The sequence below is a fragment of the Talpa europaea genome (assembly GCF_964194135.1).
Source record: "Talpa europaea genome assembly, chromosome: 3".
Taxonomy (NCBI): domain Eukaryota; kingdom Metazoa; phylum Chordata; class Mammalia; order Eulipotyphla; family Talpidae; genus Talpa; species Talpa europaea.
Window position 1 is genome coordinate 110031403 of NC_140069.1, and position 288358 is coordinate 110319760.

Consider the following 288358-nt stretch of genomic DNA (forward strand, 5'->3'; position numbering starts at 1 on the left):
ACAAATCTTGAAAGAACAGAAGTTAGGGACTGTATAAGCCCAGGAAGGTCTGGGTCAGAGCCATGGGAGTTAAGTGGAGGGGCAGAGGGGAGAGTGGTGGGGGAGGGATGCCGCCGATTTTTGGTTGATGGATTTTTGGTTGATGGGGGTGGTCTATCATAGGGAGGTGGATAGTTTGTATTGTCCTCCACATTCCCCTCGTCTGAAGAGGAATCTACCCCCGGATTTGAGGATTGAGAAGGGAGGGTTTCTGTGGCTAAGCTTGCTGCAGCCGAGTATGTGGCAGGCTTTTTGCTTTCAGACTGAGCTGCAGAGTGCAATACCTCAGCCACTAGTTCATAAGCAGCTGCTCCCCCATCACTAAGGGCATCATGGACTAGCTGCCACACAGAAAAAACACGGGGGGGGGGGACAGTTTGGGGTCCATAAAGGTCCCTGTAAAGAAGGAAGTCTGCTTTGACCTTTTCCCAGTTTCTTACTGAGACGGTGTCCTGCTGAAAGAACCATTTGCTGGTATTTGCGAGGACTGAGACTAGATCATTAAGGGTTTGGACCTTAATGGGAGTTCCATAATGTTTAAGCAGAAGTTGTAGGGCTCTAACAAGTTGGCCCTTGGACATGGTATTGCTCATGATGCCGATCACTTACCTAATCCTTACCTTACTGATTGATCGGTCCCTCAGAGGATCCCTCGTACTCGTGTCCCATGTTCGGGCGCCACTTGCCGGTCCTGCCTGCAGGCTGACGGGGTTCAGGAACACTGCGGAGGGGCTGGGGATGAAAAGACACGTGCACTCTCTTGGCTGGAAGCAGGAACTCTCTTTATTTTAGGGGAGGGGCTATATCTCGGAAAGCCTGCACATGCACTTTACGTGGATTTGCAACATCCGGTTACTGTTGCATCAGCCTCCGCTTTGGGCGGAAGTGACTCATCTTTGGGTGGAAGCGACCACCACCCCAGGTCCCCCTGCTGGTGTAAGCCTGGTACTGACAAAGTACCATTGTTTTACATCCTTATTAATATTTGGACAGTATACAATTGCCCTCCTCAGGTGTTGTCTCAGTAGCACTCCCACCACCAAAGCACTCATAGGCCTCCACTATAGTCCATTGCGCTCTCTCTCCCTGCCTCCCTCTTTCCTCCCTGGCCTCATGCCTTCTGGCTGGTCAGTTTTCAGGAGTTGGTTTTAATGTCTGTCTGTCTTTGAGCCAATAGAGACTGAAACTAGCTCAACATGAAAGTTTATATTATTGCTTTTACCAAAGATAAATCAAGGAAATATATATATATATATATATATATATATATATATATATATACACACACACACACACACAGAGGAATATATATAGGAATATATATATATATATTTCATGCACATATATATATATATGAAAAAGAAAGATGAAATAGATTGGGAAAGAGAAAACAGCATTTTTTGTTGTTCTTGTTGTTTTAATGTCCCTTTGACTATGGATTGATTCATTAGAAATTTTCACGATGTGTTTGGATTTCTTTCAGGATCTGGAGAGTACCAGAAGTATTGTAATAGTGTGTTGGAATTCCTAATGCACTAGGGCAAAATAAAACCAGGAACAATGATTTAAAAAAAGTATGCAAATAAACAATTTCAAAAGCTAGAGGAAGAGAAGATACTGAGACTGAAAAACTAGCACTGGTTCCAATTATTTCCTTAATTCCCAAAGCCTTTATTTAGGGTTCTCGGCCTCCTCTTAGTCTCACCACAGTATAAGATGTCACTTTTCCCTGATCATAATGATAATCAACAATATGGAAAGGAGCAGGCACTCATAGCACCTCAAGCTGAAAAACTAAATATGCTTTCTCCATAGAAATTTTATTACAGAGTCCATTTAAGTTGTATTGCACCACTAAGGACTCAGGGTTGTTTCTAAGAAAAAAATGATTTCTAAGTCTAACCAAATCAATAAATGACTTTGGAAAGCTACTATGCAGTGGCTGACACTGTTTTTACCATATTAAATCAATAGGTGCCATTAGAAAAGTCTATTCATTGAAGTACTTTGCAATAATATACAGGCAGTTTCAAATGCCTTTAGTAAGTTGGAAAAGTCACTGCCCTCAGATGAAAAAAGCAGAAAAGGCCACGTAAGTAATCATCTATTCTAGTCTACCAAGCCTCTTATCCTGATAATGCCTAACTATGAATTTATTTTTTTTTAAGAGCTCAAAGTTTAAAAGTGTTCTAATGAGTTTTACCAAAGAAGTATTGCTTTTTAAGGCTACTTTCTCTGTTTAATTTAATTACATAGGACACGTGATTCTCAGCCATGTCTCACACATGAAACTCCCCTGCTTCTATGGGCCATTCCTTAAGTTCAACTTGTTATTGTTCTGGAGTATTGTAATAGTTTCTTGAAAGAACTTCTGGCTTCTTATTTTTCTTTAGAATATATCCTTCTGGGAGGGGAGACTTCTCCGGAAGCATTGACATCAATACTGTGTTCAAAGTTTACTTTTTTGTTTTATTGTGCTTTGTGTTGTATCATTTCCCACACGAATAATAGAATAAGTTGTTTGCATGCTGTTTGTAAATGATAATTCTGATAAAAGGACGTGTGTGCCTCAAGGGTCAGAATGATCATTGAACTAGATAAACTTAAAAGGATTGGATTCCAGGCCTCCCTGGTGACCAGGGGTTAAAGTCTCAGCCCTTTCAAGCTACCTCCAGCCACTGAGGCCTGAGTTCTAACCCACGTGGCCCAGCAAATCTCTCCAGTCTCACCCACCCTCTGCTCCCCTCAGGAGTATATTTCAGTCAATCAGCCTGTTCTGCTCCCCACTCTGTGTCTGGTAAATCCTCTCATCCCCTGCATCTCTGACCTACACCCTAGTTTCTTGTATGCATAAATAAATAAAAATAATTATTTTTTAAAAAAGAATTGGACTCCATTTTAGGTTGTAACATAGAGAAGCAATAGCTCCATGTATTAGATTGGGCACTTAGGTGTACTGTATTTATTCTTTCTAATAAGGGAGATACAATTTGGTTTATTTCAACAGTACATACTATAAAGTAAGGGCACAGATTAAGAAATTAACTATTGGCCCATCTAATACAAGTAGGTATAGACAAATGAAAAATGTGTGACTTTGGGTCACACTTTAAGTTTCTTTGTAAAATAATAACACCAATGTTAATCATAATTGTTATTATGAAGTTGAATGAAAGATTTAGCAATTTGTATGTTTTAGACCTTGAACATTCACTTAATTACTAAGTTATTTTAATGACAGTTTCCTGAAAATCATTCTCTTGATCAGCAGAACTCAGCTCCTTTAAACCCATCTCTTCTTTGTTATTTTAGGATATCACGATGGGCATTTTTTGTGGTATCATGATACGAATTATAGCTGCAAAACATAGGATGTAACACATTTGTTATAATCTCATTTCTGGCTACACTGAGGGAAAAAGAGAGAGAAAATATGCACAGAATGAAAATGAGTATACTCTTAACTGCTTTATGATATATCTTTTACTTTTTAAAATGGGAAAATAAGCATCATTCTACAGTCAAATAAATAATAGGGGTACAGATACAGTAGGAAAGGAAATCATGAATTTTCTCCTATTTGTGGAAAGCAATGGTTTAAATCTGTCCAAAACAAACTTTACAATTTAGGAAAGAAATTCTATCTAATGCATTATAGGAAGGTATTTTGATGATATCTGTAAGAATCTGTGGATTATTTTGGAAAATCTTTCCCTGATTTTAGGGATACTGATTTCATTGTGGCTAGCAGCTGCTTGTGACCTTGAACAAAGCAGAAATTTTGGAATGCCTTCTTGCACGAACCTGTTCTCTCCAATTACTGCACAAAGGAATAGTTTAATTCCACTTGGAGTATAGGTATGTTTGGGTTTCATGAAATTATAATAAAGTACTGTTGATTAGTTGTGAACTAGAACAAATAAGCCACAAGAGGGCATATTTTTCTTGGTTTCATCACCCTTATACAAATAAGGTTTGCCTCAATTAGTTATCACAGGAATCCCTCCCTTCTCCCATTTTCTTAGAATACACTCTATTTAAAGAATGCTCTAAGGGTGGAGTGGTGGTGGTATGAGGTATTAAGAAAAGCAAATTTAAAGATGATACTTTTTTCTTTCACGGCACATGGGAAAGTAGTTTATTTTTCCTTAAAATTCTTCCTTGGGATTGTTTGTTGATATAAGAACATTGTTAAACATAATAAACAAAAAGTCATTTATTTGACTTTAAACTCCCCCCTATGTTGACTCCTGTATCAGACATAGGAAGCTTTTCCAGCATCTAGTGAATGTTCATAGTCAAGGAGGTTTTCTTTTCTGAGGGCTCAGGACTGGGGCCAAAGGGGTTGGACTGTGTTTTTATTTTTATTTTGAAGTGCATTCCTACTGAATTTAATTATTCACCACACCCCATCCCAGCTAAGTAAATATAACCTTAAGATTCTGGCTTGGAAAGGTTTGGAAAATAGCTGATTTTTCTTAAAGCAAAGACTCTTAGCAGGGTACTATATAGTAGTAAGTGTCTGAGGAGCTGCATGATGCTTCATCTTCTTGGCCTTGGTTTCATCTTAACACAAGGGTCAGAAGATCTCTGAGACTCTCTTAAATCTGAATGCTTACGATGATAAAACATGTTACAAAAGTTTAAAATTCAAAGACTAGTAAGCAAAGTTCTGAGAATTTTACATTCTGATGAACTAACTGTAAACTTTCTCTCCTTATCTGATGTGAGAAACAGGGATATATTTACTTCTGAGTGTTTTCTGCATAATTAATACATAATTAAAGATAAAAGTCAGGTGTGTTCTTGTCAACCACTAAATACAATCTAATGATCTTAATATGTATCTAATGATTCAGTGATGAGTGGATTTCCACACTAAAATGAAACAGATGGGGAAAAACCCCTAAAATTTATGAGGGGAAAACACCTGATAAAAGATTAGGAGGTAGGTGAGCTGCTTTCAACTCATGCCATCACTTGTTTCAACTAGACGTAGATGTATAGCCCAGAATTCTCCTGTGAGTCTAAGGCCATTTCTTATCTGTCAGTACTGGTATGTTAATACAAGAAAAAAAAATTCACAAAACAGTATTTGCTAAAAGGCAGGGGTATTTTATGTATGACCAAGGAATGACTAGGTCTGTAAACGTAAACTCTAAATGGTTTGGATTTTATTTCAATTTTCCTTGTCTTTTTGCATAAACAATCATTCTTATTCATCTCTTTTGGCAACCTCTTATTCATCATTTTCTTTCTTTTAAATTCACTACATTTCCATTTGTGTCATGGGGACTCCCCGATGGCGCAGAGGTTGAGTGCTGGGTTGAGAAGCTGCCTGCAGCCTCTGTGGCACAGGTTCAATCCCCGGCTGCTCCCCGGCCACCTGAAGAGGGTCCCACATGGCACGCAGACCTCTCCTGCCACCCGCTGCTCCCCTCAGCAGTGTCCTTCGGTCCTTCTGCCTGCTCTGTTCCTCGCTCTGGCGAATTCTCTCACCCTCCCGTGCTTCTGACTGTACCCAGTGCATGTATAAACAAAGCAAACAAACAAACAAAAAAAGCCTCTAAAAAAAAGAAAAAAAATCCATTTGTGTCATGAAAAGAAAACTGTACAGACAGAAGTAGGACTATAGATTTTGTTGGAAAACAATTATAGACTAGTAACTTTTACTGAAATTGCAACTAAATCCTCTGAGACCCTGCTAGATTTAAATTCTAGACCCAGTAATTATGTTTCTCCTGTCTTCTGGGGAGAGGTAGCTATATGTGGAGTTGGAGAAGCCTAGAATATACCTGTTCTACTTTTACCAATTCCTGTTGCCTTTCCCTATGACATCCAACATAGATTGACAGTTCTTGCAATTCTATACTTAGAACTTTATTTATTGGTTTCTTTTAGTATTAACTTGTAATCCTAACAAAATAGTCCATTATCTAACATATCTCAACTTCCATATAATAAGAAAGACTCGTTTATCTGTGAATCTTAATGAGATGAATGGGGTAATTTGTCAGAAAGGGAGAACCTGGACCCCCCAAGAAAAGTTTACTTATTCCACATCTCTTCTAGCCATCTTGAAAATACTATGCATTCTTTTTTTCCTTTCTGTCTTTTTTCCCCCAATCCCATAAGACTGAAACAGATAGAACAGTAGCAATTAATTCTAACTGATGAGATACACATCTCTTTCAGTATAATTAAGCATCACTTGTTGTATCTTGAATAGATTCCCTTGGAGATAAACTAAAAGGTTTAATGCACCTTATATTAAAAAATTGTAAAATAAACTTTTCCCATTGGGTGTTTTTGCAAGGATTCAAATAGAGTGTTAGCTATACAGGACACATTACTAAATTACTTTTGATGATAGCAAATGACAAACTCTTAGAAAAGATTGTAAAATCATCCTGGTGGGATCCTGTACAATTTGTAGCAATTCAAAAATAAATTCAGTGGACTGATTATCATCATCATATCCAGTGTTTTTGTTAATTCATTTAACCTCTGAATGTTTGTGAAACACCTACCTTATGCAACACACTCAGAGAGGTACCCTGAGGATTACAAAGTCCTGAATACAGCTGAGGTCATTCATCATCACTTTGAGCTGTGTAGTTGATTCTGCCTGCTGCGTGCTCAGAGTAATTAAAAGAAAGGATAGCACAGAATCCACTTTCCAGATGTTGTCTTCTCATGGTATGTTCAGGATGGCCTAGAAACGCAGCCTAAATGTGAAATCAGGGTACTTCAAACCAAATCAGTGTAACACAAATTCATAGACATTGTTTTAGGGGTGGGGGAATCAAAGACAGAAAACAGCCAACACTCTTGTATGAGGCACAGACACATGCATACGTAATTATGATATAACATGAAAGGGCAAAATCAAAGAGTTTTAGGAAAACAGGAGGAAGTGATTAATCCTGTAGTGACTTTGTGGAAAAGGTTGAAATAGTATCACAAGAGAGATGTCATTTGGTTTGACTATATTAAGCTAAGATATAGACAAGAGAGAAAAATGGGAAATCCTGAATTGACCACAGTTCTAATAAGCATAATATTCTAGCCAATAAACTGATAAAATTATTAGAACATTAATAAATTGAGAATTTAAAAAAACAACAACTACTTCTCATTGACCTTCATGTGCAAAACTATATGTTATGCTATGAGAGACAAAAGATATTTTATTCTAAGAACTTGCAATTTGGAATGAGGGGCAACAACATTAACAAAAACAAAAGCACTACAAAATATAGGTGAATGCAATAAACACACCAAGGGTATGATTAATTGATTTAACACTGAATAGAAAGCATTCAGAAAAAAGTTGCTTTAGTTTGTAGTCTGTACGGTCTTAAATTTTCCTGTATCCAAAGAGGAAAATTACGGGGTTGACTGGTTAAGAATCAAAACCAAGGTTATATAGACTGGGCAGCAGGAGACGCAGGAAAAAACCTACCTCAAAGTGAGAAAACTAGATTCCCCTGTGAGCCTGGCTCTGCCTCTAACAATCTGTAACTTCAATGGACTCATTTAGCTTCTGTGGCCTTCAGCTCTAGGCTGCTAAGGCTAGGATGGATGAAGAACTCCTCCCCCCTACCAGTTGTTCCATTGTTGCCATTGTCTGCTCACTATCCCTAAACCAAAACACCCCTGTCATTTGCCAAGGGAGCTCTGGGACCTTACAAGCTGTGCTCTTAAATCAAGCTGACAAATACAGCACCCCGAGGCTTATCCATTTCTCTGATTCTTCCCCAAGTCAGTTTTATGTTTGGGACTAATAAATGCAAGGTGTGTGACAGGAACATGGATCTCCAATCACAGAAGGATTTATCAGGCAGCTAACAAGGCCTCAACTTCACGAGTATTCACTTGCACAGATCCTTTCTAGTCCCCGAGGGAACCTGACAATAAATTCACATTCAGGTGTTTTTTAAAATTTGTAGAATCATTATTTCTGCATTATTTTTCTTAAAGAAGACCCAGCGTCCAAATTGTTTACGTTTCAGGCACTAGTGTGGATCCACCCTAGTCTCCTTAGTCCTGATTCCTTACTCCACACCAAAGAGTGCGTAAATACACAAAGGAAACCTCCCGACAAACAGGAATATGTGACATATCCCCCTTGACTAGCAGTCTGACAGCTTGCTCACCCGCTCTCCCCACCTCGCTTTTTTTCCCCCAAGGATGCCACCTTAAAGACTGATCTCTGTCCCTCAGCTCCGCGCCGGCTCTTGAAGGTCACTAAGCGTGGACGTGGGGTTTTACGCGGTGGAAACCAGGTACGCTTTTTTATGTGTTTAGTTTTAGGACGATGTTTGAGGTCAGCCATTCCCCTTGCTTCTTCGCAGGAAGTCTTCAGAGACTTTTGTGGTATAGTATGCAAGAGAAAACAGGTCCTAAAGCCACCAGGGCGAGGAATCAGACGTCAGAGGCGGCTTCCCTGACAGAGCGCCCGGTCCGGAAAAAACATCCCTCGGCGCGGTCGAAGCTACTTTTAATTGGCGCTGCTGACAGCCGGCGCGCGGACAGGGATGGACTTGGGCTCACCGGGGAGGACTGGCGCGCGCGGAGAAGGGGGCGAGGGCTGGGGGAGGAGATCGGAAGGGGAGAGGTAATCCCCGGCGTTCTGAGCATCCCTTTTTTTAGAAAGACTGAGTCTCCCCCAAGACAGCTGCTGCGGTCACACCACAAACTTAAAAGCCGCCCTCCTGCTCGAAGCGTGCCTTTCCTCGCCAGCCACTCTCCTCCCTCCAGCTCCAGCTGGTGCCTCGATCACCGCTCGTCTCCGCGCGGCCTCGGGGTGGGGGCAGCAGCGCCCCCTGCCTCCCGGCCTGGCTTCTGCGGCCGCAGCCTGCGCGCTCAGCCAGGGCCGCCGGCGGCTCAGCGGCTCTTCCAGGGCAGCCGCTCAAAGGAGCTCACGCCCGCGCCCCTAGTCGCCGCCTCGCACGCCCAAGCCGGCACCCCCTTCCTCGCCCCCTAGAAGGACCACAGGCAGGTGAGAGAGGGAGAGAAGCGTTTACGGCAGGTAGGACTGTTTTCGGGTCACCTGCTGCTCCAGGGGGAGGGCGCGCGGGGGACCGCAGCGTCGGGCAGGGGAGACTGGATTTGGGGGTGGCTCTCGGTCCAAAGTGGCACGCTGCGGGGCCGGGAGATACGGAGCCGTCCCGGGAGGAGAAAGCGCCCCGGAGCGACGGGGAGTGGGCGCGCGGGGGAGGGGAGGGGACCAGAGCCGGTGCGCTAAGGTGCAGGCGGCCTGTGCGCACCGCGCGGGGGACAGCGTGGCGGCTGGGACGCAGTCCCACCTCCGGGCTGAGCCCCGGCTTCCAGAACCCCGCAAAGTTTCCCTCCCGAGGCACGCCCGGAACTTTGCCCAGTCTGGCTTCCTCGCTCCCTCCGCGGCCAAGGCGGGGAGAGCGCGTTCAAAAGTGCCGGGGGCTTCCGCCGGCTGCAGGTTCATTGGAGACGCGTTGGCTGGGACCGTCCGCGGAGGACCTGAGCCCGGGCTTCTGCGCCCTCGCCGGCTCGTTTTCCCGGCGGACGGGGGATGGGATGGGGAGACCATGGTTGTTGTTTTTACTGTGGTGTTTTGGGGAGGGATGGGCGACGCCTTTTTCCTCTTGAGGGACCGCGAGTCTCCTTGTGGTGGGAGCGCACAGGCTGGAACCTGGGGGGAAGTTGGCTCAGACAGCAGTCACCAACTTGGTCGTCCCGGGAGTGCGGTTAGTGCAGCAGGCGCTCTGGCTGAGCAGGGCATCCCCAGTAGCCCACTCTGCTCGCCTCGCTGGGGAAATGCCCAGATTTGTCTCCTGCTGCGAATTGAACCCGAAGAATTTAACCCCCGGTTGTCCCCCGACCCCCCCACCCCGGCCTTCCTCCGACGCGCCCCGAGTTGACGTGTTAATGGACTGCCCTCGCCCTCAAGGGCTATTTTCCGCACTGGCGGGTTCTCCTTCCCTGAAGCCTTGGGTTCGGCCTCCAGCGCCGAGACGCTTTGCTGGCTTCCCGGCGCGTGGGGGGACTTGACAGGAGGAGGAGACGCCGGCTCCTTAACAGTCGGGACGCTGCGCCCCAGCCGCGCGCCCGGCGGCGGGGACCGCGGGCGTCGCGAATTCCGAGTTACTGAGACAGGACTTAAAGAGGCTAACTTTCCACTTTGAGCTTTGCATCATGCCTTAAATAAAAGGCAACTCTCCCGAAGATTTTCTTCATTAAAGCGCCTCCGGACCCGGACCGCTCTTTAGCGGGTCAAGCTGTTTGCACAAGCAAAAGGGGGCGGGGAAGGGGAGAAAACATAGCCGAAAAAGTTTTCAAGCCTGTGTGTGTAAGAGAGTGTGTGTGTGTGTGTGTGTGTGTGTGTGTGTGTGTGTGTGTGTAGGGGGTGGTGTTGGAGGGGTGGGTGTGTGGAGATTCCCTAACGTGGTGGAAAGGATTAGTGGGGGTGCAGGTAGAGGAGACGGGATGAGACCCCCTCCGGGCTCTGGTGCTGCTGCTATTTTGTAACCATGGCAACCGCCGGGGCAATAGCAGTTCAGAGCCTTCCCGGTTCCGCACGTGGAAAGAAAAATGTGAAGGGTGGAGAAGGAAGAGAGCCACTTGTCATCACTCCAGTGATACCTTCGCTTCTCCCCCGTTCCTACGAGGCCAGACGGAAAGGAGGATGAGCAGGAAGAGTAGGGGTTGGGAGTGAGTATCCCCAGCCAGGATTTGCTTTTTATTCAGCATTGGGGTCCCTGAGGTTCGCTCGAGCAGCTAAAGCTGGCCAGAGAAGCCATTCATCGCTGACTGGCTGCAAAATGATGGTGCAGGTCAGGGAGATGGGAAAAGACCTTGATCCTTAGAAGAGAAAGGCCAGGAAATACAGGAAGGTGATGTGGGAGAAGATAAGAATAGGGTCAGAAGGTAACTCAGAAACAATAAAAGGGTACTGGTTTGGATTGCCAGCATTTCAAGTGGAATTTGCCATTTATGAAATGGAAAATTGGTGAAGGGAAGAAGCATTTATCAATTATTACATTCCCCAAGATTTGTACATTATCACAATTTTCCCAACTGTTCCACACAAAGTATCCTTTCTTTTTTTGGAGAGAAAAAACAGAGACACAGAATTCAAAATGGGTGGTGTCCTGTTCTGGCTTTTGCAATGTTAACAAAAAATCATAGTTCTAAAAAATGAATTGACAGTTATTGTCATTTTTGAGATGAAACAGTAAGATGTAAAGGTGTTAATTGATATTTCCAAACATAAGGTAATAAAGGGCAGAGCTGAGACTGGAACAGCTTACCATACTGTGGGTCACCTTTCAAGGAATTCAGGTGGTTTTCTTTAACTCCACTTAAAGGGAGGCCTTTCATGGACCTCTCTGGTGGCACAGGGGATTAAGTCTTAGCACGATGAAGCTTTCCACAGCCACTGCAGCATGAGTTTGATCCCTGGCCAGGGAGCTGATCTACATGGCACAACTGACGCCTCTCCCATCTAGCCCACTGCTCCCATCAGCTGTGTATTTCAATCATTCTGCCTGTTCTGCTCCCCCCTCTGTCTCAGGTGAATCCGCTCACACACCCCCACCTCTGACCTATACCCCAGCTCTTGTATGCCTAAATAAAATAAATCAGTATGATTTTGTATCTGTGTATTACAGTGGGAAGAACACCCAAGAATTTAAATGGGATCCATGGCTTAGGATGAGTATGGGCCATATCAAATCTTTAGACCTAGAATTATATATACATTATATTAGTAATTTATATTGAACAGATCTTACTGTATCTTTTAGAAATTATTAGTGGCTTTTATAATTAAGTGAAAGAAAAATGAAAACAAAATAAACATACTTTGTGAACTAATAACTCCATGTTTGTGTTGGAAAAATTTCCTGAGGTTAATGAAATTTTCCTTAGTCTACTTATCGCCTTTATTACCTGAATACCTAAAAAGTTACTTTATACTTCAGCACCATTGGTTCTAAGAGTATATTGTCCATTCACTGTTACCTTCGTGATGACTTTCTGAGAGGCGAGGTCAGGAAAAAATATCTGGCGTGCAAAATGTTTTGGAATTGTCAGGAAATTATAATCAACACTGGCAGAAACTAAGGGTAAAATAAGGCAAAAACATTGGGTAGAGAAATATGTGATCTTTTCTTCACCTTTTGTAGGAATATCTAAATGAATTTTCTTATATATTTATTTGCATGGGAGACTCCCAAAGATACCCTGTTTTTTTAGTGTATGTGTTTGGGGAGGGGTGGGGGAGGCTGGAAAAGTAGAAGTGGGAATTATTTTTGGTGTCAGGTAAAGTGAGGAGTATAAACAATTACAAAGGCAGAAGAAACACATGTACTTTCCAGTGACAGGCTAACAGATCAACCTTAGGCTTGAACTTGTGTTCCTGAGCTGAATTACTCTCTTGCCTTTTCATTTCCAAAAGTAGAAAGTATATTGTTTAGGGTTGAAATTAAATTAGTACAGGAGGTTTCCTGGTTGCTAGCTTTTATTCTTCATATTATTTTCTCATTCCATTGCAAGGGCATTGTTAGCTACCAAAACACCTACAACTGCCTATGAAGATGGCTTCTGGAGTAAAGGAGGTATTGTTTACTGGTTATGGGGAGTTACTTAAGTCATTTCCATTTTAACTATGTATTTGTAATAATAATTTCTCAGTCTTAAGGAGAAAATATTGCAATTGATACTAGCTAATGCAATGAGTATATTTTCAGATGCTTTGTATAGCTTCATTATTTGGGGAAAAATTGAATGTCACTGTACTCCTTTGTCTGGGAGATATAAAGAACGATTTGATGACATGTTTCTTGGGAAGCATTCTTATTAATAAATGATTTCTTTAGTAAACAAGAGTAACCATAGCTCTATTTTGAAAAAATATTATTCTTTCCCTAAACACCTGGATATGTGTGTCTGTCTCTCTGCATATACATATGTATGTAAACTAATATATACAATATATGTATTATATATAATCTATATCCCAAGTAATTTAATAAGTATTTCAACAATCTGTATCATATTCCTTGAAAGGGAAAAGAAATATTCATATTTTTGAGATAAGTAATAATAGCAATAATGATAATATTTAATAATTTCTAGTAATCGTGAACCAGGATACATTTAACCAGCTTGCTAATCTTTCTATGGTAAATTTAGACACTTTGTTCATTCTTTGAAAAGGTCAATAATCTACAAGTATTACCCTCCCATGGAAATGTATAAAATAAACCAAGAACTAAGTGACCATGGATCCTTAGAATAGTCTGATTCTTTCTGAACCTAAATATACATAAATCTGTCAGTTCATAATAAGGGATATTACCATTCCTTTAAAGATGTGGTATCTTCTGCTATAAAAATTTGGAATGACTTATTTCCTATCCCCTTTGTAGGATATTCAGCATAGTAATTTTATGTTCTTAAAAGGTGATTAACATTGTGTTCTATTAGTGAGTTTTACTACCAAATTACAGGAAAAAATGGAAATTTTTGTCATGTTTTCTAATTAAATAGAGTGAAGCATAATCAAATGGTCCACTATTCTAAGAGCAAAGTCAATTAAGTGAGAAAAAAAGTCTAAATTATTGTACATCTTCAAAAAATATAGTACTATGACTTTCATAGAAAATAAATGACATGGTGTATGTTTATGAAAGTGACGCTATTAATTGATCGTCAGATGAATGTCCAATTTTTCTATATTATTTATGAATGCTACCAAATTTCCTCTTAGAATAATCTCTTGCATATCTTAAATAGCTTTCAAGGTTTGTGTTGCCATAGTTGATCCAGAAATGAACCTATGTAACGCTGAATAACTGAGTTAAATTCAGTTTCAAGTATATTAGCAGAATTAGACTAATAAAATTGATCAGAAGTAATAGTATTGATATATATAGTTATTTTTCCAAAGGGATAAGTTGACTTGTGATACTAAATACTGGGTTAGCAGAAATTGATAGTAATTTGTGCTTCCTTGTTAAAATGGGGTGTATTTTTTTTGGTAGACATTTTATTTTTGTAGTAATAATTTTCATTATGTAGTGCATGATAATTACCAAAAAAGTAGAAACTACACTGGGCCTCCCCAGTGGCGCAGCGGTTGAGCGCTGGGTTGCGGAGCTGCCTGCAGCCTCTGCAGTGCCGGTTCGATCCCCGGCCACTGGAGGAGGGTCCCACATGGTGCGCAGACCTCTCCTGCTGCCTGCTGCTCCCCTCAGCAGTGTACTTCGGTCCTTCTGCCTGTTCTGCTCTCTGCTCTGGCTCTGGTGAATTCTCTCACCCTCCTGCGCTTCTGACTGTACCCAGTGCTTGTATAAATAAATAATCTTTAAAAAAAAAAAAAAGAAACTACAGACAAAGCAATGAAGTGTTAGTAAAAATTTATCCATAGATCATATATACAAAGTTATATATTTATTCTTAACTTAAACACAAAATTTCTTTTAAAAATAAATTTTACATAAAACACCAAGTGCTTTGGTCCTGAGTGCTTCTGCTGTTCTCCCAATAAACCAACCAAGGATCCTTAGAGAGATAACTGATACTAAGATGGGTAGAAAGTACATAATGTGAGCCTGGAGCATCTTATACTGCCAAAGTACTCAGTGCACTCAACAATAGACACCCCTCACCCCACACAACACCATATACATGAAGAAATAGGGGCATTTCAAAGAGACACAGGAATCAATTGAAGAACTCCAAATAGTCAGGGCTGAAATAAGCAGAGCAGAAAAAAATAAAGTGGTATTACTTATAATCCAAAGTTTAGAATAACTATCCATGAGATCATGCTAAATAAGTAAATGATTTGATAAAATCATAAATGGGAAGAAGAGGCAAATCTCTCATGCAGTAGAATTTCAAATAATTTATGTAGATACTCTGCCTTCAAGAAAGCAGAGCATAGTTCCCAATTTCTGAGCATGTGTTGAGCATGGTCACTCTCTAAAGAGAACATTATAGGAAAGGGTGGGGGGGCGAGTACTTCACGGTGGACGAGGCTGGCGAGCACTGTCAGTCAGGTGATCAAGATGAACTTCAGTGGTCATAAAGCATGATGACAGTATGTGCCCTTGACTTGATGGAATGAAAGACACTTTACCTTTGCAGTCTCTCACCTCAAAACTCTTAATCCCAATATTTGGCATTAGAGAAGTTTTGATGGAGATCCATCTACAGTATATTTGACCAGTAAAACTTAAACTTGTCAATATCATCATATCCAAGGGAACTCTGAGAACTGTTATAGGCAAGAGGAAGCAAAAAAGACATTGACTAGATGTAATGTATTATCATGAATGGGGGTTTGTGAAAAGAAAAAGAACATTAGCTAAACACTAAAGAAATCAGAATAAAGTATGAAGTTTACTTAGTAATAACATATTACTATTGGTTCATTAATTGTAAAAATTGTCCATACTAATGTAAAGTGTAAAATTAATAGGGGAAACTTGATGTGTGTTATAGAAGTCTCTGTACTATCTTCTTAGTTTGAAAGGGAGTCTTGAAGGATTCTTGCCTAACAGTCTTTTTATCTTTGATTATTTTGAATACCTCCTTCCATTCTCTGCTTATCTAATACCTTTGTACTCAACAACAGATGAGTGGATTAAGATACTGTGGTATATAAACACAATGGGATACTACTCAGCTATATGTATATAAAAGATGAAATCTTGCCATTTGAGACAATATGGATGAAACTAGAGGGGCTTGTGCTAAGTAAAATAAGTCAGAAGGAGAAAGACAAATACCAGATGATTTAAGTTATATGTGGAAAATGAAGAAACAAAGCAATGAAATGGACGAAACCAAATCAAAAAAAAAAAAAAAAAAACTCTAGAAATACGACTGTAGAATAGAAGCTACCAGAGGGGAAGATAGAAGATGGAGAGCACTGAGGGGAGAGGACCCAGGGGACTACTTGGAAGTTATTGGTGGTGGGCTTGCCATGGTAAAACAACACTTGAGGAAGTATGAACTACCCCTAGAAAGATATACAGTGCTGTAAACCATTACCTCAATAAAAATCATTTAGTTGAAAAAAGTTGTATTTGAAAGCATATACATTAACCTTGGTGAGAGAATTATAAAAAGTGAACTATTCTTTGATCAACAAGTTATGTCAGTAAATTAAATGCTTATCTCATTCCCCTAGTTCAAAGTATTATTCCTGTCATGTGTTTTTCTGTGGATGCTAATAGAACGGTTCACACCTAAATAAACATATCTTGAATTAGCTTTTTTAACTGTTACTCATTTTTTGCAATATAATGTATTATTTGGATTGCTAACATTTTCCAGCTCACCATTATTATAGATTCTCATGAATAGAAAGTGTCACATTGTATAAATCAGTCTTAGATATTAAGAGAAGACAATTTTTTTCTATTTTCTTTTTGCTCTTTTATTGATATTGACAAGCTCTGTCATCACCACCAGATGTCTTCAGTTGTAGATGATGATTATGCTTGCAAAATTCTTGCCAAAATGGCTCAATGATGATTTATTCTTCTTCCTCTCTTTGAAGCTCTAGGATATCTATTACATTTAGTATGTTAAAGATTATTATGTATCAAATATTATTTGTATAATATACATATTATTATTATTTTGAAAATTTAAAATGTACCCAGGAGAGTATTTCCCAAAACACTCCTAGAAGCTAAGACTTGCACGTATTCCAGCCAGTGCAGACGGGGCAAGAAATATGGACTGCTGCTTCCCTTCTTACCTATTTTATATATATTTATATATATAAATTATATATATATAATATATATAATTTATATATATTTTATATATGTAATTTATATATATTTATATATTTATAAATAATATATTATTTATATATAATATGTATAATATATAAATAAATGTATAATATAATAATAAATACATATATGAATTATATATATAAATACACCCATACACATATATATGTGTATAATGGGTATGTACCCATCATATATACACACATTATATATGTTTATATATACATATGCACATAGGGAGAATATATATTTGTGTGTGTTTTATATATCACACCATGTATATAGACACTTTCTGTATGTATGCAAAATCATACATATGTATGTATAAATCATACTGTTCCTTCTCTGTTCCAAATTGTTGCATACTTTCATAAAAAACTCAAATTTTACTCTCTTTTAATAAGTTTTCCTTACTGTTGGACCAAAAGGTCCTGTCTTTTACCTTCTTTCACCTTCTGACCTAAACTTTTATACTTGCTGATTTCTTCTTTTTCATTCTTAGAGGATATTTATAATTATTAACAATTACCCAACTCTCTGCTTTACATTTAACTACAGTTTTTGTTGAATTTGCATTCTACTGTGGCAATTGTTGAAAAGTTTAGAAATGCCTTTTTAAATTATTCTGTTTTTAGTTTGTATGAGTCATAGCATAAAAAACGCATTTCAAGAACTTGTTTGGGAAAAGTCTTGGAACCTGATCCCAAAATCTGTGGCAAAAGGGCCTCTTTTGGTGACACCCCTTTGAATTTCCTGAAGCAATGAAACTGTCTGAAAAGACTCAGATCAATATGACTAATATTCTCTAGAGTCTCATTGGAATATTATATTTAGGATTTTCATCTCTTCTACACAAAAATATTGAATAAACGTTTGAAAAATCGAGATCCTGCCTATGGTAATTTAACTCAATCTAAAAGAGCAGTAATAAATAAAATATTCTGACAAAAACTTTTTAAAATGCTTCCCTAGCTTGCATGATAGTGATATGTGTGATTCACATTTTGGCATAGATTATCATGTTGCTTCTTTTTTTCTTCTATCATTATATTTTGAAGTAATTGATGGCTTATGAATATGTAATTATAATGTGAGTACTATTCATTAAATGTCCTTGTAATTTGAAATACTCATCTCAAATCTTATCAATCTTGAGGTCTGACTTTTTACATCAGGGGGCAAATTTTATAGGTAGTAATACAATTGTATACTCATTAATTTTATCCTTGACATATATTCTGATTTAAAATTCACTCCTTTAGCCACACATGATTCTGTATTGTAGCTTCATATATTTCCATATCATCATTGAATTAGTGTGTTATGAGTTGCTCCCTGACTATTCTGTCTGCAAAAGTATGTGCATGAGGAATCCTGTAAAAATGAGCTATTTGTAATTTTAAAATAGAAACAATACAAGTCAAGAAACTATTGTATCAATTTTTGGTGTTAAGACTTTTATCACCTGTAAAGTAGCTGTTCAAAAGCATTTATACTGGATACACAGATGAGAGAATAGTATTTCTCTTTCTTTGGCTGATTCACATTTCACAGAGCCGTGGGGATTGTTGTCTTAGACTGCACTGTGATGAGGTTTGGCAGAGAGTGTTCATTGTTCAGGTTTTAAAAAGGGCAAGTTCTTGGCAGGAATAAGTTGCACAGAAAAGGAATGCTATGCTTACACATGTGCACTCAATAAACCCTTCAGAGAGCACGGGATAAGAAATTACAGATTCTTCACTCCACCCTATCCCAGTCTGAATGTTGATTGTTTAGAACCTTCTTTTCTTTTGTTATGTGACTCTCACATAGACATTTTCATATTACAGAAAGTGGTACTTTTGATTCACATTTGAGACATTATTAATGAGTACAGAGAGTAGTCATTTCATATCCTGTGCAATTTCGCTTGAGATTTATTCAAAGTAAAAATTGCATTCAGATCTGCTTTCTCTAGTATCAGTCACATAACCATCATCTTCAGGAAATCAACAATCATCCTTTTTATATATTGTAACTGTTAGTCATTTCTGATAATCAGAAAGATGACTGATTTCCCTTTTTTCCTTTTCTTTATAGTATACAAGCAACCTTGAGAAGTATTTGTCCTTTATGTAGATGATATATTAGGATGAGCAAAAGAAAAAATCTTGTGAATTCCCAAGTCAATTAATGGGAAGAATCAGCATCAACCACATGAGTCCACAGTCTGTTCTCTGTCCTCCTAGGGCTTTGTTGGTTCTGATTCTCCTTTCACATGGAATAATTCTGTCTTTTACTCCATTTCTTTTCCTGACCCTCAACTGATTCCCTCTCCCCTTGCAGCCCTCACATATATGCATTAAATCTTGCCTGGAAAAGTGCTTTGCTCTCAAATTATACCCACCTGTCTTGAAGATATTTTCCAGTCCTCAGGAGCCATTACCCTCTCTCTTACTTCTGGTATCATAAGACTAAGTTTCTCAAGGATGAGGATCAAATGGTTCTTCATATTCCCTGGAACATGGTAAGTCCCAAATTTTGCATATAGCAAGCACACAGTCTCTAACATTTGAATTGAAATTTAATCATTCAAAATCTGTCACCTATTTTCTCTTTCAGTGACAATTTATTTTATTTTATTTTTGTGTACAAGAACTGGTGTGTAGGTCAGAGGTGCAGTGGGAGGGTATTGAGAGGATTCACCAGAGACAGAGTGGGGAAGCAGAACAGGCAGATCTACTGAAATACACTGCTGAGGGGAGCAAAGGGTGAGACAGGAGACATCTGCTGCACCATGTGTGGGTTAGCTCCCTGGCCAGGTATCGACTCAGGCAGTAAGGGGTGGTAGTGCTGAGACTTACCGCCTTGGCCACCAGGGAGGCCCTCCAGTGACTATTTTGCACATACATTTAATCACTTAGTTTTTTTCATAAATTTATTCCTTCATCACAAAGGATTTCTCACACATATTATTATTATTTTTTAAGATTTATTTTTATTTTTATACAAGAACCAGGGTACAGGCCAGATGTGCTGGAGGGTGAGAGGATTCACCTGAGACAGAGTGGGGAATGGAACAGGCAGACTGAAGAAATACACTGCTGAGGGAAGCAGTGGGCGAGACAGGAGAGGTCTGCTTCGCAATGTGGGATTCTTGCTGGCCGGCTTGCTGGCCTGTAAAACATAGGAGTGACTGTGATGTAATGGTTAAGACTATGACTTTTGTGAAAGTTGACAGAATGGGTCAGATCCTAGCTCTGCCCCCTCTTAGCTGTGCAATTCAGACGAGTTACTGGGCCTTTCTATATCTGTTTCCTATCTTTTAACTGCAAGTTCATGAAGGCACTAACCTCATAGACTTATTGTGAGGAATAAGTCAGACCTCAAACCCTGTATGGTTTATCTGTGTCAATGCTACCATTTCTTTAATCCTTACACAGATAATGCCTATTGCATAAAGGTCTGCTTCTCGTGCTTTTTATACTTTCTACTGCCTTCCTGATCTTTAGTTTCTGAGTTCTATTCATTTCATACAGAAGTAAGTCCTGTGATAATCTCCCTCAGTTATATTCTTGGATAAAAGAATGATGTTTTAGGATTGACCATTACCTCTTCCTTCTCTCACATAGATGCCTGTTTAAAAGGACACCATTGGGGGATATTCTGTAACAACCATGATAACAGAGGCATGAGGTACAATCCAGGGCAAATAAGGCAATAGGTACTAGTTATTACAGAGAAGTAGCTAGTTGTAGAGGCTAGCCAGCAATAAAATCCTGTCACCTCATCTAAGTTTCCAGTCTTAGTCCTTAGTATTTTGCTCTTTCTCTCTAGTTATTACTGGATTTACAACACTGCATAGTTCTTTGCTGAAGTCCTCTTTCCCCACATATGAGATACAGATTTGTTGAGCAGCCCCATCTCCCTCTCCCTCCCACCTTTTTTAAAACCCAGTGCACAGATTCTTTTTTAGCTTCCCAGCATGGGCTAACTGTCATTGCAAAACTGTGCCCACAGCTTACTTCCACTGTTGGATCAGTTCTTTTTCCTCTACCTTTCTTAACCAGGCATTGCTCTTGGGACCTCTTATTAAATGCCTTCACTAGTCTGCAGTTTCAGATTATTCTACTTTAGTCCCCTTTATAAAAAAGTAAGGGAAGCAAAGTGATGCAGTTCACTGTTCCTTAACTTGAGGATATGGAAATTGGCCCAACAATTCTCTTGAGCTCCAGCTCATGCCCAGAAGCTAGATCTTTTCTGGATTACATGCCAGTGCAAAATTTCCTCTCTTGGAACTGACTAGCCCTCATTATTATTCCCTAAATTTTGGACTTCAGGGAAACTTACAGAAGCCTGCAGTGTGTCACTTATAAAATCAAATTGCCTAGGGAAAGCTAATTCCTCTTCTCAGGGAAGAAGTTTAGGAAGAACCCATGATAAATGAGTGACTCTTGCATAGACATTTAAGCTATTTAATATGCAAAGAGCATCTTTTGTCTGATGCTTCCTCATCTGCTTGGCAGTTTCCTGGAATACTAATATTAGAAACAACAAGTATGTTAATCGATGATATTTTCCAGAAATTGATCTTAAAGGTCACTTTAGCTTTTGCATAAGTGGAAGTGAAACTGAATAGTATTCTAGCTATTTTATGGGAAAATGCTTCTAATGCCTTTCTTTTTACTTTTTTCTTTTTCTTTTATTTATTTTTTACATCATTGTTCATTTTTAAACTATATTTGCTTCACCCCATCCCCTCAGGTATAGTCCCCATAGAGTTTCCTTCACCAATGCATTCGTGCACCATCACCTCAGTCCCCTGTGCTCCTCCCTCCCTCCCTCTTCCTCCTTCTCCTCCCCTGAAGTATGTTTCTTATTTATAATTGTCTGTTTTTGCTTTGTACTGTTATTATTTTTTTACACCAGTGTCTTATATGGTTCCCCTATATTCCTGCTATAAGGGAAACCATCCGATATTTTTCTTTTTCCTTCTGACTTATTTCACTGAGGATAATTCCTTCTAGTTCCATCCACGTTGCTGTGAATGGCATGAATTTATGTTTTTCGGTTGTGTATATATACCACATCTCCTTGATCCAGTCATCTATTTTTGGGCATTTGGGTTGTTTCCAGGTTTTACCTACTGTAAATAGTGCTGCAATAAACATAGTTGTACAGGTGTTCTTTTGAATCAATGTTTTTGTGTCCTTTGGGTAGATCCCTCGGAGTGGAATTGCCGGGTTGTATGGTAGCTCCATTTTTAGTAGACTGAGGAACCTCCGGACAGCTTTCCATAGTGGTTGGACCAGTTTGCACTTCCACCAGCAATGTAGGAGAGTTCCTTTTTCACCACATCCTCACCAACATTAGTTGTTGCTTGTTTTTTTGATAAGTACCATTCTTACTGGTGTAAGGTGGTATCTCAATGTGGTTTGATCTGCGTTTCCCTGATTATCAGGGATGTTGAACATTTTTTCATATGCATGTTGGCCATTTGCATTTCCTCTTTGGAGAAATGTCTTTTAAGTGCTTCTGCCCATTTCTTGACTGGATTGTTTATTTTGTTTTTGTTGTACCTTTTACCATGCACAAAAATCAACTCAAAATGGAGAAAAGAACTGGACATAAGACTTGAAATCATAAAATATATAGAATAAAATATAGGTAAAACACTACAAGACATACATCTCAATAACATCTTTAAAGACTCATCATCCAAAGCAAAGAAAGTCAAGGACCAGATAAACACCTGGGATTATATCAAACTGAAAAGCTTCTGCACAGCAAAAGGACATTAACCAAAACAGAGAGACATCCCACTGATTGGGAAAAAAATCTTTGCACTCCAGTCAACTGATAAGGGACTGATCACAAAGATATACAAAGAACTCTAATGCCTTTTTGGGTATTGTTTCAGATTAGTCTCTTCCCATAATTGTCACTTTTGCTTATGGATGTTAATGTACCTTATAGTAGCAATACTTGATAAATTATTTCTTTATATCTTATATATAGATAATTACTTATAAAACCCTATTTCTATTTCACAAAAAGTCAAATGTTTTAGATATAGGATAATTGAGATTTACTAAAATGTGCTAAATTTACATGTGATATTTTGTACATATACACACATTTAGTCTTTTGCTACACTTATATACACTTATGTGGCATTTTCAGTATCACAAGTTTAAATGATTCCTTTTCGTGTCATTCATGGGACAAGCCAGGTTAGCCGTGCATTTTCCAGGTACTGTCAGGTCACTACGAAGAGGGTATTCTGGGCCAAGGTACCATTCCTTGTTCAAGATCTGCTGTCATGTACATTCTTCTCCAGCTCCACCATTCCCTTTTCTCTTCCTCCCACTATTTACACTTTGTCTACAACTTTGTTCTTTTCTCTCTATAGACTTTCCTCACTGATCCATTTACTTTCCTCATTGCAGTGATTTCATGGGGAAGAAACAAAAATTACTAAGCCTGGCTTCTCTCCTTATCACTCTGTCAATGTTTTTTTTTTTCCAGTAGGATCTAATCTAAGGGAATTGTGCTTAACAAGCAATTAAAATTCCTATTATGTGCTCATAATGTACCTTTTTCCTTTCTGGTTGTGATTTTGTACATACAAGTGTTTATATCATAGTGTGGTGGAAATAGAATGCATTTTGGAGACACAGTTTATTCCTTGGGAAAATTTGGTAAGTTATTAAACTCTATCAGCTTTAGTATACTCATACATTGAAGTGGGGTAAATGACAGCTTTGCATACAAAACATGAAGGTGTTAAATAAGAAAATGTAGGTAAAATATCTGTCCTAGTTCATGACACTATTATTAGTTAATATATCAACTTTCATAATTTGGTTACTTCTTGCTAATATACATTAAGCATATTCTACTATCTGCAAAAGCTTTGAAATGCCAGAGTATAACTTTGGATTTTATCTGTAGGTGATTGGAAGCTGCTAAGAATTTTTGAACCATGAAACAACCCAAGAATTAGTGTTTCAGAAAGATGAATTTAGGAACTGTCAGCAGGGATACCAAGTATGAGATTCTTTTCATAGATGTAATAAATGCAGGACAAACACAGTGTTGATGAGAATAAAATAAGGGTCTCAAAGAAATACAAAGCTATAGTATAAAAGAATTTTGTATATTTCTTGTTTTTTTCCTTTGACACATTGAAAACTTTGTTATTATATTGGTAACTTTGAACTCAGTCTGATTTAGAATTGTTTTGTAATTTCTCTTAAAACCTGGATGTGTTAATCTTCAAATTTTCTCATTGATGCTATACTTTGAACCAACTATACACTGCTTCCAAAATTAACATTGAAACAAGTAATATCTTCCCACATACAAGGTCTGTGGTTATAATTGATTCCTGCAGGATATGGATTACCTCATTACCTCATAATTTTTTTCCTGCTAAAGGAAGTTGAGTATTTCAGATTACTGAAATAATCCTTTGATACAGAGGACACAGAGTTTGTGTAGACAGCAGTTTTCAGACAGATATCACAGAACTGGAAGCAGAGGCCAATGACAACCTTAACTAAACATTTAGTTTGTGAAATCAAACAGTACATCCTTATTTTATTGTCATGTATGTTTAACATTCAGTGTCCTGTATCATGCATGCTGTTTATCCTCAGTGGAGTTCCTTTCTTTCTCTTGTCCTCTTTTTTTTTTTTTTTTGGTAATCTCTTGGTAACCAACCATTTTTAAAAGTTAATTCAACTCTCACCTTCCTCACAAAACAAAGAAGTAGACATAATAAAACCAAAACAAATCCTTGGGTCTGTCAGCAGAACCAAAATTACTAGTAAGGGAGAGGGGGTTGGGAGCAAAGAAAGGGGACTGTGGTGGGGGATTATGGGTACTTTGATAGTGAGCATTTTCTGGTAATATATATTCGAGGAGGATTGAACCGGTAATCTTAAAACAGGTACAGTGTTGTAAACAATGTACCTCAGTTTAACAAATATATGACCTTCATCAGATAAGAACTTACAAGACATAAATAGGGTTCCTCTTACAGACATTCACATTTTATAATAAATTATTTTAATTAAAAATTATTTTATATCCCTGACAAGCTACCTGCTCCTTAGGATAGAGATATATGTCCATGTCTTAAATTCAATCTCCTTGACATCTAGCATAACAATCATTGTTGATTGGCAATTGCAAATGAAAAAAAAATCACGGGAGAATTGTGAGCCAAATATATGATACTGAGTCACATGTAGCATCAACCAAACATTATTTTTTAAAATAAATTGTGGAATAGATATTTTATCTGTTCACTTTTAGTTTTAGTTAGAAATAATCAGGAAGTCTTAGATTTTCCTCCTGTCAAACAAAGTCAACTAAAATAAGTCTCATAGGTAACTAGTTATTTGATTAAAATATACATTAGGTTCTAAGATAACCTCTTTAAAGCTTTTATCCTTACTATTGGTTCATTTTGCTTTTAGATTATCTGCATAGCGATATATGCATATCTGTATAGATAATACTATGTAAAAGCAGTGGGCAACCTTCTAGTATTCAGACAATAATATTTCTAAAACCCAATTTTACATCTAGATGTATTGAATCTGTGGATATCAGTACATAATTTTTGAATTTATCTAACACGATAATTTTTTTTTAATTAGTGCTTTTTGTTAACACTGTTAGTACCTGGTGGTTTTTGTTTGTTGTTTGTTTTTAATTCCAGTCTTAGAAGTAATCAGAGTGTAAGCCTGGTAAACTGTCAGTTTCAAGATATTTATGTGAAAATCCCACTGATAAAAAAGAAAAAGTACAATATATTTTTGTTTAGTTTGCCTCATGGACTCATGGCATTTTAGAATAAAATAATCAACTTGAGAGAATGTCTACTCCTATTAATTTTGCAGAAAGGAATAAGGATGAAATAATTTGAAACTTTTTCTCCCTTCCTTGTTTATTTTCTTATGCTCTTCCCTCCTTCCTATCTCCTTTCTTTTCCTAAACACGAAAAGAGCAACTTCAATACTCTGAGATTTGTGCTGAATGATTGGAGAGGAAAGTCTCCAAGCTTGAGTAATTCACTATCCATCTAGAAGTCAGTACTTGTGGTATGTTTGGAGGCGTATAACTGAGTAATCACAGAGCTGAGATTGCAACTGAAATCATTCCTAGAAGGGCAAAAATATCCTACTACTAGATGGTATTGACAAATAATTTACAAAAGAAGTCTAATGTGTTCTACCAGAATTGCTGGCACCCAGATCCAGGCAAGATGATGACTATTAGTTACATAATGATGACCACTTCTGAAACAACAAATTAATTTTCATATCTGATAACCAAAGACTGTATTCTCCTTATGATCAATAAAGCTATAGAATTGTTCTTTTTATCTATGGTTTTTATCGAGCTACTTTTCAATGTAAAAAAATAGTATGGTTATAAATGTGTAATTTTTATTAACACTATAGGATTGTCTATGTATTTGTGTTTACATACTTGGTGCATATACACTAATATACCTATATATGTGCATGTACATCCATCATACCATATATTAATCCTTTAACATGTATATGGTATGTGCTATACTACATATTATATGCTTTTATAGACTATATATGATATATATGCTTTATATTTTGTATAGGATAGGTTTATGTATCCTATATATTATATATATAAATATATTCTAAGCTATTCTAAGATCAGCATGTTAGGTGATCGACATAAGTTATAATATAGTTTTGGAATATTATTAAATACATTTTAAAAAATATTAAGAAAGAACTAGATAGTGGGGCAAAAGAGGGAAATCCTGCTAGCTGTGTAAGGTAGTTTTTATACTAACAGTAAATGACATGAGAACATTTGCTGACTCAGACCTCCTCTCCTACTTGTAACATTCATCCATTGAAATAGCCTGTTTTCATAAAAAGAAACTAAGTTCACACACACAGAGAACATTGGTGGTTGCTGAAATGCGGCTGAGAGGGTGGGCAAAGATACAAAGTTCCAGTTATAAAATAAATTAGTCCTCAGGATTTTGTGTACAACATGGTGACTATAGTAAATTATACTCTATTATGTATTTGAAAGTTGCTGAAAGAGCAGATCTTAAAACTTGTTCAACTCAAGAAAAAAAATTGTGACTGTGTGGTGAGGGTTGTTAACTAGATTTCTTGTGATGATGATTTCATATTATATACAAATATTGAATCATTATGTTGCATACCTGGAACTAGTATGGTATTATAGTCAAGGGTACATCAATAGAATTTTAAAAATCAAGCAAATAAATAAAATAATAGACCTACCATATATGATCCAGCAGCCCCACTTCTGGGTAAATATCTAAAAAATATCTTGAAGAGAAAATTAAGAGCAAAGAAATTAGTCTGAGTCCTCCCTTATAATGTAGGCTTTATAGAAAGAAATATGTCTCTTTTGATCACCATATTTTAATGATGGAGCTAAAAAATTATTGTATCTGTATAAATACGTGGTGGGTGCTTAATAAGTTAGTGGTAAATGAGTGAGTGATTCTTGTATTGGATGAATGTCTGTGAAAGTTGTTTGGTGATGCTATATGTGGATTAGGCCATTCAGGAAGATCCTTACAGACAACCTGGAATGTGTGAGGTCTTTGACTTACTCTCTTTCATTCGCATTTACCCTCTAGCTTTTGTTGTTGTTATTTATCAATTTTATAATTTCTTCATTTAAGAAACCTAAACCAGAGATTGGCTTATTTGAAGATAACTTGCCCTCATGCACATTCTGTAACTCATTTGTGAAGAAAGATTTTGGGTAGTAACTCAATAATTTTGAAATAAAGAATAAAGAGTTATACTGCCATTGCTAAGAATTGTTAGGTAGAATTTCCTGTTCTTTATTCTTTGTAAAATTTGTTTTGAGTAGCTTGTGGAAAGGAACATTTTCTCTCCAACTGGTGTCTAACTGCACCCCTTTCGTCTCCCCCTGCCCCCAACCATGCAAGTACTAAGTAATAAATAGATTTTGAGAGCAGATAGGTCATTTTCCACATTTTAAATTAAGAAACTCTGATACAAAATGTTCTCAGATCATTCAGCTATGTATGAACTTTAGTCCAAAGTAATGCCTTTATGAAAAATTTTCACTGTAACAGTATGCAGTGTAGCCACTGGTTTGTTATTTTTAGTTCTTTGTCTGTGGGAGGTATAGACTTATCTAAAATGTTGCCACTTCCATTTATCATCTGGGTGTGAACAAAGAAAAAGAGATAACGTTTTTACACAATATCATGCTTTCTGGATGTGGTCACCTTTAATAATAGAAACCAAAAGAAACATTTCCCAAAGTATTCATCATAATTCTACCAGGAAGCAGATGTGCAGTTTTATTTTTTCTCAAATCATGCATTTATTTACTGCATTACATCTTTCAGTTGTGGTATTTTCCTGCAGAGGGAAATTCCGTCCTTCCTGGAATAACTCCCCAAGTTTTATATGTATTTTTTAACTGGTGATTTGATGGGAAAATAAAATCTCCTTTTTATATGTATTTGTCTTTTGATTATGTCTATAAAGTTCAAGTGCTTATAATTCCTCCTGAGGGTATTTTTGTGATACCATAAAAACAAATATAAGGATTTTTATGTAGGATATATCATATTCCTACTAAATAAATTATATTCCTACTAAAATATATGAAATGGATCTCCAACATCAATATCAGCTTCAATTCTTTGGAATTTATAATTAAGGAGCTATCATCTTAACTCTTTCATGTCTTTTCTTCATGCCTCTGAAATGATATGTGTCCATCAGAACATCTCCCCCCATGACTGTCCTCCATTTTTGCAAAGACTCTTGGGTTCACCTACCCATGTATCCAGCCTTGATCTACACCATCAGGCATTTCAAACAAAAATTCTTTGCCCATTATAGCATATCATATGCTGATGCTTGGATGTAGTTTGGTATGCAATGATGCATGAGGTGGCTGGGTTCTGTGATCTCCATGTTAGCTTCTAGTCACCTTTGTCTAATAACTGCAGGCTCTGCAACCACACTTACTGGTGGGTATTTTTTGAGGGTGATTCATTTGTGATATTTTTAGGAAATTGCTCAACCAACTTATTACAAATTTGGTAATTTATACTCATATTCACAACACCTCTATACCATCAGTCAGACAGTAGGTTTCTCTGACCAGAGTCTGCTATGCCCTCCTGTAGCAAAACCTCTGACTCATATTTCCTTATCTACCTTTCCTTATCTACCTTTCCTGGCCTTCAAACCCAAAATGTGTAAAATAAAACAGGATTTTAAAATGTTTTATTTTCTTTGCTGAACTTTTTAAAAGTTTCTACTTCTGAATTTATTGGCTAATACTGGATTTTCAAGATACGTATGCTCCAAGAATAGATGATATGACAGGTTCCTTCTTGGACATTGGAGGCCTAGGTTGGGGTATACCAGCTCCTTTTTTGCCTCTTTTTTTATATGAGCTTTACTTACTCTGCTGAACTTGTTAACCTCTTTTCTTTATTTCTAGTATCACTATCTATCTAATAGTCTAAATTTTATATTATCACCTCTTAAACAATATCAAATGTATGTTTTGGGCATAGTAACCTGGGTTCACATACTTACTCTGTCATTTATTGACTTATAGCATTGGATACCTTATTTTTCTCTCTGTTTGGTTTCCATATCTGTAAAATATAATAATTAAGGATATTTAATAGGTGACTGTGGGAATAAAAGAAATCAGTATGAGTAAACAACTTAGAATAGTGTCTGTTCCTTAGTTATTCTTACATAAATGTTAGCTGCTATTATTATCCCTTTCCTCTGCTCTCTATTTCGTTAGTTCAGCATGTTTTCTTAAAATTTCCCTCCATTCCATTCTCACTGCCAACACCATGATTCAAACCTTCATGATCTTTTGCCTGAATTATTTTAATAGTTTCCTAAATCATATTCCTTCTTCTCATTTAATCATGAACCTCAGCCAATTTAGGATGTTGCATTCCAAACCTTTTATCTTGGTTAGCAAGACCTTGTAGCAAACTCAAGGTCTTACTGAAAAAATGCATCACTTAAAACTAAAAATGACATTAAATAATACATGTGTCTGTATTTGGGTGTGTATGGTATTATGTGTGAATGTGTTTGAAATCTTATAGTAAATAAAAGTGAAAACATCATTGTAATCAATTAGATATTCATAATTATTAAAACTTAAAATGACACATGATATTGTGTGTTATGGAGACCATATGTCCTTTTAAAATTTGTGAACCATTTTGTATTTTCCCTTGAGGTTATATGTATTATATAATATATATGTATGCATATATGCATGTAATTAATTTTTCCTACCAAATATTCTCTCCATAAATTGAAACACCTTGCACCACACACTTGCTCCTATTTTATATAATTGGGATTGTGAATAGTTGATGCTCTTCTTTTGTTTGAAGGGAATGGCCTGAAGTAGAGGGAAATAGTCTTTTAACATTTGTTAAAAGTTTTTAAAAATTAATACACATTTGCATCAGGTTATTTAAAATCATAAGTAATGAAGCCATTGTGGATGAGGCATGATTTTGTCCTAATAATATAATTCCTTTCCTGTGCTCAAATACTATTGTCGTCATCTACTCCTTGTTCAGAGTGATGTCAAGTCTAGTATAAATGTCCTAAAGTGGCACAATTTGGCTGTACTCTAACTTTGCAATTTACATCACATTTACCTTAGTCACATGAAACTATGCCATCATGCCATCATCAATTTCTCATGCCATATCTTGTGTATCTCTGTATATACTACAACACTCTCAAATTCCAGCATAAATAACATCCTACTATGTAATACTCACTGATTCCAATCCATGCCCTCATCTTCAGTGAAATAATTTTAAAAAAAGGTTTCATTTATATTTTAAATCTTTTATAGCACTTACATTCTGCCTAAATTATAGCTACTTTGTATACTTGTTTTCTTTAAGTAGGTTGTTAGCTCCTGAGGAAAGGACCACATTTTATCAAGTAGCTACAAATTTGATAGACCTTTATTCTAATTGATGCTCTGCTGCTAACTGTTGACCTGAAATAGTAGTTTAACTTCTCTGAGCATCAGTTTTCATTACAAACTATTTTTTTTTATTTTTTTATTTTTATAGAGGCATGTTTTTTTTATTTATTTATTTGTTTGTTCGTTTGTTTTGTTTATGCAAGCACTGGGTACAGTCAGAAGCGCGGGAGGGTGAGAGAATTCACCAGAGCCAGAGCGGGGAGCAGAGCAGGCAGAAGGACCTAAGTACACTGCTGAGGGGAGCAGCGGGCGGCAGGAGAGGTCTGCGCGCCATGTGGGACCCTCCTCCGGTGGCCGGGGAGCAGCCGGGGATCGAACCGGCGCTGCAGAGGCTGCGGGCAGCTTCGCAACCCAGCGCTCAACCGCTGCGCCACCGGGGAGGCCCCATTACAAACTATTTTGTATTAAAAATAATATCTGGGCCTCCCCTGGTGGCGCAGGCAGTTGAGCGCCACGCTGTGAAGCTGTCCGCAGTGTCTGCAGCACCAGTTTGATCCCCGGCTGCTGGCAAGGGTCCCACATGGTGCGGCAGACCTCTCCTGTCTCATCTGCTGCTCCCCTCAGCAGTGTATTTCGTCAGTCTGCCTGTTCTGCTCCCCGCTCTATCTCTGGTGAATCCTCTCACTCTCCTGCACATCTGGTCTGTACCCCGGTTCTTGTATAAATAAATAAATAAATCTTAAAAAAAATAAATTCTTAAAAAAAAATCTACCTATAGTATCTTGAGATGAAATGTGTTGGGATTAGCACAAAGTAAGCACTCAAAAAAGGTTGTTTATTATTATTATTAATGGTTCCATTAATAATGAAAATTTAAGACTGTTAGAACAGACTTTACGCAATTCAATTTGTGTTTGGGAAATAGGAATTATTTTGTCTACCGTTTTGAAAGGGCATCCAGACATGAAATGCTTGATTATTTACTTGAATTGGGATTGAAACACTTGTCTAGTTGAAGGCAGTTCTGGGAATGAGAAAAAGGGCCCTTCTCTGAATGATTGAAGCTGTACTTCTGAATTGGTTCTTTCAGAAATAAGGGGATTCTTTGCCCATTTTCCATGAATTTAGATTTTTGTCATAGTAAATTGCCTTGGATCAGATGCATTTTAAGTAACATCTCTCTTTTTTTTTTATTACTAGAAAAAATGCAGCCTTAAATAATCTTAATATCTCTAATTTTCCTTGCATCATTTCCATGGAGTGATTCATTCTTATATTTATTTTCCTATTATGCTTATCATTTTATAGCCTTCTTTGCCAGATTCCATTTCTTATGTTTCAAGTATTACAAATACCTTAAAAATTTTGGAAATTTAGGTTTACTATTCACTCTCTTAGAAGTACTAGTTCTTTGCTTTACAAGCACTTTCTCATTAAATTATGATTCTATTGTGTGGTGAGTGATAATTGTTTTCTGCCTCACACGGGTAAAGAAACTGAGGCCCAGAGAGATTAAATGACTGTCCATGTTCCCTCCTATGGGACATGGACCCAGGCAGCCTAATTCCAGAGTGCAGGCTCTTAATTGCAATGTGGATATTAGCTTGCCTTCTTGGAGTGTGACTTTCAAAGGCTTCCCTTCAAAATGTAAAGTTGCATTTTAGTATATACTGCTTTTCCCTCTGCTGCTCCTTGTGTTTTCTGTTACATCTCTATCCTAGGTCATTCATTAGCTCACTCTTTAGGATGTTCTGGGCCTCAAAATCTCTGCCCTGTGACTTTCAATAACTGATTCAATTTCTTTCCTTCTGCCTTCCAAGAAGTCTGAAAATTTTAAATATTATTTTCCTTTCAGTCAGTTCCAAGATGATGTTTGCCTCTGCTAAGTGTATTTCCTCTCGGCTACTGGAACCTTCTGTTCTGCAGATTGTTCCTTGGTGCATTTGGGAAGAAGTTGCCAAGTTTCTTTTTGAGAATATGCTTGTGTTTCAGTTTCTGGCAACTTGACAGAGCTTCCATCCTTTCTCTACATTTTTTCCCCATAAATTTCATTTCACTTTCTGACAACATCTCTTCCAGGTTGTGTTCTCACTACTGCCGTTTTCCTCTTGTTCTGAAGCCTTAAATTTACCTGAACCTTCCATTGTCTTTTTCCAGTGGAAAAATTCTATTTTAATAAACTGTGATGTGTTGTTCCGTGAGAACACATGGCTACACATTCTGGAAACTTTTAAACAAGTAAGTTTTGTTCTTATTATTTTTTACCTGATTTACTTCATCTGCTTTTCATTCCTCTTTAATAATAATTGTGCTTCAATGAATCCCCAGAAACTCATGCTAAGGGTGTGGCTTTGCACAATAATCACTATTATGTGAACTCTAAGTGTTTATTGGTGCTGGGATTGAGGGCATGAATCATGTAAGAATACAATGTCAGAGAAACATCACAGAAACTGTAGTCAGAAGAGATTGGTCTATGCTGGTTCTTCTTGTGGACCTGACTTTGGCTTCTCAGTATCTCTGCTAATTCCCAGCTTTGTTGTTTGTTAAAGGGAGTATTAGTAACACCTAACTCAAAAGGTGAGGTCAACTGATAAAGAAGGCACATATATGTTTTACAAGTTGGAAACAGCTATACAGCAGTTGCAGATTATTATTATATTGACTCAGAGCAGAGGTGAAAGTTTGCAAAGCTTGTAAAAATTTAATAAAAACAAAAGGAACATGTGACTAGAGCTGTATAAAAATTTCATTTATTCTGTTTTCTGTTGAGCATCGGGAGTTTTCTTAAAGTACTGAAATCTGCAGCCTGAGTTTTAATAAAAGCAAATATTTATGAGCCCTATTTTGTGACTATTTGAGTGTGTAAGGCAGGTGGGTCTTTTACCTGTTTTGCTGACCCAAATGTCATAATGCAAAAATCATACCTCTGTGAGTATTCCCCAGTTTCTTTCAGTGATAGAATGGGTGTGTAGCGTGATTCATAGGAGAAGCACAGATGGCCTACCCAGACACAGCTGTGTGTGTTATTAGGGATGAACTTCCAGTGGGAATCCTTTACTTCCTACTGAGAGGAGCCATTTCGTTCCCACAGGAATGGTGAGCTGAAGGTTTATATCTACCCATGTGTCTAATTATATAAGTGGTTCATTTATGTTTTAATCTTTAAAACTGCCATATTGCAAACTAACACAAAAATCACTGGGAGCAATATTAAAAGCATTGGTGATCACATTGTAGTCCCTTCTGGAAACTGCATATTAGTTTACCACTTAAGTCATTAATTAATGAAGATCATTGTATGAATGAAAGAAAGATGAAGGATTAAGCTAAACTTTTCAGTCCTTTTGAAAATTGAGCTTGAGTTGTTAATATAATTATGAAGGTTATTTATTCTGTTGATTGTATTGTCTTTGAGAATTGTAGCTACCTGTGTAGTCCAGTTTTGGTATCTTACACCTACAGACTTATATTAGCTGCTTCCCAGGACAGTTGCATTGCTCTGTATCAGCAAACAGATTTATCACTTGTATGTTTATACTTCCCTTCATAATTTCAGGGTTGCCTTCTTTTTGGCTTTATTGCAATTATTCTTTATAAACCTCTCTTCCCTGTACCAGGTTAAATAATGTTTTTCTTCTAGAGTATTTATGTCTTTTGTCTGTTTGTAGATAGCTACTTTGCCCATCAACTTGTTGCTCAGCCAAGCTGTGCTTGTTTAAGTGCTTTAATCTTTCATCATAAATCATTTTTCTTTGCATCTTAATCATTCTTCCATCATGTCTCTGAACTTCTTCCAGCTTCTCTGCACCTTTCAGATAATGAGGTGCCTGGGTTTGAACACCAGGTGCAGTCCCACCAGTCCTGCTAGAAGGGTCCCATTACCTTTAGTGCTGCTATGATTTCTTCTTTTTCCCTCAGGTACTCATTAGAGAGATGATGCCTGTCTCTACAGGCAGAGTCAAACGCAGCTACATCTCCCCCATTCTCCTGCAACTCCTTCTGGCTAAGCCTTTTGGAAAAAAATCTCAAAATCCATCTTTTATTTACTCTACCCCCCTTCATTTTCTTGCTCTCTAGAACTCAGTATAACTCAATGTTTGTATTCTTTACTGTTCCTATTTAACTCATCCTGCTTGACTTGTGATCCAGTTCATCTATTTATTTCTTTTATTTTTCTTTTATTTATTTATTTTTTTTTTGCTAAACCTAAACTGATATCTTCCTAGTTCACTATGTTACTCTTGACACTTACAGCAATTTCTGTTGCTCTGATCGCATATGCATCCATCTCTTAACCACATCAACTCCATTCATACTTACATAGAAAAAGATATACTTATTCCCTTACATTTGCCTCATGTCTTACCTTTCTATCATTAAAAAAAAATCAAATTGATAAGAAGTTTGATATCATGCTGTTGGAACTGTGGACTGAAAATTTATTTTTTGTCACAGTTGCTCAGAAAATTGAACTCTACATATTTTTAATACTACTGTTTGCTATGTAATAACACTTAGTTCAGTTTTCATCCACAAATTATATAATTTGGAGAATGATGTGATAGGTATAATATCTCTGAGATAGTTGCAATGTAAATGATGTCTTGCTTCTTAGTTGATTCTTCTTTCTTTCTGTACACCATGATTTTCTGTCTTGCTTCCTTGCTCCAAATACATAATGATCACTGAAATCTTACTATCTTCAGGATGGTGTTAGGAAAGAATACAGCATTCTAGATAGACCCTACTCAAAAAAATATAAAACAATGTTAAGAAAAATAGAAGAAGATACAAAGAAATGGAAAGGTATTCAATTCTTGGCCTTTTGGCTATGATCAAGTAAAAGATATTTTCTGCTCTTGGATTGGAAACAAGAACATTGCAAAAATGGTCATTTTACCTAACACAATATATAGATTCAGTGCAATTCATATCAGAGTTCCAATGGCAATTTTCAAATAAACAGAGCAAACGTTACTGAAATTTATATGGAACCACAAGACTATGACTAGCCAAAGCAATCCTCACAAAAAATAACAGAGGTATCATACTGTCAGATTTCAAACTATATTGTAAGGTCATAGTAATAAAAATTGTATAGTAATGGAGTAAAATAGAAACATGGGACAATGGGATTGAATTGAGATCCCAGAAATAAACTGACACTTGCGTGGACAGTTAATCTATGATATCGGAATAGAGAATAGACAGTAGAGAAAACTCTTTTTGGTAAATGATGTTGGCAAAATTGGACAGCCATATGCAAGAACTGAAACTAGACTATTATCTCATGGCATACAAAAAAATTATCTCCAAATGGATAAAAAACTTGATAAAATATCTGAAACCATAAAATAAACACAAGAAAACACAAGGAAAACACTCCATAACATTGATTTCAAGAATGTTTTTGGGGACTCATCTCCAACAGCAAGGGAAACAAAAACAAAAACAAAAAATTAAACAAATGGTGCTACTGCAAACTAAAAAGATTTGTACAACAAAATAAATTATCTTTAAAGCAAAAAAAATCTGACCAAACGGGAGAAGATATTTACACATCATACATCTGACAAGGGGTTAATATCCAAGATCTGCAATCAACCATATAACTCAGAAACAGTCTAGTTAAAAAGTGGGCACAAGTGCCAAAAAGACTACTTTCCAAAGAAGATATACAGATGGCCAACAGGAACTGTTCATCCTTACTAACCATCAGGGAAATGCAAATCAAATCAACAATGAGGTACATCTCACACCTCTGAGAATGACTCATATCAAAAAGATAACAGGAACAAGTGTTAGCAAGGGTGTAGAGATAAAGAGACCCTTGTACACTGAGGGCGGGGCTGTAAACTGATCCAAAGTCTATGGAAATCTGTATGGACGTTTCTCAAAATACTAAAAATAAATCCACCATATGATCCAGCATTTTCACTTCTACCTATCATTCAAGGAATGTGAAAACATTAATTTGAAGGGTTATATACAGACCCATACCCAATATAGCACTATTTACTATAGCCAAGCTATGGACATATCTAAACTGTCTAGGACAGATGAGTAGATAAGGTTGATGTAATCTCTATACAAGATGGAATACTACAGATATGTGTGTATATAAAATATATATTATATATATGTATATGTGTGTGTATAAACTTTTCTATTTGCAAAAAGATGTATCGAACTGTAGGGGATAATGCTAAGCAAAATAAGTCAGAAGGGAAAGATGAACACTGGATGATTTTACTCATGTGGACTATAAAGAAATAAAAAAAAAGGAACAGATAAGACTATACTAATACAAACCCTCGAAATTTGACTGTAGAACTGCGGCTACTAGGGGGGAGTGTGGCAGATAGGGAATAGAGAGGAAAAGATGCGGTGGATTATAGTGGAGGGCTATGGGTGTGTTGATGGTGGATGGAGTATGGTAACTTACATCTGAAGAGGTGTGAATGTGTATCTCTAAACAATATGCAGTGTTACCTCAATAATAAAGTAATGTAACTGAAATAAAAGTGATTAGTTCTGAAGCTACATTAAATCAGTTGCAATCAGAATGGTTCTTATATATAACAAAAGCATAATTCAAGAATATGATTGAGATTAAGACACCATTTTATTCACAAGTTACAGGAGTAGTGAGAGATAAGTCCCAATAAGGTTTTACATTAGATTGAGAAGGCCCTTGATAAGTTTGTATATAAAACAAGAAATGACTGCTTACTGCCTATCATATGAATTTTATTCAGATACTTTTAGTGCATGAATGGAGAATTAAAGCAAGAGAGGCTGTACAAGGAGATAGGAAAATATGTAACAGTCCAGGAACTGGTCTAATAAAGACAGGGATTAGGCTTGGGAGGAAAATTTGAATCAGATACTATGAGTTTAGGACTTAGTTTAATATCAGTGGCTTGTCAAATGTGCTTGAATTGAGTCTTCTTGTCAAAAGTGCTTGAATTGAATGTTTCATGCCTAACGCAGACTCCTTTTTGTGGCTTGCTGAAATGGAATATTTGGAGATTCCTGGATGGAAATTGTAATTATAACAATATTTTTAGTTGATTCATAAATTTAAAACAGATTAGAAAATTTTCAGATGAAAGAGCAGTCATCAAAATAAGTTCATTTAGGATCTGGTCTGAGTAATAAGAGAAGGAATAGCTAAAGGAAGTTGGTGGTCTCAGTGATTAGGGTCACTCAGCGAACACCAGTGTTGTGATGAGGAGAAAATGTGGATAAAGAGCAAGTGGACATAGGAGATAGTTGGTGGGAAGGGATGAGAGAGATTAAGGGGTTTATGACAGAACTGGGAATTCTGACCTTTTGATTGTAGTAGAATAGAAAAACTGAAACTTGAGGATAAAATATTGCTATATCTCTGATCAGCAGAAATTTTGTTGCTTTATTTGTTGACCAAAAAATGTCGATGCATGTACAACTGTAAATTGACACTTCATTTTCTAGAGTTATAAATCTTGGGATATACAAGTAACATAGTAAGTGGTAGGTCACCTTTGGACAGAGTTCCAACAACCCAGATAGCAGAATATTAAAGTAAGCACTTTAGATAATATATGTAGGGTTTAGGCAAGGGTCAGATAATGGAAAAAAACATATGAATTGTACAGTGGGGTTTAGGGATACCAAGTTGTTAACTTATTTGTAGAAGCATCTTTTTAGGAACTATGTGTCCCTTGGGGAAATGAATTAAAAATCTTGCTCTTAATATTTTGAAAATAGCTGGGATAGCTATCATTTATTTTCATTATACTACCCAAGTATAACATAATTGTCAAAATTGTTATTTTATTTGATATTAATATACTTTGACAAATGTTTAGTATTAAATTTCTTTCTTTATTCATGCAGGCAACAAGAATGAATCTTTATTCTTATGAAATGAAGAAACAGAAAAAAAGTCCAGATTTTTTTTTCTAAAATTTCACTAAAAAGGTGGGCTTGTGTCAGAGATAGTGAGCTTTTCTATATTTCAAAGTGGCATTTATTTCTGAAGTGCGTAGTAAGTCTCTCTGCACAGTGACTTACTGTGTTTGCATTTATAAAGAGTCAACTGTTATGCAAACACACTTCCATTTGGGGACTGTACTGCCAAGTGTTAATGGCATCATTATTCGGAATGAAATGTTTCAGAACCATTACTTTTGTGATAGGTTTCTTCTGGGAATTACCATGAAAAGTTTACAGTCTATAAGATTCACATACCCTATTTTCTTTTTAATATCTGTTATGCTGATGATTTTCTTGGCAAACATTTTCATTCATTTTATAAATATCAATTTCTTAAATTTTGCTAGCTTTTTGTATGTGTCCTCTGTACTAAATGAATACAGAGGACATGTTCGTGATAAATTCAGGGGAAAATGGAAACAACACATATGAGGATGAAGTTTACTCACAAGTTGTTAAGCATCTTAAAATTTTTCAATATGGAACTAAAATGTCATCACAACTATATGTCCTAAAGAGATACTTGTTTTCCTCAAGAGAGAATTGGAACTTTGTACTCTTGAACATCTAATTATTCCTACATCTTGGTAGAATGAAACACCAGCATTCTGTGAAATATGTTTAAGAGTTGGGGATTGCTTAATTGTGTGAAGAACTGCATATCTTAAAACATTTATGAGATATAAATATCCTAATACCCTATTTAGTCTACTAGTACCTTTTATAAGCTAATGCATATAAATGAGAAGTAGGTGAAGATTTTTCAAAGGAAAAATCAAAATAAACAAATTTTGACTTGAAAACATGCCAGGCAAAATAAAGGTCAATCTATAACTGATGAGTCATATTTTCAACAGGTCAGCTTTTAAATAGTTTTTGATTAAGTGCCTCAGCTTTTCAGTGAGAAATCAAGGACTGGTTACTTGCTTGATGTGAGGGTCAGGATCACTCTGGTAATATTAGATGCTTTAACAATTTGCATTCTGTTGAAGAGCTCACCTCCAATAGAAATAAGTGTCTAAATTAAATTAAACATTTTATGTAAAATAACACACCTAGAAAGAAATTAGTTGAATTCATTTGTTATACATTTTCAAATAATCTATCATTTTCGTCATTAAATGTATAAATGAATCATTACAAAATGTCTTTAATCAACATCACCAGTAGAAACTATTCACTGATCTGCCTACAATTAAATGTTCTTGTACTTGCATGTTACTTTCTTGCATGTTACTTTTTTGTTGAAAATACATTAAGTTTCAGTATGACTAAATGTTATTAAATTTTTAACATGTACCTATGGAATAGAAAAATAACTAATTACCCATCAGGGAGGTTAAAACTCAGGCCATAGCCTCATAAGCACTAAGCTCTAAAGGACAGGTTAACTGGCCTCCAAGTGATTTAGTGCAAAGTAAGAAATATATTTTGTTAGTTATCATTATATCTCAGCAATATATTTTTAATTACAAGAGAAAATAAAAATATATCATGCTAAAATGTCTAGGGATGAAGTGTAGTGATATCTTATTCTGACATTAAAAAAATTAGAAAAAATTTCAGATGAATTACTGGGAAGGATAAATATGTGACAAAATTAATACAGAGAAGCTTAATTATAGAATTCAGGTGGGGCATATATGGAAATTTTCTGTATACTTTATCTTACGTATATTTGGAATTTTTATCATAAAAACATTCACAACATCAAGAAAGATTATTACAGCATTTCTGAAAGCAATCAGTGAGCTAAAACATGAAGGGAGATGCCAATAATAACATAAAACAATTCCTTATAAGTAGAAAGACAAACTTTGCTGTATTCTTAAATGAGAACTATATTTTTAAACTGAATTTGAACTTTTGCTACGTTCCTTTAAGATTTACACATTTTTCAAAAAAATGATTTTATTCTTTTCTCTAGATTATGTGTTTAAACCTAATTATTTTTTATGGCTGTCTATTATTTAGGGCTAACCTAGAGTTATCACCTTATGTTGTATTTCTTGTCAATGGGCTTATTCACTTTTATGTTTCTCTCTGGTACTTTTACAAAGTGCACTTTATACTACACTTCTAGTTCCTATAATGAGGAAACAATCTCTACTACTGTATTTCAAATCATTGCCCTCCCAGCCATTACTTCATCTACAATAAAAACCACAAATAAACTGTGCAAGTGCATTTCATACATGCTCATTTCTAAAGTGTTAATAAATAAATGTCTGCTCAACCTTGGCATATAGGTAGTGGTCGACCCCCCACATGGTAGGGTGTGTGTGAGGTTTGATGGTATCCCAAGAGTATGCCTCCCTGCTCACCCACCTCTCTCTGTGTGTTTTTCTATGTTCTGTTTCATCTTTATGTAAATAAAATATTAGGAGCCTATTAAAAGGTAAATGTTATTGGCCACTATGATTTAATATCTGAGCTTTAATTAAGGTATATCCTAGAGAGCCCCCTCTAGAGAGGGCTGCCCCAGTGGTGCAGCGGACTGGGCACAGCAGGTTGAGCGCAGCGCTGTGAAGCTGTCCGCAGCCTCTGCAGCACGGGTTTGATTCCCGGGGCCGGCGAGAATCCCACATGGCTTGGCAGACCTCTCTTGCCTCACCCGCTGCTCCCCTCAGCAGTGTCTTCAGTCTGTCTGCCTGTTCTGTTCCCTGCTCTGTCTCTGGTGACTCCTCTCAATCGCCCACACATCTGGCCTATACCCCGGTTCTTGTATAAATAAATAAATCTTAAAAAAAAAAATGGAGCATAGGGATAGATGGAAACTTAGAGATAGCCTGATATTTGTAACATCTGAACATTTCTCAGTGCAGCAGGCATAGCAGAGATAGCAAATTGAGACCAGGCAATCAGGAGAAAGTAGTAAGACTCTTTGTGCTGAAAACTTGGAGCAAGATAAGAATATGTTTGGGCCGAAGTGATAGAAAGAGAGGAGGCAGTCAACTTGGGAGTTTGCCAAGATCAGCAGCCTTCAGATAATCTGTGCATATATTTGCAATATTCTTTATAGGTAGGGTTAATCTTCAAAGATCTTTGATCACAAATAATGAGTAGCAATTGGTCAATTTCTCACCTTATCCATATATATGTGTGTGTATATGTATATCCTATCACAAGTATATATATATATTTGTTTTTCCTTCTATCACAAATATATGTTTTTCCAAGATATACTTTTTATAAAAATTATTTTCATTAGATTAGAATGAATTTAAGGATTATCACTGGTAGATTAATTTTAGCGATGCTTTTTTATTATTAAGTGATCACTAACTGTTTTACTCTGTTCATGTTCTGTTTCTTCACTATTTCCAGGCATATCAATTGCTCTTAAATAGTTTTCAGCTTTGCCAACTTGTCTTAATTCTGTCACAAATCTGACATAGATTTAAATTGTCCTCATGGTATAAGCTGTTTTTTTCTGGATAAAAATAGGGATGACTTTGGCTATGAAATCATTTAATTTGTACATCTGAGATAAGATTTAGTTGCAAATATTGATATCTCTTTCACTTGCTTATGATTAACAATGATTCTTTCACGTGCAACTCTATCAGTAAGAGGTCATTTTTTTGGGGACAACTTATTTGCACATTTCAATAAAATTTGCCCAAAGGTGGTTGAAATAATGAAAATGTAAATCAAAATAACCTCTTTGGATAAGCAAATACATTTTTAAAAAGTGTAGGAAAAACAAAACAAAATCAATATAAGAGATTCAAATGATGGTGGTTAATGTCAGAATGAGGCAAAAAGTTGTGTAATGATGGTAACATCAATACAATATTCCTCTATTTTATTCCCAGGTCATAGTATCTATACATTAATGAACATTTTCTATAAAGTAATGTAAATAAAGCCATATCATTTTGATCAAAGTAAGTTCAGTAAACTTCATTTTTTAAGAGTAGCTAGAATTTATGATTTTGTAATGTGAATTAAAAAATACTTCACATCTTTTAAGAACAGCCCAATATAAGTTTGAGATAACCTAGAACTTTCAATTCAATATAAGAAACTGAATATGAAATGTTAATGCAAAAAATGTTATATGGGGCCTCCCTCGTGGTGCAGGTAGTTAAGCGCCGCACTGTGAAGCTGTCCACAGCCTCTGCATCGCGGGTTTGATTCCGGCCCGCCAGTGAGAATCCCACATGGTGCAGCAGACTTCTCCTGTCTCGCTGGCTGCTCCCCTCAGCAGTGTATTTCTTCAGTCTGCCTGTTCTGTTCCCCGATCTGTTTCCGGTGAATCCTTTCACTGTCCCGTGCATCTAGCCTGTACCCCAGTTCTTATATAAAAATAAATAAATCTTTAAAAACAAGTTATATGAGGGCCTCCCTGGTGGCGCAGCGGTTGAGCGCTGGGTTGCGAAGCTGCCCGCAGCCTCTGCAGTGCCAGTTCGATCCCCTGCAGCTCCCAGGCCACTGGAGGAGGGTCCCACATGGCGCGCAGACCTCTCCTGCCGCCCGCTGCTCCCCTCAGCAGTATACTTAGGTCCTTATGCCTGCTCTGCTCCCTGCTCTGGCTCTTGTGAATTCTCTCACCCTCCTTCGCTTCTGACTGTACCCAGTGTTTGTATAAATAAACAAACAAACAAATAAATAAATAAATAAAATCTTTTAAAAAAAATAAGTCATATGAGATGTTTAGAGACTGTAGAAAGAATGGTGTGCAAATCGACTATAATTAATTAAAAAACGCAAGCCTGTATGATCACACATACACACAAATAAATTGAGATACTTGATTTTAACCAATTTGAAGTATATTCTTGCTTAATTATTGACTCTTCTGGTGAAGAACTGTTACTTTCTGGAACTGACTTTGAAAATAATCTATCACTGTTAAAAACATCACACAGTTTTTACTTGCTTGTGTATTTGTTTTGCTTGATTTGGGATTGGAAGGAATTTCCAGAAATTATTGGTGTATGTGTAAATGTGGCAAAATTTACTTGGCTTTATTGAAGGTTCTCAAAGTGAATAGTGCAGGAAGGAAAGAAGACAGACTATGCAGGACCAAAAGAAAGAAGAGGAAATGAATAAACTTCATTAATAACAACAGCTTATTTTTTCTTTTCAATTTTACATAGAGCAGCTGATGTAATTTCCAACTTCCTTCACATAGTTTTATTTGCCTTTTAATCTTGGTAATATCAGATAACCTCTAATTCTGTGTATTTCTTTGTTGCAGGCAACAGTGCTATTTGAACATTTATATTGTTTAGCATACAAAGAAAGTGCAAGGTAATATTACGCTTTTAAATATTATGACCAGGTTAAATTACTTATCATACTTTAGAAATATCATTTAGAAATATTATTTTGTTTATCCCACATTTATAAGAAAAAGAATTCACAGGAAATACAAAATAACACCATAGTCACAAAGGAAAGTCAGTTTGTAGGAAATCAGCTTTGTACTCTCTCCAGTGAAGCTTAAATTGTGTTATTACAATAAAGACATTGTTAGTCTAGACTTCTACCTACCTAGCAAGCTTAGACATAAACTCAGAAAAGGGCAAGACAGGAATACTGCAATAGCTATAAATGTCTAGCTATAAATCTAGCAAAAATTGAAAAATACAGAAAAGAGGGATATAAAAATTAAGCTTGAAGATTCAAGCAGTAAACTGATTAGTAGATCCATCTGCAAATCCTCCTTCAGATAAGATTTGGTGGGTACTCCTACTTCGATATATGCATTTTTTTAAATTTTCTAGAAAAACACTTAGAAGTTTCCAAAACAAATTTTTCAGTTCTTAGTACTGTAACAGCTTAGTAATATTTTCATGGTGCCCTTGGCCAATAAACAAACAAAAACCAGGAATTCTGTTTACTAGTTACAGCCAAATAACTGAGTGATTACAGCCAAACAAGTATTTATGTCCAGATAACCTAAATTGAAAGAAAAAGTAGAATTAGCATTTTTATTTCATTCTTTAAATAGCCACAATTACTCATTAATGAGATATGTGTATGTGGGTCATTGTGTGCATATGTGCATGTTGGGAGTCACACAACACTTCTCAAATCTTGGAAACACTTTGAACACTGCCAAGTGCAATATCTGTTCCACATGGATTTTCAGGAGGTTGTTGCTTGATTTTTTTCTATGGAGGCAACCTTGGTTGACATCACCTTATGTGATTGAAGAGTATAGCTTCACACTTTTTTAAATTCCAATAACCCTCCACCACCGTCCATGGGGTACCCTCCACCCTTTGCTTCTTACCCTCACCTCTCCACCCCCATCACCTCAATTCTGCAGTCAGAACCCAACAATTTGTTTTGGTTTTATTTTGTTTGTTGTTTTATTTTCTTATATTCCACATATGAGTGAAATCATCCAGTATTTCAACTTGTTTTAATTGCACCACCTGCTGAAAACCCAGCCTCACACACTATGACACCCTCTGAAGGAATGTTGCACTCTCTAGTGTTGAGACTGTGAAATACCTTGACTAATAGTTTGTCTGACAGGTTTTGAATGTTGTGTGTTTACCTTAAATCTTTAAAATATCACATAGCATGCCTGGTGAGTTTACACTAATACTTCAGGTGCCTTGGCACACAGTTTTGGAATCATGAATTTAAACTCTTAGATGCAAATGTGAATCATAGCCCCTGCATTTTAAAATTAAGAGGTCATGTTGCCTCTGCTACAGTGGAAATAAATGGAAAACACTAGAAAGTAACTAGAAAATTCCATGATATTATTCATTAATCTTAGCATTTTCCAGGCTTTTCAGTTAATTTATCACATTTTTTTTTCAAAATTTACAATATAGTTTTCTCAGCTTTGGAAATTGTGTACTAGTGTTACAGGGCTGGGAGAGGGGCAGCCCAGACCCTGCAAACCTGCCTGCTCTAAATAGGTTCTGCCATCCACCGCATCAACACAAAACATATGAGATTTTAATGGGAAGGAACTTTAATACAGTTAGGAAACAATACAGTAAAGGCAAAGAATCTAGTTTCTAAATCAAGCACCCAAAGTTACCCATCCCCTCATGGGTAAAAATCCACCCATGCAGGATTAGCCCAGAGCAAGGCCCCAAAGACTGCCACAAGTCTAAAACATCTTCCAGTGGGGACCCGCAGAAAAGGATCAGAAACAACCAAACAAGTCTGGAGGGAAAAGAACAAAATCAAAATCAAGACAAAAGCCACCATTGTCACCTCCCCACGGGTCTCTCACCCACATCTGTGTCACACAGTCCACAACCAAAAGGCAAGCGTAGTTTCTTCACACGTCTCTCAGCTCCATGTGCCTCCTCCAGGTCTCCTTCCAGCTCTCCATTCTGCTTCCTTCCTTCCTCAGTCTCCTCTGCAGCTTCTTCTCTCCCTGTTCAGCTCTATCGTCCTTTGGATGGGGCAGGAAACCTGGGGACCACCCTGTTACACTAGCATACATGGGGGTTCTACTTAGTACCATCATCATTGCTTGAGCCAAGTGTTGCTTGGAAATTTCTAAGAAAATAATATTATCAATAATATTATCAGGACATTCTTAATGTACCCATGGCATTTTAGGTGTTGGACTAAAACTTTTTCAGAGTTTCTAAGTGTTACTTTTTCACTCAGAAGAGCTACTTTTTAGAAAAAGTACTGTCTGAGATTTATTGTATTGAGAAGAGCATCTCTATCTTCTCATGTGTATGTCATAACTGCAAATAAACCCCCAAGTTAGGAAATTTGAACTAACTTTTCCAATTTATCCATTTTTTCCATTTCATTAACACAGTTAACCTTATAAATATTGTTTCCTTGTAAAAACAAATATCTTATTGAAATGTATATTTATTCTAAGCTGAGAACATCAGTGGATCCTATCTGGGTTATTAGGAGAAGTCAAATATGAGAATTTTTAAATTAGAGGATGTTATCGGTTTCCTAGTCAATAAACTATGAGAGTTATCAGTGCTCCCACCAAAGGAGCAAAAGCTAAAGCAAATTATGTTAAAGTGAATTTCCCAAATCATTAGTCAATTTTTAAGTGAAAAGCAAAATGAGAAGTATAATAGCCTAGAGTTCTTCTTACCTATCTCAGGGCTAATGTTGATCATATATTCTGATACCTTTTTTCTGTCTCTGAAATTCTTATAACAATCCTATGATTGAAATTCAAATTTTGAGTTATTTATTTTTTCCTGCTTGTTCATTTTAATCCTAATTTTCTACCTCTTACTCTGTTGATAAAGTTTCCTTAATTTTAAATATATTGTCATCATAATCTCTGGTTGTTGTAACAAATTAGTTGACTTTAGTAGCAGGAATAATATGTTTAATTTTTTTTCACCAAGTGAAGTCATTTATCATCTGCAGGGCAGTAGGAGTTAGAGGGATTGCAATCCACAACTAGTACTGGGTAGTATGTCTGTCTGGGGCCTTACAAATTTTCTTAGCAGAAAGACTCCTAAAATTCTACAGGGAGATGTAGCAGAGACTTCTTGTTTGGAGCTAATGGAAAAGGCATTTTACCTGTCTTCTGTGTCGAGGATTGAATGGTTATTTCATATTCAACTGTAAGATTAGAATGCAGCAAAATAGCTGATATTGTGAGGTGCAATAGCAAGTAAGTCAAACATTAGCAGAAAGAAATAATATGCAAATAAGGTACTAGTAGGAAAATCAAGTTTATATTTTCATTCCACGAAACCCTATCACATAAATGTCAGAAATATGAGTGTCTCTATACGCTCATACACATATATATGTATGTGTTTCCAGATTTTTACCTAGATGTAAATTGATTGTATTTTTCATTGACAGGTCATATTTTTCATGGGTGCTATTAAATTACTTTCTAGTAAGGTATCTACTGGCAGTCTAAGAGGTGTACATCTGAAGAAATATGAACCTATACCTTTGAATCTTATACAGTGTGGTATACCAACATCATCTCAAAAAATGCAATTTTAAAAAGAGAGAGGTATATTCACAAATAATTAGAAATAGAGATGGTTAGAATAATGGACAGAAACTCTACCCCACTAACTAGAAGTGTGACTAAGGGATGTTAACATTGTGGTTTACAGCTCAATGCAACTGTTCCCTGGAGGAGTGAATGGTGATTTTCTGGTTTCCTCACTTATTCCCAATTACTTCACCAAAGTGCCTTCTTTCGGGCTTTCTGTTACTGAGACTCCTCCTTGAACTGTCCATGGTCAATTTGCCTTTCATCTAAGCACCCCCACTGATTTGCAACACTCTTTTGTAGTCTATTTCAAAAGTCTGCTTCCATGTTATCAAAAATATCTGGAGATTTTGCCCAACACTTCTCAAAAATATTTCTTCATAAACATACAAGAAGACTAGTTCTTGCATTCTATTACTGCATTTCCTTTATCTGTGATCTCTACCACTTACTAGATTTTTTTATTTTGAAAGTATGACTAATTTCTTTTACCAGTACAACTGCATAACATTTTTTTAAATATTAAATTTTATTTTTATATTCCCCCATACAATTGCAAACGCCCCATTCTGACCCCAATCCTTCCCCTCCCGCCCCCCACCCCCCAAAAAGTGTCTCTGGTTCATAGTTTTTTGTTGATTTTGATTTTCACTTTCTTATATTCATTTTCCTGGTCCTTTATTTAAGTTTTCTAAATTCCTGCTATGAGTGAGACCATCCGGTATTTTTCTTTTTCTTTTTGGCTTATTTCGCTGAGCATGATCCCTTCCAGCGCCATCCATGTTGCTGCAAATTGCATGTGTTTATCTTTTTTGAATGCTGAGTAATATTCCATGGTATATATGTACCACATCTTCTTGATCCAGTCATTTTTATACATTATTAAGTAAGGGATTTAAAAATAGTAGTACATGTGAAATATGATATTTTATATATATGAATTGGCATCATACATTTTTTCTTTTTTCTGTAAGTAAAAGTAGTTTACAATACTAGTTATTATATATACATATGACTTGTCTGGGAATCTTAATAGTGAGAAAGTGAAGGGAGTCATAAAATTAAAGAAAACATTAACAGGGATTTTAGACAAGGACACTAAAAAATGTCATACCTCTTTCCATTCTTATGAAGAACTTCTTTTTGAGTTCTTTGAAACCAAACAAATATCAAAACCTTTTATTCTTCTTTCCAAAACTTGTCTACATCCTGCTTTTGTCTACATCATACCATGATGAATGCAAATTGGGGTAAATGCTGTGTTACCATGGAGAACAATTAAATAAAAATAGGACCACAAGGAGATAGATTCCTTATTTCCCTGATATAGTCTGTGTCTTTTATAAATAAATTATGACATTCTCAGAAAGTTTTTATTATGGAGTTTTAAATAAGGTTGCCATTTCATGTGTAGAGAAATAAATTTTGACTTTAAGAACAATAAAGTTCTTATGGAATTAGATGTAGCTGATTCTGAAATTGTAAGTAGAGCTAAGCACTTACCATTTTACTTGGTAATTTTTGCCCAAAATCTGGTTTTTTTTTTTGGTAAGTAAATGATTCCTGAAGTTTTAAGTAAACAATTGAATAACTCAATAATTGAGGAGAAACACCCAATAAGTTGTCTTTTGTTGATGTTGATATATCATTGCTTAGAAATTTTAATACACTCAGACCAAACAAAAATGTATTGTTAACTTCAATATAATTCACAGAACCACATTGGTTTTCTGTCTTTTCTTCTTTTATTTTTGAGGGGCTATTAAGTTTAAGTGCTACATTAATATTAAAGCTCCATTTAAATGCATTTTTGACTCTTCTCTTTTCTTGATTGCAAAGTGCATTGCTCACATCACAAATTAATGCTGGGAAATTCAAATTTACTCCAATAGGTTTTCTCCATGATTACTTTATAAACTAGACCCTCATTTATTCTGTGTGTGGCCACTTTGGTTATTAGTGGGGGTTACACTGAACGCCTTTTTCCAGATTTATGAGACTTGGCAAAAATCTTGAGAAAACAGAGCCTGCTTCTCTCAGTAGAAAACATTATTAGATACTAAATAAACATTAATTTAGGTAAACTGGTACTACTCAGCCCAATAGGAACATGCTCTTATTTAGCTTGTACTGTGATGGGTGAAGGAGGTAGGTGGGGGGAAATTGCTTTATAGAAATATTACAAAGGTACATGAAGTAACAGCTAGGACTTTGTTCTTAGAACCTTCAAGCTCATTTATGAAGGGCAGTGCTTCTTGCCAAGAAGGCATGCATCACGTTCTTTTCCCAGATGAGAAAAATCAGGAGAACACTCAATCTTTTTAAAATTAGCACAGAACCCCAGTAGCACATGACAATTTCTCTAGATTCCAACAAGAGAAATAGACATACTATGTGGTTGACACATGGTTCTCAAATAATATATTAATTCTTGATAGCATTGATATTTATGAAAACTTAGAGCATTTCTCAAAGGATACCATGAACCTATATCTCTCATCAATAAATTATAGTCATGAGAAAAGAAGAGAGGGACTGATTTGTATGTTGAAATAAAAATGATAGAGACACCTAAATTATGTAAAGTGTTTCACACTAAGTTGTATACTGGTATACTGAGTTGAACAAACAAGCCTTTGAGAACAGTTTGGGGACAATCCTGAACATTATAATGTGGACTGGATATTATATAAAATAAGAATTTATTGACAGGCAAATGGAGATACTTATAGATTGCAAAATAGAACATTTAGTACAGTTTTGTTGTGATAATACATACATGCATAAAAATATGGATAAGAAGTAAGATTTTAAGAGTTATATTCTCTGAGGATAGTGTGAATAGGACTTTGATATTTTAATTTCTTTTTCCCTTATCTGTGGTTTAATTGTATAGAATGCAAACATACTACTTTTGTAATAGTTACTATCTTATTGATTAATTAACCAGCAGTTAATTTTTCTTTGACTATTGATTATTGTGTGTTGTGAGAGGCTTTAATCAGTATGATGGGTAATGTCTTTGTTTTGTGGCATAGCTTGTTTTTATGATAGGAAATTTGGGTTTTTTAATAGTAAAGTTGTTGGTAGAAATAACAACATTAATAAGAAATATTGTTTGTTGGTCTAAGAAATCTTGACTAAAGCAGATTTTTTTCCTTCCTCAAAAAAATAAAAAAAAATCAAAGTAAAAATCAAAATCAACGAGCAACTATAAACCAGAGACACACTGGGGGGAGGGGGGGAAGGAGGGGCTGGGAAAGGAAGGACTAGAGTCAAAAAAGGGGGGGTGCAATTGTATGGGGAATATAACTAAAACGAAAATGCATGCATTGTGCAAAGATGAAAAAAGATGTAAGAATTATATAAAATAACATATTTAAATTAAAAAATATATTAACAAAATTAACAAAAGAGGGGACTTAAATGGGAACATAACTCTATGTGCTGTGACAAGTGAGTTTGCACCTATTGTGATTTAGCACAAGCATCTAAAAAAATAAAATATGACTAGAAAATACATGATGAATATAAAAAAATTTAAAAATTCAAATTTGAATTTTGCCCTTTTTAGGGTAACAGAAACAAAAATACCGTTATAAATAAGATGTTCAAACTCCTTTCACTCTCATCACTAAATCATGTTATACATTAATTCAAGTGCTAGAGCTCACCCTCAGGAAACTTGCATTAGATTGCTTTGGACTACTGCATTAAGAAGGACTCTGGGAGTAAGAAACTGCTAAGGTCATGTCTTGCATGTTGTAGACTGGATATTATGAAAGGTGAAATTGGGGGGGAAATGAAATGACTGTCAGGAAATAAATATAAGAACTCTGTTTTGACAGGGTAGATCAAATTTTATGCAGATGTTTGAAGTAACTATGATGAAGAATGTCTCAACATTTTTTTTAAATATAAGTGATCTTGTACACATTAGAATTCTAAGTCATCTTAAAAACTGTCCTCACTACTTTCATTTATAGGTGAAGAACTGCATTCACAAAGATAGAATAATTTGCCAAAATTCACACTGATATTTATAGGCAAGGCTTAAACCACAACTTAATTTATATGGTTTCTAATACTCTGCATTTTCATTCTGCTGCACTAAAAGCTTTCCATGTTTGAAATAAGAGGAGAAAATTCAAAAGTCCTATTTAATAAATGAGTATGTGTTTCAGAAAACAATGCTGAAGTTACAAATGAAAGCTTGATTGCTCTTAAATGACCAAATATCTCCTTGTGAAAATTCATGAACAGTAATCTTAAACACATCAGTTCATTTCCCTTGATGCTGTGAGTTATCTTTATCCCATTATATAATATATAGCATTATATAATACCATTCAGTATAACTACTTGTCATGTTCAGAGATGTTTTGTAGGAATAACACATCCAAATATTTACTTATTACTCATCTCAAGATTGTTTGAATATGAGTAGGCTGATTATATTTTCACTCTAATTTGGATTTCAAAAAGAAACATCTCTTTGCTGTGTTCTACAAAATCTTGTTTTCTGTTACTATTTTTAGTTTCCATGTCAACTCAGATATTATGAGGTATTTCATGAAAATACATTTGGACATTTTGATGAACTCACCTATATCTAGAAAGAATCAATGCCAGATGAAAAAGAGAGGTCAGAGGCTATTTTCACTTTAAAAAGAAAATCAATCTCCTTTTAGTTAGAGAAAATAAACCTTTTTCTGACTCTATATGACCAGTAAGTACAAAGTTCCAAATGAGAATTAACTTGTTGCTTTGAATGGCATTACTCTATGTAGAAGAGTAGAAATGTTTTAAATCTTCACAATGGGCATACTTAATGACACATAAGTAAATTGTCCAACTTAGATTCCACCTTCCCCATAACATCTTTATATGTCTTCCATTTTTCTCCATAGCTTTTTTCCTTCCTCACTAGCAGTTTATTCCACGCCTTCATCACTTGTTCTGTTTTGTTTTCCTGACCATGGAGTGTGCCAAGGATCAATGCTTGTGTCTGTTACTTCCTCTACCTGCATTCCTGTCCTTGGCAATTTCACCTTTCATAAATGCCATCTACCTGCTGATGACTGCCAAAGACATACTTTCCCCCATGGCTTTCCCTTCTCTTCTGTATTTAATTCTGTGGTTTTGTGCATGTTGCTGGGTGGTTACCCAGTGGACAGATTTCAATCTTGATGTTGGGGCAAACTTCCTTTTGAACACCCTCACACTGATATTAAAGGTGTTAGCTCCATCTTCAGAACATGTGCAAGTCTGACCATCACTTTTTTGCCACCTCCACAGCTAAAACTTTGGATGTTTCATCCACTAAATTTTAAACTTTTCCAGTTCTTTGCCTTAGTTGAATTTTTCATTGAGGCTTTCTCTAACTGTCCTCTATTTTCTAATGTATTTTCCCCATAGCTCCTGTTATGATCTTATCCCTTCTATGGTATGAATTTCAACTACTCTCTGCCTCTCTGTACCCATAACTTAGTAAAAAAAAAAAAAATGCTCCTTAGAGGGTGGGAACTTATCTTTTTGTTTCTATATTTTATCTCCAACACCTGGAATAGTCTCTATCACATTGTAAGTGCACTATAGATAGTAGTTGAATGAATTTAAAACTCTCGACATTACCACCATAGAAAAATTTCCTTCGTTCTGTACCTCCTTCCCTCTCTATCTCCATCTCGCCCTCCTTTCCTCTTCCCTCTCTCCCTACCCCTCTGCCTCCATGGAGCCCCTTTTTACACCACCTATCCCATTTGAGAAGCACCCTCATGATTTAAATACCACCAGAAAATTCTACCTCTTAGAGCCATCAGCTTTGGGCTTAGGATTTCAGCATATGAATTTGTGTGTGGTGGGAGGTGGGGAGAGACAAAAACATTTTAACCTTAGCAAGTGGCATAAATTATCCAAGAAGAAAAAGATTGCTGGCTCAGAACCTGGCTTCTAATTAATGTCAGGAATCCAGGATGATACTGCTTTCTTCAAATTGATAGTGAAGTTTGTTTTATAACATGATGATTTCCATCTAAGACAATTCCATCATTACGAAAAGATGTCAGCCAGCTATGGTGGGTATTAAGAATGAAAAATTCTAATATAGTGAAAATAAAATTTCTTGATTTTTGTCCTTCCTTTGTGTGAGACAATTCAGATTTAAAAATGGTTTAAAGTAAGGAGGCATTCAAAGAATGCAAGTTTTACCTAGTTTGCTTTCGTTTCCAATATATTTCATGTTAAAAGCCATGTACATGAATTTACGTGTTCACTACATTTTTTATTATGTTACACAAGTATTCTAACCTAACATCATACATATAAATAAATGAATACAAAATTAAAAGTAGTTTTTGTTGTGTTATGTAGGTCCCATAGATGTTTAGTGATACCGCATCCTGTGTTTTCATGAACATGAGTAGTGCTCAGGTTAACTTGTGAATAATTCCATGGTGTACTTATCATTTGAGTTATACTACATTTACCATGTTTAAATATAAAACATAATTTTTCAGCCAATAAATAAAATTGTATTTTATACTTGTTTATTCTTGAAAATTTCTAATGATTTCTGAGTTATCAGTATCAGACTTATGATCTACCTTTATGTGAACAGCTTATTATAAACTTGTACTGCAGCAATAGCATTGCTTTTGTAGTTGCTGTTAGAAAACTTGCTATGAAATTCCATAGCAAAAAAAAAAAATAAAGAAGGAATAGATTGTCTATATTGAAAGACAAAAGCATAGTAGGCTATTGATTAAGTTCTGCTGAAATATGTGACCATGACAGCTGGAAATTTTATGAAGATAAAGAGAATCTTTAATCTGTTAGTTCCAACCCTCTGATCACATGGAAAAAAATAATAAAATTTACTTTTAATGATTTTAGGGGAAATATCCTTAAAAACCTATTTAAAAGAATATAAATTCTTTAAAAAATGTTTTTATTTTAAAATGTATTTTTTTTTTGTGGAAATTTATTTTTTTTATTTTTTTTTTTTTATAAATTTTATTGTTATATTCCCCATACAATTGCAGCCCCCCATTCTGACCCCAATCCCTCCCCTCCCGCCCCCGCCCCCCTAAAAGTGTCTCTGGTTCATAGTTTTTTGTTGATTTTGATTTTCACTTTCTTATAGTTATTCATATTTTAAATAATCTAGGATACAAAACCTATCAAAGGGCTAATATGTATAGGTTTTGAACCTATCTGTAAAATTGGTTCAAAAATGATTAATAAAGTGAACCTCTTTTGATTTCCTGTTACAAAAAGACTCCCAAACACAGTGATCTAAAAAGATAGTAGTGCATTTCTCTGTTCTGCAGAAGGACAACTATAGTCACGGATCTAGGGTAAGTGGCTGTGTTCTGCCCTGAAATTCATTCTTACTTGAGTTCCTCAGAGTGTTGCTCTCAGCTTCAGTTCTACCACAGCTCACTTACAAGCACCTTGTCCACATTCTAGCCTGTTTGAACTGGGAATGAAAGAAAATGGAGGCAAGCAATTTATTTTTAAAGGAGTGTCCAGTGCATTATATATCACTTTGAGTCACTGAGAATTTATGAACTATGTCTCATCAACTGTGAGAGAAGTTGGCAACTGTGCCTTCTACAAACTACCTTGCTTGAATTCAGGACTAATGTGAACATAAAATAGGAATGCTGATAATGGGGACAGTTAGTAGTCCTTAACATACACCCCTGTGCCCACCCCATAATGAGATAGAAATTAATTTTTTTCCAAAGAAAACACCATGTTTAATTTTAGAAGCCATTTTTAAAATCTTTCATTATGATTAAAGTATAGATTTTTTTAATCAAATAATTTCTTTAAATTGTAGACCAATGGAAGATTTTAAAAGTAAATTTGCATGAGAATTTGCTTTAAATAAAATCATTCTTTTGATTTATAGAAATGAATACTATCAAAATGGATATAAAAATGGTTCAAGTACAACCAGACATCTGAGGAACAGTGTGATGTTTCTTCATAGTCAATATATTCTTTTATTCATTAAGCATAACTTATTTGTCACCCACCAAACTTAGAGTTTATATTTTTAGAGATGGCCTTGTGAAAGCAAACACTTAAGAAAAGAAATGTGGAAGCATCAGACTGTCTAAGGGAGAGTCCATAATATCAATTTTATTAACCTGAACATACACTCAGAGCACTCAGAGCTCCATTAGTGGCCTTGTAAATGGAGTAGAAAAAAATAATCGTGGGAATAAAGTAGCATGCACAATATTAAAAGACACCAACAATGATGACAAGAAATATATATATATATTACTTTTATATTTGCTAAAGAGAAGTTTAGAGTCAATATAAAAGCAGTCTTTCTGATGTCTGACTGTATACCAGACAAAATATAATAACACTGATCTTTGAGAAAGCAAAATTGATTTAAGTCAAAAAGGGAATCTCTTTCAAGAAAGTTGCTTCACATGCTTTATGTTAATCATTTAAAAATATTTACATGTATTTTACCTCGCTAGAGTGAGGTTGTGACACTTAGGTTATGACATGTCAACACAGTAAATTTAGGTAAAATAATTCTACCCTTCTGTATGGTTACTAAAATTCCTGAGCAGAATATGTCCTGTTTGAGGCAACGTCAACACTTCAGTCAGGTCTTCAGGCTCTTAACTTGGTGTTTTTTCCATTACAGCAGAATTTATTCTTGCCCTGCTCTTGTTGCATCCTTTATGAGAGAATAATTGGAGAAGCTGGCATATATTTTTAAAGTAAGATTTTAACAGCTTAAGTTGTATGACAATAAAAATATGCAAATAGCAAAATATTTAAAATGTCTTTTCCCAGTTGATGCAAATTCATTTTTAGCAGCCATCAGGCAAAATTTATCTCCAGATGGTAATGATTATACCTTTTTTAATAGTATTTGAATGAAAACATAATATAGACAATTATAACGTAAATGTTCTAGATTTCAGTATTCTTGAACTACCATTCAGAGCTGCATCTACAAAATTGCTGAATATATTAATTTACAAGTTTGCGATTTATAGGTAGATAATACGCTTGCTTAAATGAATCAAATGCTATATTGAGAAAATCATTGTTATATGACTACTTAATACTAATGCTTATTACAGTCTGGGTGGTGATCTTTTTGTGATTCAGTAATGTAATATTACACAAGATAACTTTTGAAAAGAGAACTCTTATTTTACTAGAATAATGCAATACAAAAGTTTTATTGAAGAGATGTCTGGAAAACTGATTTTTTGAAGTGCCAAAGATAAAACAATATCTTTCTCTTATTTTATAATCATTCTTTGCTCTTTGTTGATGTCCCAAAAGATGCATGCCTGCACATTACAATTGAACTTCACATTCTTTCTTGCCCAAGACACCAATAATCTTTACATCTTTTCTTTTTTCTGTAAGTGGCTTGAATATTTTACCACTTAGACACTGTTTTCCTTCCCTTTTCATCTGGATATGCATTTACTTAGAAAAAGTCTTGTGCTATGAATATTCTAGGAATGTGGACATTATAAGGACGTGATGAGTACTTAAGGAATTATTTCTTAAATATGTTCTTAATTTCTGCTTCTCTTTAATTTCATGCTTTGTTTGCTGGATGAAACAATTCATAGAGAAAAATGGGAAATATATAGATGATAGTCAAGAATGAAACACATTGGAATATTATTTTCTTATTATATTTCCCTACTGAGACCATGAGGAGATGAAGGGACAAAAACTTAGAAGAATTTCCTGAATTTTTTATGAGCATTTACTTCCTTTCAAATCATAGCTGGTGTCAGGATTCATCAGCAGACCACACCCAGAAGGGGAAATGAACTATCCTAATCTACACTAAGGAATAATCACCATGATAGCTAATATTTATCTCACACATAATATGTGAATGGGGATTTTAGCTTATATTGTATCAAATTCCATAACATGGCAAAGTTATCATCATTTTCCTAATGCAAAGAAAATCTCTAAAAAGTGGTAAAACTGGAATTTGTACTCATGTCTGAATGACCCCATGACTCCAAAGTTCAAACTCTTCATAATGCCTTCTCTACCTACTGGCATTTTCTTTAACATTCTCAAGTGAGGTTAGGGAAAAATGTGATTCTGAAAACACATGACAAAAGACATCCAGAAATAGCAAGAATGTCCCTGACCCACTCAGTCATTCCTCTTATTTTTCTTTGTATATGAATCTTTGTAGCAGCCAGGGGTCATTCTAGTTTAGTCCAAAAGTTCCCATATGCTTCTGGGACTTTTGAGGCTACACAGATTTTTCAAGTCTTCATGGTATCACACACATGGGATGACATATGTTGATTTTAGCTGCTTCATCACCATCAATCATAAACATGATATGGTAAAGGAAAGAAGAGTGAATGAGCACTTATTTAACAAGTAGATGTTCATCTTCTATTCTGTGCCAGAGACTGTGGTAGGCTTTGGGAATACAATGGTGTGATTAATGATCACTAATATGATGTGGCTTAAAAGAAGCATGGAAGGTATGAATGCACAACTTTTTTTGTTTTGTTTTTCAAATTTTATTGAAGTAATATTGTATTCTAACATTATAGAAGTTTCAGGTGTGCAATTATAGGTAAAATTCTTTGTGTATGTATAAATTATTTTGTCTTATAATTTCAGTGAAACCTTCAGAAGTAGCTTTCAGTTGACTTATTGTCAAATATGTTTCTAAATATTAATTATAGTTCTAAGACCTCCATAGACTTTTTCTCCAAACATATTTAGTAACCCCAAATTGAGTATTCTTAAATAAAAACATTTCTTTATGGCTTTGCCTTCATTTTTTCTTTCCTAACAATTTCCATATCCAATAAAAGTATTAAGTGTGTTATTTTAGTTAGGATTTCATTTTGGCAGTGTGTGTGGGTCAACAAGTTGGGAGTTCAGAGAGAAAAATGTGCTGTTATTACTGTTATAGGGGTCTTATCTAAGTGTGCAATGAAAAATATTAATTTGTGGACTGAATGTTGGGAACTTTAATGCCAGATTATACAAACACATTTGGAAGCATGTTAGAAGAACATGGGAGTTTCCTGGTTTCTTTTTCATTTTACATTCACTTAATGTCTTTGGAAAAATATTTGCTATCACTGTCTATTCACAAATGGAAACACTTTAAGCTAACAGTTTCTTGAAAACTAGCTATGTGCCAGACTAGGTACTTTATGCTTTCCATGAATTATCTTATTTTATTACTGCAGCAATCATTATATTTGATAAGAGCTGAAATCCTGATGTATAGATGAGGAAACTAGATTTAGAGAAATGATTCTCCCAAGTTGTAAAGCTTATTAGTAGAACAGAGATTACAACCCAAGCCATCATACAACCAGGACTTGTTAGACGTGTTATCCTTGTGAGAATCAAGAATTTTATCTCAATCGCTATAACCGTGTTTAATTATTGCAGATTTTGAGACATTATCTAAAGAAAGTTCTGTATTTAGAAGTTCTGACTACTGTGCTAAGTGCATTTTGGAGTTGATGTCAAATATAGAATAGAAGGTTATATGGTATTTTCACTGAGACATACAAAATAAAAAATGGAGAAATAGCCATTTATAGCTGCATGCTCAACTCAGGACTTCCCTAGTCATCTTAATTGAGGCAGAAAGATTTGGGATGGCCATTTAAGTCCTGATTTTCAGATATAGCTAAGGATATAAGGATGAAATTTAGTATCAGAAACTGATACTAAACATATACAATGATATATGCCAAAGATATTTCAATAAAAAGGAAAAATGGAAACTCATACTAGTAGAAATGAACTACATAATGATGGGAATGAGGGAAGAGGGGAAATTGGATAGCAAATATTTAATATATGGCTTCAGTAGAGCCATCATGTATAAAAAGAGAAAAAAAGGCTAAATATGTTTAAATAAGAAAGAAATATGGTACCATCTGGTGAATAAGTTGACATTTCTAGTTCTTTATCAACCTCAATTTATAAGACAACAAAAAATCCATTCTTTTCTCAGACATATTGCTCATTCAATGGGCTATTGCAGCTATATACTTTTTAACTACCAATGTGTGAGTCCAGAAATAACACTATAAGTATTAAGAGAATGTAGGTAAAAGGTTTTAATTCAGTTTTATCCATGTGCTCTCTGACAAGGTCCAAAATATGCATTTATACTGCTTAGATAGTATATATAATAGTGTTTCTGAAAGAAAATCTTATAGACTCATAATACCTTTATATAAATGGATAAAGTTTAAATCTTGTATTAATTATAAGCCATCATTTAATCATTTTACAATGTTATTTGATATTATACATCATCATTTTATTTTTAATTTTATTAGTTTTTAACTAATACAAATTAAAATATGCATTTTGGAGGCAGTAAACCTCATGTTATAGAAACATTGAATACTTAATGCAAATATGTATTTGAGGAATTATTGAATATGAAAGGAATTTTTAATATGTACTTTTAATATTCCATCTTAGAGCTAGCAGATATATTAAGATCTTCTAAGAGGCACAATAGCTCTTTGAATCTGTGGGAGAGACAACCTCAAATCTTTGGTATGCTATAAATACAGCAATTTTGAAAACTGTTATAAATAATACTTGGCATGTTTACAGATCTGGAATGGTTTAAAATGTAATTGAACCTTTTTTTTTCTTTGTAATATATCAAGACATAATTGAATCTTAATATAATATCTGATTTTGCACTCCTTTCACTCAAATGGTAATGCTTCCTAATTTATAACCTATATATTGAAAATAATTTTTGAGCTTCTGCTATATTCCTAAATTTTGCTATGTTATGATCTGTAATCATAGGATTTTAGTGATGAAGTTATATTAACATGTTTGGTAAGCTGGTATAAATTTCATAATATATTTTACAATAAGAACAATTGCAAATAAATAATATACTTTAAAATTGATCTTAAATAAAATATCACTTTTCATAAACATGTTTATTTTTCATGTAGGAAATTTATTTTAATTAATTGCTTTTCTTCTTTTCTTCTTTCTTAACTATACAATAAGATGAATGGTAACTGTGGTGATCATTCAAATATAGGCAAATCAAACTATCTTGCTGTATGTCCTAAACTTATCAGTGATGTACGTCTATTATTTCTCAATAACACTGGAACAAAAGAAAAATAATAGTACATACACATATGTCAAGGGAAGATAGCAACTTATAAAATATAAAGTGGTATCTTATTTAGGCCAATGTGTTTAAAGAAAATGAACAAGTAACTTAAAGAACTTTCAAGGCATTTAAAAAATAATGGTCATGGATAGAATGAAAAATAGTATACTGAATAAAATAGAGAGGTGTATAAAACAAAAAAAGAATACAAAAACTATCAAGCTCCAACCCCAAAGGTATATTGAGTTATAGACATATATTACTGTTGTTTCTTGAATACACCTTGAATATACTCTATTCTTCAATTCCACATAGTCCACAAGATTATTTAAGTTCCCTAATTTCCACCGCTTACTCTAGTAAACTTTCAGGAAAAGACATCAAGAGAAGCCTAATCCCTTTAATATTTTAAAAAATGAAAATCTTGAAGTCAAGTGTTATATGCATTAATAAATGTTTATTCTATTTTGATTTTAAGATTTGATATGAAATTATTACTTCACGGGGTATTTAGTTTTTTTTCTGTTTCTTGATAAATTTTTGTGTGATTTTATTTAGATGAGTGACATTGGAAGCACTCAAGTCTTACCTTTCATAACAAAATTCAAGCCATCCCTATTTGCCTCCTCCTAAACTGTGGGGATAGAATTTGATTATCTGCTTGCATTGTCATTAATTTGTTTTGGTGATCTTTAATTAATTTTTTCATTTGTCTTCACATGCGTGAATGTAATATAATATTTTGTATAAAATATTTATATAATATTTTCCTAAGACCTCTTCATTTTACAGGCCTTATATATTGTAGGTATACATTGTAGGCATACAACCCATTGTAGGCATACAATTGTAGGTATACAATCCATAATGGATTTTGTACTTAAAAAGAATAGAAATTTAAGTAAATTTAACACAGTCATTTTTAAATGGCCAATTTTTATCAGTCACATACTATGTCATGGTCAAATAAATAAATAAATAGAAAAACAAATGGGTGAGAACAATTACATATAAAACATCTTAAACCAAAATGAAATCCATTAACATGTCATTATCACTAGAAATACAACCAATAATTAAAGAATTGTTACTACTAAAAGTGCTGTACAATTTAGTTGAAAATCTGCAGGTTGTTCGCATAGTCATCAGTTGTTGAATTCAGTAAGCTAAAAGAAAAGAAAATTAAATCAATTACATTATACTTAACTATTATTTGGTTTAATCACTAACAGTAGTTTCAAATCAAATATGAAATTTGACTCTGGTATGAAGACTGAGTTCCTAAGTTTCTCTAGGACACTAATTTCCTTTCACAGGCTGCCTATTTTTATTCCCAGGTAGTGTTATGTTTGTCAAGTGAATAATTTAAACTCTTCACCCTATGCAGAGGGACTGCGTGATGCTGCTAGAAATGTTTCCCCCCCTAATGTTTAATTAAATAGTGAAGAAAGAAAAAGTGCTAATGTGTTTAACACATCTTTCTCCTTAAAAAGTAATGTTACATAGGAGTCATTATCTTATCAGATGTGTTTAGATCTTAAAACGAAATGAATTCCTGGAGATTTTACATGAATATGAAGTTCAAGGTCACATTTTTCCTGCTTCTATGATATATTTTATATTAAGTTTGATGTTAAATAGTAGAGTTGCTGGCAGATTTGGTTGTATTTCCTGGTTTATTTATGTATGTTGGGAGTTTTGCAGTGTTAGGAGTTTTGCAGATAATCCTTATAATTGTTTACTACTTTATGCCTTAAAAATATAGTCTAGGGCCTCCCTGGTGGCGCAGCGGTTGAGCGCTGGGTTGCGAAGCTGTTCGCAGCCTGTGCGGCGCCGGTTTGTTCCCTGGCTGCCTTCCCCCCCCACTGGAAGAGGGTCCCGCATGGCGCGCAGACCTCTCCTGCCGCCCGCTGCTCCCCTCAGCAGTGTACTTCGGTCCTTCTGCCTGCTCTGCTCCCCGCTCTGGCTCTGGTGAATTCTCTCACCCTCCCTCGCTTCTGACTGTACCCAGTGCTTGTATAGATAAATAAATAAATCTTAAAAAAAAAAAATATATATATATATATAGTCTAGTTAGGGCCTCCCCTGTTGGCGCAGGCGGTTGAGCGCTGAGCTGTGAAGCTGTCTGCAGCCTCTGCAGCGCTGGTTAGATCCTGGCAGGCCAGCGAGGGTCCCAGGTGGCACGGCAGACCTCTCCTGCCTCACCCGCTGCTCCCCTCAGCAGTGTATTTCATCAGTCTGCCTGTTCTGTTCCCCGCTCTGTCTCTGGTGAGTCCTCTCAACCTCTCGTGCATCTGGCCTGTACCCCGGTTCTTGTATAAAATCAATAAATCAATCTTTAAAATATCTATATATATAGTCTAGTTAGTTCATAAATGTTTATTTTTCAATAGCCACAACTTGAAGTTTCTAAATTAATTATATTGTGGATACATAATTTAGATTTATTATAGAAATTTATTTAAATATAGTTTTCTGTACATAAATGCTTTGGTATAAGTAGATAACATTTTCACAAATTGGCACCTCTATGTATTATTTATGAGGATATGATGAATTCCCTGGATCACAGTCCTGTAAGATATCTATTCATTAGTGAGAAATCTCTTTAATTTTCCTCCTTTATCATAACAAATCTTTTCAATAAATATAAGTGGAAAATATAAAATATATGTGAAAAATTTTTAACATAGGAACACTGTTTTTCTTTGAGTAGCAAGTTGATATGAGATTTAGGATAACATGATTAGCAATAAAGTTATTTGCAATAGCTTTTGTCTTCTTTATTTTTATAAATGTGTAAATTATTTGGGAAGTTTGGAACCTGAAGGCACTGACTTCTGTATGACTTCTTTACAATATAAGCATTTTATTGTTATTTTTATTTACAGAAAAAAATGTTACCCACAATATTAAATCTAACAGGTTACACATGTATGTTCTGAAATTTCACTATTATATTATTTTCTTTTGATCTGTGTTCATTAGGAGTAAGATCCTGAAAAATTTGATTTGGCCATCATACAAGGCTATGAGGCATGCAAACCCAGTCACACGTAACAGTGCTGCTTTGTTGAGCAGTTATTTCAGCCATATACTTTCTGTGTGTTTCAGAAATATAAACCTTGTGTTTGAAGCAGTGTAAATTTAAAATGTAGCTATTTTAATTTATCTTTACTGAGAGAATGCAGCAAAGCATTACAAATAATTACTGGTGATGTTCATATTTAGTTTAGTATGTGGTGAAATGTCATAGGGTATTATCATAAAAATGTTAGTAAGTACATTAATATTAAATCAAATATAAGTCTCTTCTTCCTGACCTCTGAAAAATAAGATGGTCTTTCATCCATTAGAATATATCCACAGATGAGGAATTCATAATATATGTAGGCAATGAAGTCTATTAATGAACAATTAAAAAAAAATAAAATTTGCTGCCTCATGCATTCTGTTGTTGGTAACAGTGCTTTATACTTGACCAGTGATTGCATTACCCTGACCAGTGATTGCATTACCCTGCACTAAGGTACAGTCAGTAGTAGGATATTATATTCATATTATAAAACACACAAAGAAGAACTTAGAAAGGATGAGAGAAAATAAATGATTATGGAAGTTTAATCATTACAAACTTCATCCTGGTGGATCTTCACCAGCTGCTTTGATATCATTTGATATTTCACCTACTTTGATATCATCCACTTAATCAGTAGAACATAAGATGACTTTGCACAGACATAAGGCTTCTGTTTTCCCATATGTTGCCTCTGTGACTCTCAAATTTCTTCCATAATTGTCATTTGGTTTGTTGTCCATGTCCATGCCATGAAGTAATGTTACCAATAATTGTGTCCCCTATAGGAAAATTAATCAAATAATAACTCAAAAATATAAGCTATAATTAGGCCAAAATGAGTTCATGCAGATAGTACTTTTAATTTGGAGGTCTTCTCATTGCCTCATGTCTCCTGAGTTGAATAAAAAATTCTTAAGCAACCTTATAGGCACCATGAGGCTATGAAAAAAAAAAAATGACTTTTTATAACTTAAAAAAATTCAAGTATTCTTTTCCTTCCTTCTGAAATCACACACACACACACACACCCCAACAAGAAAAATCCTAAAACTAAGTGTTTAAGTGTGTGAAGTTTTATTGTGTATCTTAATTCTTGTCATATGCGTAATAAATATTTTCTCACAATTATAAACATTATCCTGCCTTAATGACTTTTGGAACAAATAGATATGAATAAACAGGGCAAATCAATGAAATTCACATAAGATCTTATCTTCCTTTTTTGCTCCTCAAATAATATTTTTGATGAGTTACCATCCATTTAATAAGTTATGAACTTTTTGTATTCCTTTGGGAAGTGGCTTGAGGCCTTCTTGAGTGTTAGATTATACATTTAGATCTCTGATTTAGTGGAACAGTGTGTAAAAATCTCTAATAATCAGAATACTCCCTATTGGCTGAACATCTGAAGATCCCCAAGAGTGCTATTTGTCCAAGTGAACATCTGGAATAGATTACATGTAGTTAATTGGCTCCAGGTCGAGCTTGTTACAGACAGTAGCATGCAGTATAACCTATGCAATTCACTAAATCCACCCACTTTGGGTTAAATCACACCTACTTCTCTCTATAATTCCTCCCAGATGCAGGACACACACATATGTGTGTATACAAAACACACATAGACACATACACACCCAGAGCACTGGAGCACACAAAAATTAATGATTGTTAACAAGACATCTAACCCATAAATTAACTCAATTAAAAGACTAAGCATTAAATTCAAAGAATTGTTGGGAAGAAAAACAAAGAATTAGGAGCAGCAGATTATAGAGAGTGACTGTTTTATGGTAGAAAAATATTTAAAGTTAAAAAAAAAATAGTTCCAGCAGGTTCAGAATTTTTGTTTTATTTTGTCCCCCGCCCTTAGCATGTGTTTCAGCACGTGTGGGCACTTATCAGAATGTCATAGTAGCAAGGAAAGCAGTGCTTTGATTTTTAACTTATTTAACAATATTAATGAGTTGAGTTACAAGGAACAGTATGACTACTGTTCATTGAAAACCAAAACATCAATCTTCTTAACGTATGGTGTTGGAGGCACAGGGCATGTCTTAGCGATTAATGACCAGTTGGAGGAGTAGATATCTCAATACATAGCTAAGGGCCATTAACCCTAACTGGTCATTAATTCCCAGGAAATGTCCTGTACTGAGGTCATTATTGCTAATAAAATGCACACATGGAAAGTTCCCTCTCTTTTGCTTGTGAACATAAACACATCCACATTACATGCATTGTTACATGTCAAGAGTAGTAGTATTTCACATGTCCAGAAACACAGGAAAATGAGGCCTAATGAATAATTTAATAAAATTAATTTCCACATTCAATTTACTTTTCACTTTTTTAGAAACAATCGATAGATAGAAGAATACATGTTTGTATGTCACAGTTGTGGATCTGCTGAAATCAGATACCATGCTGCTAACATGTGGCTATAGGAAAAAGTGAAAGAAACAGGGAAGTAGGGTTAGAGAAGTGGATGTGGGTGGACCAGAACACAAAACCTAATACCAAAGACAGCATAGAGTATTGGCAGTGTTTGAGTCATAATAAGTTAATACCAGAACAAGCATGAGGCACACCAGAAGTTATGTCGTTCATTTTTGGTTTTCTTTCTCCTCCTCCCTACTACATTCATTCTTCTTTCCCTCCCTCTCCTCATAGCAATCTAACCAAGACCATCACGCTTCTAGGTTTTCAGGAAACTTTAACCAGGTACCAGTCTCTTTGCTTTCTGTTCTTTCTCTGTCCTCCATAAAACTACATTGTCTTACTGAGACCTATGTAATACTCCTTTGAACTATCTTCCATACAAATCATAAATATCTTGATTTTAGGAATTATTTCATAGTACTTTAATTATAGGTAATAAACCACATAGTATTTTAATTTTATGTAATAAACTACTCCTTTCAATAACTTATTTTTTTTCCTCACCTTAATAAATGTGTGGGGATTAGCAATGAGGTATAATCTTGAGTACTAACAATATATGTATTATTATTTGCATGAAAGCAATATAATATATATATACATCTTCTGAGTATATAATATATATTGAATGCATGAAAATAGTTTTTAAAGAGAATCTGTAAGTTAAAGATGAACCTGCATTTTATTGTGTTAATATCGTATTGAATAGTCACAAGTATGAGTTTAAGAGATTGAGTAAAATTCAAAATTGAGTAATTTAAACTAATCCTGATAATTTTTTTGTATATCATCTAAAGTGACCCTATTTTGTGGCGGTCATATTAACTAGATTTGAAATAATGCAATTATTTATTTTTTTAAGATTGTATCTTAAACATTATTAGAGAAGCGCTCTATTATTTGTATATTAAAATACACTATTGAAATCCTAAAAACTAAACTTTTCATAAAGGGATACTAATGGTGTAGGTATATTTTACTAGAAGGATATTCCTTTTTCTCTCAAATTCTATATAATTACATGGAACCATCAAAAATGCCAAATGGGAATAAAATATGTGCTAAGTGGCATATTTATTATACTATTCTAAAATAAATTTTCAAAACAACTTGATTATTTGCATAGGTAGAAACCTAAATCAAAGAATTAAATATTCAAAAATTACACACATAGTAGATGAGTTTGATACCTCTTACAGTGCCCTTGAGTATGATGAAAACAATTGAGAAAATATATTTTATGAAGCATTCATATTTAATATTTCATGAAGAAACAACATAAAATTTGAATAAGTGTCAAAATAAATTGATACATCCCTACATATTAGTTTATGTCACTTTCCCAGGTTGGTCTTAACTTCTGAGACTTAAAATAACTAGAATCTTGATACTCAAAATCTGTAAGGCATTTTAGTAAAGAATTGACCTTCCATAAGAAAAAGTCTCTCTTTTTTGGCCTCTTAAAACGAAGTCAAGAGACATAGCTTGTTTGTTTTGAAGTTAAGTAACTTTGAAAATTACTTAAAAAAAAAAAGAAAATTACTTAAATCATAAGACATTTTTATTATGGCTAAATCTGCCATAACGGAAGCACAGAAATTATTTGGATAAAATTGAAGCAGGTTCTGCATCTGGATTCCTCCCTGAAAGTAAACCTAACAAGATCCTTTCTGGTTTTCTTAGAAAGACAGCAGTAACTTTGTGGGGAAGGAAGAGAAGATGAAGATGGCAGCGACTGTTGAAAATCACTGAAAGACTTAGGGGCTCTAGCTAAACTCCTGGCCAAATGTTCAATTCATCTCTTGACATGTTACCTTTGGAGAACTGTTTAAATCTGTTCTTAGTTTTCCTCATCTGTGAAATGAGATAAATAATTGTATATCCTTTAGGACAGTCATTAGCTTTGTTAAAAGGTAAACAGATAAATTGAAATTTTAGTGTATTTGAGCAAAACTTGATTTAAATCAGGCAGCAGCAAGCTCAAAGTGGTTAAGAGCATTCCTTGGACAAGAGCCAAAAGAAAGACTTACATAGAAGCAAGAAAGGAAATTATTGAATTGGTTATAGCTTAAAGCCTTGTTAACTCTTTGTGATTGGTTTTCCTTAGCTTTTTGACTTCTTAACTTTGCAGCATTTATGGGCTTAGATTGTAGATTGCAGTAGTAGTCCTCTGTGGCATTTGAGCCACATCAGTCTAGTGACCTCTTGGCTTAATTAACTTAACAAGATTAAATCATTAAACTTATGTGAAGTGCTTTCTCAAAAATACCTGGTACATAATTAGTGAATTTTATTTACAATTATTATTATCAGGTTTAGTTTGAAATTTGTGAGTTTTTATTAGTCCATGTCTTAAAGTGTCCTAACATGGAGTTAGGACAGGGAGTTATTTGTGGCAAACCGGTTAGTAGCCACCTCCACCCTTTCATAAACCCTTTTATTTTACAGTTTGTTTTTTGAATTCAGTGCTTTGCTATGTGGAATAGCATATAGGGTACAGGTAATATTGCAGTGTTGCAAGCTTAAAATCTGTAGTAGTGGCCCTGATTTGATTATGTTCAGTTTTCCCAAAGGAAAGCAAGAATTTTTAAATACCCTTTTAGTCAGAAAAAAAAGAGAACTCCTACAAAAGGACAGTTTAAGATCTTTTCCTCTGGGGATGATATGGGCAAAGAGTAGGCTTCTGCCAATAATCTTATCTGATCAAAAAATTCATTTTGGGTTATTTCTTCCCACACTTGTGTTAAAAAAAAAGATTAGTAGAGGAAGAGATGCTAATTAAGGTAATTTGTTACATTTTCAGTTATGCAGTCATCTCTAAATCTAAGTAAAGCCAGACCTCAATTTTATCACTCAATTCTGATTCATTTCCCTTACAACAGTTTTGTTATGAGCAAAACATGAAAGAGCAATTGTATTTGAAAATCTATACACATTCAGAAAACTATACTAAGTCAGGGAAAATCTTAAACTTCTCTGTTAATAATTAATCTCTTATTTTTTTAGATTAATTTAACACTGTTTGGAAGAATACATTATTTTCATCATGAATGCTGCTCAGGATGAGAAAGCAAAGTCCAGAAGCCAGGATGTTCACCTTTCCCTTGCCTTGGCGATGTTAAGCATGACCATGCTGTTTCTTCCCGTTGAGGGAACTTCCAAGCAAGTTATTCCACGACTCAAGCTAACCTATAAAGGTAAATGTGTAAATGTTTTCAATTTTAAAAAAATTACTGTTTAATTCTATCATTTAGCATTTAAAATTAATTTACATTTCTGTTATTTAGAAATGCATATTGACTTCATTGAAATGTTTCTAGTGTTAGCTTCAGTTGATCAGTACATTATTATAGAACAAAGCCTAATGTTTAATTTTTGGGTGAGGAAAATAGACACTGAAACAGTCCATGTACACTTTTCAGCCCACTATTAGCAATGGTCAACTACTGACTAGCATCATTAGGAAATTTTGGTGTTCAAATTATAATTAGCTTTGTATTAAAACCAACAAATTCCATAAATAGAAAAACATTAATTCCTCTAGCTGCCACTAATTAGCTTGTTCCTTGTTAGAAGGGATTTTTAAAAAATACATAAGATAACTTAAAAAATGTTAAGACACTAGATACATTTTTATATCAAGCATATATAGCTTTCATTATTTAAAAAAGGAATGAGAAAGACTTAAAACAGGTGAAAAAACTAAGAAATAAAATCTGCTAATGTAATTGTTTTTAAGTTAATATAAAAGCAAAAGTTATGTAAATTATATTTAATCATCTTGTGTGTATGTGTACATGTGTGTATTTTTGTATAATGTATAAATATAAGTCCATAGAAGTAAAGATATATTTATAATGAGAGAGAATCATATTCAAAGGTATATTTCTTTTGTTTTCTTTCTATGATATACCCTTGGTTTCATTATTACCTTAAGTAACGAGAGGAATATAGGGGACTGAGACTCCTTTATTCTGAACTTGGAAGGTAAAAATTATGCTGGCAGTTTTAATATTCTCTGATGTTGAAGACAGTTTATTTTCAATAAAAGCTAATTTGCTGTCAAATATAAGTGTAAGTAGAATTAGAATGTTATATTTGTTGTACATTTCATATGCTGATATTTGTTTGGGATTTATATTTCATCATGTAAAGAGTTAAGGCTACATGTTCTTTTTGAGTTATATCCATCTATAATTTCTAGAACAGAGGAAGCTAGTTCATGCCTAAAAAAAATAACAAAACACTGCCTTTGCGGTGTTGAGGGGAGAATTAACTGGTAAGGAGTCAGAGGAAGTGCTCTGGAATTATGAAAACTTTGTCTTTGATAAGGATGTGGATCACTCAAGTATATGGATTTTTCACAAGCCATCATATTGTATATTTGTTAATCTGCCTAGTAAAATTTACCTTAAAACAAAAGAAAACATGTATTAAAAAGCCAAACAATAAAAAAAATATATAAAGAAAGTTTGATAATCTACAAATTGAAGGAAAGTAAAGAAGCTGTCTGGTTTCTGTATGTGTGAATTGCATTCATATGTGTGAATAATGCATACAAATGAGACTTGCAAAGAAACTGTAATAATACTTAATAGTCACAGGATTCATTATGAACAAAGTGTTGGTGTAGAACTGTGAATTATATCATTTCATCCTCACCACCATCCTGTGGGTGGGAATTATTTAATCACCTTCTTAGATATGACATTACTAAGGACCTTAAGAAACAGAAATTTCCAAGCTCCTGAGTTAGCCCCATGTTGCACAGAGACTGGATGTCTACTGCTATTTCTCAGATCCTAGGCATAAGTTGTTCTTACCTGAGTCCCTTATCTACCAGAATGAAGTTCATAGCTTATAGAAGCTTATAGAAGTGATTATGTTCATAATTAAAATGTCATAGAAGACTGAATGCAAAATATTAACTCAAATGTGTTAGGTTGATCATCTGAAGATAACAAATTGCTCTTTAAAAATAGAAAAAAACATTATCTAATTCCATATGGCTGCTACTAATTATCCCTAGTTAGAAGGCTTTTTGGTATGAATATATATGATTTTGGATGTGAAATCAACCCTGAAAGAGTTCAAAATCTTGTTTTATTTCTCTTTCTATAGACTCACTCCTTTCAGCACCCAGTGCTTATATAAAAGAACAACTGGTATAAATGTTGGACTAAATGCATTAAGAACTACTCGATAATGTTTTATTCAGTATTCTTTCCAAATATTATATTTTTCAGGTTTTTAATCTACATGTTAAAGGCAGCAAAAATGGAAAACAATGTAGAATTTACAGAAATCTCTTTCCAATCCACCTTCAATACACACACACACAAAATCTAATAGCACCCCATACTTCCTTAGTCAATCATTTCCCAACTGTGTGCTAATATTGAGTGTCACCTTTGCTTCCTAGCAACTATTGACAACCTTTTTGGAGCACTCTCTTTCCACTTTAAAGACTATGGAGACTTGTCTTTGGAAATCATTTGTTCAGCACTACAAAGTGAGCATTTTCCATCTGCTTCCAAGAATTTCACGAGTTTCCCTGTACCCATCTTGTATAACATATCTGAGAGTTTAGAAGAAAAGTAGCTCAATCCTAACACACTGCTTTTTAAAAATTGGCCCATTACCAAACAAAGTTATGATGTAAGAATTACTGCTGATTTGGGGTTATGGTGAGGAAAATTGCTTGTGTATCACATTTTTACCTATGCTATAATAATCCTAATTCCTCTGGGCATTTTCTATTTTTCTTTTTTGACTGACTGATGAATTGAGTACAAGCAGGTAACAAGTACTACCTGCTGCTTAGATAGTTTTGAGATACTCTAAAGCTTGTGCTTGGGCATTAAAACAATGCCAGTGTGTGAGGTTATAAAAATCAGCAAAAATGAAAAATGAGAAATTTGTTTTCAAAAATAATTAATTTTTATGGTACAAAATTACCTTTGTTTACTTTGCCTTCCATAGTTGATGGTGCTGAACAGAGACACAGTTGGTATCAGAGTTAGCTACTTCAACAGCTGCAAGATTGCTTGGAGGGATTATTTATAAAGGTCAACAGAAATATAATAACCATTTTATCCAAAGAATTCTCTTTGATAAAGACTTAGCTTTTGAACCTCTGAATCCACAGGAGATTGTTAGTTTCTATTGTTATATAAAGAGATTTCCCTTAGTTACATATTTTGAATTCTTGCACATTTATTCATGGTAAATCTGTTTCTTTAGTAATAAGTAAGGAGCCTTGGAGAGCAGTATAAAATTTATATATATATAAATATAAATGTATATGTGTCTGACACAAATACATATGCATATACATATACGGCCCTACAAGGTGGATTCTCACCATGACATGTGCAGTCTGTGCTACAGATAAAGTAAAAAATAACTTTTGAGTGATAACCTACTTCAGTCTTGTAGTAGTATAAACATTTTCTATCTCACAATCAGGAAGTAACTCATGATCTTAAGGATATTTATACCCAGGAGTCATTATTATCTTCAACTTTATTTGTTTGGAAAGCTCTACAAGATGATGAGATAGATAATTTAGCTAAAGAGGAAAGGACAATTTAGCTAAAGAGGAAAGGAAGAGAAAAGGAAAGTTAGCCAAATATACAGTGCCATCCCTTATGATGAATAGTAGTTTATTTTTTGCTATTTTTGCGCCTTCTCTTTAGTCTTTTTCTTTCATATTTTATATTTTAGTTTAACTTAAAGTATTACCTATATACATGCATACACATATATGTTTGCATTTAGCAGTTTTCTTACTACATTCATATTCATTTGAGCCTGGGAATTTTGCCCCAAACTTTTAATATAAAATAATCATCATAAACCTACAGAGTACCATTTAGTCAACATTGAACCCACACCTATATGACATCATGAGGGAAGCAAACAAACTTAGTTGCTGCCATGTATTCACCCATTCCATAAACATGCATTCAGCAACCACTAGGTACCTGTCACTGAACCACAGCATAGAAATCACCTGTGAACTTGTCCCCTTTGAATTTTTCTTTTTAAATTGGGAGAACACAATGAATAGGTAAATAAATGACTATCATTTCCAATAGGAAGTACTATGAAGACTATAAAGCAAGAGAATATGAAGTAAGAGGGTGATTGGGTCCAGATACCCTACTTAGATATTATCATGACTAAACTTTATAACACTCTCAAAAACCTTGCAAAATCCAGAGTCTGAAGGTCTTGCCTCCAAGCAAGAAGTTATTATGAGGCAGAACTTAGTTGTGTGTTTTCATCTCCCCAGTCCATTGGCTCATGCTCTTGCCACCTTGAGAGAAAAAAAATGGTTTCTTCTTTGGCAGTTTTGGTGGGATTTTCTTAGAAATAAGTCAGTACATCTGTATATTTTTATTTATAGATTACTTTCTTTAGCTGTGAACTGAGACATGTGTCTCAAGAAGAGATGGCTATTTAGCTTGTTTAATTTGACTAACCTAATGCTGGATCTATTACCTTCAATACGTAGTGTTTAAGCAGGTTCTGAAATCACATTGCTTAGGTTTAAATTGCTGTTACTAGTTGTGAGAAATTTGGAAATTCATTTTGTGTACATAACTTTGGTAAATCTATTAGTCAAATGATTACTTTATTTCATTCTCAGGAGGTTGGTCTGAATGTATGTTGATCTATGTCAGTCACCCAAGTCAGTGTTTGGCATAGTGAGCATTTAATAAGTGCTGTCAGTTATTTTTTGTGATTTTTTTGTGTCTTACTAGAAGTTGATTAGTCACAAACCAAAAGTTTCCCTATATAAACATACTTTGAAAAATGTTATATCATTCCCTCTTGGGATTTACAACATATATTAAGATGGTTTCTGTTTACTCTGAAAGCATTTTCTACTAGAGTTATTTTCTTTCCTTGTCCAAGATTGTATTTTCCAGTATTTTTATATTTTGGCCTTCCAGTAATTAACAAGACCATATTGTTAAAGAAGTCATTGTTGACCTTGATAAAAGTAGTATCTTTGAATGGTTAGGAACTCTTTGAGCATGTTAAAATGAATCTTAAAAATCATTCAGGAGTTCAGACTACATAATACAATCTAAAGTGGGTGGTTTTGTTGTCAAATTAATGGGAAAAGAAGATAGCTTGCTTTGCAAGTCTCCCCCAAGTTCTTGGTGAAGAAGTTTATCAATCTTTTGGTAAGTAATCCCATAAAATGTTTTTTTTTTCTATTAAGCAGGTCACTGGTATGTTTTTTCTATCTTGGTGATGTGCCATGTTTGAATGGTCTTGTTTGTTTTCAAAGTCTTATTTTCTGTAAACTAAGGCTCTATACTTGTGCTTCTATAAATGTCAGTGTTTATGGATAGTTTTATTCTGTATGTAATATTCACTTGTAAATGTGAACAACAATAGTTTCTGAATGCACAGTGTTTCCAGCATTGTTTTGACAATGAGGAGATAAATCACTAAATAAAAAGGCAAAAATTCATGCAATCATGTCATTTCTATTCTGATTGGGAAGATTGATCATACATAAGTAAGTTACAAAGCAAAATCGAATATACTAATTACTGTGGAGAAAAATGAATTGGAAAAATTAAAGAATGGTGAAGATGGAGTAGTCAAAGATAGTGTCAGGGAAAAAGTCACTGAGAAAGTGATGCTGTCACACATACTTAAAGAAGTTACTGCTGCATGTCATGCAGATACTTGGGAAAGGCATCCACTTTGGTAAAGGGAACCAAGTTGTACAAAGTTTCTGAGTTGAAAAGGGGTTTTGCATGCAAGTTCAAGGGACATAAAGAAGATAGTAGGGCTAAAGATAGATGGCTAAAGAAGGTAACTTGGGCCCAGAGATTACAGACAATGACTATAGATAATTTTTTTAAAGAATTTTCCTGTAACAGATATATATGGGCAGTAAGCTGGAAAGACAAATTGATCCAAAAGTTTGTGTTTTCATGAACTGGATAACTGCAGTTGAAAGGATACTGTTTACATGCTACTTGAAATAATCTGGTACAGAAATAATTAATGATAGAAGAGAAATGTGGGATAATCCACATCTTGTTGAGGAAAATATTGACATGACTCCACTATTTTACTAAAAATAGGTTACTTTTAGAACATGTTGCTCTAAGTAGCTTTTTTCATAAAAAAAACTTATCTAGTTCTTATCTGTGTCAACTGTTATCTAGATAGAGAGTAAAATATATATAATATTATTTTTAAAAAAATAACATCCTTTTGTTCAATGTTTGATTATAAAGATAATGAGAAAAGACAATCACACTGACACTGTATGAAGTTAAATCATCCAAGGGCCTGTTTTCTTTATGAGTATATGTCCATTCACTTAGAGTCCCATTTTCTGAGAACCTATGTATGATGTTAAGTGAGGACTTATTACATATACTTTAGAAAATTAATATATAAGGATTTGGAAATATAGACTCCAGAAAGATTAAATAATAGCCCCCATTTTCTGAGAACCTATGTATGATGTTAAGTGAGGACTTATTACATATACCTTAGAAAATTAATATATAAGGATTTGGAAATACAGACTCCAGAAAGATTAAATAATAGCCCCCATGGTGATATAGGTAGATTATTAAAAAATGGATCCAATTTTCCTGCATTTTCCTAAAACTGCATTTTAAAACTTTCCTAAAACTTGCCTGCATCCAAACCAATTATTTAATAATTAAAATCTATGTAACAATGTGTATAAATATCTGTTATAAATATTAGAGACCTGTGGGGTTTCACTGAGTGGTGGAAATTGTACAATAGTATATGGTAAATGATCGAACAGTGCAATGCAAGTATTATTCCAAAAGCAGTCCTAAAATTAAGGCGATACATAAAAGCTTCTGAGTCTTCAGTGGTTGGCTGCACCCTCCTGGCAGGATCGGAGAGATTGTCCTGAGACACTGTAGTTGTGCATGTGTATGAATGGGAACTTTAGAAGGGGCATAGTTTATGTAAAAACAACTCTTTCGGGAGGGGATTAAATCTTGTCAGTATATTTACAGTTAAAAAAGTTCTTTTGACCAGATCTGATACATAGTTGGTTTACTTTTCTGTATGTTAGTGAAAAAATACACATTTTTATATGCGACTGATAGCTTTATGACTTCACATACCCAAAACTGGCTCTAATTCCTTGGGTCTTCATAAAGGAAATCTTAGAATGAGGTCAATATATGTGTAAGAATGTACTTCTAAGGACATTTTAAAAATGAATGTCATTGGTTCCTTTTAGACAGATAAATCTGTTCCTTTGATAAATCTGTTTTGTATATTTAGACCTATTAATTCAAAAGATACATAAATTAAAGCTAAAGTGCTTTTTAGTTATAATGAAATATACTCATAAGTGGCTTATTTGATTAAAGCCACAGTGAGCCAAATTCAACCTAAAATATAAGATAAACATTACATAATTCCAATGGAATTATAAAGTGGAAGATGAAATGGAAATATATTTATATGTGTATATTTTGTAAAAATGATAAGTAGAATGATTTTGAATAATAATTACATTTGTATAAGTAATGCTGAATCTTAAAATATAAAATACAGTTGTAATGGGTGGTGAGGCTTAGAGTTAGAGGACCTAAGTAGGTTTGTCTCTTTCTCTCCATGCAATAGAGTAATCATTTGCTCTTTCTGAGTCTAGGTTTGTCATCTGATTCTACTTGTGAATCAAATTAAATAGTATATATTATAAATATAAATTACAAAGTAGGTTTGTGACAGTTTTCACAGAGATGCTAAACTTAATGTCAAATCATAATTTGACAACTTTACATCTTCCTCAGGTTAATGCACATTAAATGAATGTACTTCTCTTCTTTGATGGAAAAACTGAGGAGAAAAGAGTTTATATATCATGGGTTTAAACTAAGCAAGTCATATATCACTTGTAACAGTTTTTTTTTTTTTTTAGTTATAAGTTCATTAAGTTAGAATAAGTTAGGAATATACAGATTTGACCAAGAATAACCTTGACCATCTTGTATAAATTTACGCATGCCATTATCTAAGGGTTGAAGATAAACTAGTTTATCTCAAGAATCCAGCTCTTCAGGTCAAGAGGCACACAATTTTCTTTAGCCTTTCTGTTCCAGCTGTGGCTCAAGGACCAATAGTATCAGCCAAGGACCAATAGTATCAGCATAATCTGGGAGCTTTTTAGAAGTGTAGTTCGTAGCCCCCCTCCCAGACTTCTAAATGAGCACCTATGTTTTAACAAGAATCCCAGGTGATTTGAATACATGTTTAAATCCCTTGAAGCACTGCTCTCCAGTGTCTTATTTCAGGCCCCCTTCCTTTCTCTCCCGCCATCCCCATGCCTGTGAGCATGTGGAGATCACAACAGGAACCTCTTCTGATTGCAGAGCATTAGAGCCACAGCTTGGTTTCTAAATGCACATTAACCTCTCTAAATTATTAATAAGCCCATAATAAATCCTGATTTTGATAGAAGGTAGATAAACCAATGGAAACAAAAATTAGTAGCTTGAAAAATTCATTAAACCTGTTTTAGACTTGTTATGTACAATAAATAATGTTGAATTACAGCAGTAATATAGACATTATTCTTATCTGTAAGGATTTCTAGTTTTTAAGGCATGAAATAACTACAACAAGATTGATGCTATAGGATAGGGGTAAATAAAACCATACATTTAAGAGAATTTTGGAAGAGGCAGTGTATGAAATTGAACTTGAATATTTGGGGAAACTTAGGGTTTACTGAATGAAGTAAATATTGAAGAATTGGATGAATTTGATCATGAAACTGACCTAATTTAATTGTGATTTAAGGGGAAAGTGGAATATGCATTATCATGTGGTAGGAATTGTTGAGGAAAGGGGCATGGAACAAAATAGTTTATCAGCCTGTTACAGTAATTTAGAGAAGTAATTAGTATGGATCTTAGCCTGACTGGCAATAGGATAAATATTTTAGGAGGAATAGAAAGCTTGCACGAGATAGGCTATTGGGCTTCAAAGTTAAGCTGGCTGTTGGTATGAGGTAAGTAAAATGGATGTAGAGGTACCAAATATTTAAACTGGGGAAAAGGAATAATAAGGAAGAAAAACCAAAAAAAGAATTCTAGTATTTTGAGCTTAATTGTCATGTCAGTACATTCATTAAAGTCTGTAGGTGTAGATGGTTGTGGGGGGACTGAGAATATCAAGCAGACAATAGGGTGTTCTGTCCTGCAACTTGAGAGAGGCAGTTGGGGTTTAGGTGTTTATTTCAAAATCATCAGCAGAGAACTAACACTTTATGAGAGACAAACACTTTATAGGAAACTGTAAGTGGCAATCATTATTTTATTGTATATGCCTGAAATTCAGAAGAACATAATTCTATAACTCCTCTTGGAAATTCTCTGTACATTTCTACCAGTATTATCCTTTTTTGGACAAATGCTTAAGAACCCTTTTGGAGAAAATCTAGAGAAAAGCTCTATAGATAATAGATACCTGATTTGTTCTGAATGAAAAACCAAACTGAAACCTTTATGAATCAGTGGAAATTAAATTTTGATTCAAATCTCATATTAAGTATCCAGCATTATTAATAAACTGAAAAAAAGTTTCAGGCCAATTTTTATAAATTTATAATAACAATAAGAAGCTCATTCAAATAACTACAAGAAAAAAATAAACGACACTATCAAAGACTTGGGATATAGGTGATCTCAAGCACATCTTTGGAAACCAGGAGATGGTGTATAATGGACTCACAGCTCTGAGGATGAATGCTGTTCAACCCAGAATGCTACAGTTAACCCAACTATGATGAAGACATATTAGAGACAATTCACACATGGAGAGTTCCAAAACTTTAAATTTCGGCCACAGTTTCTTAGGAAGCTTCAGGAGATGTGCTTATCAAAATAAGAAAATAAATCAAGGAGGAAAACATTCTACCCAGGAGAGATGGGGTTCAAAATAGATGGGAGGTAGAAGAAAATTTGAGAAAGCTCATCTTAGTCCAGGAAAAAAAATCTGATCATTTCACTTGAAATTTTATGGAGGTGTTTTAAAAAAATTTGAGAAGATTTGATCATGGTCTTAAACAATGCAGATAGTGTTCCTTATGTATGTTAAACAAATATGTTAAACACTAAATGTTACAACTGGGAAAATATTGATATAAATATTTTTTCTAGTAGGGAAGAATTTACCTTGTAGTAGTAATGGAATCATGGAATACATTTTTCATAAAAATGAATATATTATAATAATTTAGGCGCTTGGTCAGAGGGAAAGAAATGGCAAAAAACTCAAGTTCTTAACTTCTATCAGGGAAAATACTTCTATCAACAAAAATATCTTTAAAAACTTTAAGATGTAGTATATATTATGTATAAATTAGAAATCAATAGACAACAAAAACTAAGCAAATGTGTTAATATGTGGATTAGATCAGTGATGGACAGAATGGGAGAGGAGAGAGATAGCCTTGCATATGCTTTTTAACATTACTTTGTGAATTGATTTACTTTAATTTGATTAATATAATTAACTTTGAAAGTAATGCTGTCATAAAAAACCTATTATCTTTAAGTTATTCTGCTACTCTTTATAAATTAATTTGTGGTGCCCTTAGCTTGACAATTTTTTTGTTCCTATCATATTTGTCTTGCTATATAGTATCCATAGTAGATAGTATATTAAAGTATGATTTTCTGAGGTTTATAGAAACTAAATTCACTATTTGATTGAAAACAAATCCACATTCATTTGTAATATGGCATTTTGACTTAAAACTTTCCTTAAAATTTGAAAGAGGAAAAACTCAATATTTTGAAGGGAGTTAAGAAAATAATTGTCAAAATAGAATCAATCTTCTTTTGAATTATCCTCTTAATTATTCTGTGAAAGGTTATTCTATTATGGCATTACTCTTCTGAAAATGTACTAGGTATTTGTAATTTTAATATTTTTTCAAAAGTCATTAGGAAAAATTATAGCAAAGCGTTTGAGAATCTTGAAAGGTTCTTCCTCACAGTAAGGATTTAAAAAGACTCATAGTCATAAATTATGAATCTCTCACATAATGGATATATAAAGCATCTATTATTGAAAGCTAGCCAAATACGTATAAACCTGTGGTTTTAAAAGCATGAATGTAGATGGGAATGTGACAGTGTCAAGTTGCCACAATCCTACTCCTCACCCTTTCCTGGTGAGGGCATAGCTCTGATGATATAATAGGGTTTTTTGTTTTGTTTTGTTTTTAATTTGTGTTTCCCTCTGAAATATCATCTGATTTATTATTGACATAGATCATATTCTATGACCTAATGAACAGAGCGATCTCCATATTCTGTCGTAGAAGAACAAATTAGAATTTAATGTTTTTTCTTTCTGATTTGAATTTACATATGCAGGAAGAAAACAGTCAGGTTGGACTTCTTATCTGGGAAAATATAATGGTAATATAACATAACTATAATTTTGAAGTAATCTTTTGTAGGGATTTTACCTTGACCAATATTCTTTCTTTATATATTTGATATAATTTGAGTTATTAGCTGTGGAGACAAAATGAACATAGAGTATAAGTGTTACTTTTGACAGGTGGACATGAGCTGTCTTCGTAACGAAAACCTTTTCAATAGGATCACAAATTTCAGAAAACCAGGTGGAGGCACTCTAAGAAGAGTTAATTTTTGAAAAGTTGAATCCAAGAGAGATTCCATGCTTTATTTTCAACCAAAAGCTGGAGAAACAAATACAAGTTCATAGAGTACCAAAGGGACTCGTGGGCAACAACATTAGATACTAATTTTCATTTTGGAATAAACTTTACTCCTTTTACTCAATTCCTGATCCAAACTGAGAATGGGCTTTTTGGATGGGATGGTTTTATAGCCAAAATATTTCTGGAAACTATGAGAAAAAGGAATTTCATAGAAGGAATCTTTGGATACTAACAGTCAGTATGAAAGCTCTGGGAATTTAAAGATCAAAAAGAAAAAGCTGAATTTATAGGGGAAACAGGAATAGAAATTCTTTTACTTTTTAGAGAGTTTTTGCAGAAAACACACTAGAGATGTGACCTTATTCAAGAAATCTCAGCACACCCTTTATTGTCCTTCAAGGTTATTTCCTCCGAGAAGATGAAGGGTAGGTGGGGCATTAATTTGTGCTGAATAGTCTGACATGGTAGGGAAAGATCCATTGATCTAGATCCATTTTTGGTTGTAAATTTTCTTAGCAGAGGAATTCTCCTTAGGTTGGAGTAAATTGGACATTGACTTTTCTCAAAGGTCATTTTCTTTTTACACCATGACATTTTGTCTTTAATAACTTTCATTTTTCTTGTTAAAATGTATCATGTTGCTGAATGTCCTTTGAAGGATGTGGGAAGCCATTTTTCTGCTATGTAGCTTTCGTGAGAGAAACTGACAGCTCCACCCAGTTCAGGATTTCTGGCAATAAATGCAGGATTTGAAGGGTATAGGATCTTGTTCATTTAACAAACACTGAGGAAGTCTGTGTTGCTTAATCCTAAATTTATTGGATTCAATGTGACTAACTACTCCCTTCCTTTCTGGGGTGAAGAGGAAGAATATAGACCATCAGGTCAAATGTTTCTTCAGGCTGAATGAATAATTGTATTAAGGGATACTAAATGGGTACAAAGAATTCTTTTCAGAGCAAATGTTTATTTCAAACCATCCCTTCACACAGAGGGCTATATATCTTTGAGTGAGGCGATTCATTGTTGCTAGTCTCTGTCATTAATTGCAGAAGGGGTTTTGTGAAGTCCATTTAACCATTCTGGACTTCACTGGATTAATCCAACAAAATTATTGTTAATATCTCCTTTAGTATTTCTTTATACTACATTTCTCTTCTACCCTAAGGTTACAGGTTATCTGCTCCAAGAAACAGAGTAGGTACAAGTAGAGAGGTGAATTGAAGTTCTTGATAAAATATTGATATTAACAAAATCAATCATAAAAAGTTCTAATATAGATATCCAGTGTTGGAAGGAGCTTAGCAACCATGTGGTTCCTCTGCCTCACAAAGGGATGAGAGACTGAAGTATCAGTATTTGGCTAGCTAAAGGAAATAGAAAGTCCTTTTCATTTTACTATTCAGAAGATACGGAACAGTTTGCCATTTTAGGTACAGTTGTCCTATGTCACAAATATATTTTCATTTTTTTCTGGATGAGCATTTCCTTTCCACTAAGCAGTAAGATCCACACAAGTACAACTGGTTATCAAAATCATTGTAATAAGAGCAGAGTACCTGGTGATCAGAAATGAGTCAGTTGATTGCCTTTAAAAGTTACAGTTTTTTTGAAGATTTATTTATGCATACAAGTACTGGGGTACAGGCCAGAGGTGCAGGGGGTGAGAGGATTCACCAGAGACAGAGTGGGAATCAGAACAGGCAGAATGACTGAGATACACTGCTGAGGAGAGCAGAGGGTGAGACAGCAGAGGTCTGCTGCGCCATGTGGGTAGGTCCCTGGCTGGCCTGGCATCGAACCCATGCTGCTGCAGAGGCTGAGGATAACTTCACAGAGCTGTGCTTAACCCTTTGCGCCACCAGAGAGGCCCTAAAAGTTAAGTGTTATGAGGACAGTGACTTACTCTCCTGTGCTAGAAATGAGAAATTATTTTAAATATGATTATTAATTGTATGTGGGAAGCATATAATTTCTTATGACTTGTGTTGAGATACCAGATTTTCATGATGACTCTGGACAGCCTCTTAGGAAACATTCACAGGTATACACACACATAATAGGATGTTGTTGATAGGTCATTTGATCCTCAGAACCTTTCTAGTGCACTGTGGTGGTTTATTCATCAAGGATCTGTGAGTCACATATCTCTGTGTCCACAATCGATTTAAATCTACCTTGCAGAGTGCCTTTCATATTTAAACAAGTGGAATAAATGAATAATCATATCTTTGCTTCATTTATTTCAGAAATAATCAGCATGTAGATTTTCTAAGAGTGTTTTACTCCAGCAAGAGTGGGAATTTGAGGTCCTGAGCACTAAGTATGATTCCAAACTGAGAACAAGGTGATAGAACATAGAACAATGAATTGCTAAAAGAACAGTTAAGCGTGATTATGATGGATTAGGTCAAAGGTTCGGGTAGATAAAACAAAGAATGCATATAAGTCCTGAAGGTAAATGCTACTGTCATCTCAGGAAGGGTGGGGCTGGTTAAAAAAGTACAGAGCAAGCATGTGTAAAGCAATACACTCACCTCACCACCCAAGGGAAAACAAAGCAAGAATTCCTTTTCAAAAAGGTTATAAAATGTGGACAGTCCTAAAAATCACATGCCTGAGAATTTTCACTTTAGGAGAAGAAAAAAAGTAAAACTCTGAAATATATTGCCAAAATATGAGAATTTATAACTCATGCACTTGCAAACCTGAAGAGCTAGCATCCATTTCTGATTCCTGAAATCTTGGGAGTGTATTAGCTAGGTGTTAAGATGCAGGCTCTGGGCTTAGTTGTTGTTTTATTTTTCCCCCTGCACTTTGGTTGATGGTCCTATGGAAATAAAAATGACTTTGCTTGGTTTGGCAGAAATGCAAGAAAGATAAGCTGCCTGGGGAAGAGGGAACCTATTCCAATCTCTGTTCCAAGGTCTTTTCAAAAAGTGTGCGTCAGCCTGAGAAATTTTCATGTGTAATGCCTAAGTCTAATTATTTAGTTTGGCTACAAAGAACTGGAGAAGTATGCTTTAATCGTTTTGATGCTAACATTGTCACAAGGCAACATTAAATCATTTTAAAATGATAATGCTTCAGGTTAGTCACTATTTTTGGAGCTGCTTTTCTTTGTCAAATCTGTTTGAAACTAAATCCATAGAATTGGTTATGGTAAAAGAAAATAAAGCAAATGACTGCATCAACTTTATTTTCCTCACTGTATAAGTAGAAAGAAAAGAATGAAATTCAAGATTCCTAACATTTTCCTTCTATAATTCAGAGACTCACTGTCTTTCAGAAACTTCTGGGTAATCTCCCTACCCCCACCTTTCCTGAGTCTCATCCACTTTAATACTGTAGCCAAACTTATCTTTCTAACACTCAGCTATTGTCTTTGTCACTTTCCTGTATAAAATATTTTTGTTACCTACATAATATAACCAAACTCCACAGCCTGCCATCTTACTCCCTATTATCTGGAAGCTGCCTTTATGTCCAGTCTCACTTCTCACTGCCCCCACATGTTCTCTGTGTTCCAGCATACAGAAATACTTCAGTTCCACAAATATTTATTAAGCGCTTAATTTGTCTTAGACTCTAAGATAGGTGCTGGGAATTCAAAGATAAGTAAGGCATGGACTTTGCCCTGAAGGAGCTCACACTTTAGGGCAGAAGACATATTAAAAATGCAATGTGTAGGTGTGCTTGAGATGACATATATCCCTTTACTGTCTAGTGCTCTTTCTAAAGCCTGAAGTAAGGATTTCTGTATATCTTTTGTGTAAAGCTTCTATCAATCCCTCAAGAGTGTTCTCAGATATCACCTCCAGTTGTAAAGTGATGCACAATTATTTTGTTAACATTTTGTGTGTTTTGATTAGAACTTATTTCACCAAGGTTGTATTTTATGCACATATCTTTTTTCCACACTCATCTGTGAGTTTGTGGAAGGACTCTCAACCCAATGGAAGATGAGAAAATATGCTTCTTTTTAAAATTTTTTAAAGATATATTTATTTAATTTGTGCATACAAGAGCCAGGGTACAGGCCAGATGTGCAGGAAAGTGAGAGGAATCACCAGAGACAGAGTGGGGAACAGAACAGGCAGACTGACGAAATACAATGCTGAGGGGAGGAGTGGGCGAGACAGGAGAGGTCTGCTGCACCATGTGGTTATCTCCCTGACCGGCGGGGCTCAAACCTGTGCTGCAGAGGCTGCAGACAGCGTCATAGCATTGTGCTCAACCAACTGAACCACCAGGGAGACCCAAAAATATGCTTCTTTTTAAAAAATTATCTAGCCCAAACATAATCATATTCAAAATAAGAGTTAATGTTTATTGAACTTTTCCTATCTGAAGGCACTGTTCTAAAACTTTGTATTACCTTCTTCAATCATCATGAGAATTATATGAGTTGGGAAGTATTATAACTTCCTTTCTTATAGATTTTATATAGAGTTTAAAAAATACTGTATCATCATTTTAATAGCTGATAGTTATAAAACAATTACTGTGTACAAGACATTATTCTAGGGCCTCCCTGGTGGCGCAGCGGTTGAGCGCTGGGATGCAAAGCTGCCTGCAGCCTCTGCGGTGCAGATTCGATCCATGGCTGCTCCCCGGCCACTGGAGGAGGGTCCCACATGGCACGCAGACCTCTCTTGCCGGCTGCTGCTCCCCTCAGCAGTGTACTTCGGTCCTTCTGCCTGCTCTGCTCCCTGCTCTGGCTCTGGTGAATTCTCTCATCCTCCCGCACTTCTGACTGTACCCAGTGCATGTATAAAAACAAAACAAAACAAACAAACAAATAAATAAATAAATAAAACATGCCTCTCTATAAAAAAAAGACACTATTCTAATGCCCCTCATAGATTAATTCATTTATTTTTCAATCCTAAGTGACTTAACACTTAGTTTCTATTATTATCCATTTTATAGGTGAGAAAGCTAATGAACAGAGAAGTTAAATTTCTTGTCTTAGATCAGATTTGTGAGACTAGGACATGACCCAGCTGGTCTGGACCTGAGGCACACATGCTTACTCATTAGGCTAAGCCTTGCTTCATTTTGTAATTAACATTGTAATGCATGGTATAAAATAATTATTATCCAAGAGCACATGAAATCATAAGAATATATATCATACAACCTGAATATGTGAAATAGGAATTTTCTTATTAGCTGGGTCAAGATATAATCATGGGATTCTCTTTATGTATTTTCCATTTGTCTGTTTCAGTTTACATTAAAGGTAAATCTTTGTTCAAGGGAAATTTGTTAAGGGCAATTTCATGGAAGATTTAGAATTGCCAGATTGAATAAAAGTTGTGTAAAATGTGTTGTTAAGGCTTTAGGTCACATATATCTTACCTTCTCATTCCATTCTTCTCTCTTTGATTCTTTTTTACAACCAGTATGGAATATTTGTTGGATATTAACCCAACAAAAATAGGTATACTGCTTTTGGAGATGCTAAAATATGTCATTCCATTGTGTCTTTGGTCTAAAAAGATATATTTAGCTTAATAAAAATAATTAGTAAAAGTTCAGACTTCCATTTGGTATAATATTTGTGAACCAAAAAATATTACTAGAACATTTATATTTATTAAAGCTACACTCAACTTAAGAATTCAGATAATATAACTTCTTTAGCATGCTGTCTTTTAGTTTAAACTAAGACAAAAATCTAGCTTACTCACTAAGGTGAATAATATTTAGCCTATTGTAAATGAGGAAAAAAAGAGTGAAGTACTTAAAAATATGATCTAATAATAAAGTACAAACTTGATGGATACAATGCATAGCCTTTAAGTTTAAGGCAGCCATATCTACTTTAGAGAGCTTGAAAGCTGTCACGATAACATTTTAGAAGTATATCGATTCTTATTTCTGAAACATTTTATCTTTCTGTCTTTCTCATCAGTTACTTGAAAATAATAGTTTAAGTTAAAAGTCCAGTAATGTAATGGACTTTAGCAAATGTTGAATGATATTATTACTCTATTGGTATTTAATACTCTAGGGCTATGGAAATGAGAAGGTATGATAATATTTGGGGTAAAATCTATTGAAAAAGATTTGGGTTCATGCGCACTGAGATCTAAATTTAGATAGGGTAGTTTCTTCATGTCACAATTATACATGAAACAAAGATTTAGAACCTACAGGAAGTGTCAAAGAGAAATGGAAACTGGAACTGAAGTTCTATTATCAACTTTGCCAGAACAAATATTGTGATTTTAGGGCATATTGCTTTACCTGGCTGGAATTAAACAGCTTTATTTATGAAATTAGTTGATTTTCAAACTCCCTCCAGACTTAAATTCTAATTCCATTACTAGTTCAGAATAATTTTATTTGGATTCAGCTTCTTTCTTTGTGTCTTCCTGAGTATATAAAATAGACACAATATAACCTTCCAAACATCAGCTTCTATTTAAACATAAAACTAGGTGGAGAAATGCTATGAGATATATCTTGGCACTTATTTTGCATATGTGGATTAATTTGATTAGTTTGCAAATATTTCTGTAGGTAGATGTTTGATTAAAGGTCAGCATGTGGCTGTGAAGTGTTTTATATTTAATTGCTTCTGTATGTTCTATATTCACTTTAATATTGTGAATTTTTCATATGTAAGATCAATATTTTATTAGTAAAATACAAATATAATAAATTATATCTTTCTAAGTAAGTATGTGCTATTTGCATATATCTAAATTGGAACTTTTATGCTGCTTTAATGTATTTACAAAGTGGGACATTGCATATATTGTGGCAAATAAATATTTTGCTTATTTAGAATTATTTTCTTTCTGTTCTTTTACCTTATGATAGATTTGCTGCTTTCAAATAGCTGTATTCCCTTTTTGGGGTCATCAGAAGGACTGGATTTCCAAACCTTTCTCTTAGATGAGGAACGAGGCAGGCTGCTCCTGGGAGCCAAGGACCACATCTTTCTGCTCAGTCTGGTTGACATAAACAAAAATTTTAAGAAGGTCAGTTCATTTATATATAGTTCACAGGCTGCATTTATTTTTATCTATGTTCTTCTCTTTTGTTTTGTATTAAATGACTTGATATCAAATGTAGCAGGTCAGATACTTACCAAAAAAGAATATATTAAAAACATATTGCCTCTGACATACATTTTGAACTTTTATGGATTTTAGTATATACAAATATACCTTGCCAAGAGTCAACAGATATAGTAATAAGCTATTGAAAATATGAATGAAAATTATTAGAAATTAGTAAATGTTAACTACAATGAAAATATAAAGTTTTATGTTGAGAAGCTGGCAAATGAGTTATTCATAAAGAATTAACATCTGTATCTATAGCAATTACAAGAATAATTTTATTGACTTTAAATAAACAAGTGAGTGTACTTTCAAATGATAGTGTGGCTATGGTAACATTTTAATGCTATATTGTTTTCTCTATACTCTTACTTTGTATCTGTACCAGTTTCTCCTTCAGACTCAGGTCATGAAGAATAATAATCCCCCAATTATGGACTTGTTAAGAACACTCTTACTACTAAAAGGAAATGTATACTAATCATTCAAAACAAGAAAAGCAATAGCTGCCTTGTCTACATTTCCATCTAGGACTGTGATGCCCAGAGGAAAAGATGCCACACTTCAAACATAATTAAGTACTTTAGTAAATATCAGTATCTGTGCAAGCAAAGATAAATTCTAAGACTAGAAGACATTGAATGACTGCTGAGGAACATATATGACCATCCTATATCTAAGAGGCATTTTTTAATTGTTTTTTTTTTCTTTCTCTTTATTTTTCAGAAGTGGGTTTCAGGTCAATTGTTCCCAATATTGAAAATATATAGAAAATTCTTCCTATTCAAAAAGAGTTGTTTCTAGGTCATCATAGAACCTTGAAGCTTATAACTTTGACCTACAATGATGACTTTCATTTAACCATCTAATTCTGAGATAATTTTAATAACTTAATATCAGTTATTTGAATATTATCAGCTTTTCAGTCTACAAAAGCAAATTATAAATCTCCTTTGTGTCAATATTGTTTAATGCCTGCATTAGATACAACACTTTCTGCTCTTAATTTAATTTTTAAGTAGTTCTTTGACACTTTTTAACTGAGGCCCACTAAAGAAAAAGGAATTGTTTTTGTTTTTTTTTTTTAGGTTTTTTTTTTGTATAGAGGCATGCTTTATTTATTTGTTTGCTGGTCTGTTTGTTTGTTTTGATATACATGCACTGGGTACAGTCAGAAGCGCGGGAGGGTGAGAGAACTCACCAGAGCCAGAGCGGGGAGCAGAGCAGGCAGAAGGACCGAAGTACACTGCTGAGGGGAGCAGCGGGCGGCAGGAGAGGTCTGCGCGCCATGTGGGACCCTCCTCCGGTGGCCGGGGAGCAGCCGGGGATCGAACTGGGGCCGCAGAGGCCGCGGGCAGCTTCGCAACCCAGCGCTCAACCGCTGCGCCACCGGGGAGGCCCAAGGAATTGTTTTTTATACTGCACAGACTTGATGAAGACAGTCTGTGAAAGCAGATACATTTGTCGGCATGTCAAGTAAATTGTGTTTCTTTTTTTTCCCCTCTAATGAATTTTTTTAAGTTTTATTTTTGTATTCCCCATACAATTGCAACCCCCTTATTTTGACCCCAATCCCTCCTTCCCCCCCCCCATAGTGTCTCTGGTTCATAGTTGTTTGTTGATTTTGATTTTTTCTTTCTTATAGCTATTCTTTTTCCCGGTCCCTTATTTAGGTTTTCTAGATTCCTGCTATGTGTGAGACCATCCAGTATTTTTCTTTTTCTTTCTGGCTTATTTCGCTGAGCATGATCCCTTCCAGCGCCATCCATGTTGCTGCAAATTGCAAGTGTTTATCTTTTTTGAATGCTGAGTAATATTCCATTGTGTAGATGTACCACATCTTCTTGATCCAGTCATCTATTTTTGGGCATTTGGGTTGTTTCCAAAGCTTAGCTATTGTAAACAGTGCTGCTATAAACATAGGGGTGCGGGTGCTCTTTGGAATTGATGTTTCTGTGTCCTTTGGGTAAATACCTAGGAGTGAAATTGCTGGATCATGTAGAAGCTCGATCTTTAGTATGTTCAGGATTCTCCCCACAACTTTCCATAGTGGTTGGACCAGTTTGCACTCCCACCAGCAATGCAGGAGAGTTCCTTTTATAAATTGGGTTTCTAGAAGAAAGAGCAAGGGCTAAATGTTGCCAGTAGTTCTTTATTTGTTTCAGCCTAAGCACTTACAAGCAAATCAAGTTCTTATTTAAAATAATTTGTAGCCTGAATATTGTTTACAGTAAAGTCAAGTTGATTATGTGCTAGAATCTGAAAAATGTGCCTTCTATCCTGACATTATTACTCTATTCCACTTATTCTTAAGATTGTGTTTTTATTTAGGAATTAATTTTTAAATTACTCGTACTCCTAGGAGAACCTAATGATGGTATCAACAATTGTCTCAATCATCAGTAAATATCCTAGCAGCAATTTTTTGGAAAAAGTTTCAAGTAAGCCTCAGTCAATATTTCAGATTTGTTTTAAGAGATACTACATAGCTAACAAAGCTTGTTCCAAATATATCTCAGTTTTAGTACAACAGTGAAAAGCAATTCATACTTTAAGGAAGCTTGTTTTTGTGCTGCTCTGCCTTCAGGGATTGGAAGAAAAAGTCCATTTATCTGAACTGAGTGTATTAGATCATTGCTTAAAATAAATTCTGATAATATTACTTCCTCTGTGGCTATTTTAAGCAAATCTGACTTTGGCAGTATTCCATGTTTGAAATGTGTTAATATTTAATAAAATAAATGTTTATGAAATATTGATTTCCCTTATGATATTATTGAAGTAAATGGTTATTTGAACAAATTATAAAGTTAGGGTCTGTACTAGATGTTTTCTGCCTAACTGACACATCTTTATATCTCTGTAATATGTGTAATTCATAAAGGAGTTATGTATGCAAAGGTAAGAACTTATGTTTATGTAGGTATCCACCTTTAAAATTTAAATAAATCATTCCAGTGCAAAAAGGTACTCTGCAGTAGCAAATAAGTGTCAAGATATAGTACTTTAGCAGTGTTTAGACTTAGGTGGTTTGCGTTGGCTCAGTGCCCCTCGGCAAAAATCCAGACTCCTCTGTGGAAGAAACCACATACAATCTGTGGGACTGAAGGATGTCCTTTGTACTCTAGAGTTAAAGCAATCTACAATGTAATCGAGTTATGAGTGACTAGTTGGGAATTTTTTTCCTCTAAGAAATTAAAAAAAAAAAGATCAGTAGAAAGTATTTGATAGAAATATCAAATTTTAGGATATGTATTGAAAAATACTCCTCATCATTTTAAATATACCACAAGTCCTTAGTGTAGAGTCACCCCAAATTATAGCATAATCATTGTCAAAACTTATTCAGGAATATTTAATATTACCCTTGTTATTATCTTTCTCTGTTCAGACTAGATTTTGAATTTGTTCTTCATTATAATGAATGGTACAGGTATATACTCAATAAACTTTGGTGAATAAACGACTGCAGAGAAAGAGTCAAAATTACAATTAGAGTAAAAATTAAAACTTTCAGAGCATTTGCACTCTCTAGAAAGTAAATATTGGGTAGATTGAGGTTTTTTTTAAACTTTCTAAAATTTAGATAAGAAGAATATAGCTTTGTTTTTTTTTTCAATTTCTATAGGAACTTAGTAAATGTAAGAGCAAATATGAGTAAACACATCACGGGAGATGTGACACCTCATACTTTAAATAGATTTTTCCAAAGTTTGTCCAGAAGACCTCTCTTCCATCAGTGACTATCTTGTGACTTTCTCTCTGACACAGATTTGGGATAGGTATGCACTTGATTTCACATTCTCTTTCTACACAACACTAGATCAAAATGGAACAATTAGAACCAGACAGAAATGATCCCATTCCAAGTGATATACCTGGTTCTGGAATTTTTATTTATCACTCCCAACAGTTGTGGTATAGATTGAATTCCTCAGACATCAACTATGAAATAAAAATTAATTTATAGGCTATTTGTAAGTCATTGTTTTTGGGATCAATGCCTGTGGGATAGTAGCTAAGGAAGTAGCATTAGGCAAAGGGAAAATTGAAATATGATGCAGTCCCAATAAAAACCTCAGATGACAGGTCAAATTGATAAGGTGACAAACATTTTAATACTTTCCTCTAATTGTGAGTATTGATACATTTATTCAACTGTGTTTAATCCTGTAAAAGAGAATCTCCATTTTCTCCCTAATTTATTAACTATGAACATCAGTGTTATCTCTAAAAACAGAAATCTAATCATATTTTCTTTGCATTTATATACTTCTAACAGTTTCTGATTTCTGAGAAAAGTCAGTGAATTAAGACTTTTATTCACTTTAATGCCATTCCAAATTCCACTTTGTGTTTAGTCTCACTTTTATGCTCTCTTCCTTGTTCCCTTACTAACAATTGCACATTCTTTCTGTTTCCTTTCTTTACTCTTAACTGCCATGTTATTTCCAAAGTAAATAATTTGCTTTCAAATTGTGTATCTTTGCTAAAACTTTATAAAACTGTCATCCATTTTCTTGCTTACTTCACTGCTTTTTGTTTTTGAAGGTGATTACCTAATTTCACTTTTCTCCTTTTCTCTCCAAGCCTTCCTCATCTTCAGGTGACATGACATTTTTGTTGTTGTTGTTTACTTAGAACATTTTTTTTATTTTTATACCAGTGTTAGATGTTCTACCTAACATAATTATTATTTTTCATTTGTGTAAATGGGGGGGCTATTTTTCATGTGCTTCTTCACTTTTTTGCATCTCCATTTTACACATAAAAGACACTGAAGTAATTTTTTTTTACAATATTTTTTAATTGGTGATTTTGTCTTTTCCTTTTTTGAGTATGATATCAATATAGTACTGTTATCAACCAGCATATTGTTAGCTTAGGATAAAAGACACCTAACTTGGATCTAAAAAATAAATAAATGTTATATAATAAGAATACTGTGTAGAATATGGGTGGTTGTATGTGCTTAGTAAGTTATCTAGGACCTAGTTCTTTCTGTGTGTTAGAATGACATTCTTGGTATTGGCAAGATGGCTGCCACAGTTTCATCGGTTACATCAGACAAAGGAAACCGAACAAGATAAATGACCATCCCTTATTATGTCTCTTTCTTAGAAGAAGATTATTTTCCCCAAACCTTCCCTCATATCTCATTGCCAATTTGTCAATTTCATTCTTAAACTCTAAAGCGTGTTCAGGTAAACATGTTTAAGAAATGCAGTAGAATAGACTAGTTTCTCCCGTCCATATTTACATCTCTCATAGTTTAAGTTAACTGAATATGCCCAGTGAATGCTAATGTGCCCCAGCCCTTAGCATCCTACCTCAGGCTCAGGTCAGAGGGAATTATATTAAAAAAGAATTTTAACAGTTATTGAGAAAGGTGGTCAACTATGAACATATATTTATTTCCATTTATCATTCATTTATAAGTGATACATTAAAAACCTGTTCAGTGTAGTCATAATAATGAAAGTGTTTGACATTTGTACAATATGGTTTAAGGACCTGTGACTTCTAAACAAATGATTCTTAACTACATAGCATCTGTCACTGTGATTATAAATGGACATTCTATACCTCAGCCAGCCTTAAGTAGTCCTAGAAATAATTCATATAAAATCCAGAGTCTTCTTTATGTAAACTTCAGGAGTAATATATACAAGCTGAAATCTCTCTCTGTTTCTCCAACTTTTTTTTTTAAATGGAGTCATACTTGACAATAAAGAAAATGTCTGATACATTATGTTTAGTTATGTTTCTTAGTTGGGTTTCTGAGTTAATGAATTGCTGGGATCCTTCCATTTGAAAATGTTACTCATTTTGGAAGCAGTTCAAATTATACATGGGTGGAGTGAGTCTCTAAACCAGGATATAAGCAAACAGATCACAAATGAATGATTTATTAAACTAAGTAATGCATTTGTATCCATATTATTCAGCATTTATTGCTTGCTTTTCTTTCTTCTTCTTTTTTCCCCCTAAGTGACTATAGAGGCAAATGAATAGACCAGTGAGAAAAAACTTACTCTGAGACTTCAATTATTATATATTTTTCTTATTATTCTAACATAATCTAGCATATCAATTCATGAAATGTAATAATAAGCTTAATATTTCCTCCCACAATCCCTTTCAATCCTCTCTGTGGGGCTAGTTCTTCTCATGTACCTGTTGGGTGATTCCAACTGGTTCTGTGACTTTTGAGATCACACTTAGGTAATAGAGACAATAGTCCAACAAAACATCCAATCTACTATAATAAAATTTCCAACCCCATTGAAAGCCGAACCTTCTCTCTCCTTCTTCCCATCTCTGCTTGGGCATGCCATGAGGAAAGGCTTTGTTATTAAGGAGCTCTTACGGAACTTCATTCTCTTCTCTACCTAATGCTTCTCCTCTTCCCTAAGCTTTTTAAATACAATGGATGACCCCTCTAGAGTAGAATAAGGAGAAAGAATGATGAGAGGCTCCATTGAGACTGACTGGTTTTTCATTGCAGAGTCTCTCTCTCTATCTCTCTCACTCTCACTCTCATCTTTGAAACATTAATTCATAATATTCCACAAACTGTGTACTCAATAGCAAGTGCTTCTCAGGATCCCATCAAACCACTTCCCTGATACCTGCTTCTCATCCTGGGGATTTTTCAGGCACATGATACAACTGTCTCAGACAAAAACAAATCCTTTTCAAGGGGAAGGAAAAGCTTTCTAATCTTCAGTTTCCAACTATTTTAGAGCTTGAACATGAATGAAATTTTCTATATGATTCTTAGCTACCTACTTTGAAAATTCCTGTATCTTGACCTAATATCCCATTTTGAAATTTTCCTCAACTAAAAGTTCTCTAACATTTTCTTTCCTATCAAATCCATAAGAAGAATCTTAAGGGTGATTTCATTGTATATTATTCCTGAAGTATAGATACACTTGTAACATAGGGGTAATCAAATGGAGTATGCTAATTCTTGTTAATATTATTTTTGAATATTAATAGCCTCAGTCAAAACAATTGCATTTTTTATCTTGTTTCCCATGCTTTTCAATAGTATCTCTATAGAGTTCCAGTAAATTCTAATGAAGAATTTAGATTAAAAAAAAAGAGTTTAGGGCATGTGTGAATCCATTTTTAAATAATCTTCAAAAAGTTTACTTTCATTTTGATAATAAACAATTAGAATATTTTTTCTTGAAAATGATATGTGTCAAATTTAAATATTGTCTATAAAATGATCAAATAATTTCTGTTGATTTATCAAAAACAAAGATCTTTAAATGAGCCCCAACAAACCTGTTAACTAAACTCACAGTGTTGAAGGCAAAAGCAGTATAATACTTAAAACATTTTGGTTTAAAGTAATTTATGTTTACTTTAATGTGAAAAATGCCAAATAAGATTTCTGAATAAGTAAAGAAGTTTTCTTGAGGGTTTTAAAATGAGAAAGTGATGTATGAAAGCAATATATCAATTTCATAGCCTACCTAAGATAACTCCATCTTTTTATGGGGTAACCTGAGGTAATTTCATTTCACCTTACTAAAATTAAGGTCCCTATATTTATTTTAAGAACTTTGCTCTCTTGGTTACTTAACAGCATACTTGGGATAAATGTAAAGGTAAAATGCTAAATTCTAATAAGAGGATAGAGTTTTTTAGCAGAATGCTAGGAAGACAGTTCCACATTTATAGATTTGACCGTCCTTTTATCCTCCATCTAGTGCTCATAAAACAATTTGTATTATTTTTAACATGAAGACTATGCAATTACAAAAATGAGACATTACTTGAATTTCATGAGACTCAGTTCCTATTTTTAAGTACTTATATTAGGAAAATAACCAAGCTAAATGTGCTTGTAATTTTAATTATAATAATTTTTCAGTGGAATATTTAAACACCCTCCTTTGTGTACCATGAAAGGCACATTGTGATTTTACTTTCCTTAAGGAAGTCTGGAACAAGAGGGTTTTCATACACAAGGATCCTGTACTTGCTGCTTTATACATAGTAGAAGCAGAGATGCTTTTATAAATCAGAATGACCTTCTGACTCCAGTCCTATTAACTCACTTCGTGGTTAACTAGGACATTCTCATTGAATGTTTTTACCCTGTATGCCTATTAACTATGAGGAAATGCTCAGAATTAGGAGTTTCTCATTTCAAGTCAAGTTTTTGATAAAAGAAAATTGTCACCCTTTTTATTCTTAGTTAATACTTAAAATTAAGAACATTTAAACACTTGGAAGCCATGTGGACATAGTAATAAATTAACTTTTCTATAAGGGACCCTGCTTAGTTTCATGATGATTAATCTGTTCTTATTGCCTGTGGAGCACATGCTGTCTAGTAATCATAGAAGTAAAACAATTGCTCATTCATGGATATGTTGGCTCCCTAGCCTGGGTGCTGATGTGCAGGTTCCATCTGGTCACTGTACTAGACTGTCAGGATACTGTCAGATTGCTCAGACTCCTACCAGAATTTTGACAAGAACTCTTTCTCTGTCTCCAGGTTTAAGGAAAATGTGACAGATCACTACTCAAGAATTATTGAGTGCTTATTATGTATGTGATACTGTGCCAGGTGCTAAAGAATTAGAAAGAAGAAGTAATGTCCCTTGCTACTCAAGATCAGTGGTCACAGGGCCCCGCTGGTGGCATAGGGGTTAAACTCAGTGCTATCAAGCTTTTGCCAATCCCCGGCCAGGCAGCTGACCCACATGGCGCAACAGACCTCTCCTGTCTCGCTTGCTGCTCCCCTCAGCAGTATATTTCAGTAGATCTGCCTGTTCTGCTTCCCACTCTGTCTCTGGTGAATCCTCTCACCCCCTGCACCTGTGGCCTACACCTCAGTTCTTGCATGCATAAATAAATAAAATAAATCTTTAAAACTTTTAAAAAAATTAAAAGATCAGTGGTCATTAAACTTCAAAGAGGCATATATTCCTTTAGGAACAAAATGGAAACTGTGACCTGTGTTCCTTAGAAAATGTGCAATCTGTCCACAAGCATAATTCCACAATCGCCATTGGTAATTCAAAATTATCTATCCATTTGTGGATTTCTAATGATTTATTTTCATTTGTATGCTGCAGTAACATTTTTCTTGCATTTAAAAGTAGTACATATTTAATGAGTTACTACTGTGTTCCTAGCACTTTTCTAGATGCTGGAAATATAATGCTGGAAAATAAAACAGGTTATGCCTCTGTTTTTATGGTACCTCCAATTTTAGGAGAGGGGATGATGGAGATGGAAAAAAAAAAAGAAACAAACAGGAAAATATTACATTTTTTTAATGTGAAATTCCTGAAAGACTACTTCAGATTGATGATCAGAGAAGGACTTTCTGGGGACGTGATATTAAAATGGATACCTATTGTAAGAAGGGACATCCAGAGGTGTATTCCAGGGAGAATAAGCTCATGGATAATAATGAGATACTATTTGCAAATGCAGCTTTAACTGCTAATGGGTAAGACTTTAGACACTCAAACTCACATCTTGTAATTCCACTGCATTTCATTGATCTTTACTCCTAGGAAAATGTTCCAAGCTAAATATACTTGTAAAGGAAGTGTCAGATTGACATGATAAGCATAGAGTATTAGAGATGACTGTAGAAGATGATTAAAATATACAAGAGCTGAGTGCTCAAAATAGAAAGAGACAATTCTTATCTAGACTCCATGAAGAAACTAAGTGGCAGATCAGAGGAATAGACAGAACTCATCTTCTTCTGCATTCAAGCATATTTTCTTGGGAAAGTTAACACCCTGCCATTATATGTAAATCTAAACTTCTCAAACTTGAGAATGAAACTTTTCATATGTAACAGTTCCTACACCAGTTTCAATTATGCAAGCTTTACCTTTGGTGCTCCTGTCTTTATTTTTCAGTAATTTATTCTCTAAGCATAGATCCTCTACCTCTCTATCCCTGGGCTTGGGAAACTGAGTAGCCAGTAATCATTGGTGTTTCACCTTTAAGAACAACATATTTCCCGCTTCTTTGTAACCATTCAAAAAACTTGAATCCTGTTATTGAATAGAGTTGGTTATTTGCTTTTTTTAGGGCTCTGAAGTTTTGTCTTTAATTAGTTTTATGAACAAGTTGTAACTTTCTCTTGCATATTCCATTCAGTTGTTTTGGCATCTCTGGCTTAGGCCAAAGGGCATTTGACTGAACTTGCACTTGCTAAGTTGAGTCAATTAAATTGCTTCTCCAAAGATGAAACAAAGAGCAGATATAATTAGAATTTCCTTAGGATGTTGTTATAAGACCTTATCATTATTTGAATGTTTCTGTAACTTGTCTAAGATTAAATAATTAAAAATAAAGTGTCTGACATTTCACCTTACTAAATGATAACTGTTAATGAAGTATATAAATTATGAATGAAGTTAAAAATTTTAGGGACTTTGCTGTAAGTTCCTCTTGCTTATATTTTTTTTCCAAAGTGAAGTATAAATGCTTTAAAAAGCGAACAAATCTTTCTGTATTTTAAATAGATAAGCAAATAAAATAAATATAAAATAACTGGATCATATATTTTTAAATGCATATTGTTCCTATTATATAATAATAATATTAAATCTTCTGGGAAATGTTTAAAATCTGTATTTATAGCATATGATCACATGTAATGTGACAATGAAGGCAATTTTCATTTCATTCGATTGTATCTTTCCATAATCTGTGTTCTTTAATTCTAAAATGTTTGTATATATGAGGTTAATACTTGATCCTTCCTAATGTAAAATGCAAACATTAATCTTTAGTATTGATCAGTTTCATTTTTTCAATATGAAAAAACACAAATATACTAACATGGTTAAATTAGTAAATTACAGAAGATGGGCACGATTTAGCAGACAATGTTTTAAAACATTATAAATTATCACTACTAGGTGGGGAAATAGTATAAATTTATTTACTTCTGTTCACCACTATAATTTTCTATTATTAACTTGATCCATAAGATTAATGCTAAAATTAAAGCCAAATTCAACCTTGAACTGTTTAGCAGTAGTTCAATTAGTAGTTACACTCTTGGTAACTATGTCAAGGGGATTTTGGACTCATCTAAACCCTGTTTGGTTCTGATGTGTATAGAGAGCAGAGCAGTAAGCTTTCTATATACATGAGATCCTTGGTATCAAAGTTTCAAGGCCCTAGATACTACTCCCTACCAAATGACAGTCTTAAAGCCTGTATTGGGTACATCATGGAATGTCAGTTAAGAACTAACATTCTATATGAATGTTTCAGGACTAATATGACAGCTATGCAAGTGACATCTCTACTTTTGGTATGCCCTTTACATAAGTAGAAAACACAGTATCCGTGGGTAACTTTCTAGGAGTATAGTACAACTGCAGCAACTTTTACAAACAGGGGTAAATGTTTTGTTTGTCCTGCTCAATATAGCTTTTAAGCTGGCATGATACAGCATATGCAAGGCACAGAAGTGCAAGACCATGTATATATGTCATTGTTATTACTGATCAACTCACAAGCAATGAGAATATTAATAACCAGGCCTAAAAGCTATTCACATTACCAGATGCTTTTTGATATTATGGACGTTGCATTTTTATTCGATGGTATCATTTCTGCTTGAGAGTGAGGAATTTTCAAAGCTTCAAATAATTTCAGGCTCTTGAGTACCACAGACTTTTGTGAAAGTGATGGAATTTAAGGCTGCAAATGAAATATGCTGTTCTATACTCAGGGTTAATAACTCCCTCGCTTCCTCTCCATACCTGTGTATCTCTCTTGGTATTTATTTCTAGTTCTGTTTTTCCCACTCCACATAACACACACACACACATACACACACACACACTACTAGAAAATGTGGATGTGGTGGAATGCTTTTATATGAAGAGATAAGAGATATGTCATGTTATGCGTGTTACTTCAAACAAATGTAAGTTGAACATATTTCTGTCAATCCTATGCCAACCCTAAGTGTAAGAATATAGTTTTTGGTGTTTTTATTATTTTTTTAGACTGAATTAAGTGAAAATCTTTTTCTTTAGATACTTTATCAATGAGGAATCAAAGGAATAGGTTTTTAAAAAGTTTATTATATTGACTAGTTGGCAAGTAAAAGAAAATCTCGCCATAAATCATAATTAAAATGATATCTTTTAGTGTTGGCACAACTACAGTGATTTTTTTTTCCTTTTAAGTAAATGTTTAGTGTCTGGAAGATAATCAAATGTATCCTAAGTTGTTATAATTAAGGTAATTCTATTTGTGATTCTTAAATTCTTGATAACATTGTGTCAAAATAAGCCAATATATAATCTCAATAAATCTTTATTTCTAGGGGTTGAATGTTACCTTTGAGAAGTAAAATTATCTTTGTGATAGTCTCTTAGAATTTCAGTACAATAATAATAACAATACAAGGCTGATTTCTATTTTTGACAACTTCTACATGTTATGGTATTCAAGGTGAAAGATGAAAACAGATAATATTTTGGGGGAAATTTGCTTTATAAACAGAAATAAGAAGATTTGTTAAAATTGGCTTTTGGAGTCTGACAAATTCTTAGTTCTTTGTATTTTCGGTGTATCGCTACTAATAAAATCTTGATTATCTGAAATTTATAATTTTAGCATTATGGTTTCATTAAAATGACACAATTCAATTTATAATTATATGACTTAAAATCAATAACTGAAAATGCACAACAAACCAATATAGCATCTTTTAGTGATTCATATCCCTTGCAAAGAGAAAAAAGAATCTGAAATTACTATTTCAGTGTCAAACCTTTAACACAAAACTGGAGTTGAAGCTATTAAACTAAACTATTACATTGGAGTTGAAATTGTTAGGAGCAAGTAAATTTAAAGCAATGTCTCAAGAGTGGGAACTGGTAGAGAATTTATCACACAGTAAACTTTTCATGTTTCTACTCTCTGTGTTCTTTCTCACTTTGTACCTCCCTTAGAAATGCAACTACCCTGTTTACAGAACCATCTTCCTGACTCAGATCTTAGCAGCTCAGTGCCACACCTAGCCCAGCATGCAAAAGGCCCTTCATAATTGTGTCTAATGAACACATGATTAATGAATAGTTAATTACTCTGTGTTAACTTTGGAACATACATTTAGATTTCAAAAATTATATAAAAACTGCTTCTACGTTTTATCAATCTTTATACAATTCCCTCCTTTTTGAAGTCCTTATAAATATATTAAAAATCAATTTTAGAAGCATCATTTGGATCATAATTTAACTTATAACTTCCTCCTCTTTAAGTCTCAGTTTCTTCAAGAAGAAGTTCTTTTCTTTTTTATTATTGTCCATTATATTATTTTTGGTAGTAATGCCAAATAAGATAGTCAGGTCTGAATAAAAATGTGTCCTCAATTTACTTCTGAAATGTGATTAATTCTGATCACCATATAAAACAGAAAGGACAGGATCCAGCATGTTGAAATGACTCAAAGAAGTATTAATTTTGATGAGAGAACAAAGATTAAAGCTATTGACAGATCAAGGACATGCATTCTGTGTCCGATTTATTTTCAGTGCAATGATACAAAGTTGTCCTTTTAAAAATCACTATGATATTTAGGAATCAACAGGTATAAAATTTTTAGTCTTACAAGATAATTCTAGAGATTACTTGCATAACAATGTAAATGTACTTAGTTCTGAACTATAAACAAAAGTTAAGATGGTAAATTTTATGTTATGCATATTTTACCACAATTATAAAAATGATAGTAATCAGCAAGAAAAAAGTGATAGTATGCTTTGAACTCATAGGATCAGATATGAAGTATTTTTGCTACCAGTATTTAAACAAACAACAGCAAAACACAACTTTAAAAAAAATTCTTAAGTTGACTGCCAGCTGCAATATTTTATTTTTACTACTCACTTTTTTAGTACTGTATGATTCTAGGTTGATGACTGAGTATTGTCAATAGGTTTACATATTCCATTTTCATTTATATCTTTACAAAATTACATTGCTTAGTTGTTTTTTTAATTAGTATTAAACTCCTGAAAATGCATAATCTGTAATAAAAGCTAAGATCTGGTAAATAACCTGTTTCTTAGCAACAGTTAGCCTTTTCTATACTGGAAAACCATCTTTCTGAATTCTGTATCCATCACTCTTTTACTTTTCTTTTTACATACTTATAGTTTGGGGGGGACATACATTTTTACCTAATAATGAATGGCTAAGATGCATCTATATTGCTTTTCATTGCTGTTGTCCATTCAAGTTTTACTACTATTCAATATTATGTGAAAATATGATTGCAAAGATTTATTTCAATTCTGAATAAGTGGCATTTTAAGAACCTTATTGTGAACCACATAAAGTTAAGCTCCTTGAATCTATTGCTGGTTCAACTGCTCTCTGTATATACATCTTTGGATGGTAATTTGTGGGTTGTTAAAAGGTGTTCTAAGTTAACAAACATACTCCATTTGTAAATCTCAATCATTTCATTGTATTTGCTATGAAGAGAGGTTTGAGTGCTATTTTCTGTTCTTTATTCAGAGACATAATGTCCTAAAAATTTAATTATGAAGATAATATCATAGAAACACATTAGTGACTTCTAAATCATTTGTTATTCCAGGTTTAACAATCCTTTTTCAGTGTATTATGTCAGGATAGTTTCCCTTTTTCTCACCTATTAAAACATTTTCTGCTAACATTACTGAGAAGCATAGTGAAAGGTTGTTGGGAAGTCTCAGAACATACATTATAAGCAACTGAGCTTGCTTTTCTTGTTTCTTCTTGTCTGTAGCTTACCAGAGAGCATTTCTTTCTGTAAACTGAGGGAGTAGTGTAACTATTTGAATCTTATTTTGCAAAAAACTTCCTGGCAGAATTCCTAAAATTTATTAAAATAAACAGACAAAACCTTTGTGATAAATTCAGGACTGTTAAAGCATGATTAAAAGCTACCAATCAGGGAGTTTGCTGCCCTTGTCCTTAATGTTTTTTCCAAAAAATATTTACTATATAGTGGATGAGAGTCCCTGTTCAGAAAAGAGACTTTTAGTCATACTTTGGCTCTGTCACAAACTAGCTTTGTGGCCCCTGACATTTTACTTAATGGCTGTGTGAATACATTTTTAACCTGAAAATGGGGGAGAGTAAGTATGGCTACCGCATAGGGTCATTGTGAGATTTAATTAAGGTAACATGTATAAAATAGCCAAGTGACAGAAGCATCTGGGCTCCATGTATGTTAAATATTGTCAGCAGTTCCACACTGGTCTTTGACCTGGAGAGATCACTTATGTTTGTGACAAAGAGCTGGTTCCCACACCTCATCCTGGTTATTTATAATGTACCACCATGCTGAGTAAACACAGAAAAGCAGGGTAAATAGAATCTCTTACTTAAGCAACTGTTAATCTCAGATTCTATGGCTGTCACAGTGAGAATTTACAGCCACCTAAATACAATTTATCTATTATTTAATTTATTGAGAATATTTGAAAATAAAATTGGATAATTTTCCATAGTTTTAAAAATGTCTGAGGGTAGTTTTGTAAATATCTAAATTTCAAAGTTCTCACACATCTAAAACCAGCCTCTTGGATTGATATCCTCTCTTTAATTTTATGTGCTCACTTCCTTAATTAAATTGTAGGGTTCTAATATACCTTGATTCTAATATACCTTGAAATTTTTACAGATTTATTGGCCTGCTACAAAGGAACGGGTGGAATTATGTAAATTAGCTGGGAAAGATGCCAATGTAAGTATGAGATTTTAATTAATATCTATTAAATTGGTATTGCTATGAGAGTAAATATATTGAGTTTTTTTGAATTATTGGCATTTAGTGTATTATTTTTAAGAATACACTAACATATTCTCTGTAACAATTAAATGATATAAGATATAAGCTGTTTTTACTTTGCCAAAAGGAATGACATTATTCCCAGAAATTAAAAATACAATACCTTCTAAAGTATTAACCATGGATATTGTTGTTCTTTTGCACCAAAAATTTTGAAAATAGATTCAAAATCTATTTGAAATAGATTTAAAATTTAAAATCAGAAAGTATGTTTTTGCTAAGATTGTGTACTTTTCATTTATATACATGTTATTTTATAAGTGTACAAAAGTCATCAGTCATTTTAACATTGCAAACATACAATTTAATCATTTGGGTTGAAATTAAATTTATGACATCTAGAAAAATTCTTTCAAAGATAGCATTATAGAGATGTTGAAAAGGATTGGCTGAAAGTGAATGACAGCATTTTAGAATAAGAACTGGAAATGATTTACTGTAAAATTTGGTTAAGCACATTATATGAAATAAAAAGGACAAGTGGTGGAGTCTTATTATAAACTTCTAGTTTAAGGTGCTATAAGGACCAGAAAAACCCTCAGACAAGTCTCACAAACCTAATTATCTTTGACTGAATTGCTTTTGCATTGTTCAAGTTGTCCTACTTGCTCCCCAAATTGTCTTGCCTGTTTCATTTGTGGTAATAAGTGAAGAGTGCTGTGGCTCTGTCTCTTCTGACTGCTCTGATTCTGGCCAGATGCCCAGTGTTCTGCCCTGACTTCTTGCACTGTGGTGATAGGGAAAATTGCTATTTCTTAGCAAAATAAATCACTTCCTGAATGTAACTCAAGACATAAAAGGTTCTGACCTTGGGCAGAAACACGGACATCATGAGGCTCTTCTTGCAACATCCTTTAAAGTTGCCTCTAAACACAATATCCCAGGAGGGTTAAGCTGAATGATGCCTGCATATTTAACAACAAATACTGTATGTGTTATATGAAACAATACTTAGATTAAAAATACCCCACTTTATTAATGTGATAAAAGTAAAACAATATGATAATTGATGCCTAAAAAAATTAAGGGGGAGTTTACAAGACTACAAATCCTAGAAAACAGATTTGTCCACTTATGTTTATTCATTTATTTGAAAAATATTTATTAAAAGCCTAAATATGTACATAAATGTGTATAAAACAGATGCAGCATCTACTCTTGTGACACTTTCAATCTAATGAGTGATGCAGATGTTACTTAAATGGTGCCTGTACATAGTAATAGTACTTGCAAAACAAAATCATCAAGGCAAAACAAAATATTTTTAATTATGCCTGATTTTGTATTCAGTTAATGTTTAATGTGATCTGCTCATGAACATTTATGCTAACTAAAATATATCAGGAAATGTTAGCATCCAATGGAAACAGAAAAGTTTTTACATTTATTGTGTAAGAAATAAAATCAAGGAAACTATTCTAGAATATACTATTCTTTCTTCCATGTCTCTGTATTTTCATCCTGGCAAGACCTCAGCATGATCAGTTGCCCAGGTCTGCAAGAGCATCAATACTCTTGGAACTCATGGGGAAAAGATGCTTTGGTTATGATACTTCACAGTTATTTTGTTGAATAACACTTAAGCAATAAACAGTATGAACACTTTCATATTTTACTGGTATTGAGAGTATGGTTGGAAGGTTAGACAGAAACAGGTATTTTAAATGTGTTACAGTAAACCAATATCAATTTTCCCATGGACTAGATGAAGAATAAACACTCAAGGTCAAACAATCACTGAGCATCTTAATTGTGACAGTCTTCTCATTTCAGAATGTTCATTAATTACAGTTACATAGTAACTCAAATGCTTCTATGGTTAAGTTGAAACAAAAGGTGATAAAGATTTCTGGAGGTGGTATCCTAGAGCTGGCAAGACCCTGTAGATGGAAACTATTTTTCCAATTAAATTGTCTCTGGGAATTAGTAATTGCCTCTAACTTTTATACAGTCTACTACTTAACCCAAGATTAGAGATTTGGGGAGTGTTTTCTCTTTTACTAAAGTCTGTAAATTCAGATATTGAATCATGGAGGATTAATAGAAGTCTTTGTCTCCTTTTTAACTTGTCCCTTTAAAATCACATTACATTTTAGAGTTACTAACAACTAACACTTTTATAGCACCTTGTTCCAGGAGCTGATTTCATCCTTTATATTTATAATCTCATTTAACCCTAACAGCAATACTGTGTGCTAGATTTTATAATTATACATTTTCCAGATAGGAAAAATTAGGCCATTAAATGACTTATCTAATGTTACATCTGGTAAATAGTGAAGCCAGGTACGGAATCCACAAGACTTGCTCCAAGGTCTCTCCTCTTATTCAACACTATAATCTACATTTAAAGACCTGAAATCCATATAGAAGGTCTGAAAACCATATCCCTCAAATCATTTCTCTCTTCAGTATCACCATAATACAGATCCTCATTTTAAACAGGATTTCAGAGATTGAGACCAACAGAAAGCTGAGACAAGAGTGTGATTTGATTGAGATCTTTCACTGCCTTTGGCATGACCCTCTCCTCTCCCTCCTCTCTAGTAATTTTTACTCACTTCCCAGGAGTGTGTTTAGGATTAACAAGTGTTTGGAAAGAGTGTGCCTTGACACAAAGGTACTATATAACTGAAAAATAGTGAATTATTTACCATAATGAAAGTTAGCTAATTGGAGTGGGGAGGGCAGTGGAGGATAAGGAAACAAACAACTATTCCTAGCTCTTGACTCAGTCCCTAGTTTAACCCAAGTAAGGGAAGAGGTGACAAAAGCTTCTTAATAGTATTTTGTTTCTGCTTCAAATATTATTCCAAAAAATGTCACAAAGAAACGTCTTTACTTCTGACCATAAGGAGTGCATTAGACAGCTCAGTGCAGGTGAAAAAAAAACGGCACCATTTGTCGACAAGCCTGGGTTCCGTTGTCAGCTTAACCTTAGAGATACACAGCCTGTCACTAGAGAGATTACATATAGTTAAAGGATCTTTCCTCTCTGAAGTTCTAAGATTACATTCATTCTTTCTTAAAAAAGAAACTCTGAAAGTAAAACAAAGTGTTCATTGTACAGAGTTTGCAAATTATATAGAAGTCATCTGTAAATATCTCCTCCCCCAAGAACATTATCCAGAGATAGCTGGTGACATTTTGATGTTTATTCTTCTATCTTATCTATTTACTATTTTTCAGAATGAAATCATTGTATACATAGTCCCTTAAAACACTTTTTTTCCCACTTTGCAGATTGCCATGAGCATTTTCCCATGTCATTAAATCCCATTTTATAACACTACATTTAATAGCTACACTGCATTCTTTTATATATTATTTCATCAATCCCCTATTGTTAGAATTTTGGTTTCTATCCAGTTTTTACTATTATAAATTAAGCTGCACTTGAAAAACCTCATATATAAACAGTGTGAACATTTTTGATTATTTAGTAGAATTACTGGTCAAGGGATGTAAACATTTTTGTACACATATTGCAGAATTGCCCTCCAGAAACTTTGTCTTATATACTCTAACTAGCAGTGTGTCTCCATAATGGGCATATCTCCCCTTACCTTGCTAATACAACATATAATTAAAAGTTAGTAGTAATACATAGATGAATAAAATAAATATATTTAATCTTTGCCAATATAAAAGAACATGTTATTTTAGTTTGAAATTTTTTCATTACTATAATACTAGGCATTTAGTTATTTTTAAAATGGCAAATCCCTACCATTTGTTCATTTTTAAATTTAATATTTGCTTTTTTTACTGATTATTTATAGATATTCAAGACCTATATATATATATATATGTATATATGCACTGAAAATATATTATGTAAGCATATTACATTCTCGTAAAACTCTTTTCTCAGTTATCCTATTTGATAGATAGGTTTTTAAGATATTTAAATAGGCTTATTGCTCAGTATTTTGTCTTTAAAATGTTTTTCCTTGGTCTTCGACTACAACAGATTTTTATTCTACAGAAATATCCTCTATTAGTTTATCTATTTTTAAGAGAGAAATATGATAGTTACATTTTCATGTATTGACAACTTATTAAAATGTTTCAACACTATATGGCATAAACATATCTGCAGAATGGATTCTATTTAAGTTCTGCTAGATATAACTAACATGTAGCACAATGATAGGCATGTAGCAAATCATAAAAAAATCTCTGAATATTTCAATATCCTGAAAAAATAAAAACTAGATCAGATTCTCAGTTAGTGTCTTTTCATATCTTAAATAAATTAAAATTAGTGATTATAAGTCAGTTATCAGAAATATATATAAAGGGGCATTCTATTTAATTGGACTTTTTATAAGTCTAGAGAATTTTAAGTACTTGGGTTTTGCTAATATTTGTCCAGACATCCAGGGAAAAAAAACCAACAGAATTTCAAGTATTAATATATGACTAATACACATAGAAAAATACTTTTCTCCAAGTATTAATTCAGGTTGTTTTATTTATTTAATTATGCATTTACTTGAAAGAATTGAAAAGTTGATACTTGTTTTTAATTCTCTCTTGCTTATTTGCTTTCTTGTTATATTTTAGCTCTAGGTCTATGTCTTCTGCTCTTTCTCTTCCAATAAGGAGGATGGGGAATAGTTAGAGGAAATAGGGAAGGAAGGAGAAATTCAGTACTTCACTGAGGTTGAATGTATTACTCTATGTATTACTGAATTGGCTTGTTTGGTCAAGTGCAACATCCTTGCCATGGCACTAGCTCACAAATTAGCCAACTTTCAGGGAAACTTTAAAAAAAAAAAAAAAAAAACCCTGCTTCTCCTGGTTATCTTTCTTCATGCCTCATAGAATTATGTTGCCATTAATAGCCATGCAGGTAGCTAAGTGAATTAAATCAAGTTAATCATTGCTCATGCTAGCTATTTATTTATTTATTTTTAAAGATTTATTTATTTATTCATACAAACACTGGGCACAGTCAGAAGCACGGGAAGATGAGAGAATTCACCAGAGCCAGAGCGCAGCGGGCGGCAGGCAGGAGAGGTCTGCGCGCCATGTGGAACCCTTGCCTGCGGCCGGGGATCGAACCGGCGCTGCAGAGTCTGGGGCAGCTTTGCAACCTAGCCCTTCCGCTCCCCACCAGGGGAGCCCTGCTCATGCTATTTAAACAAACTTTGAAGCTTTCTGAATAGAAAGAAAACAACACAAAATATTTGAGACTTAGAAAGGAGAGGTTCTAGATTAAAAGAAATAATTGTAAAGTTTTTCCCTATTGAGTGTGGCTGAAATGTCTACCCTCAGCAAAATTTAAAGAGACTTTATCTTTTTAATATCTCTGTTCCCAGGTTTGCTAGAAACCTTCCCCCCACACCCCACCCCACCACCACCTCCCTGGGACAGCTAGAAACCTTTCATTGTTTCTAGGCTGCTTAAAGAACCACCCTCTATCAGCTTACCTACAGAAAGCATTGAAGGGAACTGACTTTTTTTGGTAAACTGTGTCAGATGATTCAGGACTCACGCATACGTTTTTCTATTTCTTATCAACTCTGTCTTAGGGAAAGGAGGAACTTCATAAACAACTTCTTGGTTAACATTTCACGAAGTGAGGAAACTAGCATAATGGGTTATTAGAAAGTAGGAAGTCAGTACAGTAGATTTGCAGACATAGCTATTCACTCTAAAATCAGAGCAGTCACTGGGATATTGGGATATTGATATTTTGTATAGGTTAAAACCGGGAAAGGATTACATAGTTACTTAATGTTATATTATTTTGTTCAATCCACATAGCAATCATAACAACCCTATCAATTTCTTCCTTTAAAATGTTTAATTTTGGGCCTCCCTGGTGGCGCAGCTGTTGAGCGCTGGGTTGCGAAGCTGCTCGCAGCCTCTTCAACGCCAGTTCGATCCTCTGCCACCAGAGGAGGGTCCCACATGGCGCGCAGACCTCTCCTGCCGCCCGCTGCTCCCCTCAGCAGTGTACTTCAGGCTGCCTGTTCTGTTCCCCGCTCTGGCTCTTGTGAATTCTCTCGCCCTCCCACGCTTCTGACTGTACCCACTGCTTGTATAAATAAATAAATAAATTAAAAAAAAAATTTTAAGAACAACCTTATCCTATGATATCCCGTTGTCTTTTTCCTTTAATGTATTCCTCTAACATCCTGGTAACAAGAGTGACAATTAGATCAGTGCCTCAGTGGTGAGGATCCCGTGACCACTCAAACGAGGAGTAACTGGATATTTTTTAATGAAAATCGAGTTTCCTATGTTTCGTCTTCCATAGTAAACACTGGCCCATCTCCTCAGTAGAGTCAACTTAGATTATAAGTATGCTAAAGCCCAGTGTTTTTTCAAGGGTCATTTGGTCCAGGAATCATGCAGCCCTGGTTAAGAGATTGTTTCCAATAATTATGTAAAGATAAAGAATTGTTCAAGGGAGGTAAATTGAAATTATATGATAGCAAGGATGAGTACTCTGAAAAAGAATTACTATTTACAAATAAATGAGGAATAGAAAATAATTAATTTGGGAAGTTAATGAGAGGTCATCATTATGTACATACTTCCTTAAAACACTTATTTTTAAAAATCACTTTAAAGATTAAAACCTAAGAATATGCAAAGTAAGCAGGCTTATGAAAATTTCTTCAAAATTTGACCTGGTAAAAAATGGAGGAGACTTTTGGAATAAACAGGAATTTAAAGCTGAATCTTAAAGTTTCTGTACTATTTAAAAATATATGGAAATAAAGTGGTAGGACATTCTGGTCCATAAAAATGGATTATACAGAGGAATATGTATCTGGGTTCAGTGTAGCTGAGACAGTTAATGTTGCACACAGTTTGATTTACACATGGGATAGACAGTGTGGGACTCTTAGAACATGATGGATTTTTCCTCTAGGTAATTCTTAAAAGAAAATATAGATATTATCAGGTAAGAGAAGAAATTTTACCCTACCCTCTGGGTCACATAATCAAATTAACACCAGATAGATTAGTGGGAGTAAACAACACAATTACATACACATACGTATGGCAAATCTGTATACATTTGTATATCAAAGCCAGTGGGCAAAATGAGGGGATCAATATCCTGAGCTAAGGAATGGGGTAAGGAATGGACCTTTAAAGAGAGGAGAATGACTTGCATAAAGAGGAGAGTCACATGATGAAGACCAGACGCTTTGCAAGTAAATGTTTGCCCTGCCATATAGATAGCTTTCTCCAGTAGAAAGTTTATTTCTGGTAAAAACCCAATTCTGGGTAATACCCCAATTTCCATACTTTTGGGTAGTTAAGGAAGAGGTGCAATTTTCTTATGAACCTGCAGGGTCTCAACTGCTCTTAGCTCTAAGTAATCTACCTGCAAAAGTGACATGTTTGGGGAAGGCTTGTTATGAATAGCTTGGGTAGACCTAGACTGAACATCAGTATTCATTTTCTAGGCCATGCTTGATATCACTTTACAGATATATATTCTGGTGCTGTGATTACCTCAAAACCTTTCAAACGTCAGAAGTTTCAAAGTCTCTCATTTAAACCACAATTTCTATATTTGTTTTGCTTGTTGCTGAGTCATATTTAAACATTTCTCATAAATAATTTTCAATTATGTTCTTAATTTTGATGATTTATCTGCTTAGAAAGCAGGTGGTATGAATGATAATCTTTCAGATGCCTGAATTATGTGGTAATGCTTTTATTTTTGTGCCCAATAGACAGAGTGTGCAAATTTCATTCGAGTACTTCAGCCCTACAACAAAACTCATATTTATGTGTGTGGAACTGGAGCATTTCATCCATTATGTGGATATATTGATCTTGGAGTCTACAAAGAGGTAATATAATGAAAACACATGAAAATATAATTTGTTTACTGTTTATGACTTAAAACAGACGGGTTTAAGTGTAAAAATTGAATCAGGAACTAGGATATGAATTCACTCAGACTGTAGAACTGTTCTCTGAATAAGTATGCTTCAATCTGTGCTTTCCAAATTCATGATAATGCGAGCAGAAGTTTTCTCTGCCCTTTACCAATCCTTGCAAGACCAATGTAAGTGACTGTGAGTACTTTGAGTGCAAAAGTGTTAAAAACATGGAGGGGAAAAGGCATACTGTATAACTCTTCCAAGGAGTTTTGCTGCAAATGATGGGAGAAATGAACCCTAGTTGGAAGGGTGGTCAAGAGAAAGTTTTAAATTCAGGAGAAAATTATAGCATGCTTGTATGCTAATGGAACCAGCCAGTAATAGGGGAATGTTAATGCAGAACTCCTGGAATGTTATCCTTTGAATGGGGAAAAGAAAATGGCACCTAGAGCAAAAGTTGAGGGGTTGGGTTGAGGGGAAACAAGGGAAATTGATGACAGTGATAGGCAGAAGGCTGAATATCAGGCAGAGTTGGTATGTATATGGTAGGTAACCATGGAAGGAATCTGGAAATTCTTCTATCACTGAAAACATTGAAAAATTTAAACTATCAGAAAATTCCGTGAGTATTAACATTTTTAACAAAACTTAAAAATATGTATTTTCAGGCAAAATGGTATTGCTTTAAAATACTGCAGAAAAAAATTTAAAAATGCATCTGAATGTTAATGAAATATAACAATGGTAATGCCAATTGATATTTATTGAGTACTCACTATGAGACATTAAATGCTTTATATCTGAAAAAAATTTGTATCATATTATTTCTCAACTGTATAAAAACTCATGTTCCAACCACTTTTGGGTTGCCATTTTGATTATATACTTTATCTGCGTAATGTAATTTTTAATTAAAAGTCATTTTTGATCAAAATTATGTAAAATGTTGAAAGTACTTCAAGTTCCATATATATCTTTATTTTGAGCTTTCTAAATTTATGGTTAGATCTATATAACAGATTGCTGTCAATAAAAATCCATTTCTCATAAGATCTTAAAATTCTGTTTTATAAATTAATATGTTTCCCATCCAACAAAGTTGACCTATTATACATATTTACAACAGGGCACATTAATTATGGAAAATTATAACAATCTCCTTAAAATTGTAGACATATTCATTTGTTCACTACATTCGTTATTTCTGCTGGACCAAATTGACAAAGTAGAATAAGGGAAGTACTAATTAGGAGTAATGTATTCTAGCCACCAATGAGTGTTTTAAGCAATGAGAAACATGTAGATTTCAGTAATCTAATTATTAACTATTACATTGGAGTGTTTTCTTTGTGCTGTGGACTGTGCCAGGTATTTTACATGGCGTAACTTTTGGAATTTTACAACACTCTTAATGAAGTTAGTACCTTCATAATTTCCAGTTTACAAGTTAGTAAAAATGGGGTCTCAGTGGAATTAAATAGCAGGCCAAAGATCACCTAACTAATAAATGGTTTAGCAAGGAAACTGAACTAAGGCAGTCTGTCTCTAGAACAAGTTTGCCCCTCTGAGCTTTGGAAAATGTTCTCTAAATTGTTTCTTTGTATGGGTTGGCGGGTTGCACTGTCATGCTCATGTTTATGTGTGTAGTTCTTATGAATAACCACACATATTTGCAGGATAATTGGTTGTGTGTTTGAAAGTAAAGTCTGGTCTTATGGAACAGGTTTCTTTATATTGGTTTAACTGATTCATGCAGAGATCAAACCCACAACTGTGGCTAGATAAATTTTCTTCTCTAACCAACTTGTCTAAGCAGACCAGACTCAACTGTTTGAAAATAAAGCAACCCTGATAGTTAAATCTCTGAACCACTAGGAGACTTGGCAACTTGAATCCATCATTCTTTGTTGCTGGTGTAACGCGCTCTCTTGCCTCGCTTTGATGAAGGGTAATATATAACAGTAGCTCCTAGTATAGGGTGTAATTATCTAAGATAGCCCCACAGCTTGGATGTGTTTTGAGGCTGGAGGCTAAAGGCCAAACTTGCAACCTGCTGTGGGATGCAAACAGTGTTCTTTAGCTCCTAAAAGTCACAAGTGCTGAAAGGGGATTTAGAAGGAGCTAATTATTTAGCTTGGGACTGTCATGAAGCCCAGGGGCAGTCAAATTTACAAGTTCTGTGAATAAGAGAATTATGAGTACATAGGGGTGTTAAGCCTTATGAGTTTTCCCATGGGTCAGGAATCCAGGTAATAGTATTTCTGTCCTGCTTGAAGATAGTTAACTTTTAAAATGAATTATTAGTTCTTTGAAATTATTGTCCTCCCAGAAGAAACATAGAAGATTTACAGTTTTTAAATAGTAAGATTTCTTCTAAGGTGACTGAGAAGAAGGAACAACATTTATAGCAGGGACAGAAGACAGAGTGGAAGAAGTTGCCTTTCAGGGCATTACTGTTCCATGTGGCTGGGACAATGTGAAGAAAGAGGACAAAGCTGAAATGAATCCCAGATTCTGTTCTTGGCAGCGAGCTGGGGAGTAGCATTATTTATTGAGGTGAAAATAGTAACACATTTGTGGGCAAAATGGTAAATTCATTCTGTACATTCTGCAATAGAGAAGTGTTCAGCAGGGTCTGCCAAATGGGCAGCTGGATCTGGATTTCAAGACAGAAGTCATGGGTGTTGTCAACAACTCAAAGTTGGAGTGTGAGGAGCCAGAGTTTGAATGATGATTCCCATCATTACCAGCTCTGTGGTCTATGCACAGGGCACAAACCTTCTAAGCTTCTCCAGTCAGTAAAATGATGATAATCATATTACTACCCACAGGATTATTTTGAGGATAAAATGACAAAATTTATGATTAAGCTTTGGCATAGCACTTGCTTCGTTCTTGTCACTAATATTCAACCAAAATGGCAACAGAAACACAGAAGGATAAAGATGCAAGAATTTCATAAGTATATATATATATATATATTCTTTATATAAAAATAATATCATCTACTACTATTATGACTATACACATGCACACACACACACACAATACTGGGTGTGTTCATAGTTGTTCAATAATTAGACTGAAAATATTTTCTTTCTCTTGGGGTCTCCCTTCTGTAATACAAACCTCGTCTTTATGATTTCATGAAAAAAATCTAAATTGTCTCAAAAGTTAGAGAGCCATATAATTTTAGTCAGTTTATCTCAGGAAGTCCTTTTAATCAGTCATTTTTACATCATTTTGCTGACTCTGAAGGATACTTGCTCTCCTGCTGTCTTCTTTCACCAGGAGATTATGAGAGACCTTGGACTCATCTTCCACAAATACCAATTTTATAAGCTTATCTTGAAAATTTAATGAAATGTTGCATTTTGACAACAGAAGACTATACAATTATAATGGCTTATCTCTTTACATCAACTATGACTTTCTTCTAGATATTTTCTTGGTTTTGCTTTTTCAGCTTTGCCCTTTTTTCCTCTGTAGCACAGGGTTCAATGTCCCATTATGGACTTAAGTATCAGCAATTTGTTTGACCGATGGAGAATAATGTGCCACTATCTAAGAGTACCTTTTCTTGACAGATCTCTGCCCCTGTCCACAGTTGGGTAGCATGCCTTAAATGTGTTCTCACTAGACCCTTCTCAGGCCTAGGCATCACAACTTGTCACTAACTGACCTATTCTAACTAAACATCTTGGGTTTGATCATGCTACATGGTGACAATGAGTGTCTTAATTTATTTCAACACATTTTTAATTTCATGAGTTTGAAATTCAGAAACTGAATTAGTTAAGAGCATGAACTTTGGAGATAGCACTAAATTCAAGGCCCTGCTTTACTTTTTGTTAGCAAAGTGATGCCAAACAAGGTATTTTAACCCCTTCTTTCCTCAGCATCCATCCCCCTTGTAAAGCTATAGTTCTTAACATAGCTACATCATTAGACTTTAGTGAAGGATCAATGAGATGATGTAGATCAAGATCCTGACACACTGTTAGTACCTATTAATTGTTAATAACCATTAATGTTAGTAATAAAGTACATTTACTTAACAGTAAGAAATGGAAAATGTTAATCATACTGTTTATATTTTTTATTTTTATGTTTTTGTATTTTTTGAGCTAACATTGGTTTACAATACTATATGATTCAGGGGAATAGTTTCCACCTCTTCAGATGTATGTTATATACCACACAGCATCCATATTGCTCTGCCATAGTCTGTAAAGCCCCATATACACCCTGCCTTCCACCCTCTTCTCCCCTGTGCTAGCCTCAACTCTGCAGTCAGATTTCTAGGGTGTGTTTTGATTTAGTTTTGTCTGTTCCTTTGTTTTGCTTCTCTCAGTTCACGTATGAGTGAAATTATCATGTATTTGTCTTCCTTCTCCTGACTTATTCCTTTTAGCATAATCCCCTTTGAGTCCAATGCTGTTGCAAATGATAGGATTTCATCATTTTTATAGCTGAGTAGTACTTTCTAATACTATATTAATTGCTATTACTATTTGTTCATAAAGTAGTAGTTACTGATGTGCTTTTAAAGAAACAATATGAATGACAGTGTAATACCACAAATGATATGTGTCCTCTCTCTTTTGCTTCATTGCTTGTTTTCTAGAGAGGTAACACTGAATGGTTCTCCTTTATTACATGTGTACTCTGAAATAAATTTGTAGATCACCATCTACAGAGAATATCTGAAAATTTCTCTAACTAGTGCCTTTTCAGGGTGAGTCATCAGCATTGTGCTAGATCGTTGTTTTGTCATTGTTATGAAACTCTCAAGCTCTTGGGGCTACATCAATTATGCATTCATATTTTTCTTGGAAAGTTTAACTTAAGATGTTATTTTTTCCTGAATATTAAAAGTCTGCCAATGTCATTCTGTCTGTGGCCACTATAATAAAAATAGATGTTTCAGCCAAAATAACTATGTGGCTTTAATGTGTACAGTGTTTTCATAATAGTGAAAATACTACAACGGGATTTTTGTTGTTGTTGTTCACATGAATCAACAGTTCTGAAAATGAACTGCCTGCCTCAGGGACATTTAGAAAAATGACATAATTTTATGTCACTAATATTGCAAAATATCACAAGACTTATGTAATTTGGTACAGTTGCAGATGCTTCATTACCTGAAAGTTTAACTACTGTGGTGAATTTGTTTCTTAGATGAGGAAGTTGGTTTTATTAGGCTCAATGAATTAATTATTAGGCTTAAGAAAAGTGTGTGTTTGATAATGATTTTAATAATAATAGCGACCCAGACTAAATGAATTGATGAATAAATTACTGCTTTCATTTGAAATTCACTCAGAATTGTCATTACTACTTTGGGCAAATAGAGACTAAAACATGAGAATTGAGTCTTGCCAGAAATAATATTTGCTAAAGAGTCAAGGAGCCCAGCACGATGCACATGCTGTTTGCTCAATCAGTTTGTATTGAATAAATGAGTTAGGATTTAGTTCTTATCTCCTATGTTCTTGCTGATTCTGGTATTTTTGAAAATCTCATCTGTGTTACGATTTCTCATAACAGGAAGTTGTGTTCAAACTCGACACACATAATTTGGAGTCTGGCCGACTGAAATGTCCTTTTGATCCTCAACAGCCTTTTGCTTCAGTAATGACAGGTAAGGTCAATAACAGGCAGTTCTTGCTTTCAGGTGATTTTCTGAAATGATTTGTGTAAATTAAAGATTTTTTATTGAGTTAAAGATTTGTTTGGATTGACTCTACTGACTACATGGTTATAGTATTTTAGTACCAAATTGCTCTATATTTAGGACCGTTACCAATAAAGTGAGGCCCCAGCCATTCTTCATATCCACACTTACTTTTTATGTATTTTCTGCTTGAATTCTTCTTAATGCAAAGGACGTATGCTCCCTTGTTCTATAATCTTACATTTATACATCTCAGATTTTATTATATTAAGCTGTGCCCTATGTGGTTTATTATGGTTGTTAAATTTAGCAATTCCTTCAGTGTATTACAAAATATGTTGAAATTTTGAGTGGAAAGATTAATAAGAAGACATACGTTAACACATTAATAAATTAATCTATCTGATATAGACAATAGAAAGTTATAAAATTTTTCCCCTAATTTCACCATAACCTGATTATAGAAATAGAAATGTGAAGTTTTTGCTAACACCTTTCAGCCTTCTCTTGCTTTGTTACATCTTAAATTCTCTTATGTGATGACTATCTTGTTTGAGGAGGGCAGAACTGTGTGGTCTGAAGTCTGTTTTCAGGAATGTGGGCACGACATCTGATTTTCAGCCATTAAGGACATCTTTTGTCTTGGTTTGGTTCATGACTTTAGTCTCTTTTTATTTAACTTGTCTATCAAATGTTTGAATAGACGATAAGAGTGAAGCACCATGACATTTTAATTTTCACTTAGTAAGAATTAGTGATCATTCTTTGAAGTGCAAGTATGTGTATTTTTGTGTGTTTTCAAAATCATATGACTAATGTTCAGCCATTATCCCCAGACAACGAGATAGATGGTGTGTGATTATCTGTCAAGTGGGGTTGACACAACTTAATACAAAACAATGGGCTGTAGGCATTATTGACTTCTCTTAGGAATCCCTAAGTAATTTTAAGCACAAAGAAGAGAGTTTTAAAATCTGGATATACAGGTTCAATTTTTATGTTGAAAAGTACCTTTTTTTCCTGTAAAAACATTCAAATATCTGCATTTTTTTATTTCAGAGTAATCGTTTATTTCCTTTACTTTTACCAAACTTTGTTGTCTTTGTTGGTTTTGTTATTTTTATTCTATGTTATTGCTGTTTGCCACTCATTTTAATGCCTTATGAAATGGAAGCAGTGCCATAGTGACATCTACTTTACATAACTGGATTGCTCTCCTGCATTTTGTTTTTCCTTTAAATGTTGACTATTGTGATTATTCAGGTTGGTTGTCTCAAATAGTTAAGTAAAAGTTTTATTTGGATCCATAAAATCAGGAGATTTAGAAAATATTGGCATCACTTATACAAAGGCAGAATTTTAAAGTTCTGGGAAAATTGGATTTCAGTGATTAAAAAAAAAGCAGTGTCTTAAGGTGTTCCTATATCTAGGTATTTAAAAATTCTTTTTTTAAAGATTTATTTATTTATGCATACAAGAGCTGGAGTACAGGCCAGAGATGCCCGGGTGTGGGGGGGTTGATAGGATTCAACAGAAGCAGAGTGGGGAACAGAACAGGCAGACTGACTGAAAAACACTGCTGAGGGGAGCAGCGGGTGAGACAGGAGAGGTCTGCCTTGCCATGTGGGTTGTTCCCTGGCCAGCCAGAGATCGAACTCATCCTGCAGAGGCTGCGGATTGCTTCATAATGCGGTGCTTAACCCCTTGCACCACCAGGGAGGTCCCAGTATTTAAAAATTCTAAATGCTCTATTGAGATTAGATTTTTTTACATGGTCTACCAAGTATAATCCCAATTAATTGGCCATGAAAAAGATAAAGGCTTGGCTCTTGAAGAGGCAACATATTCTATACCATGGGTCTTAGTGGAGTGAGGGGAGTGTGAGGGGTAGTACCCCAAGAACCCCCAAACCTTCACAATCTAAATGGTTTCTGCCATCTGCTGCCATATGCTACATAAAGACAAAGCATTCTCTTAATGAGAAAGGAAAAAAAAAAACTCTAATAAGATTAAAGTGCATAGAAAGAGAACAAAGAATAATTTTCCACTTAAAACACCCAAAGTTACCCATCCCCTCATGCGTAAATGACCAGACACACAGGGGTGGCCCAAAGTGAGGCTGTAGAGGCCTGAAAACTTGCCACAAGCCTAAGGCAACTTCTGGCAGGGAGCAATAGGAAAGGTGCAGAAAGAGCCAGGTGAGTTTGGGGTGGAAAGAGCAAAATAAGAATACAAATCAAGGTAATGACTGCCATTGTCAGCCTCCCCAAGGGTCTGTCACCATCTCTTCCAAGTGTTTCTACATGTCTCTACTCCATCTGTCTCCTTCTGTTTCCCCCAAGGCCCTGTTGCAAGTCCAAAGCTGAGAAGAAAATGGGAGCCCTTCACGTGGCTCTTTGCTCCATATACTTCCTCCAAGGCTTTGCCTCTCCTAGCTGATTTTTAACCTCGCCTAGCTGCTGAGCTCCGCTCTTCATTAGGTTGGGCAGGGAACATGAAACCTTCCTTTTTAAGACTACACTGTTACATGGGGACACCTTATCCTTGCCACAACCCTACCACTCCCACCTCCAATATTCTGATTCACATGGGAGAAGATTGATCCTTGCTCCCCCTCTCATCCACCCCTCAGACTTTTTCTTTTCCTCTCCTCTTTCATCTCTCCATTCTCTCTCTCCTATCCCTCCCTCCTTCTTCTTCCTTCCCTTGATTGTTCCATCTTTTCACCCTCTTTTTTTTTGACCCAGACTCCTTCTCCTGCCCTACTGTTCTGTTTTGTTCTCTGCTTTCCTCTTCCCTTCTCTTGTAAAACATGAATATTCACTTGACATAAATTAACAGACAGAGAAGTATGGTATGCAGTAATGGCAACATCTTTCCCTTTTCAGTCAGGAATTCCTGTTTATCAGAACTATTAGAGACATGATTAGCTACAAGGAATGCAGCATGTTATAATTACAAAGAATGACTTCAGTGCTGAAAGCTCCCTTTCAGCAAAGGTTAGGCAAAGAAAAGTTGTGGTCACTGAGGCTGTTTCGGTTAAGTAAATACTAATTACACAATTCATTCTTCATTATGGCTCTTACTTTGTAATATTTGTGTGTGTGTATGTGTATGTGTGTGTGTGTTGCCACAAAGAACTTTTACTTATGATGCAGACTTGAATTATATGTGAGGAGAAGGGAAGAAAGAAGAGTTTATAGAAGCTAATGCATGTGCAATTATTATTTCAGAAGACTTGGGTATTTTTTTTTTCTTCAAATCTAGCATCAGTTTACCAAAGTTAATTGAATTATATTTTCTTCAACTATGCAAATATTTCAAAATCTGTGTATCAAAGTTATGAAACAATATATTCTGATGTGAAGCAATAAACATCTTTGGTCTCATGCTGTGAAATTAGTGTATTGTAAATCATATCTATGGCTGCACCTTTAGAAGTCCTCTGTGTTCTTTTCTCTTCCCCAGATGAGTACCTCTACTCTGGAACAGCTTCTGATTTCCTTGGCAAAGATACTGCATTCACACGTTCCCTCGGGCCTACTCATGACCACCATTACATCAGAACTGACATTTCAGAGCACTACTGGCTCAATGGTTAGTGATTTTCTCATTTTTTGATTGTTTTGCTTTTTGATAGATAAGAAACTTCATTATTAGTCATCCTATGTGTTTGGGGATAGGTGATTTAATTCAAATTATAAAGCATATTTGAAATATTTCCCCAGTAAGTTAGGCAAGTCTCCAGAGACCAAAGTTCATAAAACAATAGTAGCTGAAATTTATTGCTTGTGTGCTATTGTCAATGACATTGTTCTAGGTTGTATATGAGGTATATTTATTATTATGTGTTTTGTAAAGATGAGTAAACTGAAGGAGAGGTGAAATTGAGTAATTTAGTCCCGGTTTTATTGTACAACTTATCTGTTGCAGGTGGATTCAAGCCTGTAATCTTTCTCCTGCAGACTGTTTCTATGCCTAAGTCAAATACTGTTTAGAAACCCAATGGAAAGTAGTTAGATTGTAAAATTAACATCTTTTGCTTAAAGCTAATTTATGTTTGATTTAATACATTTTAAAATTTTACATTTAAAATAATTTTACATTTTACATTTAACTTGTTGATTACTTTTTTGTTTGGGAATCATATGGTATCTGAAATTAAAACAAAGAAGCACCTCCTAAATTAATTTATCTAATTCAAGAAAAATTGGCAACTTCTTTTTCCATTTTTACCCCACTGCCTTACTACAAGTCATAATTTTTTATGATTTTCAAATCATGTTAATTTCTTATGAACACATGATTTCATTCCACTGCAAGGCAGAGTGACATAATACAGCTATTCAAGCAAGCAGGTAGTATTTCTCATTCCCACTATACAAACTGGGCCTTAGTGAAGATGACACAGGTAGAGACTTTCTAGGGGCTCTCTTATCTCAGTATTTAAGTAATGACAACATAAACAAGGTGAAAATACTTTAAAACATTTCTTAACTAAAAGCTTCGAGATAACTCTTTTTACACAACAGTGTGATATCCATTGACCAAAAGAGAATTCTGTTAGGGAAAACAAATATCCCCACCTATGTGTTTATTTCTTCACACTCCTGCCAGCAAGGCTATGTACTACGAAGTTTTTTGTAGAAATGCTTGGCTCCATATATTTTATCAAGAAAAAGCTTACTTATCTATAACAAGATATACTTATGGCTTTAAAATGAAGTATAGATTGTATTTCCCAATCTTGGAATGGTAAATATCATATGGCCGCTCTCTTCATGTCAATAGAGTGTTCTGTTATTTCCTTATCTGTGACACATTCACAAACAAGTCTGCAGAATTGCTAAAATAATAAATGTAGGGAATATTTATTCAACTATTATCTGCATAGCATGCTGTTCTTAGTGCTACATGATGTACATTACAAAGTAGGAAGCCTTTGAGTTAATTTAACATTCTCTTAGCCAACAACATTTGAAGACCAATGGTATATACCTCATACTCTACTACCCACCCACCCTGCAAAGTTTATGTGGGAAGCTTGCTGATTTCAACAGATGACTGGAGCATGAGGAGACAGTGGAAGATGAGACTGGAAAGTTGGCAATATTGTCCTGAAACTAATGTAAAGTTATCTATTAATAATCAGGGAATCAGGTATTTGTTTTTATAATGGTAAGAAGCCTTTGCTCAAAAACAAAGGTGGTTGCAGTGGAGGTGGACACGAGTATATACAGCAATGAATATTGAAATAGAAGGTATTTGTTTGGGAATAGAAAAATCCAGTAATATGAGGACAGGTTTAAGGGAAGATTTTTGATGCTGGGAAAACTTTGCAATTAAAGTGAGTAGATAAAAAGAAAGAAATGGACACATAGCACAAATCTCAATGGATTGAATACAAGCAAACATGAAAACCCTGAATGTTCTGTGAGTTTCTGACATCGATTTAGTGATTTTACCTACTGACCACCTTTTTTCTTCTCTCTTTTTCCACTTCATAATTCTGAGCTCATCCATCCTAATAGTTTAAGCTGTTTCTTGTTTCCCTAAAACTGTATTTCCAACTTTTTCCTGTAAGTGCTCCTAAAAATATAATTTGATTTCTTATATTTCATCTCAGTGTAAAATCAACTAGTTTGTTAATATGAGAATAAAGATACCTAAATAAATCTTCACCTTAATTGTTTCACTAATATGTTCTGTGATTTTTACAAGTGTTTAGTGATGCTTTGCTTGAGTTTCTTCAAAAATATACAGATATGGATAATTGAATCTAAAATTTAAAATCCTATAAGACTAACTTTAAGTAATTTTGTTTTCCCCTTCTATCCAGCAAATAATATTGTTTTCCTGACATTTATTCAAAATCTTCATAGCTCCACCCACCAAGTTACCTTGAAGTTCTTTTTTAATTTCTTCCTCTGTTATTCCTCTTTAAATTATCTGTAAGAGTCTATACTTCCTTAAGAATACATGTTGAACTTATTTTTTTATGACCATCATCTTTGTATAGGTCTTCTTTACACTGTCTCTGATTTATTACCACTTTTTTATTTGTTGTTCATTAATTCTGCTCTCCCTGGTCTGAAATGTTTCAGATTTATTTTATGTAGTATCCATGTGAGTCATTGTATTAAGCACCTCTAAAGTATTATTTTGCACATTGGCATAATCCTGAGAGAATTACTATTTCCATTTTATACTTGGTCGATAGCCCAGTGTTAGAGAACTACTAGAAATGAGATTAAAACTCAAATATGTTTATCTAGCTCTTGATACTTTATTCTTTCCATTATGTGATGCAACCTAAATTCTACTCTTGACTGCATAACCCCTGCTTTAGTAGACTTGTTACAAGTAAGGTCCATGTCTCCAAGCCATGTTGGGAAACAACATATTGAGAATGTGGGTCTGGTAGCAGGGCAAAGACAAGTAGAGAAAGTAGGATTAAGCAAATGATGCAGAAGACATAGTACTCTAGCTCGAATCAGGGTCATGTGAGTATATTGTCAGACATTTGCTGAGAGACTGACAGACCAGAATTAAAGAGCACAATGCTTCAAGAGAGCCAATCAGACAGGAAATTCTCAGTCCATGGAAACTAGGGCAGAATGTGTCAGAAATTATAGAAACCATGTGTTTGTCACATAATGAGTAAACACTTGCCATGCTAAAGGAAAAGATTGGCTTGCTTAAGGAGCTTTTTTGTCTTCCATTCTGTGAAGTGGACATTTCCCAGATATAGTCAGCCCAGCATCAAAAGATGGAGGTCTGGCCAGGATTGTGGGAGAACAAGATACAGTGACCATTAGAGGAAGCGTGGTGATTATTGGGAATGAATGTTATCTTAAACATGATCTTATTCAACCTCATACTCCACAAATTGAGAGTCAGCATGAAGAAGGGGCATATCCAGGTCTCCTATGAGCCAAGTGCAAACTTCCATCACTTCCATCTTCTGAAAAGAGTAACATATCGTATCTCCTGACAGGTAACTTGATTGTCATTTTGATGGCAGTTTTGAGAATAAAGGTTCTGTTTTTTCCTTAATAGTGGACCTGATACAGCACAGTTACTGACACGGGTCTCTCACTCTATGGCTGCACTGTCCAGCATGGGAGTCACTAGATAGTTGCTCAAGTTCTCATTAATAATATGAACTGTGGGCTACGATATTGGGTGGCACAGATACAGAACTTGATCATCACCACAGAAATTCCTATTGAACAGAACTAGTATAAAGTATACATATCTACTAATTATCTACAACTTTTCACAATCACACGATACAACACATGTAAATCTTTACTACTCTTTTAGCATGTAGATGTGAAACTTACCCCTGGATTCTATAAAATTGTTGTCAGGTTGAAAGAACTAACAGGTATCTTGTACTTCAGGTAATGGGGGGGTCAGTGTTAATGAATAGTTTCTCCACATTCTTCTATTATTATATTACTCATTTCTGATCAGTTTGATTAATTTTTTGGTTAAATTTGGCTTTCTGTGTTTTCCTTTTCAATTCCTAAATACTACTTTTTACATGCTGTAATGAACTAAATTCCTATAAATGTAAATTGATTTTGTTTAAATTAAGTGAGGTATAAAATTAAGTTAAATTTATGAGTATTTAGCTGTTAAGATGCAGATTTTAAATAATAAACCTTTATATTGATCCTACATGAATCTTTTGAGTCCATTTTTATCACTGAACCAAACAGGGAGATTAAAACCTTCAATGCTTATATTTATGTCATTTTGTTGTTCTTTTCCCTGCCTAGAATTAACCAGAGTGAAATCAACTAGCCTCTGCCAGTCCAAGCAAGGTTCCTTGTCACAATTTTTCTAGATCTTTGACTGATCTAGATCTAAACAACTTAACAATTATGAGTCCTGACTCCTTCTTTGAAAAACTACTCCATCTATTAAGTACCTTCTAAAAGGATGAAAACTCACAAAGACATTTTTTTTTCTTTACTGAGAATGTGTTTTAATTGACATTGAAAAGATTAAGTTTAAAATAAGTAATGTAACTTAAATTGGAACAAGTTATTTCAAAATCACTTAAAGTTAGCTAGTGGAGTCGGTAGGAAAGGCTAAACTCTTTTTAAAAAAAAATTTATACGTCCTAATTTATTTGTTCACAACATAACATTTCCTCCCTCCAAAGACAAAATGTGATGGGGCATTCTAGAGGAAAACTTAGATGGTTGCACAGTTTGTCAACTTAATCTTAGACTGTATCTGGAATTAGAAATAAAGATACAAGTCAGAGTGGTTACTCAAGCATACTGGACTTTTTGGTGAGAACCTTAAGTCACAACTAAAAAGTACAACCATTTGGAAAATTAAAACAAGGACGCCTCGTATGCATATGTTTTTGTTTAATTTCCTGGAGTAAATGAGAAATTTTGTTTGAAATTTTTATTTTTAACATATGGAGGCAGTTTTTACTGAATGCTCTCCTTGAGTGCTCTGTTGCCTATAAATTCTCCTTCTACACAAACAGCACAACATTTTCAGAAGTGGTAGAAAGAGACACTACAGGAATGAAAGGAACGGAGGAGCTGACTAGGTGTTCAGGTCACAAGATAGGTGTGCTCCCTAGGTGAAGAGGTTCTCAGGGAGTGTGCAGATGACATGCACTGTGGCCACTTTTATGCCTTTTTCATTTGACTGGCGGTGGTGCTAGTTGTCGTGCTGCAAGTACATTTGTGAAAATACATGATTTCAAACTCCATCTCTATTAGGGCATGTGTTTCAAATGCCACAGGGGGAAAGTCTCTAATAAAGCCCAGGTGTCTATTGGTATGATTTTAAATTACTTAATTCAGCAACTATGCATGTCATATACTGATCAAATGATACCTATATTTACCCAAAGTTGGCAGCAACTCAGGAAAGTGTTTCTATCAAAAAATACTAACACCAAATTCCTAAAACAGGACTTCAATTGAATCTGCAAGAAAGGAGCCCTATGTTCTTGATACTTGTATTTATTTTTAACTGTAAGTATACTTATTATTTAAATCACAGAATAGAGTACTATTTGATCCTATCTCTTTTTTCATAATTAGATTTTTTTCATGTAATAAACATTTGACTGAAAGGGCTCCATCATGTAATTTTTTTTTACAGTATTCCAAAATAATTTCCTTACAGTACTTGAAAAAGATCCAACCTTTAAAAGAGTCCAGTAGAGTCTCTCAGGTGGCGCAAGGGGTTAAATTTTAGCAATATGAAGCTATTGGCAGCCGCTGCAGCAAAAGTTCGATCTCCAGCTAGGGAGCGAACCCATATGGAGCAGCAGACCTCTTCTGTCTCACCTGCTGCTCCTCTCAGCAGTGTATTTCAGCAGATAAGCCTGTTCTGCTACCCATTCTGTCTCTGGTGAATCCTCTCAACCCCCACTCCCACACCTCTGGCATACACCCCAGCTCTTGTATGCATAAATAAATTAAATAATTATTTAAAAATAATAAAAAGTCCAGTAAAGCAAATAATCACTGAAAAAATACAGTAAGATCATCTGTTATACATTAGTTCAAAAGTAAGGAAAAAACTTGAAAAGTACTGTATTCCCCCATTGGCATCATAATAAAATTCTTTGAATATAGAATGCTGTCAACTCCAATGTTTAACTATTCCAATGGCAATATCTGGCAACACCTGGGTAATATTTTGCATAGAAGTAGTGGGTGGTTCTATGTATCTCTGCAACAGGAGACTATTCATCCCTTCTTTTTTGTACTCCTGTTAGACCATGTGTATTTTTTCCCCTATTGCAGAATTTTGTTTCATTTGTTGAACTCTGTAAACAAGATCAAACAATCATTTCATGTAACCACTTCTATCCAAGTATCTGAATATCCGCATCTCTCTCCCTCATACTACTATTCCTTGTATCTGTGATGATTTTCTGTTTCAAATCTCCAAGACCTCATTTTCTCTCTCTAGGTAGACCTCATTTTCTCTTAGTATTATTTTTGTACCACTATGTTACTTTGTAATTTATAATTCACCTCAATTATTAAGTAAATCTGATGGGATATTATATTGTTCATGCTGTATGTGTTACTTGGACTTAAATATAAGTGCTATGATAAACTTTACTTGTGTTAAGCTCACATTTTTATTAAAACAAGCCAATCATATTCCTATGCTTTCTGTATAGGTTCAGTTGTATGCCTCTTGTATTCTACCCTAATCAAATAAGAATTTATATTTTCAGTCCTTATTGGCCCTGTCCATTTATACATCTGCAACATTAACCTTAGATTAATGGGTTCTATCCATGTGCCTTATCTCATATATGAAATGATAGTTCTTTGTCAGTTACTCAAACTCAGATGCTTATAAGAACCAACTACAGTTCCTTTTATGTGATTTTATCTATTTATTTATGTATTTCTGTATTTTTAATATACACATGACATACAGATGGAGGTTTCCATCCAGCTTGGCAACATTGGAGTTAAGATATGTAAATTTTTTAAACTTCTATAGATTATTATTAAAGCCCTGTCTTTGTCTGTGGGAGTCCACAGTTGGTTGTCTTTTTCTCTACTCTTTGTTGTCATCTCCTTTCAAGTCACTGGAAACATCAAGACTGGGCCTTCTTCTCAGCCACATCTTAGCCATATGTTGATCCAGACTATGAGTTATTTGCAGTGCAGTCAGTTCTTATTCATTTTTGTATTCTTTTATCCTAGCAATTTTAGTTGTTCTAAAAGTGCCTTGAACATAGTAATTGAATAGATTCTTTGTTTTCATGAAATTGTTGAAATCCCAATGCCATGGAAATTTTGTTTCCACATTTTTTTGAAATAAAAGACTATATATTTAAATAAAAAATGTATTTGCAACTATGAAGTTTGTTACTTTGCTCAGGGATTCAAAGCCAAGTGTTTGTGATTTATCAACAATTCAGAACAGAACCATATGTGGCTTGCTAAAACTTAATTTTGATATAATCTAGGACCTTATCAAGGTGAGGTTACAAGATCATATGAATCCACTAGAGTTCTAAGTCTCAGAGGAAAAACAGTGTATAATGAAGAACAAAGAGGAGGAAAGTCCATGCGTGTATTTCCTGTATCTCTTTTCCTCTGAATGCTTCTTGTTTCAGCAGAGGAGAAATTGGGTGGGAGTCCCAAGGCTGATCCGCAGAGGCTGGCATGGTGAAGACTAAACTACCCCTCATTTGGAATCAAACATTAACTGTGTCTGTTAAGAAGGCTATTGTAAAGTCTTATTTACTGGGCTGTTCACCAACTGCAATGAAATTGCAGGGGGACGATTTTCAGTACTTTGGGGGGTACAAAGCAATCAGGGCTCTGGATTAAAAGTCAGTGTTGATCTTTTTCACCACCAGCTTACTTATTTTTGAAATGTTTTCTTTTCTCCTGCTGCTGCTTCTTAAATCCTGCTATACTCCCTTCCAGCTATTTCACATTTCCTGCTTAAATGAGACTCTTCCATCATTCCTCAATAACCACTCTCTCTCTGTGTCATCTTTAATTTAATCAGAAGGATTATTTCTGAACTAGTATCACCCAGCTACAGATTGGTTTTGTGGTTAGTTCTTAATCATATAAAACCAAAACTTAAATACCCAATACTTTTTAAAGCAGAGATTAGTAACCCCAACTGACTTGTCATTGATGTAATGCAAAGGGATTAATTGTATTTCAAATACCTTTCCACTTAACATGTATTACTGACTTCATTCCAGTACATTTAGAATGACTTCACTTTTTTATTGTCTTATTATTTTTTTTAATTGAGGTAAAGTTGATTTACATCACCATATATGATTCAGAGGTACCGGTTCACACCTCTTTAGATATATGTTACCATACTACATTTAGCACAAAAGTCCCCATAATTCACTCCAGTCCATTGTACCCCCTTTCCATCTTGCCCCTCACTTGCATTGTGTTGTATTTAATTGTGTATGTCTCATTTTCCTCATCTCATGTTTTTTTGTTTTGGTTTTTTTTCTGCTGATAATCATTTTACATACAAAAGATACCAGTATTGCTGTGGCTAAATTATTTTATTGTTTTAATTTAGACTCTCTTTTCTTTTAAACAGGAGCAAAATTTATTGGAACTTACCCAATACCAGACACTTATAATCCAGATGATGATAAAATATATTTCTTCTTTCGTGAGTCATCCCAAGAAGGCAGTACTTCTGACAAGACCATACTTTCTCGAGTTGGAAGAGTCTGCAAGGCAAGATATATTTATTTTGCTTAAGACATGTACATATGAACAATTAACCATGCAACATTGAATTAAAAGTTAAAGTCCATAATTTATAAGTGGTAGGATATATTCATGTTACAGTCTGTGTATTTTTTTTTTGATGACTGAAAGTAAAAAGAAAAAGAAAAAAAAAGGTTCATATTTTTCTAATATTCCAGTTTACTTTTTCAATGTTTGTCTGCAACCCAATGTGAGTAGGTAGTTATATCTCTTGGGCAGCTTGTTTCTATTATTAACAGGCCATCCTCTCACCATTTATCGCTATTTGAAGTTAGCTCACCACTTTGTCCTCATCCATGTTGGTATAATTCAATAACCTCATCTTGATATTGAAAGTAACAAAATAGGTCCTCCCTGGTGGCGCAGTGGTTGAGCACTGGGCTGCGAAGCTGCCTGCAGCCTCTGCAGCGCCGGTTCGATCCCCGGTCACCGGGTGATGGTCCCACATGGAGCGCAGACCTCTCCTGCTGCCCGCTGCTCCTCTCAGCAGTGTACTTCAGTTCTTCTGCCTGTTCTGCTCCCGGCTCTGGCTCTGGTGAATTCTCTCACCCTCCTATGCTTCTGACTGTACCCAGTGCTTGTATAAATAAATAAACAAATCTAAAAAAAAAAAAAAGATTGAAAGTAACAAAATAATAACCAGAGTAACAAACATTAACAGAATCACATGTGTATTTTTAGGAAATGCACATCATGCGTGTGAAATTATATATAGTCACATGGATGAAATAAGCTGAAAATATGGTTATAACATTATCATGCACAAATTTTCTAGAGCATTAATAGAGATTAGAGTCAGAAAAATTTGAACAAAGGGAAAATATCAAATATACTGATATGCAAAGTATTTATTTTAAAGAGCACAAATTCATTTTTTAATATTGCCATTTTATATAAACAACAAGAAAACACAAACACAGAAACAATGAAACAGTTTCATTTTATGGCATCAAACTTTCATGTGAGTGGATATAAGAATTTATATTTTATACTATATATTTATGGAATTTACAGAACACTACTATTGCTGAAAACATACTCTTGACTTCAGGTTATATGTATTTTTAACTGAATTTATCTATATGGAATTAGCTTTACTTAAATAGACAGACACCTTTAGTTATTAAGAGGAAGAATTGTTAAGTTAATAAATACTCTCTGTGGGAAGGTTTCTTTGGTCTTGTGCAAACTTTTCATTTTCTTCCATCTGAACCTATCACTTTTTTTGTCTCAATCTGGGCCCTCAGGCGTTTGAACACTTCCTTGGCCAGAAATACAAACTGTCATTGCCTTTAAAAGTGCTAATGAAAACATGACTTTAGATTGAGGCCAACCTGTGAGCACAGATCATTCTTTACGTAGTGTCCTGGCTGGTAATACTGTTTTGCTCTGATCCCTTCACCCCCAGGGGACAGATTCTCTAAAAAGCATCCTCATTCTTTCTGAGACTGAGAATTCACAGTGAATCCTTGGGAAGCCTCTTGCCTAGAGATGAATGGCCCTTGCTGGAAGTCCTGCTGGTGTGTTAGTGTACTGAAGCATGCCTTCTAACAACAGTCTCCCAGTGCTGAAAAGCTGTGCTGGGGATTGACATAATTTGTATATATGAGCTACATTAAATATGTCATAGAAGATTTACATCTTGTATTTCAAGAGTCAGTGTCTGATGAGCAAATATAACAAATGTGTGTTTTTTTGTGCTTGTTCAGTACTTATTTCTTGATAGGCCTAATTGATTTGATATTCATTAATAACAAAGCAATGTTTTTAACCCTTGTGTACATAGACTAAAAGTTGATTTTAGAGGCGAAGAAGTTTGTTTAGGAAAAATTCCATTTTTCCATTTATAAATTTCTATATTAAATGTATAATCTAAATTTAAATATTGGCCATGGGATATTTTAACTGAATTATGACCAATTCCATAGAACTGAAAAGACAGAGAGAATTGTAGTACATGTATCTTCCCACCAAAACAAAACCAGACAAAACAAAAAACCTTTGAGACCACACAACAAGATTTTGTCACACTATTGTCTTTGGATAAAAAGCTAACAAATTGTAAGATCAAATAAGGAAATGTGATGGATGAATTTTCTCTTTACAAAAAGATGGAATACATGTTCTTCTCACATAGTGTATTTCTTTATGTGGTCTCTATTTTAAATGAGCAGTATCTTTATAAGTGTATCTACATCTTCCTACTATGCACTGCGCATTAACCAAATGATTACTAAATGTTTTTTTAATTTCTTACTTGTAGCTCTGCCCGTGTTTCTAACTTAGCAGTTTAGGATGAAATTGCAGCAAGACAAAAATGTGTACTTCGAACTGGAGATTTCACCGACAGGATTAAAAATAACTCAAAATATCTAAAAAATTTGTTAGGTTCTGCAAAGTTTAATTTAAAAAAGCAGCTACTCAGCATCAGTGTTTTTGCTGTTCTAATATTTTCACAGAAAAATGGTTCTTCTGACATGATTTGGAACATATTATTCCTCTGTTGTTTCAGTTTTTACCCCCATGAGGTTATTATAATATTGTTTTTCTATTTCCACAAATAATAACAGATGTATGTCTATGCTATGAAGCAAGATCTATAAATAGATATAAGCAAAGATCCAAGAAGGAAGAGATGATGTTAGAATTAAGAGTTGACTCTGTATTCTATTGAGTTCATGAAGCTTTTTAACAGCATGGGGTCCTTTATGCTATTTTTTTCCACCAGGATAGTTTCATAATATCTATTTATTTGGTAATACTTAGACTTTTATGTTCTTGCTATTCGTTTTCATTTTCAACTGATAACTTTCAACTCAATGAAAATCTTTTAACAACTTAAGATTCCCCTGCTTCTGCTACTAAAATAAAGTTGCATTATTGATTTTTTGAAGATATAAAATTATACTGAATAGTATATAGTGATTGGTGGAGGAGGGGGTTTGGGAAATAGGCAAAAATTACACAAAAATGAGTAATTGTTCACAGAATAAATGTTAATTTTTTTAATCTTGTAACCCATTCATTCATTATTTCAATAACACACAAAATATAACTCCTTGCAAAGTAAAATAGACTAGATACTAAGACAAAGTAAGCTAATTTCCCTCTTCTTTAAAACCTCACAGTACAGAGAGGGTAATGGATATATGAACATATAATCATATAATGTGATGGAAATGAGAGCTGAGAAACCTACGCATTGAGTGAAGCTCAAAAATTGTTTTCAAAGGAAGTGGATCTTGCATTGAATTCTGCAAGGGAAGGACTACACTGAGGAAAGGAGGGTGGGCATTTCAGATAGCATTGAGACAGAGTGTATTTGATTTATAGAACAGTGAAATCTTGTTGTAAGTAGAATTCAGGAGTGTGTATGATGAGCAATGTCATTTGAGATCAGAGTGGTAAGTTGGAAGATAAGATAAACTTCGTATTAAGGCGTTTAAACTCTATCCTATAGTCAATGAGAAAGTATAAATGTTTTTAGGTAGACAAGTGACTTGATAGGTTTAGTAAGCAATAATTTTGAGGATGTACCTGGATTGAGAAATATTTGTCACTGGGATACATGGTAAGGTGGTTCCCTAAAGATAATAGAAAGAGATACGTGTAAGTTCAAGAGGTAGAATATAAGTGTAGATTTTCTAAGTGCCCTTACTTTATTGCCATTCTTTTATTAATTGTTTAGTGTCTGTTAGTGTTGTCCAACGGAATTTTAAGTGATGATAAGAACATTGTCTGTCTCACATACCAACAGAGTAGCCATGTGGCTTTTAGTGTTGACGTGATTAATATGACTGAGGAACTGAATTTTATTGTTATTTAATTTTACTAACTTTAATTCAAATTGTCTCATTTGACTAGTGGCTACAATTTAAGTATAAGTCACCAAAGTATTCATTTACTTAAATACATTTATTGTAAATTACCCTGTATATGACATAGTGATAATCAGTAATTTCAGAGAAATTAAAAAAGTCATGATACTTGTACTCACTGATCTCATAACCAACTAGGTGATATATACATTAAACAAGAATCTACACAGATTAATATAAATTGGAAAGTATGTTAGGTACTATAATGGAAAAATCACAGGGTGGAATTAGGAAAAATGGGTGTGCTTTAAATTGGATATAGAAGGACTCTCTGAGAATTAAGTTTTGAACCATAGAGTCAAAATGATTAAGCATTAAATGATTAGGATGGGGAAAAATATTCTAGGCAGAAGGAAAAGCATCTTTGAAATCTCAAATATGGGAAAAAGCACTTAAGATGTTCACCTTCACTAAGTTTAACAAGTAAGTAGAATATTAGCCTAATAGTGATTTGTTCCCTTGAAAAGATAACATCTAATTTAATAGTCTTCAGAATTATTGTCTTCTATGTTTATAGCTAGGACTGACTGATGATGCAAATATTGATGCCACGATGTGTGTGAAAGTTTCCAACAAATTTTTGTCCTCTTAAAGCCTACAAACATTTTCATTTGTCTTTATTCTGTCGCGAGACTTTGATATTTGCCCTGTGGCAAGGACTCCTATATTCTTAGTAACTGTGGTTTTTGAGGAGATGAGACAGATCAGGAAAATCACAAAGAGATAGAATCTGATATTTGGAACAAGAAACACCAAAAAGTTTATCTTTTATATTTGGCATGTAGAATTTGATATGGCTCTGTGATATGCTATTACAATGGACAATAGAAAATATGAACCTGAGGCTCTGTAGTGTCTGAATTCATGAATTTGAAGTTTATTGGTGACTCTTGAAGACATGGAAGCATCTGAAATCAACCAAGGAAATTTATACAACAAGATGAAAGAGCAAGGGCAGAATCCTAAGGGATGATGATGTTTAAGAAAGAGCAGAGGACAATCTTAGTAATTGAGTAAAAAAGGCAATTGGGTAAAACCTAGTTTGATAGTTTGAGGGAGAACAGAGCAAGAATATTATAACAAGTCAAGGACAAAATCTGTTTCCCAAAAAAAAGAAATTGTCACATATCAAAATGCAGTCGGTTAAGATTATAATTAAAAGCCAGCTATTAGATTTGGCAGTAAAGATGTATAACATGCAGAACCTTTGCCTAAATGATGAAATAATTTAAATTGAAATCCAATCTAATGTTAGATTTTTGCTGTACTTGTTACTAGTTCAGTTTTCATTCTAGAAAATGGACAATATCTGTCTTTTCCATGACTATTTTATCAGGCATTTTTTTTAGATTTATTTATTTATGCATACAAGAACTGGGTTGTAAGCCAGAGGTGCGGGAGATGAGAGGATTCACCAGAGACAGAGTGGGAAGCAGAACAGACAGGTGTACTGAAATACACTGTGGAGGGGAGCAGCAGGTGAGACAGGAGAGCTCTGCTGTGCCATGTGGGTTGCTCCCTGGCCAGCCAGGGATCCCACTCTTGCTGTAGTGGCTGGCAGTAGCTTGATAGCACTGTCTTTAACCCCTGTACCACCAAGGAGGTCCTTATCAAGCACATTTAAGGCTTTAATAAGATCATATGGATTTGGATATGACAGGTACTGAAGAAGGTACTGGAAAATCAGTGATTTAGATTTCTGTTTTCAAGCAGTCAAGCAGTTAACTATTATAAGAGATGGACATGAAAATAATGTAAATATGTGGTCATACCACAGTGTGTTGTATACAACAGATCACACACACACACAATGCACACATGCAGACTTTTTTTTTTTTTTTTATACAAGCACTGGGTACAGTCAGAAGTGCGGGAGGGCGAGAGAATTCACCAGAGCCAGAGCAGGGAACAGAACAGGCAGACTGACGAAGTACACTGCTGAGGGGAACAGCGGGTGGCAGGAGAGGTCTGCACACCATGTGGGACCCTTGCCTGGCGGCCGGGGATTGAACCGGCGCTGCAGAGGCTGCGGGCAGCTTAGCAACCCAGCGCTCAACCGCTGTGCCACCGGGGAGGCCCTTGCAGACTTTTTTTTAAAGATTTATTTATTTATGCATGCAAGAACTGGGGTACAGCCCAGAGTTGCGGGGCGGGGGATGAAAAGATTCACCAGAGACAGAGTGGGGAATAGAACAGGCAGATCAATGGAAATACACTGCTGAGGGGAGCAAGCAGTGGGCGAGTCAGGAGAGGTCTGCTGCGCCATGTGGGTGCTCCCTGGCCGGGGATCGAACTCATGCTGCCGTGGCTGCGGATAGCTTCATGGGTTAGCCTACACCACCAGGAAGGCCTGCATGCAGACTTTTGGAACCAGATCAACTAGCTATGCTTTGAAGTAGAGAGTGACAGTTTGTGTTTATTGGAATATTAGGTTAGTAATCAAAGGTTAATGGGAGATAGCATAGTTTATTAGTTTTCAGGTCAAAATGACATATTTTGCCTTCATTTTAAAGCAATATTTGTAGTTTGAGCATAGATATTATTTCTGGACATAGTCAAAATTTACAGTGACATACAGACAATTGTGTGAAAAATTTGAACAATGCAATTTTGATAGAGATGAGCGGACAATGAAAAGCACTAAAAAATTATTTATTTAGAACCTATTTCATAGGGTGATTTTGAGAAATTGAGCTTCAGAAAATCAAGTACATTTATCCAAAAGATCTCTTTCAAACTCAGATGTTTATCTTTCTTACATGGCAGAACACAATTTACTAATGAATTATTTTTCAGTAGTTACTCCTTCCAATTAAGCTGCCACTCAGTTTTCTCATGTTAAAAATAAGGTGCTTAGTCTAGAATGATTTCTAAAGTCCTTACCAAACTTTATAATTATTTGATCCTGTCTAGTAGTTAATGTTTTCAAGTATTAAATAGTGTAACTTACACCCTGGACTGCTCTTTCAGGTGGTAAACTACACAGATTTTCATGGCTGGGTAATAAATGCTGACTAGCATGAACAGGTGAAATAGCATGAAATAACTCCCTGAGAAGAATTGTGTTTATTTGCTGGGCAAGTTGGTCCTTGCAGATATTATTATTTATGTCTATGTGATGTTTATTACTGTGTGATATCCATTACTCTCTCTTCTCTCTCTCTCTCTCTCTCTCTCTCTCTCTCTCTCTCTCTCTCTCTCTCTCTCTCTCTCTCTCTGTGTGTGTGTTTCCCTTCCAGACCCACTCTTAATGTATGGAACTATCAAGCAGTTCAGTGAGAGTTGCTTGAGACTTTCCACCTCAAGGCTGTTTTGCATTATTTTTCTATTCTGTTCATTTCTGAAAGCATTGTCCATTAGTTTGCTTATGCTAGCCCAATCCAGATCCCAGCTGTAGGTTATGCCAGTTCTATTTTGTTCTGCAATATTTCCTTTTGTCTACGCCAGGAATTCAGTTTGGATGGCCCTTTCACATAACTTGCCTGGGGGTCTAATTAATAGCCCTTTGCTTCAAATCCACTTGCATTGTCTATTTTGATATATGGTCCTCTTTGGACAATTACTGCCTTTGAAGATTTGTGTTTTTAGGCTGATGGCACTTTCCGTATTTATTGATCTCAACCGAGTCGTGGTTTTTTTTTTTTTTTATGCTTTCTTTCAGCTTGTTACTTACAACCTAAATGAGAGATTTAGAGCCCACAAGTTACAGATGTGCTTTTGCTTCACTTCCATCTGTTTTCCTGTCAGAAATTCCTGGGCAAGGATTTATATCGTTGGCTGTAACATTTTTTTTTTTAATTTAATGTACTCTGTCCTACCTGAAAAAGACTGCTTAACATGCTTAGATTTAGCAAACTGTAATCTGTTACATCTTCTAAACTGAATTCTTTACCATAGTGTATTACCCAAACCTCATTTCCAATAATCTTTACAAGTTTTTGAACTAGTTAGGAGAAACATGTTCTCCATTTTGATTTCCCAATGGCAAATTAAAAACATCTCTAATAGAGTTCTTTTTATGAAGAAAAAAAATTTGCTCTCAAAGCCTCTATAGAATTTATCCCTTAAAAATCACTGTGTTCAATACCTGCCCTAAAAAGTTTTTTTTTTTTGTTTTTCTTCTTCTCTCCCCTTTCTAAGATACTCAATAGTTGTATTTCTTGTAATACTTAGATACTTGCATATTAGTAGATGAAGGAGATTTATTTTAGTGATTTTTTTTTTACTCTTAATACAATAATTACATGAAACCTAGTTATATAGCATATTGCAAAAGAAGACACATGGGCTAAAAATGAAAGTACCATGTAATTCTCTCCTTTGATTCTGTGGGTATAACTTCACGATCTTCCATGAGTTCTTTTAGTGTATTAAGATATCCTCAATTAACCACTTCATGTTATATGACAGTGTATTTTAATACACATGATATCTATTTACATGAGACTTTTGAGGTTTTAGTCCAGATTTTCTTTCCATTTCTACCTTTTCATAATCATTGTTTTAAGCTTCTACTAAGGTCATTCTGGGTTTGAATTATCATTATTATTTTACACAGCCCCATGCAGACCATGTTTATTAAGTTTACAAAGGTTTTAAAACTTGTCCCTAGAAATAACTCTGTGAAGATTGAGGCAGCAGATAGAAGTAGATTGAATAGTTGTTCTGAAATGTCATATGCTGTGACCACAACACTAGGATTTCCTGATACAAATGCTTCTTAAGACAATTTAACACCTGCAAGGTACAATTCTTATTATGAGTGAAAAATCATATAGAGATATGAATGATGCATTGAAATATAAGACACTAAATAAAAAACTCAAAAGTATTAAATTGCCCTAATCCAATTTGTTAAATTTAATAAAAGGGTCAATAGAAAGCTGTGCGCTTACCTCAGTGTAATAGTTTCAATTATGGAAAAAATGTCTTATTGATTTACCACTACATTTTTAAGGCACATTTCATAAGAAGGTGGGTAATGGTACTTCTAGCTAAAATCTCTGACTTTAAGTGTTATCATTAATTAGTAGAACTGGAGTGAAGTGTGCAGAAGATGTTGTATAAATTATGGTTTTCAGAGTGTTTCAGAGACTGCCATTCTCTTGCTTATACAAAGATAAGGGCAGCATTGGGTAAAAGAACGAAATCTTAAGCAAAGTAAAATCTCTAACCTCTGACCCAAGCATCAACCCCATTTTTTAAAGTGCTTAAGTTGTGATATTCTCTATTGTTTATTGATTTGAAAAGCCTGGTGTCTTTCATCTTAACCTCGTTTTAGTAGGGTTGCAGATTTCTAAATATATCTCCATATTTTAATTGACTATAACATGCTCACAAGTACCTTGGAGATTTTATTGATCTTCAAGTCTTGAAAGCATAGGAACTGAAAGTCAATCATTGCATTTTCTGAGTGTCTGTTTCCCGATATATAGGTGAAAATTACAATATTTATAAAGTGCTGAGAGATTGTTGAGTAGGATGATATGGATAAAAACCATGTTTAACAGATGAACCCAGCATGGTGACCCAAAGGTCAAAAGGCTCACTCAATATAAGTTCATGTGTGACAGCTTGTAGCTACTCTATATGTCTATGTAAGATTTATAGGAGCTTGAGTTTGCTGGGACAGTAAAAGGAAAATGGAATCACCATTAACCTTCTTGTGACTGATCTACTCATTAGAAGGTACTATGATTAGAAAATCATAGTATTTTTCATAATATGCAGCCATCACCAATTAAATGCCTCAAAATACTGCATTTTAAAACTGATGAAAGATTGCAGATGTGTTTTGTTTCATCTTTGACTTTTTTTCTTTTCTGTTTTTATTAATCACTTTAAAATTAAAAAAAAATATTGCACACACTTAAAAAGCTACAGAGAATAAGAAATCTGGACCCCTCAGCACTCACCACCCAGATTGAACACATGTGGTTGGTGTTGTTTACATTTAATTTCTTTGTTACTTTCATCTGCATCTTTGTGTAGAGGATGACAAGGCTTTTGGCAATCTGACCACAAAGAAGCTGTGATAAATAGACTAGAGGCACAGAGAAGTGACCAGTGACTAAAAGCTGCTGATTCTGACATCTCAATAATAAATCTGTTGTGTTAGTGAGACGGTTGTGTTCTTTAGAACTTCACAAAAAATAAGCAAGGAGGTGACAACTTAGTACAAAAGTGGTTACCTCCCTTTCAGCTCTCCTCTGGGCTTAAAGTTCTCAGGGGGGGATTGTGTGGATTTGCAAACAAATCCAGGGACTGAGGGCTGGTCAACAAAGTCAGTCAACTGACACTTCCCTGCAGGGGAAATACAACTCTTTCTGAAGTGAACTTTGCCATCCCAGGTCATGCTTCTGGATGTCTGTAAGAGTTACTATTCAGTCATTAAACGCTTATAATCCATTTCTGAGAGCTATTATCCCAGAAACTATACTTGTTTCCCTGCTGACAGCAGGTGACTTTCATCTTTGACCTGGATTTTTTGTTTATTTTTTATCTTTTTATTCCTTGAGAGACGGGGAAAGCTGGTCAGATGGGTAGGCAAGAACATTTAGATACTCTTTTGTTTAAAGGATTTAAATTTCCATTTGTCGGGTTAAAAAAAAATGCAGGTACAATATAAATCTCTTTCCTGTCCCACAATTTACAGCTAATAAAATGTGTGAAACTACTCGTGCTAGGTTTAAAAACAGTAAGCAAAACTAGGCCCTGGCATTATATTCATGATAATTTCTTTATAGATATTAGATTGACATTATTTTTGACACTATTTTTCAAATTTATTACTGCCTTTAAATATATAAAAATATAGACAGTGAAAATTTAAGAAATATTGAAAGTATATAAGAAGAATGCACTAAAATGTTTAAGATTTTAACTCCAGCTGTATGTAGTACAACTAGAATTCTCGTGCACACATATATACACACATATGAAGACTTCATATATATGTGTGTGTGTGTGTGTGTGTGTGTGAGTGTGTATGGACTATGCTTGTGAATTAAAAATACAAATAAAGTATCATTTGCATTGAAAAAGATTAGTTATCTCGTATTTTTAAATAGATTTAAAATCCTTGAATAATTAAAGATAATATTTTCTCACTGGAATTTTAGTACAAATTAATATGGAAATCATTATTATATTCAGAGGAAGCATCACTATTTTTCACCATTCTTATTCACCTCTAAGTTTATGTTTATTAAATGATTGGAGGATACTATCATTAAAACTTAAGTCTTATCTAGCATTAAAACTTCAAACTTATTTAGATAAATCTGCCTTCACATCTGCACAAATCTGATATCATACAGTAATTGGCTGAAATAGAGATTATATGTATTATTCAATGGTGACACTCAAATGATAAAAGTACCATTTATGAAATACAAATTTAAGAGCAATTATAGTTACTTGTTTATGAGGATTATTATATAGACTATATTATGTATGTTTTCTTTTTTTTTTTTTTTTTTTTTTCTTTTTTTATAAATTTTATTGTTATATTCCCCATACAATTGCAGCACCCCATTCTGACCCCAATCCCTCCCCTCCCGCCCCCGCCCCCCTAAAAGTGTCTCTGGTTCATAGTTTTTTGTTGATTTTGATTTTCACTTTCTTATAGTTATTCATTTTCCTGGTCCCTTATTTAAGTTTTCTAGATTCCTGCTATGAGTGAGACCATCCGGTATTTTTCTTTTTCTTTTTGGCTTATTTCGCTGAGCATGATCCCTTCCAGCGCCATCCATGTTGCAGCAAATTGCATGTGTTTATCTTTTTTGAATGCTGAGTAATATTCCATGGTATATATGTACCACATCTTCTTGATCCAGTCATCTATTTTTGGGCATTTGGGTTGTTTCCAAAGCTTAGCTATTGTAAACAGTGCTGCTATAAACATAGGGGTGCAGGTGTTCTTTGGAATGGATGTTTCTGTGTCCTTTGGGTAAATACCTAGGAGTGGAATTGCTGGGTCATATGGAAGCTCTATGTTTAGTAGGTCCAGAAATCTCCACACAGCTTTCCACAGTGGTTGGACCAGTTTGCACTCCCACCAACAGTGCAGAAGAGTTCCTTTTTCTCCACACCCTCGCCAACATTTGTTGTTGCTAGTTTTTTTAATATGTGCCATTCTCACTGGTGTAAGATGGTATCTCATGGTAGTTTTGATTTGCATTTCCCTGATGACAAGTGATGTTGAACATTTTTTCATATGCCTGTTGGCCATTTGCATTTCCTCTTCAGAGAAGTTTCTTTTAAGCTCTTCTGCCCATTTTTTGACTGGATTATTTTCTTTGTTGTTGTTGAGTCTCATCAGCTCTTTGCAGATTTTTGTGATCAGTCCTTTATCATTAGTGTTGGGTGCAAAAATGTTCTCCCAGTTGGTGGGGTTTCTCTTTGTTTTTGTTATTGTCTCTTTTGCTGTGCAAAAGCTCTTTAATTTGATATAGTCCCAGCTGTTTATCTTTGCCTTCACTATCACAGCTTTGGGTGATGTGTCTGTAAAGATGTCTTTGATGTGCAAATCACGTAGTGTTTCGCCTATATTTCCTTCTATATATTTTATGGTTTCAGGTCTTATGTCTAGTTCTTTAATCCACAAAAAACCCCGAATAGCCAAAGCTCTCCTGAAAAAAAAAGAAGGGAATGGAGGCATCAGACTCCCAGACTTCAAACTATACTACAAAGCCATAATCATCAAAACCGCATGGTATTGGAACAAGAACAGACATACAGACCAATGGAATCGAATAGAAAATCCAGAAATAAACCCACAGGTTTATGGTCAACTAATCTTTGACAAAGGAGCAAAGACTATGCATTGGAGCAAAGAAAGTTTGTTCAATAAATGGTGCTGGGAAAACTGGGTCGCTACATGCAAAAGAATGAAGCTTGACCACCACCTCACACCATACACAAAAATCAACTCAAAATGGATTAAAGAACTAGACATATGTATGTTTTCTTAAAAGAAAACTTATTCACTTCTTTGCTAAATCTTTTAGTAATCCTTCCTTGTGTACTAAATAACATAGACACTTTGGCTTGCTTTTAGAGCAGTCTTTGAACTTACCCCAATGACTTTTCTAACATTTTCCTTTGCCATTTCATTTTATCTCAGTCTTTGTTTAAACCAGCTTTGTTCTAGGTCTCACTCATGTTCTGAATTGGTCTACCTGTTGTCCTTCCCCACTGGTTTCTGGCAACTAGATTTTTCCTGAACCAATATCTGAACCCATTTATCATGTGAAAGATATTATGAAATCTCACTCTTCAATGAAGCCTGTTCTATTTTCTAACTGGAAAGAAATTGCAGAGGAGAGTCAAAATCTTTAGCATTTACCTGCATTTTTATTTATACTTTTCTAAAGATGTATCAACTTTTTATTGTATATTTACTTAATCATGATTAAATGTGTTTATTAACTGTGACAAATAGGGTGTTAGTGACATAGCTGGAGTAGATGTTGGGTAAAATAATAGGGAGTCCATTTTCTAGTGAAAATTAAAAACTCTTAGAAAGTCAACTAAATGTTATTTTGCTTTTTATTATCACCATGTGTCAGCAATTGTAAACAGTATCATTGACAAAATACTACTGCCAGAAAGTATTGTCTGTGCAAATTCTAAACAATTGCTGTGGTTTTCACTGTTTCTGTTATGTGTCTGTGTATATACATATATGTGTCGTCAGCTCCCAACATGCATGAACTCAGCTGCATGTGTTCCAAGAGTAAATTCACAAAGATTTGGAATCACATAAAATTTAAAACAGTGAGGCATAACATAAATTGTGAGGTGTGATATTTTGTTCATTAAGTGCAAATTTTAGTTTAATGATAAGTTATTGAATTTCAATGTCTTTAAATTTGAAATGTCTTTAGATTATGTGTAAGTCTAGAGAACAACTCAAGAAAGTATTATTTCTTATTTAGGCAGAAAGCTATTATGAAATCATTCTGTTGTTTATAAGAGGGGACATAAAACATGTTCGCTCTGAGTGCCACATTAAACGCTTGGTGTTAGGTGCTAAGCCCATAAAGATAACGAAGGTCTCTTGTTTCCAGGATCTTACCTTCTCAGCTTTCCAACAAATCTAAGAGTAACACTAAGGTTTGCTCTGCTACTTTGGTATGTCATCTGAGATTGGGATTTCTGTATGACCCATGATAATATTTAAAAAAAAAAGATCTGTCTCTATCCCTCTCCCATCTCTCTTATTCTCCCCCTTTCTTCAAGATAGCAACCATTTATCTGGCTTTGAATTTTCTTGGAGTGTAGTCACTTAACTGTTTTTCTCTAATTTAATTTTCAGAAATACAAAGCATGGCTAAGATACTTCCTAGATAAAAACAGCCTTGAAATTTGACAGTGAACTTTACAGAACATAGACTGCATGAAGTATATGAATTTTTATAGAATTTACATGTTAAATATAAATACATTAATGGTATGTGACTCCAAAAGTAATTTTTGAAAGTTGAAACTAGGTTCTTATTGTGCTTATGCAATGAAAGTCTCATTTTATTTAATACAAGCATAGAAGTTCTATTTGAGTTAATAAATAAGCCATTAATTTAGTATTCATAGGGACATATTAAATTAAAAATAAAAAAATATTTTATGGTGACGTATTGAGTAGCATAATTCTGTTTATTCTATTTAATTAATTTGAACACTTATATTTTGCTAAATGTCTAAAGAACATATTTAATGAAGTATTCAGAGTAAAATAAAGGATGGAAAACATTGATCAACATTTAATATAAGATTGCTTTTATATGTGTGTTATTGTATATGTACAAGTACCCTTGATATTTAATTAGTAAGGCACTAAATTTGGAAAAGACTATTTTTAAGTCTATACAAAGGCATATTTCTAAAGATGCAAATACTGATCTTAATCATGTTCAAACTATATAGGCCAGTGGTAGCATTTATTGACCACAGGTTCCTGGCCCGGTCCTAGGCACTTTACACAATGTTTTCCACTTACTCATCAAAATAGCCATATTTCAAAGCATTAATCATTTTGTTGATGGGAAAACAGAGACTGAGAGAATTAAATAACCTTTTGTAGGTCATGAGTAAAACTTGGCAGAGATGGGGTTTGAATCCAGAACTGCCTTGCTTACTGTGGCATGCATATGCATCTACTCATTCCAGAGAGCTGTGTTGCTTGCATTGCATTCATTTAGCCAAAAAAAGACATTTAATGTGAAGGGGAAAACTGCCTTTTCCCTCACTCAGAGTTCAAGCACTTATATATGTAGACTGTCTGTCTTTGTAAACAATGACGTAAACAAGACACTGTTTGTAATAACCACTATTTTTGCTTGGGAATAGAATCATGTCAGTAAATCGGTATCTTTATTTTCCTCTTTTCCCAGAATGACGTAGGAGGACAACGCAGTCTGATAAACAAATGGACCACTTTTCTTAAGGCCAGATTGATTTGCTCCATTCCTGGAAGTGATGGGGCAGATACTCATTTTGATGAGCTTCGTAAGTCATATGTCCTTTTTTAAATTAAGAAACATGTTCTTGCTTAATTAAATTATTTGGCATTTATTTTATTTTAGCCCCAAATGCCTGACTGTATCACCAACAAAGCTCTCAGCAGTGGTTCTCACTAACTTTGTTTTTTTTTTTTTTAAGATTTATTTTTTTATGCATACAAGAACTGGGATACAGACCAGAGGTGTGGGGGAGGGGGGTGAGAGGATTCATCGGAGACAGAGTGGGGAGCAGAACAGGCAGATCTACACCACTGAGGGGAGCAGCAGGTGAGTCAGAAAGGTCTGCTGTGCCATGTGGGCAGCTCCCTGGCCGGGGATCGAACTCATGCTGCAGTGGCTGCAGAAGGCTTCATAGGTTGTGTCTTAACCCCTTGCGCCACCAGAGAGGCCCAGTTTTCACTAACTTTGAACGCACAGAAATATGCAGGTGGAAGTGCTCTAGATGTGGATGCACATTGTCATGAGGCCAACCTCTCCTCTAGGCACCCCAAAGTTAGTGAAGGAAAGAGAACTGCAGCAAGGACAGACCCATACTTCTCCATGCAGTCTTTCACTTTGAGGGAGATGCTGTATAAAAGGTGACAGGAACTTAAGTTCCTTATTCTGCAGATGCCCTCTGCTGGAGAACGTGGGAGATTTGGTCAACTCTGTCTCTGGCATGTTCATAAAAATGACTCAGAGACACATAGTTTTCATTTCCTCTCTTAATCCTCTCTTCATTTCCTCTAACTTCTCTCACAGCTAATTTTAGAATGAATATTTTCAATTATATTATATATATATATATATATATAATGTCAACACCATGAGTTTTTATTTTCTTGAAATTTCTTTTTTATGCAAAGGCAAAATGACTATTGCTGAATGGTTTGTTGTTATTCTATTTTACCATGTTAAAATATACATTAGTATTGATGGATTAACTCTCAATGTGTATGTAAGCATGCTCACATCTTAAATGATCTTTTAAATGACATTATTTGACATAATTTAGTATCAGTACTCTGTTAATTACTTGTGTAGCTATTTTCATAGCTACCAAATAGGCCATTGAATTACTAATAAGTTGATATAATTAGAGAACAGCACTTTTCTACTCTGGAGAGTAAAAATAACTTATGTTTTCAGTTTTTCTTCTTTTGGATATCACCTACTCCCAATTAGAAACAGTCATGGGAGATTATCAAATGAATGATCCCATTTATAGGTGATTGAAGTAAATACCTGGGTGGTTAAATGTACAGCTGAGTATCATAATATAATGACTCACTTTAATTTTATATACTAACTACACTCTCAGGAATTTTCATTATTAAAAAAAAGTAAACGTGTTATACTGGAAAATAGATATAGTGAATTTTTTTTTTCCCATTAATAGAAGATATTTACTTACTCCCCACAAGAGACGAAAGAAATCCTGTAGTATATGGAGTTTTTACTACAACCAGGTATGTTAAAAAAAATGCTTATAATCTTTTTAGTGAATTGTTATTTGTGTGGAGGCCAACACATTTATATATAAAAAGAATATATTCTTTTTGTCCCCTCCTTTTGTCATACCATTTTTTCATTTTACTTTTTCACTTAGTATTTCTTAGAAATCTTTTATACCAACAAATCAAGTATCTTCATGTTCTTTTAACATGAGCATATAGTTACCCCCGTGCCGATTACCACGTTTGTAACCAGTCCATTGTACATTTCCAATGTCCTTGACTGGTAAAAATAATACTTCAGTGACTAACTTCATACATATGCAATTCCCTGTATGAGCAAGTATATCTGTGACACTAGACCCCAAAGTAAAGTTGCTGGGTATAAAGTCATATGGTTATCCTCATCACTTATTATTAGTATATGCTTATGCCTGAAATATTTCAAGCTGTGTGACTTAGAAGTGATACTAAAGAAATGCATTTCTTAGTCACTGGTTAGACTATAATTATGAGATGGAATAATCTTGATTTTCAAAATGTTAACGCAGCAATTTCCCCATAACCCGGTAAAGGTGGGCGGATGGCTCTTGATCACCACCTCACTAGCCTACTAACTAGGCAAAAGGAGGTTGTATGACTTGCTCAAAGCAGAGGAGCCAGTTACTAGCAAACATGACATGAGAACTAATGATGTTTTCTTAATTTCTGCCCCTATATTCTTGTCTTCTGTCTGCATAATACTCTCTCGAAATTGTCATGCTCTCTGTGACTGCCTCAAAATTTGTCCGAGTGTCTATGAAGCTTTTTCAAATAATATACAGTCTTTTTTTTTAATTCAGTAATTTACCTTTGACTGTGTTTAATGCATGTCTTTCTTTCTTCATATTACTGTCTGCAATAGATACTTTGAAATACCTTTCACTTTTCCCATAGTTCTGCTGTCAGTCTTTATCAGTGTCTACTAATATTAGTATTGAAGTAATCAATGATATTGATATTAAGAAATTATCTTACTGTCTCCTTTTGAATAAATTATTAAAATATATTTTGTAGGCATATTATTTCTTCTCTGTATCCTCATTTACTTCAAAATACCTATGTGTGAACTCAAGTTACTATTGGTTCACAATATGTTAGAAAAAAATACTATTTGTTTAATTATGAGATATGGAATATGTATATTTAAATGTGAGGATAAAGATGATATCTTTGTAAGCTGCTAATTTGGACTGCATTTCTGGTTTTGTAATTTCTATGATTCTGCTAAATATAATGAAACTAAAAAGGTACAGGAAGAAAAGTTCCTATATTCACTCAAGTTAATTTTCTCAGTCCCACTCTCTTGGAATCTTTCCATTGAAGAAAGTTTCTTTGAAGTCACTCTGTGTTCCACACACAAAGGTAGACATGTGCCAGGGAGACGTAGGCCCAAGATAGTGTTCATTTTCTCCACCAGACTCTGCCCACCCGGAATATGAAGTTACAATTCAGCTTGTTGTTCATGGTGTACTTTCTTAATTTATTTTTAATGTTGCCTTGAACACTGAAGTAATATCAGGGTGTATGTCACATCTTTTATCTGATGAAAAGATGTAACTAACCTGCAGTAGCAGCAATACTATTAAGCATGATGTACCATTCCCTTTAAATATCATAGACAGATCAATGTTATGGAACATTAACTCCCTTTTTAGCAACTGGTTTTCTCCCAGTGCTATTTATTAGCACTTCCCAATATTTCCTATTAAATCATTACAAGAGTATTAATAATTGAGCTACTAATGGTAAAGAATCTTTATCTCATTTATGCAGTGCTGAGATGACATGTATCTGAAGTCATAGTGATCTTGTTTTTGAAAACAGCAATCATTGAGAGAATTAGAGTCAAAGAAAATGTTTTAATTTCCAGAAATAAAACAAAATGAAAACACTGTAACTTTTTAAGTTTTTTAGAAAATGCTATGCTGTGATAACTTCAAATAAAAATTCAAGAGTATATAGGTACAGTAGTTTTTCTTGCATCTGCCTCTCTACCCTCAATTTCCTAGGTAATTCCAACTAATCCATCAAATATCAATTTAGATGTCAGCTCCTTCCTTAAAAACTTCCCAAATACCTTGTATGGATACCCATCCATGTGTCTCCTTGGCACATGTCTACCTTTGTGTGTGAAACACAGAGTGACTTCAAAGAAACTTTCTTCAATGGAAAGATGCCAGGAGAGTGGGACTGAGATAATTAACTTGAGTGAATATAGGAACTTTTTCCTCCTGTACCTTTTTAGTTTCATTATAATATTTAGCAGAATCATAGAAATTACAAAACCAGAAATGCAGTCCAAATTAGCAGCTTACAAAGGTACCATCTTTATTTTCATATTTAAATATACTAGCTGTAGTTACTTGTAAGTATTATACTTATTCATTATGTGACCTAAGCTTCTTGATTACATTTTCCTGTAACGTGTCAAAAATAGAATGTGCTGAACAAATTTGTCCACTGTACCTGGTATATTATGTGCTCAATAAATGTCCATTGAATGAGTCAGTGAATAAATGAAAAATGCTGCTTTTTTTCCAGCTCCATCTTCAAAGGCTCTGCTGTTTGTGTGTATAGCATGGCTGACATCAGAGCAGTTTTTAATGGTCCATATGCTCATAAGGAAAGTGCAGACCATCGCTGGGTGCAGTATGATGGAAGAATTCCTTACCCACGACCTGGCACAGTATGTATCAAACTTAGCCAAATTGTCTTAATTCCTGTACTTTCTTCCTAATACTATTCTAATAAAGTATGCTTTTCACCAGAACAACAGATCCTTTGGATTTGAAAATAACTATTTTCATTGACAGTGATGTGGTAACATTTCTTACCTTCATTAGAATTCATGTTTCTCTTTTGAGTAAGAATTTTAAGGAAATAATGGGCTATACCATGAGGAACAGACTATACTGAGTATAGATAAATTAACTGATTTACTACCTAGACAGATAAATACTCCTACATAGAAATACTACTTAAGTATTCTCCCCCATATGAAATCCTGCTTATTGCTAGAGTTTTTCAGTCCCCACTTCTACTTTGAAAAGACTATGTCAGTTATAATTATTCATTTAAATGTTCTCTTTTGGTATGCATTTATCTTTATTATGTTGCACCTTGGAATAATAGGCATTTTTTAGATGGAGAAAGACCTTGAGAACACTGAGTTCAAAATTCTTTTCAAATAGTAAAATTCATGTTGAAAGCATATATGAAAGTAAGAATTGTGTTTTATTTGCATTATAAATGATTTTTTTTTGTTTTATTGATAATATTTAAAATAGTTTAAGTTACTTTAGGGTTGGTTAATTGACTTACTATAAAGAGAAATTTGTTAAACATTTTTTCATTTACGATTCATTTTGAATATTTCTACTAAGAGGTTGAATATGTGCATCAAAATCTTTGAGAAATATTAGTGACCTAACCCATCAAATTCTATTGAATATATTGTATTTTTCATATGTTCATTTTTAAGGGGGACACAGCTGGTACCCAGACTTTCTAAATTCTTTCCATCTTCCTTTATATAAGTTAATTAAGTTTGGGAAGCACACTATACCATCCTCTTATTTTCTCTTTCATAATTCCTCATTATAAATCCATTTTAAAGGATATTTTTTGACTTGATTATAAAGTAACTTTTATGGAAAGAATCTCTTTTTGCAAGTAATATTTTTTAGAATTTACTCTTATTTTCTTTGAATGTCAGATCTGTTCTGACTTTTTAATGTATTGGTTTATGTTTATTATATAAATTATATATCTAAAATATCCTTGTTTATATTTATTATATTTATCCTGTATATTTGCATATATTTCGTAACATAGATTGGGTGTACTATTGGAAAATCTCTTCTAAAGGTTTTACAAATCTTTACAGCCTTTATAAATCTTCAAAATGACTTTATGAAGCAAGTGCTATTATTATTAATACCATTAACAGATGAGCAAATGTAGGCACAGAGAGGTAGAGTAACTTGCCGGAGGTAATGGAGCTATGAGAGTTTATAACCCAGATATTCTGGCTGCAGAGTCCAACCTTTTAATTCTTGTACTCTAATTTTATATTAAAAATACTTTGTTAAATTATATTTAATATCCCCTCCCATAGAAAATCTTTCATTGAATATATATGTATATATTTATACATAATATATAACATATTTTGTGTATATTTATTATATGTTGAATAGATGAGAAACCTAAATATTTGTCATAGGAGCCCTATTTTTTTTTTTTAATTTGTAAACACATTTGCTTCTGAGGCTACTTTGGGTTGTTTTGAAAATGATGGTTAAAATTCAGAGGGAACTCTGTTCATTTTATCATACTAGGATTCTGGGGTTAAGTATCAAAAACTGTCATATTCTGAGCTATTTGTATATGAATTTGTTTTTAACAGAAAGACAGTGATCATTCAGATAACTAAAAAAAAAATCCAATTATCTGAAAGTTATAGGAGAAAGAAGTTGGGACTGAAATCATCCATATTAATTACAGAAAATTAGTTGCTTGCATATATACAGCAGTTGATCCTTATTAAAATAAGAAAATTGAGGGCCTCCCCGGTGGCGCAGCGGTTGAGCGCTGGGTTGCGAAGCTGCCCGCGGCCTCTGCGGCGCCGGTTCGATCCCCGGCTGCTCCCCGGCCACCGGAGGAGGGTCCCACATGGCGCGCAGACCTCTCCTGCCGCCCGCTGCTCCCCTCAGCAGTGTACTTCAGTCCTTCTGCCTGCTCTGCTCCCTACTCTGGCTCTGGTGAATTCTTTCACCCTCCCGCGCTTCTGACTGTACCCAGTGCATGTATAAACAAAACAAACAAACAAACAAATAAATAAATAAACATGCCTCTATTAAAAAAAAAAATAAAATAAAATAAAATAAGAAAATTGAAACTGATTGTCAAAATAACATGTAGATGCATCAGACATTACAGAGTAAGTTTCTGTCTCTGGTGAATCCTCTCACTCCTCACCTCTGGCCTCCATCCCAGTACTTGAATGTATGAATATATAAAAATAAATCTTCTAAAAAATAAAATAAAAAATAAAGGTGCAGCAGAGGTGGTGGTTGACACTGCTGCCCTGCTCCTGTGCAAAAGAGCTGCAGGTGTCACAAGGCTTAAGATAACTCCCACATCGCCTCACTTTCCTCACAAGTGTACAGTCATGTTTTTGAACTGTGACAAAGCACCACCTTCCCCAGCCCACATTCACAACAGTAAAACATAAATGTCTGTGAGAAGGGTTTCTCATTAATGAGAAAGGAAGTACAACATTATATTAAACAGACCAGTCTTTGATGCTGAGTACTCAAAACATAAAGTGTTTACATTGTAGACACTCTCTTGAAGAGTTCAAAATTAGCTGGGAAATAAGATGCATCCAAACTACCAAAGAAATATTTAACTTTTAGTTCTCCATAAGATTTGGAAAAGAAAACTGAACATCAACTATTGTCATAAAATTCCTGTACTTTAAAAAAAATGTGTAAACACATTTGTACTTGAAGCTAGGCTTTGAGAATTACACCTTGTAACTAGTCTTTTTATCTATAACCTGTACTTGGATCACTCTTGTAATCGAGACAAGAAGACAAAGTCTCCTCCAGAAAACTACAGCAGAGTACTTTGGTGAGGTAGATTATGTCTTTTTTAAATCAAAATTGGAGAGATTTTGTAAAATCCAAGTTACTGTGGAAGATTTTCTGTTTTGCTTTATAGTTTTGGCTAAAAGGGAGATTTTGTGTTCTGAGCTAAAACCAGATTGTATCTAGACTTGTTTTGATGTGGAGCAACCATATACATCAGTCTAAAAAATTTACTTATTCTCAACCATTATATTGAAGTATTTCAAAATTATTTTTCATTGACCAACCTTTTCCAATCCTATACAAAAATAGTGATGACTGTTCTTCCTGATAGATGGAAATCTGCCGTAGACAAAGGACATTATCTCCAAGTAACTTTTAACTTCCATACTCTCTTTAAAACCACTGACTGAATTTTAAAATGTCTAAAATTGTGCATAAATGAGTAACCAGTTTGTTTCATTACTTTTTTTGTAGCTAGTTTTGAAATGATATCTTGCTTTTTATTTGCATACAATGTTATTTCTATTATTTTCTACATTTTAGTTTACATTTGGAAGGCAGATATTGAAGTTAGAAACATATCTGATGTGAAAAGCTATCACACAAATATGCCTTTCATAAACTAGCCTTACCATTTTAAATAACTCTATATTCATAAAACCATTGAAATTACATTTCATGGCATATCAAGTAACTATACTTGTAAAATTTGAGAATGAATGATGGAGACCACGTAATTCCCCCGCATTTTACAGAGGAGGAATCTGATGCCCAGAATATGTAGGTAACTTTCCCATTACCCCTACTACAAAACAGCAGAATGAACAGCAGTATTGGAGATTTCTGACTAGTCTTTTCTCCTTTAATTTTAAAATATTCCCTAATATTCATCTATTCTTTAAATTTACTCGATTGATAAACTGCTGAATGTTATACCTAAAATTAACTACATTTATTTCTACATAATCTCTTGATTTTTCTCTCAGTAATTTTTAAGTGATGCTCTCGTCCTTCCTATTTTCTACAAAACTCCAGCTCAGAAATTTTAGTCACAAACCGTTATTGAACAGTCCTCATGATCCAGACACAATGATAAGCACTTCCGCGTTATGTCAGCACATTCTTACAGCAGCGTAGCAGTGTAGATATGACTATGCTGGCTTTATGGATAAGAAAAAGTCCACTGAGGCTAAGCATACACTCACAGTCTTATAGCTTGTGAAGTGGTGAGATGGAATTAAATTTAGATCCACCTGACTCTGAATCAAATATTGTTTAACCCCTTGCCATTCTACCTTCAAAGTGCTAAAAGGGAACAGCCAGACAGAACCTTATGCTGTTTCCTCAGGGATTTAATCTGTTCTCTGCCCAAACAATGAAGTTTTGAAACCTTATTGCACTTGTCATTTATTTTAATTCAGAGAAACCACAGGTAACTAATAAAAGCATTGCTGAATAATTTGCTTTCTGTGAAATGGCAGAATATTTAATGAATCACTTTATACCTAAGTAAAAAATTTTAAATAGATCATTTACAAAAACACCTTGGCGGTTACATTTTCTGTATTAATATTACTAATAGGATTGAATTTGTAGATGTTCTTCCAGCAGTGCCTGTATTGACCTTCTCACTCTGTTAAGCGAAGGGTACAGCCTTCAACTTGCCATAACATAGCTCCTTAAATTTTTAAGTTTTGTCAGAAATTTGTACTTCCTGTGATAACATGTCACACCTAAGCTCCTAGTCTTGCAATGATATCACTATTCTACAGTGTTTTAAGTCTGAAAACTTAAGGATCTACAAGATACACTTACAGAACTTGTTCACTGCAAGTGATTTTCTGCCCTCTGGTGTCCAAATTGGATGTATGAACAAAGTGCATTTTCTTCAGGTGACCTTATCTGATTGTTATTGAACTGCTGGGTCTTGATAACCAGAAGGTCCAAGTGAAATATTATGTGGAAAAATCCACCATCAAATCAGTGGTACAGGTCAGAATGGAAGCCAAACAGAGGCCAAAAATTTCAGACTTCTAAAAACCAATGTTTTCAGGAAGACATAGTACAAAGGATAAGAATTTTCTTTATTTTTGATTTACTATAAAAACTTACTATGTAGTTTTATTGTGTTGATAGGAATCTTAAAGGTATCTATATGTGTGCAAAATATTAAATATTTATTTGAAAATGAGTTATAGTTTTTAAATCATTTTGTTATCCAAAAGTAAGTACTTGTATGTGTGTATAAATTATATATATATATAAATTATTTATATTTTACATCATTGTTCATATTTGTAGAATGTTTGCTTTATTTTCTCAGGGATAGTCCCTATGAAATTCCCACCACCAGTTCACCCATGCACCATCACCATAGTCCCCTGTGCTCTTCTCTCCCTTGTTTTGAGCTCTCTTCCTCCCTCTCCCCTGCAGAATGTCTCTGTTTATAGTTGCCTGTTATTTTTGCTTTATTTTTTATTGTTATTTTCCCCTGATACTTTATTTGGTTCTCCTGTAGTCCTCCTATAAGGAAACCAACCAATATTTTTCTTTTTTCCTTCTGGCTTATTTCACTGAGCATAATCCCTTCTAGCTCTGTCCCTCTGTCCATCTTGCTGCAAATGGCATTAGTTTATCTTTTTGGGTTGCTGAATAGTATTCTATTGTGTATCTATACCACATCTTCTTGATCCATCATCTATTTTTGGGCATTTGGGTTGTTTCCATATGTACCTATTATAAATAGTGCTGCAACAAACATAGGGGTGCAGGTATCCTTTTGAGTTAATGTTTTTGTCTCCTTTGGGTAAAATCTCTAGGAGTAGAATTGCTGAATCATATGGTAGTTCCATTTTTAGTAGTTTGAGGAACTGCCATACAGCTTTCCATAGTGGTTGTACCAGTTTGCATTCCTACCAGCAGTGTAGGAGAGTTCTTTTTTCACCACATCCTCGCCAATATTTATTGTTGCCAGTTTTTTAATGTGTGCTATTCTCACTGGTGTAAGGTGGTATTTTGTAGTGGTTTTGATTTGCATTTCCCTGATTATGAGGGATGGTGGACATTTTTTCCATACACCTGTTGGCCATTTGTATTTCCTTTTTGGAGAAGTGTCTTTTTAGCTCTTCTGCCCATTTTTTGAGTGGATTATTTACTCTTTCGAGTCTTGTGAGTTCTTTGTATATCTTTGTGAGCAGTCCCTTAGTGGTATGGAGTGCAAAATTTTTCTCCCAATCAGTAGTGTGTCTCTTTGTTTTGGTTAATGAAACATAAGTGCAATCATGTAGTATTTGTCTTACTTCACTTAGCGAAACAGCATAGCATCCTCCTGGTTCATCTGTGTTGTCCCATATTGCAGAATTTCCTTTCTTTTTAGGGATGAGCATTTTTTGATACATTCATCCATCACATTTAGATTGTTTCTACATATAGAGTAAAGCTTCCTCAGAAAAGAAAATAGACAACTGCAATATGATCCAGAAATCCCTCTTGTGGGTATTTATTTAAAAGAATTGAAATAACGAGCTTGAAGAAAGATTAGCATTCCTATTTTTATTGCAGAATTATTCACAATAGATAACATGTGAAAAGTACTTATTTTTGAAGTCAAATCATTGCTGATTTTACTTTTTAAATGTTTTAACTTTAGTTTTAAAGATAAAAATGTATGTGTTTTGTGGGGTGCAAAAAAGAGGAAATTATAGGTACTATATTTTAATTTCATAACTTGATATTACTATATCCATACTGGTGAATGATCAACACATTGTAATTCCTGTTAATATCTCAACATCAGCAAAATCTGTTCATTTTTGTATATAGATATTAAAGGGGGTTCTGAGGATTCCTGTGAATATCTTGTTAAGACATTTGAAACAATCATATTTCAGGGAACATATGATGTGTTAATAAACATCCTCAACTATGTACCAAAGATGTAAATTTTTGTCTCCGCTCTCCCTTTTACACTGAGATGCTGGACACCTGGGATAATTACTCATCTTTGACTTCAACTTTCTAATTCATTTTGTTGTGATTGTTGTTGCTTTTCTTTTATTTTCTCTAAACTACATGAAATATCAAAACCACCAAGCAAGTAACCTCCTTCTTCCCATTTACTTCCCTTTCATGGTTTACTAAAGAGTATAGATGATATGCCTTTATCTTTCTGGTAAGAAAAAAATATTAAAATATTCTGCAAAATATTGAGTAAGAATTGTTAGTCAAGTCTTTAAATAGTTCCTGAATAAATGTTTCCTCTTTCCAATTCTATTTTAGGAGTTAAGACCTCTGGAAAAATTGAAAATCCTTTGTCAAAAGTCGTACCATCTACTAAGCAATTAGCTATTTAATTTGCCTGATCCACTACAAAAACAATCTTAAGTGATTTTTCCACTCCTACCAAATGTAAAACAATGGAATAGCTCCCTCACTTAATCATCACAAAAACCTCTTCTAAATAAAACCCCACCACTGCAGCTCCTCTCATGGTTTTTCCCCTGGAGGAATCAAAGGTAAAGGCTAGAAAGTTTCCTCCCTTTGCAATAGGTCTTTTATTGTCCCTCTCCCATGTTAGGAGATAAAATCTGCCAAGCTCAGGATGTGGGTGTGGATCGACCTAGAAGTCCTTATTTATTTTCCATCTAAGTATTATACTTTCTAACCCCGTAAAAGACAATGAGCAGTCACAAAATTCTTTTGATTCTGGGACCACAGGGAAGTTCATTGTATCAGTGCTGGGCCCAGGTGTATCTACCTGTTCTGTCTAGAAAGGTCTTTTTGATCCTCACATGTCAAAACATTACTGCCTTCACTGAGATTGGTTTAGGATTTTGCCTCAAAAATTCAAATGGGGCTAGAAGATTGTATCACAAGAAAATAATACATAATGTCAATGATTAATATGTAGCCAACTAGGTATATAGGCAATGGTGCTTCACCTAGAAGTAGCTGAAGTTCTCAAAACTCTTTTGTATCCTATTTCTCCTCCTGATGGATCTAAAATATTTGACTTGACCAGTGACCTACTAATATAACACATTCTTTTCATAGAGAGTTGATCAGTCTCAGAATCGTATATTTATCTGAATTAGATCTGGGTTATAACCTAGGCTGCCTCCATTAAGTAAGGATTTTCTGATTATATTATAGAGAGAAGTTTTAGGGTTTACTTCAAACCATAGGTAGTGCCTGACCAAAAAAAAAAAAAAAAGTAATTCAAAAGCATCTTCTTAAATTGCTCTTTTTTTTTGGATGGTGTTAGGCTGTGATAGTATAGCCAAAGGGGCCTAACAAAGGATGGCAGAACCCCCTCTTGGTGGGGCTGCTCATTTATACTCCTGGAGAATATTGCTGACACACTGTGTCGTTTGTTTTATTTTAAGTAAGGCTTTCCTACTGAATTGAATGTGGGGAAATCACTTTTTATGCATTACTAGTTCATAGCTGCCTCTCTAACTTGTTAAATTCAGTTTTATTTTCTTCCCAATATTTGTTCACTGCATGGCCTTTTACTCATTGGACAGTATACTTTGTCATGCCCTTTCCAAATTACAGAGGCTGTCTTAATTTTTTTTTCCCTTGGTTTTTGATTTTTATTTTTCCTTGGTTTTTGATTCTAGAAAGGGGAGGCCAAGGCAGGGTCTAGGATAAAAACTTCCTAAACCTTACAACACTGTAGAAGGTATGATCCTATTATTGATAAAAGATCCTTTCTCTCTGTAATGATCTGTAGACTGTATTTCTCTAAAAGACTGAAGGGCAACTAATTCCTGAACTAATCAAGCTTTTCAACTGACTTTCAACCTTCTTTTCTGTAGGACCAATATTTTATTTTAAAATGAGGTTCTGCAAATCTTCAACTACTTAAACTGTATTCAATATTGTTTTCATTTATCTGGTCAGAAATCCTTCTAAGAGAAAGGGAGCTTTTTAAAAGAGAAGTGTTTACCTCTATTTGTACCCCTGCCCTTTTTTGTTTGTTTGTTTGTTTGTTTGTTTTAAAGGTTTATTTTTATTTATTTATGCATATAAGAACTGGGGTGTACGCCAGAGGTGCAGGAGGTGAGAGGATTCACCAGAGTCAGAGTGGGGAGAAGAACAGGCAGATCTACTAAAGTACACTGCTGGGGGAGCAGCTGGTGAGACAGGAGAGGTCTGCTGGACCATGTGGGTCAGCTTCCTGGCCAGGGATGCAACTCATGCCTCAGTGGCTGGCAATAGCTTAATAGCACTGATTCTTTTACCCCTGCACCACCAGGGAGACCCCCACCCCTGGCCTTTCTATGACATATTAAATGTAGGGTTTTTTCCTTGTCCATATTTATTATAAACTGACCCTTAGATGAAAAAGCAGGGCATAGATAGCATTTATTAAAGTTGTAATCTTTACTTTTAAATAAAAATAAGAATCCCTTTACCAATTTATTTTCTCCAGTTTGCTCCAGTGGAAGCCTGGTTCACTCTTTCCCTGTGCCATGTCTTTGGTCACATTAGTCATTCCTCTGATTTGTTGAAAAGGAAACTGCAACCTGTAGAGAATAGCCTGAAGCAGCAGAGGGAGAAAACTTTTAACAGCTGCCTGGTGCCCAGCCAAGGGGCAATGTTCTCTCATTGGATAAAAACCATTTTTCTCCTCTTATCCATTGCTTCCCACTGCACTACTAAAGGCCTTAGACAAACACACAGATCTGCCAAGCATAACATGATCACACCTACCCGGCAGTGGCAGCCAGCCACTGGAGATAGGCGCTGAAGCAGGGCTTGTTGCTATTGGATTTACCCTTTCATCTCAGGGTTTGCCTAGACAGGTCTCATTTCTCCTCCTGCGCCTGTATTGCCTCCAGCGAGATACTGACATTGTAAAGTGTTGGAATCACCCTCCTTTGTGTCTTTCCTCAATGCTTTAGCTATCTCAAAGTTTTTCAAAATAGTATATGGAAACACAGATAAGTTCCTTGATTTATTCCCTACAGTCCTACAGTCACAGAAGCTAAAGTGGTGGAAGCAGGCAAATACTAGAAAGCGGGAGGCAGAAATTAATGATCCTCTGTGGTATATTCACATGCACTGTGATTACCAGTAGATACTAAAATGCATACATACAGAGAAAATTCACTTTATTTTTAGTACCTGGGATATATAGCTGCAGTGGGAAAATTTTTTCTAGGCCTTCTTGAAGGAAAATCAGCAATTGAATATGATCATTTGTTTTAATGGTAGCATTTTCTAACCCTTTCTTTTTTTCCCTTATAGAATTTTTCTCTCCTTCTTTACCTAAATACGTTGTTTGGCATCTCAATTTATTTTTAGATCTCTGTACTACATAGCTATGTGATATCAATATCAAAGGAAAATGCCAGTGGTTTCAATGTACTAAAATAACAATATTTGGTTCAAACTGTACTATCCTGCACCTCAGGGAGTAATTCTACCAAATCACTTTCATTTGTGAAAGCATAGAAAAGAGTCAGACCTGAAAGATCACGCATGGCCACCCAGAGGATAAAGATCTTATTCAAACACGGGCTGCATGCCATAAGAAAAAATAAATTTTCAAAGATCATGTTATATTAGTCAATAGAAAGCAGGCTTCCCTTCTCTCTTTTTTTTTTTCTTAGATTTTATTGCACTTAAACCATTTTGTCAAAGGTGAGAATTGAGGAAAATTGTTGTATTTGTTTCTTCGCTAAATATTTGTATCTTCTTTCATCTATAATTCCTCACATTAAAATTCCTATTATTTAAAAAATTCATATCAAAAGTTATAGCTTGAATGCCATGTTATTATTTCTTTGGAAATTTTGGCTATTGCATAAGCACAGTTACCAAATCAAAGAGATTTTTTTTCTTCAGTTAAAGGACTGTTTGAAAAAAATGTAATGCAGGGGAAAAAATCTTGCTTTTGCTTTGATTTTAATGATCGACCAACAGATTGTACCACAGGCATTATAAGCTATGATCCCACTATGAATGGTCTTTGAGCCTCAAACTTGTAACCTATAATTGGGTAAGAGCTTTGTACCATTTGAGCTCCATATCCATTTTGAGTCGCTGCTTAATCTGTTTAATAGAAGGTTCCTCCCATTATCCGATTGACAGATTCTACTTGGCTGAAAGCTAAGTTCTAGAAACAATGACTGAATACACAGACCTACATTTTTTAGATCAACCTTCAGTTTAAAATATGCTAAGTAATTACTGTTCTGTAATCTATTTGGTGCAGACCTGAGACAAATAAATAGATACAATGAAAATATTGATTTCTAAGATAAAACATATAATTGTGAAAGATAATTTAGTGAGCTATTATGTATGACCTATTGGTATAAAATGTAAGAACAGGGTCATATATTGTGCGTAGCTCTAGTATCTTTAGATACAAGAGTTCCAGTATCTTCCGTGGAGAGAGATTGTCCTGAATGCTTGCTGAGTAGGGCAGGGAGCCTTCACCAACATTCTATCAATGATGTAGTGCCTCCCTAAATGTCTCCGTTCAGTGGAGATGATGTTTCCAACTTGCCTAAAAACAGGGATGTTAAAAATAGGGGGAAAGCATACTGTTACCAGCAGGGGGCAGGGTAGGCTAACTAGTGAGTAGATGGACACCGGCAGGCATAGAAGCAGCAATTTTAAACAGAAGTGAAAAATTCCCCGAGGGGTTTTCCGTACATCCTTTAGGGAAAGAATTGTTGAATTGTTAACAGTATAATTTTCATGGCGTTACAAAAAGCTACATAATTATAATGTCAAAGTATTGAATCTCTTACAAGTAATTTTAATGATGTGTTTTGTTCCACCTTATTTTTAATAATCCTCTTTTAGAACTGAAATCTAAAATTAATTAAAGAAAACTGAAAATAATGGCTTCTCATTTATTCCATTGTTTATAGATCACTCTTTCCATAATTATTTCAACACAAATTTCATGTGTCTAACCGTTTTCATAAGAAAAGAGCTTTCTGTAGAATCTATAAAATGTAGACAGACATAATTTAGAAAATATTTTGAGATATAAGACTGGATTGAAATATATTTAAGTAAACTTCATTTATTTACAAGTACACGTGATTCCGTATTGATTCTGTTGACTAATCCTTAAATAGTAATAATGAAAAACCTTTAAAAACTTTATGGAAGTGGAAATTTATCAGGTGCACCAACAATGTACTCTTTCGTCTCTTATTTTCAGTGTCCAAGCAAAACCTATGACCCACTGATTAAATCCACCCGAGATTTTCCAGATGATGTCATCAGTTTTATAAAGCGGCATCCCGTAATGTATAAATCAGTATATCCAGTGGCCGGAGGACCGACATTCAAGCGAATCAATGTGGATTATAGACTGACACAGATAGTGGTGGATCACGTCGTTGCAGAAGATGGCCAATATGATGTTATGTTTCTTGGAACAGGTATGCTTTGACTAGATTATGCTTTCTTTCAAAGGAATTTTACAAAGATAATCTACACTATGAAAAGTCATTAGTCAAAATCAAAACGAGTAATTAGTGCTAAAGCCTATTAGGTAAAACCTAAGTATTTCTTAAAATTTCATAGAACATGCTTTTGATTCACAATCAGAAATATCTCTCAGCCTCCACTTATATTTGAGATTTCAAAATAGGTTATAGCTTATGACTTAGTTTTCCCACTATAAATTAGATCCTAAACACATATTTATTGAATGACTTTGAGTAAAATTAAACAAGTAGGGCACAGTAATGTTTCTATATTTCAATTTCACTTTTCCCTCATTCTGTAAATATCTGATAAACTCTCAAAGAATCTACTCACCCACTTTTGAGAATCACTGACTTAGTTGACTTCAGATGGATTTCAAAAAAAATTAAGCATTACTTGTAAAGATATTTAAGTAGAAACTTTTAGAGATTATTTTTTCTGTTATTGAATTTGGGGGATTATCACTCTTGTTATTAGAACCTGATTATTTATCTTTGTCTGTCAACTCAGTAATTATAAAATGGTTAAAAATGTTTACTCCCAAAAAGATATATGGCATAACTAGCACATATCAAAGTAAGGAAATGTATTACCTAATGATTTCTTGTGATTTCTAATGGCATTACAGCTAATTTGTATTATTAAAATGAAAGCACTATATCCTAAACAGTGTTATGCTATTTAATGAATAAAATTGCACACTGAAATAGAGACAAATGGGTTTTCAAGAAAAGGACATTTTTAGAAGTGCAAAAAAAAAGAGAATAATTTATAGGAGTTATGTTTATTAGGAAGTGTGTGTAACAGACTCAGAGTGTCAAGAACACCAGTTGTCAAAACTGATTATATGGCAGATGGCAATATTGAAACCCAAGAAAATAAATGAAATTCCCTAGACTTCAGAGATAACTGTTTAAGTATCAAAACTTGAAATAATTTGTCACTAATACCAGTGAGTTTGGCATTTAATTTTCACTGCCTACCTCACTCCTAGGTATTTAACATTTTAATGTCATTAGTGCCATTCAGCCACTAGGTGGTACTACCCAACTTTTACTGAGAAAAATTATGAGGAAAGTAAGCTAGATGGATAGATTTTCAGTGTGACATTTGGAAAATGTATATTTAATATTTTTCAAAGATACTGCAGTCATTTAAAAACAAAATTTAATAATTTAGACTTTTGTGCAGGATCATTACCATACACTATTAATACTATAACCTTAGGGTTCAGAAGTTTGAAAGTGTCTATTTTGTATAAGTTAATTTCCAAATGGGATATTTTTCCTTTGTTTAAAATTCTCCTTTGCTTGTCTTTCTATGAACTATGCCACCTTAAGAAACTGTAATATAACTAAGGCATTTTTCTCAGCATCAATTTTGAAATTGTATTATGAACCTTTTAAATTGAACAAAGAAAACTTTAAACAAAATTTAGTTCCTAGCTCATAAGATTTCTGTAAGTGAAATACATTTGATAAGTGAGCTATAAATTTTACATGTAGATAGCTTTAGTGGTTTCTCTTCCTTAATTAATATTATTAAATACATATATCTTGTCTTTCAATCTGAATTGGCTATAACACTAAGCAAATATCTCTTTTGAGAGTGAATTTATTTGAATATATTTTAACTTTTTAAATTAGGTTAAAAATGTCATCTCCCTTTTTTTATCATTTCAACCAGTACTTAAATAAAGGAGATATCTACTTCTGTGTTAGTATAGATTTTTTCTTTATTTTTGAGAATATACTACATACATGTGGTTTTTAATGTTGTCTTTATAAAAATGAGTTTTATGGCCAAAAGTTATATTTCAGGAAGTGAAAATCATATACCTCATTTCTTACATCTTCTAATTTATTTAATGTGATTTCTTGAGAAGCATTTAAAGAAAAATGAAGGAAGCAATGTAGGGGTTGCTAGGAATATACTTAAAAGTAAACTATAACATAGAAACAGCATGGTCATAGATACTGTATTTTTTCAGATATTGGAACAGTTCTAAAAGTTGTCAGCATATCAAAGGAGAAGTGGAATATGGAAGAGGTAGTGCTAGAGGAGCTGCAGGTATTCAAGGTAAGACTGTGCATGGTTCTGGGAGAAAAGATGATGACAGTGAGCAGTCCTTGATCTTGAACATCATTAGTTTTTCGGAAGGAATCTTTGCAATTAATTCTTTATTGGCAATTATCTTATGCAATGGAAAAGCAGCTGAGAATGGGATAAACCCTCCCTTGTAAAATATCACTGAATTTTGGGGCTTCTGGTGTTTCCACTCCTTCTCTAAGCATATACTCAGACAAATTGCCACGGTAGATGAAAGCCTGAGGTCACTTTGACTATCCAACTGCTTTTTTTCATTTCATGCATTTTGCTTTTTCAATTTTTCCTCAATTGAATTTGAGAAAATTGGAAGAGTGTGTAAATCATATGTCCTTGCTTTTCTATAAGGAAATGTAATGAAAAGATTTCCATGATTGTACATCTTCGTGAATGCCAAACTCCCCTCACTCACCAAATTATTCAGATTTGCGGAATGTCTTTGACTTCTAACAGTGAATTTGTATTGTGTTTGTAGATCCTCAATGCAATTGAGGAATTATGAAAATAATATTAGACATACATTTGCATTTCATAGAAGAACTGTGCCTTTTATAACATTTTTCTTGAGACAGTTTATTAAAATGGACTGTTTCCAACTAAATATTTATTGCCTCAAAAGGGACTAGAGTCCTCCACTGTGAAGGACTCAAATTAATTAACATGCTGAGTTTTATATAGGATCCTGTTTATATCGTGATGGCAGTAGTAGTCAAGGAGTTCATAAGGACAGATGCTATGTGGTATATACCAAAATCTTGGGTAGTTTCTAAGGGAGAATCCAGTGTCAAATCTGACTATTAATATAAAGGCCCAAAAGAAAGTCAGTGGTGTTAATGATCAAGAGAAATTATTTGAATTTCACTGCTAAAATTAAATAACAAACTTGTTTTCTTAATTCATAACAAAAACACTTTTAGACAGAACTTTCTGTAAAATTTTTCTTCAATATATTTTCTTAAATTTTTGACATCTACTATGGTTTGTTGATTAGTGAATGTTGGCTGGTGAAACATTCCATCCCTTGTAGTATGGTAGCATTTGTGTTCATGTTTCTGATTTTACATTGTATTCACAGAGCCATACTTTCAGCAGATAAGAATGCCCTAGTTCATATCATCAAATCACATGCATAAGTATCTTGTAATGTTCCATAAAGAAATGGTCATCCTCAAGGAGCATTATAACTTTTCAGAACTCAGCTACTTGAATAAGTTTTTGAACTACCTACCTAAGTAAGAGCAGAAAGAAGTAATAAATAATTATGGAGATGTTCTTGTCAACACTACTTTGAATTATATGGAAGCAGTTAAGATAAGCAGATTTAGAAGAAGAAACCTGTGGGTAACTGGGAATGATTTTCAATGAAGAGTGTTTCCTTATATATTTAGGTAGTATTCCTTTAATAAGAGACTTAACTATTCTGATCATTTCTATTCCAGTGGAGTTACTACATGTTGAAAGGAAATAATAAACATTAAGAGTCTTTTCTCACCTATATATAGAGCCTTGATGTTTACTTCCATAATCTCTGGTGCTGATAAAGTATCTATTGGCTAGTATAAAAGACAGTTAACGATTATCTTTACTAATGTTTAACTTCTATTTGCAGCATTCATCAATCATCTTGAACATGGAGTTGTCTTTAAAGCAGGTACTTTGATTTTTTTCCCCCTGAAATTGTATTGCTTTGTCACTTTACATATGTGTAAATCCATGGGGGCACATTTTCATACCTCTATAGTGCACTTGCTTCACTCACCCTCCACCACAACTCCTATGCCAGTGCCTTATCCTTTTCTTTCCCCTTCTCCCTCCTGCCTGTCCCCTGCCCTCTAGTCCCTGTGACAACCATAATATGTTTCAAAGTGAGAATTATTTTTTAAAACAGGTACTTCTCTATTTTTGTGTAAAAATGAACCACAAAAGCAATAAATTGCTAGAATCAAAGTTCACTTTTGGAAAATCTGTTGAAATTGAAAGTTACAGGTAATAAAAAAACTCTAGATTATTGTTTCTTTTATAAATTGATTTTTTTTTTATAACTGACTAGAGGCCATTTTTATTTACCCTTGCCTTAGGAATGGGGCCATATTTTATTAATTGAATGATATAGCCTCCCTTTCCATTGCCTCTTTTTTTTTTTAAAGATTTATTTATTTATTTATTTATTTATTTATACAAGCACTGGGTACAGTCAGAAGTGCGGGAGGGTGAGAGAATTCACCAGAGCCAGAGCGGGGAGCAGAGCAGGCAGGAGGACCAAAGTACACTGCTGAGGGGAGCAGCGGGCGGCAGGAGAGGTCTGCGTGCCATGTGGGACCCTCCTCCAGGGGCCAGGGAGCAGCTGGGGATCGAAACCCTGCTGTAGAGGCTGCGGGCAGCTTAGCAACCCAGCGCTCAACCGCTGCACCACCTGGGAGGCCCTTTCCATTGCCTCTTGAACATTGAGCTCACATTTCCTCATCTCATAAGGATGGCTTTTTGTCAAGGCCATGAGAAAATCACGTAGCATGCCAGCCCTAATCATTTATAATGTCTTTCAATCAGGGCATGGAGAAGTTACACTATAGACTGTGGTGTTAAATGTTAGGCATTTAACTAACATTTGACTCCTACCAACCACATAGTATCTGTCTCCCAGAATCTACTTCCTTATGTAAAGTTAGAAGAATGATATACTCCTATTAAATAAGATGCTGCATGTGAAATTCCAGACAGAGAGCAGATACATTTTAGGTTTGAAGTAAATTTAAATGGTAGCTAATAACAATATTTAATATGATTTCACAATTCTGGAAATGATATTTTTAATCCCAGTTAATTCTGGTGATTCAGGCTTAAATTACTGTTTTTATAGGTACCCCTAAGATTTATGAAAGTCATGTGATGAAGAACATGTTCAACATGCAGATGTTACTGAACTTGTCCTCATTTGCTATGTATAGTATGGCACAGGGATTATTAGGGGAAACATCTACATAGGTTTATTCCTCAGATTGTTTCCATTAATTTGTTTACTCCATTTAATATTTACTTCTTTAAGGCCTACTCTGTCCTTAGACGATACTGAAATGAATGAGGGATACAGTGCTTAGCCTCCAGAAGTTCATGGTGGAGCTGGGACTCAACAAGCATGCTAACTATACAGAGCAACAGTGGAAACATTTACTGGGGAGACAGCAGAGAGGAAGTAGCATAAAAGAGAGCCAGAGCAAACGGGGGAAGATAGCTAAAAGAAGAGACAAGTAACCTGAGCTAGGAAGGATATTGCAGTTAGCCGGATACATAAAAAAGGAGGTGGGTGGTGGGATAAGGAAGCTTATGCTGTGTACAAAGAGAGAACATTTGAAAAGGTGTGAGAGCGAGAGACCTTAGCATATCCTAATAAGATTCTATAGATTTAGAGCAAAGGGCACATGTGCGCTCCACAGGACTGAGGTTAGAAACAAATCTGGGGAAGTAAGACAGAGCAAGACTGGGCAAATCTTTATGTGTTGTCCTAAGGATTTTAACAGTTTCATTTAAGGGCAATGAAAACCACTAAGGGTTTTAAGCAACAGGGTGATCTAACTTTTTTTTTTTTTTTTAAAGCCCAGTCTGGCATGGCAGTGAAGTAGATGGATTGAGTCCTGGGGTAGAGGTGGGGATTGCTGAGGAACAAGACTGAAGCCAAGGTTATTTACAAGTAATCCCAGAAAGAAATGATAAGGACTAAAACAGAAGCAGTGGCAGTGGAGACAGAGAGGAGGAAAATAGATTGGAGAGCTCTATGTGAGAGAATGCAAAAGATTGGTGATACGCTGAATGTGAGAGGAAGAAGCTACAAAGACAACTCCCTGCTTTGTGTCTTGGGAGACTGGCATGGGGAGGAGTAGGTTCAGAGCAATCAGTCTGTCCACATTTATGTTGTTTCTAAGATGCAGAGTCTTTGTACAATCAGAAGTGTAAAGGAATTGGGCTAGAAAAGAGGGAAACCCAACATTTAATGCACAGGAAAGAATCATCAAAGGAGACAGAAGTCTTAGGCAGAAGCAAGGAGGAAGAACAGGAAAAAGTGAAGAGGATTTCAAGAACGATGTGGTCCTTAGTCTCAAGCATTACAGAGAATTTAGTTTCAAACATTACAGAGAATTTAGATAAAACAAATACTAAGCTGTATACATTGCACTTAGTAACCAGAGAGTCTTACACAACTGTTTAATGGATTGATGAGATGTAAGGCAAATGTCTATAAATGAGTGTGTGTTACTTATGGTCATGTTTATTTCTGATTTTTTTCCTCTCCATTTAAAGATTGATATGGCCCTTTAGAGATGACCATGAGTCTTTGAAGACAACAGACTGTGGTTATTCAGTTGTATTATTCCTCTGCCTTTCTTCCCCACTCACTGCCAAGCAGTGTACTTATAGGGAGTGGACATTATTTTCAAGACTCATCTTCAAAATGCAATTTTTTCAGTTAGCTACTTCAGTATCTGCCTTTCATTTGTGATGTGGCATTCCTTAAGTCTCAATATTTCTTCACAGTGATACCAAATACTTATATTTCCACTTACAACCAATTTCCCTTCATGGATCAGTTCTTCATTAGCAAATGAAATGGTTAATTAAAACCACAGGAAAGTTTGTAAATCTCTTCTCAGCCATCTCTCATGTGAGAAGACATGGCAGGAGAAGACCATAAGTATTGCACGCAGAGCACCTGTGCTTGATATAATCTACCAATGTGTGTCTTCAATGTTTGAGAAAGAATTTGACATCTTAATTCCTCAGTCTAGCAGCTGGCTTTTTTGACCTTCTTATATTACTGCCAAAGTTACTGTGACTCTTTAGAATGTCATCCATTTCATTATTAACATAGTGAAACCACCATTCTGCCAGGGGTGAAACTGATTGACTTACCTTACTCTTCTTGGTTGTGTGTATCTAAAGTGTTTACAGTGGGCTGGACACTGAGCAAGAGTGATTTAGATTTGTGATATGGTATTCAAGGAAGGGAAGTTCTTAAGACTAGTCTGAAAGATGCTTCTAATTCATTTGCTTTGCTTGATTTGCAGCAACAATTGTACATTGGTTCCCGAGATGGATTGGCTCAGCTCTCCTTGCACAGATGCGACACTTATGGGAAAGCTTGTGCAGACTGTTGTCTCGCCAGAGACCCCTACTGTGCCTGGGATGGAAATGCATGCTCTCGATATGCACCTACTTCAAAAAGGTAAGAGGCACATCAAGTTAATATGCAGCCTTATTTTCTACACTGTCAATACTTTATACAAACAACTTGTTTTATAACTTAAAGAGAAAATATATGGAAAATGTGATCTGTGGCAGGAATATTAAAATAAAATATTGTTTTGCATAATTCCCTCCAGTTCCATCCATATTGTGTGGAAATGGCAAGATTTTTTCTTATGTCAAAATATATTACATGGTGTATATAAACCACATCTTTATGCACTGATCTGTTATTGGACTCTTAGATTGTTTCCATAACATGATTATTAAAAATAGTGCTGACATGGCATAGGAGTGTGTGTGTGTGTGTGTCCGTGTCCTTTTGAATTAGTGTTTTGCCTTCTCCAGTAGATACCTAGTATGGAATTGCTGGCTAAGTGAAATAAATCAGAAGGAGAAAGACAAATACTGGGTGATTCCACTCTAATGTGGAATAAAAAGAAACAAAACAACAAAAGTAAATCAAAACAAATCCTAGCAGTCTGACTGTAGAATTGAGACTCTCGAAAGGGAAGGTTGGGGAACAGGGAGCAAAGGAGGAAGGGGCCCAGTACTATAGTGGAAGATTACTGGTGCTTTGGTGCTGGGTGTGGTGTGCTAACATACAACTGAATAGATATGAACTATACCCTGTAAGTCATATACAGTGTTGAAAACCAATGTTACCTCAAGAAAATGAACACTTAATAAAATAAAATTTTATTCTATAGTTTTACATAAAACTGCATTTTGAAGGAGGATAAAATAGAATGTTGAAAATTGGAAATATTGAACTTTTAAAAATTCTGCTAAATTATTTATATTCATCTCCTCATCTATGTTTAACATTGTTGAAAGTTTGATTTTCTTTATTTCTTTACCCTGTTACATCCCTCCCTTATTCTATGTTATTTCTAAATATGTATATACCTGTGCTTACTGTTTTGCAAAAATTGTATAAAGATTGTAATTGTGTGGATTATATGTAGTCTATGGTATCTGTGGTGCCTCAGTATAATTTTACTTTTGCTATAATAATTTCACTTGGTAAATTATTACTACTTAGGTATATTTACACATCAAAATGTTGCCCTGCTGTTTGTAGTGCAATGCTTTGTGTGCTCTTAAAAATAATGATATTTTGAACTAAAAATTTCTAGCTGGGAATTGATTCTGCACTCACCTGGGCAAAAGTACCATAGCATTATTTTTTCAAAGATTTTTATTTCATCAGTCTTTTCCATAGCAAGATTACTAGACACAACCTGAGTACCCATCAATATGACTGAGGCTGGCTCAATATATTATGATTTACTTATCTTTAAAAATGTGGCATTTATAGTAATAATTCTTTCTAATGTGTTTATCAAAGTGTACTTTTCTCTAGGTAAAATTCCAACCAGTTATCTGTAGTATTTTTTAAATATTTAGGTATTTGCTAACAAAGTAAGGTAACAGGTGAGCATATGTTAGTATACTACTATATATGCACTTTTTGAAATTTTATTGGTTTATCTAATTACAATTACAGAATGACTGTATAGTATGATAGAAGATAGCACTTAAAATAAGAACACATTTTATAATCCCTTAAGTCTCTGAATCATGGGTGAGGAGATACTCTATTACAAGTTGAAAGTAAAAAGCCCCCAACATTTTGTTTCAGTTTTTGGCCAAGTATATACTCATCATAGAATACTCTTCTAGAAGCTAAAAAGCAGGAATGCTCATTAGTTGGTAATGAACCTTCAGTTTGATGAATTGACCCTGTTCTTTAAGAAACCAAGATTTAAAAACATTCTTGACCTAATGTACCTTATACTGTCATAATTTTTTCTTGTGTTCCCAAGACTGTATCTCTGATCTTACAGACATACCACTGTGATGCTTTACCCTATGTAATACAATGTCCGTGTGAACCAAAAAATATGTAGGATAGGTGAATCCTGTACAGGGTTGTCACCTAGCCAGCATTGTCTTTAAGGAACATTCAGGATACTGTGGCAGCTTTACTATGACATCTGTGATCACTGATGAGGCAAATGAAAATAGAGTCTCTAAAAGTATAAGATTTATTTGACTTAGTTTGGTAGGTTTTTTTCTTTTTTATACAAAGTTGCTATTTTTTCCTTAAAGAAAATATGTGAGAATGAACGAAGCCATTGTATTATTATCATCATTACAATGATCATCACTGCTATCAGAAAAACAATGTGACTATGTATCAGCAGATAGGAATCACCTAAACATTCCTACTATATCAAGCTGTTTTTCTATTTCAAGTGACAGTATTTAACTAGTTGCTTAATCAAATATATGTAATGATAAAGCTTTGTATTATAAGGAACTTTGTATTTATGTACTTTCCTAACCACTACCTAAAGTTCTTTCGTATTTCCCAGTGACTAAAAAAGAAGGGAGGGAGTATTACCCACTTTTTAATGTATGGAAAACATGGATTAAATTTGTGTTCAATCTATTGTGTTGAATTCGTTGTCAAAAGAGAAAAAAAAATTTGGAAGGTAAATAAAATACAGATTATTTTATTTCCAATAGTGTTTGTTCTATCAGAACTCTACTAGTAGTAGTATTTGAGTTAATGTTAGAGTGATTAGAACATTGACCTGAAGTAAACCTGGAAGACAAAGCTCTCCTTCAGCCACAGCCACTGTATTGGAGGCAGGGCTTGTGACTTCCTGTGGTCGTGGATGAAGTTCTAAACAGTGCAACCCCTTTTTCTTAGGCGAGCTAGACGCCAAGATGTAAAGTACGGAGACCCAATCACCCAGTGCTGGGACATAGAAGACAGTAAGTATAGGTTTTATATGCTCTTCCATTTAAGACTTATAGCCTAATCTTTGTATCTTTTTATTATATAACTTGAAACACCTATTATATAGGAAGAACTCATTTTGTGTAATGCTTATGTTCTGGAAAAGCAATGGGAGATTTTATAACTCAAACCTGTCTGTATGCCTAAGTGAATAATCCTTTGTTACATCATTATGTTACATTATTATTTGTTTCACATGTCTTTAAAAATTGCTATATTCTCCTGCCCCCACCTTTTTATGTCCTTGTAAATTTTGAAAACTGCTATTAGAAATAAAACAAGATATAGTTCATAATATATGGACCACTTGGTATAAACTCAAAGAGGCCCTCCCAGAAAAGTCTGAATAAAGTGTAGGTACTTGTTAGAAAGATATTTGAGGTAGCCTATGCATTATTTGTTTTCATTTATTAATGCATGTATTCATTCAGTCAGTAAATATTTATTAAGTGACTTCCATGTGCATATAATTATTTGGGTATTTTTTGAGACAGAGAAACTTAAGATCTTACGATTCTTTGGGGAGATGTCATAAAACATAATTAGTGATATGGGAATGTAGCAAAAAGAAAGATCACCAGAGACTGTTTTATTCAGAGAAAATGAAACAGAATGGGAAATCTTAGATGACTAAGTCTGTGAGGGCCAGAGTATAGAACTGAGACAGATCTGTTGAGTGAGTTTGATAACAAAAAATCAATGAAAGTATTTATTTGGGAATTGCATAACTTCCCCAAAGCTCTACCTTCAGATAGAAAATATATGCATATGTGCACACACACAAATGCACACATACAACTGGCGGGAGGAAAGCACTGCCTTCCTTTCATCATATCGTTGGTAACCATCCCAGCATCGAATCAATGACCCAAACTTTATAGACTATAACTAGTGGCCCACAAGTGCTTTCTTAATTTAAAAAACAAAACAATTATTTATAATTCATGGGGAAAAAAAGCTCTGGTCCAGAATAATATGCTTGACTTCTCATTCTAATGTGCAGGTGACATAGTGTCATATCATGTTTTACTTAGTGTTATTTCCTGTGTGCAATATGTACATGGTTTTCACATGTCCATGTAAGATGTGCCAGGGACTGTTGTAGGTATTGAGTATACACTGATGAGCAAAAGAGAAGACAATCTGTATATCCATACAATTTATATTCAAGTGTGGTTGGGTGAGCAAGAAGACAGTAAATAGAAAAAGAAGTAAGACATATGCTATGTCAGATAAAGGTTACAAACAAAGTGATATAAAGCACAGTTTCTGCCAACGGCACTCAAAATTATTGTTTCCATTTCACCATGTCCCATTCCTGTTATAGCCCATTGCACACCGTGTTTTCTAACCAGTATCATCAATCTACTGTATCCACGTTGGTCAAGGTTACCAGCAATTTCCTCTTTGCAAAATCTAATGGCGAGTTTTCAGTTTTTATTTTTACTTAATCTCTAACTCCCTCCTCCTCAAAACACTTTCTTTTCTTGACTTCCATGTTCTTTATGGCCTCATGAGACCTGATTGCTTATTATTTAGGAATTTTGTGAAATGTTTTTAAACTATTGGTATCTTGAATCAGCCACAGTGGCTGAATTTTTTTTTTTTTTACACGAAGAAAATCAGCAGGCACTATGAATCAGGGCTGCTTGTTTTCAGAGATGGTGTCCCATCTCACCACATCCTTCATCGTGCCACATCCTTCTGATTTTCCTTTTACCTTATAGGCTGCTCCTTCTGAGTGTTCCCAACTTTCCTTTTCACTAACCACTTAAATATACATTCTTTGCCTATTCACTCCCTAATACCGTCAGTTCTAGTACTATTAGAGGCATTTTGATTCCCAAATCCATAGTCCAGTTCTAAATTCTCTTCTATGTGCTAGACTTGTATTTTTAGATGCTTACTCAGGTACCCCTATTCCACACCTAAAAAGCCTCTCATAATCTCTCTGAGAAAGAATTCTTCTTGTCTCCTCCAAGACTTATTTTGTGCTACAGATATTCCCACATTAAAAAATAGCACCACCATTCACCCAACTTCCTAGGTCCAAAGCATCTTTTTATTCTAGGCATCATCTTTTTTTATTCTTCTCTTTCTTTTACATCCTATCACTGACATTTCAGTATGTTTTTTGCCTCTATGACCATAACTCTACTACTTCTCATCACCTAGGTGCATGTCAGTCTAACTGAAGCTACCAGATCTCTAGTTGCCAAGGGTCTGGTATCCCATGCTTGCCTGCCTTTTGTCTATACCTCACTCAGTAACCAGAGTAATCTTTCCAAAAAACTTCATTCAAATCATGTCTTACTCAAAATCTTTCAATAACATTTTAGAAAAAAAAAAATCCACAGCTTTTGTCATGGTCTCCAAGACTCTATTTGACCTGGTTCCTAATATATTCCCAGGACCTCTCTTAACCACATTGGTTGGCCTGATTACTGGCTAACAGTATTTCAAAAGCACCAATCTGGTTCCTTCCTCAAATATATTTATATTGTTTCCTCTGTACCTGCAGATCTTAGCTCTTCAGATGTCCACATGACTCCAGCTTCACCTGGAGCTTATTTTACCCTAAGCTTAATATTTTAATTTCTCAGAGACATTTTTCCCAACACTCTGATTTGAAATACCTTTCTCCCTGCCCTGCCCTGTATTTCTTAATTTGCTTGCTTTTTATTTTCAGTGCATAATGATGAGAGATCAAAATACACTCTTCTTTACTTATTCATTCAGTTGATTGTTTGGTCTCTGTCACTAGAAAAAGATTCCTGAGGGCAGTGAATTTGCCTGTCACATTTACCAGTATATCCTCAGCCCATAAGACAATGCCAGTGTGACTGCATGCAGAGATGTTTGTATAATACATAGGTAAAGGGAAGGACTCTCGAAGAATAACGTTTGAGTTGTGCCTTGAGGAGAAAATCAAATTTGATAAGAGTAGGTGAAGTAGCAATAATTAAAATCAGAAAGACCTCACATAGGTTGGGTTAAACTTGTAATGTTCCCTTGTTATTCTGTGGAGTACATGTAGGTGAAAAAAACTAATATTTCTAAGAAAAATCAATTTTAAAAATAAAGTCAGGTGACACCTGTGTAGATTGCTGATTGGATTAGGAAAATCCAGAGATAGGAAATCAATTGTGGGAGTCAAAAGTAGAGACCATAAAGGTATTTACACACTAAACAGTTTATAACCTTAAGAGAGAGAAGGGGTGGGGTATGAACAATAGTTTGTAGTAAAGAAAAAAGGAGGCTTATAATATACCATAAAAATGTATTGCAGTTTACTTAGTAATCAAGTCTTGAATAATTGGCACAAATAGATGATTTTCATCCTTCCTTACTCTCTTTGTTCATTGCTTTGTTATATGCTGTGACACTGCATGATTATTAATGGACTAAAATCAGTAATGCATGCAGATGTGCTGTTTAACAATGTCGGATGCATCTAATCTTGCTTCAGTAAATACTACATGATTTCGATGATATGTCATTTATTTATTATAAAGAAATATTCTAGGCATTTCACTATGAAAAACATTGTGGTTATGCTCTCAAAGATTTAGATATTATCTTCAAATTATTTTACAAATAATAAGTAGATATTCTTATGACGATTTTAACACATTATTGTATATAACTTCTGCACCTTTGAAAATTAATAGCAATTAGTAATATATGTATATGTACATGTATAAATGTATGTTTTTTAGATTTAAAATTAAGGAATTTGAAACTCAAAAATGAAACACACATTTTGTTTGCAGCCTTTTGAATTAACAGAGATAGTGAACACATCACAGTTTTCAAAGGGAATTTTTGAAGGTTAGTCTAGGTTAATTCAAAATGGTGTCAGAATGTTTGGCTTAATCATTGCTGATAAAACACAATAGTTTCAAAAGAAATTTCTTGAAAAGAAGCCTAACTATTGGATGTTTGTGCATTCATGCTGATAATTTTGTATGCTCAGATTTAGGATGCATTTAGGTCCCTTAAGCTTTACTCTTTGGTTTATGCCTAAACGCTAAGTAGGCCCATGTGCAAAATTGAGACATCTGAATATATGATGAAAAAGTACATGTTGGGCTAAGCCGAGAAGCCATCATTCTTTATTTGATCAAATGTGAGCTACAGATCTTAGATCACACATGGGACACAGCCTTTGGCTACTCAGGATGGAATATATTTCAGATGGTGCAGTTGATTTACGAGAATAAGGTGTCTGAGACACTGCTCCTTTAGCATTTCATTAACTATCTTACAGCAAAATGCATGTGGGTGGAAATATTCATCTTTGAACAGGAGAGAATATTTTTGTTGTACAATGAGATAAAGTCCAGATTTTGAGCATTAGCTCATTTAGCTTATTATCATTAGAAAACTTCAAATATAAACCATTGTACTTTTATGACATATTGATTCTCAATGATGCACATCTGAAACATATGTTATTGTACAATATTACTTCAATTAAAAAAGTTCATAAAAATGTATTAATGTTATATGGTCAGCCATGTGAACCAATTCATGATAAAATTTCTCTCCAAAGGTTTTAGAAAAATTTACAAATTAGGTTATATTTTTATACAAATGAAAAGGTTTTAAATGAAACTTTGAAAATGAAAAACATTGTAAGATGCTAAAGGTTTATTCAGTTAAACTCAGAGACAGAGACTAAATATTTTAGATCTGGTAAATTTTAGATCTGGTGAATTCTTAAAAAAAATATCAGTTCCAAATAGTTAATATAATGATGAAAGATTATAAATTGCAATGCATGGATAGAGTTTTAAAAATCAATCTATTAGATAATATTTGACTCTTAGGTAGCAATATTATAACATGAATTTCCTTTCTCTTTAATAATGTGTATGAATCTTTTCCCCATGGCATCTGTTCTAAATCAGTCTATTTTCCTATTGCTTTTAAAAGCAGGTCAAGGTTAATCTCCTATTCCATGTTTGCTTTCTAGGCATTAGTCATGAAACTGCTGATGAAAAGGTGATTTTTGGCATTGAATTTAATTCAACCTTTCTGGAATGTATACCTAAATCCCAACAAGCATCTATTAAATGGTATATCCAGCGGCTAGGTGATGAACATCGAGAAGAGGTAAGTTATAATCATGAAAGAATACTTACCTGGAGGGGAATAGTATAAAAGTTAAGTTTTGGTTGTGAGAGATGTACATCTTAAATAAAAAAGAGAGGCTATATGAGCCTCTCATCACTATTTGATAAAAAGGAAAAGAGTAGTTTGTACTTTGCTAACAAAAAAGGTAAAAATGCCTTTGTTACCTTTGAATTTAATAGACCAATTTAATAAAAATATACTAATAAAAACATGTAAATGCAAATTAAACTTTTTTAAAAAGTAATGATCTTTTCCGAATTTTCATTTCTCACTGTCTATATTTTAGAACAATTAATTCCCTGATCAACAAAAATACATCATTTTCTCCCCACATTAGTTCAATAACTAAATTTTAACTCACATTGTGTTCAATTTGGTTCAATGAAATATGTTGTTTACATTTAATAGAAATATCTATCTTCATATCATATAGCCAAGCTGAATAAGTATCTGGACATATGTCCCTTTCACTCTTCTTTACTGAAATTAAACCAACAGAAGGACAATGCGCTATAGATGCATTAGACGTCTTTTGGCTTTTTTCTGTTTCCGTTTTCTAACAAATACGTATTATTTCAATATATTACAAAGATGTTGTGAGGTACATAGGTTATATATATAACTGAATTTAATGCATTCAAATAGCCTGAGAAAGCTTATATTACTATTAATTGGATGTCATTAAACAAAGGTTAATTGCAGTGTTTTTATTTAATGGCTGTGATATTTAGACTAAGGTTCTAAAGTTCTCAATATGAAAATAAAGACACTGTCGTGAGTAATGGAATAAACACAGGATACAGAATTATATGTCTTAAGTTGAATCATGATTCTGCATTGTTTGGTAATATCACTGAGCTCTTGTGGCCCATAACTTTCTAATGTGAATAAAATAAATTCAAGAGTCGCTGTGAAAGTCACATGAGAACTTGGGAATTTCAGGGCAGAGGATTACTAACTAGAGTGAAACACATACACACACACAATTTGAGATACTTTATCAGGTAGGTTGTGTGGAATAGAAAATAACACTGATCACGTGTTCAGCTTGACTGCTAAGAATTCATGAAAAGATTGTAACTTCTTTAACCCTCAATATCTCTCATCTAAAGAATTGGACCAAATGTTTTCCAAATACTAGTCTCCTTGATTAGTCTATAAATATTTAAAATAATGTATGTAACTAGTCAAGCATTTGTATACAATAGTGGTTGTCAACTTCAGGCAGTTTTACAAAAAGTCTCCATATTTGGCCACATCTGCAGATGGGCAGAGGGAGCTAGTGGTAGAGTCAAGGGAGGATGCCAGGCATCCTACAATGCACAATCCTTCCACTCAAATAGTATCCAGCCTCAAATGTCAGTATTGCTGAGACTGAGAAGCTTTGGAATAAAAGAATATAATTTAATTCTAAAATATGGATTTGGGGCCTCCCTGGTGGCACAGTGGGTTGAGCGCAGCTCTATGAAGCTGTCCCACAGTCTCTGAAGCACCGGTTCGATTCCCGGCTGGCTAGGGAGAGACCCACATGGCGTGGCAGACCTCTCCTATCTCACCCACTGCTCCCCTCAGCAGTGTTTTTGGTCTGTCTGCCTGTTCTGCTCCCCACTCTGTCTCTGGTGAATTCTCTCACCCTCCTGTGCCTCTGGCCTGTACTCCAGTTCTTGTATAAATAAAAAATAAATCTTTAAAAAAAAAGCATTAAAAAAAAAGATGGATTTGAAGTCGTGTCCCACTGTTACATTAAGAAATTGATATTATTCTGTTCATCTTAAGATCTACAAGAATACATTTTTCTATCAAAATGTTGACCCTTTCATATTTAGTATCAAAGGAAAAGAGGAGAAATATTAAATGTCTCCATAAAAGTTGATTCTTCAAAATTGCTGATATCCATGAGTTCCAGATTATGGCATATCTGCAATTAAAATAAATATTTATTTTGAGATCCCCAATTTTACCAGTGTATATTGAAGTATTATTTCATTTCAAAATATAAAAGCTTTACTTTTTGTTCAAGAAATATTGGCATAGTGGTATCTGCTTTTTTAAATTTGCACATTTGATTTTATTACATTGCAATATTTTACTTTTAAATGCTTCAATGATATTTTATAGTATTATAGTTAATACATTTGATAATTTACTTTCAATTAAAGTATAATTTTTAATAATGTAGTTTTCTTCCTGGAAAATTTAATCTGAACTTTTAAAAATCAAGTTACTCTGCTTAAGGTGATCTCCCACTTTAAAGATATATTTGCCTATTTACATTACACTCACATCTTTCCTGTTCCTGAAAATGTTATGCATTACTTTAATGCAGCTTTTAACAGCATATCATAGACTTATGATGGTACCATGCCACGTGAATTTCAATGGAGCAGAGCTTGTATATTTATTGAATTTTACTTAAGGGTATCTCAGCTCTAATACTTTAACAGTAATTTCATCTATCTTTGTAAAGAGGTAGTTACACGTTGTCAGGATATGCAATACTGCTTCCTGAGCTGAGGAAAGGGGCAAAATCCAAACTACAGTTGAAGCATTTTTCCCAGCAGGATACCTTTTGCTCTTAACCAAGAAGGTCACCGTTTGGCGTCTTTCCTTCTCTCAAAAATAGCCTGAGGGAGGAATCAGGATCTTCCATGGCACAGAGGCTGTCACCAGGTTGTTCTCTGCCAGAGGGAGAACATTTCCTTACTGAGCTCTTTCACAGTTGGATGCTATTGGGAAGGTCATGAGTCAGTTATCTGCTGAGTTTCTTATAAAGCTGTTCTTGAAATTGATGATGTTTATGCTGTAACAAGCAAGTTAATCGACAGTCCCCAAGAATCTGCTGAACTTTTGAGGTCTGAATGAACAAAAAGGGAAATACCTTATGTCAACAAGGTTAATATTTTGTCCTGGGGACTTGAAATTTATTTTTTTAAATATCTTCAAATAATTGCATTTTTCTATTTGTTAGTCTGTATTTTTTTCCATTATAAAGGAAATATAAATGGTTTTGAAAATATATCAACCTAGAAAGAACTATGAAGCCACTAAATATTGAGAACACAAATAACTATTTTGACATCTATTCCACTTCATTACCCACTAACCACTACACTGTATCATTCAATTGTAATGCCATGTTTTTCCTGTTCTCCATCATCCTGTCCTGATTCCATAGTCATTGGTGGATACCCCATGCTTTTGAAAAAGATTTACATGGTTTCTTTTTAAAAATGTGATCCACTTTCCTATATCTAAATCTTCCTCTAGTTTTCTCTTAAGACAAATTCTGAGTAATAAAATAAGTAAATTAAAAGTTTCATTATGATTATGTCTTTTATAAATAACTGTGTATTGATGGGAAATCAAAATCACCTAGTATTACATTTTCTGAACTCCAGGGGCAAAATTATATATTATAATTTATGAAGCCCATTACCAGTTTGGTGTGACAAAATACCATATTGTGCTAATATCTCTTAATTTTAATATTAGTGGATATGAACTTATCTTCTTATGTTTCATAACTGTTGGTTTTAATTGTGTTTGGTGAACTGCTTTACCTGCCATTGCTTAGTTTACATTGATGTATTCATTTAAAATTGTATTTTATAAGCTCTTCATATATTATAGATATTAACAATTTATTGTTATATATGAGCAGCTTTTTATTGTTTCACATCTCTAATATTTTTGTATGTTCCTAGCATACAAAAATATCCTTATGTACACAAATCTATTGATTTATAGCTGAATTTCTTACTTATTATGCTTAGAAACTCCTTTACTAGTGAAACAGCAAATATTTGTCTTTCTCATTGTTTTATGATTTATTTTTAAATTGCAATCTACATTTTACATTTGTGTTTACTCAAAGATAGTAATCCAGGAGTGATTGATATATAAATTGATTTAATCTTTTAAATAATGAGCTGGTTTTCTCAGTACTATTTTTAATAAGCTTCTGTGTTTATTGAGGAAAGGCCTCGTCACTTCCAAGACATGTGCAACGCTTTAGCTATGAAAGAACTGACAGGTGAATTATCTGCAAAGGCATTACCATTAGCCTGCTATTATCAGAGAATGAAGTCCATGACCTCTACCTGCTGCTTAGTACCTAAATGTCCTTTGTCCCTTCTGTGTTACTTTTCTCATTTTAAATGAATCGCCCCTCACTGTAGATCTACATTTAATAATGCCAAATATATTGTCCTTGCTCCCATTAGGAAAATGGATAGTAGATCCCAGTTCAAGCATGGTTTTGATTTGTAAGGTTGAGCAGTTTTTCCTTATCACCTCTAAAGTGGAGAAAATTCCCTGAGTTTAAATCAGTGGCCAGAGATTACATTATCTCTTTGTAGAGGATCTGAATTTTCTAAATTGACTGTGCTGACATTTCACTGCTGAGATACAGTCTGCATAATGCATCCTATGCCTGCACGGAATGAAATCATGAGAGAATGAAAAGGTAAAGTAGGCGAATGTTTATCAACCACTTAATTCTGGACCACTGATTTCTATCTCTAAATTGCAAAGATCTTATGAAAATATATCAGATCAAATGTATTTTATTAGAGATACCATATTATTAAAGGCCTATCTTTGAAATTTTAGACTGGAAAAAAAATCATTTAATGGTTTAATAGACATTAGATAAGTCCTGAAAGAAATTTATTAAAGCTCGCTGTACATCTGTAGGTCAAAAGCCAAATAAGGGATCAGGAAAAAAATTATAATAAATTAAAAAACAAAATTAACAGGCAACTATAAATCAGAGACATTCTGCAGGGGAGGGGGAGGGAGAGGGATTAGAACAGGGAATGGAAAGGCACAAGGGACAATGGTGATGGTGCACGGGTGAATTGGTGGTGGGAATTCTCTGGGGACTACACCTGAGAGGAGAGAGCATACTTTGTACAAAAAGGAAGAATGATGTAAAATATATATAAAATATAATTTAAAAAATCAAAGAAAATTTAAGCATTCCATGAAAGAGGAATGAAGGCCCACAATGGAGTAATGAAGGGACACAATGGAGTAATGGCATGCCAGGTGTTTATGAAACTCTGAGTCCTATGGGGACAGAAGCAGACTGGAAAGAAGGGAAGGGAAGCAGACAGAGTAAAACAATATTAACCGGATGCAAAAAGAGTAAAACAAAAATAACAATACAGTATCACATAATATGTGTAAAATCAAAGTCTCAATTTCTTTCTGCCAGGAGATTAAAGAAAAAAATAACTAATGAGTCAGAGACATGACAATCTCTAAAAGCCACATTAAAGGCAGTTTAAACATTAGTATAAATACTAGCTAGGGAAAGGAAATCTGGAGATGCCTACTTTGATTGTCAAACTAATAACCACAGACCATTATCTATTAAGGGACTGCAGAAAGATAGGCTATTCAGGGCACCTCTCCAGCAACATAGCCATAATCTGTAATGTTTTTAATAGTACTTCACACTTTAACCTTCAAAGAGCCTTACTTTTAAACCCCCCAGTACACCATATGCTATGTCCCAACTTGATAGATGGGAGAACAATGCAGAAGATGAATGAGTCATCCTAGGAAGCAGAGCCTAGGTGAGGGAGACAGGATGTTATGATTTAAGATATATTTGGTTTTTTTTTTAATAATCCTTACAATGAAATTATTTAAAGGCAAAAATATATATGGTATGTAAAATTTGAGATTGATATCTCTGCTTAAGTTCGGCTCTTTAGAATCCTTTCAATTCAAAGTCCTAATTATTTTAGTCATGAGCCTCCTGTGGTGTCTAAGAGTTTAAGTGAATTCAAGGTTAGTGAGTATTACAATAGCATTTTAAAATGTCTGGGCAATAGAGAAAAGTGCAATAGAAAAAAAAAATACTACACACCCAAATCACCAAATGGGCAAAATAAGGGAAACAAACAAAACCCTGATGGTGTAGAGCACAAGCAAGACTGGAGACCATTCAGGCTCATTAACCAGGGATCTGAGCTGTGACCTGCTGGTGGCCTCAAGTGGTACCCCGCCAGCTGCACTTCTCTGGCACAGAGGGTGGTTGGCCATATACTTGTTAGTTAACTGGGCTGGTAGCCAGAGATGTTTCTTTTCCTTTTCTCATATTTCCAGAATTGAAGGGATTTTTCCTACATATTTTTCGCATAAAGATGCAGAGTGTAGTCCACCCACTGTGAATAAATTTAATTTAGCCGTCTTTATGCCTCCTTGATTTCCATCAACTTAAAGTCTACAATACAGGGGCAGATGTGTAAACTGGGAAATCTTCCAGACTTCTTTGTTGTTGTTGTTATTCTACTTAATGCAGAGCCACTCAACAATACTCCACATTAAACAGGGCTCTTTTGTCGGTAAACATGTCTCTAGTTTTATTGAAGATAAGTTCGCTATTCATACCAAATTGTGAGCCAGGCATTCTTCAATGTTTGAATTGTCTTTCGATATTATTACTTCAAAGGGGAAAGAGCCATCACGTCTTAGAGGAGATTCTTTTTGTTCATTGAGCTTTCTCACACTTGAAATCACATTACTATGTTATAGTATACTGAGGTATGGCAAATATTTCCACAAATGACATAGTCTAAAGTATCATATGTACACCCAGTATCAAAATTCAATCCATAGTAAAAGGGAGAAATTTAGCTTTAAATGTTGCTAACCTTCCAGCCATGGTCTTACTCAGTTACAGCTCTAACATCCAGAAGGCTGTATCCGTGCCTTTCCTCCTGGCTTTTAACAAGTCAGCACTTACAGTTTCCATATGCTATTCAGATCATTTCATTGGTGATATGTAGAAAACAGCACATTTCTTTTGGGATCATTGTTTTATTCTCCATTACAGGTAATAGCATGCACTAAAGCTCTTTTTTTGCACAGTAACTGTCGATGTCACATTTTAGCTCTGAAATTCAGGTACCAATTGGTTTTCTTCAAACATCAATTAGTATCTGAAATCTCTGTAAAAAAAAAAGTCAGTTGGTAATTTCCACTTTCACTTCATTAATTTTCACAGTTTCTCATCCCTATCTGTAGAACTGTTTTCCAAGGGTTCAGTTTAATTCATGAATTCAAGTTCAATATCCTGTTTGTGACATAATAAGATGCGAACACGCGTCTTTGGGGGCTATTATGTCAGTTGAATTTTTTCATCCTCTTAGCCTATCGATGATAGCATTATGCTTGATGACAGAGAGAAGGGGTACTTATAATTTAGACGCATCTAAGTAAAACTATGTAGCCTGTTTTCAGTTGTTCATAGTCCTCTCTGTTTTTAATTTATTACCTACATTTTTCCAATTCTGCAGTTGAAACCCGATGAAAGGATCATCAAAACAGAATACGGGCTACTGATTCGAAGTTTGCAGAAGAAGGACTCTGGGATGTATTACTGCAAAGCACAGGAGCACACTTTTATCCACACCATAGTGAAGTTGACTTTGAATGTCATTGAGAATGAACAGATGGAAAATACCCAGAGGGCAGAGCATGAGGAGGGGCAGGTCAAGGATCTGTTGGCTGAGTCACGGTTGAGATACAAAGACTACATCCAAATCCTTAGCAGCCCAAACTTCAGCCTGGACCAGTACTGCGAACAGATGTGGCACAGAGAGAAGCGGAGACAGCGAAATAAGGGCGGCCCAAAGTGGAAGCACATGCAGGAAATGAAGAAGAAAAGAAATCGAAGACATCACAGAGACCTGGATGAGTTTCCTAGAGCTGTGGCCACGTAGTTGTCTCTTTAAGGAAAAGAGTTCTTTATCTGCAAAAACACTGTCTTCTGTTTCGTACCTCTCTCATACTAACTCATAAGAGTTTTCTATGGAGTTCTGCTAAAGGCACAAGAACCATAATCTAAAAAAGACTATGGTTGAATATGGCAGAGTAAGAGCAAATGATTCATTCATCTGAACTGGTTTTCCATGAACTAAATCTGGACCTGCAAAATATAAAAATTATCCCCCAATTAGGGGCTTTACATTATAAATATTTTATGTTCTGAGTGTTCAAATTTGTTATGTCATGTGAATAATTGAGTCAAGCAAGACTCAAATTTGGTGTTCTAATAAGGTGCTTTATTCCCGTGGATGGCCACTAAGCATGGAGCTTACCATGCAGTTGTGCGATGTATTCTTATGAACAAATATATCATTCCACTTTAGAACTGGATTGAAGGGAAAACACTAATTCATATTATCAGTGGAAGTATTCCTAGGGAGCCATTAACTCTTGGTGCACAGTTTAGGAATTCCGAGAGGTGCATTATTTCTTTCAGACCACAGGGGTGACATTTAGTGTAGGGCAGCACTGATTTACTGAAGGGCATAATGCTCCTCCCAGGATTTCTTTTGACTTGTCAAGGGTAACAGGTTCACAGAGAGAAGTTGGGCTCAGTTCTTTGTTTTTAGAATATGTACTGAGCGTTACAGGGACAGACTGCTTAATAAATATTTTTATAAGAGATGGGGAAACATTTTAATAAAATCAGACAAACACCATGATGTATGCTGCATCCTAATGGGAAGGCATGCAGATGGGATTTGTAAGAGACAGAAGGAAAGACAGCCATAAATTCCAGCTTTGGGGAAAACTCTTTTCCTCATAAAAAGGAAGAACAATTGCAAATAAAGTGGGTGAAATGTAATGTAGCTTTATTCACTAGGGTATAACTAGCTGCCAATTTGTAATCCATCTGTTTAAAAAAAGAATCTGGATTCCAGCAAACTGCTAGCAAAAGTCTGAGGAAATGTAAATTTCCTGAAGGATCTTGAGAAGAATGAACACAAATTTGTTTACAACCAATGGGATTTCAGTTTGCATTTCCTCTCTTTTTTCTAAAAAAAATTATCATACTCTGTAAGTTATTTCCATTTACTGCCTTTATTCTCTCTTGAATATTGGATTATTGGATTTTATTTGAATAAATAGAAAAAAAACATATAGAGCGATAGGTTTAGGTAGACACAGTGGTGGGTGATGGTGAGATATATTTGTTGAATAACAGAACAAATGCAAAAATGTTGACAACGGAAAGGGTTAAATTAACTCTTTGACATCTGTTCTTCACACAAACTTTTGCATTTCTGAGATTATATGCTATAATTCAAGTAGACTGTTTTAGTAATTTAATAATAAATAAACTTACTGCATGTAAAGAAACCATTAACATCAACATTTTTCATATTTTATTAGCACTTTCAAATGTTTCCAGTATGATTTTCTCCTCTGAATATGTATGGCATGTTTCCTGCCTATTTAAGCAAGATTCACCTTTCCTTCTTATAAAACAAAACCCTTCACCTTCTTCTGTTTTGCCTTTTCACGCCCTTTTTAGTGTGAAATGAAAAATTAGTCACTTCCTCACATGGAAGGCTGCTTTTCAGAAAACTAAATAACAGACTTTGCTCGTTTCTCATGCATTCTACATGCTTTGAATGAAAAACCTGTGAGAACCCATGTGATTAGAGGGTAACTTATTACAGAGTTCACTATCATATGTGTGAGTAGCTTTTATCTTCAAAACATTCAATCTGACACTCATTTTACTTACATTGCTTACCTATTTCAAAGTAGTCACACAGATACATGAGCCGAAGAACCCTCTTCTGACATGCATGTCATAAATATTTGTAAATGTTTTGCTATAAAAAGAACTTAAGAAAGGTAGTGTAAAAAAATTGTGAACCAAAACAAATCACTCTTTTTAGAAGTAATGCATAATAGTTGTAGAGGGATCAGACTGTTAATTGAATATCACAACAGGAGTGTTTGTAACCATTGATTTGTTGGGGTAAGATATTCCAGGAAATTCCAGCAAGCTCAATGCAAATAGGTGGGAGCATGTTTTATTTTTCAAAGATTTCCAAATATTTGTATATCAGACAGTAATTACCAAATTTTGGATGGCTTTGGGAAAATAACATTGTTAGGTTCTTCCTGTGAAAATAAATTTGTTTTTTTAAATCAAAATATGAACATGCAAGCCATTTTTCAATTACTTCTTTCTAACCTTAGTTATTCGGACAAAACTATTGAGAATCTATTTCACTTTGCATCTAATACTGGCTGCTTTGGATCTAAAACTATTGTGGTAATTACTTGAAATATTGGTAAAATAAAAAGTTTCATGATAAACAACATATGAGCAAAGATTTATTTGTATTTATGAAAATAGAGGGCATCTAAAAAAATAGAGGGCATCTAAGCTACATTTAATTTTTAATCTTTTGTTGCCTAGGACATTTAGAGGAAATGTGTGACTACATTAAATCGAAAAATGGAACACACTATATATAATATGTATTTCCACACTACTGAAGGCTTTATCAAATTTTTTGAAATGATGAAAAATAAAATTATAGTTAATAGTTTCAAATGTTTGCTAAGAAATCAGATCTCCATGGAAGAAATGTCTATGTTTATTCTTGGTTTCATAGTTTTCTCCCATTTTGAATACATATGTTTTTGACTTGCACGTTTTTGCCTGCATTTCATTCCAGCTACTTATGCTGCTAAATGGAATCCTGCCTGTCTACATTCATTTGCATTCAATTTATTGGGCATTTTAGGAGTTTGTTTGGAAATGGATAGTCTCAGTAATTAATTTATGTAAAAACTTTTCCCTCCAAACAGCTCAAAATACTGCATTCACATTATTGAATAAACATTTCTGAAAACCAACCAAATGACATAAGAGATGACAAAATAGTCATGGAGAAATTTAGAAATTTGCAAAACCATACCAGTCATAGAAGTATTATAATTCACACCAAATCTCATTAATCCTTTGATTAAATAAATACTTATTTGTAATGTGTTGTCTACAAAATAGGTATACTCTCAAATTTTGCCTTTGGTTTATATTTTGCTTCTTTTCTGTTACTAAGTTTTGTTCCTGCTAAATTATATAGATTCAAAAAATAAAATTTACAGTGGCTAGTGCCTGTTTTTCAAGACTTAAATTTTTAAGGACAGTTTTATATCATCCAGATGTGCACAAAATATTAAACTGAATAAAAGTATAATTTAAAAACTGATATTTTAAACTTAAGTATAAGATATATACATTTCATATGTATCATAATTACAAATGGAAATAAAAACTGAAATAACTTCCCTTGATAATGTCATGGTTATCTTAGACAACATTTTGGAACTGATTACCTTTATTGGGAATAGTTTAGAAAAAAATATTTTGAAATTTTTTTACAAAAAGATATATTTTTCTCACAGTGAATGACCATAATATTTAAATGAACTTACATGTTTGGTTAAACAGTAAAATTGAAGTTCACAGGTCTACACATTGGCAGTACAAAGTCAGGAACATGCCCATGACTTATATCTCTCATTTAAATGTTTTGTAGTGTAAATTATTTATGGTAAGTTTGAGATAGATGATTTTTGGGGAAAGTGCAGAAATCTGTCAGTTAATCATGTAATTTAATTCTGGTTTTGTAAGTGGTTAGTAATCAATTTTAAGTTTATAGTTGCTATTTTAAAGGAAATGGAGTCATGTGGTCTGAAATAATTGAAAATTGTTAAATGTATATTTTGATTGTATTATAATAAAACACAGACATTAGTGTGCTATGGTTATAAACAGTTTGGTGTGTGCAAATTTTGTTATAGAGGCGGAAACATGGTAACTGAACTTTAAACATAGTTACACTAAATAAAATACCAAAGAAAATATTTCCAGAAAATTTTTCAGTAACCATAATTTGCACTGAAAGACTGTGTTTCTCCCAGTTAATACAATGATGTATATAAGCTTTATTGTTATTTCCATTAGATTTTGGCACTGCCACAAGTCACTAAAGATTGCTTACTGCCATCTTATAAGTGAAATTTAAAAATACTCATGTTTAGCTGTAGATATGAATATAATCTAATAAAGGAATAAGCCAAGGTTTCTGTTTTTGTTTTTGTAAAGACATTTCTTGAATTTCTTTTAGGAAAAATTACGTTTCTTACCAATTTGGTAAACACAGGAAAGATATTTTTATTTTATAATTGCCAATTGATAATATGACAATCTCATCTAAAGTTGGTAATGAAATAACTTGTACAGATAATTGTTCAGAGAATGTCATGTTTTCTCAGGGCTCTGACAATCTTCAAACACGAGCGCTTACAGTAGTATATAATCTTTAAAAGAACAAATTAACTTTATATATAACATACTGAGGAGGTCTTTTTTTGGAGTTGATGTGTTTGGAGAGTGGGTGTCCTATTGTTAGGGGGAAAGGATGTCCTGAGATAATCTCATACAGGCTTTGTGGACTCCACCCCCACTCCAGACTAAAGCCATCAGGACATTGGGAAAGACAAATCCCATCACCACCAAGGGGAGGGTGGCTGGGACCTGAGGGTGGAGTTGGGCAGCCAGGTTGGATATAAAAACCAAACATGTGGGCCTTGCTCGCTCTCTGGCTCGCGATCGCTCGCCTCCTGGCTTCACCGCTCCTGGCTGGCGGCCAACTCTGAGAGCGCCATTTTGGGATTCCTGATCGGTGGATCGGGTAGGACTCATTTAAAACTTTGTCTCCCAGGGCCTCCCCTGTGGCTCAGCGGTTGAGCGCTGGGTTGCGAAGCTGCCCGCAGCCTCTGCAGCGCCGGTTCGATCCCCGGCTGCTCCCCGGCCACCGGAGGAGGGTCCCACATGGCGCGCAGACCTCTCCTGCCGCCCGCTGCTCCCCTCAGCAGTGTACTTCGGTCCTTCTGCCTGCTCTGCTCCCCGCTCTGGCTCTGGTGAATTCTCTCACCCTCCTGCACTTCTGACTGTACCCAGGGCTTGTATGTATGTATGTATAAATCAATCAATCAATCAATAAATCTTTAAAAAAAAAATAATAAAACTTTGTCTCCCACTTTTCTCCCAGAGCTGTACATTTCCTCATTTCCCTTTCCCTTGTAAATAAACCTTTTATTAACCTTTCACGTGTGCCTGCAGTAGAGCATTGATAAGTCCTTTTAAGCGCGCGGGTGAGGACCCACAGTCAGGCACCCCATTTTGTATCGGGGTTGCTCTACAACAGTTTGGCGCCCAGCGTGGTTTCCAAGTTACACCCGCGGTTGACCAGCCCAAAGTAACATTCCTTTCAGTGGCACGCAGTGAGTCACCCAGACGAGTTTCTCCACGAGACAGAGACGGTAGTTATTTTTATTTTTATTTATTTTTATTTTTTTAATTTAATTTAATTTAATTTTTTGGGAAAGATTTTTTTTTTATTATTTATTTATACAAGCACTGGGTACAGTCAGAAGCGCGGGAGGGCGAGAGAATCCACCAGAGCCAGAGCGGGGAGCAGAGCAGGCAGAAGTGTTGTAGAGCAGCCCCGATACAAAACGGGGTGCCTGACTGTGGGTCCTCACCCGCGCGCTTAGAAGGACTTATCCATGCTCTACTGCAGGCACACGTGGAAGGTTAATAAAAGGTTTATTTACAAAGGGAAGGGGAAATGAGGAAATGTACAGCTCTGGGAGAAAAGTGGGAGACAAAGTTTTAAATGAGTCCTACCCGATCCGCAGATTAGGAATCCCAAAATGGCGCTCTGAGAGCTGGCCGCCAGCCAGGAGCGGTGAAGCCGGGAGGCGAGCGATCGCGAGCCAGAGAGAGCCCAAGGCCCACGTGTTTGGTTTTTTTATATCCAACCTGGCTGCCCAACTCCACCCTCAGGTCCCAGCCACCCTCCCTTGGTGGTGATGGGATTTGTCTTTCCCAGAGTCTTGATGGCTTTAGTCTGGAGTGGGGGTGGAGTCCACAAAGCCTGTATGGGATTAACTCAGGACATCACTTCCCCCTAACAGAAGGACCGAAGTACACTGCTGAGGGGAGCAGCGGGCCGCAGGAGAGTTCTGCGCACCATGTGGGACCCTCCTCCTGGGGCCAGGGAACAGCTGGGGATCGAACTGGCGCTGCAGAGGCAGCGGGCAGCTTCGCAACCCAGTGCTCAACCGCTGCACCACCGAGGAGGCCCGATAGTTATTTTTAAAGAGCGGGTTTATTAAGGAAAGGGGACAGAAGAATAAAGGACACTTGCATAGACATATTGGGCAGAAAGAGCTGCCCCTTTGTGGGAACAACATTAGGTTTTATCCTCTTTTTTTTTGGTAGGAAGGGGCTCATCTTTGTGAGTGGCTAGATTGTTGCTGATTTTGGACCACTATGCAGAATCAGAGATAGACTGGAGAGTCCACAGTGGGCCCAATCTCCATATCTTTACTCACAGTGTCTGTGCTCCACACACTCCCTACTGCAGTCTGTTCCTGCTTGGGCCTTATGCCTTGTGATAAGGCACTGGAGCCTAAGGATCTTGATTTCTATAGCTGGGTTAATGGTCTTGTTAATCCCCTCTACCCCACCTCCTTGTGTGAGTCAGGTTTTAATCTCATGATGCCTCCTTCAGGTTTTCTATTCTTTCCTCCATCAATTAGGTCCTAGGTTATGTCCAAGCACTGCTGTAAGTAAAATACTAAATTAATAATTGGGAAAATTTCAGGTGTAGTTTGAATACAGAAGACACGATTCTCAAGACGAGAAACAAGTTTCACATTTAAGCTGATAAACAAAAACATCTACGCCACACAATTTGTTATCTCATTAACTTGACTTTACTGGTCCAGGAAACTTTTGCTCAGGAATTTGAAGCTGCAAATAAATTTATTGTTTGTTTTAGAAACTCAGATATTGGGTTGCGGGAAAAGTCATGATGCTTTTTTGCTTGAAATACATAGAAAAAGTAAGTTATGACTTTTCTGACAATACAACATATATCCATTGTGAATATATTGATACAAATACACTTCCTGGAGAGTGACTTAGCATATCTGACAAAGTTAAAAATGCACATACTCCAAGAATCAGCTTTTCACAATTAAGTGCATATACCCTGAGAAATTCCTCCACATGTGCAATAGTAGATATTTTCAGAGATATTTATTGTAGGATTGATTATAATAGAAAAAAGAGAACAATTGGTATATTCAACAAAGGGAGAATAGATAAGTTGAACTATGGTTACTAAATGAACACAGAAGTTTAAATCAAAAAACCTGCAACAGACAAATCTGAGCTGTAAAAGGAATAAAATCAAGGAGTGAAGGAATGTAAACAGCATTATATTGGGTGTATTGTTTAAAGAAACAAATGATACTACTTATGGATATGTGTTCAAATTCAGGTAGTAAACATATAAAAAACATTTCTGGAAAAGTTAAGCACCAAAATCAGAATAGATTTTCTTCTCAGAAACAAGGAAAAGAGAAGACACAGGAGATAAACCTGTTTCAATATTATTTTGTTGCTTTAAATAGTACCTCTATTGATAAATCCTATGTAATATATTTAATATAAACTGCATATATTGATATTTTAAGAAAAATATTTATATTTAAATATAATTATATGGTTGGGCCTTGGATTACAGTTAAATATGTTAATTTCAATATAATTCTGTGTGCTTGAAATAATAAGAAAGTGAGTTAAGGATCTAAATACCAATAAGAGAATGATTTAATAGAAACTTTTGAAGAGAGGAAGAAAAAAGGAAAAGAGGAAATGGTAATGAAGTTGTTTGGAGATATTGGATTCAGAAAGCGGGGTCCTTGAGTTCACTCTGGGAAAAGTTTATTACAGGGCCACTCCAATGTGGAATGGATTGCCTGACTGTGGGTCTTCACCTGAGAGCTTAAAAGGAAATTATAATGAGACTCAACTGCAGACGCACACAAAGAGGTATTAAAGTGGAGTTTTTCAGGTCATCCTTTTGTGACAGGGTGGTGCCCAGGAAAAGTGAGGTTCCAGGTTCCCTGCCCCACCCAAAGGAGGGTGGAGCTGAGCAGGGAGGAGCAGGATGGAGAGCAAGGAGACCTGGAGGAGGCACACAGACCAGAGAGAGAGGTAAGGAAACTGTGCTTGCTTTTTAGTCGTGGACTGGGTGACACAGATGTGGGTGAGAGACCCATGGGGAGGTGGCAATGGCAGCTTTTATCTTGATTTTGATTTTGCTCTTTTTCTCCCAGATTCATCTGACTGTTTCTGATCCTTTTCTGTGGGTCCCCGCCAGAAGGTGTTTTAGACTTGTGGCAGGCTTTCAGGCCTTGCTCTGGGCCAATCCTTTTTGGATGGGTTTTACCCACAAGGGGACGGGTAACTTTGGATGCGAGATTTAGAAACTATATTCTTTGTCTTTTCTGTACTGTTCTCTAATTGTATTAAAGTTCGTTTCCATTAAAGGTCTTTTATGTTTTGTCTTGATGCGGTGGATGGTAGAACCTATTTAGAGCAGGTGGGTTTGGGGGTTCTGGGGTGCCCCTCTCCCTGCCCTGTAACACTTTGTCCCCAACAGTTTCACCACAGCTCCTCTTTCAGCTGCAAAGGGAGGTTCCCAGGTGAGTTTCTCCACAAGACAGAAATGTTAGTTATCCAAAAGAGCAGGTTTATTATGAAAAGGAAGAGAAAGAAAAGGACACTTGCATAGACACCAGCGGGCAGAAAGAGCTGCCCCCGAGAGGGATGGGTTTCCTGAGAGAGGCCTGCATGGTTGTAGGCCTGCATGGTTGTAGACTTGAGAGAGATGCCCCCCCCCCCCAGGGAGGTCAGTGCAGAGAAGCCCAGCATGGGACAGGTCACCGGCAGGCAAGAAGGCTGCTGCCCTGCAGAGGGAGAGAGAGTTGGCAGTGAGGAGCTCCTGCATAAACAGAGGTGGACAAGACAGCTGCCCTGCTTCAGTGAAGAGATTGCATAGATAGAGTCTTCTCTGTGGGAGGGGCTCACTCCTTGGTGGGTTGTTTGTTTGCTATTGATTTTGAATAACTATTAGAATCTGAAAGGGCCTGAGATTCTACAGTGGCCCTCAATCTCCATATCTTTACCTCCTGTGCCCTTTGACACTAATAGCATCTGACACTTTGCTTGGGGTGTGCCTTGGAGCCTAAGGATATTTAGGTCCTATAGCTGTTATAACCATTATGTTAATCACTTCTACCTCCTCCTTCAGCTTTGGGCATTGTGTGAGCCAGGTTTCTGGTCTTGTGATGCCTCCTTTCCAAATTTTCTATTCTTATCCTCCATTGATAACATACAGAAATATCAAATATTCAGTATCATAATAGATGCCACCTTCCAGTTATAATTACTCATATTTAGACTTTCTTGCATACTAGGGTGTAAAGCAACCAACCCATTCTGAGCAGGTTTATGAATGGTTCTAGCAGCCACATGCTCTTTGCCGTGGTTTGTAGTCGCTCCAACACTCCTCCGTACTCGCCACTCCTCCACCCTTAACACCGCACTACCACCACACAGCACTCTGCTGCACCACCCTTATATTATCAGTCTTTTAGCGCAGGTGTACCCACTTCAGGTGCCCACCATCAGGCATGCACCCAGGATCACAGGGCTCTCTCATCTATCCTGATGGCGGAAGGGCAGAAAAGCCTGATACCTTTTACCTTACCCTACATAGGGTTAGTTTAAAAACATGTCAGCTAGGACTTGGCTGGCCTCAGGGAGCCTAGGATAATGTGTAGTTTTCAAAGCAACACCTTCTTTTTAAAGAAATGCCAAGGGCATCTAGGATATCTTAACTATGCGCTTAATATGCCAAAAGACAAAACAGCTGATTTTACCATTCCTGAATTGAGCACTGCTCTATGTTGATGTTTAAATTACAGCATTTCTTCTTTCTGCCTTCCATTTCATATTATTAAACTCTTGTTTTGTTGTAGAGCAACCCCGATACAAAACGGGGTGCCTGACTGTGGGTCCCCGCTTGAAAGGACTTATCAATGCTCTACTGCAGGCACACGCGAAAGGTTAATAAAAGGTTTATTTACAAGGGAAGGGGAAATGAGAAAAGTGGGAGACAAAGTTTTAAATGAGTCCTACCTGATCCGCCAATCTGGAATCCCAAAATGGCACTCTGAGAGCTGGCCGCGAGCCAGGAGCCATGAAGCCAGGAGGCCAGCGATAGCGAGCCCCCCCAAGGCCCACGTGTTTGGTTTTTATATTCAACCTGGCTGCCCAACTCCACCCTCAGGTCCCAGCCACCTTCCCTTTGGTGGTGACAAAATTTGTCTTTTCCAATGTCTTAATGGCTTTAGTCTGGAGTTGGGGTGGGGTCCATAAAGCCTGTATAAAATTAGCTCAGGACATCATTTCCCCCTAACAGTTTTATAGGTAACTGAAGAGAAAAAGGGAACTATTTATTTATGGTAAAATATCTTTAAATAATCTCATATATCATTATTTTCTATAAATGATTCTATATCAACAGAATTCACAATTTTTTTACTATGGATGTTTTGTTCATGTGTAGAGAGACAGGTCAAAATTAGTGCAACAGCTTTGCTTTTTGCAAACTTTCAATGTTACTGGGTTCTGTTTGTTAGGGCCTACTATATTTAAGGATGTATTATAGGAATATTAGGGAACACATTTAGAGAGTTTGATTTAAAGCACATAAGCTTAGATAAGAAAAATATGAAGCCAATTTACTAAATGGGAGGTTATCATTTAGAATCAGGAAAAGGATTGTATAGTGGGCCATAATTTGTCAATTATCTCCAAGATTGAATTGTGTTATAATTGTAGCCCTTTACCCAAAGACCATTTTTACTATTGAAGAATGAATAAAAGCTCTGACTCATCTGTGATCATGTGCTTTGTTGTAGTTGGTCTTTGAAGATATTTGCAGACAGTCTTAGATTTCAGTGGCCATAGGCAAAGTTAAGCGTTACTAGACCTTTCATGTGGAAACTCATAGCCGGACAAGAAGACAAGGGTCTGACTATTAAGAATTTTATAAATCAAATTTTGATAGATAGATGGTTAATCCTGCAGTCAGAATTACCTATTTTGTAGGTAGGATGACCTATACCAAAATACCCATGATAGTGTCTTTAAGCAGAGAAACAACATGAGATTTTCTTCAAATTTCCATGGAAGAACTAAACATAATGTGAAAAATAAGCCCCTGATTGCCTCATTTTTCAAATAGGCAGAGATAGTGCCCTTTAAAAATAAAATAGAAGGAAACAGAGCAAACAGGTTGTGGTGGTGAGGTCATGGTTTTAGCTTTGGACACTGATCTTGAGATTATTTTGTAACAAGGTGGTCCCCAGGAAGGGGAGGTTCCAGGTTCCCTGCCCCACTCAAGGGAGGGTGGAGCTGAGCTGGGAGAGAGGAGGCTGCAGAGGAGACTGAGGAAGGAAGGAAGCGGGATGGAGCCAGAAGGAGACCTGGAGGAGGCGATGGAGCCTAGAGACATGTGAAGAAACTACGCTTGTCTTTTGGTCGTGGACTGGGTGACACATATGTGGGTGAGAGACCCGAGGGGAGGTGACAATGGCAGCTTTTATCTTGATTTTGATTTTGCTCTTTTCCTTCTGGGCTTGTCTGGTTGTTTCTGACCCTTTTCTGTGGGTCCCCACTGGAAGATGCTTTAGATTTGTGGCAGGCTTTGGGGCCTTGCTTTGGGCCAATCCCATATGGATGGACTTTTACCCACAAGGGGACAGGTAACTTTGGGCGCTTCATTTAGAAACTAGACTCTTTGTCTTTCCTGTATTGTTTCCTAGTTTTATTAAAGTTCCTTCCCATTAAAGTCTCCTATGTTTTGTGTTGATGCGGCGGATGGCAGAGCCCTGTATAGAATAGGCAGGTTTGTGGGGTTTGGGCTGCCCCTCTCCCTGCCCTGTAACAATTTGAGGAGTGTTGCTTGGCAAATTGATATGACATTTGGTGCAGGAGAAATGAAAGCTGGGAATATCCTGTGTTGACTGGTATAGAAATGACAGAGCAAGTAGAAGGAATACAGTGACCCCAAGCACAACTAGGTGGTCAACTTGAGCCTACATTTGTGTGTATCCTGATGTACATTATCATTCATTTATTTGTACTCAATGATATGCATCTAAGTTGCCAAATAGCTTTAAAATTTATGATTTTAAAATGTATAAATTTCTTCCTCCAGAAACTAACTTTCTCAAGGACCAAATCTCTGTTCTTAATAACTTGTACAGTCTCTAGCAACCAAAAAAGACATTTACAAAACAACCAAAGACTTTTCCTCAAAACTATTATGATTCATTATTTAAGGAACTAGTAAGAAAAAATTTCCACCAAATGGAAACATTTTCTTAAATTCCTACCCCATGTGCTTCTTTTTAGATCAAATTGGTAAATTGATGAAGGTCTATTTTCATTTTAAATGTTCATCTGTTTTGGAAAAAAAAAAAAAAAACAATTACAAACTGATGGTGTTGGCATTTTTTTCTTTGATTCAGGTAGATTCAGGACCATAAACTACAAGGTTTAAACTGATAGAAAGAAGGTCCACATAATTTGTAATGGATAGCTGTTTAAGCACAAGGACTTTGAAGAGGTCTTTGAAGAAAACTTTAAAGATTTAAATTTATAGTACAGTTAAGAATAAGATTTCTCTGACATTCTAGGTTAAAAATATTTCAAATTAATTTTTTTTTTGCCATAGTATTTCCTTATTCAATATACACTAGGAGCACATAGGTCTTAAACGAAATCTTCTTGGAAAAACAACATTCTACTAGATCTTTAAAGTTCCGTGCTAAAGACAGAATACCAAAGTTACAACAATTTCCTTATTCATTTTATACCTGCTAATATTATTTCAAAAATACAGTTGTATTAGGCATATTTTCTTTTAAATGGCAAAATAATGAACTAATTTCTGTTGCTGACTTAAAACTATTAAGATGTACTATCCAGGATGAATTATATATTTGTTAAAAAAACACTGATATATAAAATTTTTATTTTAACTTGAAGCCAGGATGATATATGCAGTTTAATGAGCAGAAATAACACTTCAGAGTCTTGCTCTGAAAAACAAATTTTCCTGGTTTATTGACAAAACTTGAAACTATTTGCTTTCTTTGTGATTATGTAAAAAAAAAAACAACAACAGTCCCCTCTTTTGGCCACTTAATATTCATTAAAACTCTTCATAAACATAAGTCTTTATATATCCTCATTTTATGTATCAAGCATTTTGTGCATGTATAGATTTGCGTGAGATTTATAGATGGAGATATATAGATGGAGATCTAAGGAGGAGCTCCATAGACAACTCTCCTTTACTTTCCACTTTATCTCACTATAAGAATGAGCAACTAACGCACAGAAGTGGTTTGTGGCATCTTTCACCAAGATGGCAATTTGGCTAAGGTTCTAGTTCATTCATCCCTCTCAATGTCAATATGATGGCGTGAGAGACTAGAGGGGCCAAAGCAAATTTTAGTGTGCTCAATTCTTTTCTTACTAGTAGAGACATAGAGATAAGTATAAGAAAGCAGTAACAGTGAATAAATAGGGGAATATACCTTAAACTTAACACCACCACTATTTTAAACAAAATAATAACTGGATTCAATTCTGGTTATATCATGGACAAGTAGGGATTTAGAAACAAGAAATAGAATGGGGATACTGGGGAGAAATTTATTCAGAGAAACCTCAGGGGTGAAACAGGATTCTGGCTAAACCGACTTGACAGGATTATTGCTAAAACTGGGCAATGCAGACCCAATAAATATGGACACTGAAGCCCCAGGTCAAAGATTAGTTAAAAAAAGAACTTAGAGGAGGCTGAGTAAAGCTCAGTTACGAAAAGTCTTTGTCAATGTGGCATCCACAGGCTGAAGAAAAAAGGGTAGATGTGGTGGGTGGAATACTTGGGGTATCATATGCTTGGGGTTCACTGAAGAGAGAATTATCCCACTAGTGTTGTTCCTTAAAGAAGAGAGCTCCTTCTTTAAAAAAAGTTATAATCTAGATTGTTATGTTTTAGTTGAACATTACTTCTGTTTTATTGAGTGAAATATTCTCAAATGTACTTGTTAACAATAGTATACTGTGTCTTAGCCCATATGTAAATTGGAAGTGTCTGTAAGTATTCTCATTACTGCTGGAAGGAAATAGATTTTGTTTCAAGTTATTGATAGCTAATAATTATGTAAGTTAATTAAAAATTTTTTTTTCATGTTTAGAAGAACTGGGGTGTAGATCAGAGGTGCAGTGTTTGAGAGGCTATAGCAGAGACAGAGTGGGGAGCAGAACAGGCAAATCTACTGAAATATACTGCTGAGGGGAGCAGCGGGTGAGACAGGAAAGGTCTGCTGCACCATGTGAGTTAGCTACCTGGTGGGGGATCGAACTCAGGCCTCAGTGATGAGAGTGTGCTAGTGCTAAGCCTTATTGCTTAGGCCGTTGGGGAGGCCCACATAAATTAATATTTAATTAATTTAATGGACAATAGTGTAAATACAATTTTAATTCATATATACTCATGAAAAAATTCAGTATTCCAGAATTAAATGAATTTAAATGAAACATCCAATGACGTTCATTTTACATATACTAATATAGACATAGTTCGTGCCAATTCCAGATGCTTTAGAAACATTAACTCAATTTCCACAATCTCCTGTGAAATCAGTACTATTTTTATCTAGATTTTATAGATGAGTAAACTAAGGCACAGGAAAGTTAAATAACTTGCCTGCGGCTACATGGGGCAAAGGTAGGATCTGAACTCAAGTTGGCTGACTCTGAGTTTGTTTCGTGTTACCTTGCAGCTGCAATTTGATACAATTCAATCACTGACTCTGGAGTTCAACCCTTGAATTCTGTTCTAAGAATATCTACATCACGTTATCTCAGTCAAGAAATTATATTTAGGTTGATTTTTAAGTGACAAAAATCGAATAGTTCCCCTAGTGTTTCGTGTTGCAGTATAAGAATTCTCATTAACAGAATTTGTTTTCTTTTTTCTGAAATAATGTCCATCTCTACGATTCTCTGAGTATATCCCCATAGATTAAAAAAAAATGCAATTATGAAATTGGAGATGGCATTGAATTAACTGGGTGGTAGTTTTGGCAGCAGTTAAAATATTCATGTCCATAGATTCAGTGGATAGCATCCTATTTATTCAATCACATTTGAGAAATTGAAACCATCATAAATATTTAGTTATTTTATGTTTTAACATTAACCTTCCAGCTAAGTTCAATTGTGGTTTCCAGAGTATCAAATAAATATTAAATGGATGGTCTTTGCTAAGTCTGAGAGGGTCTGTTGGTCAAAAGTTATTGCTCTTCTGCTTAGAAGTAAAGAGTGATAGTGTCTGTAGAACTGATGTGAGTTATGACTCCATAGCCGAGGCATATTAAACAGAAAACCACTGCTGGAGGCTTAGAGGACTTAATTCCATTTTTTTTTTCTTTTGGCATAGATCACTTTCTCTCCAGGGAGCCAAGTTTGTAATCAGGGCATTTGTCAGGTAACACTATCAAGAAGGGTAGGCTCTGCTTTTCTCCAGAAGAGCATTTGTATATTCTGTGCTGACCAAGGTGCACAGCTGAGTTCACCCACATGATTGCACACAGCAGAGAAGATTCCAAAAGAACGTTCCTGGCAACTAAGATAATGGGTATGTATAAAAATAATGACCTACCTCAATAAACATAATTGGAAGGAAAAACGTGACCTAAAGAGAACACCTTTTTCTAGGACTTTGACTTAATAGGAGCAAAAGTAGAAAAAACAGATGAGGGAGTGGTGGTTAATAATATTCTAAATTATAAGTTTTTAGTGGGTGGAAGTCTGGCAGTTTTCCACCAGCATTTTATTCTTTATTTTAAATTGTCTCCTGTCAATTTTTTTTAATTCAAGAAGGATTTATTATGTGAACACATCGTGAATTAATATGTACTGCATCGTCATCCAATATTACGAGAAAGAGTGAAGCAACACAGATGGGTTTACTAAGCTGTGTCTTTGCTTCCCCTTTGACCTCATGGTGGAAGTTCCCACATCACTGTTACAGTGGAAATAGTCCTAAAGCAATAGGATCAGACATATATCATTAAAACAATAATGTCTTTAGAAGCAGAATCTAAAATCTTCAGATTTGGAGTGTGTGTATGTATGTGTGTGTGTGTGATAGTAGTAGCAATATTCTTTACTCATCTTCCTAACTTATTCTATTCTGAAGCTATGTGAAGAAACTGGCTATGTGAAGGGAAGTAGAAACTTCATAGAAAAGTCAATGTTTTTCTGCAAGGATCTAAGTATACTATGAATTTGACAGAGGTTTATCTGTTGTTCCTTTTGGAATCATCTCCCATGTGATTTCCAGAGTATTTCGAATCTAGTACAGCTCTACATTATCCTTCCTGGTTATATGTCTACAATTCAGCCAGCAGCCAATGCTCAATCACACACTTGTGTTTTTCCAGATCCTTCCTGGGTGGACTTGAACGCATGCACTGAGAAGAGCAGTAGGAGTCGAGTGCATGGTTAGTTATGTATTATACCCATTTATAATAACACAACATGCCCGTGTTTAACATGGGTTATGAGATTTGATGCATCAAGGATTTAAAGTGGAAGTAAAGGCTTGTGAAAAAAGTAATGGCACTAATATGAGAGGAAACAGAAGGTTGAATTGGGAATCAAAATTAGCAGTGATTCCAACTGGAAAATTAACAGAAAATAGAACCAGTTGCAGAAAGAGCTGAACAGGGACATAAAAGTTTTAAAGGTGACACTCAAATTCTTGAGATTGATTTGGAAGTAATGTAAATATCAGTGCCCCACATATGGTGTGCCCTCTATCTAGACTACCATTTTGTGTGTTTATCTGGCAAAAACACATCTGTAAGGCTTTAGATTAAATATTGCTCCCTTGATAAATCTTGCCTTTAATCCAATCACCAGACTTTCTTCACTTCTCCCAAAATATCTCTATGTTAAAGTTGGTCTTGATTTTATAGGTCTCCTGTATGTGAGAATTTGTTCTGTGTGTAAAATTGGTTTATAACATAAAAATCAATACTCATGGTGTGTTCTTGCAGTCATTTACAGACATGTGGATAAGCTTTGTTCAGCAAAGAGTTAATGTGTTGTTGGCCTTGAGTTCAGTGTAAATCAATCAACAATATATTTGAATAAGGCATTTTAAAACAGAGACACACATAAAACAAAGTTACCTATTGACTGGTTCATGCAAATGTGTCTAAAGACTTGCAAGGACCTAACCTTGTGTGTGATTTCCCTAAAAGCAGTGGCTTAGCATTGATAATTCAGTGTTTGCAGTAAATTTATAAACATTACAACAGCAAATAATGAGAATAAATTGAATATTGATGTCCATCAATGATCACCTTGTGATGATATACATACTTGAAGTGTGTGACATAGTAGGCACTAGACTGGAAATCGACACTAAAAGATTATGCCTATGTCACATTAGCTCCATCAGATTTCTTTCATGAAATAAAAAACATGGGATAAATTAATTTTCTGAACAGTGCTTTTTGAAGTATCCTTCTAGAAATATTAACAGGTATGAAATTGAAATGGGGTAGATTTAATCACATACATTTAGGGAATACTGTATGTATATCCTGTCTTGAAAATGTGCAGAGTACATTTAAAAATGAGACTCCAAATTAAGGCTACAATTTTACTATTGATAAGCCAATGCATTTAACAAGGTTAATTGGACATAGGCACGTTTTTATGTGATTTAGATCCTTCTATAAATCAGAAAACTCCCAGTCGTCCTTATTTTTTAGAAGTCCATGATTATATGTGTAAAAGCATTTAAATAACAAGCCAGTTAAAAAGAAATCAATCTTTATCATTCATAACTGAATTAGTGAACAATGACAGCAAGAAAAATGATTTTGACATATTATGTTTATATCAGGCACAGATGGTTGCTGAACTTATAAATCCCCATTTCATTTGTAAAACTGTATCTTTTCTGAGCATAACATGCAAATTCCTACATTCCTTTACTACATGTTCATTGGAGTGAAAGGTCAGTGATTAACATTTTCTGGGTGAGAGGAGAAAGCAGTATGAATGTAAGAGATTAACTTCTGTTGACAAAATTCTCCCTTAAGAACATCTTAGTTGGATTCTAAGTTGTGTGGATATGTTTTATTGAATGCTGGCCCATGTGGCATAGGACATCAGAGAGTTTTCCTTAGCTCTGGGGAATGAGAACATCTTTAAATCTACACTACAGTCTGTTTCCTCTCATTTGGAAAGGAAAATTCTGTGTGAGAATTTTGGTTTACAAAATTTTACAGAAACTACAACCATTGCCTGTAAAAAATAATTAAATACTCATCATGGTAAATATACTGTTCCTCTTTTAGTCTTTAAAAATTACATACATTTCTCCAGATAACAGAACAAAATGACTACCACCCAAACCAATCAGCCTTCCCTTCCTGCCAGTCCCTATGGGAATTTCCAACATAATGTAAAAATAAGGAAAAGCTGTATTAGTACAGAAAGCTAAAACAATATATTACCACAGAACTTTTGGAAATTTTAGTCTTTGTTATATATAGGTATGAGGTATAGCAAATGGATAGTTTGGAGAAAACACAGGGTATCCCCTATATTATCACAGTTTGGAGGTAATTCTGGCAAAAATCCATTAGCATCCCCTTCACAAAATGGAAACCACAAGTGGGAAGTTAAAGTGGGTGTTATCATCAATCCAAAAATAAGATACTTGGGGCTTCAGTTGAATTGTGGCTAAGCCTGGCAGTGGGCAGATTTCTACAAGGCTCATTTATGCCACAGGAAGCTCACAGGAGTGTTACGGCTTCCTCAGCTTTGTCTTTATTCTCCGGTTTAGATCCAGAGATTTCTAAAGATTTCCTAAAAAGGGTCTACACCAGTATCTGACAGGATTTCTTCCACTTTTTTGCTTGATTGTAAATCAGTAGTCTTGAGTAGAAAAAAAATCTAGAAATATGAAAAAATTAAGAAACAAAATCCACACAAACTAAAAGATTCTGCATTGAAAAGCTTGGAGACTTCTCAGCCCAGAGCTGGTAGCTAGACCTAATGTTTCCAAGTGAACATAACGTTTGCAGACTATAAACAAAAACCAGACCCAATCACCTAGAGACTGGTGGACAAGACAGACAAGGTCACCTCGTAAGAATGCCTGAAACAAGACAGAGACAAAGATACTCTACAACTACGAAAATAACAGCCCCTCTGCTGATTAACATGAGGGACAACTGCTTCTTTATCAATAACAACTTTAGCTTGACTTTAACCCTCTCATTTTTTAGATAAAAATACCTAGGACACTGAGTCACTGAACTCTCCTACTTCTTGACAACACTCATCCAAAAGGACCCTCCACTTTCTCAATCTGGCTTGGTGTCACATAGTCCAAGTCCCAATACTAAAATAGGTTCCTCCCCAAAATTTCTCCACATAGCTACATGTTGACAGCAAAGCAAAGAAACATGATAGGTGTGTTCCTGGAGGCAATGGCTGGTAGGTTTGAACACCAGCTTCTGTCATCAGAGGATATGATTCTGTATGAATTAGTTTGAAAGAAAGCAAATTAAAAGAAAAGTAACAAAATAAGAGATAATGGGATGAGAGAAAACATTAGATATTATGTAGTTTTCCTCTTTTCAATCCCGGAGAATGTAGGAGAACGAGATCTGCACAATTAGGTAAAGGAAAATTTGAGCCAAAGGAAGGTTTCAAGAAAACAAGAAATAATTTTATCTTCAAAAGCACCTTTTGTCCAGAAGACACACAGGTCAGAATGGGCTAGTATTAGACCTGAAAAAAAGTATATTTCATGTGAAATAAGTATATTTCAAGTGAATATTCAAGTATATTCAAGTGAGTGTTCATAAACTAGGTTAGTTCTTCCCATGCAACAGACCACAAAACATATAGGTGCTCAGAAACTCAGTTGCTCAAATTCACTATTCTTTTTGTGGGTGTGGTATTATTCTGATATTTACCCCTCACATGAGAAGTCTAAAAGTTAGACCCAGACTCTCCTTTTCACATATCTCTTCACTTATCCACTGACCAAAGTCTGTGTTAGAAAAGAAGACAAATGGAAGAGGTAAAGCCTATTTCTGCATTTTAAAATATTTTTTCCAAGCTCCCTTGAGAGCTAGGACTCAAAATCATATGTGTGTGTGTGTGTGTGTGTGTATATATATATATATAATTCCCTTTAAGATAAAAGGAGATACTATTACCCCACATGGTGAAATAATCATAATAAATCTAAGACAGAGAGTAGGGTGAGCATTAGCAAGAGACTAGAGAGTAAGTTTGGAGAATCTGAGGATTAGCCAATTGCTCCCTAATGTCAAACCAAGATCCAGTAGAAATAATCATTCTGGCATCTGACAGAAAAAGTCAAAGGTCAAGATTTAATGTTGCCATAGTCTGATTCCCAACTTCATTGAGCAGGTGCTTAATAAGGCATGATTATTTGTTATGTTTAAAGAGTTCAGAGAAAAGTAAGATAGTCACAAAAAAGAGTGATTCCCAGCTCTATTATCTTGGTGAGAACACTGTAACCTTTTGTTAATGACAATTATGTTGAGGTCAGAGTTGATTTCTTTGCCTAAGAAAAATATGGAATGCAAACATATCATTTTACAGCCAGAACTACTAATGCCACTGATGAATCTTAGTGATTACAAAGGAGAAGAAGGAGTTTAAGGTCAGCAGAAAGAGCCCTGTATAATAACTGGGTGATTAGATAAAAATGTGTTTACTATGACTTCTAAGTGAAAAGGTTGTACAAAGCTTGCAGAAATAGTCACACAGCCATCAGATTTGTCCATGAAAAGAAAATTAGAGTCAAAGCAAGAGTGTGTGTGTGTGTGTGTGTGTGTGTGTGTGTGTGTGTGGAGAGAGAGAGATGGAGAGAGAAGCCCCTTTCATTCTTCTTTTATTTCCCCTATGAGTTGATTAATTGATACAAGTAATGGGCAAAAGAGAAAAAAATCAGAAACAAACATGAGGAAAATCAAACCAACTCTCTGGGTTTGAATCCCAGATTCCCTAATTGCTGAGGCACACTTGCTTGAGCATATTGCTTACCCTCTCAGTATCTCTGCTATTTTAAAATAAGAGTACATAAATTATGAAAATAAAGTGATAACTTTTGTAAATAATTAAGAATAGTTTTTGTCGTAAGGTTAATTTTTTCATATATTTAGTTATCCTATTGTAATTGTCATTGTTATATGTAAAATTTTATCCTGGAACAATTAGATCAAACAAAGTCACCAGGCTTCGTATCTGCCTTTACGGTGTCAAAAAGAGATTGAAAAATAGATAATAGTTGAATAGTTAACCAATACTCGAGAGCACTTATCTCCAAGGGGGCCCGGTAAACCACGCCTCCTAGAATTTATGTCTTTGTGCATTTCCTTCTATCCTGAATCTGTGACTCTCTTTAAAACATAGCATGTAATAAAAGTGACACCATGCATGACTTAGATCTAAGCCTTAAGAAGGTATGTTCCATTTGCTAGTTTTTGGGAGCCATGAAGCACCATGCAATAAATAATCATAATGCCAGCAATAACACATGGACAGGGTATATGTACAGGCAGAAGCCCTGAAAATTACAGAGCAAATGAGAGAGAGGCCTGTTCATATAAACATTTCAGCTCAGAACAGCCAAAGAACCAGGCCTGTGATGACATTCTGTTTCCAGCTCTTCACCATCACCAGAGACCTCCCGCTGGTCAAAAATGATATTGATCACAGTGCAAAAACAGTGGGGCCATATTTTAAAAGGAGGGGGTATAAATCCTTTTATGAAACAGAAAGAAATAAAGTACAGAAAAGAAATAGAAATATTGAATAGGTGATACAAAGGCAAGCTAGACTTTACAGGTAACTTCCTTTTCTCAAGAAAGTAAGACTCAATTCAACAAACATGGAGATATGCTCTATACCAAATGCTGAAGTTGGGCCCTGAAGAATCCAAATTTTGCAAGATTTTCATTTATGTCTTATGATGTTTGCAATTTGAAAATGAAGCATATGGTATAAAAATAAATACAGCAATGTATGGGTATTTTAAAAGGGCATTAGAAATGTAGCATTTATATACATCTGAAAGTCAGCAAAGTTTTCAAATATTGCTGATATTTGAGAGCAAAACCACTAACCACAAAGACTGACATGGTAGCTTGACCTAGAAATAATTGTCAAAATAGTTCTCAACTTTGCAGTTTCTAAAATGCCAAGTATCACTGACTCAAAATTGATTAGACTTGGAGAGAGAATTCAAGCCAAGAAAAATTATAAAAATATAACCAGAATGAAAAATACTAATAATATTGGTAACTAAAACTATCAGACAAATCCTATGTGAAATACTTAAATGAAAATTTTCAGTTTTAAAAGATTTTATGATGTCTCTTGAATGAGAGAATGGGTTATTTGTTATTTACATGAGTTCAATGTGCAAAGACATTGACCTGGTAAGCTTCGGTCCTACAGTCTATAAAAAATGAGAATAAAAATAAATCACACACCTAAGGATCAAATGAAGAGAAGTGTGCTTTAACACAGGGTCTAGAACATAATAAACTCCTGGGAATAATTATCATTACTATGAACGTTATTGTTTGTTTAGGCACCATTTTCCTTCCCTGTCATGGTTTTCTTCAAGATAGCAGCAACATCATACTCATTTATGCCCCTCTAGTGGCTAACAAAATGCTCGTCACCAGAAAGAAATGCAGTAAATGTAATTATTCAACTTTATATTGAGAGGAGTTGGTTGTATCAAGGATCAAGAAATAATGCCAATGATAGGAAAAATGCTTCAATCTAATTTGGTCTTTAAAGAAAAAAATATTCATCCATATGAAAAAATGTCCTATTAAATGCTATTTTAATGCTCATGATTATATCCATAAGAAAATATATATGTAGAAAAGCTGTAATTCCCTTTGCAGCAGTACTGTGTCCTGTTCTTGATTAGATGGAAAGAATTAAAGACAAGCATGAAGGAGTTGGGGGATGGAGTGGCTGTGGTTTGGAGACTTGGTTCGTATTTGTGAGTGAAAAATGGAAGCGAAGGTGTCATAAACTTAAACTAGGGAGGTCTAATACTAACTAAGTCACAAGATTGTCTCTGTGGACCGATTTAAGCCCCTTAACAACTCCTCTGTTTTATTCTCTCCATCTGTTTTACCAGACTATTGGGAGGATTATTTAGTTAATGCTGAAGACTATATTTATCAATTCCACAAAATGTCTGCTATTTAATGATGAGAGAGCTCTAAACGACGCCATGGGAGTATCACAGGGGCTAGCAACAGCCTTATTGTGAGTTGAGTCCTTCGGAGACCCACAGGAGAAAATATGATATGCAGTTCTCAGAGCATTTGGAATTGTGTTTCAATAATTATTTCTTTCTCTTACTTCCCCAAGTCAATTGGGTTTTCTACTTTGTGGGCTTGACAAGCAATTTGTTTTTTTATGATGGGGGAATTTTGTAGTGGTCTCAACATTATCCTCAAAAGGATTCTTATAAATAGAAATTAGAGTGACACAATGCACTACAAATGATAGCTTTTTCTGCTTAATCCACGAACGTGAATGCTTCACTTTAACTCCTGTCTGAGATAACTCTTTTGCTTTTGTGAAAAAAAAAGTCTAATTTTTCATGTCTTTATCCTAATTACAGACTGGAAATCCTCAATGTATCACATTTAAATCTATTTTTTCCATAAGATATACAATAGAAGTCAGAATTTGAAGTAACATGCTATATTTTCAAGGAGAAAAGCATTTCCTTTGTATCTAAGGTTTATAAATTGTCCTCATTTTAATAAGTCTGTAATAGATATTGTTCTGACTCAGTGAAGATGAAAACAAAGGCCCGCATGCTTCAGTGTTTCTTTGATTTCCAGTTGTACAAAATTAACTCAGCACCTGTAATCTGCAACTAAATATGAAAGTTCTTACTTCAAAAAAAAGGGTCAAAGGGATGAAAAATGTTACAATACACTTTTAATCTGCACTCAATATGTCGTTCTTACAATAAGGCCTGGTAAATAAATCCCCTTCTAAAATGAAACCCCCATATGAGGTAAATCAGTTCTTTCTGGGCAGTGGGGGTACCATTTGGTAAATTACCTCTGTTCCTTCTTACATGAGACATTGATATCACCTCACATATGTGGGCCAGTAACGCTCACTACACATCAAACTCTTTTGAATTGCTCCAAAGATCATGCTTGGTTTGAATAAGAATGAAAATATTATTAATGGATAATTTAGACTTTAGGCCTGAGGGCAGATTCATGCTGCTACTCAGTCAGGATATTGGCACTTTCTCTTCTTTAATTTATGTTTGCACAACAGTGACATGAGCTAAACTTGAATATCCTTCTAGAAATCTGGCCCGAATCCCTCTTTGTGTGGGTTTAATTTGCACCCTTCATAGTATTTCTGTGTAGTATAGTTGCTTTCATACCAGGTTGAATGGAATTTCAGATGTGATTGAAAGGAGTTCTATTTTCATAATTCAAAATTAATCATGCCCTGGCAGTGTGAACGTGGCTCTCTGGGTGGTAATCCTGGAGGTAGTGTTCTCACTTGAAAATGAAAACACTCATTTGTGATCTTTATTGAAGGTTATCATATCCACAGAGCGTGTGTTTGGCATGACTTCAGAGTGTGGTTCCAGTAATTTCTCCTGTGCTGCGTGTTAATCATGCTAATGCAGGGGCTCAGATTTCATGTCAGAATCATAAAGAGAACTAGAGTCCCAGACACTTCTTAACACGACGGAGGGTGGTGGTAACTGTGTTACCTGGGGAGGGTCAGCTGTGGCCCAAAAGAAGCTTTATAAAAGGTGGAATTGAAGAGACAGTTATCCCTCACCTAACTGTATAGTATTTTTTCTTTCTTGTGTAGGTAAACATGCATTTACTTGAATTGATATTCACTCCTGGAAAAATTAGGAAGCTCAATCTATGTGCTCCAGCGTTAGTTTCACAGTTCAGCATCTCTGGGGTATCTTGTCCAATAAACTCAGTTCTCCTTCCTCTGTCCTCTAACTCTCATTAGGAACACCCTGCCTCTGGCCCCTGCCCACACCATAAACCTGCTGTGGATCCTAGGAACATACTCAGCTCAGGATCCTCTCTCACACAGGTCCTGTTTGTTTGAATGGAGACTGAGTAAGCATTTTTTTTTTTAAGATTTATTTATTTATTTATACAAGAACCGGGAGGGTGAGAGGATTCACCAGAGACAGAGCGGGGAACAGAACAGGCAGACTGACGAAATACACTGCTGAGGGGAACAGCAGGCGCGACAGGAGAGGTCTGCCGCGCCATGTGGGACCCTTGCCGGCTGGCCGGGGATCGAACCCACGCTGCAGAGGCTGCGGGCAGCTTCACAGGGCAGCGCTCCACCGCCTGCGCCACCAGGGCAGGCTCAAGACTAAGCATTTAACAATCATTTGAGTGTGTGTAGGTAACAGTCACATTTTAATTCATGTTCTTTAATAATCTGAGCTAAAAGCAGTGTAGGCAAATGGAGATCTGTCTATCTCCTCCCCCACCTCCTTTTAAGTAAACCAGTCTTATCTGTGATATTTTTCATACACCTTTTCTGCCACAAAGTCTTACTTGATTAGATGAGGAATGGACATTTAAGACATGACCCAACAAATGAATTCCTTGGGAAATTAGGGTCTGAGCATCAGCGAGGGAATTAATGAGCTCTGGGGAACAGAACTGAAAAAAGGAGAGTCAAGTGGAACCATGTTTTAAAGGCAGCATTTGCAAGTGGATGAATAAAGCAGAGACCATTTGTAAAGAGAAAAAGAAAATAAAACAAATATATTGAAGATGAAGGTAATAGTCTTTCTTGTGAATCTAGGAAATAGAATAAGTTTCTTCACCACCTTTAAATTCTTGTGAGACTTGGTTTTCATCCTGCGAGTGGATTTTACAAGATGCACACAGAGTTTCTTTCTCTTTCTGCTGGCTATCATTTCACCCCCTTCCCCCGCACTCTTGTACTTTCTTGTTTTCTCCCCCTCCCTTCTCTTTTTCTCGGCCTCTTAATTCTTTCTTTTCTCTCTTTTCCTTTCTTTATTTTCCCCTCTGTATCTCTAGCTCCTTATCCCTCATTTCAGATGCCCTCTCCTTCCCTCCCTCCCTTCTCTCTCCTTCTAGTTCCTCATCTCTATTTCCTCCTCTTCATCTCTCTTAAAATTGGAGTTTCTTTACATTCATTTTCCTTTCAATAAACAGAACAGCTAAGTTTTCATGCCCTTAGTCAGACCAAGGGAATCTAAGTTTATTTATCAGTCAATATGTTGTACTGGGGAAGTTCCTCTGTGCCTCTCAAGTGGCACAGAGGCACACCCTATCAAATGGCAACATCTGTGGATGCCTTGTAAGACACTGGGTATTAAAGTGTTGCTGGCCTATTTTGAAAAATAGCCTGAACTGTTAGCAGAACTATCATCTATTTTCAGACTTGAGAATAAAAATTGTGAATTCTGAAAGCCTGGTGGTATCACTGCTAAATCATAGCAGCTAAATCATAGCTGTTAAATGCTATACTAAGGGGGGCGCCAGGCCCCACATCAGTTTTTGCTAGGTGTTTTCAGCTCCATAAGCCTTTTTGCAACGATCTCTTCTGAAATCATTGAGTAGGAGGGAAGCATAAAATGTGGACATTTGGAATTAAATCTTTCATTTGAAAATTCAATGAATAGAAAGCAATGTGGACTCTTGCAGTTATTTTAAGGTCTGAAGATAATATAGGAAAAGTGAAACTTCCCCTTCCATAGGGAGCTGTAGTTTCACATGCAGTCATTATAGTGAGACTCAATTATCACCTGCCTGAAATAAATAATTTGTTTAAATAACCAAGTTTATTCCCTTATTTTTAGCCAAATTCAGTACTCTGTTGTGTAATTTTTATTGAATTCAACATTTTAAAAATATGCATGAATTTCAGAGGTATATTGTTTTATTTACATGTTAAACCATAAGAAAACTGAAACTGTGGACCCACCAGACATCTTTAAAAATATAAAACGTTCTGAATATATTGTACTTTTTCTTTTCAATTTATTTTCTTGTTTTTGCTCCCCAGCATCCTCTATATTTCCCTGCCTAAGTTCCAGACAAGCTACACTATAAAAGAGGACTCAAATTTGCCTTGTTGTTTTCAATGTTTAGTCATTATGCACAATATTGACTTTGTTTTTTTTTTTCTTGTTGTTGTTGATAACTAATCAGAATGAGAAAGTTCCCTTACATTCTTGGTTGGTTGAAAGCTTTATCTGCAATGAAGCTTTCATTTGGTCAAATAAATTCTCTGAATCTATTGAGTGACCATTTAATTTTTTCCTTCAATCTGGATAATACAATGACTGTAAATTCTAACTTCTGGTACAAAATTCTCATGGGAGAGAATCTGATTAGTGCAGTGTCAGATAAGAGAGCAGGTCTAGCCAAAAGTAACCCAGGAAAGGAGACAATTAGATCTATGGAGATCATTGTCCACTCAGGACAAGTATGGCCAATGGCCTGATGACTGAGGACATTCTTTTCCTATAGTGATGTGCAGTGGAGGAACTGGAAGGTGTTTGCTACTTCTTTGGAGCTTTAATTTTGCTATATTTATTTGGTAGTCCCTCTGCCAATTGAATGCAATTGTTGAGTTAATAAAAGGTAAATGCAAAATGTCATCAACATTCACTGAATGTTTCCTAGTTTGTTATGTCACAAAAGAAAACAACCCCAAATACTATAATCAGTAAGTCATCAGTAAACCATCATTTCAAAAGTGTTTTTCATTTATTTTTGTATGTTTACTGCCAAAGAGCATATATGAGTCTTTTTGCTCGATTAAGGCCAAAATGGTAAAGTAATTTATATTTAATGTAATATACTCAATATACTTAGAAGATTATAATAAACTTGAAATATTTTATTTCTCATTTAAGTATCTTGGAACAATTCCAACTTTGACATTATTGACAGTGATTTTGACTTAAATTAAGCAGCATTTAAAAAATGGCAAAATTATAATAAGCCTGAAAGCATCTGTGCATGGATGATAAACATGTTATTGATGTATGCAGAAAATGAAGGGGCATCATTCAGGTTGTTGCAAGGTAGAACAAAAAAGAATAATAAAAGATGCACAACAAAATTAGAAAGACAACGATTTTTAACTTTTATGTACTCTTAAAACTTGGGAGATTTTCTTTTTTTTTTTTAAAGATTTATTTATGTATACAAGAGCTGGGGTGCAGCCAGAGGTGTAGGGATTGGGGGCATGAGAGCTTTCATCAGAGACAGAGTGGGGAGCAGAACAGGCAGATCTACTGAAATACACTGCTGGGGAGCAGCAGGCAAGACAGGAGAGGTCTGCTGTGCCATGTGGATTAGAAACATGGCTGGGGATCAAATTCCTGCTGCAGTAGCTGCCAATAGCTTCATATTGCTGAGACTTCTTGTGCCATAGGGAGGTCCAGTTTGGGGAGATTTTCTATCAGTGAACCATTTTCAAAATAAAACCATCTATCAATTATTAATTAAAAATGCTAAGGATGATGAATTTAATACAATAACTTACTGGGAACTTCACTTTAATTTTGTCAAATTATCAATGATATTTTAATTATTAGCCTCTCCATTTTAGTTTAGAAAGCACTTTTCTAATAAGACCGCATTGTGGAGAGGTGGGAGGTAGGAATCTTTGCAATTTGCAGTGCTTTGCATTGTGTACAATTCACCTGCTTAGTAGTAGAAAATATGGAGGAAAGCATATTTTGGCTAAATTATTACTGAACAAATCTGAAACTATTTTTACATTAAGAAACGGGATATACAAATGGACAATGGTCAGGTGGCATATACTAATGATATTCTTAATCCTTAATTTGAGAAACCAGGAGGAAAGGCAAAACCATAGCTTCTGCAGCAATCAGCACAGAAAAGATAAGACTGGATCAGTTTCTGACAGGTTCTCTAATATTTGTCTCTGTTTCCAACTCAGGACCAAATAATGAAAGTCAAATGTGCTCTAAACCAACATACAGCACAGCCCACCTCCAGTTAACCCACCCCTCCCTTCCCTGTTCCCAAAACCTTCTCTATGAAGTTATGTGAATACTTTGCTCTTTTGTATTCCCACAGTAACGTTTCCCAGTCTTCTGACTACCTTCAGTACCTGCCAAACCCATGTGCAAGCATCTGACTCCCTTGCTCTGGTAAGCTCTGAATAAATAGCCTCTTGTCTGTTGTCATTTGGTGCTATTCATTTACTTTCACAGTCTATTTTTCTGTGCCAAGGTACATTAAATATTTACTTTTAAATTTGGATGTTTAGCCATGAATTTAATTTATATATATATTTATATCTGTTGATTCTCAATAATTAATATCTGAAACATTGTTATAATGTTACCTCAGTGGAAAAGGAAAAATCAATAGAACAGCTTATTCTAATTTTTAAAATATGTAAAATATTTTGATATCTTTGAGGATATATCTGGGGAATGTAAAAGTCTGATCATATGCATTATCTGCTTTAATAATGTTCATTAAAATGAACCTATATCGAGGAAGAGAAAGACCAAAGAATATTAGTGTACAAGATAGCTCAATACATTTCTAAAAGGTAAGTTACCTAAAAGAAAGTTACAGCCTGCTCTACATCATTGAAGAAACATAACTTTTTAAAAGAATCATACAGAGGCTTAACAAGGGAACATAGAAAAATAAATGTTTGTTTTTTTTCCTGCAGAAACCAACTGAATTTTACTAAGAGGATTAGAAAATCTAGTTTTCTCAAATAGAAATATCTGTATTCTGGGTTTTCAATTTTCCAACAGCAACAACCTTCTCTCTGCCCCCTTGCTCTAAACCATTCCCAATTAAGGAGCTCCAACTAAAATACAGAGCTCTTAATTGGCATAGCCAAATGGGGAATTCTGCTTTCCGTAAGATGTAATAAATCTGGGCAAGATCAAAGTTCCCACTACAACAACTAGAAAAAACTAGATAAATTACAATGTTCATGTTTCTTTTTAAGACATGAGATAACTACAGAGAGAAAAAAGTCCCGACTGTCTAAAATTTCAGAGATGGGATCATCATCCAGTCATGAACTAACAACAGGGAACTTATTTCCTTTTGTGGTGCTTTTTGATTTTGGGGCTGCACTCAGCACACAGGCTAGACCTAAAGTAAGGCCTCTACCACTAGAAAAAGAGAAAAAAAAAACTCAGCAAAATATTTAGCAGCTGTGCAGAGAGGGAAAAACAGAATCAGGCAGTCAAGGGGTCCTAGAATGAAGCTTGGATTTGTGAAGAATTATCTGAAGTCTAAGGTAGTAGAGAGATCAAAAAGCATAGTGTGAAAAGCAAAGTGCAATCTCCTGCTGTCTCCCAGTGTTTAGGAGCCAAAGACACCCTGGGAGGGTCTGAAAAGATGAAGTAAATAAAAAGTCCGAGAGGGAATGGTGAATGGATACTTCTTTACTTGAGGCACCTTTTGATGCTGGCCACTGGCTGGTAGCTGAAGAGCATGAGACTCTGGACTGGACTCTGGCAGAGGCTGCTTCTCAGAGCAGAAGTTGGCACAGTCACACTGTTGACCAAATAGGAGGTATGAAGAGGCCCAGTTCCAGCAGGCTCTGGAGATAAGGTATAAACTTACTCCAATTCTCATAATTTCTCCATGTTTCTGATAACATTTGTACTGTGGGATAGGAACATAAAATATGTTGCAGACATAAAATAGATCTATCCTTAGTGCTGAGGAACTTTGAAACTGTTTGGCTCAATCTCTTAATTTAGAGATAATTTAGTGACACACAGAGAAGGAAGGTATTTGATTAAAGAAGCAGCTATTTAGAAGAAACCAGAACTCACAGCCATTTTGTTCCAGCCTACTACTAAAAATGTACTTTCCACATATTTTATGAATCCTAATTTGTAGTTGAAAGATTGTTTATTAGGCTTTTTATTTCTAATCATCTGTTAAATCTTTATATATCAGAGAAGAGAGAAAAAAAACAAAATCTTTTTTTTTTTTTGAGGAATGCATATTTACTATCAGTTGAGTATAAAATTGAATGATTTAATTTCCGAAGTTTCCTTTAGAGTAGATTGCTATTCTATAAACGAGGAAAGAGAACTGTGGGAAATTTAGACAGGAATTAAAAAGCCCTAATGTTTACTATCAGAAGAGGGTGCATAGAAAGTCAGTATCAGAGAGAAGTTTCCTGTAATAAATGTCTAGTTATGTGAACAGTACAGAAATGTGTTAAGAATACTATGTGTCAAACATGTATGAAAGAGAACAATAAATACATATTTGACTGCATGTATATAAAATGTGTCTGGAAGGAGAGAGAAGGAATTGATCACATGCCTTATATCCTGACAGAGAATCAAGCATTTAGAATGAATGAAGATATTTTAATATACAGCGTTTGTTAGACTTTGATTTTGGCTATTTAAATATGTTGCCTATTCTAATTTCGATTATTACAAAGTTAAGGTAGAGGTCTGAAAAACCTAAGGTGATGCCCAAAAATAAATAATATTTTATAATACCTTACACTTGTTAAACACATTCATTGACCAGGCATTTTACATGTTCTCACCTCACCGAATTCTTAGATAAATCTCTTTGTTCAGATTTTGGGAAACTAAGGTTTGGTAAGTTTGTCTTTTAAGTTCACTATAGGTTTGTCCCTGTGCAAAAGATAGTTAGAGCATCAAGCATTTGCCTTCAATATGACACTAAGATATTAATCAAATATTCAAATAAATTTTGCTCTACCACATAGCGTTACAATTTCCCCAAGTGTCTCTTGGTAAACACTGCCAAGTTACTAAATCTATATTCTAAAATTTGATTGAAACTGATTTTGAAATAGAAACATTATGCAGACATCAGAAAGATCGACTGTGGGTCTAGAATCTTGTTCATTATAGTTGTAATCTTAATGTCTTCTGCAAGCACCAAGCTGCACATATGGACCTCAAGTCACTCTGCCCTTAGAATGCCACCCCTTCCTGACACTGAGAATAGTCTTCAAGGCAGAGGACCAGTTTGTGGCATGCTTAAAGCCATGTGGGAAGCATTTTCTTCATTGACTGTGGAGATTGAATGTGAGTTTAGGTTCATCTTTTGAAAAATCTTTCTATATTTAGTAGGTTGTCGAATACCACATTTTGCACATAGAGTTGCCCATACAAATTTTATACATTATTCTAACATCTTATGTTTGTGAGAGCAGACCAAAAAGCTATGTGAGATCAAATGAACTCTAATGTTACATTTCTAGAATCCTGCTTTGTGTTTTGTTGAATATCTGAAAGAAGAGTAACAAAGAATAGTTCTTCAAAGGTTCTAAATAATTCCTAAAATATCAAAATGTGTAATACTGTATCTTATCACATCAAATGTTACGAATCTCTGAGTGCTTCATGTTTTTGTGCTAGAAATGAGTAAGTTTATCTCAGTTATTCTAATGGGTATGAAAAATAGCGCTCCAATGTCTATATTATTACTGCACTCAGAATTGATCCAGTATGCTAATTATTAATCATCTTGGTAAAAAAATTCTCTTTATATTGCCCCTCTTTTTTAATTTTCATATTTATTTGCCTTAACACAATTGTTTATTCAACTTTAAAAGAATTTCAGAGATATGACTGAAAAATTCCTGTGCACTACCATAAAATCTTCTTTTACAATATGAGCTCAATAAATTACATTCCAAAAATTATTTTAGTGACTTATCAGTATGTCTAAAGTAATTGAAATTCAGAATTATGAATTCCGTATGTCAATGTTGTTAGTATAATAACTATAACATTCTAGTATTGGATTTCATCTCCTGTAGCTATTTTATTTTAAAAAGAAACCATAATTTTCACGAGCAAATTGAAACATCCTAAATACTGAATTTCATTTGAAACACTATATTCTGTTGAATAATGATATAATGTATTTAACAAATCCTGTTACTAGACCTTTTTTGTAGCAAGGGAACAATTGGTTTCTAAATTTCACTATGACACCTCTCATTTCACTAAAATGGTACACCACCTGAAAATAATCTAGCACAGGATTATATCTCATCCAGCCCAATGGAGATGGAAACATTTAAGTATCTTTTTGGAATGAAGGAAATGATATCTTTAATGTGCCTTTCTATATACTGTGTCAACCTCATAGTTAAATTTACTATGAACTCATACCAAGCCCAACTCATGGTCACACCTCTTATCCCTTTATTAACCTTTAGGTTTTTACAATCTGTTAGGCATAGATGCACATCTGTTTGACAGACCATAATCATACCAAACCACCTGCCCAAGTATTTCAAAGACTACTAGTAAAAATACCTTGAGTGTAGAAACAGTGACACTTTAAGACGAACATATTTTCTGTGCACCACAATCCTTATGGCCCTGTTTTCAGCAACTCACATGGTTGACACCTGTGGTTGTTTGCTTCTGGATTTGGCTGAGGTTCTAAGATGTTCCATCATTTAACAAGAAGAGGATCCAAATTAACCACAGGCCATATAATGAAACTTCTTTAATAAATACTTGACCCAAGTGAAAATTTAATTTGGATTAAATATTTTGGGTTCAGATGATATTATAGGATTCTCAAGATTTTTATAAGCAATATTAAAGTATATCAAAATAATTTTATTTTATACTGTTTATTTCAAAGTCATATAAAAATTGATTAATCAGTACAAGGTGGGTTTGCTATCGTGTAAGTTTTTTTCCTTAAAACTTTCTAGTTTTTTTATAAATATCCTATATCTACAAATTATAACTTATGCTATAAAAAAGGAATGTACCCAATAGTTAATAAACCTGCATTGAATTAAAGGCAGATGAGTTAACAAAAGTACATTGTTAGAAAATGTCTGAATATCTATCAAATGATACATGGAAATTAATAAAACTGTTGCTAAGATTAATTGGTGTTTTTTAACTATGGTAAGCTACTGGATTTAGAAACAGTAACAAACAAGTATGTACTATTTATGGTATAACTGATGGCTCCATATTTTTATAAAATGGAAAGAAATATTTAACTCACATCATGAAGCTGAATTAGGTTTTGATTATAGAAAATATAGACCAATAGCCATATGTTTAGCTTATGGTATTTGTGAAAAATGTAGTCCAGATAGCTTTGCTAACCTTTTAACAAACTTGTAAGATGTATAGAAGAGACATGAGGGATTCAATTTGAAAAGGAGCAAGGAAAATGAAAATAGGAGTGGCAGTGTCCATTGTTGTTTTCTCCAAATCTTAAAGGAGTGATATTTATGAGCAATGAGGTTTAAAAATAAGAAAATAAGGTTTCATAAAATGCCTTTGATTCTAATTATAAGAGTTTTATGTTATCTTGAATAATAAATCATAGAAATTTCATCTAGTGCTAGGGGCTGAATCCATTATAAATGTTTAGTTTTCAAGTGTCTGGCCTGTTATTTCTCACAATTCTCACTAGAGTTTTAGTATAGCTGCAGTTACTAGCAAACTATTTGTTCAATGAACACATTGCAAACAATTCTTAATATTTTTACATTACAATGTCTTTTTGAGGACAATTTTTCCATGAACTCAGAATTCGAGAAGTTATTTAAAAGTATCTTGTTAGATGTATATAAAATCTGTTGGCAATGAGTAAATGAACACATACTATTTTCACAGTAAAAATACATAAGATTTTGTAGCAAAGGACAATTTAATTATTGTCCAACGATTTCTCTAGAATAAATGATTTCTTTTACATTGTATGCCATGTCTTTGGCAGATTAAATGTCATTTGGTTGTTCTTATACTACTTTAGTAACATGGTAAATTATTTTAAAAGAAGATGAAAGCAAAAGATACTAACTACTGTACATTATAATTGGATACCACATGCTTTTCTGGAAAAACAAGACATCTATCAAATATATGTCTATTCTAATATATATTCTAACATATATAATCATTATAGATGAAAGACATAGTCACATATGTCTTCATGGTTCTTTTTTGGTTTAATTGAATGTTTTACAGAACTGTGATGAAAATATCAGTAAGATATAATTATGTCGTCAAGGAATCAGCAGTGAACACAGGATTTGTTGCTGCTTCATTACTCCTCATAATTCTAGTGGCTTGCTTTTTAATACAGGTGTTTGCAGTTATCAATCACTGAGAGAAATCTCAGGTTTTCTCCCTTCAATAAGCTTTCACTGGCTTGTTGCTGCAAGGAGTGCATTTGCCTTAAGCAATTGGCTTAAAAGCGCTTGTAATTCAGAGGAGAACATTTTATGTTGTCTCTGTGAAAACATTAAAATTATAACTTTCTGCCAAATTTATGGATGGAGAGAGAAAGCAACTTACAGTTTCCTAGAAGAATTACTGGTGTCCTGAGAGAACAAAACAGGTAATTTTTTAGTTATCAACAATTTCAGGAAGTTCATTTCCATTTTACTTACCCCTACATTTGAAATTTTAAGGTTCTGTATACTAATGACAACTATTATATAAGCTGGAATGTGAACAGCTTGTGTAACCAGTATTTCATCAGACCAAACTGGCTTGACAGTTCAATAGTGTCACAATAATAATGAAAAAGTTCAACCCTAACTAGTGAGCTGCAAGATTTATAGGTTCCTCAGATCCCTCCAGCTATTTTAAGCATTTTCTGTTAAGAAAGATCTCAAAATGCTCCCAAGAAGACTCTTTGGGATTTCATAAGATATTTAGTTGCACTTTAAATGGACTCGCCTTTTGCCAAGACTCAGAGGTGAGCCCTTGGGAGTTAACTTTAGGAATTATTTCAGTGATATACTATTCAGAACTTAGGATTTCTCTTTTTTCCAAGCCTTACAAGATTTCTACTTCTTTGGTGTTCTTCCATGAGGTATCTCAGTTCCACAGATGCTTGTCCACATTGCTGGTCCTTTAAATTTGCTGGTGGAGCCTCCTGATACTTAAATGAAAAAACTGTAGTAAAATGTACTTAAAATCTACCATTTAAAATGCTGCAAGTGCACACTTCAGTGGCGTTAAGAATGTTCATATTGTAATGTAACCATCACCATTATCCATTTTCACATCTTAAACTGAAACTCTGTACATATTAAACAATAACCCTTGTTCCCTCTGCCCTCCAATCACGAGAAGCTCACTTCTGCTTTGAGTATCTATCAGTTTGACTCCATAGGTACTCCATGTAAGTGGAACCCTATAGCATTTATTCTGTCTGATCTATTTCATTTAGCATAATGTCTTTTAGGGTCATCCATGTTGATGCATGTATCAGAATTTAATATTGAATGATATTCTAGTGCAGGTAGAGGCCACATTTTGTTCTTCCTTATTTGTCAAAAGGCATTTGGGTTGTTTCTACCTTTTGACTATTGTGAATTCTGCTGTTAAGAACATTGGTATGCAAAATTCCATCAAGTGACTTCTTTCAAATCTTTTGAGTACATCCCAGAAGTGAAATTACTGAATTCTGTGGTAATTCTTTTTATCTTGTCAAGGACCTGACATACCATTTTCTATGGTACCTATATGAGACTATTCCTGTCAGCACTGCATATGCATTCCAATTCTTCACAATGTCACCACCACTTGTTATTTTCAGGTTTCTGATAATAGTTCTACTAATAGTTATGAAGTGGTATCTCATTGTAGCTTTGATTTGCAGTTTTGAAGGATTAGTGATAAGCATCTTTTCAATGTGCTTTTTTGCCTTCTGATATTTTAAAGCCATGCTACCCTAGAACACATAAAGCAGTATATTTATCCATTGAACTGAAGGTCAGGATAACACATTCTGGTTCTTAAATTGAAATTCATTTCTAACAAATACTGGGAATTGTTCTGACAACTGGTGCTAGCCTAACATAAATAGTGTCTTGAAGAAGATGCAGCCATAAACAAAAAACTAATTTGTTGGCCACAGACTTAAAAGTCAAATGGCAAATAGATATCCTGAACTACTAGAAGTCCATCATTTATAGAGGCAAATGTTTTGTAAAATTGTTTTCTGTAATTATAGGAATGAAACTAATATATTTTGAGCCTGCAGAGAAATACTGTGTTTTTTTCCCCTAAGGAAATACAGTTCTGGAACAAAGTTCTAGAACAAAGACAAATCAGGGGTACTATCATTAATACAAAACCTTGGGACATGACTTATTGAAAGGTATGACTGACACAATCTTTGTCCCCCTGAAAGGATTTTTTGCTTTGCACCAAAACAATTCTATACAGATTAAGTGCATACTTTACAGGAACCTGATGTGTACAAAGCTTCATTAATAAATTCAGAGTAAAAGATAAATAACAAAAAAAAAACTTGTGGATTGTGGAATAAACATGACTCAAAAAAAAAAAAAGCATAAAATATCATCAGAATTTCTCTGAGAAATCTATTGGCAAAAAAAAATCAGTTGAATATTCAAGATAAAATATCTTTAGGTCTCTAAACTTACACAGGTAGATCCAAAGATGGCTTGAGGAGCAACTCAAATACCAGTATTACGTTCTTCAAGGCCCTATTCAGATATGACTAAAGCAGATGATGTAAAAGGACATCCTATGTGGCAAAATGAAAATCCTAGAGAAAAATGGACCCAGAAATTTCTCCCAGGAAGCAGATCAACAGACATATTAGTTACACCTTGTAACATTTGACCTGCAGAATTTCAGACATACAGTGACATACCCCACCCCCAGTCTTTTTGTAAAAATAGCAGTATATATTGCAGTTATTCTCTGGTTGTAGTGGTTTCTGCAAAACCATTGACTTACTTTTAGTTCGTAGGTCTTCAGATCAAAAGGATGCTATTCATCTGGATCTGAGGTAGAGAATAATATCTAACTTCAAAGCTGATTTGGGGAGTAGATAAGAATTTGGAAGTTGGGATTGAGTGAATGTTACAGTAGTAATTGGAATTTCCCCTTAGTTCTCCAATCTATTTCTCCCATGGGATCATTTTAGAATAAAGGGATTTATCCCGCCTCATATCACTAATATTGTACTTGCCCATTTAACTAGCTGTGGCTAAAGAAATTTTAGTCAAATGGGATGCAAGCAGGAGCTTTTAAAGTGACTCCATGATTATATCATGGTATGGTGTGAACATGCCCCAGGAACTGCTGGTCCAAGGGGTATTTAGAGACATATAAACTGAAGGGAACCCAACCTGAAGCTTGGCTCCAAACAGAGCTATATGTAGCCTGGTGCAGTGTCACTTCATTCAAATTGCAAACCTGTGAGTAAGAAAATAAATTGCTCTGTATTATAAGTTATGGAGATTTTACAGAGGCTTGTTTCACATCATTATTGTGGCAATACTTGACTAATAAAGAGATAATGAAAACAAATTCCTAATCTGTAAGAAATTTCTCCTTTTCAATTTCCTCTCAAAATTACTAATAATGAAGAGCAAATCACTAAGGACAGCCTAATTAATTGTATTACTTTTGGTTTTTTGGTTATATTCTTATTCAAAACAATTTTCCACTTCTCCACCCACTCCAGACACCTATACAGTAAATAAACTTTTTTTTTCAATCTGCATTATACACATTTATTTAGAGTCCCTATAATGTAAATCTGTATTTTATTCATTTTTTTAGATTTATTTATGCATTCAAGAACTGGGGTACAGGCAAGAGGATTCACCAGAGACTGAGTGGGGAGCAATACAGGCAGACTGACTGAAATACACTGCTGAGGGGAGCAGCTGGTGAGTCAGGAGAGGTCTGCTGTGCCATGTGGGTAGCAACCTGGCCAGGGATTGAACTCGTGCTGCAGAGGCTTAAGCATAGTGCTATGCTTAACCCCTTGTGTCACAAGGGAGGCCCCGTAATTCTGTATTTTAGCTGACTATGTTTATTTGACTTAAATTCTAAATAATGGAATTGAATTTCTTACTATTTTTCATTGAAAACATATTTTTGAGATCCATTAATGTTGATGTAGGTAAATTGAAGTGACAAGTGCAAGACCACACAACCAGAGAAGATAGTCTGTTTCAAGGGTTATCATGGCTGTCATTTACATTTTCATTGGCATGTACACAGTGTCAGTTTGATCAAGGTTCTCTATTGATAACCATTGGTGATAAATCAATAGTTAAGTAAACACAAATACTCTCCAACTGAGAATAAAATATTTTCCTAATTATGGTTATGGAAAATCTTGCAGATGGTGTGTTTTTGATCCTGATCCTAGGACCAACAGAACAGTTTAACAGAGGATATACATCTTTTGACATACTCCATAGAGAAGAAAACATATATGGATTTGATGAAATGTTTCATAGGAAGGATTTTTTTTTCATTTCGCTATCCACCTTGAAAAACCATGTAAAAATGTTTAAAAGCATATGACATCAGAAATGAAAGATATTATAAAAACTTAGAAATGATAAGGTTATAAACATTTTTTTTCTTTTTGTTGATACATTTCCTCTCTGGCAGTTTAAAATATTTCCATTTCTTTTTATTGTAACTAGCTTTTTAGCACAAAAGTTCAATGACCTTTATTGTAGTTTACTTGCCTGAGATTTAAATATATTCCTAAGGAAGAATGATAAAATAAAATGTAACTAACTCTTCGAGTAGTGAAAATATTTATAGAAAGCCTTCTCTTTTTTTGGTTCATTACTGATAATGTATGCTTTACTTAGTGAAATAAGGCCCAAATATAGTGTCCTTCTGTGGAGCAAACTTTACTTTACACTTAGCACTTTATCATCAGTGCAGAAATTTACATCTACATTGCCTGATATAAAAACATTTGAAGAAGGAATCTTAGAGTTGCCTAAAGAAATGACTTTGTTTTGTTTTAATGTTAATCACCCACTTCTATGAGTTTTGTGTGTGTGTGGGCACAGAATAGAACATTTAGACCAAAAAAATCAAAGCAAAACAAAATAAAGAGGTAAATCAAGATTTCATGGTCTTTAATTCCCACAGTATTTAGCAAGCATTGGATTAATCAGCATTATAAAAGTCGATGTAAATGTCTTGGGCTTTGAGAAAGGATGGGAAAGATTTTATGAAGGTAGAGAAAATCAATTTAGTTGAATATAGTTTGAGAAAAACTGGAATTTATTCAAATCAGTTTTTTTTTTCTGGGATAAAATAAAACACTCTCTCATGGGCTATGATGCAAAACTCTGACTTTTATATCTATTGTGTGACTATTTTTGACATAAGTAGATAGAAAAACAATATCATTTGAATGTATTTAGTGTAACACAAAGCTATAGAAATTCAAGAAGAAAAAAAATCTATTGAAATACAAATTTGTTATAAAACATCAAAAAAGGTATAATTCATTCATTCTGTTGAATACATTGTCTTTAATTCTCTATATAATTATTAAATTATTATAGCTTTTTAGCACAATTGTTATAGCTTTTAGCACCTTTTTGAAGGGAATTATACATGAAGTCTATTAACTTTTTATTTCAAATATTATATATATGAATATTTGAGCCAGTCCATCTTACAAGCAAACCCAAATTAATACAGAAACCAGAACATTTAATATTCTCGTGTATGTATTCCAACTTCAAAATGTCTCTTCATTATACAATTTATAGATAATAGTATGGCACTAGATAATAAAATCACATTTCTTTCTTAGTACTAATGGTTTATTTAGAATTTCCACTTTGTGAATAATATTTTTTTTTCTTTTACAGACTTACTGTAGATTGGATTGGAAACTGTAACTATGTGGGAGATAGATTTAAACACATAAAGCTCAATGGAATCAAAATTTTATTTGTGCCATTTGAAAATAACGCTCTCCTTTTCTTTTTTTACCAGTTAGAGCATTATTCAGTTTCAAATATAGGACAGAAGTGACTACTGCACAGATGTTGAATAATAATATAGATAATAATCATTCTGTCCTTCTGACTGCTCTGCTCCCCGCTCTGGCTCTGGTGAATTCTCTCACCCTCCCGCGCTTCTGACTGTACCCAGTGCATGTATAAACAAAACAAACAAACAAACCAAGCAAAACAAATAAATAAAGCATGCCTCTATTAAAAAAAAAAAAAAAAATTAAAAAAAAAAAAAAAAAAAAAAAAAAAAAAAAAAATAATATAGATAATAATCAGTTACTTTGGGATTCTGCCCTAAATGGGAGTAGAGCGAAACCACGGAATTAGATCCAGATTTGCTTCTCAGGGATGAATTCCACTGTCCGTTGGTCTCCATGGCTGCTGTTAATTTTCTAGAATGCCCTTCTGTACTTATTATACTTCAAAGGAACACCTGAAATGAACTTTGGAGAATACTGCTTCTTAATTATTGTACAAATTTCACAGCAAGCATCCTGATTCTGTACATTTGGGTAATGTTTGTCTTAAATTTTGAATAATCAAATAACTTTGAAATCCAAGATGTGGTTTCTTTGGAATATACCATCATAAATTCTTTAGGCTTCTGATATATTCAATTCTGAGGGGTGAGCATGCCAGAGTCCTTCCTGAGAAATAATTTCCAAGCATAAGTTATTTCTTTGCTTCTTTTCTCCCATGACAGTTTCAACTATCTGGAAAAGCAGGTTCATTGGGAGAGGAGAATCTCTATTTTCATTCTGCTTGGAAATGGCCAGGTTTTTTTTTTTTGTTTTGTTTTTTTGTTTGCTTGTTTTTTCTGAGCATATCTCTCTTGAAGTAACTTATCGTATGCAGCTGACACTAATCCACTCATGGTATAAAAATTGCCAGAAGTTACATTTTCTATCCACCAGGTTACCACAGCTGATAGTTTTACCAACTATTTTGCTATTATATAACATGGGCTGACACTTTTCTCAACCACTTATAAGAGTTTTTTCAACAAGAATTACCCAATTGTGAAGTCAGCCATTTCATATTGGGGGGGGGTTCTTTATGACACTATTGCACTTTGGTCCATTTTTTGTATTCTGACAGTGAATAACATTGCACAGCAAACTACCCACCCCAAATATTCAATAGATTATAATGATAATGTTTTATATTTTGCTCATGTTTCTTCAGACCAGCTGCAGGCTTGGTTCATGTTTGAGACTATAGGTTGGGCTCAGGAATGTTTCGTATGTCCCTACATATTTTTGGAAAAGGAACCATCCAGGATTAGATACCAAGCCACCTGAATCAAACCATGTAAACTTGTTCAATCCCTTTGTTTAAGCCATGCTCCCTAATATTCTATTGCCAAAGTGAGGCCCATGGGCAAAGCCTAACATCAGTGAAGTAGAAAATTGTATTTCACCCACTCTAGTAAACTGCAATGTCATCTGGATGAATGGGACAGTGAAGAATTAAGAAAAGAAATCTAAGAGACACCTGTGTATATTTCTCTCTGCATTTCTAACAGCAGTAGCAACATCTGTCCTGTCTTGCTCTTCTTTCCTTTATAACATGCAGAAGTGGGCTATAACTTAATCTAAAATGAGATAACGTAATTTATAAATTATACACCTGCTATTTATCATTTTTTTAGGAAACTTCTACCTTCCAATTTACATGATAGATAACAAAAAAGATTTACATGTTTTAATACATACTATGTTTTAACATGTAATAAATGCCTGTCTATCTGTAAATAAAATAGATATTATAATATAAAATGAATATAACATAATTATAATATATGTGCTATATTAACATATATGCATTTACCTAATGTCTTTATGCAAGGACAGTATGCACTTGACTGGTAAATTTTATATAAAAAAATGAAGCTATTAACTTGTTATCTTTGAACAATTGCCTGAATGGCTGTTTATTTACTCATTTTTTCATGAAACATTTAATGATCATAGTAAACTCTAGGTACTATGATAGTAATCAGAGTTTCATTAACTATCTTCCATTTGTATTTAAATATTTAATATATATTTATAGTGATTATATTGAGAAGAAATTACATCTTTCTTTGTGATGTGTCATCAATAACATTTTTCTATAGTTTATCGTAGGTGTTTACTAAGGGATACTTTTGATTTACATATAGTTAAATTTGTCAAGTGTTTGATTTATATTTAATTAAATGCATTAATCATAACTTCTCAACTATGGATTTTGAATTCTGTTCACAGAAGGGAGAGAACTTTGAGAATTTAAATGGAGTGTACATATAAAAATGTTCATGAAAAATCTTGCATGCGTTTTTATATCAGTCTATAAGAAGTTTACTAAAAGGAAGCTGACCATTCATACCACAAAAGCAGAATAAAACAAAATAAACAAGACCTGGAAGGTGTTTTCTTTTGAATTTGTGACACACAGAAGAATAAAGGAGGAAATAAGAAAGACAAAATTGGAATTATAAAATTATTAGTTATTTTTATATCTGAAGCATCAAAATGCTATAGAAATTTAAATCCAGAAGTATGTTTCTCATTTAATTCCTAACCATAGGCAATTTTTAAAAGTGAGCAGACTAATCTTTAACTGTCAGTTGTAAAAAAAATGCCTCAGTTTTATGAATAAGGAGAGTGGTATGAATAGTCACTTACTTTATGAAACATATAGAACAGCTTTTCTTGGATATGATCTGTCAGAGTAAAGCAGTTTTGAATGAAGCCTGAATCTGTTACAGTAATTGCAGCTTTGCCTGACACAGCATCCAGCCTCATCAGGTGTCCAGGTGTTAAACATTCCTCACAGCATAAAACAGTTGACAAGTTGAAGATAACCAGACCTTTTGTAGAAGTCAAAAATGTGGTTTGTAGCCAAGACAATAAGAGTGGTGTCCACGTGAGTGACAACCAAGGCACTGGGGGTAGTTAGTCAAAAGGAATAGTCACCATTGGCGTGTTCTATAGTGACAGTGTTTTTGATTAGTGGGTTGTGTGTGCGTGTGTGTGTATGCGTGCACACACACATGTTCATGTGCCTGGGTTGGAGTGGGCAGGGCAGGGGTGATAATGTGTTTAAATTAGAAGAAATATATCATTTTAATCTAAAGTTTTGCTGAAATTATGACCTTGTACAAGTACATTTTTACTCCTGACAGTAGCTTGTTTTGCTAAACTCAGTGAACATTCCTTCTACTCATTAGGAAGCCATAAATAGATCAGTTTATATGAAGAACAACACAAAGTTATTTCACTTCAAACATCTTTGAAAAATATTTACTTTAATTGTCTTCCTAGACTTATTGTAGTGATGAAGGTGTTTGCAAATCCACTGCTAACGCTGAAAAGGTTTTGTGCCAGTTATACCATTAAAATAGCCAAGACACTGTTTTGTAAAATAATTGCATGGTGGAGATCCTGGGGAATTTGGAAAAAAATCGTTTGAGTAACCAACCATTTATGATTATACAGTGGAAAAGCTAAAGATTATTTAATGTCAAGAAATATAAGACAGAACATCTGAGCAAGATCAGGCATATTATTGCTGAATTCCACTCCTAATTCTTACTATTAAACTCTTCAGATCACTTTAATCTTATAAATCATCAAATCACTTCCAGTCCATCCCTGTCTGCCCTTTCCAAACATATTCAAACACACTCACTATTCTCTATCACTTGCATGCCTGTTGAGAAACATAATGCTAGTTCTTCTTAGATCCAATGTCCATATTGTTGATATTTAGGGAAAAGATGAAAAGTGAGAATAAAAAATCTTTGTTACAAATCCTTTGATATTCTGGTAATTTCCCATAGATGACAAAAATCACATATAGGCTACTATACATTTAAGAACTAAGGTACAGTATTTATGGTAGGTTTGAAATTCAGGTACAGTAGAATAATTATATATCACATTGATTCAGAAATAACCCTTATAAAATTGGTCTATACTTTTTTGCCACTTAAAATGAAATGAATGTACTTTATACAAAACAACATATTTATTTCTGGTTTCTAATACTTAGATATGAGCCTTGCTCCACAGTTTCTGAATTTATTATAAAAGCATGCTATTGGATTACTACTAGAAAATGTTTCATATATATTGTGAATATTTTAAATAAATGTTTTTTTTTTTTTTTACCAAAAGAGTATGAGTTGCAGTTAAGGAAACACATATTTATATATACCTTGCTAGTGTAAGAAAGCATGATCAGTAATTTAAGTTCATTTTAAATAGAAACTATTTTAGTAAAGTGATATCAGGGTTAGGATTTCATCTGATCAGTACTCAACAACAAAAAATAACTTATACTATACTCTATTTTCTGGGCAAGTTTGTGATTATCTATTAGAAGATAATGTGGATCAAAGCGAGGCATACATATTATCAAATATTTTGAAATTCATATTTGCTAGGCATTTCATAATATTGTCTACGTAAAAATACTTCCAACAGAAACTAGAAAGTTCAAGAGATTTCAGATTATAGGACAAAGAGAAGATTTGGACAGAGTAGAGAGCAGCCCTTCAGTGCTGCATGACTAGGCAGTAACTTGATTAAACAGATTAAGGTAATACTTTGAGGTAGCATTTCTCAATCTGGTGTCAACACCCTGTGGTTGAGGTGAATATCATTCTTCATCCTGCAATACGTCTTTATTCCTTGTGTAGGGTGAGAATTAAGTATTAGAAATACCATAACTATGTTCAATTCAATAATCATTTTGTGAAGGACATGGCAAATCAAAAGCCTTTTTTGTCATTTTGTCTAATAAATGGAAAGATTAAATGATGAAATATAAATCGCTCATTTATCTAAGTAATTAAAGTATCACTTTAACGCATTTTTAAAAAATACTCTGTCCGAAACTTACTAAGTTTAATTAATTAATTAATTTATTTTTTTAATAATAAATTTTATTTTTATATTCCCCCATACAATTGCAAACGCCCCATTCTGACCCCAATCCTTCCCCTCCCGCCCCCCGCCCCCCAAAAAGTGTCTCTGGTTCATAGTTTTTTGTTGACTTTGATTTTCACTTTCTTATATTCATTTTCCTGGTCCCTTATTTAAGTTTTCTAGATTCCGGCTATGAGTGAGACCATCCGGTATTTTTCTTTTTCTTTTTGGCTTATTTCGCTGAGCATGATCCCTTCCAGCGCCATCCATGTTGCTGCAAATTGCATGTGTTTATCTTTTTTGAATGCTGAGTAATATTCCATGGTATATATGTACCACATCTTCTTGATCCAGTCATCTATTTTTGGGCATTTGGGCTGTTTCCAAAGCTTAGCTATTGTAAACAGTGCTGCTATAAACATAGGGGTGCAGGTGCTCTTTGGAATTGATGTTTCTGTGTCCTCTGGGTAAATACCATTTAAAAGATACAACTTTTGTTATGTGGGACAATAATTTTTACCTAAAAGGATACTGCATCTATTTTTTTAAAGATTTATTTATTTATGCATGCAAGAGCTGGGGTACAGGCCAGAGATACAGGGGGTGAGAGGATTCACCAGAGACAGAGTGGGGAGCAGAACAGGCAGAGACTGACTGAAATACACTGCTGAGGGGAACAACAGGCGAGACAGGAGAGGTCTGCTGCGCCATGTGGGTTGCTCTCTGGCCGGCCGGGGATTGAACTCGTGCTGCAGAGGCTGCAGATTGCTTCATAGTGCAGTGCTTAACCCCTTGCCCTACCAGGGAGGCCCACACCTATTTTTTGAAGATCAAAATGTACCAGTGGGTACTGCTTTTGAAGCAGAAGGTCAATGTGTCTTTTTTCAATGTTGGCCCCTAGTGGCATTTTCTTAACATCAACAACTTATTCAGCTCCAAATCTTATTATAAGAAAAAGGGTGCGACTAAATCTTTTCTTTAATTAGATTTTTTTTAAAGATTTATTTATTTTTTTATACAAGAACTGGGGTATAGGCCAGATGTGCAGGAGGGTGAGAGGATTCACCAGGGACAGAGTGGGGAACAGAACAGGCAGACTGACAAAATACACTGCTGAGGGGAGCAGCAGGCAAGACAGGAGAGTTCTGCAGTGCCATGTGGGAACCTCGCTGGCTGGCCAGGATCCAACTGGCACTGCAGAGGCTGCGGATAGCTTCACAGTGCGGGGCTCAACTGCCTGTGTCACCAGGGGAGGCCCAGGGACTAAACCTTGTGGGTTAAATAGATATGGTTATTTTAGACACCCACCCACCTCCCATATTACTGCACTCTCACCTCAAATTCTTGTTCAGCTTGGCTCTTAGGGTAGGAATTTGGGGTACTTAGTTAACAAACTCACTGGTCCTGAGGATGGAATTTTATTATTAGACCAGGTACTTAAACCCTTACCTCTCTCCCCACCCCCCCTCTTATTCATGCAATATGCAAAGAACTGAATGACTAAATATTTGTGCTCACTATTATGGGGTTATGAAACAAGTAAGAAATAATCTCTTTATTGATATTACTTATATTCAAAGGAGGTAAATAATGTGTTACTAGGATATTATAACAAAGTGCCTTCAAATCACAGTCACAAGTCATTCATTCTGATTAGAATTGCGGAAACATCATAGAGCAAGTAACATTTGTGGTAACCTTGGAGTATCAGTAGAGTTTGATAGATGGGAGAGGGTGAGGGCTGGGAGAAAATATTCTTGAAAAGGAAAGAACACAGGAAAAATCCAGGAGGTACAGGAAGTGAAACTGCCACTTGCCTGAATTTAGAATCACAGTAGGATACTTTTCTTGTAATATTATGGATTAAACAACTTTTAACATTTGATGATTTGTCATTGAAATAAAGTTATATTCTAATTTGAGAAAAAAAATTTAAATTTAAGAGATTTCACATAATATTTTTTGTTTGAGTAGCAATGTTACATTGTTTTATAAAAGATAAAGGAAAAATTTGGATGTGCTACATTTAGTAAGAAGTATGTTAATTGCAAAATTTGATTTTTTTCTTAGTATATTTGGTGTTTATTATTAATATTACTGCTTTTTTAACTATCATGAAGAAAAGGCAACCCTCTGCCCATTTGTGTTTATGCAGTTATCTCTTCTTTGCTTTATCTCTTTTCCTTGATAAATTTGTTGTGTATTGCTGAAAAAAAAAATCAGAAAAAGTGAATTGACAAATACCATGGAGTAACAGAAAAAATAACTAGTTTTAAAAACACTTCACATTTAAAAGTGGTAAAGATCAAAATCTGATTTTGAGAACACAGTGATGATGGGTAGATCATATATGAAGAGAATAATCATTCAGCTTATCATGTTTATTTTTGGTCTGCATGGGCCTCCCTGGTGGCGCAGCTGTTGAGCGCTGGGTTGCGAAGCTGCTCGCAGCCTCTGCAACGCCGGTTCGATCCCCGGCCGCCGGCGAGGGTCCCACATGGCGCGCAGACCTCTCCTGCCACCCGCTGCTCCCCTCAGCAGTGTACTTCGGTCCTTCTGCCTGCTCTGCTCCCCGCTCTGGCTCTGGTGAATTCTCTCGCCCTCTTGTACTTCTGACTGTACCCAGTGGTTGTATAAATAAATAAATAAATCTTAAAAAAAAAAAAAAAGAGTTTTGAAAAAAAAAAAAAAAATATTTTTGGTCTGCAGGTCCATGGTAGGTAGATGACAATCTCTGGATGAAATCTGGGTAAGGTAAAATGCTGAGGTCTATTCTTATTGGTGCCAACAAATTGTGAAAAATGCACACAAGAACCATGGGTGCTGACAATTCAATTTGTGGTAAGATATCATAAAGAAATGTGAAGAGATTAAGTAAATAACATAGTTTCCTAAACAGACATTTAGAACATAATACTGCTAAAGAAATGAAATTATTTTACAAGCCTGACAGTAAATTATTAGCAATGATAAACTAAAGTCGGGTGAAACAATTTAATCTTAATTTATATGAAAGTCAGTTAACTTTTCTCTATTCATTATTCATATGATACATTGAACTTATGTTTGAATTTTAGTAATATAACATTTTGATGCCTTCAGAGAAACCTCTAATCCATTTTCTTAATTTTAAGCAGTATAAGAATACAATGTGAGTTTTATCAACTCTCCCAAACTAGGTAAATAATATTAGGCTAAAGTGTAAATAATCTTAGTTGAGCTTTGCTGATTCTCTTGAGGGTAATTTATATAAAATAGATTATCATTCACCATGTATGTAGCTATTTAGCTTGAATTTTTGAGTTGAGGACCAGAACCAGAACTTACAGGCTGCCCCTGGATCAGGATGCTGGTACAGTGCAACTGACAAGTCTGTACTGAGTTCAGCTTTACAGAACAGCACCTTTTTTTTTTTTTTTTTTTATAGAGGCATGTTTTATTTATTTATTTATTTGTTTGTTTGTTTTGTTTGTTTATACATGCACTGGGTACAGTCAGAAGCGCGGGAGGGCGAGAGAATTCACCAGAGCCAGAGCGGGAGCAGAACAGCACCTTTAAATCCTCCTCCAGGTCTAAGGTTTTGTGACAATTTAGGAAATTCTTATTGAATTTTTTGTATTATAATGGACAGAAAAGTTAAAAAAAGTGAATAGAAACAATTACTTTGGTTCAAAATATGAATATAAACACATTGATCAAAGTATTTTATAATAAATTTACCCACAATCAATACATTCTTCGTAATTCAATTTGAGGTTGCAGGAAAATGATATAGGAAATGATGACTCTTGGTTTAGGTAAAGCATTAAAAATAAACTTAAATTGTTTTGCATGCACTTTTTTTCTACTTTAAGAAATATTTCAAAGGTTTTCATTATGAAGTTCACAACCCCAAATACTCAGTAAATATTTAAAGAGAATTAGCAATGTCAAATAATCAAGTTCTTCTAGTTAAAAATTAACACTTTTAGCTTATAAAGTGAACTTTCAGATTATTTTAGTTATTTGCAAACCATCAAACTTATTTATGAGTATCTGCAAAATAAGCATGAATTGAAAAAATCAAAGAGGTATCTTTGAAAGAGATAGACTTTAAGACCAGGAAAATAAAATCTTGAATGTATAACAGGATATTTTATAACGCTGGTAGAATAAAATGTGCTCTAAGATGGGTTTCATTTGAGAAATACATTTACTGTATAAAAACTTACAACGTGTTACACTGTATATGTTATATTTAAATTTCACATATATCCAGTGGAACATGATATTTACTCCTATGAACATGGAAGTTCTATACAGATTCTTTTTAGTTTACTAATAGACAAATTGGCAGCTTTGCCTTTACCTTTTCTCAAGTTTTTAAATTTTGCAACTACATCAGGAAAACACATAGGGTAATACTCTCAACTCAAATTCTAAAAACTTTTCACCTGATGATGAAATTGAAATAGATTACATAATGAGCAAGGAAAGTTAAAATGTATGTGCCAAAATGAGAGGTATTGATGACCCTCTTTAGATATTACGTACCTCATACTGCTTTGGAATAAATCATATCAATAACTGCAATCTTTTGAAATGATGTAAACTACTTGTAGTTATGGTAAGTTATAAAGTACTTTTTTTTGCAGAAAATTAAAAACAGGGAAAACAAACCCAATGCTAAATGTTGTTGTACAATATCAGCCAACCTGGCAAGGCATAGTAGTGCCCTTGAGAGCTCTGAGGAAGGACACACCAAGCATAGAAGTCTAACTTCCAGTTACCAAGGCTCAGCTGAATGATTCCATGTTGGGTTCCTCCTACAATTAGGTGGCATGTACATGGAGACTGAGGCTCTAGAGAATTTTTCGACTGTCCTGTGTGGTACCTGAACTGGGAAGGTTGGAATTCCAGGCTCTACTTGGCTCTCTTTCTCTTCAGGAAGTACTTTTAAAATTTGTACTCAATGCTTTTTAGTCAAACAGGTGATGCCTTTTCCATATCACTCTGTTAAGATTGTTGCGCTTCCATCATGCAATAAAAGTTAGAACCACAAATCCAAAAATTCATTCTCTATATTGGGCCCTATGTTATGCTATTGTGGAATAATTCCTTAAAATTTTTGGACTCCTATTCATTTATCAAAGATTTAATAAGGTATGCCCTTAAGAACTGTAAGTTCTTTAGAACAGCAAAAACTTTCTATTGGACAGCACCTTTGATCTGAACAAAGGTCCACAGCAGTCTCTGATTCCTTTTTAGGTAATATTAACAAGATCTTCAATGTGCTTCAAGCTTCTGCCCAACACCTGGTGCAAAAGCTAATGCCATATATTCTATATTTCGCCCATGCACGTACCCAGGAACCAGATTCTGTTTTAGCTATTCATTGTTGGATAATTATTTATCCTATCATTTAATGACATGCGACACCCACTATATTTTGATAGAAATTGTATGGGTTAGGAATTCAGGCAGGTCAGTGCCGGCAACTTATCTGTGGTCCTTACCTAGAGTGGGCAAATGGCTGGAGATTGCTGGGACATCTTAAATAATGTTAGGTAATTTTTTTTCTTAGAGACCTTCTGGAGCTGGAATATCTAAGATGATTCCTTTACTCACATGTCTGGCAGCTGCACTAAGATGGTTATTTCTCCACATGGCCTCTTTTCCTGGCAGGCTTAGGTGAGTATTCTCATAGCACAGAGATCTTAGTTTGTTAGACTTTTTCCATGGTTCTTGTGATAAGTGAGCATTTCAAGAGGCTGCCATAAAACTTTTAGGGATTCAAAGCTATCTTATTTATTTTTATTATTTATTAATTATTTATTTATTTGTTTTTTTTAAGATTTATTTTATCTATTTATACAAGCACTGGGTATAGTCAGAAGCGCGGGAGGGTGAGAGAATTCACCAGAGCCCGAGCGGGTAGCAGAACAGGCAGACAGACGGAGGACACTGCTGAGGGGAGCAGCGGGCACAGCAGGAGAGATCTGCGTGCCATGTGGGACTCTCGCCCGGTGGCCAGGTATCGAACCAGCGCTGCAAAGGCTGCGGGCAGCTTCACAGTCCAGTGCTCAACCCCTGCGCCACCGGGGAGGCCCAAGAAGCTATCTTTAAACTCATGCATTATTATTTATGCCATTATGTTTTGGTTAAATATGGTCAGAGCAGGTTCAATGTTGAGGTGACTTCATTAGGGTATGGATAGCAGGAGGCACGGTTCATTGGGGATCATTTTCAAGATTTAATTACCACAATGGCCATTGCCCAAACAAAATATGTGACCGGAGACCAATCAGACCATGAACATAAGTTTAGGTAAACTGGAGTTACAATTATGGTAAAATTTATGAATCTTAATTTACTTTCATCACTGGGTGATTTTCTTGTTTTCTCCATCAATAAAGCAAAATTCATTCTATTGGGGCTTTTGTGAAATCTTCATAAAGTTCTATGGCAATTTCACATATATTCTGTATATAGCAGGCTGAGATAATGTTAGATTTTTTCTTTCTCTGAGGTTTATTGCTACAAAAATTAATGATTTGAAACATTAATTATTTTTGTTCCATTAGATGTATTTGCACATTTGTAACATTAAATAAAAGAATTAAAAGAATTCTCATTCAATCCCAAGAATTCACTATGATAATTTCTCCCTTTCCCCAATTTATTATATCATTCCATGGGTGACTTATGTGGTTAAAACTGAATTAGTTTATAATAAGGTGTTTGAAAATTCAAGCCCATTGAAAAATTTTCATTATTAACCTTGAGCTTTCAAAAATGTCATTTTCTATTTGTTAACCTGAGTAACTCTCCTTTGACCAAAATGCACCTTGGGAATTCTAAGGAGATAAATGTTTTCTATATATTAAGATGCAAGCTTTTGAGAGAGCTGACTCACAAGGGACAAATTGTGTGGTATACTGATACTTTGTTAGTAAAATAGAGACTAAAATGCTCTGTGAGTATGTCATTATCAGCTGAGACATTCTGGGCGCAGCATGGAACACATACTGTGACTAATGATCCTGAGGATGAGAAGTGTGGAGCAGGGCATAAAATAGGATTTGAATACACAAACCTTATGTCACCCATCAAATTTGAACAGGAATATTGTGTCTAGGAACATGAAACAGACCACCCGTTTTGTAGGGTCATAGAACCGGAAAAAAGAAGATAAGATAATGAATTAAAGAGGGAAAAAAGGAAGCAAACACATCACCCAGATGGCGAATAAAGTATGAGATAAGGTACAGAAGCAGGGCAGTGATGCTGTAGTTACATGGTTTTGCTTTTCACATTTTTAAGTGAGTAAACTAGGGTACATTATTTAAATAGCCTGGTTGTAGTTTATTTTCTTTTCCCCCTTTTCCTTTGTGTACATCAGTTCAAATTATTTCCACATTGGAATAAATGACACTGACATAGATACAGGTGGCGAAATGCTCCTCTGTTAGTTTTTCTATTAATTCAAAACAGAAACAATCTTTCTCCATCCACCTTTGCCTTTTATTCTTTGGGTTCTTTAATATCTTCTTCCAGCTTCCCCCAAATTGTTACCACTACAGCTGCAAGACACACACTATTGAATAGGGCACATCTATAGGGAGAAGGCAGAAGTTAAAGGTTTTGGTTCAGCGAGTGGTCTCAGATGTCTGTTCTTTGTAATATCTGGGGACAATTACACAATCTGCATATGAATCCTTTTATTTTAATGGAAAGAAAGTGCATTTTCTCTCTCCATCTTTGTTTGGGGGATGAGTTCATTTGTTATTCTTGACTAATATTGAAGCATGTTTCTGAGGGTGTGGGACAGGGATGTGGCGAGAAGGAAGCACCCATTATGTCCCATAAACGTTTTCTCAGGCAAATTTCTATTTGAACACAGATTCCATTTAACAAATGGAAATAATCCTGGTAATGCTGTTTTGTAAATTTTATTTTCTGTGGGACTGAAGCTTAAAATTGAGTCCTGTAATCTGTTTATTCTTAGTTTAGAGCAGAAGGCATGATTAAAGCGAATGTGCTTTTGATCCTGAATGTTTGACAGATAGTGAATGTTCGAGACCACACAAGATTAGCTGAAGTTGTTGGAAGTAAACTTTTAGAAGGGAAATATTAGGCTACTTTCCTCTAAATATGATTTTTGGAACTCTTCCTGAAAGAGTTCTACACACCTCCACAGTATTTTTATAATAAGTCCACACCTGGGAATCTGTGTGTTTTACTCTAGGTGTTTGATACAGAGGTTTTTGAAAGGTATCAGACATAAATGAAACCACCTGGAGACAATGACCTTCCCTGGCCTGCTGGGGATGGAGTTATTCGTGTTACTGCAGCTTTGTCAGGCTGCCACTTTGTTCTTCAAAGTTCCTCTAAAAATAAAATCCATCAAAAGGTGTCAATGAGATTTTATAGGTGGCAGCATTTCTACTTTTATGAAAGGTTGTTACTAAATATTTGTGAATAATATTGATAATGCCTATTTAATATTTATGAGGGTAAACTATATGACCCAATTCCTGGAATAAGTTAAACTGTTCAAAATCAAGAAGCCTGGAAGAATAAAACAAAACAAAGGTGTGTAAAATAATCATTTCCTCACCCCCACATATTAAAGTCTAAGAGACAACCAGGAAAGCAGATAATCAATAAGAATGATAGATTTTTTAAAAAGCTTTATCAGCTCTGCTGATATTATTATCTTCAGGCAGACAGAAAGTCAATTTTTCCATAAATTGTATAGTGTTTGAATCTCCATTTGTAGTGGTTCCTCTTAAGTTTTCAAGAACTTACAAAAACAGACTGGTACATCTTGTGAAACCGGAGAATTTGGAGAACCATATGTGAAAGATACCCAGATATTTCTCCATGTGGATGACCAAGAGAATTAATAGTGTTGTGAAGAAGTGTTTTTTTGTGCCTTAGAATCAATCATTCTTAATAATTGCTACTTTTGTATGTTATATAGTCATCTTATCAATAAATTCAGGTTTCCCCAATTTTCTCTAAATAATCCTTAATATCTGGCATTTACAAACTAAGATTGAATCCAGGATCATGTTATAAGTACTTTTTCTGTGCCTTACTTCTCTTTGAATCTGGAAAGTTTTTGTTGTTGTTTGCTTGAGTGGTTTTCATTTCAAACACTTGTTAAAGAAACTATTCTGATTTTATGGAAGAATGGCCTTCTTTTTGATGTATCTAATTGTTTTATTAGGTATCATACTATTTCCTTATCTCCTATATTTTCTGCAAATGTTACCATGAATCTGAGTACTTGATGGAGTCAAGTTATTTTATTTTCTCAGCAGAATGAGTTCTAGATGATGTTGGTAACTTCATGTTCCATCAGTCTAGACATCTCATAATACATACATGTATCAACTCATGGATTTTGAACTTCACCAGTAAATCATAGTGATTTAATGTTCCATTGAACTCTTTGGTGCTTTGCTCCATAACTTGAAAGTAGCATGTGCAGTAGCATGTGCAGGTATTTTGGGACCACATCTATTATTTGCCTAATGATTTTAACTTTGCCATTTTTGTTTTGATTTGCTGATATTATTTTCTATCCTGGATGTTTTCCGTTTCAATTAACCAAATTTATACTTCTTTTTCTTATGGCATCTGTATTTTAAGTTTTATTTGCAGAAACTTACTTTAATACAACATTAATGTCTTTTTAGATTTTTTTTTTTTGAGTTCAAATTTTTATTGAACTTGTTACAAAAGACCTTTAGTCAAAAAGACCAAAGCTCATGTCTTCATCAGACTCCTCAGATTCTTCTTTCTTTGCCTCTACTTTCTTCTCCTCAGCTGGAGCAGCAGCAGTGGAAGGAGCAGGACCACCTGCAGGGGCAGCCCCTGCAGCTGGGGCAGGCCCACCAGCCCCTACATTGCAGATGAGATTTCCAATGTTGACATTGGCCAGGGCCTTTGCAAACAAGCCAGGCCAGAAAGGTTCAACATTTACACTCGCTGCTTTGATGAGCACATTGATCTTATCCTCAGTGACCGTCACCTCGTCATCGTGCAAGATGAGAGCCACTGAATAGATGCAGGCGAGCTCCGAGACCAAAGTCTTGGTGCGGGCGAGGGCTGGACAGACGCTGCCGGGCGCAGTGCTAGTCGCCGGATGAAGTGAGGGGCTCACCCCAACGTGGCCTTAGCTTCCTCGGAAGGACCGAGCACCTTAGCGACAGCTGAGGAAAGCTCTTTCTAGATTTTTTTTTTATTTCCTTTTTAAGCATCTCAAACTTCAATCTATTTATAGTTTATGTTGGTGTATAGTGTGGTACAATTCTAAACATATTTTTTACTTTTTTATTTTTTACAAACTGCACCATATTTGACCCAACACCACTTACTGATTATTTCTCTATTTATTTACTAACTTATTTACTTACTTATTTTAAGAATAACAAATGTTCATTCAGAAATGTGTAATATATATTCTTCTTCTCTAATGCTGCTTACTCTCCTTTAGAACAAAAGAGGAATATATGGGGGTGTAGGAGAGTGAGAGGTAGAGACACAAGGAATAGCCCATGGGGATGCCCACAGCATCCCCATGGCCAGGTGGCCACAGCTCAATGGAACTCTGATAACCAGAGCACCTGGCAAGTTCTGGCACAGAGCTAGAGTGTGAAACCATACAGGGAGGCTATTTATCACTGGTAGCAGAGTCCAGTGATCCACCTATCCTCAATAACTGGGAATCCAGTTCCTGCTGCCTTGGGGAGCATTCGGGCCACAAAGGGGAAAGTCAACACCATTTATTAAAATATTCATCTTTAGTTTACTGATTTAAAAGGTTATCTTTAACATATACTAAATTCTCAAATGTGTATGACTATATTTCTGACTTTTTTCGTTTTATTTCTTGCCTGTTTTTTCATATGCTAATACCAGTAGTTTTTGAGGCCTTATGATATAGTATAGTATCAGGTAAGACTAGTCCTATCTTCTTTTTTTTTATAAAATTAATTAATTAAAAAAAGATTTCTTTATTTATTTATACAAGCACTGGGTACAGTCAGAAACGTGGGAGGGTAGGAGAATTCACCAGAGTCAGAGCAGGGAACAGAACAGGTGGAGTGATGAAATACACTGCTGAGGGGAGCAGCGGGCATGGCAGGAGTGGTCTGTCATGCCATGTGGGACCCTCGCCAGAGGCCTGGGGTTGAACCGGCTCTGCAGAGGCTGCGGGCAGCTGTTGCACCACCAGGGGAGGCCCTAGTCCTAGCTTCTTTTTCAGACCACTCTCTGATCTTCTAATTTGAAATTTTTTTCCATATGAACATCAGAAAAAATGTATCTATTTTCATAAAAATAACTTGGTATTTTGTAAGAGTCAATTTTGAATTCCTAAGTTATTAAAGATAATGAACATCTATATGATTTTGTTCTTCCCATCTACAGCATGACAAATCTTTACATCCAACTCTACATTTATGCCCTTCAGGAGTGTGTTAAAGTGTTGTTCAAATAAGAATCATTTCTTTCAAAAAGGATTAACGTCCGTTTTATGTTTTATTACTCCCAAACTGATAATTTGGAAAGCATGTGTACATATATAATCTGACATTAATACATCCTCCCCTTTCTTGTGGGTTAGTATACCTTTATGAAATGTCTTAATTTCTTCATTTTCTGCTGTGTCCTTTCTTTTTTTGTGTGTGCTTTGTTTTAATATACTTATCCATTTGCTTTAAATTTATTGTATGTTTAATGGAGGACTTTTGTTATTACCTATAATGGTGTCCCTTTGTATTTCTTCATTTTTGAAGGCATTAAATAGATTGATGCAGAACTATGTTTTATATCATGTAAACTTAATTTGGTGTTTTTAAGACATACTCTTAGTTGAGAATTTAGTATTTTAAAAAAGACTTAAATAGATTTTATTCTGAAACAAAATTGTCCATGTATTTTTAAAGTATATGTGTAATTTTTTTTAAAAGTTAGTAAGTATGCAGTGGAAAATAAATTGTAATCACCACTTGTTTTTCCCTGCTGTTATTAGAGAGTCTGTTGCAATAAATCATATCATAAAAATAAAATAAATCACATCAATAAAAATTGATAAGTGGATTATAAAGTAAAAAATATGGACATGCCAGTAAACGTATTCTATGACTCATAGGACAAAAAATTATACAGACTTTAAATTAACATTAATAATTTTTTTTAAAGATTTATTTATTTATTGCTTGATTGATTTATACATACATGCATACAAGCACTGGGTACAGTCAGAAGCACGGGAGGGTGAGAGAATTCACCAGAGCCAGAGCGGGGAGCAGAGCAGGCAGAAGGACCGAAGTACACTGCTGAGGGGAGCAGCGGGCAGCAGGAGAGGTCTGCGTGCCATGTGGGGACCCTTCTCCAGTGGCCGGGGAGCAGCCGGGGATCGAACCGGCACTGCAGAGGCTGCGGGCAGCTTCACAACCCAGCGCTCAACCGCTGCGCCACCGGGGAGGCCCAACATTAATAATTTAAATTTGATCCTATGCAGTTGATCAAAGAGAAAAAATATTGTTCTGTAGGCATATTGTAGACAGAGTACTCATATCTTTAGACATATTGTAATTCACAAATTGTATTTCCTAATTTTATATAATAAAATAGAATTGCTATTAAGACTTTAAAAGAGATGGTCCTTCCGGGAGGGGCGGAGCAACCTGGCGGCGAGGAGACGCTGCGAGTAAGATCTCCCATTAAAAAAAGTTAATAGGGAGGAAAAGCGGCAGGTCCCAGTGAGAACTGGGACACGGAAGATAAACGGACGACTGCAGCAAACTGCCCGAAGAAGAAAGTTGCCATAAAAGAGGACCAGAAGGGAGGGAAGCGCAGAACCCTGCTCCCCTCCCCCGCCCACAAAGTCAGCACTCTCCACCGGCAGAGAGGAGGGAAACAACAAACCAAAACGGCCAACAAGAAAAACGGACGCAGCAAGTGGGACTGTGAGTGGAAAGGAACTATTGCAGCCACCACACCCCTTGAACGGGAGCTGAGGCGAACCCTGCAGGATTCGCCACGGCGGTGAGCAAACGGCTCCGGGCGCCATTAGAGAAGAACAAAGACCCCGGGAGACGCACACACAGCCCGGGCTGCCAGTAAGCTTGCGCGGATAGCGGCGCGCTCAGCGCGCTTGAAAAGCAAGTGCAGACCAGGATCGCGGCTGCCCAGGTCCCCGCGCCTGCGACCTAGGCTTGGGAGACGACCTAGGCTTGCGGGGAGACGCTAGGAGGTCCTCACTGAGGTGAAGGTCCCTCCCTGAGTAAGCAGGAACCAGGCGCCCAGGCACGGGAGCGGTGCAAAAGGCGCCGTTCCCGCGCCACTGAACTGGGCTATAGCCCACGTCCTGGAACTGAGGGCTTTGGAACTGAGACCCGGGGCACGAAATTAGGGGCGTGGGTTCCCCACGACGGTGGGGCACAAGGCAGACACAGCACCCCAAAGCCGTTGAGGTGTACCCTACCATCCCCGCTCTGCTCCCTGTCCCACAGGGTGGAAAATCAGCTCCCTAAGGGCTCTAGGAGAGATCTCTGGCGCCACCTAGCGACTTGAAGCCAGCACAGGCTCCTGAAGGAGCTAGTGGCCAGCTGGGGAGTTAGCCCACACCCGGCCCCTTCCGAACAAGTAGTCTGAGCCCATAGGGAGAGCGAGCACCCACAGCCGGGGCAGACCAGGCACGCAGAAGAGTGTGCCTGACACCGTACGCGCAGGGAATGTGTCCCACATCACCATTTTAGAACAGGGACATTTCTTCAGTAAAGACTACCTGCAGAAGGCTTCCTCTGGAGCCAGAGGTGAGCGGGGGAAGTTTGCCCACGCCAGACCCCCTCTGGCCTGCAGTCCAAGCCCAGAGGGGGAGCAGGAACCCACCGCCGGGGCAGACCAGGCGCACAGGGGAGTGTGTCCCCACATCGACATTTTAGGACAGGGACCTTTCTCCAATAAAGACTGCTTGAAACTGACAGATGACTCCTGGAGGAACCAGAGGGGAGAAGAGAAGCTCACCCAAGATGCCGGCCAGTCCCAACTACACAGTGTCCCAACGCATACGGCAAATTAGAAAACAGACAGTAGGGAGGAGAAGAACCACACGCAACCTAGCAACTCTCCAGAGAAAAAGCACACCACAAAAAGAAAACCAGCCCTCAGATTGCAACGACAGTAACTTGGAAGAACTTCTGAGCCTTCCAGAAAGAGAATTTAAAATTGCCGTGATTAAAAAACTGACAGAAGTCATAAAAGAAAACAATGATAAGGGAAAAATAATCAACGATCAGAAGAATGAAATTGAGTCCCTAAAGAGGGAAGTAAAAGAAATGCAGGAGATCAAAGAATTAGTGGAAGAACTAAAGAATTCTGGGAAAAGCAATGAAAGCAGAATTGATGAAATGGAAGAACGAATAAGTGCTCTTGAAGACACAGAAATAAAAAGAACCAAAACAGAAAAGGAAAGAGAAGTACGAAGGAAAAAGAATGAAGAAAGACTTCGGGAACTATCTGACTACATGAGGAAAGGAAATATAAGAGTTATAGGAATACCAGAAGGAGAGGAGAGAGAAGTAGGAACAGAGAAAATATTCAAGGAGATAATTGAAGAGAACTTCCCAAATGTGAAGAAGGAGCTGAAAATTGATATACAAGAAGCAAGAAGAACACCAAACTTCCACGACGAAAGAAAAAATACAGCAAGACACATAATAGTAAACCTCCCAAGAATCCAGGACAAGGAAAAAATAATGAAGCTGGCAAGAGGGAAGAAACAGATAACATTCAAAGGAAAGCCAATCAGGCTGACATCAGACTTCTCCGAAGAAACACTACGGGCAAGGAGAGAGTGGAGGGACATAGTCAACAGACTCCAAGAAAACAGATGCCAACCAAGAAATACTCTATCCCGCAAAGCTCTCCTTCCTCTTTGAAGAAAGAATATGGACCTTCACAGACAAACAGAAACTCCGGAATTTCATTGCAACTAAACCCCCACTCCAAAAAATACTACAAGGAGTCCTAAAGCCAGAACCTCAGAGGGACGAATAACAATGAAAGAAGGCCAAAAAAAAAAAAAAAGTTATTAAAAGAATAAATAAATAAAATCAAAAGAAAGACAAACACAATGGCAAATACAGATGTTAACATATCAATATTAACTCTAAATGTAAATGGACTAAACTCTTCAATAAAAAGACACAGAGTTGCAGCCTGGATTAAGAAACAAAACCCAACCTTTTGCTGTCTCCAGGAAACACATTTAGCTACAAAAGATAAAAATAGGCTCAAAGTTAAAGGATGGAAAACAATCCTACAAGCAAATGGACCAAAAAAGAAAGCAGGAACAGCTATACTTATATCAGATAAAACAGATTTCAAACTCAAAAAGATAAAAAGAGACCCCAATGGTCACTACATTATGATCAAGGGGACAATACTTCAAGAAGAAATAACACTCATTAACATATACTCACCAAACGAAGGAGCACCAAAATATATCAGACAACTGTTGTCCTCTCTGAAAACAGACATCAGAGAAAACACATACGTAGTGGGAGACTTCAACACACCATATCAACAATGGATAGATCAACAAGACAAAAAATAAGTAAAGAAACCAAAGCTCTAAATAAGGACCTAGAGCAATTGGGCTTAACAGACATCTATAGAACACTAAACCCCAAAAAAATGGAGTACACATTTTTCTCAAGCGCACACGGATCATTCTCCAGGATCGATCACATACTGGGGCACAAGACAAACATCAACAGATACACCAAGATTGAAATCATATCAACCATCTTTTCTGACCATGAAGGCATCAAACTAGAAATAAACCATAAAAAGAAGGCAAGGAACTTTCCTACCTCATGGAGATTAAAAACCACACTACTGGAAGACCACTGGACTAATGAGGAGATCAAAGAGGAAATTAAAAAATTTTTTGAATTGAACGACAAGGAGGACACCAATATCCTAAATGTATGGGATGCAGCAAAAGTAGTAATAAGAGGAAAATATATAGCAATAGAAGCTCACATCAAGAAACAAGAAAGAACTCAAAGAAACAACCTAATCTCGAAGCTCAAAGATCTAGAAAAAGAACAACAAAAAAACCCCAAAACCAGTAGAAGAAAAGAAATAATAAAAACCAAAGCAGAAATAAATGAAATTGAAACTAAAAAAACAATCCAAAAGATCAATGAAACCAAGAGCTGGTTCTTTGAAAAAATCAATAAAAGACAAACCCCTAGCCAGGCTCACAAAGGAAAAAAGGGAGAAAGCACAAATAAACAGGATCATCAATGAAAGAGGAGAAATCACAACGGACACAGCAGAAATCAAAAGAATAATCAGTAACTACTATGAACAGTTATATGGAAACAAGTTTAACAATCTAGAGGAGATGGACAAATTCCTACAACTCTACAATCACCCAAAGCTAGATAAAGAAGAAATAGAACACCTAAACAGACCAATTACAATTAGCGAAATTGAAATGGTAATCAAAAACCTCCCCAAAAACAAAAGCCTAGGACCTGATGGATTTACAAATGAATTCTACCAAACATTCAGAGACGAATTAGTGCCTATCCTTCACAAACTCTTCCAAAAAATTGAGAAGGAAGGGACAATACCAAACACGTTCTATGAAGCCAACATTACACTAATACCAAAACCGAACAAGGACAACACAAAAAAGGAAAACTACAGGCCAATCTCCCTAATGAACACTGATGCAAAAATCCTCAATAAAATTTTAGCCATCAGAATCCAACAATGTATCCATAAGATAATTCACCACGACCAAGTTGGATTCATTCCAGGGGCACAAGGATGGTTTAACATCCGAAAATCAATCAACGTTATCCAACACATCAACAAAAAGAAATATAAAAACCATATGATAATATCAATAGATGCTGAGAAAGCTTTCGACAAAGTGCAACACCCATTCATGATAAAAGCCCTTGAAATTCTTGGGATACAAGGAACATACCTCAACATCATAAAGGCCATCTATGACAAGCCAACAGCCAGTATCATTCTCAATGGTGAAAAGCTGAAAGCAATTCCATTAAGATCTGGAACAAGACAAGGATGTCCACTCTCACCACTGCTTTTCAATATAATACTGGAAGTCCTAGCCAGGGCAATAAGACAAGAGAAAGACATCCAAGGAATCCAAATAGGAAAAGAAAAAGTCAAACTATCACTATTTGCAGACAATATGATATTATACATAGAGAACCCCAAAAACTCCACAGAAAAGCTAATTCAACTCATCAATCAGTTTAGTAAAGTGGCAGGATACAAAATCAACACGCAAAAGTCAGTAGCCTTCCTATACACAAACAATAAATCTGAAGAAGAAGAAATCAAAAATACCATCCCTTTTGTTATTGAAACAAAAAAAATCAAATATTTGGGAATAAATCTAACAAAAGAGGTAAAGGACCTATACAAGGAAAACTATAGAACACTGTTAAAAGAAATAGAAGAAGACACAAAGAAATGGAGAGACATCCCCTGCTCGTGGATTGGAAGAATAAACATTACTAAAATGGCCATCCTTCCAAAAGCAATATACAGATTCAATGCGATTCCAATCAAAATTTCAATGTCATTCTTCAAAGAAATAGAACAATTATTGATGAAATTCATATGGAATCACAAAAAACCCCGAATAGCCAAAGCTCTCCTGAAAAAAAAAGAAGGGAATGGAGGCATTACACTCCCAGACTTCAAACTATACTACAAAGCCATAATCATCAAAACTGCATGGTATTGGAACAAGAACAGACATACAGACCAATGGAATCGAATAGAAAATCCAGAAATAAACCCACAGATTTATGGTCAACTAATCTTTGACAAAGGAGCAAAGACTATGCATTGGAGCAAAGAAAGTTTGTTCAATAAATGGTGCTGGGAAAACTGGGTCGCTACATGCAAAAGAATGAAGCTTGACCACTACCTCACACCATACACAAAAATCAACTCAAAATGGATTAAAGAACTAGACATAAGACCTGAAACCATAAAATATATAGAAGGAAATATAGGCGAAACACTACGTGATTTGCACATCAAAGACATCTTTACAAACACATCACCCAAAGCAGTGATAGTGAAGGCAAAGATAAACAGCTGGGACTACATCAAATTAAAGAGCTTCTGCACAGCAAAAGAGACAATAACAAAAACAAAGAGAAACCCCACCAACTGGGAGAACATTTTTGCACCCAACACTAATGATAAAGGACTGATCACAAAAATCTGCAAAGAGCTGATGAGACTCAGCACAAACAAAGAAAATAATCCAGTCAAAAAATGGGCAGAAGAGCTAAAAAGAAACTTCTCTGAAGAGGAAATGCAAATGGCCAACGGACATATGAAAAAATGTTCAACATCACTTGCCATCAGGGAAATGCAAATCAAAACTACCATGAGATACCATCTTACACCAGTGAGAATGGCACATATTAAAAAAACTAGCAACAACAAATGCTGGCGAGGGTGTGGAGAAAAAGGAACTCTTCTACACTGTTGGTGGGAGTGCAAACTGGTCCAACCACTGTGGAAAGCTGTGTGGAGATTTCTGGACCTACTAAACATAGAGCTTCCATATGATCCAGCAATTCCACTCCTAGGTATTTACCCAAAGGACACAGAAACATCAATTCCAAAGAACACCTGCACCCCTATGTTTATAGCAGCACTGTTTACAATAGCTAAGCTTTGGAAACAACCCAAATGCCCAAAAATAGATGACTGGATCAAGAAGATGTGGTACATATATACCATGGAATATTACTCAGCATTCAAAAAAGATAAACACATGCAATTTGCAGCAACATGGATGGCGCTGGAAGGGATCATGCTCAGCGAAATAAGCCAGAAAGAAAAAGAAAAATACCGGATGGTCTCACTCATAGCAGGAATCTAGAAAACTTAAATAAGGGACCAGGAAAATGAATAACTATAAGAAAGTGAAAATCAAAATCAACAAAAAACTATGAACCAGAGACACTTTTAGGGGGGCGGGGGCGGGAGGGGAGGGATTGGGGTCAGAATGGGGGGGCTGCAATTGTATGGGGAATATAACAATAAAATTTATTATTAAAAAAAAAAAAAAGACTTTAAAAGATAAAACTCTAGGGCCTCCCGGGTGGTGCAAGGGGTCAAGGAGCAACCCATGAAGCTATCCGCAGCCACTGCAGCACAAGTTCGATCCCTGACCAGGGAGGTGACCCACTTGGTCCAGCAGACCTTTCCTGTCTCGCCAGCTGTTACCCCCATCAGTGTACTTCAATTAATCTGTCTGTTCTGTTCCCTACTCTGTCTCTGGTGAATGCTCTCACTTCCCACACCCCCAGGCCTCTGGTCTCTACTCCAGTTCTTGTATGCATAAATAAATAAATCTTAAAAGATAAGATAAAACTCTACATTCCAAAGTGTCAATTTGAGAACTTCTGCTAAGTTTAACAAGGAGTGTGTGGACAGGCTATTAATCTAATCATGTATTAATCTATTAAGAAAATCATCACATATGATATTATATCTTGCAGTGCAAGATGGCATATGTGTGAGGGAAGCATCATACATATTATTTTTGCTTGGAAGCCTATTCTGAAGCTTGTACATGAAGTTCATGTTACTTGAAAAAACTGAAATGAATTGCTATATTTTTTCATAGCTTGTTATCTGAAGAAAAATTGAGGGAAATGTCTACCGAATTCTAAATTTCTCTCATATTGTAGGGAAACAAATTGAAAGGAAATATGTAAAGCAACAGGTCTATTCTCCACCCAGTTATCAAGGCTATAACTTTTTTTTTTTTATAAGTGTAGGCTGAGGGGGCCTCCCCGGTGGCGCAGCGGTTGAGCGCTGGGTTGCGAAGCTGCCCGCAGCCTCTGCGGCGCCAGTTCGATCCCTGGCTGCTCCCCAGCCACTGGAGGAGGGTCCCACATGGCGCGCAGACCTCTCCTGCCGCCCGCTGCTCCCCTCAGCAGTGTACTTCGGTCCTTCTGCCTGCTCTGCTCCCCGCTCTGACTCTGGTGAATTCTCTCACCCTCCCGCGCTTCTGACTGTACCCAGTGCATGTATAAACAAAACAAACAAACAAATAAATAAATAAAGCATGCCTCTATTAAAAAAAAAAAATAAAAAATAAATAAAATAAAATAAAATAACCTTTGTTTTAAAAAAAAAAAATAAAATAAAATAAAAGTGTAGGCTGAAAATAAACCCTTTCCTAAATGGGTATAAGAATTAAAACACGGGCCTTCCTGGTGGCGCAGCAGTTGAGTGCTGAGTTGTGAAGCTGCCCGCAGCCTCTGCAGTACCGGTTAGATCCCCGGCTGCTCCCCGGCCACCGGAGGAGGGTCCCACATGGCGCGCAGACCTCTCCTGTGGCCCACTGCTGCCCTCAGCAGTGTACTTTGGTCCTTATGCCTGCTCTGCTTCCCGCCCTGGCTCTGGTGAATTCTCTTGCCCTCCCGCGCTTCTGACTGTACCCAGTGCTTGTATAAATAAATAAATAAATCTTAAAAAAAAAAAAAAAGAATTAAAACACAGTGAACAAGTAGGAAACAGCTGTTAAGCCATTGTTCACAGAACTTAGATCTTTAATATTTTTGGCTACCATACATTACTAAAGTATTCCTGTTACTCTCATTATTGACAATTATAGTTATTTTATATAACAAAACCTAAAAGCATATGCTGATTAGGGATTGTCCTAAAAAATATGCAGATCTAAAAACAAACTTAGTACACAATAATATTGAAATTGAGAGAAATCTGGCATCTTCAGATTATGAAAATAAGATTACTGATAATAGAATAGACAGAATTATATCACTCTGCAAGGGGTTCTTAATGATCTTTGATAGATGAGACATGTGCATTTTTAGTTTAGGTTATCTAATTTGACTTGATTTTAGAGAGCCCAGAAGTTACTTCAAGCCAGCAATTTGTTTAATTGGAAATACAATCTTCACCACAAGTTATCATAACTTTCTCTGCCTCTGAATAACGCTGAACACTCTTGTTATTGATTAACATGAGATTTTGTTAATATCATGGAAAGAAAAAGGATATAATTGGATTCACTTTAAATAGAAAATTGTTGGGTGAAGGGAGGTATGTAGATTATAATTGCTTGAATTCTAAAGAAATCTAAATTCTTCTGAATGCTTCGTGAGATGAAAGGTGGCTTCAATTTAATGTGGAAAGTCTTATTATAACTATGTCTATTAAAGCATAATAGACATATGGAAATATCTTGTGACTGAACTGAAGTTCTCTCTCTCTCTCTCTCTCTCTCTCTCTCTATATATATATATATATATATATATATATATATATATATACAGTACATTTATTGTGTTTCTGTAAAAAGCCAAGATTAAAAGAAGTCTTGATACTGGCAAATCCACGGACTATTATGATTATAGGGGGAGAGTTCTATCATTTGCTATATTACTTAGGACTCCTTTGTTATGTTTAATACATCCAGGCATTATCTTTTAAGACTAAAACTTATTCAGAGTGGCTGACATTAGAATTAATTTTGGTATTTGAATACATTTTCCTTCCTACTTATTGGCCCCTAAGATTGTCCTGTGGTATTTCAGCAGAGGCTAGTTAGCTTTAAAGAACAATAGATTTTCTTTGTTTAACTGATTTCATAGAGCTTAAGTGCTTTACCCACATGCTTTTAAGGGATGCCGAAAAGTCCTAGAGATTTCATGGACAATTATGCAGTGAACCTAAGTCTCTCAAAGTAAGAGTGAGTTGGGTTTTCAAAATGTAGTTGACGGAGAATTGAAACCACGTAAAGCTTTTAAAATAAATATTGTCATTAAGGTTATTGATATAAGACTATCACTGCTTTAGGAGTATGATTCTGAGAAATTAATACTTTTAAACAAATATGAAAACTTAAAAATGTAAAATAAGTTTTTAAGTGACTAATTGATTTACCAGAGTAAAGATAAAACTATGATTAGACATACACCGAATGAGCTTTTTAAAAATATTTTGTTAAAAATATAAACAAAAAGCACTTAAATCAAAAAATATATGAATTATCTGTGAAAACATGTTGTCCCATAAAAGATTCCATGCTAAAATGTCCCCAGATTTTCAGACTATCCACTGAGACAATACCAAAGTCTTTCCTATGGAGGGGTAGGGTGGTGGGCACTTGAAATCATTTTCCTGACTTTAGGACGAAGCAACAGCCAAGGCTCCAAACTATTAGACCTAGGAGCTTGGAATTTTGCTGAGGCTCCTGGAGCCTGAATTTTTTTTTTATAGGGGAACAAAATAAGACATTGGTGTAAAAAATAATAACAGTACAAAACACAACAAAGCAAAAACAGACAATTATAAATCAGAGACATCCTGCAGGGGAGGAGGAGGGGGGGAGGAGTCAGAGGGAGGGAAGAAGGAGCACAGGGGGCTGAGGTGATGGTGCACGGGTGCATTGGTGAAGGAAACTCTGTGGGACTACACCTTAGAGGGTGGGGGGAAGCAACTATTGTTCAAAAATGAACAATGATGTGAAAAATAAATAAAAAAAGAAAAAAATAAATCAAACAAAAAAATACAGAGTAGTTGTAAAAATTTGTTAACTATCCAGATAGAATTTTAACTGATACCATTTTTTTTAGATTTATTTATTTATGCATACAAGAACTGGGGTGCAGGCCAGAGATGTGGAGGTGAGAGGATTCACCAGAGACAGAGTGGGGAACAGAATAGGCAGATATACTCAAATACACTGTTAAAGGGAGCAGCCGGTGAGACAGGAGAGGTCTGCTACGCCATGTGGGTACCTCCCTGGTCAGTTCAGATTGAACTCTTGCTGCAGTGGTTTTGGATACCCTCATTGGCTGTGTCTTAACCCCTACACAACCAGGGAGGTCCTTAACTGATATCATTGTGAGAAATAAAATTACATTTAAAGCATGCATAATAGGTATGTTTGTATATGATAGATTGACTTAGTGTAAATCTCTCTTGCTTTTAGACCTGGCATATTGCTGAAATTGCCAGTTCTCAATTATACTAAAGCAATATTCTATGTTCTGTGATAGTCTCTCAATATTCCCTTGTCCCTACAGGTGACACTAGACTTTCCTTGTTGTTAGCAGTTTCCTACCTGAGTTGTCTTTGTTTCTTCAATCATTTCTTCCCATGGCAACTGGAGGGAGTTTAAAGGAAATCTTTGCATTTGTCAGTATGATTAAAATCTTTTAATGATTTCCCATCAACCTTAGATTAGGGTTGCTAGATAAAATATAGGATAAAGATGCTTGTCATGCAAAATATAATATTGTGTTATTATAGATGAGACATTTGGTAATAAAATGATTTGTTGTACATCCATCTGAAATTACAGTTTCTATATTTATTTGTAATAAAGCTATCTATATTTATTCACTAAATTTGTTACCCTACTTTAACTCACAAAATAAATTCCTTCCAGTAGTCTGCAAACCTACCCATTCTGGGACCTGCCTGACTTAGCATCATCATCTTGTGTCTACCTCATTTTTTAACAAACTTCAGGGTAACCTGTTAGTAAATTGGAAAATCAACTTAGTGGACTCTACCTGCATTAGTAAAAAAGAGAAAGAAAGGGTTAGAAACAAAATCATAGTATAAAGAAAAATGTTTCATAAAAATGTGTGTGTGTGTGTCTGTGTGTATGTGTCTGTGTGTTTATTAAATGGTGATATGAAATTAATTCTTACTGTGAATCAGAACTAAAAATGTTGAAGGCCTGTGCCAGCCACATCATCATTCAGTCATTTCCTCAAAGGTGTAAATGCAACCACTTTCCTACTTCAGGTCTTTGCAAATTCTATTTCCTTTGCCTGAAATAATTCTCTCCACAATACTTGGTTACTTTTATGTATTTATCCACTTGGCTTCTAAATTTAATGGTACTTTCTGAAGATGCATAGTAACAGCAGCTTCTGTTAGATATGCAGAGCCTGTGAGGCCCCTCCCTAATGATCCATGTCAGATAAATGTATAGTTGGTAACAGTCACACATGCATACACCTGGATTTTATTTTAATTTACTATCAAAGAAAAGTTGGTATTTTTCTGAGTTGTTTCTATGTATTTAGAGCAACTAATGTCACATTTTATTTTGAAGGTATAATTCATTATCTATGTTAAGTGGTCACAAATATTGAAATCTAGACCAGAAATTTATTTCCTTATTTTGGTTGATGTAATTATTTACACATTTTTTTTTTTTACAGTGTGTAAATACCTGATGATTGGAAACTGAATGTCTGTGGAATGTTCTGTTTTTAATCCGTAAGAAGGATACATATCTCTTAGGGTGAAATAATTTGCACAGATTTGTTTTGTGGGTTAGAGAAAAAACTCTTTGAATATGCTTACATGGACTAAATAGTGCTGATTTTATTCTAAGTGATACTTAATAAAAGACTTTGCATAATGTCACCCTTTTCCATTTATATAGACTTCTTAAAAATGAGCATGCTTGTCTTCCAGCTACTAACAACAGATGTGCTTAGCATAAAACATCAGAAATACATTTTGCAGACTGTAGCTAAGATCTAGTAAAATTGGAATGAAAATTTGCCTTCAAGGGAACAGTCTGCTATTTTCTTCGGTGAACCTGTTTCATATTTTCTTAGAAGTGAGGGGGAAAAGATGAGTTTCTCAGTCATGCCTCTGCCTCTGTACTAGCACAGATTTTATTTCTTATCAAACTTAAAAATTTAAAAACAAATTCACAAATTCACATTAGCCCTTGTCTAAGAGACTTTCAACAAAAGTTTTTCAGTGGAAGAGTGGAGATTATCTCTAATGCCACTTTTATCTAAAAATGCTTTGATCTGGGTCAAAGAGGAAGGCTTCTCCCAACAAAGAGAAGAACCATTCTTTGGGCAAGGATATATGAGTAACTACACACTCCTCCTAGCACCCCCAAATAAACTCTCAACATCTATCTGTGGAACAGGAGGGTAGTTAAGTGTTTAATACTCAGACAATTCTGAGTGTGGCAGTCTGCCTTTCAAAAATAATTAAAATAAAATAAAATAAAATAAAATTGCTTTTGTTATAGAAAGTTTTCAACCATTAAGCACTCCTTTCAATTTTTCTTTCTCAATATTGCTCCAAATTTAAGAAGCAATAAGGTAAACTGAAATTTGTCAAAGAAAACAACTGCACATGCTTCTTTTAATATTTAAAGGCATTTTTCTAAAATAGTATGACCTATATCACATCAAGTTTCCTTCTAATCGCAATTGTGAGAGGCTTCTAAGTTACTAAGAACAATCTTTGAATTTACCCCAATATTCTGATATATTATATTGGTAGAATTCTAGGAATACACTGCTTCTTAATAGTAGCTTACAGTCCTATAACACTTTACAAATCCTGAGTCATAAATATTCTTTTAAATTCTAAGTTATACCTTTTTTCTTAAAGTTTTATGAAATGTTTTCCTTGCAAAATTTTACTAAAGTAAATTCACTTTTAAACTCAGATCTGTTTATTTTTAAATCTCTCTAAGACTTGGGACCATTCCTATTAGGTTTTTCCTTGTTCAGTTAGAATATGAAATGATAAGCTCTCTGAATCTATTAATGGTCAGAAAGAACTTTGTAGACATTTTGCTAACAGATAAAAACATCTTTTCATATAGAGTTACAAGCTTTTATTTCAAGTAAAAACAATGAAATTTTATCTATTTATCCATCTTTATCAGATTATACATTTCTAGAAATACTATGTAGCTATGAAAGAAATTGAGCATGTCAGTGTGTACCCCATTTTCTGTGGAACTGATTAGTTTTATAATGTAACTTTCCTGATGACAAACCAAAAGTTCGTTCCGCATTAATGCACAAATAAAATTTATTCTTTGATTTGCTACTGCAGAATGCATTTTCAAAACTATTCACTACTTGAAAAATTGTGTCTGACTTGTGGTTGGCCAGAAGTCTTGATTGCAGGAGAACAACCCATTTCTAAAAGTAGGGGGACAGGCAACTGTTGTTTCTTCCTCAGAACTTGACAGTTGCAGTTGTTTAAAACTAGGTCTTAATGCTTTGCTTAATTGACATTTCATGACATTTAAGCATTTCAGTCACTCACTGGATAAATGCCACTGAAGTCACAATAGTGACTGAAAGTTCAAGACTGTAAACTATTTTTTTTTTTTAAAGATTCATTTATTTATCTCTACAAGCACTGGGCACAGTCAGAAGCGCCGGAGGGTGAGAGAATTCACCAGAGCCAGAGAGGGGAACAGAACAGGCAGACTGACGAAATACACTGCTGAGGGGAGCAGAGGGTGGCAGGAGAGATTTGCGTGCCATGTGGGACACTCGCCAGTGGCCGGGGATGGGACTGGTGCTGCAGAGGCTGCGGGCAGCCTCGCAGCCCAGAACTCAACTGCTCGCCACTGGGGGAGGCCCCAAGACTGTAAACTTTTTAGTGATCCTCAGTTGACTTTTTAGTAAGAAAATTCCTATACAAGGATCATAGAAATTAGTGCTTAAGAAACTGACCTTGGGGAAAAAAAAAAAAAAACTAATTTAGCGTTATATTTAAAATTTATAATATTGAACACTACAATTTTTATGTTGTCCCCACTAGTTGGTCTGTGCTTGTGTGTCACAAAATATTTTTTGAGAGACTCCTAAGTGTCTCCTCATTTTAGCTTTCCCCTGTCTCTTAATGTGCTATATAAGTAACCCAATTCAGTAGGAAGTAGCTTTAATTATGTGTTTGCAGCTCAAGGCTTTCCAGTTGTACTGAAAATTGTCCTTTAGCATATCCGAATCTTACTATTCAAAACACTGTGAGAATTCTGCACAGCCTCCAGAAGACTCTTCATGCTGAGATTTTAATTCTGATTTTTTTTTTTTTTGTTTGTGCACATGTGCACATAGAAGATGAATTGGAATTGTGTTCAAGATGCCAGGAAACATATGCAGACAGCGCATGTAGATCGATTGTCATTTCATGCATATGGTTGAATGGAACAAATTTAAATGTATGGAATTTGGCTCGGCATGGCAAACCACAAAGGACACTGTCTATATAACCTTGGTGGCCATGGGAATGCACCTCTTGGCTCTCCATCTACTTAAGACACTTAAGGGAGCTTAAGTGTCTGCAGGCTTGGAAGCTGCACTCTGAAATTCACATTGCTGCTTGTGCTAAAGGGCACCCCTCAGACCTTTCCTGCCAATCACTAAGTCTGGTAGACATACCCAGGCAGTCATGTTCCTAGCAGATGCAGCACTCCTCTGAAGAGTAATTTTGACTCAAGGACTCATCAACCTCACCTAACTTCTTGGCATGGAAGTCAGAGCTGCCTCCACAATAACTAATTAACTGACTGGCTGACTAAACTACCTCGCTTTCTCTCTTCTGCTTTCCTTTTCTATCAGCCATACTTGTATCATGATCTAATTACCACAAATCCTCCCTTTGCTGCCTCCCCATTTACTCTGAGTCTTTTCCCCTATCAGTTTTTTTTTTTCTCATTTAATCCTGTTTGTATGCGCTTCTCAGCGGGCCAGGACTAGTACAATAACCAATACTGACATTGCATAATCTTAAAGAATTCACTCTGTGAATATGCACAGCTGTGTTATTTTGTTATTATAATAGAGTGCATGCTTGCTACAAAATATTCAGAGAAGTCAGAAATAATTTTATAAGCAAATTGAAATAAATTGGTGAATAGACAGGTTGTAAATTATAAACTAAATGAAGTGCTTTCTATACCTCCATGTCTAAAGATGCAAAATATAATACCTCTTTATCACATTTATTAACAATAGGAGAAAATGAGTTAACACTGTAAAAAATGTCTGCAGAGTGTTGGAATTAGCAACTAATCCATAAGGGTTAAATATTAACTTATTTTATTTTGAGGATTTACATCACATTTCTAATTTCAGGATTGTAATCCTACCTCCATATGTTTTTGTTTTCATACTGGAAGGTTAAGTTATCACTGAGCTATAAACTGCTCCTTCAATCTTGATCCCCTTGAGAACAGAGACCAGGATTATTTGCTTTTTATTTCAAGTTTCCTATGAAGCCCAAATTCAGAGGAAGTGCATAATGACTATTTTCACACTTTCCTACTCAAATTGTTGCCCCAGGCCAGCATAATTGGCGCTGGGAACTCATTAGAACTACAGGATTTAAGGTCCTTACAGAATTTATTGATTTCAAATCTGCACTCTGTTAGATTTCTAAGTGGTTCATGTGCACATTGAAGTGTGAGATACACTGATCCAGGAAACTTGCCTATTGGAGTATTCATTCTTTCTACATCTTTCTTTCTAAATAACACTCGTGGTATTTGGTGGTATTGTCCTCAGTTCCTGAAATAGCTTCAGATCTATAAGTTTAACTGGTGTCGCTGTTATTCATAACAAGTTTCTTTCAACTGCAATTGAGTTTGTTAATGAGGTGACTTGCAAAGAACTTAAAGATGGGTAATGGTAGGGGGACCAACCATAGATCTAATGTTAGAATTTTCAGTCCCACACTTTGAATTTCTGGAGTGGATAAGGGCTAAAAGTTGACTCAATCACCAGTGACCAATTTGTTTAGTCAATTTGTTTAGAATCTATAGTGTTTATGTCATACAGTATCCATAAGGTCCCACATAGGATTGGATTCAGAGACATCCTGGGTGGTGAATGCGTGGAGATTGAGGATGTCACACTAAGAAAGGGCCTGTGCCCTTTCTGTACATCTTGTTCTATGCATCTCTTCCATCTGGCTGTCCTTGAGTTAAAATTTTTTCATAATAAACTGGTAATCTGGTAAGTAAAATGTTTTTGTGAGTTCTGTCAGTTGCCCTAGCAAGTTATTTGAAACTGAGGAGTGAGTCAGTTTAATACAGAATGTCAGTTCTGTATTAAATTCTGTAATCCTCAAATTTTTATCCTAGTACTATGAACAGCTTTAATTCTAGTATGTTTTAGCACAAAAATATTGTTTTAATTGAGTAAATAAAAGTACTCTTTTAAAGGTAAATACCTATTTTTAAGTATCTTGTTTTCTGTGTATATAAACACATATATACATATACAGAAATGTATATGCATTATATATACAAAAGTATATACATTATATGCATAATGTATGTACATTATACACATAATTAATATATAATTACATACACATATATAATGTATACACATGATATATAATGTGTCTTAATAATGTATATACATAATATGTAAACATTATATATACAAATGTATATGCATTACATTACATATACATATGCATTACATATATACACATACATATGCATAAAACAAGATACATACATACATATATACACATATATACATATACATACACACATTCTATTATCAGTTATCAGAAGTTTGCAATCTATCAGTATTGAACAGTTAAGCATAAGCCTTGTAGAAGAAATTTATAAACAAATGACTCACATTATTCCAAATTCATAGTGTTGATTTTATTCCTCAGTTATTTTTTTCTCATTACATACTTAATCTTTGGATTAGTTGGAAGTGGAGTAGGACCAGAAAACAAGAATCTAGAGATATAAGCCTAATGACATTAAAGGCTTATTTAAACATTTTTCTTGCTATTTCTTGATTGAAGGATTTTAAATTACTAGTGAAGAGCAGAAATAGTCATTACCATGTGTACTGGATCTTGAGTCAAGACACTGCAGAATTCAGTTTTTACTTGACAGATTTGACCCTTTACATGGAAAGATTCCTGTTTCTGATTAAGAACTAATTCAAGGGTTATTCAGAGACAATTATGTAAAGCCTCCAGATTTCTCCAGTGTATGTCCTCCTGGGATCCAGGTGCTTGAAGCAAAATCTTAAAAGAAATAATAGAAATAGAATTCCCCAAAATACCTTAGATCATAATAGATAGAGTTCTATTAAGAAGGAACTAAAAATGTATAAATTTTTCCACATCTATCCAGACTTATAAATTACCCCCTATCCATAAAATTATATGTTTAAATACAGGAACAAAAAAAAAAAACCCTTACTTCCTAGTAAGGAAAAAGAGATTTATTATAGAACATCTTGAGTTTATAACATAGCCTTTAGAGTAGCAGAGTTTATGAAGTCTTTGCAAAATTAGTAAACATAATTTCTTGAAAGTTTACAATTATTTGTAGTACAGTACTGTAAGATTTGTAGATTTAATCTTGAAGATATTAAAGAGATCCCTCATTTGTCAAAGAGATTCCTTGCAAAGGGACATTTAGAATCATTATCAGGACTAATTCTTGGTATAGTTTAATAAGATATATTGATCAAACTTAAGGCTGATACATGTCGGTTAAAATCAAAAGTGACATATATAAACTACAATGCCAATTTTTTTTATAATCAGAATATAACTGTCATAGTACATTTCCTTCAGATAAGGTACATGAGGAGACAATTATCATAAGATTACTGGTTGACAATAGCACAAGAACTTTGTTTGAGAGTTGGGAATGGAGTGGAGGGGGTAGTAATGTGATTTCAGTATTTGATGCCCACAGGCCAAAACAGACAGATGTATCATTTTCTCAATAGAGTCACTGACTCTTTTTTTATGAGGGATTAAGATTTGGGTCAGGGCAATCTCTTCCTTGCATAATGATGCATAGCTTCTGCCAAAACTCCTCTATTTATCTCTATGTATAATTCTGAAAAAATTCCTTCTAGTTGGTACATTTTTTTCTTCAACATCATTAATTTTTTAATTCATTTACTTATTGCCAAGTTCTGATTTGTAAATACTATCTCTGTTGAATTTAGGGTTTAACTACCCAAGTGAAATCCTGTTTCTCTTCTTTCCTGCTTCTTGGTGTGATGCTGCTCTTGCCCTTCCAGTGCGGACTGAACAGTAGATGAAAGCATGAAACTGGATTCACAAAAAGACACACAATATGTTCTCTTTAAAATCACATTACACTTTATATTACTATAAAGTTTACTTTTACTACCATAATTTTGTAGAACATATTTGGAAGTTTTAGATTATTTGAGACTTGCATTACATTTCACTTGCTACTATATATGTAACAAAAGCACTTAGTGACATTTATATGGTGATTTTGTATGTGGCAGAGAAGCAGTTGATTAAAAATACCTTTTTATATTTAATTAAACAAGTTATTTTTTAAAGATTTATTCATACAAGAACTGGGGTACAGGCCAGAGCAATGGGGTTAAGTGGATTCACCAGAGACAGAGTGGGGAACAGAACAGGAGGACCGACTGAAATACACTGCTGAGGGGAGCAGTGGGTGAGTCAGAAGAGGTCTGCTGTGCCATGTGGGTTACCCCCCTGCTGGGAATTAAACTCATGCTGCAGAGGCTGCAAATAGCTTCATAGGTTGCATCTTAACCCATTGTGCAACAAGGGAGGCCCCCTAAACAAGTTATTTTAAGGCAAAGATTTTATGAGTTCAAAAATAAGTTACATTGATTTACCTTGTTTTTGAATGAGTGGATAAGCAGTTCAATTATTGTAAAATATATCTCAGTGTTGATCTTTACAACATAAATATTTCTAAATAGAAATACTGGAAGAATATATTCCCGGTAGACAAGCTCTCTTGAGAATAAAAATCCTGCAGGTTGTATATGTGGCTAACATTAAATGCTGTGTGAGAGGCCCTTTTTCTTGCATTATATTATTTACTTTTTTAAAACTAATGTTTTGTTTTATATATAGGTGATTTGTGTCTTTGGCTTCTCTGTGTTCTCATTTCTGATTGAAACACACAAATTTTTGAAATCAGGAAAATAGTACTCAAAATTCAATTAAAATAATTCTTAGGGGAAATTAGGTATAAATAAATAATAAATTTTTTTTTTTATTATTCCTGATCAGGTAACATATTGAGCTTGGCTTTAGAGTTAGAAGCAAGGGTTTAATTTTTTTCCATAGGGCTTTTGTGTTATGAACAGGTCACTACCCTTCACTCTCATAACCCAAATGGAGAAACATAGATATTAGAACTTAAAGCAGTCTATGTCTTATGACATTCATTTTATTTATTTTATTTTTAAAGATTTATTTATTTATGCATACAAGAGCTGGGGGGTACAGGCCAGAGGTGCAGGGGGTGGGGTGAGAGGATTCACCAGAGACAGAGTGGGGAACAGAACAGGCAGATTGGCTAAAATACACTGCTGAGGGGGGAAATGGGAGAGACAGGAGAGGTCTGCTGTGCCATGTGGGTTGTTCCCTGGCCGGCCGGGGATCGAACTTGTGCTGCAGAGGCTGCAGATTGCTTCATAGTGCGGTGCTTAACCCCTTGCACCACCAGGGAGGCCCCATTTTGTTTATATTAAAGCTGAGAATAACTTTTTTCCCCCCACGTGTTGACAAATGTAAGAAGTATGTAATAACCTTTTCTTAGATTCAGAGATGTGAGTCTGCTTATGTGTGAGGTTGTGCATTGTGAGATTGAAAGAGAGAACATGAGAAACTAATATTCTAATATTCCTTTAGACTTTTGGTTATTTATATTGTATTTAATTAGACTATCTGGTTATTTCACTACATAAGGCATATTTGAATTTCTGGTGATATCAAAGTTAAGTTAAAGCTAATAGGAGGGGGCCTCCCTAGTGGCGCAGCAGTTGAGCGCTGGGTTGCGAAGCTGCCCGCAGCCTCTGCAGCAATGGTTCGGTCCCTGGCCGATCCCCAGCTGCTCCCCAGCCACCAGAGGAGGGTCCCGCATGGCGCGCAGACCTCTCCTGCCGCCCGCTGCTCCCCTCAGCAGTGTACTTCGGTCCTTCTACCTGCTCTGCTCCCCGCTCTGGCTCTGGTGAATTCTCTCACCCTCCCGTGCTTCTGACTGTACCCAGTGCTTGTATAAATAAATAAAAATAAAAATCTTTAAAAAAATAAATAAAGCTAATAGGAGGGCCTCCCTGGTGGCACAAGGGATTAAGACGCAACCTATAGAACCTATCTGCAGCCACTGCAGCATGAGTTCGATCCCTAGCTGAGGAGATAACCACATGGCACAGCAGACCTCTCCTGACTCGACCGCTGCTCCCCTTTGCGGTGTATTTCAGTCAATCTGCCTGTTCTGTTCTCCAGTCTCTCTCCAGTGAAACCTCTCACCCCCTACTACTCTGGCCTGTACCTCAGTTCTTATACGCATAAATAAATAATTTTTTAAAAAAGCTAATAGGATAAAATGTCTATTAGTTCTTTCTCAGGAATTCCTTGATTGATAAATAGAATATAAAAATACTTTTATTTAAAAAATGTTTGAGATATGTATTTTGTTTCCTAGAAAGAGAAATAAATATTTTTGGTTAAACTATGCTTGGTTGACATGTGACTATGATTTAGGATCTCTGATATTTTCAAAGCAAAACACAATCTAATGATTCAAACCCTTAGCTATTTTTAAGGGTTTCAGTTGAAATAGCATCAATTAAGTGCAGTTGGGAATTTGCATTTTTGTTACAACTATTATTATTCTAGGAATTTTTTGCCAGCTGGTATAGAAAAATATTAATAGACAATGATTGCTAAGTTAAAAAGAGATTCATATGTCTCAGCATCTCAGTATTATAATATCTAGTGCATAGGGGGAACTAGTGAGACAATTTCCCACAGAAATTTAGAGCTCCTGCCACTTTCTACTTGTAAGAAGGTTAGATGAGCACACGCAGTTTTACCAAGCTGTTTGTTCAATTAAAGGAGAAACCAGTACTGGTAATAGATAATTTGTGAACTTTTTTTGATTAATACTTTCAACAAATATTTATTCAGCACCTTATATAACAGTCACTGTCTTAAGCACTGGGGATATATGTGAGAGGGGCTGTTAAACAATAAATGAGTTACTTGTAAAATATGTCAAGTGATGATAAGTGAAGAAAAACAGAGCAGGGAAGAATGGTAAAGTGTGAAAGGTGGTTGGAGAGAGAGAAAAAGCGCTCCTACACATAGAATCGTGGGGGAAGGCCTGGCATGTGAGGGAGAATATAAAGCAAGTGAGAGCGGAATCCTCCGTGCTGCTGGAAAATGATCAGCTGTGGGTCTTAGATGCAATTGTAAGAGTAAGACTCTGTGGCGGAGGACTATGGGTGCTTTGGTGGTGGGCAAATTATGGTGACCACACCTGAGTAGAGAAGTCCTATATTGAAAAACCACACAAGTATGTAAAATAATGAGCTATCACTAATTAAAACAAACAAACAAAAACAAGAAACAAGACTCCAAGACAGACCACTTACACTCGGTATTTTTGTGAAATTTTATCTTTAAATCTGGCCATGACTACATTACTAAACATTATTGAGGATGTCAGACTGCAATGCCATCTAAAACTTGACAGAAAATTTTGAAGAAATAATTGACTTTTAGTACTAAAATTCAAAGGAATATAGAGTCCAGCCTCATTGTCCTCTTACTTAAGGAATATAATTTATCTAGTATTAGTTATACCAATTCTTACTGACATATATGAAGAGAATGTCAGCTTGGATATGTAGGGGGTTGCTATATGAGAACAAGAGATAAAGATAAAACGGTCTAGGGCGTAGCACAGAGTAAACACTTCAACGGTATAACATATCATTACTTTTATTATTGTTATTACTTCTAGTAAGATATTGGTGTTTTATTTGAATATTAAAGAAGTGGAAAAATAATATAATATTGTAGGGTAAGGTAAAAGGTATCAGGCTTTTCTGCCCTCCCACCATCAGTATAGATGAGGGAACCCTGTGATCCTGAATGCATGCCTGATGGCGGGCACCTGAAGTGGGTACACCTGCGCTAAGACTGTGCTTTTTAAGGGCGGCATCACAGGGATGCAAGAAGCCGAGAAAGCAGCAGCAGAAGCCGAAAGAGAAGCTGAGAGAGAAGCAGAGAAGAAGAAGCAGAAGCAGAGAACGCCAGAGAGCCCAGATAGAGTGAGGATTTGCTGGGGGCTGGGAGGACGGCCGGCCTCTTGGCCCCCCAGCACCCCTGCCTGCCATATGCCTGGTGAACCCCAATAAAAGACCTGCAAAAAACCACTGAGGACTCTGACTCCTCCTTTACCCAGTCTGCATGGGATCAGAGAACCTGCACTGTGGCCAGTCCTGCCCTTACAAATATTTAATAGTGAACAAATGCTGACCAGTTGCTAACCAACAATCAAACTCAGTTTGTTAGTCAAAGAAGACTTTTGTCTATTTCCCCCCGTAGAGAATTTTCTGGTGCACCGTCGTCACTGCCCAATGTGAACTCAGCAGGTACATCAGCCCATTAGAAAATGCCAAAGCAAGTCCTCTCTGGCCTCCTGTCCTCTGAATGTACAGAGACTGAAGTCTCATGGGGTGACTAGGAGGGGGCAAGTGTTCAAAGGTAGGCACAAGCACTTTTGGAGTTTCAAATACATTCCACTGGAATTTCACTATCTGTAATAAAAATACCAAATTCCAGCTTTTACTCTAAATGTACAATGCTTCCTTTGACAATGGTGCTGTTTCCCACTGTAGTGCCAGCAGCCAACCAGGCGGCAGAGCAATCAGGTGCTGAGGGGTGAGAAGCCTGGCAGGTCTCCGAGCCCCAGGGGAATCTGTGCTCTTTCTCTTTGGGCTCTCTCTGGCATCGTCTTGTGGTCCTGCGTCTCTGTTTGTAGTCACTCATCCTCTCATTGCTTTTCTGCCATATCAGTTCCACGCAGCTGTCCTTTGCCTGACTCCACCCATATAGCCACCCCTATAGCTTCAGCCTCCAGACTCAGGTGTGCCCACTTGTGCACACCCGCATCATGCTCCAGGTGCTCACAATCCGGAAAGAGTGCCCCGCCCATGCACCTCCTGTATTAGCACAAACAAGACCGCAGGTGATAGCCACAGAGGCCAGTGGCTAAAGCCTGACCATCTTCATTTACCCTCCACCCACATACCTCTTTCTTTCCTGTCCAAGCAATTTCTTATGTATCAGGACTTGAGAATGGAATTAACTCTGCAAAGAAGGCTTCACTTAACCTCTGTCCTCAGTGGTTTGGGGCGGGGGTTATATCTTCCCTTTCCAAGACAATTTTTCTCTGCTTTTTGAAAGTTTGCATTATGCTGCTTTACTTTTACGTAAGATTGACATTAGTATGTTTTTGCTAAACAAAATAACTCTGAAAAGAATTTACACTTCTATCACAGAAGGTGAAAAGTGAAAATGGTGGTTAGCTTTGTTTGGCAGCAGCTGCCATGGAGGCAACAGGCACCTGCAGCAGGAAGCATGGCACCTGCAGGGGAAGGTAAAGTATCAGGCTTTTCTGCGCTCCCACCATCAGGATAGATGACGGAACCCTCTGGTCCCCAATGCATGCCTGATGGCGGGCACCTGGAATAGGGTGTGGGCAAATGTAGATGGGATTCACCTGGGCTAAGACTGGGCTTTTAAGGGCGGCGTCACGGGGACGCCAGCAGAAGAGATGCAGAAGCAGCAGAGAAACGGAGAAGCAGAACCAAGAGAGAAGCAGCAGAGAGAACACAAGAGAAGGCCAGAGAGCCCAGAGAGAGTGAAGACTTGCTGGGGGCTGGGAGGCTTGCCAGCTTCCTGGCTCCCCTGTCTGCCATGTACCTGGTAAATCCCAATAAAAGCCTGCAAAAGCCACTGAGGGCTCCAGGACTCTCCTCTTCTCCTTTACCTGGACTGCTGGATCAGAAAACCTGCCCTGTGTCTTCCTGCCTTTACAGCACCCCAGCTTCTTCCGGAGCCCTGTACTCAGCACGTCAGGGTCAAATCGCCATAACTCTGCACTAGGGCTTGAGCATCATCGGTCCTCTGTTTCTAGTTATTTGGTGCATCTGCTAGGGAGATCTGTCCCGAAATAGCAGAGAAGCCTGGAAGAGCTTCTCAGGGTGTTCCTCCTGCCGTAGAGCAGACGTGCGGAAACTGTCGCAATATCCATTTGCCGGAAAAGTGAAGCCGTCCAGGAACTGAAGCACTTGGCATGGCCTGTGCACCACGGTGGGCCATGCTGCGATGATTCCAGAAAAAAGGTGGCTTTAATTTTGAAGGTCGCATAGATGTATGGCAAGTTTGCAGTGTGTTTTGAGTACCTGCCTACAAAGAAATGTGTGAGGTTAAACAGCTGTCCTGTTTCCACCCTTCCACGGCGGTGAAATTCGCCGAGGACGGCAAAACACAACTTCAACATGGAGGCAGGCGGGCATAGAAGAAGGAGTAGGCGTTTTAGTGACCTGCCTGCCCTATTGGCCCCAGAGACAATGAGGTGTTAATAGCTGATGCTCGTCCTCTCACCTACGCCTCAGTCTCCAGGAGCTTCCTCACCCCAGCCGCCAACAACTCAGCCTAAAACACCATCCTCACCGCCTTGCAGCCTTCTTGATGGCTTTTTGATTGTGGTAAGTGAAACTACATATTTCTATTTTGTGTAAGCCATGCATTTATTATATACCTCTCCTACTTTTACTGTGCATTGTTATTTTAGATTTTATGCATTATTTGTTATGGTCTGGCAGGTTATCTTTTGCATGTGAGAAAGTTTAGGTTTTTTTCCATACAAATTAATGGCTATTGCTTTTTTTCTATATGTCCCCTTACAGAAAGTTTCATAAGCTCTTTCAGATAGTGAAGGAAACTTGTGCTATGTCTAGCTGTTGGCACAATCTACTACTTATATTAGACTTACCTGTTCCTAAGTGTTTGTCTATTTCCAGAGTTTGTCTGTTGCATTAGTCTGTTTAATGTTGCTTTTAATCACTCTTGAGGTCTGAGTAGAGGACATTTTCTCTTCTTGAGAAGCTCATTAATTCTATACCCAACTCTTTCTTATTTGACCTTCACACTTAGGCCACTGTGCACTCACCTTAACGGATTCCTTGTCAGGTATCAGAAAACCAGAGACAGCCGCTTATGCTCTCTAAATAAAATCATTTAGATTAACTTATCCACAGGTAGCCTACAAAACTTGGCTAACCCCACCCACTCTGCTCACCATACATAGAGTGGCACCTATAATGCCATCTAGCTTTTCCCCTGTACCTGGAGTGCAGGGTCCTCTGTGACTCCCCTGCAATGTCTTTTAGTTACAAGTAATGAGAGTTGTGCCTGACTTCCATATGAATATAATTGTATCGTGTCCATCATCAAAAACTGCTCTGCACTTTATAGAACACACAGTAGTTCATTCTCTGGATCTTTTCAAGAATGTGGAAGAAATCCTTGACTTCTATGTAGAATAGATTGTATCACCCACTCAGTTGAAGTTTTTCTAAAGAGCTATCTGCTCTTTCCTATATTTCATTAATTTCAAAGTGGAAATTTTATCAACCTGATTATATAAACTTTCATAGAACACACAGCATGTGCAACATCTAGTAGACCTCAAGTCTTCATCTCCCATACTTCTATCCTCTTATCTCTCTTTCTTTAGTCAAATAGGAGCTGGTAAACTGGTTGATTTTGGATATTAGAGAAGACTCATGTTTGCTAATGAGCAGTTGTACTGTGGCTGAAAGGTAACACCTGTGCACCTACCTCCCTGCTCTCTGCAGGAAACAAGCAAAGCTGGGTATGCATTTAGTAACTATGTAGACTTAGCAAGAACCTGCAGTTTTCCTCCCCCAGACACTATTGGCAAAAATAATTTATGACAGAATTTTATTTCTTCACACACATGCCTTGTATTGGCTTTTATTCCAAGACAGGTTTAATTCCTGGGAAAACAAAACAAAACAAAACAACAATATTGAGTTGACCAAGGTTCTGGACTAAACAGAAAAATGGCAAGATTTGTGAAGGAAGCCATATGGCAGAGGTCATGTATCCTCATAGAATCTGAGTACACACACTTGAAAAAAAAATCAACACTTGCAGCCTCATAGGACTAAGAATGTCTTGAGCATTTGGGAAGGTTAACTAAAGTAAATTTAACCTTTTGATTTGAAATTTGGATTGGTAATGGTAAAGGGAAAGAGAAACAGTGTAGGAATCCCCACTTAAACAAATGGTCAAGCAATTCATCTGTTTTCAGAGAACATTGCATTGCAGATTATTTGACCCTGGCCCTTTTATTAATGAAGGAAGAAGTACCTTGGTTCTGAAATTTCTCTGCATTCCTTTTCTTTAATTCCCTTGGAAAGTTTTGGATGATTTGCAGGGCAAAGAATCAGAAAATTGGTGAACTGGATAAAATCTTACCAGCCTGTGCCCAAGATTTCTTTAAATCTCTAAGAAAATCTTATTGAAACTATAAGAAAACACATTGGAGTAAGGAATTGATTGACCTTGAAGACCAAGAAATCTCCTCTGGGAACTAGAGAAACCATGTCATTTAAGAGGGATTGAAAGCAGAAGAAAAGAGAAGAGGGAGAAAAGGTATTAAATGTGAACAAAGAATGCACACATACACACACTCACACACACTTTTGTATTACAGAGAGAAAAGCCATATAATCATATTAATCTATTTCTTGACAAGACGGTTTTCAATGAACATAATTTTATCATTGGAAGTTCCCTTTCACTGGCCAAAATGCCTAGGAAGAGTCCCCACTTTTACCTGCTTTAGTGATTACCGAGGTGATGTCTACTTTGGGAACCAAGATTCTTCTCTGACATCCTAGCAAATGAGAGGGCATGACCTTGCCTCCTCCTTTATAATTGCTATGAAATTTTATCATAAGAGCCAAGCTCTGAAGGTGTATTCCCTATGTGATTAGCTGGATGAAAGGTAAAGGAAAAGGTTATGGGTGATTCCAAGTGTGTGAGTGAGCATCATATGTGATGGAAAGGTAAAGGAAGATTACACCTAGAAAACTGTTTCTCACTGTGTTCTCTCTATTGACTAACGGGGGTGAAAGTCAGATTGTAAGAGATTAAAAAATGTAAAGCATAGAAATGAGAAGTTTTGTGCTATGCGGAAAGAAACAATATTTGGGGATTTTACGTGTGTGTGTGTACATGGGAGTACATGCATTTTGCTATTCATGATATAAGGTAAAACATACATCAGTGGGATGGCAGAAAAGAGTATGAAATGCTACATTGTGTAAAAGTTAAATTAATGATGACAGTGCAATCTAATGTGAATGTGGGTAGGACTTTCATGCTGGAAAATGAGGTAGAGAAATAGTTCAAAGAAAATTCTGATAAAAAAGGAGACAGGGTCCCGTCAATGACCTATATTGATTGCTTTTGAGTTTAGTGATCTTGTAATTTATTCCTTTCCCAGGTATTGGGTTGATGAATTTCCCAGTACAGGATTACTTGCCCCTGACTTTTCCATTTTTCACTGTGTAGTTGGTGCAGTTGAAGTACTAAAAACACAGTATTTTATTTATGTTTTATTTTTATTTTAAATTGAGGTAACATTGGTTTACAAGGTTGTATATGAGTTAGAAGTATAGGATCTCCCCCTTCAGTTGTTACAACAGCATACCCCCCCACCAGCATGCCAATAGCCCTCCTGTACAGTCCATTGTGCTCTTCCCCACCTTGTTCTCTCTCCACCCCAATCACCTCCCCAGTAGCTTCAATTCTATGGTCAGATTTCTAGGGTTACTGGTTTGACTTTACCTGACCTATTGGTTGGTTTTGCTCCATTCCATGACACCAGCCAGTGTTTTTCTCCTCTTGACTTATTTCACTTAGTTTAATCCCCTCCAGTTCCATCCATGTTGTCATGTTGTTTCAAATAGCAAGATAAAAATATAGTATTTTATACTAGCTGAATGTGGATGGGTTATTAGGATTTGAAACTGCTGAACTTTCAGTTATACTGTGGCCCAGTTTTCACTCTTTTAATCATAATACATTCTTTAAAAAATACAAAACCTCACAAAGTTGGATGGGATTTCAACAAATAAACAATGCAGTTGTAATTACATCATTCCCTTACTTAAAACCACACAGTGATTCTTCATGGTCTTTAAGAGAACTAAAATCATGAACTTGGTGTATACAGAAGCTTTCTTCACCTCAGTGTAGACCCAATGTTTTTCCTCTTGAACTTTATTTTTCAGCACACAGGTACAATTTGTTTCTCTGAACCCAGAACTCCTCTTGCTTATGCCTTTATATAACTAGGCCTTCTCTTTCCCATTCGACTTTACCTTTATGTTGCAATTAACCGCAATCTCTCACTTACCACACGTTTGATAGACTAATTACTACAAATCAATGCAAAAACCCTCAACGGGGCCTCCCTGGTGGCACAAGGGGTTAAGCACAACACTGTGAAGCTGTCCACAGCCTATGCTGCATGAGTTCAATCCCCGGCCCACTAGGGAGCTACCCTCATGGCACCGCAGATCTCTCTTGTCTTACCAGCTGCTCCCCTCAGCAGTGTATTTCAGTCAGTCTGCCTGTTGTTCCCTACTGTCTCTGGTGAATCCTCTCACCCCTGCATCTCTGGCCTGTACCCCAGCTCTTGTATGCATAAATAAATCTTTAAAAAAAGGTGTGTTTTTTTTTTTTTTTTTTTTTTGTGGGACCCTCGCCGGTGGCTGGGGATCGAACTGGTGCTGCAGAGGCTGCGGGCAGCCTTGCAACTCAGCGCTCAACTGCTGCGCCACCAGGGGAGGCCAAAAAAAAGTTTTTAAAGGAGTAACAGAAGATATTTTTATCAGAAAATTTCCGAAGAAAATTAGAACAAAGACAATAGTATAATGAATACTCATTTTCCCATCACATATCTTATACAAATAACTCATGACCAGCGTAATTTCAAGTATATATTTACCTACTCTTCCTTGTTTATCATGTCACAGAGTGCACGTTTTCTATCTTCTGAAGTTTGTATCTAAAAGATAAATTTATTTTTCCAAAACAATACCACAGTGCCCCAAATCAGAATCTCAACATTTCTCAACTATCCATTGTTTTCCTTAATGTCCCATTACTTTTAAGTTAGTATGAGTCACAATACTATCAGTATTTCCTGTTAAAAATAACAGGCCCAAAATGGAGTCACTTATGCTAAATTCCAAGTCATCAAACCAAGACTTAATTATACTTTTGGTTCTTCCAGAAGTGGAATCTTAAACCATTCCATCAAAAATTCCCTGGCCATCACTAATATTTAGGTAATCAACCTGATAGGCCCCCACCATTCCTTAAAGGAAAGAAACATTTAATAACCAACCCACTTCCATGCCAGACATAAGTTCCTTATTTTTTTTTTTCCTTCTTGTCATAAAAATCTACCTGTTTGCAAAGCTATTCAGAGCTCCTTTCTATTTGCCTGATTGGATTCAGTTTTTGCTCAAATAAACTCTTAAAGTTTTTACTATGCTTCAGTTACCTATTACTAGTTTTGGTTTCGAAGAGAACCACAGAAGACTGCAACAACCCTAAGAGTAATGAGTAACTCGAGATAGGTACCTATTAAGCCCCTTGAGCTAATTGCTTTTCGCTACCTCTGGAGGTGTTGTATAAGTCCCTCTTGGATCTTTGCTTGTATTATGAGCTTTCAGACTTTATGTGAGCATTTCTTTTTCCAGACCCAATGAGGGTTTTACTGAGTTCAACTTAGACACTGGACTGGGTCCAGAGACAGAGTGGATTGGGGACACTGTAATGCCTCAAAGTGAGTAAAATTTTGTTTCGAAGTTGGACAGTTAGGTTAATCTTGCTAAAGATAATCTTTAATTTCTGTGGTCACAGTGGCGATCATTTAAACAGATAAGCTTACCCATTTTGAGATGCCCTGGATATAAAAGGGCCTCAGTAAAACACTCACTAAGAAGGGATGAATATAAAATTATTTTTCTTCCCCTACAGTTTCTGGTGAACAGGATGAAATCTGCTGGGACATTCCACTCTCTCTGGAACACGCAGAAGGGATCCTGGGAAATATGACTGAAGACAGCAAAGGTAAGAAAGTCATTTCTCTTACGTCTCAATCGGTGATGTCTGGTCAAGAGAAAAAGGTAAAATTTCACATTGTTCTCCCTTTCCAAATTCAGAGTGGTGGGCAACAAAACAGGTGTGAAGACTAGAACTTTGAATTGTGACTTATGCATTTGCTTTTGGTACCCATTGGTTACAGATTCTTTCTCTCCCAGGGATAGCTAGGGGCTTCTTGTTTGTCGCCTTTGGTGTCTCAAGAACTTGTCTTAGCAACCGTTAAGTTCGGGTCTACAAAATATGGCCTGGCAGAAATGTGGCTTGCACTCCATTTGTGGCTAGAGTTCACTGATTTGCCAGCTCTTGGGGAATTTGTCTGATTTCTTTTTTTTCGTTTTGTTTTTCGCTTCTGGCTAACTTTGGAATTGCCCCTGAATTTTAAAAAGATAGTTTCCTGAACCTTCTTTGGTGTTGCCTCTTTTGTCCATGGGTTTGTTTAATATTGCCAGGAATATGTATATTTTTCATGGTTGAAACCAAAGTTTTTAAAAGAATTTTTCAAGTAACTTATTTCTAAAATATAAGTAGTTTTTTAGTTTTTACTAGGAATTGAGGAGCCTAAAGATTAAGAACTCTCATTAATATGTTTGATTAAATTATTCAAAGTAATGAGGAAACATCTCTGTGCAAGGCAAGTAGGATGTATTTTTGGTAACAAAAGGTATGAGAATAGGGAGATGTTTTTAATAGTTAATTAATTTGTAATTCTTGCTTTTTCAATCCACTGATTATATATTGTTGGAGGACTTTTTGGATCACAATTTACTGGGTAACCATGCAGTTAAACCCAACCTAAATAGTACTCTACTGATTAAGGGAAAAAGTACGTGAAGGACTTTGCCTCAGTTTTTCATTCTATAACTTGTAGTATTAGAAAAAATCTAAGCTGTTTATACTATTTTCTGATACTGTACTAGAATGCACAAAATTTCACAAGAGTTTAAATCAGAAAGCCTTAAATGAATGGTAAACAAGTTTTACCACTTAATAATTACAGATGAATAGAATGATTGCTATGGGGAAATTGAGGCAATTAAATATGTAAATAAATGATACATAGACAAAAAATGAATTTGTATGTTATGATTAATAAATACATTTCAAAAAGTGATAATCACTTTCAAGTTGATATTGGTTAAATAATCTCTTTTGCCTTAAAAATTTAACTTAAAATGTTCCAAATACAAATACATTATTTTACCTGTAATCAAATATACATGTACCCATTGCAAATATTTACATATTTAATATTAAAAATATTTTATTACAGAAATCAGTTTTATTTTGAGCTTATATCCAATGGGAATAGAAGTAAATATTGCTTATTTAATACTAAGGTATCTTATCCAAGATCTTTTGGATTTGGACCTAATCTTAATAGGCAGTAAGATGAACTAGATGAACGAGATGGCTTTGTAACTTCAACATCAGATTTAATTTTGATATCGGGTAACATGGTGTGTCATATACTACATATAAGTCATCAACCACATTAGGCATTCATGTGAAAGATAATTTTTCTTTTGAACAATCATTTTACACAGTGACGTCTTGGCTATAGATCACTGTCAGAAAAAAAAGTTGTTATAACACAGTAGGGAAGAAGTCCAAGATATGAATGTTCATCAACTGAAAATTAAAATATAAATATTCAATAAGTTAAATGAATTAAGCTATTTAATTATTAAGTAACTTACTTCAACCTCTATCATTTTCACCATTTAAGTAAAGCAATGTTGAAATTTAAAAAGACTAGTGGAAACTATTTTATATAGATACTAATTTCATTAAATATAAATATACAGATGAAGGTATATCATATTCATTGGGGTTTATATAACTTTATGTGAATTATTCATTGCAAGTATAAATAATAAAAAGGAAAGTTTATAAAAATTTAAAAATATAGCCTCTTCTAAATGTAGAATTCCATGTTTTAAATAGAAATGTGTCTAGCCACCTAATATCAGGTGTTTGTCATCTGAGAAATAATAATTTAGGTGTTATCAATTGAAAATATTCTGTCTGTTGGAAAATTCAGAAATATGGAATAAATTAGCTATTTTTTTAACACCCTTAAGTCACCTTCTATCTTTGTGATACATATAAATTCTTAAAATATTTGGTAGTTGAAGAAATAAATATAGATTTAGAGATGTGGCAATGTATACTTAACGCATTTTTCCATCTGGGAGAGTTATAATTTTTACAGAGCAACAAAGTAAGCCAAAGTTTATATATTACTTGAAGAATGTCCCTGACAGTGATCATCCATCTTGGCATCACATAAACCACCAAATATACATGTGAATATTATGTCTTAATACCTCAAACCATGACAAATTTTTTAGTACATTAGCTTTGCCTGAATTTCAAAACATTATAGCATGTACTCCGAGAAATATCAAAATTTATACTCCGTCAATGACTTTAGTTCTCAACTTAATATGTAACGAAGTATGTGTTTTCAGTGAGTTTTTTCCAAATATAACAAAGACCAACATTGAAAGGAGGGATAGAAGGCAAAAGGATAGCAATAACATTTCATGTTAGTGATCTGAAATATATTCTTGTGATTATAGTAAGTATAACTCTGTGTATTTATCTCTGTAATACATATATTGTGATACATGTTAATATATTAATATTACTAAATACATGGATATTGACTCATTAGTAAGTTATATATTATTTGTCGATTGTTCACTTTATCCTTGATGCTGTTTAAGAAGTTAAAAGCTCGGGCCTTCCCGGTGGCGCAGCAGGTTGAGTGCAGTGCTGTGAAGCTGTTCACAGCCTCTGTGCATGGGTTCGATTCCCAGCCATCCAGGGAGCAACCCACATGGTGAGGCAGACCTCTCCCGTCTTGCCCGCTGCTCCCCTTAGCGGTGTATTTCATTAGATTTGCCTGTTCTGCTCCCTGTCTGTCTCTGGTGAATCTCACCCTCCTGTGCCTCTGGCCTGTACCCTGGTTCTTGTACAAATAAATGAATCTTTAAAAAATAAAGAATTTAAAAGCTTGGCCAAGAATTGAAAGGAATTAATTTTTGCTGCGTCATTACTTTAAAAGTGACCATAACTATAAAGTTATCAAATGAGAAGCATAAGACTTACCTGGTGTCACATTACAAATTCCTGAAATCTAGGATCTTATAAATATACCCATGTTGTATTTCTCTATCAGATCTATAGAAAATATGACTGGTCATTTCAGGAAGCATCTGTTATTACCAGGTCATTAGGACTTGTGAATACATGAACGTGGAGTGTTACAAATATATGGTAAAAATATTTGTGTGGGTTCCTTTGAGTGAATACCAGAGTAAATCTAGATGTGGAGAATGAAAAAAATATATGCACACATGTCACTTAAGGAAAGCACCATGATTTTAAATCTCTTTTAAAACTATACATACACCTTTGCAAGGAAAGCAGAGCTAATTTGAATATCTTACTGGTTCATTGCACAATTCTGGTATCAAAATTTAATTGTAATGTGCTTTGTTTTCTTTCTTCTTTAAACAAAGAATGATGAAAAAAGTTGTGCCGAAGTTTTTAGAGAAGACTGAACATTTTAACAATGTAAAATATTTAGAAAACTTTTGGCATATATTAAGTACTCAATTGGCACTCTTTATAAAGATGATGCTTATAATGGTGTAAGTTTTGCTGACAAACAATGAGAATGTTTGGTTACTCCAAAAACAGATGGCAAAGGCAGTAGCTTCCTTGCAAGTAGGTTACTGGGAGGAAGATGCACCTAGGAAACAAGGTAATGGACTAGGAGAAAATAATACCTGCAGATATTAAGGATATTAAAGAATGTGTATAACCCACACATGCATCAAATTACCTTTATCATTTTACTCTCTTCTTCTTTATTTATACTGGTGCCAAATCCTGCTATATTTTTACTAAGAAGCCATGTAGAATATGCCTTAGAATCAACCTATTAGGGGGTGCAGGCATAGAGGACAGAGAAGAAAGAGTTGGGTTGGGCACATATCACAGTCCTCTTGGATTAAAGTTGCCTCTGGAGGTGTTCTCAAGGCTCCCTGGTATAGAAGAAAACTGTTAGCAGAGAAAAGAGAGAGGGGTACTTAGGCTGTAGCTTTCATTTCTCTGGAAACCATCCACAGTTTGGTCAAAACATCCAGTTGCCACCTGGTCCTACCAAGGTAACCTCAAATTAAAAATTAATTCAATGAGGATTTAGGTAAATTCATGAAAAATTAAAACCAGACCATAAAGGAAAATTTTCTGATACTTACAGGTTTAGTCAAACTGAGGGAATCCTTGCATAATTCTACATTTCATGCATGAAGCGACTTTTGAACTGCACCTAAGGATGGGGCTGTTTATCTAGAGAACCAAGAAGCCAAGAAGTGATTTGAGGGGGACGGGAAAGAGGTGGGAGATTGCTAAAGGCCATTGATTTAATCAACCTAGTCTGTATAATGATGCCTCCATGAAACCACAAAAGATGGGGTTTGGAGAACTTCCAGTTGGTGAATGACTGGAAATATGGGGAGAATGGTGCCATCCAAAGGGTATGGAAACTCCGTGCTATTTTCCCTATTCCTTGCTCTGTGTAGCTCTTCATCTGAGGGTTGGTTTATTTCTTTTTATTATTTACCATTTATTTGTATCCTTTGTAAGAATTTGGAAATTTAGTAACGTACACAGATTTTTTGTTGTCTGGAAGCCATTCTAAGCAAAATAACTGAACTCGAGGGGGCTACAGAACCCTCTGATTTATAGCCAGTTTGTGAGGAGTACAGGTAACAACCTGGCTAGTAATTAGTGTCTCAAGTAGCAGAAGGTTCTGTGGGCCCAAGTCACTTTCCTGTGTAATCTGATGTGTCAGAATTGAGTTGAATTCTCACCTGGATGCTGTCTGAGAATTGTTTGATGTGTGCAAACATCTTCCCCCTTGCTTCCCCACCCCACCCGCCCCCCCTCTGCCCCCAATTAGGAGTTTAGTCCAGGAAACCCAAAGATCTAGCTAATACATTTATTATATTTTACTTGTTAATTTAGGTTCTCTTTTTGGAAACATTTAACCCCTTGATTACTTAATTATTTGATTAAGATTACTGAGGTTAATTGTTCATATATATTTATCTTTTTCATTGTTATGACTTTCTTAGAAGACAGCATTCCACGGCAGAAAGTGATACACAAAGTACCTAACATAGAGATGTTACTCCAAAGGCAGAATGAATGATTCTAAGAGCTTTAAGTAGAACTTTGACTGTAATATATTTTCTTGGTTAGCTATAGGATTTTCTGATTTATGTGTGATACTGTGTTTTGGAAAAATGCATCTATCACATGCAAAATTTGAAATCCCAGTTTATATTTTCTATAAATAGGCTGTCTTCTCAAAGGATTGATTTATTTTATAAACAGAGCAAAATACCTATTTCATTGTACTACCAAAGTAACTCAAAACTAAATTATTAGACTCCAAACTAGTATCATGTTACCAATTTTATGTTACGGACTGTGTGTGAGGAGGCTTTGGATTTATAGAAAGAGATGCATAAATTCAGATATACACCAATCATTGTCAAACTTTGAATAAATAAGATATTTACCACAGGCACATAAATTATTTTGTGCTTAATAATGTAGACATTTAAGGACATAATTGAATTCAGAGTAATATTTTATCAAGTATTTATTTTCTAAAGAAAACCTATATATATATCATGGAATTTTTTTTTTAAAGAACTGCAGATATAAAGATCTGAGTTCAAATCCTCTTAATATTTGTTAAAAACAATTAGGTTAATTTGCTTATGAGTTTACTTCCTTATCTGCTTGTAAATCACTGTTATATGTATATTTGTATTATTTTGTGTCTATACAAGTAGTATCTATACATTACTTAAAATAATGTGTACATGTATATGTCAATATGTATCAAACATAGTGTATAGCCTGTGTGATGATACAGTCCACATCAAATATAGCTAAGACTATTGTGTGTAAAGAAAAGAAGGGTGATGAAATACGTAGAGGCAGAAATACGTAGAGGCAGCGCAGGGACTGGGAAGGTAGAAGATGTGTTTAGGAAGGAGTACTTGGGATGTTAAACCATTGCTATTGTTTTATTTCTTAAAATCTTTGATAGGAACATGAATAAGTATTTTGTTGCTGTTATGTAAGCATGAATGTGTCTCTTCTATGGAGCTATATCTCAACAATGTTAAAAAGAAAAAAAATGCTCGTTAATTGCCATTGCAGAATTAGCATTGCACAAGAATCACCAGGAAGGTTCCTCATATTGAAAATGAAAATCAATTTGATCAGTGAAAGCTAACTTACAAGTAGTATGATTAAACCCTTCATATAATTTTTGATTAATATAGAATATGTAATGTTTTGCAAATGTATTTTTGGAAAATATTATAAAGATGCTTTACTAAAAACGCTTCCCAAACTACCTTGGACATCTAAAAAAGTAAAAATACAGTAAGTTCAATTTTTAAGTTATGTTTAATGCATATATAAAAATAAGTGAATTATTTAAATCTACCACTTACATACTACAGAAAAATTCTTATAATATGGTGTTACCAAAATATTCTAATTACTGTATAGTTAATTTATTACCAGTTTAATGTTTTTAATAACCAACATCATGAACATTTCTAACATATATAGACTATATCTAATCCAACTCTGGAGGGAAAATAAATTTCTGACTGAGACCATTAGATCTTAACATGGGGCTCATTAACAATATCAAAATTTATCATTACCACATACTTTTAAAACAAGGGTCACTGACTTTTATTATTTATTTCTGGTCTTTTAAATAAAATTTTCTGCTTTTGAGGACGTTACTCTGAAAGCTTAATATTTTTCATGTATGTAATAAAAGATAAAAAGTTAAATTAGCTGGCCCATCATCATGTGAGTTTTTCAAAATTGGGAAACATAAAAACATAATAAAACTAAACTTTTGAATGTTCACGATTACGCCTAAAAAAAGTGCAGTCACGTAAGTTTCACTGTACCGAGAATAAATCTTCCTCTGGATGATGACTTGAAGGAATCCAGTTTTCCTTAACCTCAGAAGAGGCCTATAATATGTTAGTAAACTTATATTCTATGGTGACACACTGCATTGCCGTAGATTAACCCAGCATACTTTAGTCTTGAAGGATTTATTACATTCTGGTCTACTGATCTAAAAGCCAGCAAGAGGACAGATGTGCTGGTGGTCGAACCCTTTATAAATATTTCATATGATCACGAAGTAGGGTGGAAAAAAATTTTTTTCAGACACAAGGCTAACTCTGAAAAGACATGTTTAATAATAAAATCACATTATCCTAGATCCTGATATGCATGTATAAAAATAACATATCTCCTCTCAGTTTCAGATGGTCTCACTTAAGTTTCCTTATGAGCAGATGTGTGCCAGCCACTCATCACTGAGCTGCAATGTCAGTGCTTCTTCAAATCCTGGTTACCTCTTCCTTTACTCTTTCTTTTCCTCACATAATACATTCTTTCCATCCTCTTATATCTATATGCCAGAATCATCTTGTGGGCCAAGAAAAATATTTAAGCCTGTAAATTACATAAATAAAATAAATGCATAAATGTTAGTGCCTTTTTGTATGTATTTCATTTTGTGAGTCCATCAATTATTGCCACTTGACAGGGTTCAGTAATTTTAATGTTTGCTTTTATTTGAAGCTAGCAGATAGATCTTGTGGCTAAATTGTAGGCTTCCTCCAGTAATTTCCCAGTAGCACAAAACTCAAAATAGGCCAAAGGAAATTTGAGGCAGAGGAAAAGTAAGAATCAGTGCTTTGAGACAGGAAGGAAATAATTAGAACTGAGGAAAAGATCAAAAGCAATGTGGTCATATAAGCCATAGTAAAGAGTTTAAACTTCAGTGTAATTGCTCAAGGAGGACAATGAAGCATTCAAACCAGGGAATCATGATATGATTTGTATTTTTAAAAGATGTTCCTGATTGCAGTAGAGTGAGTTGTAAAGGCAAAATAGAAGCTGATGAAATGTTAGGAAGCTATTGTAGCAATCTCAGTTGGAAATGGTGACTATCTCATGAAGGCAGTGGCAGGAGATGAGGAGAGAAGTCAATGATTTGAAATATATTTTTGAGATATATCCACTGATATCTAACAGTGTTTACAAAGTACTGATGTGGTCCAATGCTCCAGAGCATCACCCAGATTTCCCTTTCAAGTCTGACCCATTTCTCTAGTTTCTGCAAATGTGGACAGCAGAGAACTCTTGGTTGGCATATATCCCTCCTTCATCAAGAGGAATTCCCCTCAGTCAAAGAGAACTAAAAAGCCATTTGTCTCCAATGTCACGCCTTCTCCTCAGAGGTCATCTTTTATGATGGACAGATGGACGGGCTGGTGTAACTGTCAGGTTCCCTTACTTCAAGGTATTCAACCATGAAGGGTTTTACCATCCTACTTTTAGAATTCCTTCAATTATCAGCTGCAGTCACATTGCATTTTAATGTCTCCCTTTTTAAATCCTGATTCCCTTACCTTTCAAAATTATTCTACTAGTATTTTTCAAAAATACTTTTCTAGCAAATCTCAGACCTTTTGTTTTTGATTTCTGGGATTCTGCAACATGATAATTACCAGTAGTCTCCTCACTGACAAATGTAATAAAACATTCGATATCTATTACATTTAGCAGCTATAACATTTCTCATATGACCAGTATTCTCTCCTGAAATCTCAATTAGATTTCAAAACATGGTCTTTCTCTGATAACTTGACTTTATCTTCTTAAGGTATCCTTTTGAAGATTCTTCCTCTCCATTCATTCCTTCAATTCTATTATTATTCTGTTCTTTCTTATCTTCCCAATGAATTCTCCCTTAAAAATGTCTTTCACCATGCTATACATTATATCTCCAGAATTTATTCATGGCCTCTATGTTAATCATACTGTGCTGTATACTTAAACTTTAAGAGAGGCGATCTTAAGTGTTCTTTAAACATACAGAGAGATAACTATGTATAGTTGATGGATATGTTAAGGAACTTGATTGCTGCAATTATTTTACAATGCATACAAATAGTAAATCACCATGTTGCACGCTAAAAAAAAAATGCACATCTTAAATAGATACAACCCAAACACATACAAGTTTTATTTGTTAGTCATATCTCAGTAAATTTTGAAAAACTGTCTTTCATATGTATGGAAGAAAAAATTCCATGTTTATACCCCAGTACAAGATTTTAGAAGTATGTGCCCATTTTGTTTACTAGTTGTTTCCAACTAGTTTCTGAACAGTATTTCATGGACTATTTATTCAACATCTATTGATTGAGTATATCTTACTTGTCAGACATTCAGTTGCTAGAAACCTGTGTTATATCAGTAGATTTTGAGGGAAATTGAGAAAATGTGATGCTCCTCCTTTTCAGAAGAAGGGAGTCTGCAATTCTAGAGAAACTTTATTATCTCATAGTTTCCAAGGATCAAGACATAGTATATCTTAGCTGGGTAGCTCTGGTCAGTATCACACAAGGCTCAAATTGGGGTGTCAGCTGGCTTCACTCATCTGGAGGCTCAACTAGAGAAAGAACATCCAAGTTAACTTAACTCAGGTTGCCAGCAGAATTAGAAATATATTTGTCATGTCAGATTTTTAAGCAAGTCCTTGAGTAGCTAACACTGTGTTTGTTACTCTTTCAAGTGCTGTGAAGAATGTAATGATTGCTTACACTGAGATATTTTCTTCAGAGAATGCATACAATTTTAGGTTGGATAAAGTCTATAAATGAATGACTATTGAAGTTCTTTTAAGAAAGACATTCATTTTAATTTGAGGCCTGAGGAATAGAGTTCAAACAGAATATAACATTTGATTTGAATCTCAGATGACACCGGGGTTTAACTATGTGTAAAAGCAAACAGGCATGTTCTTTTCACAGCACATTTTCTCAAATGGCTGGAATACAGAGATAATTGTAGCTATGTGGAGCTGTAGTCTATACAGTTTTGGAAGTCCTCTTTAAAAGAAAAATGCAGGATAACAAATAGAATATGCCTTTGGTCCCTAGAATGCCATCCAATTGAAGGGGAAGTCAGAGAGAAAAGACACAGTTGTCTTAACCAATAGTTGTTAAAATAACTTAATTTTGAAAATTTTACAAGTAACATGTGAACACAAAGAAAGCACTCTTCTTCAGGGCCATAGAAAAAGCACATACGGGAGCGGCTTTGAAACCAAAGTTCACTCACTTTATCATGATTCCTTTTCTGCGAGAGGTATAGGATAGTAGATCACAGAGGGGTTGGAATCATGGTTAAGTAGTTAGGCATAAAGTTAAAACAGAAATTACTGAATAAAATGTAGACTGTAGGGAATTTCATGAATGATTTGAGTTATGAACCAGTTTTACCTTGATCATTGACCAATTGATCATTGATCACTGAGGGGGAGAAAGGAATTTGTTGAGTGTTTATTTTGTGATGACTTACCTGTAAAATTTATTTTACTTTCCATGTTCTATTACCTTAGTGCAATTAAGAGAAACAAATCTTGCATTTATTATGTGGATTTCATTAAATAATTATCAATTTTGTGTCTTTATGAAGACCAGATCCTGTTATAATTTATTTTAAAATATATGTTTTAAGTATGGCTCTGGGATTTGTCTTGAAACTGACATGTTCAAATGTGTATACATTTATTTTCTTATAAAAGAAGGGAAAATTTAGATTTTGTTGTTGTTTCTATTTTCTACCTTATATTGCCTACTTAATTCCTTTTAGAAGCTGATATTGATTGACTTATTTCTCTAACTAATGCAGAACTTTAATGGAATTAACATGCTTTCCCTAACATATAGTTTATAATGTTGCTACCCAAAATGTGGTCTGTGGATCTCATCAACCTTTCAGAAGAGGTAGCCTACAAAAACCTAGAAAAATGGTCTTTTAGGAAGTTCATAGAATCATTTAAAAAAACTGTCAAAAACACACCAGTATCTTACATATAAAAATCCAATTATTTTATACTTTATTAGTGACATTACTGTGCCATATTACCTATACTAATAAAACTGGCAGCCAAAAATGTTAGTCCCATGCCTTCTAAACCTTCTTAATTCCTAGATACTCCATTTATTAGGAACAAAAGAAAAGAAAATCAATTTGTTTATATGAGCAATGGAACATCATTTATAATAACTCTTGAGGTTTTAACAAGATTGTGACTGATATAAAAATAATTCTTTGAAACCTAAGAAATTCTACTCATGTATTTTGCTTATTATCTTGTGATTTATATACATACTATTGCCAAAATGAACTGAGACCCATTTTTCACTTTATTGCAAATAATTGTTTTATTCCTTTGCATAAATTACCACTGGCATTTTTTGCTAAACTAATTTATTATTTGTGAGTATCTTCTGTGTTAATTCCAGGTAAATATATTAGAATAATAGAAGTAAAATCATAAAGGTCAATTAATCCAATCTTTTACCTAACAAAGGAACCGTGTCTGTATTAAAAGCTTCTGCTTGGTATATAGTAATGACAAACAATCTCACAATTACAGAGGTCTACAATAATGCTCAGACTTGTAAGTTATATTTGATTGTAGTTTGGGGGTATTTCCGTTTGACTCTATTCTTGTGTTTTCATTTCAGAATCCAAGCTCAGATATAAGTATTTGGGACATACTTTCATAGCACAGGGGAAAAACAGCAACAACAACAAAAAACAACCCAGATATCCAGCAGGCACACCAACCAAAGATTCTTAAAGCCTCTGCTCAATTAAGGCATTTTCAGTTATGCTCGCCTTTCATTGACCAGAGCATGTCTCATGCACAGCCTTTCCTTGGTGTTCAAATGAATATCCCTTCCATGGGAAGGTAGTGCAAACACACAGGAGTGGGTGAAAATGGAGACACTTCTTACAGGGATGAGGAGAGAATAATTAGGAGGAGTGATGCAAGATATTGTATATTCTATGCACTAAAAAAAATTGTATTCTATGCACATTCATTTACTCTCCTGTGTATATGAAATACAGAATAATATACCAAAACTGTCACTCAGTCATGACAGAATGGGATTATGTTTGAAGACTAATTCTTAAAACAGGTATGCTAAGCACTCAGTAGAGTCTTTTCCTTCACACTAGGGACATGTGTACTGTTAACTTAGCCCACGGATTGTGATTTTACCCAGCAAATGAACATCCATTTCATATACTTCCCTAAAAGACCTGGATACTAAACATTCTAGAAAGAATCCTAGAAAGGGAGGACAGCTAGAAAAGCATGTTCTATAGGACTGCTGAGACTGGCTTGACTTAAAAGTCCTGCTTTTAGTTGACCATTATCTCAATTTGATCTCTAATTAGAGTTTTTTGTCCAATTTGCTATCAAAACCAGGACACTTGAATTTGTAGTGATTTATATTAACCAGGGTCTCAAGTGCACCTGGATTATATCAGACAAATATGAGGTATGATCATTCTCTGTCTCTCGAAGCACATAGGCCACAAATGGTTGGTTGATGAACAACACAGAAACCAGGACCAGGTAAATTAATGGAAAAGTTTATTTTGCTGGAAGAAAACACAGGTGGTCACAGAAGAAATGAAGATATCACAGAGCCAATACTTATAAAGGACAAAATCCAAAGCAGCTATGAAGTGTTGAGGAGTAGAATCTCTAGAGTGTCCTTCAGGATGAACATGCCTAGTTGAACCCTCTCCAATTTCTTTCCCTAGTTGAGTTTTCACTACCTTGTGTTGTCCCTCTCCATCCCACAAACTGAAAGGGGAAAGCCAAGACATTTTGGACATGCTATCAAAATTAAAATGTAAAGAGAAGGACTGACCAAAGGAAACTGAATTGCCATTATCATAAAATGAGGGAATTAATATAAGTCATGAAGAGACAAATCTTCCAGAGACTGCCTATTTTGCTAGAAATTTCTTGGATTATGGAGTCAGAAGGATCTGTATCTACTATAGGTATGTGAAGTTTTTAGAGTCTTACACACCTGATTCTAAAGTTTTCTAACTTCTAAATAAAATTATTAAATGGCAACTTTGTAGCATAAGACTGAAAGAAACAAAAAAGATATATGCAAAACTCAGCATGAAGGAACATGGGCTATACTAAGTAACTATTTCCTCAAATAATAGATTCCGTCATCTTTATACAGAATATAGCAAACTCCATTTATTGTGAAGATGGGAAATGCTACCTCCAGGGTGAAATTTCTCCTTTAATAATCCTGCCACTTTCACTCCCAGTCTGCTTTAATGGGCCAGAATCTGCCTGTGAATTTGTCTTTTCCTTCAGTTTTCCTCTTTCTCCTCATAACTTACTTCTGTTGTTTTTAAAGCTTTATATTTTTATATACACACAGTATAAAACTTCTATTAAGATTTCGTTTCACTTAGAAAATAGCAGTTAAATTGAACTTTCCTTATTAAAAATATGGATCAGGAGTGAGGTTGTCGGAAATGGTGGGTTGTATATTCAGCAAAAGAAAAGACAATTGAGTGGAAAGGATTTAATGTCATGTCCTTAGGTAGAGGAGTATCTTCTACAACATTTAACTTTCTATGGCAACAACAATCACAGACTTGTTAATAAATTATAAATTGGTAGAAAATTAAAACAAATTTGAAAGGGAAAAACACATTAATAACTTAATTTCTAATATCAAGCATTACTATACTATCAAAATCAAGAAAATAAGTCACAAAGAGAAACAACCTTAACTTTAACAACCTCCTTGTTTTTTTCAGATTGTCTAAAGTTAATAAAAAGAAGATGTTTTTCTCTTTTCCTTCTTTGCATATATATGTATATATAATATTTGGTCAATAAACTATGTTAAATACATTTGTCAAGAATTTAAAAAAATATGTCCTCTTAGATGTAATATATCAATTAACTGAATGATTTCCTAAATTTTAACTTCCATTTGTGTGTGTAGACCTGTAAGACCTGGACTAATTTTCTGTTTTTAGCTTAGGTGAAAGTTTTTTCTGTGATAAAGTTTACATTTCCTGTTAGAAGATCATTTGGTTTCTATTGTAAAGACTGTAAAAGAAGAGGGATTTGTGCTGTCATTCACTTATATTAAAACAATAAATTTACAAATATTTAGAATCAAATATTGTGGTGTGTTTGAATGAACATTAGTTCCTTTGTTGAAAACTTCTGGTAAGAATCTATTTTAAAAAGCTTTAGAAAAAGGATGTAAAATATTCATGTCTGCCTTAACCTTTGAGGATCACAAAATTCCCTTTCACTGCACCATCTACAAGTACTTCAAGTCTAATGGGGTTTCTATTGGTTTGAGTGACTAATCCAGGGAGCTGCACTCAACACCATGTGGCTGATTTATCACTACTGTCCTAATCAGGGAACTGTTTCTTTTGATAAACTCTCTTCCCTGAAATATTGTCCCTGTTGTACCATTTAGTGTAATTGGAAAAGCAGTTATCCCACCTTCATTTTATAG

The 288358-nt window shown here is 35.2% G+C and overlaps 2 protein-coding genes across 2 annotated transcripts; one reads left to right on the forward strand and one right to left on the reverse strand.

The window, feature by feature from the left end:
• Positions 1–69501: 69501 nt before the first annotated feature.
• Positions 69502–184927, forward strand: SEMA3D (semaphorin 3D; the record flags this gene model as incomplete). The annotated part of the gene is made up of 17 exons (XM_084229319.1): positions 69502–69652; positions 88027–88187; positions 103975–104037; positions 111852–111971; positions 117558–117651; positions 121153–121281; positions 129787–129929; positions 145237–145351; positions 146744–146813; positions 149382–149526; positions 161628–161850; positions 163890–163978; positions 165615–165656; positions 169063–169220; positions 171963–172027; positions 177031–177170; positions 184502–184927. 17 exons carry the CDS (start codon positions 69502–69504, stop codon positions 184925–184927), a joined length of 2334 nt encoding a protein of 777 aa, XP_084085445.1.
• A 55467-nt stretch (positions 184928–240394) lies between these two features.
• On the reverse strand, positions 240395–266600 carry LOC311168904 (large ribosomal subunit protein P1-like; the record flags this gene model as incomplete). Its single annotated transcript, XM_084230609.1, has 2 exons — positions 240395–241015; positions 266401–266600. 2 exons carry the CDS (start codon positions 266598–266600, stop codon positions 240628–240630), a joined length of 588 nt encoding a protein of 195 aa, XP_084086735.1. The 3' UTR covers positions 240395–240627.
• Between the last annotated feature and the right edge of the window lie 21758 nt (positions 266601–288358).